Genomic DNA, 288,358 nt, shown 5'->3' on the forward strand with positions numbered 1-288,358 from the left:
AATGCAAAAATGCAAACTTCAAAAAGTTTTTTTATGTATAAGAAATATTTTGATAATAACATACAGTACAGGCCAAAAGTTTGGACACAGCTTCACATTTCAATATGTTTTCTTTATTTTCATGACTACTTACATTGTATCACTGAAGGCATCGAAATTATGACACCTGTGAAGGGAAAACTATTTGAGGTGGCTACCTCTTGAAGCTCATTCAGAGAATGCCAAGAGTGTGCAAAACAGTAATCAGAGCATTGGGTGGCTATTTTGAGTAAACTAGAATACCAAACATGCTTTAGTTATTTCACCTTTTTTTTGTTAAGTACATAACTCCACATGTGTTGATTCATAGTTTTGATGCCTTCTGTGACAATCTACAATGTAAATATTCATGCAAACAAAGAAAACACGTTGAATGAGAAGGTGTGTCCAAACTTTTGGCCTGTGCTGTATATTCTACCAATAATCTATCATTGCGTTCCCTTTATGATCATCATCTTCAAAGCACAAAAGGTCATCCTGATCAAATATGGCCTGCAGGTTGTTTAGCCAGAGGCTACAGTCCATTGTGTTTTTCATTGAATTAATTTTGACTGGTGAGCTCCAACTTGCACCCCGCCCACAGGCAATCATAATTGTGTTCATCCTTGCAAACATCCATCACCCTTTCAGCCAACAAGGTCACGGCTGCGACTAAAAAAGGAGGTGATATGATTAGTCGAAGGTTCCAAGCATTCCAGCTAACATCGTGATGACATGCACTAGAACCTTTGTCCTAAATAGAAACACCAAAGCCGTATCCTTTTACAGTGCTCTTGTCATTGTTGGCAACGTCAGCGTGTAAAAGGGGTGGAGATGGAACCTGGGGGCGCCGGATAAAGAGACCTAATGGGCCACCCCGGACCACTCTAGCTGGATCAAAGCAAAGACCCTCGTCTTTTTACTTTCCTTCTTGACAGCTTCCCGCCATGGCGCCAAAGAAGAAAGAAGAGCCAGCACCTGCGCCAGCACCCAAAGCACCTGAACCTGAGCACCCTAAGACCCCGGTGTTCAACCCTGCATCTATCACGGTAAAAACGTCCATTATTCAACATCAAAGACGGAGCAATTTATGTGCATGACTCAAAAATAATAGAATCAGAATCAGAATCAGAAACCTTTTTCTTGCCATTGTTTGAGAACGGGTTCACAAACTAGGAATTTCACTTGGCGCAAACATAATACAGCAATGGTCCAAATAAAAGACTTCTACGCCAAAGATTTTTTTCTTTAAGTCTGGAATAGACATCTTCTCTTTGGGGTGTAACTATTTATAAATAAGCACCAGAAGGTGGCGCCAAACAAAAGATTCCATTAGAAATGAATTCAACTTTTGAACCAAATATAAGAAGACTTAAGTCTGGAAAGATGTCTTTTCTTAGGGTCTAAAGGTTCATAAGATTCAACAAACATAAAATAGCACGAGCACAGGGTAACAATACAGCATTCACACAAATAAAAACAACAACTTCTAAGACCAGGATTTTTCCTTAAAATAAAGTCTGAAAAAGAAGTCTTATCTTCAGCATCTGAAGATTTATCCCTGCTTACGAGCAGGTGGCACCACACAATGCAAGAGTAGAAAGTAATTCAACTTTACAGAGCTAAATATTAGACTTCAATCAATCCATCGGAGCAAAGCATTTTTCGTTGAAAAGAATAGATGAAGAAGTAAAATACAGCACTGTGTCATCATTATCTGATTTATTACATTGTAAAACAGTGCAAAATATCGCACATTTGTAGTGGTCTTTCTTGAAATATTTAGAAAAAAATATATAAAAATAACTAAAAACTTGTTGAAAAATAAACAAGGGATTCAATTATAAATAAAGATTTCTACACATAGAAGTAATCATCAACTTAAAGTGCCCTCTTTGGGGATTGTAATCGAGATCCATCTGGATTCATGAACTTAATTCTAAACTATCCATCCATCCATTTTCTATCGCTTATTCCCTTTGGGGTCGCGGGGGGCGCTGGTGCCTATCTCAGCTACAATCATGCAGAAGGCGGTGTACACCCTGGACAAGTCACCACCTCATCGCAGGGCCAACACAGATAGACAGACAACATTCACACTCACATTCACACACTAGGGACCATTTAGTGTTGCCAATCAATCTATCCCCAGGTGCATGTCTTTGGAAGTGGGAGGAAGCCGGAGTACCCGGAGGGAACCCACGCATTCACGGGGAGAACATGCAAACTCCACACAGAAAGATCCCGAGCCCGGGATTAAACCCTGACTACTCAGGACCTTTGTATTGTGAGGCAGACGCACTAACCCCTTTTCCACCGTGAAGTCCATTAGACTTCTAAAACCAAGATTTGTTTCCTTAAAGTCTGGAAAAGACGTCTCATATTCATGATCTAAAGATGCATACACGCCAGATGTAAAAATAATTCACGGGTATATCGCATTGATCCAAAAATAATATATTTTGCCTTGAAAAAAGCCAAGAAACATTTTGTCTTTAGGTGTCTAAATAGTTATACATATGAACCAGCAGGTGGCACCTGTTACAGGTATCACAGGTGTGTGAGTTCAGTATATAAAAAGGTTGTGTTCAGTGTCTAACCCCTGGAAAACAAAGGCAATGTTTAAGGAGAGTGAAGACATGAACAATCTTTGAACCTTCCCAAGTTTCCCCTCTTTAATACACATTGTATATATGTCCTATAATCCACAAGAACAATATAATTATTATTCTCTAAATTCAATATTACATTCTCAAAACATATCTTTTCAATAGTAGAATAGCTATTATAATGGTCTATACCAGTGGTTCTCAACCTTTTTTCAGTAATGTACCCCCTGTGAACATATTTTTAATTCAAGTACTCCCTAATCAGAGCAAAACATTTTTCAATTAATCAATCAATGTTTACTTATATAGTCCTAAATCACTAGTGTCTCAAAGGCCCGCACAAACCACAACACAAACCACTACGACATCCTCGGTAGGCCCACATAAGGGCAAGGAAAACTCACATCCAGTGGGACGTCGGTGACAATGATGACTATGAGAACCTTGGAGAGGATGAAAGCAATGGATGTCGAGCGGGTCTAACATTATACTGTGAAAGTTCAATCCATAATGGATCCAACACAGCCGCGAGAGTCCAGTCCAAAGCGGATCCAACACAGCAGCGAGAGTCCCGTTCACAGCCGAGCCAGCAGGAAAGCATCCCAAGCGGAGGCGGATCAGCAGCGCAGGGATGTACCAAGCCGATACACAGGCAAGCGGTCCATCCTGGGTCCCGGCTCTGGACAGCCAGTACGTCATCCATGGCCACCGGATCAGACCGGACCCCCTCCGCAAGGGAGAGTGGGACATAGGAGAAAAAGAAAAGAAACGGCAGATCAACTGGTCTAAAAAAGGAGTCTATTTTTGGTTGGAAAAAAGAGATAAAGAAGTAAAATACAGCACTATGTCATCTAAAAAGGGAATCTATTTTTGGTTGGAAAAAAGAGATAAAGAAGTAAAATACAGCACTATGTCAACAGTGTCTGATATAATAAATTGTATAACAGTGCAAAATACTGCTCATTTGTAGTGGTCTTTCTTGAACTATTTGGAAAAAAAGATATACAAATAACTAAAAACTTGTTGAAAATAAACAAGTGTATATAAAATTAAAAAATAAAAAGATTTCTACACATAGAAGTAATCGTCAACTTAAAGTGCCCTCTTAGGGGATTGTAATAGAGATCCATCTGGATTCATGAACTTAATTCTAAACATTTCTTCACAAAAAAAGAAATCTTTAACATCAATATTTATGGAACATGTCCACAAAAAATCTAGCTGTCAACACTGAATATTGCATTGTTGCATTTCTTTTTCACAGTTTATGAACTTACATTCATATTTTGTTTAAGTATTATTCAATAAACATATTTAAAAAGGATTTTTGAATTGTTGTTATTTTTAGAATATAAAAAAAAAATCTCACGTACCCCTTGGCATACCTTTAAGTACCCCCAGGGGTACGCGTACCCCCATTTGAGAACAACTGGTCTATACTACTGTATATTCACATTTTTATACAGTGTTGTTACAAAAAGATCTTGAGAAATAGACTTTACAAATGGGAATTTAAATGGGTAAGTATACTTAGGCAGTGTCCACACGAAAACAGACACTTATAAAATGCATACATATCTCTGCATTTAGGCCTCTTGCCACATGCAGACGATATACCTTTGTATTAAAAAACTGAGATTTTTACAAACGCTGGCCAAAGTGTGGAGTTCCAAAACTCTCTGTTAGCGTCTGCGTGTACACGGCACAAACGGAGACTTGTGATGACCTCACGGTTGTGCGCTGTCATTTCCAAGCTCAACAGCACTGCCTTGCTGCCTTTGAACACACTATAAGAGGAATTAATGTATGTTTGAATGTAAACATCCTGCCATTTTCACTCAACATTAATAAAAAAGATATATCAAAATGGGCTTTGCGACACTCCAGCTGGCGCTAATGACAGTCCGCTGTTTTGGATACGATCCCTGTGGAACCTCCACCTGATGGGACAAGCTTGACAAGCAAGACTTTTTGCTCTGTGTAATAAGAAAGGTGCAACATTGTCTTATGTTTTTAGTCCCTATTTAACGACAAATGATGAATTTAACATATGTGTTTTGCTTCCATTTTTGTACAAAGCGACCAAGCAACTAAAAAAAAACATAATGTCCTGTACTTGTAGTGTGTACTGATGTTAAAGACAATATACACTTCATTACACATGTACCATAGCACTATAGCCATGATTACATGCTTTATATTTCCTTACACATGCATAATGGCTTCCTTGGCTCGTTAGCGCATGCTTATTTTAGAAATGATGTACACTTTACTGCACATGTAATACATCACCATGTTGATGAAAATGTTATAATTCTATGAGTGTTGGCTTTCAGCAGCACAGGTGTGCATTCTTTTTTTAATATTATTCCCAGGATTCTGTGTTCGTGCAGGCTGGTTTTAAAGATAATGTACATGTCAGTGGTTTTTAACCTGGGTTTGATCGAACCCTAGGGGTTCGGTGAGTCGGCTTCAGGGGTTCGGCGGAGGTCAAAACACACCCGACTCATCGTATGAATACAAACTTCTCCCTATCGGCGTATTACGAATACGGCAACTGCTGAATGATTTGCACGTGTGTAATTTGTTGTGAGTTTATGCACTGTGTTGGTTTTGTTGTCTGAACAAGGTGATGTTCATGCACGGTTCATTTTGTGCACCAGTAAAAAAACTAAATGTTGTCACACTTTAGTATGGGGAACATATTCATTATTGATTAGTCATTATTAAGTACTTATTAATGCCTTATTCTGCATGGCCTTATTATAACCCTAACCCTCTAACCCTGACCCTAACCCTAACCAAATAACTCTGAATTAAGTCTTTGTTACTTAGAATATGTTCCCCTTGTGTCCAAATAACTCCAAATGAAGTCTTTGTTACTTAGAATATGTTCCCCATACTACAGTGTTACCAAAAACATATAACTTTGTCTTGAATTAGAAAAAAAAAAAAACATTTTGTTTTCCACTAAAGAAGGGTTCGGTGAAACTGGTGGGGTTTGGTACCTCCAATAAGGTTAAGAACCACTGCTCTAGTACAGTGGTTCTCAAATGGGGGTAAGCGTACCCCTGGGGGTACTTGAGGGTATGCCAAAGGGTATGTGAGATTTTTTTTAATATTTTCTAAAAATAGCAACAATTCAAAAATCCTTATAAATATATTTATTGAATAATACTTCAACAAAATATGACTGTAAGTTCATAAACTGTGACAATAAATAAATAAATGTAATAATAATAATAAATTGTATTTGTAAAAAAACACTTTACGTTGAGCAAACAACCTCAAAGTGCCACAGTGTAAAAAAATAGTAATAATAATAAAAAGATAAAAAATAAATAAAATATAAAACTAGAAACAGCCCAATAGCTAAAACCAGCATGTATGTCTATAAAATGGCTTTTTTTAAAAGATGTGTTTTTAAGCCTTTTTTAAAAGCATCCACGTCAAATATTGACGTTAAAGATTTCTCTTTTTGTGAAAAAATGTTTAGAATGAAGTTCATGAATCCAGATGGATCTCTGTTACAATCCCCAAAGAGGGCACTTTAACTTGATGATTACTTCTTTGTGGAGAATTTTTTATTTATAATTAAATCACTTGTTTATTTTTCAACAAGGTTTTAGTTATTCTTTTATCTCTTTTCCAACTAGTTCAAGAAAGACCACTACAAATGAGCAAAATGTTGCACTGTTATACAATTTAATAAATCAGAAACTGATGACATAGTGCTGTATTTTACTTTATCTCATTTTTTTTTTTTAACTCAAAATGCTTTGTTCTGATTAGAGGGTACTTGAATTAAAAAAATGTTCACAGGGGGTACATCACTGAAAAAAGGTTGAGAACCACTGCTCTAGTACATCAAAATAAATATAATAGCGGTGTAATGCCACTAAGTCAGCTATTGCTGCTTTTTTCAGGCTTCTGATTGGACAAAATGTGCATGACAGCAGGTGTATGCATTTGTGTGTAGAAACAGACAGTTTTGAAACTACACTTGTGAGGATGGAGATTGTTTTAACCTTGGATAAGTGTTTTTGAAACTCTCAGTGTTTGTGTGGACATGACCTAACACATATTTAGGGTTAAAACGATCTCCATCCACACACATGTAGTTTAAAAACGGTCTATGTCTACACACAAACGCATACACCTGTCATGCACATTTTGTCCAATCAGAATCCTGTAAAAAGCAGTAATAGCTGACTTGGTGGCATTACACCTCTATTATCAGGGTTCCCCGCAGCCCTTTGTTGTTAAGGCGGCCACCTTAACAACAAAGGGCCATGTCACGACAAATTTATTCTCCCTCCAAAAACCTTCCCCCCCATTTACTTCCGGGGTCATGATTAATACAGACGTTTTGTTAACGCTATATTATAAAAATATAACGCTATATTATAAAAATAGAGACGTTTTGTTGATGCTATGTTATAAAAAAATTTGAAAAAACAATTTACAAACACAAGCTATGGGATGACATAAGAGGAAACGTGACCCCAGAAGTAAATGCGTCATCCCATAGCTTGTGTTAGTAAATTGTTTTTCAATTTTTTTTTATAATATAATATATATATATATTTTTTTTTACAAAAAAAAAAAGAATGTATATATATATATATATATATATACATATATATATATATATATATATATATATATATATATATATATATATTATTTTTTTTTTAATTTTTATTTATTTATTTTTTTTTTTTTCATGTCCAGCTGTCCTGTCCTAGTTGATGTAGATGACCATATTGGCTGTTCAGATATACTTTACAAAAGAGAAGTGTATTTATGTTATCATTTGGTGCTAACTAAAGTCTTAACAAGCTGCTACGCTTCATACTGCCTCTGCATGAACTCCACGGTGTTCAGGAATGAATAGTCTCTGCTATTGCTATTGAACTATTTTTTCAGCTGAAGTTACATGAGTCATTAGAAATGTACCAGCCTAGTTTTGAATGGCAGGGTCCCTGCTACCACATGTTGATAAAAGTATAAAATTTACATAATACAAATCAACTACAGGCTTCCAAAATTCCGTAATAAATTAAGCATGATGAGTTGAGCATATGTCAGCATGTGGCCCTACTTTTAACTCTTTTTTTCAAACGCTTTTTGCAAACGCTCATTTACTGTAAGTCATTCATTTGACTTAGTCATTATTTTGTCTTAGTAAGTCAATATTTACTAAGTCACAATAATGACATACTAAGTATCTCAGGTAGCTCGAACTGTTTTGTGTTTTGTTTTTACTTTACGAAAAAAATATCGAGCCATATATCGTATTTTGTCATTCAGTAGCGTAAAACAAAAATTGTAGGCTTCTCCACGTGACGAAGCCGGCCTATTTCACCACAGACTGTAGTCTATTGGCCCCCAAGGCAACGATGAGATGGAGACGTGATGGTGGTGACAGCCCCTTTTCCGTTCGTCTGTCTCGGACGACGCCCCCTTCCCTCTAGAGAGATACCACCTTAACTAACAAATTTTAGATATACAAAAACATGTACATGGTCTTTAAAAACAGCATGCGCTCATAAAATTATGACATTCCCGCGGAAGAAGATTTTCCCAACAAGTTTTAAAGCTTAGTGATATATCAGATGTAGGTGGGTTTATTTTGTAACCTTCGTTCATGTTTGGCTCTTCAACAAGACTACACTGTGCGAAATTACCGGAGGTTCTTCCATCGCTGCATGCCCATACTGGGCCTGTGTCGGTAATTTTCGAGGCAACGCTCGGTCACTGTCTGCTGTTTTAATCTGTGTCTACTATCCGCTGTGGGCCATCAGAGCCCTCGCGAGTAAGTTCCGCTCTGCACCATTCGGCTAAAACAAACAAGCAACAGCAACAAACAAGCTACCACCTCTCTTCCACAACTCTTTTACTGGTCACCGCTGTTCTCTTTATCTCCCCATTAACCACTACAACCTCAAACACACTCACCTCAAGAAGTGGACGTAGCATCCTGTGGATATTCCTCCTCTTGCTACTCCGTTTCCTCCATTCCCGACGCTCCTCAGCGCTAGCTAGCGTTAGCGTGGCATCCTTCTACCGCTCTTCACCCGGACGATGCCACTGCTCCACTTCACCTTGGACCTTCACCGCCGCCCGTGTCCTTCATCTGGCACACCCTGGCATCACAATCCTCCACACAGTCGCTCTGGTCGCATGTTTACATACAACTACATGTCGCCAAACTCCATCCCCTCATTCTGGTCCTCTCGTCCTCAGCCTTCCTCAATACGCCATCACAACAAACCACACGTCAACCTGCGCTACCGCCGTCCACTCCCCCGATCCTCTCAGCCAATCACACGCTCACTTAAAAATAAAAGCCTGCTTCTCAATGAATTTATAACGGACAATAATCTTGATTTCCTCTGTTTAACTGAAACCTGGCACAAACCCCTGGACTATTTCTCTTTAAACCAAACCACTCCTCCCAATTTCACATACATGGAGAAGGCTCGCCCTGTTGCTACAGTTTATAGAAAGGAGATTAAAACAACCTCCATCTCCATTCCTGACGTTCCCTCATTCGAATACACTGCCTTCAAACTCTCTGGTCTCACTCCTCTAGTCGCCGCTGTTGCCCCACCTTTCTCTCCGATTTTTCAGACTTTCTGACCTAGCTTTGTGCCATCTCCCCATCTCTTCTCCTCCTGGGTGATTTAAATTTTCATGTCAGCGACACAAATAATAAACCTGCTTCTGAGTTCCTGGATCTACTACACTGTCTCAACTTCACACAACATGTCCACTTCCCCACTCACACCCGTGGTCACACCCTAGATCTCATCTGCTCATCTGGCCTCACAATAAATCACCTCTCCAGTCTTAACATTAACATCTCAGACCACCTGGCTATGATTATGGACAACAACAAATGCCCTTAACTCTGCTCGATCCACCTACTACTCCGACCTCATACACTCTGGCTCTTCCAACCGCAAAGCTCTTTTCTCCACAATAAATAAACTCCTCAAACCTACTGACAACATCTCAAACACCTTCAACACTACCAAATGCAACACCTTTCTATCATTCTTCCAAAACAAAATAGACACCATTTACAGCAACGTGATTTCCTCTGCCACTTCCTCCTCCTCCCCACCTGCCCCCCCTGCACCGTTCTGCCCCTGTCTCACTTCTCTCCTGTTTCCCCAACTAAGCTATCTAAACTCATGGTGGGCATGAAAAGCTCCACCTGTGCTCTGGACCCCATCCCATCCACTCTGGTTAAAAACTGTCTCCCGCCCATTTCCCCACTCATCATCAACATCATCAACTCCTCCTTCAGCTCTGGCTTAGTGCCTGACACCCTGAAACTGGCCGCTGTCACCCCATCCTCAAAAAACATGGACTTAAACCTAACACCATGAGCAACTTCCGGCCCATCTCCAACCTTCCCTTCCTGTCCAAAATACTGGAACGTGCCGTCGCCACTCAACTCAAAACTCATCTCACTTCCAATGATCTGTTCGAACCATTTCAATCTGGCTTCCACGCACGTCACAGCACTGAAACAGCCTTTCTCAAAGTCACCAAAGACCTCCTCCTCTCCTCAGACTCCGGCCACCTAAGTATTCTCCTCCTTCTTGACCTCACAGCAGCTTTTGACACCATCAGCCACACCATTCCCCTTTTCCCGCCTGGAATCATCCCTCAACATCACCGGCTCTGCCCTCTCCTGGTTAAGGTTATATCTCACTAACAGAAAGCAATACATCAGTATAAACATCTGTACCTCCTCCACTTCCCCCCTGTCACAAGGTGTCCCCCAGGGTTTGGTGCTTGGTCCACTTCTCTTCATCCTGTACATGCTCTCCCTCGGTAACATCATCCGCCACCATCACCTCCAATTCCACTGCTATGCAGATGATGTCCAGCCATACATCTCAACAAAATCCATCACCTCCATAACTCCTATCCTATCTTGCCGATTGTATTGTACCATATGTCCCGGCAAGAAATCTGCTTTCAAAAGACTCCGGCTTATTAGTGATTCCTAAAGCCCAAAATAAAGTCTGCGGGCTATAGAGCGTTTTCCGTTCGGGCTCCAGTACTCTGGAATGCCCTCCGGTAACAGTTCGAGATGCTACCTCAGTAGAAGCATTTAAGTCTCACCTTAAAACTCATTTATATACTCTAGCATTTAAATAGACCTCCTTTTTAGACCAGTTGTTCTGCCGCTTCTTTTCTTTTTCTCCTCTGTCCCCCCCTCCCTTGTGGAGAGGGTTCCGGTCCGATGACCATGGATGAAGTACTGAATGTCCAGAGTCGAGACCCAGGATGGACCGCTCGTCGGGACCCAGGATGGACCGCTCGCCTGTGTAACGATTGGGGACATCTCTACGATGCTGATCCGACTCCGCTTGGGATGGTTTCCTGTGGACGGGACTCTCGCTGCTCTCCTGGATCCGCTTTGAACTGAACTCTCGCGGCTGTGTTGGAGCCACCATGGATTGAACTTTCACAGTATCATGTTAGACCCGCTCGACATCCATTGCTTTTGGTCCCCTAGAGGGGGTGGTTTGCCCACATTTGAGGTCCTCTCCAAGGTTTCTCATAGTCATCATTGTCACTGGCGTCCCACTGGGTGTGAGTTTTCCTTGCCCTTATGTGGGCTCTACCGAGGATGTCGTAGTCGTAGTGGTTTGTACAGTCCTTTGAGACATTTGTGATTTAGGGCTATATGAATAAACATTGATTGATTGAGCTCTCTCCAACCTGACTGACTGCCTCACAGAAATCAAATTATGGATGCAGTCCAACTTCCTCAAACTCAAATGTGACAAATCTGACATGCTCATCATCAGCCCCAAATCCCTCACCAAAACTGCTCACAACTTCCACCTCTCCGTCGACAACTTCACTCTGTCCCCATCCTCTCACTTCCGCAACCTTGGAGTCATTCTGGACAATAACCTCTCATTTCAACACCATGTCATTCACCTCAAAAATATTTCCCCTCTCCGTACATCCCTCTCTTTCTCTGCCGCTGAAACCCTGATCCGTGCCTTCATCACCTTCAGACTTGATTGCTGTACCAGCATCCTCTATGGCTCATCTTGCAAAATTCTCAATAAACTCCCACTACATTCAAAACTCTGCCACCCGCCTGCTCACCCACACCCGCTACCGTGAGCACATCACCCCAGTCCTCCAGAAACTCCACTGGCTCCCCGTTCCTCACCGGATCCACTTTAAAATCCTCCTCCTCACCCACAAAGCCCTCCACGACCAGACCCCCTGCTAACGCACCAACCTGCTTCACCACCATACCCCTTCACGCAGCCTTCGCTCCTCTGATGTCAACCTCCTCTCCCCACCACTCAGAACCAAGCTCCGGACCTGGGGTGATAGAGCCTTCTCCATCGCTGCTCCCACCCTCTGGAACACTCTTCCCAAACCCATCCGTGACTGCCCAGACCTTCCCACCTTCAAAAGCCTTCTCAAAACACACCTCTTCAGATCTGCTTTTAACCTGTGATTAGTGTTCTGTGTCTTGTAATGTCCTGTCTTGTAATTGTCCTGTGTTATTATGTATTTTACAATGTACTGCTTTTATATTTTGGACATTGCTTGTGGTGTCCCCCGGGGGTCAGTGTTGGGGCCAAAATTGTTCATCCTGTATATTAATGATATCTGTAAAGTGTCTACATTATTGAAATTAGTGTTATTTGCTGATGACACTAATATTTTTTGTTCAGGGGATGATTTAAATCAATTACAGGAAGTTATTATGGAAGAAATGAGTAAACTAAAAGCTTGGTTTGACTATAATTTTATATTATTACTTTAAACTGTTTTGTATTTTAACTTTTTTTTTTATCCTGTAAAGCGTCTCTGAGTGCTCAGAACATGTACTGCTTTTATAATTCCTGTATTTCATATTATTACTTTAAACTGTTTTATTTTTATTTATTTTTTTATCCTGTAAAGTGTCTTTGAGTGCTCAGAAAAGCGCTATACCAAACAAAATGTATTATTATTATCATTAACATGTTCAGCAACATGGTGATGTATTGCATGTGCAGTGAAGTGTCCATTTATAAAATCAGCATGCAATAATGAAAACCTTTTGCATGTTTAAGTGCCTATATAAAGTGTACGGAGGTGCGTGTACCGCTACAAAACTCCTGTGGAATTATAAAGCAGTTGATCATGGACATAGTGATATAGTACAGTGGTTCTCAACCTTTTTTCAGTGATGTACCCCCTGTGAACATTTTTTTAATTCAAGTACCCCCTAATCGGAGCAAAGCATTTTTTGTTGAAAAAAATAGATAAAGAAGTAAAATACAGCACTATGTCTTCAGTTTCTGATTTATTACATTGTAAAACAGTGCAACATATCGCACATTTTTAGTGGTCTTTCTTGAACTATTTGGAAAAAAATATATAAAAATAAGTAAAAACTTGTTGAAAAATAAACAACGGATTCAATTATAAATAAAGATTTCTACACATAGAAGTAATCATCAACTTAAAGTGCCCTCTTTGGGGATTGCAATCGAGATCCATCTGGATTCATGAACTTAATTCTAAACTATCCATCCATCCATTTTCTACCGCTTATTCCCTTTGGGGTTGCGGGGGGCGCCGGTGCCTATCTCAGTTACAATTGGGCGGAAGGCGGGGAAAACCCTGGAGAAGTCGCCACCTCATCGAAGGGCCAACACTGATAGACAGACAACATTCACATTCACATTCACACACTAGGGCCAATTTAGTGTTGCCAATCAACCTATCCCCAGGTGCATGTCTTTGGAGGTGGGAGGAAGCCGGAGTACCCGGAGGGAACCCACGCAGTCACGGGGAGAACATGCAAACTCCAAACGGAAAGATCCTGATCCCAGGATTGAACCCAGGACTACTCAGGACTTTCGTATTGTGAGGCAGACGCACTAACCTTTCCACCACCAATTCTAAATATTTCTTCACAAAAAAAAAAAAAAATCTTTAACATCAATATCTATGGAGCATGTTCACAAAAAAATCTAGCCGTCAACAGTGAATATTGCATTGTTGCATTTGTTTTCTTATGTAGCCGAGGATCGGACCGCCAAGTGCCCGGCCTTCGGCTGCCGCCCAGCTCACATTGCACCCGACCTCTATGGCCCCTGCTATGGGTGGTGAGCCCATTGGAGGGGGGACCCACGTTGCCTCTTCGGGCTGTGCCCGGCCGGGCCCCATGGGTACACCAGGCGCTCGCCATCGTGCCCCACCTCCGGGCCTGGCTCCAGAGGGGGGCCCCGGTGACCCGCGTCCGGGCGAGGGAAATCTGGGTCCTTTGTTTTTACTTTTCATAGAGGTTTTCGAGCTGCTCTTTGTCTGGTCCCTCACCTAGGACCAGTTTGCCTTGGGAGACCCTACCAGGGGGCATAAAGCCCCCAGACAACATAGCTCCTAGGATTTCGTCCTGGTCGTGGAACTGTGGACCAGCTCTATACTCTGGGCAGGGTTCTTGAGGGTGCATGGGAGTTTGCCCAACCAGTCTACATGTGCTTTGTGGACTTGGAGAAGGCATTCGACCGTGTCCCTCGGGAAGTCCTGTGGGGAGTGCTCAGAGAGTATGGGGTATCGGACTGTCTTATTATGGCAGTCCGATCCCTGTACGATCAGTGTCAGAGCTTGGTCCGCATTGCTGGCAGTAAGTCGGACACGTTTCCAGTGAGGGTTGGACTCCGCCAAGGTTGCCCTTTGTCACCGATTCTGTTCATAACTTTTATGGACAGAATTTTTAGGCGCAGTCAAGGCATTGAGGGGTTCCGGTTTGGTGGCCGCGGGATTAGGTCTCTGCTTTTTGCAGATGATGTGGTCCTGTTGGCTTCATCTGGCCGGGATCTTCAGCTCTCACTGGATCGGTTCGCAGCCGAGTGTGAAGCGGCCGGAATGAGAATCAGCACCTCCAAATCCGAGTCCATGGTTCTCTCCCGGAAAAGGGTGGAGTGCCATCTCCGGGTTGGGGAGGAGACCCTGCCCAAAGTGGAGGAGTTCAAGTACCTAGGAGTCTTGTTCACGAGTGGGGGAAGAGTGGATCGTGAGATCGACAGGCGGATCGGTGCGGCGTCTTCAGTAATGCGGACGTTGTACCGATCTGTTGTGGTGAAGAAGGAGCTGAGCCGGAAGGCAAAGCTCTCAATTTACCGGTCGATCTACGTTCCCATCCTCACCTATGGTCATGAGCTTTGGGTCATGACCGAAAGGACAAGATCACGGGTACAAGCGGCCGAAATGAGTTTCCTCCGCCGTGTGGCGGGGCTCTCCCTTAGAGATAGGGTGAGAAGCTCTGTCATCCGGGAGGAACTCAAAGTAAAGCCGCTGCTCCTCCACACCGAGAGGAGCCAGATGAGGTGGTTCGGGCATCTGGTCAGGATGCCACCCGAACGCCTCCCGAGGGAGGTGTATAGGGCACGTCCAACCGGTAGGAGGCCTCGGGGAAGACCCAGGACACGTTGGGAAGACTATGTCTCCCGGCTGGCCTGGGAACGCCTCGGGATCCCCCGGGATGAGCTAGACGAAGTGGCTGGGGAGAGGGAAGTCTGGGCTGCCCTGCTTAGGCTGCTGCCCCCGCGACCCGACCTCGGATAAGCGGAAGAAGATGGATGGATGGATGGATGGCATTTGTTTTCACAGTTTATGAACTTACATTCATATTTTGTATTATTCAATAAATATACTTATAAAGGATTTTTGAATTCTTGCTATTTTTAAAAAAAATCTCACGTACTTTTTGGCATGCCTCCAAGTACCCCCAGGGGTACGCGTAACCCCATTTGAGAACCACTGATATAGTACATTTTGAATGAAGTGTATATTGTAATTAACATCAGTACACACTACAAGGAGGACGCACATTGTTTTTTTTTAGTTGCTTGGTCGCTTTTTACATGCCAGCAAGGTCACGCACGGCTCCATCTACAAAAATGAAAGCAACACACGTAAGTTAACTTCATGATTTGTCGTTAAAAAAGAACAAAAACTATAAGGTAATGTTGCACCTTTCTTATGACACAGAACAAAAAGTCTTACTCGTCAAAGTTGTCCCATCAGGTGGAGGTTCCACAGGGATCGTATCCAAAACAGCTGACTGTCATTAGCGCCGGCGGGAGTGTCGCAAAGCCCATTTTGATGTATCTTTTTTAATTAATGTTGAGTGAAAATAGCAGCATGTTTACATTCAAACATACAGTAAGTCATCTTATAGGGTGTTTAAAGGCAGCAAGGCAGTGTTGTTGAGCTTGGAAATGACAGCAATGAATTGATTAACGTGGACCCCGACTTAAACAAGTTGAAAAATGTATTCGGGTTTTATCATTTAGTGGTCAATTGTACGGAATATCGACTGTACTGTGCAATCTACTAATAAAAAATTCAATCAATCGATCAATCAAAACACACAACCGTGACGTCATCACAAGTCCCCGTTTGTGCCGTGTACACGCATACACTAAGTCAGGGGTAGGGAACCTATGGCTCGCGAGCCAGATGTGGCTCTTTTGATGACTCCATCTGGCTCTCGGATAAATCTGAGCTGACACTGCTTAACACAATAAGTATTGAATAATTCCACTTGTACTCAAAGTGTTAAAAATAACGTTCAAAACATAAAACATGCTCATGCATTTGAATCCATCCATCCTTTTTTCTACCGCACTTGTTCAAGAAGTTGCATTAATGGTAAGAAGTGATTTATTTATTTTTGGTTAATTTAGGGCTTGCCCTCCTTGGGGTTCTTCAGACCACCAAGCACCGACATGAGAGCCTGTTTCAGGGTTACAATATTTTTTTATTTTTCAATAAGTCTCTCAGTTGCTTTCCAGCAATCGTCTTTTTCTCTTTCGTTCTCGCTCGCACTCTGGCTCCAGCCCCAACCCCGTCTCTCCACCTGGCTGCTGCTTATAAACAGAGCGACAGGTGATTAGATAACAAGGCCCAGGTGGGCCTTTTACGCACCTTTCGCTGATTTTGAGGCCGGTCGTGGCAACACCCCGCTTCGCTGCAGACCCGGAAGGCACGCCCCCTCCAAAGAATAAGAGACCTATTATACTGTAGAAATGTTGGTCTTACTTAAAAATGCACGTATTTAGTTGTGTTCAGTGTTAAAAAATATATATTATATGGCTCTTGCGGAAATACATTTAAAAATATTTGGCTTCATGGCTCTCTCAGCCAAAAAGGTTCCCGACCCCTGCGCTAAGTGGAGATAAGAGGACAAGAGGCCTAATTGAAGAGATAAGTATGCGTTTATTAAGTATCTGTGTTCGTGTGAACATGGGCTTAAGAGTCAAACAAAATGTATCCACATCACTCAGTCCATAATCTATTTACAAATATAAAAAATAACAACAATATATTTACACAGAGAAAAACATGACCGTGTGTGAGATAGAGATAGAAGAGTATTTTTTTCAACAGTACAGGGGACAAGCGGTAGATAATGCATGGATGGACATAGGGCTGGGCGATATATCGATACCGTTTACCATGAATTGATTAACGTGGACCCCGACTTAAACAAGTTGAAAAACTTATTCGGGTGTTACCATTAAGTGGTCAATTGTACGGAATGTGTACTGTACTGTGCAATCTACTAATAAAAGTTTCAATCAATAAATCAATCAATCAAAGACATATCGCCGGTTTGTCTCTGTGCGATATAAAAAATGACTATATCCTGATAATGAGTATACATTCTCACGCAGTTGCTTTTAGCTGTGGGCATTACACTACAGGCTCTTCCCACTCTTTCTTGTCTCTCCTTCTCACAGACAGCAAGCGCAACTTTTTACATACTTCACATATTATCTCGTCATACGTCACATACGTATACGCCCTCGCGGAGCAGAGAGGTAGCAGCATGGGTAATGTTAGCTGTGATGCTAGCGGTAATACGAGAGAAAGAAGGTGCAAATCTGGTAACAAATAAAGGAAGAATTAATTACCAAGAAAAACAGCACGGGATCCATCATCCGGCGGTGGTTTGGCTTTGAGTGGGAATTTGTCAAACAGACAACCGTAATTTGTCAAGTGTGGCGCTAAAGCATTGTTACAAAAAGTAGCATTACTGCTATTATGTATCATCATTTGAAGAGAATGAAGAGTGCTTACTCCGCATTTCAACATCGCCATTCAGTGCCAAACACCCACAAAATCATGCACAAAAGTGCACTTTATTTGTTTTAAACTATTGTAGTGGCGTTCTGTACAAAAAGTACACTTTAACTTAATGTTGTTTTGATGTATCATCTTAGTGACATCATGTATAAAAGTGAACTAATAGCTTGTTTTAAAATGTCTCTGACAATCTTGCACTATCTGTTTTGCAAATGACATAAATGCGTGTGCCACTGCTTAGTAACTGTTTGATAAATACAGTTTTGGTCAATTGACTTAGTTGTGATTTCCCTCTCTGCATGAAAGTTTAAAATGAGCATATATTAATGCAGTATGAACAAGAATGTTTTAATGTAGACACATAGAATTAGGGCTTTTTTTAATATCTCAATATTTTTAGGCCATATCGCGATACACGATATATATCTCGATATTTTGCCTTGGCCTTGAATGAACACTTGATACATATAATCACAGCTGTATGATGATTCTATGTGTCTACATTAAAACATTCTTGCTCATACTGCATTCAAATATGCTCATTTTAAACTTTCATGCACAGAAGGAAATCACAACTGAGTCAATTGACCAAAAGTGTATTTGTTAAACAGTTATTAAGTAATGGCACGAACGTTCGTGTCATTTCCAATACAGAAAGTGCAAGATTGTCTGAGACATTTCAAGTGTCAAATAGAAATGAGCTGCATAATAGGAAATCAAATAGTGTTCATCCTTCGTTACTACAGACGTTATCAAATTCTGTTGACTATTTTTTTCATCTGGTGTTGATCTGGAAAAGTTTGCCTCGGCATTTTGATGGCGTGGGCATGTGGCACCCAATGGAGATGTTAATGTGCGGAGTAATCACTCTTCATTCTCTAGCAGGTGACTTTTTAAATGATGCTACGTATTAGCAGTAATGCTACTTTTTGTAGCAACGCTTTTGGCCCACACTTGACAAATTACGGTTGTCTGCTCGACATATTCCCACCTGAAGCCAAACCACTGCCAGACAATGGACCCTCTGCTGTTTTTCTTGGGAATTACTGTAATTATTCCTTCATTCGCACATTCTTTCTCTCGTATTACCACTCGCATGGGTCTGCTAGCATCACAGCTAACCTTACCCATGTTGCTACCTCTCTGCTCCGTGAGGGCGTATACGTATGTGACGAATGACGTGACAGTATGTGACGTGTGTAAGAAGGTGCACATGCTGTCTGTAAGAAGGAGAGACAAGAAAGAGTGGGAAGAGCCTGTAATGTATTGCCCGCAGCTAAAAGCAACTGTGTGAGAACGTATACTCGAATATCACGATATAGTCATTTTCTATATCGCACAGAGACCAACCCGCGATATATCGTGTATATCGATATATCGCCCACCCCTACATAGAATCATCATACTGCTGTGATTATATGTATCGAGTGTTAATTCAAGGCTAAGGCAAAATATTGAAATATATATCGTGTATCGCGATATGGCCTAAAAATATTGAGATATTAAAAAAAAAAGCCATATCTCCCAGCCCTAGATGGACAGAAGTATATATATTTACCATGAATTGATTAACGTGGACCCCGACTTAAACAAGTGGAAAAACGTATTCGGGTGTTACCATTTAGTGGTCAATTGTACGGAATATGTACTGTACTGTGCAATCTACTAATAAAAGTCTCAAGCCATCAAATCACTGCAGTGTTCTTCGGTTGGCATAAAAAGGGTTAATTGCTCTCAACTGACCCACACTGCATAGAAGACCTAGCTTGGTGCTCACACACACACTGTAGTATTAAACTCTAAAGACACTAAAACATCAATCTCTGTCGCTCAACCATATTACATTTAAATTATAGGATGTTAAGTTATCAAATGTTTACATTTGAGACCCTTCAAACATTACTAACCTGGAAAACACCAACAATCTTCGAAGCTTCCCAAGTTTCCTCTGAGGAGAGAGGGAGGAAATACCCACCCTTTAAAAGGGACCTACGGAAAACTACTCCCCGATACATTAGTTCTGGTCTTCATTTCTATGGCTGTATTACACCTTTCTTAATAAAAAGTGATTGACAAAACAAAAACATATGTAACCCACATGTAATCAGATTGAGAAGGCATCACACGCCAAACTTAAAAGATTCCATGTGGATGAGTAGAAAGTGATGAAGCTTTATAACTTACTGTATAGGACGTTGGTCAGCAACCCGCGGCTCTCCAGCCGGATGTGGCGCTTTGGTGCCGCCCTAGTGGCTCCCTGTAGCATTAAAAAAAAATAATTCCAACCATCCATCCATCTTCTTCCTCTTATCCGAGGTCGGGTCGCGGGGGCAGCAGCCTAAGCAGGGAAGGCCAGACTTGCCTCTCACCAGCCACTTCGTCCAGCTCCTCCCGTGGGATCCAGAGGCATTCCCATGGCAGCCGGGAGAAATAGTCTTCCCAGTGTGTCCCGGTTCTTCCCCGTGGCCTCCTACCGGTCAGATGTGCCCGAAACACCTCCCTGGGGAGGCGTTCGGTGGGCATTCTGACTGGATACCCGAACCACCTCATCTGGCTGCTCTCGATGTTTGGACAAACATGACACAAACCCTCCCAATTGTTAGAAAGCCCACTGTTTAATATGTTTGTGTGTATGCTTCACTGATGGGAATATTTGGTGAACATTGTTTTGTCCTGCTAATTTCGGCGGTTCTTGAACTTACCACAGTGTGGACTGTGAGGCAACAGTTTGTTTACATGTAAAATTTTCCACTCCTTCTTTGTCTCATTTTGTCCACCAAAAGTTTTATGCTGTGCGTGAATGCACAAAAGTCTGCTTTGTTGATGTCTAGATGACTTGTTGGAGTGCTAATCAAGCATATTTGGTCGGTGCATGACTGCAAGCTAACCAATGCTAACTTGCTATTTAGGCTAGCTATATGTGCAAATTGCATCATTATGCCTCATTTGTTATATTTGAGCTCATTTAATAGCCTTTACTTGTATCCTCTTTGTATATAATTTAGTTTTGCATGTCTCATGACACATTATCTGTATGTAATATTGGCTGCATTTCAGATAGTTGTTTGTGTGCCATGTTGTTCCAGACCACAGCAAACATAACCTAGCTTGCCAAAGATTGTAATACATATATTAAAAGAAGACAGCCTGCCATTTCCTATAACTTTGGCACACACATCTGTACCTTTGGCCATTAAAAGCCAATAATTTCCAGGAGTTATCTCACCTTCTGAGTAACCTCTGATTTACTGATGGTTTCTAATGTATCAAAAATGTGTAGAATAAATATCAAATTTTAACATTTCTGTCAACAATTATTTTCTTCAGCCAGCCACACATAGTCATTTTGATAGTCGGCTATTATACCTAATATAGACCCTTACGTCATGTGTTGTCTTCATTATAACACTTATATATGGCTTTTATTTTTTTGCAGTTCAGACAGATTTAATTTTTTTTTTTTTTTTGGTCCAATACGGACCAATAATACGTTTTGGGTTGCCGACCCCATGTGTAGGACTTCTAAAACCAAAAACGTTGAAAAAAACCCACTTACCTTTAAGGTACACACGTTCACACATTCATTCCAAACACCTTATCTGCGCTTTTCTTCTTGTCACTCACATTGACCTAAAGAAAAAGTGTCCTGACTGATGTTAGCAAATAGAAGAGAAATTATCATGTCCATTTTAATTTCAGTGATATTGAAAAGGTTTTTTTTGTTTTAAAAATATACAGTATGCCTTTTAATGTACTTGATCAGAAGAGATGTTGAATAGAAGGGGTTGTCCTATATTGGGTGAATTGTTTGTATTCCATGACTTATTTTAGAAAGTGTAAAACTGGTGGTCAACCAAGCCAAGATTGCTGTGATTGCCGCACAAACTAAGTAAACAAGGGGCCTCGATCTTCCTGAAAAAAGCGGATAAGAGCAAAAAAAATCTAACTATGCAATGGAATAGATCTCTCTACTATATAAAAACTGGATTTATCAAGTGGCATCAAGGATGGTAATGTTCCTGGAAATGTCAAACTATCTTTCGCTTCAGACGTCATTCTACATAATAAAACAGATGAAAACTTGGAAAAACATGGATGTCGACAACTTTTCTGTGAGTGGCTGGGTCAAAGAAATTAGTATCGAGACTCTCCTGCATAAATATGCATTGATTTTGCTCGGATATGGTTGTATTTAATTATTCAACCTTGCGTCTACAGCCATGGTTGATGTTGTTGCAGGCGCTGTTTACGAGTACATGTGTTTTTCCCCGTCTTTCTCAAACTATAACTATAGATGTCAACATTGTATATGTACTGAAAGATTCATTTATAATGGTTGCCTTTAGTAAAAACTGAACTCTTTTAACATTTGCTTTCTTTTATTTAGACTCGCCGAGTTGGTGCTTTTCGAAACATTCATAGCAAATATACGTTTAAGAAATGAAAATAATATCAAGATAATACTCCAATGGGAAATAATAACCGCTAAAAGTATATCAAACATGCCTTTAAAGAAGTGATCACTGCAAACTCATGCATTCTTTAACTCTGCTCCCCTGGACTAAAGTGTGTGCTACTTTTCTTGCCGCTTTGTAAAATCTCAATGTCTGCCTCCCTTTTTAATTTGATATATTACATTTGTCCTTTTCACGATTCGAACGATTCGTGCAGCCGAAAACCATAAAAGCATCGGACCCTTTTCTTTGAGAAAGGCTGCCTAGTATCAGTGGTGGGCCGTGCATTTCCCACCTCGGCCTTCAGTGATGTACGACTCCAAGGATTACCTCTCAAAATACCATAATTGATGTCACCACATGCACCATTGCTGGATAAATACTATACAGAAACACATTGATGCCCTACAGCGCATTGAACCACATCAGCAGTGTACAAAACTGGTTATTTCCTGGTGGATTTAAAAATCAGTTAAAACGCATCAGCAATTAAAACATACATTTTGTGGTACTGTCAAAATTAAATTAGCAAAAAACAATAAAAGTGAAAAAATTAAATATTTGAACTCATAATTAGTAGGACCTATTCGACGCCGTGGTCCCCTTCGTCGTTGGCTTAATCGAATGGAAATGGTGAGTATTTCATCGACAGAACAGCTGAGCTAGCTTCCGGGGTTGGCCGACATCGTCTCACGAGATGTAGTTTCTCTTTAAATATCCTTCTTGAAAATGGCCTTGCAAATATATATCTGCCACCTAACCAATGTTTTGTTCTCCTTCTCTGCTTCTCTGTGACTTGTATGGCTACGGCGCAACACTTACTGCTTCCTGCTAAATTGAAAGTAAATAGTCTCGTTAACATCAGGCTACCTAGATAGGCTACAGTCAACAACTTGTGATCTGATTGGCTATTGCATTTGTCTCTCAACTGTGTGTGTTCTCAAATTTATCTGCTAACGGTCCCGGTGAATATCCAATCACAGGACGCGTAAACGTCACGTTCAACGTGAGGTCATCTGAAAGGCCTAACTGACAACAACTCTTTATCTGATTGGCTATGGCAACTGTCTATCACCTGTATGCCCTAGATCGCTTACAGTGCACGGACGCCTGCATTGTTGCTTCTGAGGGCCTCAGATTTTGTACAGCATGGCAACATAAGTTAGTTGAATTCTGGTTGGATACAAACTAAAACTAAAAACAACAGCACTGGAACGAGCATAATTGTGACACTTAGCTGGCATCATGGTGCGTGTTTGCGTTCTTTCGGGGTTGCAGCGGAATGGAACACAGTGTGAAGGTAGGAATGATGATTTATTATATACTAAAGAACAACTTAAGAACAAAAAGATTTGCACAATGGCACTATAAACAAACCAACAGAACTAGCATGTGAGCTAGGAGGAACTAAAGACGCTAGCATGTGTGCTAGGGAAACAAACAAAAAAATAGCATGGAAGCTAATCGAGTACAAAAAGGTCTTTACCACAATGCGGGATAGCGACGTCACCTGTTGCATGAAAAGCTATTGAAAATCCGAGACTGAATGAAAAACAAGGGCAGGCTTAAATAGAAGGGATAATCAAAGGCAGGTGCGCGAGAAAGACAAAATGCAAATAGGTTACTATGGGAACGGAAACCAAACAGGAAGTGCCACCAGGAACTGAGGAAGACAAATACTAAACAGAATGTAATAACAAACAGAACAAAACCAGAATATGCCATGATCCAAGTAGTGGATCATGACAATAATATAACATAAAGAAAACATGAATAATTTTAGCTATTTAGTGAAAATACATTTATCTTTAATTATGATCATGATTTCTGGTTCTGTCAGGCCAGCAAAGAAGGCCTTGCTGGCCCTGATGGCACACCACTGTCATCATGGTAGTTTTTGGAGAACCAAGTATTTTCTAAGGTGGTGCTTGGTGAAAAAGATGACTTATTACTGAAATGGTATCATTGTGGCCTCCTCATGGCTGAGAGCAGGTTGACATTTTGGCACTCTTAATGGATTCTACTCTAAGTCGGGACATAATTGTTAGTTTTCTATCACCGGCCTCACCTAATCATAAAAATAAATAACATACATAAATCTGATAGTTCCTTCAACATTAGCTTTATTAGACAGAGGGACATTTCTTAGGCACAATTCAAGCCAATCCAGTGTGTAAAGAGCTTTAGAGACATCTTGTGTCGCAAACATGGAAGTGCAAGCACAAGGAAGCCCTAAAGTCCTGCAATAGTTGTTTAAAAGTATCACATTTGAGCATTCAGCATTAAAAATAAACATGTAACATGACATTGCATGGAAAGTTGGTCTTGTGTCTCTATTAGTATAATTATTATTATCATTAAAGACAGTACGTGTTTGCCATATCACAAAGGAACCACAGAATATGATATTAATTATGTCTGAGAAGAGAAAACCACCCGCATCATGCACTAAAGCAGGGGTCGGCAACCTTTACCACTCAAAGAGCCGTTTTGACCCGTTTTACAAAATAAAGAAAACTATGGGAGCCACAAGACTCTTGAAATTTAAAATGAAATAACACAGCGTAAAAAGTTTTTTTTGCTTTGTGCTATGTATTAACCATGGGTCTCAGACACGGGGCCCGCACCTTAATATGAAAATGTAATAGTGCGGCCCCCGAGTTTTATCTGAATGCCGCTTGTCAACATCACATTTGCCAACCACCTCAATTTTTCCGGGAGACTACCGAGTTTCAGAGCAACCTCTCTCTCGACTGTCTGCTGGTTTTCACCCAAACAACAGTAATAAGGGCTTGCTATGATGACAATGCGTTTAGCGCCCTTTACAACTGTAACAAACAGCTTACATGCCCATACACAAGTTGCATGAGGCTTCTGCAGACAGACATTAGTGACTGCAAGGCATACTTGGTCAACAGCCATACAGGTTACACTGAGGGTTGTGATATAAACAACTTTAGCACTCTTACTAATATGCGCCACACTGTGAACCCACACCAAACAAGAATGACAAACACATTTCGGGAGAACATCCGCACTGTAACACAACATAAACACAAAAGAACAAATACCCAGAACAAATGCATGGGTATTTGTTCAAACACAAACACATTTCGGGAGAACATCCGCACTGTAACACAACATAAACACAACAGAACAAATACCCAGAACAAATGCATTGGTATTTGTTCCGTTGTGTTTATGTTGTGTTACAGTGCCGATGTTCTCCCGAAATGTGTTTGTCATTCTTGTTTGGTGTGGGTTCACAGTGTGGCGCATATTAGGAAATGTGTTAAAGTTATTTATATCACAACCCTCAGTGTAACCTGTATGGCTGTTGACCAAGTATGGCTTGCAGTCGCTTGCGCGTTTAGTCAGCAGCCACACAGTAGATGTGGACGGCCGGCACTCAGATAGCATAGCATTAAAGCGGACGCGACAACATGGTCGAGAGGACGTTTAAGGCATTGCCATCACGGCACGCCCTCCATATTGTTGTCCGGGTGAAGATCTGAGAATGTTAGCCTGGGGAGATTTCTGGGAGAGGCACTGGAATCCGGAAAACCTCCCGTAAAAATGGGGGGGGGTCGGTATGCATGCAGCTGAGCCACATCAGAGTGATCCAAGAGCCGCATCCGGCTCCGGAGCCCCGGGTTGCCGACCCCTTTGCACCAGACTGGAAAGAGAGAGAAAGGGAAAGAAAATGTGGAGTCATATTACCTGCCACCATCCATTTCAAGTTAAAGAAGCTCACCGAGATGTTCTTTATAGACAGGAAATTACTGGAGGCCAAGCTAAACAGAAACTCCATCATAGGTTATAACCACAGGGATATATCGAATACATCTAAGGTAAACGTAATTGTTTTAAATTGGTAAGTAAAGTCACATTTCTGACATTTTTCCCCCCAGTGAGGTATTTAAAAGCCCTCCCAATGTTGCTTTGAGATTAATTTACTTTACTTCATCATTTTTATGTCAACTGATTAGACACCATTGTATTATATATCCATCTGTTTACACTTCTTTTTAACAAGGATAAAAAAAATTGTTTAAATCTCACTATATTGGCCCTTGTAGACTCATTCAAACTACCGTATCTCATTATAAAATTAGAACAGAAATTTTTGTTATTACTCAAATGTATTTATGGTTATTTAAAAAAAGTTTATATTCAGCCATTCAATGTAATATATTGTGGAATATATTTTTTAGATAATTAGTAATTAACTGGGAAACATCCCTTGGTGCAATGACTTAATTATTTAAAATCTATACATTACTTGTATCATTATTCAAAGTTTGTTTTCCTAAATTATTTACAGTTATACAAATAACCAAGACATTTCAAAATTATTTTCTCATTTGTCTTTACTGATTAAATTGGATACATTATTGAAGCTATTTAAATATGGTCCGTACATTAACTTTATTATTCATGAAAAATATTTTAAAACTTATAAAGGGCCATTTAAAAATATTTATTAATTTGATCATTGCATTTTATATGTTTCAGCTACTCATTAAAACATGTTCATTATTTAGCGTCTTTTATTGATATTCCCAAATATAATTGAAATATATATGTGGTTATTTGAAGAAAAAAAAAAATCCGATGCATTTATTTGATGCGGGAGCAAATCACTCGTTGAAACTATTTAATTACTTAAAATCTGTACATTACTTCTGTTTTTCCCCCCAAAAATTCTAAATGATATGTAGTTATTCAAACATATACTTTGTTTTAATGTTTTCTTGTTTTATTTTATATACAATATACATTTATTTTGTATAATTATTTTCAGATTATTCTATAGTTTTTAACTGCATGGGAGTAATCACTCGTTGCAACGACTCATCAAAACTACTTAATTATTTAGAGGACATCTATTATGTTATGTGTGTTTTTTTCAAATGTATTCATGGGTATTTAAAAATAATACTTGATAATTTTATTTTATATATGTTGGAATCTTTTAGATTTTTTTTTATTTAGTTTGTGATTCATTGGGAGAAGGAATTCATTGCAATTACTCATCAATGTTTACTTTGTTTTTTAAATATAAGTTTTTTTTTCTGTAATTGATTTCTGGGCATTACATTTTTTTAAATATATACATATATTTTTTAATGATTCCCTTTTTTTTTTCATTTAAGCAACATGGTTCAACTGCCTTGTAATTCAAAGTCAGGAATGATAAATTAATTTAGTCATAATGAGAATGATTATTCAAAACAATAGAATAGTAGAAAAGTCTGCATGAATATATGTGTAGGGGTTGAAATAGAGTTATATTTTAATGAGTAAGTAATGATGATAATTGTTTTTTATTTACATAAAGCGAAATACTGTACATGCACATGGAGCGACCTTTAGTGAACCCTGACCTTGCTGGAGCCCCCCTAACCTACTTAACCCAGCCAGGTAGACCAGTGAAGTCATCTTAAATTAACCCTGCATTGTCACTGATCCAAGGTCAGTCACAATACCCGGGGTTGACAGCCAGGCTGTAACTGGAGCCAATGGAGCCACTGTAGAGATAATCCTACTATTTATTCTCTCTGCCGCTCTCCTGACCCCTTAAAGTTTCTTGCTTTTTTTGTCTTCCTACAGCTGGAATTCACCCCCGAGCAAATTGAAGGTATGCTTAGTGGTTCTCTTATTTATAGGAAGATGTGTGTTTTATTTTTTTCTTTGCTGGCGAGGCAAAGAGCTGATCAGAACATTGCTTTAGTGCTAAACTCGTCATGCATACACACTTCTACTCTATATCAGAGGTATCATTCTTTATTATTCTTGTTTGATGTTCCTATGCCATTCGGGAATATCAATATTGAGGATTTTGCATTATTCCATTCACTTTAAAGTGAACATTAATGTTTGGTCCAAATTAATGTATGACAACTTTTTGTATCTATTGTTTCCTTAAATTTAAAAAATATATATATATTGGGAGATGAATATAATATACATGTAAAAATACATGCGCATTTATATTTATACATACATACATACGCATGTGTATTCAATCATACATACATACGTACACACACATGGTTCATACGTCCACAAGCACATTCAATGTACAAACATACACACAGTGAGGCAAAAAAAGTATTTAGTCAGCCACCGATTGTGCAAATTCTCCCACTTAAAATGATGACAGAGGTCTGTAATTTTCATCATAGGTACACTTCAATTGTGAAAGACAGAATGTGAAAAAAAAATCCAGGAATTCACATTGTAGGAATTTTAAAGAATTTATTTGTAAATTATGGTGGAAAATAAGTATTTGGTCAACCATTCAAAGCTCTCACTGATGGAAGGAGGTTTTGGCTCAAAATCGCACGATACATGGCCCCATTCATTCTTTCCTTAACACGGATCAATCGTCCTGTCCCCTTAGCAGAAAAACAGCCCCAAAGCATGATGTTTCCACCCCCATGCTTCACAGTAAATGTGGTGTTCTTGGGATGCAATTCAGTATTCTTCTTCCTCCAAACATGACGAGTTGAGTTTATACCAAAAAGTTCTATTTTGGTTTCATCTGACCACATGACATTCTCCCAATCCTCTGCTGTATCATCCATGTATCCATTTTTGTATAAACTCAACTAGTTGTGTTTGGAGGAAGAAGGATACAGAGTTGCATCCCATCCATCCATCCATCCATCATCTTCCGCTTATCCGAGGTCGGGTCGCGGGGGCAGCAGCCTAAGCAGGGAAGCCCAGACTTCCCTATCCCCAGCCACTTCGTCTAGCTCTTCCCGGGGGATCCCGAGGCGTTCCCAGGCCAGCCGGGAGACATAGTCTTTCCAACGTGTCCTGGGTCTTCCCCGTGGCCTCCTACCGGTTGGACGTGCCCTAAACACCTCCCTAGGGAGGCGTTCGGGTGGCATCCTGACCAGATGCCCGAACCACCTCATCTGGCTCCTCTCGATGTGGAGGAGCAGCGGCTTTACGTTGAGCTCCTCCCGGATGGCAGAGCTTCTCACCCTATCTTGAAGGGAGAGCCCCGCCACCCGGCGGAGGAAACTCATTTCGGCCGCTTGTACCCGTGATCTTATCCTTTCGGTCATGACCCAAAGCTCATGACCATAGGTGAGGATGGGAACGTAGATCGACCGGTAAATTGAGAGCTTTGCCTTCCTGCTCAGCTCCTTCTTCACCACAACGGATCGATACAACGTCCGCATTACTGAAGACGCCGCACCGATCCGCCTGTCGATCTCACGATCCACTCTTCCCCCACTCGTGAACAAGACTCCTAGGTACTTGAACTCCTCCACTTGGGGCAGGGTCTCCTCCCCAACCCGGAGATGGCACTCCACCCTTTTCCGGGCGAGAACCATGGACTCGGACTTGGAGGTGCTGATTCTCATTCCGGTCGCTTCACACTCGGCTGCGAACCGATCCAGTGAGAGCTGAAGATCCCGGCCAGATGAAGCCATCAGGACTACATCATCTGCAAAAAGCAGAGACCTAATCCCGTGGCCACCAAACCGGAACCCCTCAACGCCTTGACTGCGCCTAGAAATTCTGTCCATAAAAGTTATGAACAGAATCGGTGACAAAGGACAGCCTTGGCGGAGTCCAACCTTCACTGGAAAAGTGTCCGACTTACTGCCAGCAATGCGGACCAAGCTCTGACACTGATCATACAGGGAGCGGACCGCCACAATCAGACAGTCCGATACCCCATACTCTCTGAGCACTCCCCACAGGACTTCCCGAGGGACACGGTCGAATGCCTTCTCCAAGTCCACAAAGCACATGTAGACTGGTTGGGCAAACTCCCATGCACCCTCAAGAACCCTGCCGAGAGTATAGAGCTGGTCCACAGTTCCACGACCAGGACGAAAACCACACTGTTCCTCCTGAATCCGAGGTTCGACTATCCGGCGAAGCCTCCTCTCCAGTACACCTGAATAAACCTTACCGGGAAGGCTGAGGAGTGTGATCCCACGATAGTTGGAACACACCCTCCGGTCCCCCTTCTTAAAGAGAGGGACCACCACCCCGGTCTGCCAATCCAGAGGTACCGCCCCCGATGTCCACGCGATGCTGCAGAGTCTTGTCAACCAAGACAGCCCCACAGCATCCAGAGCCTTAAGGAACTCCGGGCGGATCTCATCCACCCCCGGGGCCTTGCCGCCGAGGAGCTTTTTAACTACCTCAGCGACCTCAGCCCCAGAAATAGGAGAGTCCACTACAGATTCCCCAGGCACCGCTTCCTCAAAGAAAGACGTGTTGGTGGGATTGAGGAGGTCTTCGAAGTATTCCCTCCACCGATCCACAACATCCGCAGTCGAAGTCAGCAGAACACCATCCGCACCATACACGGTGTTGATAGTGCACTGCTTCCCCTTCCTGAGGCGCCGTATGGTGGTCCAGAATCGCTTCGAAGCCGTCCGGAAGTCGTTTTCCATGGCTTCCCCGAACTCTTCCCATGTCCGAGTTTTTGCCTCCGCGACCGCTAAAGCTGCACACCGCTTGGCCCGTCGGTACCCGTCCACTGCCTCCGGAGTCCTATGAGCCAAAAGAACCCGATAGGACTCCTTCTTCAGCTTGACGGCATCCCTCACTGCTGGTGTCCACCAACGGGTTCTGGGATTACCGCCACGACAGGCACCAACAACCTTGCGGCCACAGCTCCAATCAGCTGCCTCGACAATAGAGGTTCGGAACATGGTCCACTCGGACTCAATGTCCCGCACCTCCCTCGTGACATGTTCAAAGTTCTCCCGGAGGTGTGAATTGAAACTCTCTCTGACAGGAGACTCTGCCAGACGTTCCCAGCAGACCCTCACAATGCGCTTGGGCCTGCCAGGTCTGTCCGGCATCCTCCCCCACCATCGCAGCCAACTCACCACCAGGTGGTGATCGGTAGAAAGCTCCGCCCCTCTCTTCACCCGAGTGTCCAAAACATAAGGCCGCAAATCCGATGACACAACTACAAAGTCGATCATGGAACTGCGGCCTAGGGTGTCCTGGTGCCAAGTGCACATATGGACACCCTTATGTTTGAACATGGTGTTTGTTATCGACAAACTGTGACGAGCACAAAAGTCCAATAACAAAACACCACTCGGGTTTAGATCCGGGCGACCATTCTTCCCAATCACGCCTCTCCAGGTTTCACTGTCGTTGCCAACATGAGCGTTGAAGTCTCCCAGTAAGACAAGGGAATCACCCGGAGGAGCACTTTCCAGTACTCCCTCGAGTGTACCCAAAAAGGGTGGGTATTCTGAACTGCTGTTTGGTGCGTAAGCACAAACAACAGTCAGGACCCGTCCCCCCACCCGAAGGCGAAGGGAAGCTACCCTCTCGTCCACTGGGTTGAACTCAAACGTACAGGCTTTGAGCCGGGGGCCAACCAGAATTGCCACCCCAGCCCGTCGCCTCTCACTGCCGGCAACGCCAGAGTGGAAGAGGGTCCAGTCCCTCTCGAGAGAACTGGTTCCAGAGCCCTTGCTGTGCGTCGAGGTGAGTCCGACTATATCCAGCCGGAACTTCTCTACCTCGCGCACTAGCTCTGGCTCCTTCCCCCCCAGTGAGGTGACGTTCCACGTCCCAAGAGCTAGCTTCTGTAGCCGAGGATCGGACCGCCAAGTGCCCTGCCTTCGGCTGCCGCCCAGCTCACAACGCACCCGACCTCTATGGCCCCTCCTATGAGTGGTGAGCCCGTTGGAGGGATGACCCACGTTGCCTCTTCGGGCTGTGCCCGGCCGGGCCCCATGGGAACAGGCCCGACCACCAGGCGCTCGCCATCGTGCCCCAACTCCGGGCCTGGCTCCAGAGCGGGGCCCCGGTGACCCACATCCGGGCGAGGGAAATCTGGGTTCATTTCGTTGTAATTCCATAGAAGTCTTTGAGCTGCTCTTTGTCTGATCACTCACCTAGGACCTGTTTGTCTTGGGAGACCCTACCAGGGGGCATGAAAACCCCCAGACAACATAGCTCCTAGGATCATTGGGACACGCAAACTCCTCTACCACGGTAAGGTAGCAGCTCAGAGAGGAGCGGGAGTTGCATCCCAAGAACACCAAACCTACTGTGAAGCATGGGGGTGGAAACATCATGTTTTGGGGCTGTTTTTCTGCTAAGGGGGGGACAGGACGATTGATCCGTGTTAAGGAAAGAATGAATGGGGTCATGTATCGTGAGATTTTGAGCCAAAACCTCCTTCCATCAGTGAGAGCTTTGAATGGTTGACCAAATACTTATTTTCCACCATAATTTACAAATAAATTCTTTAAAATTCCTACAATGTGAATTCCTGGATTTTTTTGTCACATTCTGTCTCTCACAGTTGAAGTGTACCTATGATGAAAATTACAGACCTCTGTCATTATTTTAAGTGGGAGAACGTGCCCAATCGGTGGCTGACTAAATACTTTTTTGCCCCACTGTACATACATAGATACTGTACATATGCGAGCACATATACATACAGACACTCATGCATATAATTATGTTTCATCAAACATATATTACCATTGCTAAAGCTTAACCTGTTTTATACCATAACAATCTATAAGGTTAATACTGACTGCTCAGTTCTTCACCTCTCTTTATGTGCTTTCCTTTGTAATTCAAGTATTCATTAAATCTATGTATTGTTGCATTTGAAGCAATTGTAATGTTTATGTTTATAATATCGGTAATTATTATTATTCATTCTCCATATTGTTATTTATATTGGTATTTGTATTGCTCCATTTGTACTGCAATAATGTTCATTTTTATTTCATTGTTATTACTATCGATATCATTAACTGACTATTTGTTCTATTTTTTGGCATCATAGTTGTACATTTATTTGCTGATGTTGTTGTTTTTATTTTTCTGTCTCATCCCCTTCTTGTCCCCACAATTTTACCTTACCTTCTTTTGTTTTTCTGTCCATAAAACAATATACTGAGTACACAGTAAATTTAAAGCTAACTTCATTGAAGTCTTAAAGTGATGTTGCTAGCACAGTGATTCTCACTAGTGGTACACCACAGAATAACTTAAATTAAAAGTACAGTGTTTTATTTTCCTATATTCAAACAGTGTTGCAGTTCAAAACAGTGTAATGTTACAGTAGCCACAAATGTTAAACATACTTGTTAAATAAAACCTCTGCCTTGTTTTAGTGAGTACTTAGGCCTACTATGCTACTGTATTTTAATGTTGGTCATTATGGCGGTACTTGGGAAGCCATATTTTTTTTCTGGAGGTGGTACTTAGTGAAAAAGCTTTGAGAACCACTGTGTTAGCGTTTTAGTTCTGATAGTGAAATACTTTTAAACCTCCAATAGCTTTCACATTTGTGGTTGCCATGCAGCAGAAATGTAAACTAAAGCAATATAAAAAAAATAAAAACCTTTTGTTGTCTTTGCTTTTCCAGACTTCAAAGATGCATTCCAGCTGTTTGACAGGACTCCAAATAACGAGATGAAAATCACCTACGGACAATGTGGGGATCTGATCCGAGCTTTGGGACAGAATCCTACCAACGCCGAGATCATGTTTGTGCTCGGGAAGCCCAAAGCTGAAGGTATTTATGCTCTGATCGATGCACAGCTGACATAACTCAGTACTCTAGTACGACTCATTCAGTTTGCAGTATCAAAAATTGTTTTTATTACACTTAACTTTGCAGAAGAAACCTAACAGCTGTGGAGAAAATCTGGATAAAAGTGCAGTTCAGTCAAAACTTGAGTCACTGCATCAAAAATCTCACAGTTGGAATAAGAACTATCCCACCAAGAGTGAAACGTAAACAAACTTGGCCAACAATTTTACATTGTAGCTATTTTTTTTTTTTAATGCACTTGGAGTGTGGTGACAACAAACCTCCTGTTTTTTTGGCATCTTTTGAAACTTTTTGAAATATTTATCAACGAAGTAAACATAAAAATTTCCATGCTGAAGGTTTCCAATATCTTCAATAAACATAGTTTATAGGGGTGTCAATCTCATTTTTATAGTGGGCCACATTACAGTTTCAGTACAGCAGCCCTCAGAGCAAGTGAGGTCTTAAAAAATAAATATAATATCAATAATAATAATTATATACTGTATATATATATATATATGTATATATAGGTTTCTGTGGTTTATCCGTTATATAGTGCTCAATACCGGGGTACAGCGGAATATACGTTAGGTCAGGAAAAACACAGGTTATTTCATCCCTACAAGCCTGTTTAGCAGGTTTCTCTGCTCTTCAGGTGATTTTAAAATAAAACAAATTTGAAATTCATAGATTTTATTTTAAAATCCCCTGACGAGCAGGGAAACCTGTGAAACAGGCTTGTAGGGATGAAACACCCCCCTGTGTATTTCCTGACATAAGGTATATATATATATATATATATATATATATATATATATATATATATATATATATATATATATATGTCTTGATTGAATTATCCAGAGAATATTGCTCGATACCGTGGTAGAGCGCATATGTAGGTGTGGGAAAAATCACAAGACTACTTCATCTCTACAGAACTGTTTCATGAGGGGTTCCCTCAATCATCAGGAGATATTAATGGAAGCATTCACATACACATGTGCCCTATACAAACCATTGTATGTATGTGAATGCTTCCATTAAAATCTCCTGATGATTGAGGGAACCCCTCATGAAACAGTTCTGTAGAGATGAAGTAGTCCTGTGATTTTTCCCACACATACACCTTTAAGTTATCATTACAAGCGGTAGAAAATTGATGGCTGGATGGATTACATACATGTATTATTGAATTTCAAACAATTGTATTGTTAAGAAGGGACAAGCAGTAGAAAATGAATGGATAATTGAGGAACTGTTGTTGTTATTATTCATCATCAATAGATCAATATTATTCATCATCAGTAACGTCCTTCCCCACTCAGTAGTGATTTACTCCAATTTAAACTTATATGAACACATCACTGTCTGATTAACTAAGATATGTCATTGTGCACATTGAACATCCAAGTTGCACTCCCTTACAACAGAGTGATCCTTCTATACTCAAAAAAAAAAAGAGACTGTTTTTACACTGGTTCAAGGACTGCCGAACAGAATAGGATACCATGACGCCCGCCAGGAATAATAATAATGATAGATTTTATTTGTAACATACTATTCCTTTGAATAAGTGCTACAGTACAAACTAATATTTAAAACAGTAAAAGTTTAGCCCTTAAAACGGCTAAAATACCAAAACTAAAACATTAAACATGCAAAATAGTAAGTTTTCAAACAGTGTGCCTATTAATTTGTTATTTAAAAAAAAAAATGTCAGTGTGTAAGAGTACTTTTGGAGTACATTCAACAATACAGCGATAATGATAACTGTGATATGAAATTATTATATTGTTACGAGTTAAAAAAAAACTACAACAATATATATATATATATATATATATATATATATATGTATATGTATGTGTGGGAAAAGAAATCACAAGACTACTTCATCTCTACAGAACTGTTTTACAGTATGAGGGGTTCCCTCAATCTTCAGGAGATCTCCTGATGATATAACAGTGATAAAAAACAGCTGTTACCACTATAGTAATAAGTGATTTTATTTGTATTACACTGTGATTGTGCAGGGCTTCACGGTGGGATAGGGGTTAGTGCGTTTGCCTCACAATACGAAGGTCCTGAGTTGTCAGGGTTCAATCCCGGGCTCGGGATCTTTCCGTTTGGAGTTTGCATGTTCTCCCCGTGACTGCGTGGGTTCCCTCCGGGTACTCCGGCTTCCTCCCACCTCCAAAGACATGCACCTGGGGATAGGTTGATTGGCAACACTAAATTGGCCCTAGTGTGTGAATGTGAGTGTGAATGTTTTCTGTCTATCTGTGTTGGCCCTGCGATGAGGTGGCAACTTGTCCAGGGTATACCCCGCCTTCTGTCCAATTGTAGCTGAGATAGGCACCATCGCCCTCCGCTACCCCAAAGGGAATAAGCGGTAGGAAATGGATGGATGGATGGATGGATGTGATTGTACAGGTGTACCTAATGATGTGTCTCTGCCTTGCAGACATGCAGTCCAAAATGATGGATTTCGATCAGTTCCTTCCCATCCATCAGCACATCTGCAAGGCCAAAGATCGAGGAACCTTCGAGGACTTTGTGGAGGGTCTGAGGGTATTTGACAAGGAGGGCAATGGAACCGTCATGGGCGCCGAGCTGAGACACGTCCTGGCAACGCTTGGTAACGTCATACTCATACTGTGTGTAGGTGTATGTATGTGTGTATATATATATATATATATATATATACATATATATATATATATATATACATATATATATATATATACATATATATATATATATATACATATATATATATATATATATATATATATATATATATATATATATATATCCGTCCATTATCTACCACTTGTGATACATGGCTTTGGCTGAGCATAGTAGAGTTTTAGCTTGCACTTACAGATGTAGCGACAAACTGTAGTTACTGACAGTAATTTTCTTAAGTGTGCCTGAGCCGATGTGGTGATATCCTTTACCCACTGACGTCGCTTTTTGATAAAGTACCGCCTGAGGGATCAAAGGTCAGGGGCATTCAATTTTGGTTTTTGGCCTTGCCACTTACGTGCAGTGATTTCTCCGGATTCTCTGAACCTTTTGATGATATTACGGACCGTAGTTGGTGAAATCTCAAAATTCCTAGCAATAGCTCGTTGACAAATGATGTTCTTAAACTGTTCGACAATTTGCTCACACATTTGTTCACAAAGTGCTGACCCTCGTCCTATCCTTGTTTGTGAATGACTGAGCATTTCTTTGAAGTGGCTTTTTTACCCAATAATTGCACCCACCTGTTCCTGATTAGCCTCTTCACCTGTGGGATGTTCCAAATAATTGTTTGATGAGCATTCCTAAACGTTGTCTGTCTTTTTTGCCACTTGTGCCAGCTTTTTTGAAACATGTTGCAGGTATCAAATTCCAAGTGAGCTAATATTTGCAAAAATTACACAGTTTACCCGTTCAGAACATTAAGAATCTTTTCCTAACCCCTCCTCCACCGTGCTGCCCTCACTGCAAAGACAATATATATATATATATATATATATATATATATATATATATATATATATATCCATCCATCCATTTTCTACCGCTTGTTCCCTTTCGGGGTCGCGGGGGGCGCTGGCGCCTATCTCAGCTACAATCGGGCGTATATATATATATATATATATATATATATATATATATATATATATATATATGTATGTATGTATATATATACTTGTACTGTATATATACTGTACCCTGACACATATACATACTGTATACATATATATATATAGATATATATATTTATATATATATATATATATATATATATATATATATATATATATATATGTATACACACACACACACAAACACACAGGCATGTATATTTTAACAATGTATGTGTGTGTCACCTTGAGTATGATTTCTTTGTTTTCCAGGTGAGAAGATGCGAGAGGATGAGGTGGAGCAGCTAATGCAGAACCAAGAGGATGCTAATGGATGCATCAACTACGAAGCTTTTGTCAAATACCTTATGTCCTCTTGAACAACAAACTCATATATTATTATTATTAATATGAATATCGTTGTCATTCTGCTGCTGCCTAATTCTGCATAACGACATCTGTCATCTCATAAAGTGCAACATGCTGATGGAGTAAGGAACACAAATAAAACCTTTCAATAAGAAAATAAAGTACAGTTTGTATTGTTTGAGTCAACACAATTGTGATTTAATAATGTTTGTGTTCAACATCTTTTAAATTTATAAAAAAGTTACACACATTTAAAATGATTGTATTTTTATAATTACAATAAGCATAATAAAACTGGTTAGTAGAACATTTTAAACGTATTTCTATTTCAACACTCTAGAACAGTGGTTCTCAAATGGGGGTACGTGTACCCCTGGGGGTACTTGAAGGTATGCCAAGGGGTACGGGAGATTTTTTTTGAATATTGTAAAAATAGCAACAATTCAAAAATCCTTTATAAGTATATTTATTGAATAATACTTCAGCAAAATATGAATGTAAGTTCATAAACTGTGAAAAATAATACAACAATGCAATATTCAGTGTTGACAGCTAGATGTTTTGTGGACATGCTCCATAAATATTGATTTTAAAGATTTATTTTTTTGTGGAGAAATGTTTAGAATAAATCCAGATGGATTTCTATTACAATCCCCAAAGAGGGCACTTTGAGTTGATGATTACTTCTATGTGTAGAAATCTTTATTTATAATTGAATCAATTGTTTATTTTGCAACAAATTTGTAGTTTTTTTTACATCTTTTTTTTACAAATAAAAAAAGAAAAAGAAAAACCACTACAAATGCGCAATATTTTGCACGGTTATACAATTTAATAAATCAGAAACTGATGACATAGTGCTGTATTTTACTTCTTTATAGTGAATTACACTTGAGTAAAAAAATGTTCACAGGGGGTACATCACTGAAAAAAGGAGAACCACTGCGCTATAGCATCATATTTTATAGTGCTCATACATCAAAACATTTTCATAATTAATAATATTAATAATAAATACATATTGACACATTTTTAATAAATGAAAAAAAAATTGATACATTAAATAATACAATGTTTATACATTGTATCTCTTAATTTAATATGATTAATAATATCACTTTCTAAAAATGAAAAAAAAAAAAAAGGATTAAACCTTAACATTTAAATACGACTTTCAAGAATATTTGTACAAATCATGTTTTTAATTTTATGAGGGACATAGTACTTGGAATCCTCCTCTATTGCCGGCAGAGGGAAATGTTGCTCAAACTCTAGCTTTGTTTAAGAAGGTGTAGTCTTAATAAAGCACGCCAGGGAGCAGTAATGTGTAGCATTTATCAGTGTTTTTTTTTCAATTGAAATTCAGAGTCATTGCTGACATTTCGACTCACCAGTGATGAGACTTAAATGTCGTCCAGCTATCAGCTTAATTACGCATTGATATTATAATTACGATCATAATTGATCATGTGTCCCACTCATGATTGATTCGTTGTTAGTGTAGCTACAGCTACACGCAAGCCATTAATTAGTTCTGCTCATGTGACACAGAGAAGACACGCTCGAACGACTCAAGATAAATAATACATACTACGTCTATAAAGTGTTGTATTCATTTTTCAGAAAACAATATATTATATATATATATGTACACACACACACACACACACACACCTATATATATACATATATATATATATATACATATATATATATATATATATATATATATATATATATATATATATATATATATATATATATATATATATATCCATCTGTCCATCCATCCATTTCGTACCGCTTATTCCCTTTGGGATCGTGGGGGGCGCTGGTGCCTATCTCAGCTACAATCAGGCGGAAGGCGAGGTACATCGCAGGGCCAACACTGATAGACATACAACATTCACACACTAGGGCCAATTTAGTGTTGCCAATCAACCTATCCCCAGGTGCATGTTTTTGGAAGTGAGAGGAAGCCGGAGTACCCGGAGGGAACCCAGGCAGTCACGGGGAGAACATGCAAACTCCACACAGAAAGATCCCAAGCCCGGGATTGAACCCAGGACCACTCAAGACCCTCGTATTGTGAGGCAGTCGCACTAACCCCTCTGTATATATATATATATATATATATATATATATATATATATATATATATATACACACATATAAATATATACATATACATATTATATATATATATATATATATATATATATATATATATATATATATATATATATATATATATATATATATATATACACACATATAAATATATACATATACATATTATATATATATATATATATATATATATATATATATACAGTATATATGTATAAATACGTTAACACACACTAACACACACATTTTTTAATAATAATGAGTTTCAACGCAGTTTCATTCTTTTTTTCTCAATACAATTCTTATTCATTAAAAATATTGACTAAAAATTTCTAAATTTAAATTATGACTCAATGTTTTTCAATTTTAACTGCTGGGTTGCTTTACTTTATTTTGTTGAGCCACAATAAAATGTATAAGTCATTAAATCTTTTTAAAAATCTGATTTTTGGTGGGCAGTAAGACAATTAATTTAATAATCTATATTTTTGGATTCAAGAAAAAAATAATCGTAATAAATAGAACACATTTTTGGACAAATAACTTACGTCCTTAGAAAAGTTAAAATGAAACTCGGATTGTAATCTACATTTAACAAACTTCCCTGTAGTCTAGATAATACATATTAGTGTAAAATCTGCATAAACAGCAGATACTAGAAATGCCCACATAAGTACGTCCGACAATCTGTGATGTCACAAATGGCTCACTGTAAAAAAAAAATAATAATAAAAATTGCAAAACAAGTGTTTTGAAGGCATCTAAAACTGTATGCAATCTGACACCAAAATGCATGAACCTCATAATTGAACATGAGTATCCAACATTGTACCATTTATAAAAATAAACATCATCTGTAAGCTTGAAAACTGGAACGCTAGAAATGTTACCCTGATGATAATTATAAGTGTGACTAGTTTTCATCAGGCTTATTTACATTGCTGGCTAATTATATCAGATGCATCTTTTCAACTAGATGTGAACGTACCTACTTGTGATGAAAAAGCTGGATGTGCCTTTAGGGGAAAAAACATTCAGTATATACACAACCTCCCTTTTTATAGTGTTACTGTATGTTGTGAAGCATCACGCACGCACACACACACACACACACGCACGCACACACCCACACACACACACAATGTCTATTTCCATTGGAGCTAATTCTCATGATATGTTTTAATAAGGACACACAGGAGCTGGAGGCAAACAATGGACAACAACAGCTTTTACAGTGACTACAGTACTGCTACTGACAAATGGAATCATGTCTTTCACAGTAATTGTCAAATATGAAAAGCACTATTTGTCACAACAAAACATTTTCTAACAATTGTTTGGGGAATGTGCTGCAAACTGAGCTTGTTTCCACTCCACTTCAATCTTTAAAGGCCTACTGAAATGAGATTTTCTTATTTAAATGGGGATAGCAGGTCCATTCTATGTGTCGTACTTGGATCGTTTCGCGATGTTGCCATATTTTTGCTGAAAGGATTTAGTAGAGAACATCCACGATAAAGTTCGCAACTTTTGGTGCTGATAAAAAAGCCTTGCCTTTACCGGAAGTCGCAAACGATGACGTCACAAGGGTGAGGGCTCCTCACGTCCTCACATTGTTTTTAATGGGAGCCTCCAGCTGCAAGAGCTATTCGGACCGAGAAAACGACAATTTCCCCATTAATTTGAGCGAGGATGAAAGATTTGTGGATGATGATATTGATAGCGAAGGACTAGAAAAAAAATTAAAATAAAATTAATTAAAAAAAAGGCGATTGCATTGGGACGGATTCAGATGTTTTTAGACACATTCACTAGGATATGTCTGGGAAATCCCTTATTTTTCTATTGTGTTGCTAGTGTTTTAGTGAGATTAAATAGTACCTGATAGTCGGAGGGGTGTGTTCACGGTTGTCTTGAGGCCAGTGTCTGAGCGAAGTCGACGGCGCAAACTCCACAGATATCCGATAAGAGGCGGTAAGAGGCGGTAAGAGGCGGTAAGAGGCGACTCTTTAACACAATTTTCTCACCGAAACCTGCCGGTTGACATGTAGTCGTGATCCATGTTCGCTTCACCGCTCTGATCCATAGTAAAGCTTCACCTCCGGGAATTTCAAACAAGGAATCACCGTGTTTGTGTGGCTAAAGGCTAAAGCTTCCCAACTCCATCTTTCTACTTTGACTCCTCCATTATTAATTGAACAAATTGCAAAAGATTCAGATACACAGATGTCCAGAATACTGTTTAATTGTGCGATGAAAAGAGACGACTTTTAGCCGCAACTAGTGCTGCGCTAATATTTCCTGACAGTCCGTGACATCATGCGTACGCGTCATCATTCCGCAACGTTTTCAACAAGAAACTCTGCGGGAAATTTAAAATTGCAATTTAGTAAATTAACCTGGCTGTATTGGCATGTGTTGCAATGTTAATATTTCATCATTGATATATAAACTATCAGACTGTGTGGTCGATAGTAGTGGGTTTCAGTAAGCCTTTGGTGTCTGCAGCCTCTTTTATGTTATACGATATTATTCATATCGTCCCATTCGTCACGGTTTACCTGACACATGGAACGTGATGAATTGTACTATCCACTTTAGCCACCAGATGTCAGTAAATTGTTGAATATCTTAAAACGTGTTTTAGACTTACACTTCCTTTTATTGTCATTCAGATTTGAACTTTACAGTACAGATAATAACAAAATGTTGTTGCATTAGCTCGTTGTAGTGCAGGATTAAAGAGCAATAAAGGTGCAGATATAAATAAATAGATTACTGTACGGACAAATATATTGCAATTTTGCATATGCATCCGTGTTTATGGAAGTTACTGTGAAAGTCCACTCTCCAAGTACTCTATTATATTACATTACTTCATAAAACTACTGTATCTGTTAGTAATACATTCAATTGCAGTATGTTGTGTCTTGTTTAAAAAGTATTTATTTTTATTTTTAAAAGGCATATTGTGTGTTAAAATTGTGATTTTTTTTGTTATTATATTATACTAAATTCAATTAATTTCAAATGTTTTGAGTTAAGAGCTCCGTCAAAGAACCAATTAACCTCGTAATTGATGAACTACCGTATTTGATCAAAAAAGTGGCAAATATACAAAAGCATTGATCTCAACATTTTGGGAGTTTTTAACAACCAAAATGCTACGGCACCGCTGCATTGAGGAACTTCAAGAAACAGCTTCCAGGTGAGAAGAATGATTTATTCTTAACTGCAGACAAAAATATGCTGCGCGGTGCCCACGGCACTTTTAAAACAAGAATTGTTAGCCGAAAGGATGCTGGTCAAAACATGAATTAAGAGCGTGAACGAGAACGTAACTTGCAAGGGAGCAAACAAAACCACCAGGCCGAGTGAGGCCACAGGATGGATTAAATAGCTCTCTGATTAGTGGCCGGGAACAGGTGAGTGTCCCAAACACTAATCAGAGGCAGGTGAGAGTAATCTGCCGTCATGGCAACTAAAGCAACAAAACAAGAGTGCTGAAACAGAACTATATAGCCATCCATCCATTTTCTACCGCTTGTCCCTTTTGCGGTGGGGGGGAGGCTATCTCAGCTCCATTCGGGCGGAATGCGAGGTACACCCTGGACAAGTCGCCACCTCATCACAGGACATCAAAAAGCATCAAAAAACTACTTTTGCTGTTGTTTTTTGAGGGACAACAAAATGAAGTCAAACAAAACCAAATGTCATCACGTTTGGAGTTTCACCAAGATTTCGGGGGAAAAGTATTATTTTAAACAACATTTATGCAAGAGTTTAGCAAATTTTGCAAGTCTTTTAATCTCAGACACCGTCTAACAAGAGGAGGCGATAACACGATCTAGACCAGGGGTCACCAACGGGGTGCCCGCGGGCATCAGGTAGCCCGTAAGGACCAGATGAGTCACCCGCTGGCCTGTTCTAAAAATAGCTCAAATAGCAGCACTTACCAGTGAGATGCCTCTATTTTTGGAATTGTATTTATTTACTAGCAACTAAGAGAGACAAAACTCAAATAGAATTTGAAAACCCAAGAACATATTTCAAAGACTTGTTCTTCACTTGTTTAAATAAATTCATATATTGTTTTACTTTGCTTCTTAGAACTTTCAGAATGACAATTTTAGAGAAAAAAATACAACCTTAAAAATGATTTTAGGATTTTTAAACACATATACCTTTTTACCTTTTAAATTCCTTCCTCTTCCTTCCTCACAATTTCAAATTTTAAAACCCACCAGGCTGCACCAAACTTTTGCTGCCTTGTTGACACGAAAAAGTACAGTGGTGTATGCGCAGCAGCTATGAAGGTTGCAAGCCTGTTTGGTTCAACTTATCTTTGTGAATCAGCCTTTTCTGACATGAACTTCATCAAGAACAAAAACAGAACACGCCTCACTGATGCACGTATGCAAGACTCGCTCAGAGTTGAAGTGTCAAGTTACACACCAGAGTACAACACACTAGTTAAAGGGGAACATTTTCACAATTTTAGAAGGGTTAAAACTAATAAAAAACAGTTCCCAGTGGCTTATTTTATTTTTCAAAGTTTTTTTTCAAAAATGTACCCATCATGGAATAACCTGAAAAAAGTATTAAAGTGCCTGATTTTCGCTATCTTTAAATCCATCGTCCATTTTCCTCTGACGTCATTTAGTGATGCCAACCTGGCATTCTCGCTCTGTTCAGTCTTGATCCTTTGTTTGCGGTAAGCAACATTCACGAGGCGTCACTTTCCTAAGTCTGTTTTCCATGCTAAGTTTTAGCTTAGCTTCCCGTGCGCTCGGCACGCGTTTTCTTTTGTCTGTTTTTGTACCAGTGTTATCTTTTTTTGTATATTAAACCAAGCTCTTACCTGTTATTCCTGTCCTTCTGGTCTTCTTACATCTTGGGGTGGACAACTCGCGCATCACTATGCGCTCCCCTCATGACAACTTTATTCTTTTAACATTACTAACATTATCTTCATAATGTAAATGTTTTCTCATAGTATTACCTTTACACGCTCGCAACATCACCACATTTTTCTTGCAACATTACCACCTTATTTTCATTGCAATAATGTTTTTACTTTTTTATTTTTTATTTTTTTATTTTTTGTCATGTAAAAGGGACGTTTTTGTCATGAAAAATGGAGGTTGTTGTGGTTGGTGCACTAATTGCAAGTGTATATTGTGTTTTTTATGTTGATTTAATAAAAATAAAAAATAATATATATATATATATATATATATTTATTTAATTTTTTTTTTTTTTTAATAAAAAAATATTCTGCGGCCCGGTACCAATCGGGCCACGGCCTGGGGACCACTGATCTAGAGGGCTTTACAGGAGGAATAGAGGACTTACCATTTACTCCTTTTTTAAGCGCACTTTTGCTTGCACTTAAAAGTTAAACTGCATTAAAAAATATACATCTGAATTTTTGTCCCTCATGATTGTGAGCGATAGGCAAAATGTTTTTAAAAAGTAAACTTGTTGCGAATGGTCTGAGATAATTCTACCGTCATTGATAAATTGCCGTGTTTGTTTTTTTCGTCTCTTAAATTTCAAACAAGGTACAAGAGGTTTCACTCTGTGCATTGCTCTCTGCACCTGAGCGCGTTTTTCCAATAGAAGAATTAAATGCATATATGTGGGCACCTTTTCAGAGAAAAAGTGGAAAACTGATGGAGAAAGAGCAAAATTTCAATCGGCCTCGAAATAAAATTTTAATAATTAAGACTACATTTCCTGCAATTGGGTGCATTTCTACATTATATTTTCAGATTTTAGTCTCATCGACTAACCTCTTTTGGCTGTCTTTTTAACACGTATATGTTCTATGTAATGTACCACAAAATGTTTTTTTTTGTTTAGTAGATCATTTACTAAGATTGTTATCATTGACAATTAAACGTGAAATTCTGAAATTCTATAACATGCATGCAAAAACATTTAACATTAGGCAACTCTATCCTACAGCCACTCCCCCTCAGGTAATATACTTCCGGTATTGTGACTTCATTTTACCCTCGTCACGTCAAAAATATACCTTCTCACTAGCTACTAATACATGCTGTAGAACTACAACTAGTTCATAAGTAACAGTGTTCGGATTGTAATCATCCAAATATGATTAGCAGCAAAGTAGAAAGCCCTCAACATTGTGGCCTTGGAGAGCGAACACTGGCGACAACAAGTAAGCGAGCTAGATGATGCTGACTAGCGAGCTTGTTCCGGCGCCCCTGATCGTGTCTCCATCCTGCAATGTAGGCAAGAGGAACAGTCAGAATAATTGTATCTAAGTTATCACAAAACTTTGTGTTGCCACGAGTTCCCGGCGAGAAGACAAAAGCTATCTTTGATCCTACTAAGAAGAAGGCTTGTAAAACTCCACCATGTAGGATGGGAAGCAACATAAAGGTGTTCTGTTTCTTTGATGTATTGTGATCCACAGAAATATTTTTGTCTTGACTAGAAAACTACAAAGCGCAGAGGAAGTAGGACCAGACTCCCCTCCAGGCACCGTTTCTTTGAACTGTTTACAACCTTTTCTTTGAACTGTTTTGTGATAAAGATGATGGCTGTTACAACCCTCCTCCCTTAGAAACAGCCTGTTGCCATGTAATCAGGGAAAGTCCAAAGAGGAGGCGTATAATCTTTCGTCAGAGCGTGGTGACACTGTACAAGAGTACAGGTGTACGCGTTTCTTCTTATTGAGCCAAATTTAATTCTGTCTCTGTTTGATTCATTTCTAATTGTCTTGTTTAATAAATGTCATCGTGTGTTTGAACCTGACAGGAACGGCATTCAACATTTCAAAAAAATATTTTATTATAAAAAACGTGGAAGTGATAAGCAAAAATTCATGTTTATTTCCTGCGTATTTGCTAACATTTCATATGCCTGCTAATGAACAGAGTAAACCCTCCTCAGCCATCAACAATCTTTGTACATGTGATTGGAGGCGGGACTGTTACTCACAGAGCCTCGCTAGTCACGGTTGGCAAACAAGCACAAAAGACATGAAGGAAAATTGGAGGCTGGGGATTTAAAGTTGAACTTACACTAACTTTGCAAATAACTGTGCAAAGCTGGAACAACACAGCACCCTAACTGGTGGTGTCGATCATTTCCGACTGTTCAGTACAGGTAGCCTGCTTTAGTGCCATTTTGTAGTCACGTTATAACGTCCTCAAAAATGTAAACATTTAAAGGGGAACATCATCACCAAACCTATGTAAGCGTCAATATATACCTTGATGTTGCAGAAAAAAGACCATGTATTTTTTTAACCGATTTCCGAACTCTAAATGGGTGAATTTTGGCGAATTAAACGTCTCTCTGTTTATCGGTCTTGTAGCGATGACATCAGAACGTGACGTCACTGAGGTAATACACCCGCCATTTTCATTTTCAAAACATTACAAACACCGGGTCTCAGCTCTGTTATTTTCCGTTTTTTCGACTATTTTTTGGAACCTTGGAGACATCATGCCTCGTCGGTGTGTTGTCGGAGGGTGTAACAACACTGACAGGGAGGGATTCAAGTTGCACCACTGGCAAGAAATCTGCCGCCAGACCCCTATTGATTGTGCCAGAGTGTCTCCACATTTTACCAGCGATGCTAAGACAGACATGGCACAGAGATGTATGGATAACCTGCAAATGCATTTGCAACGATTAAGTCAACGAAATCACAAAGGTGAGTTTTGTTGATGTTGTTGACTTATGTGCTAATCAGACATATTTGGTCGCAGCATGACTGCCAGCTAATCGATGCTAACATGCTACGCTAATCGATGCTAACATGCTATTTACGCTAGCTGCATGTACATTTGAAACTAGATACCCACATTTAATGCGAAACAAACACTTACCAATCGACATATTTAAGTTGCTCCAGTGTCACAAGATGTGAAAGTCCTGATCGTTTGGTCCGCACATTTTACCGGCAATGCTAATAAGGCAGCCATGCTATGGGCCACTTCATTAGGTACACCCATGCTATGGCCGAATAGCGTCAATAGCTATTCGCTCAATAGCTTCAGTTTCTTCTTCAATTTTGTTTTCGCTATCTGCCTCCATACTCCGACCATCTGTTTCAATACATGCGTAATCTGTTGAATCGCTTAAACCGCTGAAATCCGAGTCTGAATCCGAGCTAATGTCGCTATATCTTGCTGTGGTAACCGCCATGTTGTTTGTATTGGCAGCACTGTATGACGTCACAGGGAAATGGACAGTCGCATCGCAAATAGCGAAAATCAAGAACTTTAAAGCTTTTTTAGGGATATTCCGGGAGGTGTAAAATTTTGAAAAAAAACTTCGAAAAATAAAACAAGCCACTGGGAACTGATTTTTATTGTTTTTAACCCTTTTGAAAATGTGATAATGTTCCCCTTTAAAAAGACAAGACTGAAGTCTACGCATGTTTTGGATAAAAGTAACATTAGATTTTGAAAACCTTTCAAAATGTTTTATGCGATTTTAGGCAAATTATAGACATATTAAGGCTTTGCTTTCAAATTGTTGGATTAATGAATCTTTTACCCTGTCACAGTTTTCCATGTAATTTTTTTTTGTAATATCCATCCATCCATTTTTCACCGCTTGTCACTTTTGCGGTTGCGGTGGGGGGAGGGTTTGGGGGCTGGAGCCTATCACAGCTGCGCTCGGGCGGAAGGCGGCGTACACCCTGGACAAGTCGCCACCTCCCCGCAGAACCAACAACGATAGACAGACATTTATCACAAATTTCACACTCACATTCACACACTCGGGATATTACCACTTTATTCTTGTAATAGTACGTTTTCCTCGTAACATGCCAACATGGTTCTTGTAACATCACTGCTGTATTCTCACAACATGTTTTCCTTTCATCATCGCCACACATTGTTACATTATCCTTGTGACATTACCACATGTTTTTATTGTAATAGTACGACTTAATTCTTGTAACTTATTCCCCGTAACATAAACTTCATGACTATTTTGTTTTAATAATAACAATGGAACGTAAATCATTCTGTGAGTTTTCCTTGCCCTTGAGCGGGTTGTTCCGAGGATGTCGTAGTCGTAGTGGTTTGTACAGTCCTTTGAGACATTTGTGATTTAGGGCTATATAAATAAACATTGATTTATTGATTCTCAGACCAAACTCTCCGTCGTACAGTTAAGATGCTTTAATTAGAGGAAAAAGTCTGAGTGACAATGAATATTGTTCCCGACACCCCAACCTAACCCTTTGCTCTACTTTCACAATAAGAAATAGAAATAAATAACTGGCTTCTGGCAGTAATTGTTTTACCTTTCCTTATCCTTTGTGTTACATTCTGCAAGTTCTTGATTTAACTGATGGATCAGACCATTGAGTTTTCCAGCTTTGACATGCATTATTGATGCAGAATCTTGCTTATGTTTCGCATCAGTCTGCAGCGTTATTGTTCTCATCGGGCAGCAAGAAAAGTCCTCTCACCTGAAGCCACACGGCCGTCTCGTTACCGGATTAGCGGCTATCAGACTTCCAATGTTGTGCAGAAGAAAGATTAAGTCTAATCCTTCAATCGGTGTGTGTGTGTGTGTGTGTGTGTGTGTGAGTGTGAGAATGTGTGTGTGTGTGTGTGTGCCTGGCCCCCTGTGTCACACAGCTGTGGTCTGCTTGATGCTGTGGAAGCTGACTCTGGTGGGCGAAGTGGGGATGGACATGGCTCGGGCCACTCGCACCCTCAGGGCGTGATTGTCCTGCCAGCGGTGCCACCTCTTCCTCACTGCTGAGCGGACCTGACAACAGATGGACAAAGTTTGTTTTCAAATTCTTTTCACACACTTACTGTAAAATCTTTTTATGAACCAAAAAAAAACAGTGAAGTTGTCACGTTGTCCATCCATCCATTTTCTACCGCTTATTCCCTTTTTGGGGTCGCGGGGGGCGCTGGCGCCTATCTCAGCTACAATCGGGCGGAAGGCGGGGTACACCCTGGACAAGTCGCCACCTCATCGCAGGGCCAACACAGATAGACAGACAACATTCACACTCACATTCACACACTAGGGCCAATTTAGTGTTGCCAATCAACCTATCCCCAGGTGCATGTCTTTGGAGGTGGGAGGAAGCCGGAGTACCCGGAGGAAACCCACGCATTCACGGGGAGAACATGCAAACTCCACACAGAAAGATCCTGAGCCTGGATTTGAACCCAGGACTGCAGGACCTTCGTATTGTGAGGCAGACGCACTAACCCCTTCTGCCACCGTGAAGCCCGTTGTCACGTTGTGTAAATTGTAAATAAAAACAGAATACAATTATTTGCAAATCCTTTTCAACTTATTTTCAATTGCATAGACTGCAAAGAAGAGATATTTAATGTTCAAACTGAGAAGCATATTTTTTTTTGCAAATAATCTTTAACTTAGAATTTAGTGGCAGCAACACATTGCAAAAAAGTTGGCACAGGGGCATTTTTACCACTGTGTTACATGGCCTTTCCTTTTAACAACACTCAGTAAACGTTTGGGAACTGAGGAGACCAATTTTTGAAGCTTTTCAGGTGGAATTATTTCCCATTCTTGCTTGATGTATAGCTTATGTTGTTCAACAGTCCGGGGTCTCCGTTTTCGTATTTTACGCTTCATAATGCACCACACATTTTCAATAGGCCAGTCTAGTACCCACACTCTTTAATTACGAAGCCACGCTGTTGTAACACGTGACTTGGCATTGTCTTGCTGAAAAAAGCAGGGGCGTCCATGAAAAAGACCTTGCTTGGATGGCAACATATTGCACCAAAACCTGTATTTCAGCATTAATGGTGCCTTCACAGATCTGTAAGTTACCCATGCCTTGGGCACTAATACACCCCCATACAAACACAGATGCCGGCTTTTGAAGTTTGTGCTTATAACTGTCCGGATGGTTCTTTTCCTCTTTGGTCTGGAGGAAACGACATCCACAGTTTCCAAAAACAATTTGAAATGTGGACGCGTCAGACAACGGAACACTTTTCCACTTTGCATTAGTCCGTCTTAGATGAGCTCGGCCCAGCGAAGCCGGCGACGTTTCTGGGTGCTGTTGATAAATGGCTTTCACTTAGAGTTTAACTTGTACTTACAGTTGTAGCGACAAACTGTAGTTACTAGCAGTGGTTTTCTAAAGTGTTCCTGGGCCCATGTGGTGATATCCTTTACACACTGGTGTCGGTTTTTGATGCAGTACCGTCTGAGGGATCGAAGGTCACGGGCAATCGACGTTGGTGTTCGGCCTTACCGCTTACGTGCAGTGTTTTCTCTAGATTCTCTGAACCTTTTGATGATATTACGGACCGTAGATGGTGAAATCCCTAAATTCCTTTCAATAGCTCCTGGAGAAATATTTTTCCAAACTGTTCAACAATTTGCTCACACATTTGTTCACAAAGTGGTGACCCTCGCCCCATCCTTGTTTGTGAATGACTGAGCATTTCATAGAGGCTGCTTTTATACCCAATCATGGCACCCACCTGTTCCCAATTAGTTTGTTCACCTGCGGGATGTTCCAAATAAGTGTTTAATGAGCGTTCCTCAACTTTACTCTTTGCACGGAACAAAGCCTATAAAGCAAACAAAAATGAATGCTGGACATCAGCATAAACTCACGAAGAATGTTGAGCAGACAGCGTCCACAAAGTACATACAGTGAAGAAAATAAGTATTTGAATACCCTGCTATTTTGCAAGTTCTCCCACTTAGAAATCATGGAGGGGTCTGAAATTTTCATGGTAGGTGCATGTCCACTGTATGAGAGATAACCTAAAAAGAAAAATCCAGAAATCACGATCTATGATTTTGTAACAATTTATTTGTGTGATACAGCTGAAAATAAGTATTTGAACACCAACATTAATATTTGGTACAGTAGCCTTTGTTTGCAATTACAGAGGTCAAACGTTTCCTGTAGTTCTTCACCAGGTTTGCACAGACTGCAGCAGAGATTTTGGCCCACTCCTCCACACAGATCTTCTCTAGATCAGTCAGGTTTCTGGGCTGTCGCTGAGTAACACAAACTTTCAGCTCCCTGCAAAGATTTTCAATTGAATTTAGGTCTTGAGACTAGCTAAGCCACTCCGGAACCTTGATATGGTTCTTACGAAGCCACTTCTTGGTTTTCCTAGCTGTGTGCTTTGGGTCATTGTCATGTTGGAAGATCCAGCCACGACTCATCTTCAATGATCTGACTGAGGGAAGGAGGTTTTTGGCCAAAATCTCACAATACATGGCTGCAGTCATCCTCTCCTTAATACAGTACAGTCGTCCTGTCCCATGAGCAGAAAAACACCCCCAAAGCATGATGCTACCACCACCATGCTTCACAGTAGGGATGGTGTTCTTGGGATGGTACGCATCATTCTTCTTCCTCCAAACACGCATAGTGTAATTATGACCAAAAAGGTCAATTTTGGTCTCATCTGTCCACAAAACTTTCTCCCATGACTCCTCTGGATCATCCAAATGGTCATTGGCAAACTTAAGACGGGCCTTAACATTTGCTGGTTTAAGCAGGGGAAGCTTCCGTGCCATGCATGATTTCAAACCATGACATCTTAGTGTATTACCAACAGTGACCATGGAAACAGTGGTCCCAGCTCTTGTCAGGTCATTGACCAAGTCCTGCCGTGTAGTCCTGGGCTGATTATTCACTTTTCTTAGCATCATTAAGACCCCACGAGGGGATATCTTGCATGGGGCTCCACTCTGATTGAGATTGAGCGTCATGTTTAGCTTCTTCGGTTTTCTAATGATTGCTCCAACAGTGGACCTTTTTTCACCAAGCTGCTTGGCAATTTCTCCGTAGTCCTTTCCATCCTTGTGGAGTTGTACAGTTTTGTCTCTGGTGTCTTTCGACAGCTCTTTGCTCTTAGCCATGCTGAATGTTTGGGTCTTACTGATTGTATGGGGTGGACAGGTGTTTTTATGCAGCTAACGACCTCACACAGGTGCATCTGATTCAGGATAATACAGTGGAGTGGAGGAGGACTTTTAAAGGCGGACTAACAGGTTTTTGAGGGTCAGAAATCTAGCTGATACAAGTGTTCAAATACTTATTTTCAGCTGTATCACACAAATAAATTGTTAAAAAATCATAGATTGTGATTTCTGGATTTTTCTTTTTAGGTTATCTCTCACACAGTGGACATGCACCCACTGTGAAAATTTCAGACCCCTCCATGATTTCTCAGTGGGAGAACTTGCAAAATAGCAGGGTGTTCAAATACTTATTTTCATGACTGTACGTACTTGACAAAGAATAGAAAGAAATATGCTCAACAATGTCTTGACAAAGGATAGTGTTTGAAGCTCAACTTAAATAGCTGTAATTACCAACAGAAAACAGGTGTGGGGGAAAAGTGCCCAGGAGACAGGTGGAAGCAGCTAAGGATAATCACCAACAAAACAGGAAGTGCCACCAAAATGAAAGCAAAAGGGAAAAACGGTAGAAAATGGATGGATGGATGGGACAGGAACTAAAGCACTAAACCCAGGAGAATAACCAAACTTTAAAAAAAAAAAAAAAATATATATATATATATATATATATATATATATAATAATAGATAAATAAAATAAAAAAATACCATACATATATGCATATACATATATATATATATATATATATATATATATATATATATATATATATATATATATATATATATGTGTGTGTGTGTGTGTGTGTGTGTGTGTACAGTACAGGCCAAAAGTTTGGACACACCTTCTCATTTCAATGTGTTTTCTTTATTTTTCATTTCTTTATTTTACTTAGGCACATCATTCAGTATAGTTGATGTAGATGCCCATATCGGCTGTACTGATTTATTTTACAAAAGAGAAGTGTTTGATACTTCTCTTGTTGCCTTATTTGTATTTGACTTCATTAAATTTATTTATATTATTATTTGGTGCAGCCGGGCCGGAGCCAGAGGGGATAGAAAGAGAAAAATAGAAAGAAAGAGGGGTTAATTGCGGGGACAAGAGGGGAAGAAGACAGAGACACAACAACAGCAAACAAAATAATAACAATAACAACAAGAACAACATATAGCAAATTCGATACGTACATATATGATGGTAAAGTTGATAGCAAAGAAGCAGTTTGTGAAATTAATAATAATACAGAAATGAAAAAGAGCATTATTACACTACAAATGGTGGAATACAAATACCAATAGAAATAACACTATTGATTAGCCATGAGGGGGTCATGTTATGAGCCGCTGCCCGGATCATATTATGTTTTGATTTTGAGTCTTTTTGTACTTTGTTCTGCTAATGTTTGCCTTAGTTCCTGGTTGTACTTCCTTGTTTGATCTTGTTACCTTAGTCACGCGTTAGTTTCACCTGCCCCTTGTATTTGAAGGGCACCTGTTTTCTGATTGCTGTCCTAATTTAAGCCTGCCTTCTTTGTCCATTCGTTCTTGCTTCTTAGTTTGTGTTAAACGCAACAAGTGACGACTCTGATTCCAATTCTGTACTTGCTAGCCTCCGCGCAAATCCTTTATAGTTCTCTAGCCCACAGGCTAGCGCTTTCGGTTCTTCCTAGCTCCCATGCTAGTTCTGTTCGTTTCGCCTTTTGTGCCTTGTGCAAGTTTTTCTGTTTCATAGTCCCTTTTATTTTTTAAATAAATATTTGGTTCTTACCTTCACGCTGTGTCGTAAGCCCGACTGCATCAAGAAATAACGAACCCGCATCACGATGCCACGCAATCGTCACATTATGAATGATAACAATAATTACCTATATTATCAAAAATACATATATGAAATGATAACTAGAAATAAAAAAGATAGCAGATAAATGGACAGAAAGAAAGAGAATCCAACTATATTAACCTTGTAGATGTTATAGTAACAATAGGTTAAACTTTGTCAGTGTGCCATGTAATACCCAATTTCCCCTAGGGCAGGGGTCGGCAACCCGCGGCTCCGGAGCCGCATGTGGCTCTTGGATCACTCTGATGTGGCTCAGCTGCATACTTTCCAACCCCCCCATTTTTCCGGGAGGTTTTATGGATTTCAGTGCCTTTCCCAGAAATCTCCCTGGATAACAATCTCAAATTTTCACCCGGACAACAATATTGAGGGCGTGCCGTGATGGCAATGCCTTAAACGTCCTCTCGACCATGTCGTTGCGTCCGCTTTAATACTATGCTAGCTGAGTGCCGGCCCGCCACATCTAGTGTGCGGCTGCTGACTCAACGTGCAAGCGACTGCAAAGCATACTTGTTCAACAGCCATACAGGTTACACTAAGGGTTGTGATATAAACGACTTTAACACTCTTACTAATATGCGCCACACTGTGAACCCACACCAAACAAGAATGAAAAACACATTTCGGGAGAACATCAGCACTGTAACACAGCATAAACACAACAGAAAAAATACCCAGAATCCCATGCATCCCTAACTCTTCCGGGCTACATTATACACCCCCACTACCACCCCTCCTCCCCTCCCCTCCGTGCATTGGTTGAGGTGGGCGGGGTTGGGGGTGCGGGGTTTGGTGGTAGCGGGGGTGTATAATGTAGCCCGGAATAGTTCGGGATACATGGAATTCTGGGTATTTGTTCTGTTGTGTTTATGTTGTTTTACAGTGCAGATATTCTCTCGAAATGTGTTTGTCATTCTTGTTTGGTGTGGTTTCACAGTGTGGCGCATATTAGTAAGAGTGCTAAAGTTGTTTACAAACCCCGTTTCCATATGAGTTGGGAACTTGTGTTGGATGGGAATATAAATGGAATACGATGATTTGCAAATCCTTTTCAACCCATATTCAGTTGAATATGCTACAAAGACAACATATTTGATGTTCAAACTGATAAACATTTTTTTTTTTGCAAATAATCATACATTTTAGAATTTGATGCCAGCAACACATGACAAAGAAGATGGAAAGGCGGCAATAAATATTGATAAAGTTGAGGAATGCTCATCAAACACTTATATGGAACATCCCACAGGTGTGCAGGCTAATCGGGAGCAGGTGGGTGCTGTGATTGGGTATAAAAGCAGCTTCCATGAAATTCTAAGTAATTCACAAACAAGGATGGGGCGAGGGTCACCACTTTGTAAGTAAATTGTCGAACAGTTTTAAGAACAACATTTCTCAACGAGCTATTGCAAGGAATTTAGTGATTTTACCATCTACAGTCCGTAAAATAATCACGAAGTTCAGAGAATCTGGAGAAATCACTGCACGTAAGCCATGATATTACGGACTTTTGATGCCTCAGGCGGTACTGCATCAAAAACCGACATCAGTGTGTAAAGGATATCACCACATGGGCTCAGGAACACTTCATGAAACCACTGTCAGTAACTACAGTTGGTCACTTCATCTGTAAGTGAAAAGTTAACACTATACTATGCAAAGCCAAACGCATTTATCAACAATATCCTGAAACGCCGCCGGCTTGGCTGGGCCCGAGCTCACCCAAGATGGACTGATGCAAAGTGGAAAGGTATTCTGTGGTCTGACGAGTCCACATTTCAAATTATATTTGAAAACAGAGGACGTGGTGTCCTCCAGAACAAAGAGGAAAATAACCATTTGGATCGTTATAGGCGCAAAGTTCAAAAGCCAGCATCTGTGATGGAATGGGGGTGTATTAGTGCCCAAAGCATGGGTAACTTACACATCTGTGATGGCCCCATTAATGCTGAATTATATTGTATTAGTGCCCAAGGCATGGGTGACTTACACATCTGTGAAGGCACCATTAATGCTGAAAGGGCCATACAGGTTTTGGAGCAACATATGTTGTCATCCAAGTAAAGTTATCATGGACGCCCCTGCTTATTTCAGCATGACAAGTGTTACAACAGCGTGGCTTTGTTAAAAAAAGAGTGCGGGTACTTTCTTGGCCCGCCTGCAGTCCAGACCTGTCTCCCATCGAAAATTTTTGGCGCATTATGAAGCATAAAATACGACAGCGGAGACCCCGGACTGAAGCTCTACATAAGACAAGAATGGGAAAGAATTCCACTTTCAAAGCTTCAACAATTAGTTTCCTCAGTTCCCAAACGTTTATTGTGTGTTGTTAAAAGAAAAGGTGATGTAACACAGTGGTGAACATGCCCTTTCCCAACTACTTTAACACGTGTTGCAGCGATGAAATTCTAAGTTAATTATTATTTGCAAAAAAAATAAATATATAATACAAAATATCTTGTCTTTGTATTGCATTCAATTGAATATAGGTTGAAAATGATTTGCAAATCATTGTATTTCGTTTATATTTACATCTAGCACAATTTCCTAACTCATATGGAAACGGGGTTTGTATATCACAACCCTCAATGTGACCTGTATGGCTGTTGACCAAGTATGCCTTGCAGTCGCTTATGTGTGTCTGCAGAAGCCTCATACAACATGTGAATGGGCATGTAAGCTGTTTGTTACAGTTGTAGAGGGCGCTAAACGCATTGTCATCATAGCATGCGCTTATTATTGTTGTTTGGGTGAAAACCAGCAGACAGTAAAGAGAATGGTTGCTCTGAAACTCGGTAGTCTCCAGGAAAAATTTAGATGTTTTGTTGTCAAGCGGCATTCAAATAAAACTTGCGGGCGCACTAATATTACATTTTCATATTAAGGTGCGGGCCGGTGTCTGAGACCCCAGGTTAATACATAGCACAAAGCAAAAAAAAACTTTGTACGCCCTGTTATTTCATTTCAAATTTCAAAAGAGTATTGAGGCTCCCATTGTTTTGTTTTTTTTGTAAAACGGGTCAAAATGGCTCTTTGAGTGGTAAAGGTTGCCGACCCCTGCCCGAGGGGAACAACGTTAATATATGTTTTATGAAACGTGAGTTTGGACACACCTTCTCATTCAATGTGTTTTCCTTATTTTCATGACTATTTACATTGTAGATTGTCACTGAAGGCATCAAAACTATGACACCTGTGAATGGACAACCATTTCAGCTCTTGAAGCTCATCGAGAGAATGCCAAGAGAGTGCAAAAAAAAGTAATCACAGCAAAGGGTGGGTACTTTGAAGAAGCTAGAATATAAAACACGTTTTCAGTAATTTCACCTTTTTTTGTTGAGTACATAACTCCACGTGTGTTCATTCATAGTTTTGAAGCCTTCGGTGACAATCTACAATGTAAATAGTCATGAAAATAAAGAAAATGCATTGAATGAGAAGGTGTGTCCAAACTTTTGGCCTTTACTTTGCATGCAGTCGGCTTTCGGCCCCCGGACATATTTTTTTAGCCGGATGCAGCCCCTCAGTCAAAAACTGTTGACACCCCTGTGTAAGACTCACCTCTCCGTTTAGGAAGCAATAGAAGACCGACACAAAGAAGCCCTGCAAATAAACACACATTGCTGTCAGCACATACAACTTAATGACTTCCTGCTTTGCTTCAAGAAAAAAATTGCTTTGAATTTAAGTACGTAGCTGCTGAGTAACAAACAAACAGAAATTATGACCCATAATGTTCAGCAGAGGTTTAAATACAGTGGACTCTTAAACAGTTTTTTGGATGTTATATTATATTTGTTTGGGTATCTGGAAAAGGAGAATTGTATTACTCCTTATGGTGAAAATTGACTCCGATACATACGCTCGTTCTCGGTGATCTAGCAATGCAGCTAACGGGAGCAATCAATTCTACCTTTAAATCATTTAAAAAATACTTTCAAAAACCATCAACAATATTTTTGTTTCATCTGACCACAGAACTTTCCTCCATAATCCATCCATCCATCCATCCATCCATCTTCTTCCGCTTATCCGAGGTCGGGTCGCGGGGGCAACAACCTAAGCAGGGAAACCCAGACTTCCCTTTCCCCAGCCACTTCGTCTAGCTCTTCCCGGGGGATCCCGAGGCGTTCCCAGGCGAGCCGGGAGACATAGTCTTCCCAACGTGTCCTGGGTCTTCCCCGTGGCCTCCTACCGGTTGTACGTGCCCTAAACACCTCCCTAGGGAGGCGTTCGGGTGGCATCCTGACCAGATGCCCGAACCACCTCATCTGGCTCCTCTCGATGTGAAGGAGCAGCGGCTTTACGTTGAGCTCCTCCCGGATGGCAGAGCTTCTCACCCTATCTCTAAGGGAGAACCCCGCCACACGGCGGAGGAAACTCATTTCGGCCGCTTGTACCCGTGATCTTATCCTTTCGGTCATGACCCAAAGCTCATGACCATAGGTGAGGATGGAAACGTAGATCGACCGGTAAATTGAGAGCTTTGCCTTCCGGCTCAGCTCCTTCTTCACCACAACGGATCGGTACAACGTCCGCATTACTGAAGACGCCGCACCGATCCGCCTGTCGATCTCACGATCCACTCTTCCCTCACTCGTGAACAAGACTACTAGGTACTTGAACTCCTCCACTTGGGGCAGTGTCTCCTTCCCAACCCGGAGATGGCATTCCACCCTTTTCCGGGCGAGAACCATGGACTCGGACTTGGAGGTGCTGATTCTCATTCCGGTCGCTTCACACTCGGCTGCAAACCGATCCAGTAAGAACTGAAGATCCCGGTCAGATGAAGCCATCAGGACCACATCATCTGCAAAAAGCAGAGACCTAATCCTGCGGTCACCACACCGGAAACCCTCAACGCCTTGACTGCGCCTAGAAATTCTGTCCATAAAAGTTATGAACAGAATCGGTGACAAAGGACAGCCTTGGCGGAGTCCAACTCTCACTGGAAATGTGTTCGACTTACTGCCGGCAATGCGGACCAAGCTCTGGCACTGATCGTACAGGGAGCGAAACGCCACAATAAGACAGTCCGATACCCCATACTCTCTGAGCACTCCCCACAGGACTTCCCGAGGGACACGGTCGAATGCCTTCTCCAAGTCCACAAAGCACATGTAGACTGGTTGGGCAAACTCCCATGCACCCTCAAGAACCCTGCGGAGAGTATAGAGCTGGTCCACAGTTCCACGACCAGGACAAAAACCACACTGTTCCTCCTGAATCCGAGGTTCGACTATCCGGCGTAGCCTCCTCTCCAGTACACCTGAATAAACCTTACCGGGAAGGCTGAGGAGTGTGATCCCACGATAGTTGGAACACACCCTCCGGTCCCCCTTCTTAAAGAGAGGAACCACCTCCCCGGTCTGCCAATCCAGAGGTACCGCCCCCGATGTCCACGCGATGCTGCAGAGTCTTGTCAACCAAGACAGTCCCACAGCATCCAGAGCCTTAAGGAACTCCGGGCGGATCTCGTCCACCCCCGGGGCCTTGCCACCGAGGAGCTTTTTAACTACCTCAGCGACCTCAGCCCCAGATATAGGAGAGTCCACCACAGATTCCCCAGGCAATGCGTCCTCATAGGAAGACGTGTTGGTGGGATTGAGGAGGTCTTCGAAGTATTCCTTCCACCTATCCACAACATCCGCAGTTGAGGTCAGCAGAACACCATCCGCACCATACACGGTGTTGATAGTGCACTGCTTCCCCTTCCTGAGGAGGCGGATGGTGGTCCAGAATCGCTTCGAAGCCGTCCAGAAGTCGTTTTCCATGTCTTCCCCGAACTCCTCCCATGTCCGAGTTTTTGCCTCAGCGACCGCTGAAGCTGCACACCGCTTGGCCTGTCGGTACCTGTCCACTGCCTCCGGAGTCCTATGAGCCAAAAGGACCCGATAGGACTCCTTCTTCAGCTTGACGGCATCCCTCACCGCTGGTGTCCACCAAGGGGTTTTAGGATTGCCGCCTCGACAGGCACCAACTACCTTGCGGCCACAGCTCCGATCAGCCGCCTCGAAAATAGAGGTGCGGAACATGCTCCACTCGGACTCAATGTCCAGCACCTCCCTCGTGACATGTTCGAAGTTCTTCCGGAGGTGGGAATTGAAACTTTCTCTGACAGGAGACTCTGCCAGACAATCCCAGCAGACCCTCACAATGCGTTTGGGCCTCCCAGGTCTGTCCGGCATCCTCCCCCACCATCGCAGCCAACTCACCACCAGGTGATGATCGGTAGAAAGCTCCGCCCCTCTCTTCACCCGAGTGTCCAAAACATAAGGCCGCAAATCCGATGTCACAACTACAAAGTCGATCATGGAACTGCGGCCTAGGGTGTCCTGGTGCCAAGTGCACATATGGACACCCTTATGTTTGAACATGGTGTTTGTTATGGACAAACTGTGACGAGCACAAAAGTCCAATAACAAAACACCACTCGGGTTCAGATCCAGGCGGCCATTTTTCCCAATCACGCCTCTCCAGGTTTCACTGTCGTTGCCAACATGAGCGTTGAATTCCCCCAGTAGGACAAGGGAATCACCCGGGGGAGCACTTTCCAGTACTCCCTCGAGTGTATCCAAAAAGGGTGGGTACTCTGAACTGCTGTTTGGTGCGTAAGCACAAACAACAGTCAGGACCCGTCCCCCCACCCGAAGGCGGAGGGAGGCTACCCTTTCGTCCACTGGGTTGAACTCCAACGTGCAGGCTTTAAGCCGGGGGGAAACCAGAATTGCCACCCCAGCCCGTCGCCTCTCACTGTCGGCAACGCCAGAGTGGAAGAGGGTCCAGTCCTTCTCGAGAGAAGTGGTTCCAGAGCCCTTGCTGTGCGCCGAAGTGAGTCCGACTATATCCAGCCGGAACTTCTCCACTTCGCGCACTAGCTCAGGCTCCTTTCCCCCCAGTGAGGTGACGTTCCACGTCCCAAGAGCTAGCTTCTGTAGCCGAGGATCGGACCGCCAAGTGCCCTGCCTTCGGCTTCCGCCCAGCTCACATAGCACCCGACCTCTATGGCCCCTGCTATGGGTGGTGAGCCCATTGGAGGGGTGACCCACGTTGCCTCTTCGGGCTGTGCCCAGCCGGACCCCATGGGAACAGGCCCGGCCACCAGGCGCTCGCCATCGTGCCCCACCTCCGGGCCTGGCTCCAGAAGGGGGCCCCGGTGACCCGCATCCGGGCGAAGGAAATCTGGGTCCATGTTTTCTCTTCTTCATAGAGGTCTTCGACGTCAGATAAAACAAAAATTGAGCTGCTTGGCCACAATACCCAGCAATATGCTTGGAGGAGAAAAAGTGAGGTCTTTAATCCCAGGAACACCAAGCCTACCGTCAAGCATGGTGGTGGTAGTAGTATGCTCTGGGCCTATTTTGCTGCCGATGGAACTAGTGCTTTACAGAGAGTAAATGAGACAATCAGAAAGGAGGATTACCTCCAAATTCTTCAGGACAAGCTAAAATCATCAGCCCGGAGGTTGGGTCTTGGGCACAGTTGGGTGTTCCAACAGGACAATGACCCCAAACACACATCAAAAGTGGTAAAGGAATGGCTAAATCAGGCTAGAATTAAAGTTTTAGAATGGCCTTCCCAAAGTTCTGACATAAACGTGTGGACAATGCTGAAGAAACAAGTCCATGTCAGAAAACCTGCTGAACTGCATCTATCTTTACTTAATTTGTACCTTCTTTCACCTATGTTTACTTACTTTTTTATTAGCTTCTACAGTACAGCTGCAAAATTAGCCACCAAAAGGCCAGACAAAGTTGCAACTTTTAGCACATTTGTGTCACCCCGGATTCAAAAAAGAACTCAGTATAAGAAGAAAAATTGTGTGACTTTCCCCTCAATTCCTCCTCGTTTGCTCATTAACATCTTTAACCAAAAAGTCTTCAATAAAGGTAAAAGTGATGTTATCTGTCTTTTTATGCATTTCAATGGTTATGTGTGTGTATTTAACATTGTTTTCTGCATGTAAAACTATGATTAGTCTCTGGGACGGAGAGGCTTCGCGGTGTCTTAGCTGGGTGAGCAGGTGTCGGACACCTCAGTCTCCTTGGACGTATCCTCGCTTATTCATGCAGACTGGACACTGGCCGAGAGTTGGTTGGCGGCCGAGAGTGGAGTCGGCTCTCTTGGTTGCTTTGTTGGGTCTGCTCCTGTCTCTGGCCATGCTCCCTCCACCCCAGGGGACGACGGCATGGCACACCCCAGAGACCACCACAGTGGATATGTTTCCTTTACTTTTTATTCATAGCTGTATTTAGAAGTGGCTGGTTGTATCCGCTGCTTTAATGTCTTTAATGTCCTTTGTGTTTTTTGATGTTTGATGTTTCCCTCATACACACATGTGAGAGGGATGTCTACTATGGGTATGAGTTGTTGTTTTTTTCCCTTGGCCTCAGTCTGGACCCCCTCTCCAGGGCCCAGGCTTAGACCGATTTTTTTAATTTTTTTTAATTTTATTTTAATCTTCTATTTTTTTCTCCCGTCCCCCCCCCCCCTTGTTTACCTGTATCTCATCTTTTTTGTAAGGGGCGCTGGAAGCCGGCAGACCCGTCAGCGATCCTGTTCTGTCTCCCTGTAATGTTTGTCTGATCTTGAATGGGATTGTGCTGAAAATTTAAATTTTCCTGAAGGAACTCTTCTGAAGGAATAAATAAAGTACTATCTAATCCAGTGGTTCTCAACCTTTTTTCAGTGATGTACCCCCTGTGAACATATTTTTAATTCAAGTACCCCCTAATGAGAGCAACGCATTTTTGGTTGAAAAAAAGAGATAAAGAAGGAAAGTACAGCATTAAGTCATCAGTTTCTGATTTATTAAATTGTATAACAGTGTAAATTATTGCTCATTCCTAGTGGTCTTTCTTGAACTATTTGGGAAAAAAAGATATAAAAATAACAAACGTCTTGTTGAAAAAAAAACAAGTGAATCAGTTATAAATAAAGATGCCTACACATAGAAGTAATCATCTACTTAAAGTGCCCTCTTTGGGGATTGTAATAGAGATCCATCTAGATTCATGAACTTAATTCTAAAGATTTCTCCACAAAAAAGAAATCTTTAACATCAATATTTATGCAACATGTCCACAAAAAAATCTAGCTGTCAACACTGAATATTGCATTGTTGTATTTTTTGTTCACAGTTTATGAACTTACATTCATATTTTGTTAAACTATTATTTAATAAATATATTTATAAAGGATTTTTGAATTGTTGCTATTTTTAGAATATTTAAAAAAAATCTCGCGTACCCCTTGGCATACCTTCAAGTACCCCCAGGGGTACGCGTACCCCCATGTGAGAACCACTAATCTAATCTATAAAAGCTGTTTCTGTGTTAATTGTTTTGTGTATCTGGAAAAGGATGATTTGGATTTATGTTACTTCTTATGGTGAAAAATGACTTCGATTTGGTCTTTGTCGTAATGTACTCATGACGGTTCCAATATTTTCTTTTATATCAGGAAAAGTTGATTCAAAATTGGCCTCTTGGCTGTGTTTGTGTGTGTTTTTTCACTCCTCCACAACAGTCAAACGACCACCGGGGAGCAATCATGCCCCCGTGACCTCCTTATTTGTGACAGCTGGGAACACAACGCACTGTCAGGATGCTTCCCTGCATCATCATCTTGTTCTACAGAAAGACCCCACACCCGGACAAGGACAAGTGTTCCACACGATGCACTAGGATCCATAGGGAGAGTAGCATTACTCACAAAGAGAGTACCTACGTAGCTTCACCTTGCTCACCTGGAAGGACTGCAAGAAGGAGTTGAAATAGATAAAGACAATCTGCGAGATGTCGTCCTCCCCCGGGTTGACAAAGAAGAGCATGTAGGTGATGCCGAGCAGAGGAAGCAGCACCAGCGTGGCTTTCACCGCTTTTCTGCGAACCACAGAGGGAAAAAACAAACAAAAAAAAGTGTAATTTTTTTTTCTGGACGCAAAATAAAATAAAATAAAAAACGCTAACCTACTTTGCCTGTCACATTATTACAGTGATAACCACTTTACACTTAAGGAGCCTGCATGCAAGCTATTCAAGTGTGAATGTTCCTTTCTGAAATTATCATATCATGGAGTAAAATTATTGCCAACATGTGAGCAGATGAACTGAGGAGCGCTGCTAATCAACCGTGATTAATATTAATAATTTCTCCCGGAGCTATTGCGTCGCAACATCCGATTTGGTCGGGGTAAGCGTTTAGTGCAAGCATAAAAACCGACATGGAAATTAAAAGGGCTTTTTGGTAGCACAAAGCAACTGCTTCTGTCACCGCCTGCTGCCACCTTTTGGTTTGTATGCTCAATTTTCCTTTTTTGGTGCAGCAGACCTTGCTCTTACTTTTTGTCTTCTTCAGAGTTCCTGTGTTTCCCTGTGGGCGGAGTTGTGAGACGTGCACATCTGTGTCCAATTTCACCAGCACTACTTAAGCAGCACCTTGTCAGCTAGATGGCACTCGGCAATTCCACTCCTCCTGTATGAAGACACCTAAGCTCCTTGTATTTATGCGACTTACCTTCTTGGCTTTTTCCAGTGCCATCCTTGCTTGGTATGGACCGTGATAGGTTGCACGTCTTGCAACTCCGACCCAAGTTTAGTTTGTTTTGTATATTAGCTTTTGTTCTTTTTTCCACTGTGCTCTTTTTGCGTTCTGTTTTTCGCACCGTCGCTTTTTGGATTATTGTTGTGAGTGTTTTTCGTTAAGTAAAGAACTGTTTAACTCACAATCCATCTGCATCCTTGGGTTCCTCTGTTCTACATTTAATCGAACTGTGACAGCTTCTTAATAACAACTGACTTTGAAGGGGAACTGCACTGTTTTGGAAGGTTTCCTTTTTTTCACAATCAATGAGAGACAAGAAGAAAAAAAAAGGGTTGTTTTTTTCCGCTTTCTGACATAAAAATCAGCTTGTTTGGTGCCTAGCAATGCAGCTAACGGGATTAATAGATTGATTGAGACTTTTATTAGTAGATTGCACAGTACAGTACATATTCCATACATCCATCCATCCATCTTCTTCCGTTTATCCGAGGTTGGGTCGTGGGGGCAGCAGCCTAAGTAGGGAAGCCTGGACTTTCCTCTCTCCAGCCACTTTGTACAGCTCTTCCCGGGGCATCCCCAGGCCAGCCGGGGGACATAGTCTTCCCAACGTGCCCTAAACAGAGGGCACGTTCAGGTGGCATCCTGACCAGATGCCGGAACCACCTCATCTGGCTCCTTTCGATGTGGAGGAGCAGTGGCTTTTGACCACTAAATGGTAACACTCAAACAAGTTTTTCAACATGTTTAAGTCGGGGTCCACGTTAATCAATTCATGGTGTAAATGTATACTATCAGCATAGTACAGTCATCACACAAGTTAATCAACAGAATATATACACTGAATTATTTACATTATTTACAATCCTGGGAGTGTGATGTGGAAGGGGTAGGGGCGGGGGGTTTAGGTTTGGTTAATATCAGCACTTCCGTCATCAACAATAATATCATCTTAGAAATGGGCATTGAAACAGTGTAGGTCTGACTTTGTAGGATATGTACATCGAGCAGTGAACAATCAATTCTACCTCTAAATCACTTTAAAAAAGCATAAAAAACCATCAACAATACTTGATTTACTTTCTGTAACCTGTGTAATAACCAAACTGCAGCGACATTATTTTTCTAGCATAGTAACACATTGGCGTCCTTCGGTATTAGCCCTAAAAGCTAACTATGGCAAGTGAGAAGCTAGCTTCTACAACAACACGAAACATGTTTTGAGTTTGTAATGGAAACACTGTTGTACAACATTAATTGGTACTGACTGAAAAAAAACACTCATATTGCAGTGTCTGTAAAGTATTAGCCCACATTCCATGTTTTGTTTGTACACAGATGAGCTAGCTAGACACTGTATGTACTGTAGTTGTACTAACAAGCATGGCGTGCTGCATGTATCCTGATCAAAATTAAAGTGACTCACTCGATGGACAGTTTTTTGTCTGTTGATTTTGGGTATGCAATCCATTTATGTCGAAATAGCTTGGCTCCAAATTCCATATCCATAGCGTCAAAATAACCCGGCTTTCGTCTGCTCCAACGTCTCACGCTTCCTTGGTGCTCGCCTCTATAAGCAGGAGTTTAACCTCAATATTTAGCTTCAAAAGTATAAGGTGGTGAATCCTCAATTTGTCCAAAAATAGTTGTCTTCATTGTCTGTTACCAAGTCTGCCATGATTAGAAAAAAACACTTGTGTTTCATTTTGAAAGGAAGAACACACATCTTGCTAGAAGTCAGACGTGTGCTACTATGGAAACAGAAATCAATGCACGGGAAAAAATCAGTCCCGGAAATGATTAAAATGATAAAAATACGTTAAATATTGAACATATTACATATTGTTATAAATATGTCTGTAGGGTTGTGCGGTATAGTACGGCAATACTAATGAATCATTTTTGGTACTATACTGCCTTTGAAAAGTACCGGTTGGCATCACAACATCTTCTTTTGTTTTTTTTTTAATGTATATTATGTTTATAAACTCACGAAATATGTCCCTGGACGCATGAGGACTTTGAATATGACCAATGTATGATCCTGTAACTACTTGCTATCGATACTTAAATTTGTGGTATCATCCAAAACTAATGTAAAGCATCAAACAACAGAAAAATAAGGATTATTACATTTTAACAGAAGTGTCGATAGAACATGTTAAAAGAGAAAGTAAGCAGATATTGTTACTACATTACATATCAGTGACGTGTGGTGAACTAAACACCAAGTGAGCCATACATACTTTTTTTCTTCAACTTAAATTCATAAGTGCAGCTCGAGTCATTGTTGATATAGGTTGCACATTAGCTACAGGAAAAAAGGTTTATTCGCTTTCATAAAACCGTTATCAAAATTATATTATGATAAGATAAATCACATTCAAACCTGTTTCCATATGAGTTGGGAAATTGTGTTAGACGTAAATATAAACAGAATACAATGATTTGCAAATCCTTTTCAACCCATATTCAATTGAATGCACTACTAAGACAAGATATTTGATGTTCAAACTCAGAAACTTTTTTTTTTTTGCAAATAATAATTAACTTAGAATTTCATGGTTGCAACACGTGCCAAAGTAGTTGGGAAAGGGCATGTTCACCACTGTGTTACATCACCTTTTCTTTTAACAACACTCAATAAATGTTTGGGAACTGAGGAAACTAATTGTTGAAGCTTTGAAAGTGGAATTATTTCCCATTCTTGTTTTATGTAGAGCTTCAGTCTTTTAACAGTCCGGGGTCTCCGCTGTCGTATTTTACGCTTCATAATGCGCCACACATTTTCGATGGGAGACAGGTCTGGACTGCAGGCGGGCCAAGAAAGTACCCGCACTCTTTTTTTACGAAGCCACACTGTTGTAACACTTGTCTTGCTGAAATAAGCAGGGGCGTCCATGATAACGTTGCTTGGATGACAACAAATGTTGCTCCAAAACCTGTATGGACCTTTTAGCATTAATGGTGCCTTTACAGACATGTAAGTTACCCATGCCTTGGGCACTAATACACCCCCATACCATCACAAATGCTGGCTTTTGAACTTTGCGCGTATAACAATCCAAATAGTTATTTTCCTCTTTTTTCTGGAGGACACCATGTCCTCTGTTTCCAAATATAATTTGAAATGTGGACTCGTCAGAACACAGAACACCTTTCCACTTTACATCAGTCCATCTTTGGTGAGCTCGAGCCCGGCGAAGCCGGCGGCGTTTCAGGATATTGTTGATAAATGGGTTTGACTTTGCATAGTGGGGTTTTAACTTGCACTTACAGATGTAGCGGCTCACTGTAGTTACTGACAGTGGTTTTATGAAGTGTTCCTGAGCCCATGTTGTGATATCCTTTACACACTGATGTCGGTTTTTGATGCAGTACCGCCTGAGGGATCAAAAGTCCGTAATATCATCGCTTACGTGCAGTGATTTCTCCAGAATCTCTGAACATTTTGATGATTTTACGGACCGTAGATGGTAAAATCCCTAAATTCCTTGCAATAGCTTGTTGAGAAATGTTGTAAAACTGTTCAACAATTTGCTTTCAAAGTGGTGACCCTCACCCCATACTTGTTTGTGAATTACTTCGCATTTCATGGAAGCTGATTTTATTCCCAATCATGGCACCCAACTGTTCCCAATTAGCCCGCCCACCTGTGGGATGTTCCATATAAGTGTCCTCAACTCCTCAACTTTATCAGTATTTATTGCCACCTTTCCCAACTTTTTTTCACGTGTTGCTGTCATTAAATTCTAAAGTTAATGATTATTTGCAAAAAAAAAATTGTTTATCAGTTTGAACATCAAATATGTTGTCTTTGTAGCATATTCAACTGAATATGGGTTGAAAAGGATTTGCAAATCATTGTATTCCGTTTATATTTACATCTATTACAATTTCCCAATTCATATGGAAACAGGGTTTGTAGAAAGCATAAACCAAAAGAGAAATATTAAAACAAATTTTATTTTATTACTTCGTTTTGGAACATCTCGTGGTTAAGCCACCTGGTGGCAAGTGAGACACTGTCTCACTTGCCACCCCTGACGCAGGTCACTGTTACATATAGACTTGCAGTGTCTATATAAAACATTGCTGGAGGGTTTTGAAGTGATTTTAGAGGGGATTTGAAGGCTAAAACAGTGACTCCCATTAGCCACATCTTTCAAATGTTTTTCATCATCTTTAAAATTGTAAAACAAACAAAAAAAAGATGTGTGTTCTTGTCTCTCATAATGATTGTAAATAATAGGCAAAATTCCCAGAAAGGTGCAGTTCCCCTTTAAGAGGCGTTGAATCGAGTCAGACTGCGGCTACAAAGTGCTGATCATGGAAAAATAATGAATGCAAGCTCTAATAGGAAGAGCTTTCAGGAAATCAAATAGTCTAATTTAATCAAATGGACAAAGAATTGCAATCCATTAAGAGGGAAAGAGAAAAATGGAACCACCTTCATGGAACAAGAATTTCTCACAACCTCTTAAACGCAGAGAAAAGGCAGGGCAACCACTCACCTGTACTGTATGGTCTCAGACGTGGTTGAAGCGCGGAGTTTGGTCATTAGGATTCTGACGATGTTGAAGAGGAAAACAAAGTTGATCTGGAAAGGGAACAAACAACAAATGATAATAACAAAAACAAATGATAGCTAATAAATTTGATTTGTTGGAGCCGGCAGAACGTATACCGCCTGCTGCAAGCTCACTCATTAAAGAGGAGCAGATGAATGTAAAAGCAAAAATAAAACCAACGTAAGTAAGCATGGACACAAATAAATACACACAAAAAAATTATGTACAGTGGGGCAAAAAAGTATTTAGTCAGCCACCGATTGTGCAAGTTCTCTCACTTAAAATGATGACAGAGGTCTGTAATTTTCATCATAGGTACACTTCAACTGTGAAAGACAGGAAATCACATTGTAGGAATTTTAAGGAATTTATTTGTGAATTATGGTGGGAAATAAGTATTTGGTCAACCATTCAGAGCTCTCACTGATGGAAGGAGGCTTTGGCTCAAAATCTCACGATACATGGCCCCATTTATTCTTTCCTTAACACGGATCAATCACCCTGTCCCCTTAGCAGAAAAACAGCCCCAAAGCATGATGTTTCCACCCCCATGCTTCACAGTAGGTGTGGTGTTCTTGGGATCCAACTCAGTATTCTTCCTCCAAATACCACGAGTTGAGTTTATACCAAAGAGTTCTATTTTGGTTTCATCTGACCACATGACATTCTCCCAATCTTCTGCTGTATCATCCATGTATCCATTTTGGTATAAACTCAACTCGTCGTGTTTGGAGGAAGAAGAATACTGAGTTGCATCCCAAGAACATCATATTTACTGTGAAGCACGGGGGTGGAAACATCATGTTTTGGGGCTGTTTTTCTGCTAAGAGGACAGGACGATTGATCCGTGTTAAGGAAAGAATGAATGGGGCCATGTATCATGAGATCTTGAGCCAAAACCTCCTTCCATCAGTGAGAGCTTTGAATGGTGGACCAAATACTTATTTTCAAGCATTTATATGGGTCCCTGGTTCAATCCCCACCTAGTACCAACCTGGTCACGTCCGTTGTGTCCTGAACAAGACACTTCACCCTTGCTCCTGATGGGTGCTGGTTAGCGCCTTGCATGGCAGCTCCCTCCATCAGTGTGTGAATGTGTGTGTGAATGCGTAAATGTGGAAGTAGTGTCAAAGCGCTTTGAGTACCTTGAAGGTAGAAAAGTGCTATACAAGTACAACCCATATATCATTTATTTATTTATATACATATACATATATATATATATATATATATATATATATACAGTATATATACAGTATATATACAGTATATATGGTAGTTGTCGTTGTTTGGCAGCCCATATATATATATATATATATATATATATATATATATACATGTGTGTGTGTGTGTGTGTGTGTGTGCGTGTGTGTGTGTGTGTGCTTGTGTGTATATATACATTGGAGGTTTCTGTGGTTGATCCATTATACAGTGCTCAGTACCGGGGTAGAGCGGAATATACGCTAGCTCAGGCGATTCAAAGGGCAACCTGCGAAACAGGCTTGTAGGGATGAAATAGCATCTGTGTTTTTTTCCTGACCTAACGTATGTATATATATATATATATATATATATATATATATATATATATACATATATATATATATATATATATATATATATATATATATGTATATATATATATATATATATATATATATATATATATATATATATATATATATATATATATATATATATATATATATATATATATATATATATATATCGTATTTCCTTGAATTGCTGCCGGGGCGTTATTTAATTCAAAACCTCTTCTCACTCCGGCACTTACCAAAGGCATGCAGTAAAATTTTGAGTGTGATATAAGGATACCATCATGAAAAGCACATTTAATAAAAATAAAAAAACGTTATTATGGTTATTATTTTCAGCACCGAAGGCTTGGAATAACCTACAATCGAATATTCAACTTAAAACCCTTGTTACATTAAATTAGTTTAAAGCTTCTGTGAAAGGATTGCAGTCTACCTTGTCCGTATATATTGTATATTACCATGAATTGATTAACGTGGACCCCGACTTAAACAAGTTGAAAAACTTATTCGGGTGTTACCATTTAGTGGTCAATTGTACGGAATATGTACTGAACTGTGCAATCTACTAATAAAAGTATCAATCAATCAATCAATCAATGTATGCACATGTGTCATATGAGCAGAGTTTTAATATTGTGAATGTGATGTTTTATGTGTTGTTTACTGTTTTTAATGATAACCTTGCTGCTGCACTCTTGACCAGGTCTCTCTTGGAAAAGAGATCTTTGATCTCAATGGGATTGTACCTGGTTAATTAAAGGCTAAATAAAAAACTTATGAAAAATGGACTCACCTTTACTTATATATGAAATCCATGCCAGCTCTTTCTGATCAAAAGCATCGATAACTTGTTTATAGAAGTATTCCTTATCTTTCTTCAGTTTTAAAAGTTTCTCTGTCTCGATGGAGATCTTCGTTTATTACCTCCTGCCGTGATTAAATATCCAGTTTAGAAAACTGCTATCAAACCGCTGCTATCAGTTAGCTCGGGTGCGGGCGACGACAGAATTACCCTCAGACAACTCCCCCTCCCGTTCTGCTCCGTGGTTGATCTCTTATCCTACTTCTGCCAACATGAATGTATAAATAATACACTGGGTATTTAGGACTGGAACCTGCTTTATTTCAGCCCGGTTGTTTACATAGCCAGCACAGGTCCGTTGTGCACCCGGCGCGTCATATCTGTCCCAGCACAATCCCGTAACTCATTTCACTTCTTCTGCAACCGAATAGTCGCAAGAAGGATCACTAGCGCACTCTACCACCAGGAGGCGGGAGTCATTTAATGACTCATATTTGATACACGCAGCTACGGTATTGTGACGGTCTCATGCCGTCGTCTTGGGGGTTCCCAGGACCACCAAGGTAGGACATGGCTTGAGCAGTTTGACTCTGTTTATTTTTCAATAAAACCTCAGTCTAGGTCGCTCTTCCGCTCCTCCTCTACGTTCGCTCGCCGCCATCTTGGGTAGAGCTTTAGCTAGCGTGCCCTGCCTGTCTGTCGGACCGTCGGCTCCACAGGTATATTAATAAAACTGCTTACTGTTCTTTTTAGCATACCGGTATTCAATAGCTTGGACCTTAAATCCTACTGAATAGCTCTTAATCTTCTTCCCTTCATGCGATTTCAAATTATTGAAATCAGCCTCCTCCATTTTGAAAATGATGACAGGGGAAGTGTAACTCGTGACGTCACGAGTTTGATGCAAGTAATACTAAGCATGCGCTAATTATTTTGCAAAGCGAGTTTGACCCGGCAGTAATTTAAGGCAGGCGCATACTACATGCCCGGCGGCAATTCAAAGAAATATGATATATATATATATATATATATATATATATATATATATATATATATATATATATATTTATATATTAAGGCTGTCAAACAATTACAATTGAATCGCATTTTGTTCAAAGTTAACTCAAACTTAATCACAATAATCGCAGATGAATATAATTGTTCATCATTAATAAAGGGGACGGCACAGTGGGAGAGTGGCCGTGCGCAACCCGAGGGTCCCTGGTTCAAATCCCACCTAGTACCAACCTCGTCACGTCCGTTGTGTCCTGAGCAAGACACTTCACCCTTGCTCCTGATGGGTGCTGGTTGGCGCCTTGCATGGCAGCTCCCTCCATCAGTGTGTGAATGTGTGTGTGAATGGGTGAATGTGGAAGTAGTGTCAAAGCGCTTTGAGTACCTTGAAGGTAGAAAAGCGCTATACAAGTACAACCCATTTATCATTTATTTAAATGTACCCTCAGATGGATAATTAAGTTTTAACACCATGACTGCTTTAATTCAATGAAATGGGTTGTAAACATTATGCTATTTTAAACTGCTCAACACAAAACACAAACATATTTTTAACAAAAAAAAAAAAAAAAAGCCTGCTGTGTGTTGGTGTCTTGTCTATTCATGTGCGTGAGGAAACAAAAGAAGAAAAAGAAAGAAACACACAAAAAGCCAAAGCAAAACACCCTTATTATAGAGTTCATCCTTGACAGGCCTGCATGTCTTGTGTGATGTTGTTTTGTGTAACTTTGAGGCGTAGCCATTCGCACAATTGTGGTTGAACACTAATTTCCATATCTTTAGAGCAGGGGTGTCAAACGAATGGCCCGAGGGCCGGATCAGGCCCGCGAACAGGTATTATCCGGCCCCCGAAATGAGTTTGCTAAGTATAAAAATTAACCTGAAATATTTGAATGACAGAAACTGCTGTTCTGAATGTGTCCATTGGATGTCGCAATAGTAATTCTTTGTATCTTTGTAAATTATACTACATATATACAAAATAAACCACATGATGTTGGTACATCAGTCGAGGAAAATGATCATACTACATAAATAACATACTGTAATTTGATTTTGATATCATTTTTTTATCTTGACATATTGAAAATGAACACCAATGAGTTGACTGAAGTACGTTATCACATAATTTATTTAGAAAATATAAATAACGCTGGATCGGTTCGCAGCCGAGTGTGAAGCGACCGGAATGAGAATCAGCACCTCCAAGTCTGAGTCCATGGTTCTCGCCCGGAAAAGGGTGGAGTGCCATCTCCGGGTTGGGGAGGAGACCCTGCCCCAAGTGGAGGAGTTCAAGTACCTAGGAGTCTTGTTCACGAGTGAGGGAAGAGTGGATCGTGAGATCGACAGGCGGATCGGTGCGGCGTCTTCAGTAATGCGGACGTTGTACCGATCCGTTGTGGTGAAGAAGGAGCTGAGCCGAAAGGCAAAGCTCTCAATTTACCGGTCGATCTACGTTCCCATCCTCACCTATGGTCATGAGCTTTGGGTCGTGACCGAAAGGATAAGATCACGGGTACAAGCGGCCAAAATGAGTTTCCTCCGCCGTGTGGCGGGGCTCTCCCTTAGAGATAGGGTGAGAAGCTGTGCCATCCGGGAGGGACTCAAAGTAAAGCCGCTGCTCCTCCACATCGAGAGGAGCCAGATGAGGTGGTTCGGGCATCTGGTCAGGATGCCACCCGAACGCCTCCCTAGGGAGGTGTTTAGGGCACGTCCAACCGGTAGGAGGCCACGGGGAAGACCCAGGACACGTTGGGAAGACTATGTCTCCCGGCTGGCCTGGGAACGCCTCGGGATCCCCCGGGAAGAGCTAGACGAAGTGGCTGGGGAGAGGGAAGTCTGGGTTTCCCTGCTTAGGCTGTTGCCCCCGCGACCCGACCTTGGATAAGCAGAAGATGATGGATGGATGGATGGAAATAACGACAAATAAAGTATGTTATCTACTATTAACCGCAACAGGTAATTGTAAAAAACAAAACAACAATAACATTATAATTTGTACAATTTCAGAATGTGCTTGTTCTTTTTTTAAACAAACAAAACAATCTGAAGTTGTCTTTATTTTCAAATTATAGTACCATGATTTTACCAGTCCAACCCACGTGGGAGTAGATTTTTCTCCTTGTGGCCCCCCATCTAAAATGAGTTTGATACACCTGCTTTAGAGGTTCTACTGCTAATAAAAAGAGTGACGCTCACCAGCAGCACCAGAATAACAGGTCCTTGGTAAATGTAGTCAATATATTTTCCAGGCTCCTTCCCAAACCAACACCTGCGGAGAGGCAACAACAAATTATGATCAATATGAAAAGAATGCCTTGCAAAAAGATAAATATTAAATGTTTTTTGTAAATGATTGAACACCTACTGTTCGTTTTCATAGTACAGCTTCCCGATGCCCCAGGCTATTATTATTGGACAGGGAATATCTGAAAAGGAAGGTAGATTCTGAGTAAAGAGAATATTACATACTTTATATCGCAAACTGCCGATAGCATCATTCCATTTATTTCCCTTTTAATATGCTGCCCTCGTTATTCAAGCGTTATAAAGAAACCGTTTTAGAGGTTTGAAAAATCCTCGTTAGTATCAATTTGCATCATCCAGGCTGACAAACGTGCTAAAATTCTCTATATGTCACATTAGCTCCACCGCTCCTCCCATGCCAAGCGCTTGTGTGGCAAAAACAATCAAGAACCGTCCAAAAATAGAAAATAAAATAAAAATAGTCGTTGCCAATTATGCATGCAATTCATTATGAGTAATATACATGCAAAATTGATACTTGAAGGGTGCTAATTAACACCATCTGTTTTATTATTACCATGAATTGATTAACGTGGACCCCGACTTAAACAAGTTGAAAAACTTATTCGGGTGTTACCATTTAGTGGTCAATTGTACGGAATATGTACTGTACTGTGCAAACTACTAATAAAAGTATCAATCAATCAATCAATCAAATTCAGCAAAAAAGGGACTTTTGATTTTGGCAAAGGGCTGGGTTGAGGTGGCTGAGTTGAAAAGGTTCAGTAGTTCCATCCCATCATTTTTATTCATCCCTGATCATATTGATTGATTCAATGTGAAAAACACTCGTCCATATAGTTAAACAAAAACACTTCAGGTAACAATACGAAACAACAAGGACTTTATTTATAAAAACATTTTTGTCATGGGGTATTTTTAAATAATCGTGCAGAGCTCCTCAATCAAACATATTTAAGTGTTAATTAGTTCATGACGTGTATGGCCACTTATCAGGTACGCCTGATGGATGTCAAATGTAATAAAGGCTACAGTGTATTTTTTAGAAGAAATATTATATTACATTATCATTCTAATTTAATGTCACTGAATGTGAAACATTTTGAAAAAAATGTTGTACGGTACTTCCTACTAGGGATGTCCCGATCCAGGTTTTTGCATTTCCGATCTGATACCGATGTTGTTTTTGCACTTCCGATCCGATACCAATACTGCCGATACTGGCCTATCCGAGCATTTATTAAAGTTGAAAGTTATTTAGCCTACTTACGTAGTTGTCAGATTCATGTAGAAAATGGTTTTAGTACTCTTGATAACAACTAGCCAGCTGAATTAGGTGAGTGTTAATAAAACACAATGGTTGGTAACAAGAAACTGACCTGTTTATTCAAGGACAAACACAAAATAGACAAAATTATACATGACAAACAGATATGGCATCATTGAACAGTAAAAAAGTCAACAGTATAAAGCGCAAATAATGCTGTAAACATTATTAAATAAAGCCAAACACACAAACAACCCGAGTTGGATAAAATGTCTCTAACTCAGCATCAATACTTAAAAAAAACCACAAAAAAAACATCTACACACTCCCTTCAATTAATTGCCCCCAGCCGGACTGCAGTCCGAGCATAATGGAGAGATTCTTTCTAACAAAGACGAGCACTTCAAGATGCTCAGGTGTCAGCCTGCTCTTGTGTTCATCAATGATGAGGGAGGCTGTGCTAAAAAGCCTGTCACTCTCAACACCAGTGCAAGGAGCACTGAGGAACTTGGCTGCTGTTGCTGCCAGGGCAGGTAGTCGAGACTGATTGTCTCTCCAGTAGTGAAAAGGATTGCTCTTACGCCCAGCTAGAGGCTGAAACAGTGCCCCTGGGGTGATCTGCTGCTCAGATGGACCTGCTGTGTTGCTCTCCTCCAGTATCTTGTCAAAGTAGCTGCCGAGGCTGCTGGTTGAGCTTCCAGCCTCCATTCCTGGTGTTTGCCTTGCTGTCTCAGCCTCAGCCACACCTTCTCCAGAGGGCATGGTCTTCAGTTCTTGTTCCATTTTCATCACCTCTACCTTTAGTGCCTCCTTTGCCGGATCCAGGTTGGTAGCATTAGAGAACAACCTTAACATTTGTATAAAATGTAATAAAGATATATCAATTAATTTATATTGTTTCAGCCAGTCTCCACATATTAATGTTCAATGACAACAAGTAACACACAAAATAGATCACAAATGATCAACAGCGACATTAATTTCCTCACCCATTATATAACTGAAGGAGGATAATAATAGTAACAATAATAAAAAATAATAATATGATATTAATAATGACAATAATAATACATTACCGTCACCTTAGACACGAATGGACAGCGTGGTTCAATCCCCGCCTTCTACTATCCTATTCACGTCCGTTGTGCCCTTGGGCAAGACACTTCACCCTTGCTCCTGATGGGACCTGGTGTGCGCATTGCATGGCAGCTCCCACTGTCAGTGTGTGAATGTGTGTGTGAATGGGCGAATGTGGAAATACTGTCAAAGCGCTTTGGGCTCCTTAAAAAGGGGTAAAAAAAGCACTATACAAGTACAACCCATTTACCATTTACCTTATATCTATGAAACATTAGGTTACTGAAATACTGACTAAGAAATAAATGCCAGCTGTAGAGTAAAATATTTTCAATATAGTACTGAAGCTAATAACATGCTCAAATAATTATAAAGCACTTACTTGTCTTAGTAGCGTGGATCTAGCAATGTTGCCCTGCATAGAGGGCTTCAGTTTCCACATGGTCAAAACGTATGTGCACCGCATCGACTAAGGTGGAATTCATGGTTTGAATCCCTCGGTGTTCTTCGCTCGCACTGTCTAGAAAGCATGTCGCACTAACGTCGGATGTCAGCTCTTGGAAGGGTTTAAGAATTGTTGCAGTTTTCTCTAGCAGCGACCATTGGTAGCCTGTTACTGTGGCTGGCAGGTTGCTGTCGCTATTGTAACAAACAGTTCAGGGTGTCCCAAGTTACCAGAGAATGTTAGGTAAGGAGGAGGAGTTTTGTCCCTCAAGAGTTGCCGTAGGGCTGTGGCGTAAGAGGTCTGTATAGTTGGGTTGTTGAAGAAGTTGTAAAGGATAGATTATTAAAGAAATAGTGGAGACCGGACCTGCTCTCATGACTCCCCTTTATTATTTTATTATATAAGTACACAGAATTTGCGAACCCAGGACACTCTGCTACATTGGTGGCAGCGGTGGAATTTTAACTGCTGTGTTGAAAAAAAAAGAAGAAAGTGTTACACGGGATTCCCCATGTCTAGCATTAAACGATTACAGTTGGTACAAAATGCGGCTGCTAGACTTTTGACAAGAACAAGAAAGTTTGATCACATTACGCCTGTACTGGCTCACCTGCACTGGCTTCCTGTGCACTTAAGATGTGACTTTAAGGTTTTACTACTTACGTATAAAATACTACACGGTTTAGCTCCATCCTATCTTGACGATTGTATTGTACCATATGTCCCGGCAAAAAATCTGCTTTCAAAAGATTCCTAAAGCCCAAAAAAAGTCTGCGGGCTATAGAGCATTTTCCGTTCGGGCTCCAGTACTCTGGAATGCTCTCCCGGTAACAGTTCGAGATGCTACCTCAGTAGAAGCATTTAAGTCTCACCTTAAAACTCATTTGTATACTCTAGCCTTTAAATAGACCTCCTTTTTAGACCAGTTGATCTGCCGCTTCTTTTTTTTTTCTCCTCTGTCCCCCCTCCCTTGTGGAGGGGGTCCTGTCCGATGACCATGGATGAAGTACTGGCTGTCCAGAGTCGAGACCCAGGATGGACCACTCGTCGGGACCCAGGATGGACCGCTCGCCTGTGTATCGGTTGGGGACATCTCTACGCTGCTGATCCGCCTCCGCTTGGGATGGTTTCCTGTGGACGGGACTCTCGCTGCTGTCTTGGATCCGCTTTGAACTGAACTCTCGCGGCTGTATTGGAGCCACTATGGATTGAACTTTCACAGTATCATGTTAGACCCGCTGAGGGGGGGGGGGGTTGCCCACATTTTAGGTCCTCTCCAAGGTTTCTCATAGTCATCATTGTCACTGGCGTCCCACTGGGTGTTGGTTTTCCTTGCCTTTATGTGGGTTCTTCCAAGGATGTCGTAGTCATAGTGGTTTGTACAGTCCTTTGAGACATTTGTGATTTAGGGCTATATAAATAAACATTGATTGATTGATTGACTCGTGAGTTTCCAGTTATATGCACGCATATAGTTTGCTGCTAAGCTTCCTGGTTATTTTGCAGACATGTGGTTTGGTAAGGAGGACCTTTTTAAGCCCGGCAAGGCGCTGTTTGACAGACACTCACACGGTATGAATGTCAAAAATATTGACTTTTTTTTTAACTGCTCCCTTCACTGGCGACAGGAGCGAAAGTTTCTCAGCTGGTGCGAGGCAGTTGGAGGGTGGTCATGGATATTCTGGATGTGGCCCAAAAGTTCCCATGGGGGGTCCCAGGTTTTTTGGCCCCTCCGGAGGGTGGTCATGGACATTCTGGATGTGGCCCGGAGGTTCCCATGGGGGGTTGAGGGGCCCCAGGGTGTTTCCCCTTCAATTAAACATTGCCAGTTGCTTGAAATACGAAGAAAAAAAAAGGACACGCACCACTGCCTATAACCCCAAGTCTGATGGCATGATGGAGCGTCATAATCAGACTATCTCGCAGGGGGTCACTGGGGCGACCTCCTGCGCACAATGAGACTATCTCGCAGGGGGTGACTGGGGTAACCTCCTGCGCACAATTGGACTATCTCACTGCGGGCAACCTCCCTCGCATAATCGAACTATCTCACAGGGGGCGATTGGAGCGACCTCCTTCGCATCTGCAAGTTTTTGCATGTTTTGAGGGGCCATTGTGCTTGCCTATGCAATCAATCAATCAATAAATAAATCAATCAATGTTTACTTATATAGCCCTAAATCATTAGTGTCTCAAAGGGCTGCACAAACCACAACACAAACCACTATGACATCCTTGGTAGGCCCACATAAGGGCAAGGAAAACTCACACCCAGTCAATGATGACTATGAGAACCTTGGAGAGGACGAAAGCAATGAATGTCAAGCGGGTCTAACATGATACTGTGAAAGTTCAATCCATAATGGATCCAACACAGCCGCGAGAGTCCAGTCCAAAGCGGATCCAACACAGCAACGAGAGTCCCGTTCACAGCGGAGCCAGTAGGAAACCATCCAAAGCGGAGGCGGAAAAGCAGCGCAGAGATGTCCCAAGCCGATACACAGGCAAGCAGTACATGGCCACCGGATCGGACCGGACCGGACCCCCTCCACAAGGGAGAGTGGGACATAGGAGAAAAAGAAAAGAAACGGCAGATCAACTGGTCTAAAAAGGGAGTCTTTTTAAAGGCTAGAGTATGCAAATGAGTTTTAAGGTGATACTTAAATGCTTCTACTGAGGTGGCATCTCGAACTGTTACCGGGAGGGCATTCCAGAGTACTGGAGTATACAATACAGTGTGGATCAGTTAAAAATATTGTTGATTTGTTGTGTGCATTAAGATTGTGAATTTGTTTTTCTCTGTTTTATTTCCCCTTGTTTGTTAACTATTTTGTTTGTAATGAAACAGGGACGTGGGCTTCACGGTGGCAGAGGGGTTAGTGCGTCTGCCTCACAATACGAAGGTCCTGCAGTCCTGGGTTCAAATCCAGGCTCGGGATCTTTCTGTGTGGAGTTTGCATGTTCTCCCCGTGAATGCGTGGGTTCCCTCCGGGTACTCCGGCTTCCTCCCACTTCCAAAGACATGCACCTGGGGATAGGTTGATTGGCAACACTAAATTGGCCCTAGTGTGTGAATGTGAGTGTGAATGTTGTCTGTCTATCTCTGTTGGCCCTGCGATGAGGTGGCTACTTGTCCAGGGTGTACCCTGCCTTCCGCCCGATTGTAGCTGAGATAGGCGCCAGCGCCCCCCGCGACCCCGAAAGGGAATAAGCGGTAGAAAATGGATGGATGGATGGAAACAGGGACGTTTCAAATTGAGGGGGGTGACGTATGTAACAAACAGTTCAGGGTGTCCCAAGTTACCAGAGAATGTTAGGTAAGGAGGAGGAGTTTTGTCCCTCCAGAGTTGCCGTAGGGCTGTGACATAAGAGGTCTATAAAGGTGGGTTGTTGAAGAAGGTGTAAAGGAGAGAACATTAAATAAGTGGTGGAGACCGGAACTGCTCTCATGACTCCTCTTTATTATTTTATTATACAAGTACACAGAATATGCGAACACAGGACACTGGGCTACACTATCTTAATTTTTTTAGTTTTGTAGGGTAAAATAATCCCACCCAGCTGACATTTTTACCGTAACTTTTAATTCACATGGTCGTCTTAAGAGTTAGGACACAGACCTGTGGATGTGCTGAAGGTGTGCTGGAAAAACGGAACGGAGCTTAGGGAGCAGCAGAAGAGTGGAATCCATCCATCCATCCATTTTCTACCGCTTATTCCCTTTCGGGGTCGCGGGGGGCGCTGGCGCCTATCTCAGCTACAATCGGGCGGAAGGCGGGGTACACCCTGGACAAGTCGCCACCTCATCGCAGGGCCAACACAGATAGACAGACAACATTCACACTCACATTCACACATTAGGGCCAATTTAGTGTTGCCAATCAACCTATCCCCAGGTGCATGTCTTTGGAAGTGGGAGGAAGCCAGAGTACCCGGAGGGAACCCACGCATTCACGGGGAGGACATGCAAACTCCACACAGAAAGATCCCAAGCCTGGATTTGAACCCAGGACTGCAGGACCTTCGTATTGTGAGGCAGACGCACTAACCCCTCTGCCACCAGAGTGGAATGTAATATTTAAATAGGTGAGTTGAAAAACAAGGACCGGGTTTTTTTTTTAAAACTGGATCTGGATCGGCATTTTCCCATGCCTTGCCGATACGCATTTTTTGGCAAATATCGGCAGCCGATCCGATCCAAATATCGGATCAGGACAACCCTTCTTCCGACAGTTTTAAAATAGTATCTGCACAGTAACCAGCAGAATGGTTTTGAGCTTATACGCTAAAGCTGCTGTTTAGTTTACTTTGTGACACTTTACTGTATCTTGCACTATGTGCATTAGGAAAATTGAATTTAAAACATTTGTATGCTCGTACAACACCTAAAACCTTTAGCATATCAGTATGTGAAATTAAATTATGTAATGGATTAAGCAAATAAATCAAAAATAGCACCGATATAATTCAGTTTAAAAGACTGTTCAAACTACAAGTGTTCACAAAGTACACAGAACTATAATTATGATGAACATCTTGAGCCCTTCATCATAATTATTGTTCTGTGTACTTTGTAAACACTTGTAGTTTGAACAATGTCTTAGACTGAATAATACAAGGGTTCACAAAGTACACAGAACAATAATTATGATGAAGGGTTATTATAATTATGAACATCTTGAATCCTGGGCACCACGGTGGAGCAGGGGTTGGTGCATGTGCCTCACAATACGAAGGTCCTGAGTAGTACTGTGGAGTTTGCATGATCTCCCCATGACTGCGTGGGTTCCTTCCGGGTCCTCCGGCTTCCTCCCACCTCCAAAGACATGCACCTGAGGATAGGTTGATTGGCAACACTAAATTGGCCCTAGTGTGTGAATGTGAGTGTGAATGTTGTCTGTCTATCTGTGTTGGCCCTGCAATAAGGTGGCGACTTGTCCAGGGTGTACCCCGTTTTCCGCGCAATTGTAGCTGAGATAGGCACCAGCGCCCTCCGCAACCCCAAAAGGAAAATAAGCGGTAGGAAATGGATGGATGGAACATATATCAGAATACATATTTAATGACCACACACCATACACCCCCCTACACATTTCTATTACAAATAAAGATGTGGAAATTGATATTCTGTGTACCACACGCACACACACACACACACACACACACACACACACACACACACACACACACACACACACACACACACACACACACACACACACACACACACTCACACACACACACACACACACACACACACACACACACACACACACACACACACACACACACACACACACACACAGAGAGAAAGCCTAGACGGAGGATCACAGAGTGTAGGTACACAGAACATCAGAGGGTCAAATGTGCGAGAAAATGAGAGCAGGCAGTGTTGACAAACAATATTGCAACCTTGTGTGGGAACCGCAGGTGCAGAAACACAAAAGAAGAATAGCTGTGGGATGCAGAACCTGGCAGAGAAATTCTCCGTGCAACGTTTAAATTGTTGTTACTCGGCCAGCCTTTGTGGGCCTGACGGACCCGTTGCATTTTGTGGCTTTTAATGCCTCACAATCAAACATTTTTACCTTAAAATACTTAACAGATGTTTATTGGGATAAGGTAAACATCTGTTCGGTTAAAATACTGAACAGTTGTTTATTGGAATAAGGTAAACATCAGTTCAGTATTTTAACATAAGAGTGTTTGATTGTGAGGCATTAAAAGCCACAAAATGCAAGGGGTCCATCAGACCCACAAACGCTGGCTGAGTAACAACAATATAAACATTACACAAGGGTTAAAATGTATCGTAACCCATATATCTAGATCCATGTTGGATCGGCATTTAAGGTAGTGATGCACACCCCTAGGATACATGCATACATGTATCCAGGGATGTCGAACATGCGGTTGAATGCAGCCTGCAAGATGACTTTGCTAAGTGTAAAATTGTAAAAAAGATGCATTTTTAAATGAAATGAACTGCTGTTCTAAACGTGTCCACTGGGTGTCGCAAAAGCAATTCTGTTAGGCAAGCAAAAAGTCTACCAAGCAACAGAAGTAAAATAAACACTTCATATGCTGCATGAGACACTGCCCATTGATACAGTTCTGTGGAAAGATTTGTCTTCTGTGAGAATTTAAAGAAAGTAAAGAGTGGAAATGACAAATGAGGTATTTATGCTTTATTTTGTTTTGTGTTCCATCCTAGATGGGCTATGACTTCAAGTTTAATTGCTTTGTAGATACACTGAGATTAAAGTCATTGTGTTCTTCGTGGTGTTTTTGAAACGGCACCATTTTGCATTTTCAACTAACTTGAAGTGTGATTTGTACATTTTCAGAAAGTGCTTGTTTTATTTTGGGCCAAAGTAAAACAAGGAAAACCATCCGAAGTTGTCGTAGTTGTAATTTGAAGTTATCACGCTGTGATTTTTACACGTCCGGCCCACGGGTGAATAGATTTTCCTCCATGCGGCCCCTGAGCTAAAGTGAGTTCGACGCCCCACTTCTGCGGTGCCCTCCAAGGTTTCTCATCGTATCCCATTGGGTTGAGTTTTTTCTTGCCCTAATGTGGGCTCTGAGCAGAGGATGTCATTGTGGCTTGTGCAGCCCTTTGAGACACTTGTGATTAAGGGCTGTATAAATAAACTTTGATTGATTGGTTCTCGAATCAAAATCAATACTTTTTTAATTACATTGGATGCCAGTTCTATGATTACCTACATCTCTTTATAAAATAGATAACAGCTCTGATAAATGTATTTATTACAAAAAAAAAAATACTTGTTTTTTAATAAAGTCCAATACAAATAATGCAACACGAAAAGTATCCCATCCATCCATCATCTTCCGCTTATCCGAGGTTGGGTCGCGGAGGCAGCAGCCTAAGCAGGGAAGCCCAGACTTCCCTCTCCCCAGCCACTTCGTCTAGCTCTAGACGAAGAGCTAGACGAAGAAAAGTATCCCAAACTTCTCTTTTTAAAGTAAATCTCTATATTTTTACATCCCTACCTGTTGGTCAAGCAACGTATTTTATCATCAGCGCTCATCAAGTTTAAAATACCATCTTAAAGCAAAACACTTTCTCCAGGATGGTGCCGCTAGAATGAATGCTACATCGACAACAATCATTCTAGGTTAGTCTCGACACTGAAGCGGTTGTCCAAATCCTGCCCCTGGGGTCATGGAGCCAGCCTTGATGTGACAGGATGATGGCTTGTGGGTTACAGGCAGCTTGCTCTGGGCTGCTGGAGCCGGCTTCAGCAGCAGCAAGTTTGACGGAGCAGCTACAGAGGAGAACACTACGCTGGCAGAGACTACCCATGGCAATGTTGTCAACAAAGGTAGCACATATAAGTTAGGCATTTGTTTTCGCCTAATGGACACCCACCGCATGTAGGCCACCTAACATCTGTGAAGACCAAGTTCTGCAAGATTCATTCATTCATTCATATCCCCACAGCTGATCTGTCGTACATTATCTTGGAGTGGCGCGATTGCAGCAAGGATAAACTGACTGTACGACGCAAACAAGAGCATCAAGTTGCAAGTACTGGCTGAATGTGAATTAAAGGCCTACTGAAACCCACTACTACCGACCACGCAGTCTGATAGTTTATATATCAATGATGAAATATTAACATTGTAACACATGTCAATATGGCCGGTTTAGTTTACTAAATTGCAATTTTAATTTTTCCGCGGAGTTTCTTGTTGAAAACGTCGCGAAATGATGAGGCGTGCGCGTGACGTCACGGACTGTCAGGACATATTAGCGCAGCACCACTTGCGGCTAAAAGTCGTCTCTTTTCATCGCGCAATTAAACAGTTTTCTGGACATCTGTGTTGCTGAATCTTTTGCAATTTGTTCAATTAATAATGGAGAAGTCAAAGTACAAAAGACGGAGTTGGGAAGCTTTAGCCTTTAGCCACACAAACACACGGTGATTCCTTGTTTGAAATTCCCGGAGGTGAAGCTTTACTATGGATCAGAGCGGTCAAGAGAACATGACCCGACCACGCCCCCACCACTCGAAATCGGAGGTCTCAAGGTTGGCAAGTATGATCATAACATACAACTAATGCATGACTAGAGGTTTATTATGTATTCCAACCCCAAAGTGAATAAGCGGTAGTAAATGGATGGATGGCACATGCCAATTACATACGCCAGTATAACCAGTTATGATGTGTCACTGTTCCAGTCTAATGGGGAGGTTAACGGTTAAAAAAAGCAATTTTATTTTTAAAGGACAAACGGTGACGCAGCCGTCTGAGCATAAACATGTAGGTCACTTTGGTGAGAACAATATCATCAACCCGACTGTCACCCCCAGTGATGTACAGTGGCATCTGTTATTCAATTTAATCACATGTTCTTGACTCCTGTTTCCCTTAGCCTTTCTTCTTCCTTTTTTAATCAGAAAGAATACATACATTGTCTGGGACATAGATAGGAAATGTCAAGCTTCTTTTCAGGGAACTACACAACAATGTCTATGTATGCCTTTTTTACACCTGAAGGTACAGCCTGGAGATGCTGGTCCGCCGAATAATAATAATTTATATTATATATATAACGTGACCACAGCGCCGCTCTCTGAGGAAATTAAAACTTTAAGACTGAAAACTCGCTAGAACACTTTGTGAATCTAAGTGCTATTATGCACTTTCATAAACTTTACTTTTGTTTTATCGGACTTTATTTTAAGACGAGTAACAAAGCCTGTTTTGGGATGTGTTAGGAAAACAGAGTTACAGTCAATGTTCCCTCTAAGGTGCCTGTGCAATTGCACACTGCTCACACGTCCTCTGCGCACAAAATCTAATAAAAACATAAGCGCATAACAGTGTGCACGTGTTCCGTCACGCACATGTGCGCCAATGAATGCTCAAGGAGTTTTGGCGTTTGCTCACACATATGAACAATTGGAGGGAAAATTGGTTACGATGCATGCCGTCATCGTTATTTGTTCATGAGCGCGGGAGAACAAATATACATATCTGGTCTGGCAAATTTTTCCATCCATCAATCCATCCATCCATTTTCTATGACTTGTCTCTTAAGTGATCGCTGTGTCAGATTTTCAGCATCGAGAAAGATAGATGTGATAATTTTGTCTGAAATTTGAGCGAGTGATTGCTGATCTTTCGCAAAACTTTGACGACAAGGAGGAGTGGCTTAGCGAGCAAAGTTGGAAGCGTCATTGTCCGTTACACACAAAAAAATGTTGGGTTGAAATATAACCCGATTTCAACCCAACTGCTGGTTCAGACAAGGACAAACCCCTTATTTGAGTTATTTTAACTCAACATTTTGGGTACAGTTTTTCAACCCAACTTTTGCGTTAAATTATTCAACCCAAAATATGAGTTTTGATAACTTAATGTTGGGTTATTCCCAACCAAACTATTGGATTGAATTATTTAACCGAAAAGTTGAGTTATGCTAACTCAATGTTGGTTGATTCATAACCCAACTATTGAGTTGCATTTATTCAACACAAAAGCTGAGTTATGCTCACTACAATGTTGGGTTATTTCACACCCAACTATTGGGTAGCTCAATAGACCCAATAGTTGGCTAAAAATGATAAATTTTACTGCTGGTTTGTCCTATTCCTTCCCCACTACTGATCAGAATTATTTTTATTCCATTTAAAAATACTCAAAAGCAAAATACGAGTGAAATTTTTTTACAATAATTGCTGAATATGGTTGTAGTAGTTCATGCTCAAATATTTTCATGTACATAAGATGCATGATTCTAATAATGTTAATGAAATAAATCCTTAATAAAATTCCCTTCAAGAAAAAAGTACCTTTTTTAATTTAAAAAGCCTTTTACCCAAAAATGCGTTATTCATTGAAAAACAACCCAAAAATGGTTCAGAGTTTTAAAAACCCAGAAATTTAGTACAATCATAACCTTTATAAGCCAAAAAAATTATTTTTCTTCATAAAATTAACTCATAAATTTGGTTATCAAAATAACCCAAATTTAGCCCAACTGCTGGTTCAGAAAAGGACAAACACCTTATTTGAGTAATTTTAACTCAACATTTTGGATTAATTTTTTCCATCCAACTTTTGCATTGAATTATTTAACCCAAAAGTTGAGTTATTCTAACTCAATGTTGTTTGATTCTTAACCCAACTATTGGGTTGAATGTATTTAACACAAAAGCTGAGTTATGCTCACTATAATGTTGGGTTATTCCAGACCCAACTATTGGGTTGTGTAATGTAGCGCTCCTTGACCCAATAGTTGTTTAAAAATTATAAATCGTACTGCTGGTTTAACTCATCAAGTCCTCACACATTTATTTGCGCCTATCTCAGCTACAAATACTGATCACATTTTTTTTTATTCAATTGATATATACTCTAAAGCAAAATATGAATGACATTTCTTACAAGAATTGCAGTGTACGGTCATAGTAGTTCATGCTCAAATATTTCCATGTACATAAGATGTGTGATTGTAAATAATGTTAATGAGATTAGTCCTTAATAAAGTACTTTTTAAATAAAACAAGCCTTTTACCGAAAAACAACCTAAAAATGGTTCATAGTTTTGAAAACCCAGACATTGAGTTAAAATAATACCCCTATAACCAAAAAATGGATTGCTCCTCATAAAAATAACTCTATAATTTGACCCAACACTTGCAACTCATAAATCGGGTCATCAAAATAACCCAAATATAACCTAACTGCTGGTTCAGAAAAGGACAAACCCCTTATTTGAGTTATTTTAACTCAACATTTTGGGTGAAATTTTTCCATCCAACTTTTGCATTTAATTATTGAACCCAAAAGTTGAGTTATGCTAACTCTATGTTTGGTGTTTCACAACCCAACTCCTGGGTCGAAAGTATTTAACACAAAAGCTGAGTTATGCTCACTACAGTTTTGGGTTATTCCAATCCCAACTATTGGATCGTGCAATTTCGCGCTCCTTGACCCAATATCCATCCATCTATTTCCTACCGCTTATCCCTTTTAGGGTCGCGGGGGCCGCTGGAGGCAATCGGGCGGAAGGCGGGGTACACCCTGGACAAGTCGCCACCTCTTCACAGGGCTAACACAGATAGACAGACAACATTCACACTCACATTCACACATTAGGGCTATTTTAGTGTTGCCAATCAACCTACCCCCGGGGGTATGTCTTTGGAGGTGGTAGGAAGCGGGAGTACTCGGGGGGAACCCACGCAGTCACGAGGAGAACATGCAAACTCCACACAGGAAGATCCCTCAGGACCTTCGATATATATTGTTTATATATATATATATATATATATATATATATATATATATATATATATAATAAATCATAGAGCTATACTGCCCCCTTGCATCTGTGCCGTCAACTCCCTCCTGCCAACCATAACACTACAGTGCAGAAGGTTCTTGTAAGAACCATACATGGACCGATGTACAGAGAAGGAAAAACGCCAGGTTTATATTTGGTTAAAAATTATAAATTGTACTGCTGGTTTGTCTTACTCCTTCCCAACTACTAATCAAAATACTTTTTATTCCATTAAGATATACTCTAAAGCAAAATATATACAAGAATTGCCTTATATGGTCATAGTAGTTCATGGTAAAATATTTCCATGTACATAAGATGTGTGATTGTAAATAATGTTAATGATATTAGTCCTTAATAAAGATCCCTTCAAGAAAAAAGTACCTTTTTAATAAAACAAGCCTTTTAACGAAAATGCGTTACTCATTGAAAAACAAACCAAAAATGGTTCATAGTTTTGGAAACCCAGACATTGAGTTAAAACAATACCCTTATAACCAAAAAATGGATTTCTCTTCAGAAATATAACCCCAAAATTTGACCAAACACTCGCAACTCTTAAATTGGGTTATCAAAATAACCCAGCATTTTTTAGTGTGTAGTCATTGACAATTTGTCTAATAATTCTAAAATGTTGTGGACATCTGGTATGCAACCAGACTTTTGTGTTGAATTACTTGACCAAAAAGTTGAGTTATATAATAACTTAATGTTGGGTTATTCCCAACCAAACTGTTGGGTTGAATTCCATACATCCATCCATTTTTCTACCGCTTATTCCCTTTGGAGTCGCGGGGGGCGCTGGTGCCTATCTCAGCTACAATCGGGCGGAAGGCGGCGTACACCCTGGACAAGTCGCCAGCTCATCGCAGATTGGGTTGAATTATTTAACCCAAAAGTTGAGTTATGCCTTTCAAAGCATTGTCACCACAAACTTTAGGGCATGTCTTAAATGTAATTTATAAAAGAAAACTACACAGCATACAGTAAGTACAGTACCATGCAACACTTACATCATCATCTCCTGTAATGTACTTGTTAGCTGATGTGTGAAATATGAGATTACAGGCTGCTGAAGACGCTAGCATGCCTATGAAAAGGAAACGTTAAATGTTCCCATTACCATGGCAACAGAGTAAACACCATCTGCTAACAAAAAAAAGCTCCTTGGAGAGGGCCAGCAAAAAGGTCACGGGTGCTTTCGTGATTCGGGGAACGTGACGCGACGGAATAATTTTCGGCCACATGCCCGCATGTTTAAAAGATGGTGTTTACCCTAATTTAACCTGCGCCTAACCTTACAGGGGGCGTGTCTGTTTCTGTGTCTGTGTCCACTTACACCAGCCGATGAAGAGGAAGACCCACTTTCGCAGCTTGTCCGTGGAGTAGGTCATCACAATGGCAGTGTGGAGGTAACAGCCCTCCACGAACATCCAGAAGAAGTTGGTGACCACAAAGTAGTTGTATATGGTCGTGATTATGCGGCACCATGGCTAGGAAGGAAAAAAATTAAATAAAATTACGTCGTAGATGAAACGTGTGCTGACATGGGGGGAAAAAAACTGAACATCGTGCTCACCTCGTTGCTCTCGTGGATGTTGTGGTCTATGAGCTGCAGCAGGAACCACATGACGTTCCTCAGGATGAATGTGGTGATCAGGTTCCAGTGGATGATGTTGCGGAGACATCGGATGCTCCTAAGAAGACGGATGGGGCATAATTATTGGGACACCTAGCCTTTGCACTGATGAAGTCAGCGCTCGCTATCTTTCAAAACGCACCACCTGATCCAAATATCTACCTTTTTTTCCCCTCTTGATCTACATTTCTAGTCCAGGATCAGTTACCCAACGAATGCATATTATTTGTTTACATCAGGGCTGAGTTTTTTAAGTATAAAAATGAGCCAACATTTTTGAATGAAAGAAACTGCTGTTCTAAATGTGTCCACTGGATGTCGCAATTGCAATTTAGTGTATCTTTGTCATACTTGCCAACCCTCACGGATTTTCCGGGAGCCTCACGTAATTCAGCGCCTCTCCCGAAAACCTCCCGGGACAAATTTTCTCCCGAAAATCTCCCGAAATTCAGGCGGAGCTGGAGGCCACGCCCCCTGCAGCTCCTAGCGGACCTGAGTGACGTGTCGACAGCCTGTTTTCACGTCCGCTTTCCCGCGATATAAACAGCGAGCCTGCCCAATGACGTCGTAACTGTAGAATGAACGAGGGCAAGTTCTTGGTTTCTTATGTGGGTTTATTGTTAGGCAGTTTCATGAACGACCTCCCAGCGCAGTAACAGCACACAACAACAGCAGTCACGTTTTTGTCTACCGTAAAGCAGTGCGTCTGCCGTAAACAGCAATGTTGTGACACTCGTAAACAGGACAATACTGCCATCTACTGTACATGCATATATGTGACAGTAACATCTACGGCAGGGGTCACCAAACTTTTTGAAACCAAAAGCTACTTCTAAGGGCTACCAGTTTGATACACACTTAAATAAATTGCCAGAAATAGCCAATTTGCTCAATTTACCTTTAACTCTATGCTATTATTAATAATTAATGATATTTATCTTTGTGGAAACACCGATCATCCTAATGATTTCTCACAATAAATATATATTTTTCATATCATGTTTTAAGTAGGTTAAAATCCAATCTGCACTTTTCTAGCTGTAAATATACTCCTCCCCTCTTAGCCACACCCCCAACCACGCTCTCACCCCCAACCCCACCTCCCGAAATCGAAGGTCTCAAATTTGGAAAGTATGATCTTTGTAGATTTTTTTTTTCTTACCAATCATTATTTTCTGCCTTTGACCCTTCACCCTCACCCCCTGGGAGGTGAAGGGAGCAGTGAGCACCAGCAGTGGCCACGCTCGGGAATAATTTTTGGTGATTTAACCCCCAATTCCAACCCTTGATGCTGAGTGCCAAGCAGGGAGGTAATAGGTCCCATTTTTATAGTCTTTGGTATGAACTCACGACCTACGCTACATATGTAAAAAAAACAACAACAACAAAAAAAAACAAATGTTAGTGTACCAGTCAAGGAAAATGAGCAAACTACATTAATTAAATCCTGCAATTTTTATATTATTTTTTTTATCTTGATAGATTGAAAATTAACACCAAAGAGTTGACTTTGCATTATCACATGATTTAGTATAAATAATGACAAACAAAGATGGAATACTATTAACCGCAATATGTAAGTGTAAAAAAACCAACCAACAACAACATTATGATTTGTACATTTTCAGAATGTGCTTGTTGTTTTTCTAAACAAAGAAAACAATCTGAAGTTGTCTTTATTTTCTAATTATCGTGTCGTGATTTTACCACTTGGGAGTAGATTTTCTCCATGTGGCCCTCGATCTAAAATGAGTTTCCCCATTTATTGTGTGTATAGAATGGGGGTTTCAAACTAATTTTAGCTCTGGGGGCCCCATGGAGGAAAATCTGTGCACACGCGGGCCGGACTATTAAAATCATGGCATTAAGAGTCCAAAGGGTGGGTCTGGGGTAGGGCTGGGCAATATGGCCTTTTATTAATATCTCGATATTTTTAGGCCATGTCACCATACACGATATATATCTCAATATTTTGCCTTAGCCTTGAATGAACACTTGATGCATATAATCACAGCAGTATGAGGATTCTATGAGTCTACAATAAAACCTTCTTGTTCATACTGCATTAACAATATATGCACATTTTAAACTTCCATGCAGAGAGGGATATCACAACTAAGTCAATTGAACAAAACTGTATTTATTAAACAGTTATTATGTCATTTCCAAAACAGAAAGTGCAAGATTGTCAGAGACATTTTAAAATGTCTCTGGCAATCTTGCACTTTTGTGAATGATGTCACTAAGATGACATATCAAAACAACACCAAATTAAAGTGCACTTTTTGTACAGAACACCACTACATTTGTTTAAAACAGATAAAGTGCACATGTGCATGATGTCACAGAAGATATTTTAATAATTGTCAAATAAAAATGAGCTGCATAATAGGAAATCAAATAGTGTATGTGTTTCGCTATGTGGTAGGTTCCTGCGGATGTTATCTCCTTTTGTTGTTGACTGTTTTTTTCATACGGTGTTGATGTGGAAATGGTTGCTTCGGCATTTTGTTGATGTGGCACCGAACAGAGATCTTGACATGCAGAGTTTCAAGCACTCTTCATTCTCTAGCGAGTGACTTTTCAAATGTGGCTACATTAGCAGTGCTGCTACTTTTTGTCTGTTCAACATCGTCCCGCTTGAAGCCGAACAACCGCCAGACGATGGACGATGCTGTTTTTCTTGGGAATTAATTCTTCCTTCATTTGTTACCAGATTCGCACCTTCTCTCTCTCGTATTACCACTCGCACCGTACCGTTAGCATCACAGCTAACGTCACCACGCGTAGGTATTTTTCTGTTTGTGGCTTTAAAAAAGTTTGGACCCCCCGGCTATACTTTTTTAACATTGTCAGTTTGTTAATTATCTGTGTAATGGCCATTTTGTTTTTTTTATGGATCTAGGTTATGATTGCTGACAAAAACATCACCGGCTGTTATATTGTACTATCACATAACAGCGCAAATGAAACAATCTTTTGACATTTATTACATAGTTTGGGGCCGAAAAAAAATAAAAAATCAAGGCAGTGTTTTTTAAGCTTCCAAGCTGTTCCAGAGCATGTCCCATCATGTAGAACAGCGGGCCACATCCAAGCGTGTTGTACACATGCACGGGCATTGGCCATCTTTTGAAACGCCAACAAACTATTGACCACTTGAGCCTCTAATCCCAGGCAGCGGTTGGCATCGATTTAACAGCACAGCTCCGTCCATGAAGGTGTAGGTGTATGTGTTTGAAGCAGGGCATGAAAAGAATGAAAATAGCTCGGAGGAGAAAGCAATGATTATAAAATGAACATATGCATGCAGGGCGGATCTGCACCAATCTACTCATTGGACATAAGCGACTTAATGACAAAGAAAGAGGTGGCCTTAGAGTTTCAGGCAAATGTTCCCGACTGTTTGCTCAGAGGTCGCGATGTTTGTGCACTATTTATGTACTCGCCTTAAGCAGAGGAAGAGGATGAAGGCCACTAATAGCGCTCCCACAGAGATGCAATGGCCCAGGTAGTTGATGATCAGCGCTATCTTGTAATGCACGGGATACTTTCTCTGAAAAGAAAACACACACACACACACACACGCGCTTAACTTCCTAAATCCGCTCATGCATCAGGCGCATGAGTGGACTTATTGTCATCCTAATCTTATTGCAAAATACAATAATGCAGATGTACATATACTATACAAAAAAATGTAATACAACAAACAAAATTTGTTTGTTGTATTAAGATTACAGTTGGTACAAAATGCGGCTGCTAGACTTTTGACAAGAACAAGAAAGTTTGATCACATTACGCCTGTACTGGCTCACCTGCACTGGCTTCCTGTGCACTTAAGATGTGACTTTAAGGTTTTACTACTTACGTATAAAATACTACACGGTCTAGCTCCAGCCTATCTTGCCGATTGTATTGTACCGTATGTCCCGGCAAGAAATCTGCGTTCAAAAGACTCCGGCTTATTAGTGATTCCTAGAGCTCAAAAAAAGTCTGCGGGCTATAGAGCGTTTTCCATTCGGGCTCCAGTACTCTGGAATGCCCTCCCGGTAACAGTTCGAGATGCTACCTCAGTAGAAGCATTTAAGTCTCACCTTAAAACTCATCTGTATACTCTAGCCTTTAAATAGACCTCCTTTTTAGACCAGTTGATCTGCCGCTTCTTTTCTTTTCTTTCTCCTATGTCCCCCCCTCCCTTGTGGAGGGGGTCCGGTCCGATGACCATGGATGAAGTACTGACTGTCCAGAGTCGAGACCCAGGATGGACCGCTCGTCGGGACCCAGGATGGACCGCTCGCCTGTATCGGTTGGGGACATCTCTACGCTGCTGATCCGCTTGAGATGGTTTCCTGTGGACGGGACTCTCACTGCTGTCTTGGAGCCACTATGGATTGAACTTTCACAGTATCATGTTAGACCCGCTCGACATCCATTGCTTTCGGTCCCCTAGAGGGGGGGGGGTTGCCCACATCTGAGGTCCTCTCCAAGGTTTCTCATAGTCAGCATTGTCACTGGCGTCCCACTGAATGTGAATTCTCCCTGCCCACTGGGTGTGAGTTTTCCTTGCCCTTTTGTGGGTTCTTCCGAGGATGTTGTAGTCGTAATGATTTGTGCAGTCCTTTGAGACATTTGTGATTTGGGGCTATATAAATAAACATTGATTGATTGATTGACAAAATTGATTGTTATTCTAAAAATGTCCACTTTAATAAATTAATAATATTGAGATTAGAGATGTCCGATAATGACTTATTTGCCGATATCCGACTTTCCGATATTGTCCAACTCTTAATTCCGATTCCGATATCAACCGATACCGATATACCGTATTTCCTTGAATTGCCGCAGAGCATATAGTATGCGCCTGCCTTGAATTACTGCCGGGTCAAACTCGCTTCGCAAAATAATTAGGGCATACTTAGTATTACCGCCTGGTCAAACCGGTGACATCACGAGTGACACTTCCCCTGTCATCATTTTCAAAATGGAGGAGGCTGATTTCAATACCGGTAATTTTAAATCGCATTAAGGGAAGAAGATTAAGAGCTATTCAGTAGGATTGAAAGTCCAAGCTTAAATCACACTCAAATTTTTACTGCATGCCTTTGGTAAGGGCCGGAGTGAGAAGAAGTTTTAAAATAATTAGCGCATGTTTACTTTTACCGCATGCCTTTGGTAATCGAGGAGTGAAAAGAGGTTTTAAATTAATTAGCGCCCCGGCGGCAATTCAAGGAAATACGGTATACATTATCATGCCTAATTTTGTTGTCACTACTCAAAAAAGTATATTCATATATCTTTGCAGGACTGAAAGAAAATGAGTGTTACTGGGATGTGTTTAGTTTGTAATTGTGCTGTTAGTTCTGAGGATGCTATTCTGTCATGCCCTTCCTAAAATCTTCATCCAAGCTTGGTGAAAACAAATGTCATTGACACACTTCAAATGTCCTAAGATGTCTAAATTTATCTGGGAAAATGGAGCAAGAGCCAGAAATACACTTTGAATCGGGAGACGTGAAGGGAGGAGGCAATAGGGCCGCTTGTCTTACAGCCGGCTTGACAATATTTTCCCTGAGGGCTCTGGGCTCATAGAAACATAAATATACTGTACTTAAAGATTAGTTCAGTCTTCCGTAAAAATAAGTCTAAATGTGTTTAATTGTGAGGAAATGCAGTTCTTGTGGGTGGTATGTAATGAAACTAGGCACACGAAGCAATGCATCACTAAAACACTTACCTTCTCCTCCAAAATGGGCTCGCAGTTTGAATAATTGCTCTTTAGGGCCCATGTTCCATTTTCCATACATTCTCTGTAAGCACTCCCTGAAAAGACAGGAAACGGGAATAAGTACAAACACAGAATACTGAAAGATGTGCGTATAATCGCCTCTGATTTGCATTTAGCTGGCACGGCTTGCAAGTGACTCATCAGTTGCGACAAGGTGACGGGCATTCAGACAAGAAGGTTGCAGGAAAGCTGAGCGCGCGGTTCAAAGTTTAGCACGACAACAGCAATGCAGAATAGCAATGCAATGACACCAGTGGGAGTAAGTCATGAAAATCCTCCACCTGTGCACCTTTTTTTAAAGAGGTGTCTTCAATAATACAATTCACTGCTGAAGGGTTTCCTCTTGGCAGTTTCTCACAGCCTGGCTGGTTATCTCTTTAAAGCTACAGAATATATCGAGGTGAGGAAAAAGACCAGGGTACTTTTACTTCTAACCTGATCTTTTAATTAATTTTACTACAATGCTCTGCTCAGATACTCGTCATTTAATTGGTTTTCTCTATGCCCACTCCACTAATTATCATTCGGTTGCTATCAAAAGTACTTAAAATAATTGGGAAATATATTGTACAGATTTGATCTTCTAAATAGAATTTAAAATACATCATTAACTAATTGTTATACAGAACTGTTTGGCCCTTCTGACAAATTTTAAAAAACTGTTACTTTTTTTTTAAAGATGGCCATTGAAAGAAATTACATTTTTGTAGTAACACTGGCAAGATATACCGTATTTTTCGGACTATAAGTCGCAGTTTTTTTCATGGTTTTGCCGGGGGTGAGACTTATACTCAGGAGCGACTTATGTGTGAAATTATTAACACACCAATATCAAATAATATTATTTAGCTCATTCACGTAAGAGACTAGACGTATAAGATTTCATCGGATTTAGCGATTAGGAGTGACAGATTGTTTGGTAAACGTATAGCATGTTCTATATGTTATAGTTATTTGAATGACTCTTACCATAATATGTTACGTTAACATACCAGGCACCTTCTCAGTTGGTTATTTATGCCTCATATAATGTACACTTATTCAGCCTGTTGTTCACTATTCTTTATTTATTTTAAATTGCCTTTCAAATGTCTATTCTTGGTGTTGGGTTTTATCAAATACATTTCCCCAAAAAATGCAACTTATACTCCAGTGCGACTTATATATATTTTTTTCCTTCTTTATTATGCATTTTCGGCCGGTGCGATTTATACTCCAGAGCGACTTATACTCCGAAAAATACGGTGCTCTTATTTAAACAAGTACAGCCAAATACAAACCCCGTTTCCATATGAGTTGGGAAATTGTGTTGGATGTAAATATAAACAGAATACAATGATTTGCAAATCCTTTTCATCCCATATTCAGTTAAATGCACTACAAAGACAAGATATTTGATGTTTAAACTCATAAACTTTATTTTTTTTTTGCAAATAATACACTTAGAATTTCATGGCTGCAACACGTGCCAAAGTAGTTGGTAAAGGGCATGTTCACCACTGTGTTACATCAACTTCTTTTTTAACAACACTCAGTAAATGTTTTGGAACTGAGGAAATTAATTGTTGAAGCTTTGAAAGTGGAATTCTTTCCCATTCTTGTTTTATGTAGAGCTTTAGTCGTTCAACAGTCCGGGGTCTCCGCGGTCGTATTTTACGCTTCATAATGCTCCACACATTTTTGATGGGAGGCAGGTCTAGACTGCAGGCGGGCCAGGAAAGTACCCGCACTCTTTTACTACAAAGCCACGCTGACATAACACGTGGCTTGGCATTGTCTTGTTGGAATAAGCAGAGGTGTCCATGATAACGTTGCTTGGATGACAACATATGTTGCTCCAAAACCTGTATGTACCTTTCAACATAATGGTGCCTTCACAGATGTGTAAGTTACCCATGCCTTGGGCACTAATGCACCCCCATACCATCACAGATGCTGGCTTTCGAACTTTGCAACCATAACAATCCGAATGGTTATTTTCCTCTTTGTTCTGGAAGACACCATGTCCTCTGTTTCCAAATATAATTTGAAATGTGGACTCGTCTGACCACAGAACTTTTTTCCACTTTGCATCAGTCCATTTTAGATGAGTTTGGGCCCAGCGAAGCCTGCGGCGTTTCAGGATGTTGTTGGTAAATGGGTTTGGCTTTGCATAGTAGAGTTTTAACTTGCACTTACAGATGTAGCGACCAACTGTAGTTACTGACAGTGGTTTTATGAAATGTTTCTAGGCTCATGTGGTGATGCCCTTTACACACTGATGTCGGTTTTTGATGCAGTACCGCCTGAGGGGTCAAAGGTCCGTAATATCATTGCTTATGTGCAGTGATTTCTCCAGATTCTCTGAACCTTTTGATGATTTTATATTGTATATTGTAAAATCCCTAAATTCCTTGCAATAGCTCGTTGAGAAATGTTGTTCTAAAACTTTTTGACGATTTGCTTACAAAGTGGTGACCCTCGCCCCATCCTTGTTTGTGAATTACTTAGCATTTCATGGAAGCTGCTTTTATACCCAATCATCGCACCTAACTGTTATCAATTAGCCTGCACACCTGTGGGATGTTCCAAATAAGTGTTTGATGAGCATTCCTCAACTTTATCAGGATTTATTGCCACTTTTCCCAACTTCTTTGTCACGTGTGGCTGGCATCAAATTCTAAAGTTATTGATTATTTGAAAAAAAAAATGTTTATCAGTTTGAACATCAAATATGTTGTCTTTGTAGCATATTCAACTGAATATGTGTTGAAAATAATTTGCAAAGCATTGTAGTTTGTTTATATTTACATCTAACACAATTTCCCAACTCATATGGAAACGGGGATTGTAATTAACAATTTTAATCAGATCACTGGATTGCTTTTGGATTAAATTTGATTCATACCTATTGGATAATATTAATTCATTATCTTTATCACTTGTGCTACATTTTGTATGAGCAAATCAATCTATTAATCAATCAAAGTTTATTTATATAGCCCTTAATCACAAGTGTCTCAAAGGGCTGCACAAGCCACAACAACATCCTCAGCTCAAAAAACTCAACCCAATGGGATACAATGAGAAACCTTGGAAGGGACCGCAGAGACACCAGAAAGAAGGGAATACATCTACATGTTTATTAAACACATGTTCATGTCGGTTTTTCTAACCAAACATTTCTGTTTAAGATGAAAATATGTAAAGAACACTTCTTCCTACGGAATGCATCGACTGATCAGTAATTGTGGGTTTTTATGGACTCAAATTTGCCATTATAAGAACCAGCGTGCTGTTTTCCATATTGACTTGTTCTCTTCAGCAGCCTGTCTTTACTGCACAAACTGCCCATTTGCGCATCCGTGACTGAGATACTACTTGGACAAACTGTCCGAAATCTGTTGCTATAGAGACGTTTCTGGAATTTTGAGTCATTCTGAGCTGCAGATGGGTTAACTGAGTTAAAATGTTTAGTTATATTATTAATGACGATGGATTAATTTAATTTTGACAGCCCTAAAACTCTTGAACACATCATAATAATCCCCTCAATTACCCCCCAAAAACGGATTAACTCACAGGAATATAAAGACAATATAACATACATCCATACATGTGGATGCATATGCAAAAGTGCAATATATTTATCTGTACAGTAATCTATTTATTTATATCTGCACCTTTTTGCTCTTTCATCCTGCACTACAATGAGCTAATGCAACTAAATTTCGTTCTTATCTGTACTGTTAGGTTTTAATTTAAATGACAATAAATGTAAGTCTCAAGTCTAAATGAAACAATTTCATCATTACAGAGAACTTCACTCCATTTACTTGTCCAACAATTAAATAACAATATTGCCCAAAAATGTTTTTTCAAAAGGTCAATTGGTTCATGCACAAAACTGGCAGCCTACTTAGACAGAAAACTATCCATTAAGATAAATACCCTGCAAACCCTAACCTGAAATAATGGACTTTTTTCAGCAAATGTATTTCCTGTATTAGGATTTTTTTGTAGGAAGCTGCAGGCAGAAAGACAATAACCATTTATTTCACTTGTGAACCTCGTAGCACAGAACACAGCATAAATCAGGAGCTGAAGCAGTCGACTGATTGGGGCCCTAGCATGGTTTAAGTGAGGAACATGGATAGCAGATTTTTTGCAGGTTGACAAAAGGCGTTGCATATATTCTCTTTTTCCCCATGAAACCTTGACACCTTTGATCAGTCCACATTGTCCTTTGATTGATTGATTGATACTTTTATTAGTAAATTGCACAGTTGAGTACATATTCCGTACAATTGATCACTAAATGGTAACACCCGAATAAGTTTTTCAATTTGTTTAAGTCGGGGTCCACGTTAATCAATTCATGGTCCTCTACCTGCATTCATGCGAAGAAGTAATACGTGAGGTTGCTTTGGTCAAAGGAAGTTTCCTTTTTTTTTGGTTACCGCTCTGTTGGCTGTAATCTTTAAACCGAACAGTGTGTCTACTCAGGTAAAAGTTGTGCTTTTATCCTATGTTCAAGACTCAAAAATTCCAATCTCAAAGCGATTAAAACCCATCCATCCATCCATCCATCATCTTCCACTTATCCGAGGTCGGCTCGCAGGGGCAGCAGCCTAAGCAGGGAAGCCCAGATTTCCATCTCCCCAGCCACTTTGTCTAGCTCTTCCCGGGGGATCTCGAGGCATTCCCAGGCCAGCCGGGAGACATAGTCTTCCCAACGTGTCCTGGGTCTTCCCCGTGGCCTCCTACCGGTTGGACGTGCCCTAAACACCTCCCTAGGGAGGCGTTCGAGTGGCATCCTGACCTCATCCTGCTCCTCTCGATGTGGAGGAGCAGCGGCTTTACTTTGAGTTCCTCCCGGATGGCAGAGCTTCTCACCCTATCTCTAAAGAAGAGCCTCGCCACCCGACGGAGGAAACTCATTTCGGCCGCTTGTACCCGTGATCTTATCCTTTCGGTCATGACCCAAAGCTCATGACCATAGGTGAGGATGGGAACGTATATTGACCGGTAAATTGAGAGCTTTGCCTTGCGGCTCAGCTCCTTCTTCACCACAACGGATCGGTACAACGTCCGCATTACTGAAGACCCATTACTCACGATCCACTGTTCCCCCACTCGTGAACAAGACTCCTAGGTACTTGAACTCCTCTACTTGAGGCAGGGTCTCCTCCCCAACCCGGAGATGGCACTCCACCCTTTTCCGGGCGAGAACCATGGACTCGGACTTGGAGGTACTGATTCTCATTCCTCAATCGTCAGGAGAATCTCCTGACGATTGAGAGAACTCCTCATGAAACAGTTCTGTAGAGATGAAGTAGTCTTGTGATTTTTCCAAAACACACATATATTGCGCTCTACCACGGCATCGAGCACTATTCTCTTGATAATCTAATTAAGATAGATATATATATATATATATATATATATATATATATATATATATATATATATATATATATATATATATATATATATATATATATATATATATATATATATATGTCCGGAGGATGATTTTAGTTTATGTATGGATGGATAGCTTGATGCAATTGAGACAAGATGATGCAAGGCTGTAACACATTAGAGGCGCAACTATTTGTTGGTTTCACTGTTTTTCAGTCAAAGACCGAAACAGCCTGACTAGTATTGTTAAGTCTGGCTCTAACATTAGCTGATTAGATGAGACTTAAACTTCTTCTGCAACCAGCAAAATCTCTGAAAAGACAAGAAGATTTTAGCCCCCTCGAGGAATGTCTTTACGGGTGAATTCTCTTTGTTACGTTCAGGGCCACGTTATGCCATTCTTATGTGTACACAACAAATCTCTTTTCCAAATAATTTGTACCCTCTGCACTCAGACTTTAAACTTTAAAAATCTTCAGAGAGTTGTATTGTTGTACTGTTTATGTATTTGACTATTTTTGTATTGTGGGCCAAGTACAAACTTTATGAACCATGACAACCTGCTGCTCAAAATGAATTGCCCCTTGAGGGATTAATAATGTTGAGAGGTGAATTATATTTATATAGCACTTTTCACTAGTGACTCAAAGCACTTTACATAGTGAAACCCAATATCTAAGCTACATTTAAACCAGTGTGGGTGGCACTGGGAGCAGGTGGGTAAAGTGGCTTGCCCAAGGACACAACGGCAGTGACTAGGATGGCGGGAGCGGGGATCGAACCCGAAACCCTCAAGTTGCTGGCACGATCTCTCTACCAACTGAGATACACGGCCCCACCGTTGTTTCAATTGAATTGAATACTTTTTTTCTTCTGTAAACACCAAATTGAATCAACAATCATTGTAGATTGATTCAGTTGATTGATTCAGATTCATCCCTCTTACACACATGTAAGAGGGATGTGTACTATGGCTATGAGTTGTTGTTTTTTTGTTTTGTTTTTGTTTTTTTTCCCTTGGCCTCAGTCTGCACCCCCACTCCAGGGCCCAGGCTAAGACCGATTTTTATTTTTTTTTTATTTTATTTTAATCTTCTATTCTTTTCTCCCATCCCCCCCCTGTTTACCTGTATGTCATCTTTTTTGTAAGGGGCGCTGGAAGCCGGCAGACCCGTCTGCGATCCTGTTCTGTCTCCCTGTAATGTTTGTCTGATCTTGAATGGGATTGTGCTGAAAATTGTAATTTTCCTGAAGGAACTCTCCTGACGGAATAAATAAAGTACTATCTAATCTAATCAGTTTGCTGTATACAGAAGAACAAAGTCAGGTATGGAAACTTGAGCTATGGACAGCATTATTTGGTTTCGAAACCACATTGGTATGGAAAGTGGAGTCCATAACACTTAAATATCCTACCATCCCGACTGATATTATACCATCTTGAATAAACTGCAAGAAAGTATTTTTAAGACAGTCAGGTCATCTTATATTAGGGGTCTCAAGAAATCTATACATGCAAACCAAACAATTTCTCCCCAAGTGAGTCAGAGCTTATTTTCCTGTCACCACTGACCTGGAAACATGCAACCAAACAGATGCCCAGCTGCCCGAAAAAACGTGTTTCAAAGATTGTTAGCAAACAACAGAGTTGTGCTAATTTTGAGATCATCGTAATGATGGCGTAGAACACCGCAGAGGCCACCACAGTGGATATGTTTATTTTACTTTTTATTCATAGCTGTATGTAGAAGTGTCTGGTTGTATCTGCTGCTTTAATGTCTTTAATGTCCTATGTGTTCTTTGATGTTTGATGTTTCCCTCTTACACACATGTAAGAGGGATGTGTACTATGGCTATGAGTTGTTGTTTTTTTCCCTTGGCCTCAGTCTGCACCCCCTCTCCAGGGCCCAGGCTAAGACCATTTTTTTATTTTATCTTCTATTTTTTTCTCCCCACCCCTTGTTTATCTGTATCTCATCTTTTTTTGTAAGGGGCGCTGGAAGCCGGCAGACCCATCAGCGATCCTGTTCTGTCTCCCTTTAATGTTTGTCTGATCTTGAATGGGATTGTGCTGAAAATTGTAATTTTCCTGAAGGAACTCTCCTGACGGAATAAATAAAGTACTATCTAATCTAATCTAATGAATACAGCACATTTTCGATGGGAGACAGTTCAGGACAGCAGGCGGGCCAGGAAAGTACCTGCACTCTTTTTTTACGAAGCCACGCTGTTGTAACACGTGGGGAGTCCATGAAAAAGACGGCGCTTAGATGGCAGCATATGTTGTTCCAAAACCTGCATGTACATTTCCGCATTAATGGTGCCTTCACAGATGTGTAAATTAGCCATGCCTTGGGCACTAATGCACCCCCATACCATCACAGATGCTGGCTTTTGAACTTTGCGTCGATAACAGTCTGGATGGTTCGCTTCCCCTTTGGTCTGATAGACACAATGTCGAATATTTCCAAAAACAATTTGAAATGTGGACTCGTCAGACCACAGAACACTTTTCCACTTTGCATCAGTCCATCTTAGATGATCTCAGGCCCAGACAAGCCGGCGGCGTTTCTGGATGTTGTTGATAAATGGCTTTCGCTTACTTGCACTTACAGATGTAGCGACACACTGTATTTAGTGACAGTGGTTTTCTGAAGTGTTCCTGAGCCCATGTGGTGATATCCTCTAGATATTGATGTCGGTTTTTGATACAGCGGCGTGTGAGGGATCGAAAGTCACGGTCATTCAATGTTGGTTGCCGACCATGCCGCTTACGTGGAGTGATTTCTCTAGATTCTCTGAACCTTTTGATGATATTATGGACCGTAGATGTTGAAATCCCTAAATTTCTTGCAATGGCACTTTGAGAAATGTTGTTCTCAAACTGTTTGACTATTTGCTCACGCAGTTGTAGACAAAGGGGTGTACATCGCCCCATCCTTTCTTGTGAAAGACTGAGCATTTTTTGGGAAGCTGTTTTTATACCCAATCATGGCACCCACCTGTTCCCAATTAGCCTGCACACCTGTGGGATGTTCCAAATAAATGTTTAATGAGCATTCCTCAACTTTAACCCTGGCATCAAATTCTAAAGTTAATGATTATTTGCACACAAAAAAATGATTTGCAAATCATTGTATTCCGTTTATATTTACATCTAACACAATTTCCCAACTCATATGGAAACGGGGTTTGTAATTAAGATTATTTGGTTGTAACTGTTACTGTACCTATAGTCAAAAAAGTAGTGCACTCAGATATGTTTGTGGGGGCAATTGCACAGGTCGTTGTCAACCACGTCGTAGTCCACTGATACCTACTACCTGAGCAGAAACCTCAAATGGTGTTCCATTGCACTCATCCTAGTAGGAGGTCTGAAGGGTCCGACTTCTAGCGTCATTGTGAGTGAAGTGATCTGCCACTGTGGAATAATCATCTCCCATAGTGACATCTCCTGCCAAGACACTGACAGTGCCAGCAGGAGGATTGCATCGCGTCAAGCCACAAATCCTCCAGTTGGTCTGAACGATCCAAAGAGCCCACAAGTCAAGTGTTGAAACGCTCATTCCTGTGCTCCGAACAACTCCACTCCACATGGAAACTGAGAGAAAACTGAACTTCAAAGTCTAGATTCTAATTTTAGCACTGTGCTTCCCGGAGTTGCGGGACTCTGCAGGCGAATATCACACCACATTTGTGAAACATGCAGTGATGGTGTTGAAACAGAGGAAGGGAGGAGCGGGAGCTCTTCCACTGACGCACAACTAATTCCCTGGCACTGGTGCATGGAAAATGCACGTCTGACTAACCATCTGCACATTACGCATAATAAAGCAGTACTCCAGTTATTCTTCTCACACCGCTTGTCATAAGTCCTTTCTCGTGCCATCTTGGGACACCTTGGTGTCCTACTGGTGTAGAGATGGAGCGCAATTGTCAGCTCGTTTGCTGGCTGCCAACATCTTTCACCGCCTCTGCTGTCCTTACTTTCTCACCACTCGAAAACATGCAACTGCAAACGTGTTATAAGATTACTGGGTGAGATGAACCCATCGCACACACACAGTCGGACGTCAAAACTTAAACGACCTGAACCAGTGGTTCTCACCCTTTTTTCAGTGATGTACCCCTTGTGAACATTTTTTTAATCCAAGTACCCAATAATCAGAGCAAAGCATTTTTGGTTGAAAAAAACTGATAAAGAAGTAAAATACAGCACTATGTCATCAGTTTCTGATTTATTAAATTGCATAACAGTGCAAAATATTGCTCATTTGTAGTGGCCTTTCTTGAATTATTTGGAAAAAAAGATATAAAAATAACTAAAAACTTGTTAAAAAATAAACAAGTAATTAAATTATAAATAAAGATTTCCACACATAGAAGTAATCATCAACTTAAAGTGCCCTCTTTGGGGATTGTAATAGAGATCCATCTGGATTCCTGAACTTCATTCTAAACATTTCTTTACTAAAAAAAAGACATCTTTAACATCAATATTTATGGAACATGTCCAAAAAAAATTTAGCTGTCAACACTGAATATTGCATTGTTGCATTTCTTTTCACAGTTTATGAACTTAAAGTTCATATTTTGTTGAAGTATTATTCAATAAATATATTTATAAAGGATTTATGAATTATTGCTATTTTTAGAATATTAAAAAAAAAAAATCTCACATACCCCTTGGCATACCTTCAAGTACCCCCAGGGGTACGCGTACCCCCATTTGAGAACCACTGACTTAAACGTTGGAGGTCAAACTACATTTTCTGGAGAAAAAAAATGCCTAAAAAGTCAAACTCATTTTGGAACCCTCATCGTGTGTGACATCATGAGACTGCATCATTATTTAGGTTAACCGAGGCGATAAAGAAAAACAAAATGATCAAACTTTCAGCTCCATTGTCTGTAGTCGATTGACATATCATGGGCAAAAATCAGTCTAAGCCTGGGCCTCTGGAGAGGGGGTCCAGACTGAGGCCAAGGGAAAAAAACCTCATAGCCATAACACACATAAACATAAACTAGAATAAAAAAGAAAGTACTTTATTGTTCCCTGGGGGAAATTCAGCACCACATATTGCTTAAAATAGACAATAAACACTTAGGTATTTCTTACATGTGAATAATATAAATACAGTCTATTATAGAGCATTATTCACATGTGAATAGAATAAATACAGTTCATTATACAGCATTATTCACATGTGAGTAATATAAATACAGTCTATTATACAGCATTATTCACATGTGAATAAAATAAATACAGTCGATTAAACATTCAAAGTACATGAACATGTATGTAAGAGGGAAACATCAAAGAACACAAAGGACATTACAGATATTAAAAGATCAGAGCTGATGCAACCAGCCGCTTCTACACACAGCCACAAAAGTAAAACAACAACAACAAAACAAAAAACAAAATATATACACTGTGGTGGCCTCAGTGGTGTACCAGGCCATTGCCTGTTGGGACAGGGGGAGCATGGCCAGAGACAGGAGCAGACCCAATAAAGCAACCAAGAGAGCCGACTCCACCCGGGGCCGCCCACCAACTCTCGGCCAAAGTGTGTGGTGAAGCCAGTTTTTTTTTTACATATCTAATTTCCAAATTGTTCATAGGTGTGAATGTGAGTTCAAATTGTTGTTTGTCTATATTAATGCAAATGGCTGGCAACCAGTCTCAGGTGTACCCGACCTCTTGCCCAACATCAGTTGCGATCGGCTCCAGCTTACCCGCCCTCGAGAAGGTAAACAGTGTAGAAAATGGATGAACGGATACATATTCTCTGTTGAGTGGTGGGCTTAATGTGGCTTTCTGCCCACTCATTTGTTCTGAGCAGGTTCAGATCATGAGGTTCATTTCAATGTGTGCAGGAATTTTGACAGCCAACCGCCTTCTCAATTTGACAGTCACAGGAGGCAAGTGTGACTCAGAGGACTCTGAGTAAACCAGTAGAAAAAAATTGAGACATTCATGTTATTTAAATGTTTGGACAAGTTAAATGAATAACATCAGACCAGGGTTGTACGGTATACCAGTGTTAGCCTCTGAAAAGTACCGGTCCCCCATCACCCTGCGTCCCTCTCGTCGTGTCATTGCTGGTTTATGAGCAAACAAGCATGTTCGGCAGCGCACAATCACAGAGTACTTACAAGCAGACACAGTGTGTAAATAGAAAAGGGAGAATGGATGCATTTTGGCTTAAAAACTAATGATGAAGGTGAAGTTATAAAACTGAAACACCCTCAGGAAGAGGTGCTTTAAGACATGGCTAACTAGCGGCTAAAGTCCAGCCAGAGTCGGCAGTGTTGTAGCTACTTCTAAATCACTAATCCTCGCCTCCATGGCGACAAATAAAGTAGGTTTCTTACAAATATCATCGTCGCAGGACAAGTAATAGCTAAACATGTTTCACTACACACCTTGGCTCACCGGCATCACAATGTAAACAAACACCATGGGTGGATCTACACCTGATATTCACTGTTAAAATACCAAGTACAGGAGCATATGTAGTCGATACTGCTAGGATTATGTCGATATTTATTGGCATCACAACATCTTCTTTTGTTTATTTAAAATGTATATTATGTTTAAAAACTCAGGAAATATGTCCCTTGATATACGAGGACTTAAATGATGACCATATGATCCTGTATCTACTTGGTTTCGGATTGATACCCAAATGTGTGGTATCATTCAAAACTAATGTAAAGTATCCAAACAACAGAAGAATAAGTGATTATTACTTTTTAACAGAAGTGTAGCTAGAACATGTTAAAAGACAAAGTAAGCAGATATTAACAGTAAATGAACAAGTATATTAATAATTCACTTTCTACCACTTGTCCTTAATCATTTTGACAAAATAATAGAATGGAAAATGACACAATATGTTACTGCGTAAGCCAGCAGCTAAATTAGGAGCCTTTGTTTGCTTACTTACCAAGTTGTCTTTTATGTTTACTATTTTATTTAAGGACAAACGTGCAATAAGAAACATATGCTTAATGTACCTCAAGATTTTTCGTTGAAAAAAAAGCCAATGATGCAATTTTTTGTGGTCCCATTTATTTAGAAAAGTATCGAAATAATTTTGGTACCGTAATATCGTTGCTTACGTAGTGTAGTTTCTCCAGATTCTCTGAAGCTTTCGATAATATTAAAGACTGTAGATGGTGATAACCCTAAATTCCTTGCAACAGCTTGTTGAGAAATGTTGTTCTTAAACTGTTCGACAATTTGCTCACACATTTGTTCACAAAGTGGTGACCCTCGCCTTATCCTTGTTTGTGAATGACTGAGCGTTTCATGGAAGCTGCTTTTATACCCAATCATGGCACCCTCCTGTTCCCAATTAGCCTGTTCACCTGTGGGATGTTCCAAATAAGTGTTTGATGAGCATTCCTCAACTTTCACTGTCTTTTTTGCCACTTTTGCCAGCATTTGCAGGCTTTAAATTCCAAATTAGCTAAAAATAAAGTTTTCCAGTTTGAACGTTAAGAAGCTTGTCTTTGTAGTGTATTTAATTGAACATAGGTTGAAAAGGATTTGCGAATCATTGCATTCTATTTTTATTTACAATTTACACAGTGTGCCAACTTCACTGGTTTTGGGTTTTGTTCTATACGGGACATCACCTTGGAGACTCTCTCATTTACTGCACATTTATGTTTTTATGCTCCTACCTGTGGGGTTTAGGTATGATTTCAAACATGCAAAATCATCTACCACTTTCTATGGGCATTTTCCAAGCAGGGCAGTGCATCTATATTGGTAAGCGGTAGAAAATGGATGGATGGATATATTTATTTTTATTTACCACAAAATGAGGCAATAATGTATTGCCGCTTTCTGGCCTTCGTTGTCAAGCACCCAACAGTCCACAAAAAGATATGTCTATGTCTGTTTTTCAGTTATGTTAAAAAATGTAAACCGCCACTGACAATTCTTGCCATTTCAAATTGTGGGCAAAACATATTCCTCTCATGTTTTGTCTACTAACTATCCAACTGGAAGAAGAAAAGAAAAAAGCTAAAAACACAAACGACTCAGAAGCCTTCGAGTTGGCAAAACTCATCCCGAAAACTTGAAGCTCACGTCATAATGCGTTAGACTTCAATGACCTAACCCTTTTAGAACTCACATGCCACAATGGCGGTTTCCCAGGCTTCCACTGGCCCATGTTGATTGGAGCCAATATGGCAGCTGAAGCACTCGAAACAACTCTGCAAAAACAACGTATACATCTAATTGACTAGAACATGAACAGCTCGTAACCTATTAGAGGAAGCCACTATTACGGCAACAGCTTCTAATTTTCAAAAAGTACCGGGATGGACAAGTTTTTTTTCCAACCCGTTGATCGCAATCGACCAGTTGATCTTTGGGACATTATTGTCATAACAGCACACATGAAATAGTATGTGACACGGCACAAAATTTAGTATCGAAGGTCTCTGATTTAGCCCAATGGCACAAGAACAATAGTATACCTATTAGAATAGGACATACACCTATTAAGATATAAATAGCATAGGTAATACGAATATATTGTTGATAGAATAAAATGAATAAATAAAATCAAATTGCGAAAACAATAACCACAAACCAAACCAAACTAAAGTTGCTGGCCCCTGAACAGCCCAGTCCTCAAAACCCGGACAATGCTGAGGCTGTCTTTAGGGAACTGGTCCTGCAAAAATGCAAGCTACGAATCCTCTAAAAACATCCGACTTCTTCTGTTTTTAAGGCTCTACAGCAGTGAAACCATTTTATATTAGGTGGCCCTCAACTTTTAAAGATAATATTTCGTGCAGCCCATCCTTACGCTGACTCTACCTCCAAATTAATTTTGAGACAAATTTTCTATAGCAAAGGTGTGAGTCGAAGAGCTTAAATTTTAAAAAAGACGGGATACTGTTTTTTGCAATATGCAGAGAAAACACTTGATGAAGATTGTCTACAGCAGGCGTGCTTATTTTCCGGACTTTAAGTTTTGCTTGATCAGTCGTTTTGCTAACTTGTTACAGACACTGTTTGGAAACAATTAAGGAATATATATATATATATATATATATATATATATATATGAATTAGGGCTGCAAATCTTTGGGTGTCCCACGATTCGATTCAATATCAATTATTGGAGGCGTGATTCGATTATAAATCGATTTTTTCAATTCAACGCGATTCTCGATTCAAAAACGATATTTTTTTTAATTCAAAACGATTCTGTATTCACTCAATACATTGGATTTCAGCAGGATCTATCCCAGTCTGCTGACATGCTAGCAGAATAGTAGATTTTTTTTTAAAAAGCTTTTATAATTGTAAAGGACAATGTTTTATCAACTAATTGCAATAATGTAAATTTGTTTTAACTATTAAACGAACCAAAAATATGGCTTATATTATCTTTGTGAAAACATTGGACACAGTGTGTTGTCAAGCTTATGAGATGCGAGGCAAGTGTAAGCCACTGTGACACTATTGTTCTTTTAGTTTTTTCTATAAATGTCTGATGATAAAGTCAATGAGGGATTTTTAATCACTACTATCCTGAAATTATAACTAAGATTGATATAGTTGCTGATAATATTAGATTTTGTTTTACTACTATTGGTTTGTTCTGTGTCGTGTTTGTGTCTCCTCAATTGCTCTGTTAATTGCAGTTCTGAGTGTTGCTGGGTCAGGTTTGGTTTTGGAATTGGATTGCATTGTAATGGTATTGCTGCGTATTGTTTTTTTGGATTGATTAAAAAAAAAAAAAAAGATCAAAAAATAAATTTAAAAAAATCGATTTTTTAAAAATGAGAATCGAGATTCAAATCCGAATCGTTTTTTTCCCACACCCCTAATATGCATGTGTATATATATATATACATATATATATATATATATATATATATATGTATATATATATATATATATATATATATATATATATATATGTGTGTATCTATATGTGTATATACATATATACACAGATATAGATATATACTCTATTTATCTATCTAGAAAGACAGACAGACAGACATACAGTACAGACAGACAGACAGACAGACAGATAGACAGATAGATGTGACGCTTGGCTGGCATCGTGGTGTGCGGGTGTGTTCTCTCGTTGATGCAAGCGGAATGGAAGACAGCGTGAAAGTAAGAATGATGATTTATTAAACTACAAAACAGACTAGATTGGCAACACTAAAATTGGCCGTAGTGTGTGAATGTGAGCGTGAATGTTGTCTGTCTATCTGTGTTGGCCCTGCGATGAGGTGACAGCTGGGATAGGCTCCAGCACCCCAGTTTCAGCACTTTAATAGACTCAATGTGTAGAATTGTATCATTGATTAAAAAGAGAAAGAGAAAACTTGCACAAAAGGCTTTAGAGACAAAAACCAACAGAACTAGCATGTGAGCTAGACAGAACTAAGAACGCTAGCATGTGAGCTAGGAAAATAAACATACAAATAGCGTGGAAGCTTACGAGTTCAAAGGTACTTTACCACAATGCGGAATAGCGACATCACCTGTTGCATGGAAAGCAAATTACACTGCGAGACCGAAGGAACAAAAAGGGCAGGCTTAAATACAGGGAATAATTAAAAAGCAGGTGCGCGTGATAAAGAGAAGGCAGGTGACACAAATGCGTTGCTAAGGGAATGGAACAAACAGGAAGTGCCACCAGGAACTAAGGAAGACAAACTAACCAGATGTGATACAAAAACAGAACTAAACCAGAACATGACATGATTCAAGTAGCGGATCATGATAATAGACAGATAGACAGATAGATAGATAGATAGATAGATAGATAGACTGAGACAGCCCTCGCAAAATTGACTAATGATCTATTGCGATGGACTCTGATGCGTCATCTATGTTGCTGCTCCTCGATCTTAGCGCTGCTTTCGATACCGTCGATCATAATATTTTATTAGAGCGTATCAAAACACAAATTGGTATGTCAGACTCAGCCCTGTCATGGTTTAACTCATCTTACTGATAGGATGCAGTGCGTCTCCCATAACAGTGTGACCTCGGACTATGTTAAGGTAACGTGTGGAGTTCCCCAGGGTTCGGTCCTTGGCCCTGTACTCTTCAGCATCTACATGCTGCCGCTGGGTGACGTCATACGCAAATACGGTATTAGCTTTAACTGTTATGCTGATGACACTCAACTCTACATGCCCCTAAAGCTGACCAACACGCCGGATTGTAGTCAGCTGGAGGCGTGTCTTAATGAAATTAAACAATGGATGTCCGCTAACTTTTTGCAACTTAATGCCAAAAAAACGGAAATGCTGATTATCGGTCCTGCTAGACACCGACCTCTATTTAATAATACAACTTTAACATTTGACAACCAAATAATAAAACAAGGTGACTCTGTAAAAAATCTGGGTATTATCTTCGACCCAACTCTCTCCTTTGAGTCACACATTAAAAGCGTTACTAAAACGGCCTTCTTTCATCTCCGTAATATCGCTAAAATTCGCTCCATTTTGTCCACTAAAGACGCCGAGATCATTATCCATGCGTTTGTTACGTCTCGTCTCGATTACTGTAACGTATTATTTTCGGGTCTCCCCATGTCTAGCATTAAAAGATTACAGTTGGTACAAAATGCGGCTGCTAGACTTTTGACAAGAACAAGAAAGTTTGATCATATTACGCCTGTACTGGCTCACCTGCACTGGCTTCCTGTGCACTTAAGATGTGACTTTAAGGTTTTACTACTTACGTATAAAATACTACACGGTCTAGCTCCAGCCTATCTTGCCGATTGTATTGTACCGTATGTCCGGGCAAGAAATCTGCGTTCAAAAGACTACGGCTTATTAGTGATTCCTAGAGCCCCAAAAAAGTCTGCGGGCTATAGAGCGTTTTCCGTTCGGGCTCCAGTACTCTGGAATGCCCTCCCGGTAACAGTTCGAGATGCTACCTCAGTAGAAGCATTTAAGTCTCACCTTAAAACTCATCTGTATACTCTAGCCTTTAAATAGACCTCCTTTTTAGACCAGTTGATCTGCCGCTTCTTTTCTTTCTCCTATGTCCCCCCCTCCCTTGTGGAGGGGGTCCGGTCCGATGACCATGGATGAAGTACTGGCTGTCCAGAGTCGAGACCCAGGATGGACCGCTCGTCGGGACCCAGGATGGACCGCTGGCCTGTATCGGTTGGGGACGTCTCTACGCTGCTGATCCGCTTGAGATGGTTTCCTGTGGACGGGACTCTCGCTGCTGTCTTGGATCCGCTTGAACTGAACTCTCGCGGCTGTGTTGGAGCCACTATGGATTGAACTTTCACAGTATCATGTTAGACCCGCTCGACATCCATTGCTTTCGGTCCCCTAGAGAGGGGGGGTTGCCCACATCTGAGGTCCTCTCCAACGTTTCTCATAGTCAGCATTGTCACTGGCGTCCCACTGGATGTGAATTCTCCCTGCCCACTGGGTGTGAGTTTTCCTTGCCCTTTTGTGGGTTCTTCCTAGGATGTTGTAGTCGTAATGATTTGTGCAGTCCTTTGAGACATTTGTGATTTGGGGCTATATAAATAAACATTGATTGATTGATTGAGATAGATAGATAGATAGATAGATAGATAGATAGATAGATAGATAGATAGATAGATAGATAGATAGATAGATAGATAGATAGATAGATAGATAGATAGATAGATAGATAGATAGATAGATGGATGGATGGATGGATGGATGGATGGATGGATGGATGGATGGATGGATAGATAGGTGGGTAGGTAGGTAGGTAGGTAGGTAGATAGATAGATAGATAGATAGATAGATAGATAGATAGATAGATAGATAGATAGATAGATACATAGATAGATAGATAGATAGATAGATAGATAGATAGATAGATAGATAGATAGATAGATAGATAGATAGATACACATACTGTATATATGGACAGCACAGTGGAACACGAATTGGTACATGTGCGTCACTATCAGAAGGTCCTGGGTTCGATCCCCGGACTCAACTTTTTTCTGTGTGGAGTTTGCATGCTGCATGGGATAGGTTGATTGGCAAAACTAAAATTGGCCGTAGTGTGTGAATGTGAGCGTGAATGTTGTCCGTCTATCTGTGTTGGCCCTGCGATGAGGTGGCAGCTGGGATAGGCTCCAGCACCCCAGTTTCAGCACCTTAACAGACTCAATGTGTAGAATTGTATCATTGATTAATTCTTAAAATGTTAGTTATTCAATAGATTGTAGTTTAATCTTACAATAACCTCCACGTTGGTGCCTTTTTGTCTCTCTCTTTCTCCCTCTGTGTGTGTGTGTGTGTGTGTGTGTGTGTGTGTGTGTGTGCGTGTGTTGTTTTGTGTTTTGTCTTTTTTTTTCCCGCCATTATAAATTGACGCTGCTTTAAAATTTACTTGAATTGATGTAGACAAAGTTTAGCTGGCTGACTTTGGCTAGAATGAGAGTTATTTTTCATACAACTTTGTCTCACTTGATAGCTAGCTAGCAAGGGTGAAGCAAACACTCTTACCGAGGTTGAGGCCGCTTCCTCCCTCCAAATGTCCGTCATCGTGCATCCGCTTTAACTGTTTGCGTATCACAGCTGTACCGCCATAAAAACAAGGTCCGCTTTACAAAATGAGCAAGGTATTCCATGTTTTCAACAAGAATAAGAGGAAATATTCTCAAACTTCACATGTTATCACCGGCTTTCTTTTTGCGAGTGACCCACTTCCATCATGAAAAATAATGACGTCACGACTATTGTCGGCAAACACAATTGTTGGCGACAAATTTTATTCTCGACAAAGTCGACTAATCGTTGCAGCCCTATGCAGCAGTGTTTTTCAACCACTGCATATAGTCTGGTGTGCCGTGGGAGATTATCTAATTTCACCTATTTGGGTTAAAAATATTTTTGGCAAACCAGTAGTAACCAGTAGTCTGCAAATGATGTGTTGTTGTTGAGTGTCGGTGCTGTCTAGAGCTCGGCAGAATAACCATGTAATACTCTTCCATATCAGTAGGTGGCAGCCGGTAGCTAATTGCTTCGTAGATGTCTGAGGCAGCGTGCAAGTCAATAGGTATCTAATGCTTAAACCAAAAATAAACAACAGGTGAGTGCCCTTAAGAAAAGGCATTGAAGCTTAGAAAAGGCTATGCAGAACGAAACTAAAACTGAAATGGCTAAAAAGTAAATAAAAAAAGAATGCTGGACGACAGCAAAGACTTACTGCGGAGCAAAGACGGTGTCCACAATGTACATCCTAACATGACAGGACAATCAAAGGGATTCCCACAAAGAAGGATAAAAACAACAAAAATATTCTTGATTGCTAAAACAAAGTAGATGCAGAAAAGTATCGCTCAAAGGAAGACATGAAACTGCTACAGAAATGTACCAAAAAAGGAGAAAAAGCCACCAAAGTAGGAGCGCAAGACAAGAACTAAAACACTACACACAGGAAAACAGCAAAAAAATCAAAATAAGGTGGTGACAGTACACCTACTTTGAGACAAGAGCTATAGTGATGCATGCTTGGTTATGGTTTAATGTCATGTCCAACAATTGCGACAACGACTTTTTACTGTCAACTGAGTTTCTTTTTTTTGATGATTTCTGCTTGCGGCGTGCCTCCGGATTTTTTCCACGCAAAAAATGTGCCTTGGCCCAAAAAAGGTTAACACAACACTGCTATACAGTAGGCGCTGGTTTTCGAAAGACACTTATTTTGGTAGCGCATGCAGGATGAAACAACATTTTTATTGTGAAGACAGGACAGGAACTTTGCGATCAGTCTTTACATTTTTGACAGCATGTACAGAGAAGAAGTCTGTTTAAAAATAAGTGTCCGCTGCTGCTCACTGCTCCCCTCACCTCACACCCAGTGTGTGTGTGACAATCATTGGTACTTTAACTTTAACAAAGAGAGGTAGCTAACATAGAATCAGTCAGGTAATAGACAGATATCATCTATTGCTGTATGGCGAGTGATTATACAGCTGGATGGAGTCCGGAATGGAGGAGTTTTTGAATGGAACCATCGAAATAAATGGAAATAAACTGTAAATAAAATTAAAGTGCAAATGAAAGTACTGCTTCATCACTTTTGGCACTTTAGAAACTTCTCTGTGACTTTAGCTCCAGACTTATTCTGTTTGCTTGAGATTTCCATTTCTGACAGTGGTGGAAAAGCGTATTCCAGCTGAGTTTACGACTACGGCCCATACGGACCACAGCTGACAAACAGACTTTTTTGGCGGCCCTTTAAGAAACACGGGTCTACATAAGTAATGGTGGTCAAAGTGTTGCATAGATTATGTTTCCTTAACCATCTTTAAACCCCTTCCTGAACGTATCTTCAGAGTGTGCCGTTTTTGTTGGTGGTCTTACTCATGCATATTCTCCCTGTCAGCCATGTTGTAATTTTTAGCACTTCCATATCGAGTCTACAGACAGAAATAAGTTAGAACCACATGCTTCTGTATATAAAAAATGGCAACAGCAGAGGATGCATGACCCAGAACAAGAGGATGGAGAAAAAGAAGGAACTTATTGACTACAATGTCGGACTACAATGGCCGACTTGTACAAAGCTCTTTGGGTAAAACTTTACTATATACGGAGATACCATATATACTGTATATATCACAAATGGGAAAAACGTCACCAATGAAAAAAACGTCGCAAACAGGGCAATTCCCCTGGCTTGTTTGGAGGAAGTATGAAGGTACCAATAGGTAAGAAAAGTTACTTTTTCACAATAGGTCCTCCTTTGGAAAAGAACAATAAAGTTTGATGATATGAAGCCTATACTGGCTCAACTGCACTGGCTTCTTCAGAATCCAAATCGGAATCAGAAAAGTTTTTATTGCCATTGTTTGAGAACGGTTTCACAAACTAGGAATTTTACTTGCCGCAATCGTGCAACATAAAAGACACATAACACGGAGTAAAATAACATGAGCTGTAACTGAGCTATCAGATCCTGTTATTGTTCACGTGTCTGATGGCCGAGGGGGAAAAACTGTTTAGATGGCGGGAGGTGTGGGTCTGGATGGACCGTAGTCTCCTGCCTGAGGGAAGAGGGGAGAATATTTTGTGTCCAGGGTGAGAAGAGTCAGCTGTGATCCGACCCACACGTCTCCTGGTCCTGGAGGAGAACAGGTCCTGGAGGTGTGGAAAATTTCCGCCAATCACCTTCTCAGCAGCACGTACTATGCGCTGCAATCGATGCTTGTCCCGGACTGTGGCGCCAGGGAACCACACGGAGGAGGAGGTGAGGATGGACTCGATGATGGCTGAGTAGAACTGCACCAGCATCTCAGTCGGCACTTTTAGTTTTTTCAGTTGCCGCAGGAAGTACATCCTCTGCTGGGCCTTCTTGATGAGGGAGCTGATGGTCGGCTCCCACTTGAGGTCCTGGGTGATGGTGGTGCCCAGGAAACGGATGGAGTCCACAATGGATTTAAGATGTGACTTTAAGGTTTTACTATTTACGTATAAAATACTAAATGGTCTGGCTCAGTCCTATCTTGCTGATTGAATTGTACCAAGAAATCTGCATTCTAAGAACTCCGGCTTATTAGTGATTCCCAGAGCCCAAGGAAAATCTACGGGCTATAAAGTGTTTTCTATTTGGGCTCCAGTACTCTGGAATGCCCTCCCGGTAACAGTTAGAGATGCTACTTCAGTAGAAGCATTTAAGTCCATCCATCCATCCATCCGTTTCTATAGCTTATTACCTTTGGGATCGCGGGGGGCGCTGGGGCCTATCTCAGCTACAATCGGGCGGAGGGCGGGGTACACCCTGGACAAGTCGCCACCTCATCGCAGGGCCAACACAGATAGACAGACAACATTCACACTCACATTCACACACTAGGGCCAATTTAGTGTTGCCAATCAACCTATCCCCAGGTGCATGTCTTTGGAAGTGGGAGTATGCCAGAGTACCCGGAGGGAACCCACGCAGTCACGGGGAGAACATGCAAACTCCACACAGAAAGATCCCAAGCCTGGGATAGAACGCAGGACTACTCAGGACCTTCGTATTGTGAGGCAGACGCACTAACCCCTCTTCCACCGTGCTGCCCAGCATTTAAGTCCCATCTTAAAACTAATTTGTAAACTGTTGTCTGTAAATAGACCAGTTGATCTGCCATTTCTTTTCTGCTCTGCCCCCCTCGCCTGAGGGTTATTAGAGGTTATTAGGTGACCACAGATGTTCAAAGTCGGGACCGGGGGTGCATCAGTTGGGGGGGTGTGGGTGGGGGGGGTCCCACATCTGCGGTCCCCTCCCCTCATTGTATCCCATTAGGTTGAGTTTTTTCTTTCCCTGATGTAGGATCTGATGTGATGTCGTTTTGGCTTGTACAGCCCTTTGAGACACTTGTGATTAAGGGCTATATAAATATAATTTGATTGATGGATTGATATATATAAATATACTTATACAACATAAAGCAATGGCAGTGTAAATATTGTTGTTTTTTTTTGTTTTTTATTAAATACATTAGTGAGAACGTTTTCCAAAAGGGGCACTGAAGATTTTTCTATAAAGCATACAATAAGATCGTTTTTACTTATCTGACAGTCTTAGAATTGACAGAGTTCACGTTCCCCTACATAAAAATAACCTGCATTCCACATCAAAACTGAAAGTATCATTTTCATGCACATTCTGCGCTCACTTCTGTTATGTGTTGTTGTTTGTTTAGTCAGAGCCACATCGTTATCTGAGTCACACTTACCTCCTGTGACTGTCAAACGAGAAGGCGGGTGGCTGTCAAACTGCTGCACCAACCCGGCAAGAAGAGACACATTCCATGCACTGATGCAGTAAGGAAGGGATTCATAAGGCCTCGTTCTTGGGTAAATCTCACACGAGAGGAAAAGTAGTGTTGATCATTTTTCGAATGCTGTTCGCTAAAAATGATAGAAAGCGTCAATCTACATAGCAACTGGCGCTGTGGTCAAAGTTGGAGTTTCCGCAAAACACATTTTGAGATATTCAACACTCATCTGGTGGTTAAAGTAGATAGTTTAACCCAGTGGTTGCCAACCTTTTTTCAGTGATGTACCCCCTGTGATGTACCCCTTTTTTAATTCAAGTACCCCCTAATCAGAGCAAAGCATTTTTGGTTGAAAAAGAGGGATAAAGAAGTCAAATACAGCATTGTGTCAATAGTTTCTGATTTATTAAATTGTATAACAGTGCAAAATATTACTCATTTGTAGTGGTCTTTCTTGAACTATTTGGAAAAAAAGATGTAAAAATAACTAAAAACTTATTGAAAAATAAACAAGTGATTCAATTATAAATAAAGATTTCCACACATAGAAGTAATCATCAACTTAAAGTGCCCTCTTTGGGGATTGTATTAGAGAACCATCTGGATTCATGAACTTAATTCTAAAAATTTCTTCACAAAAAAAGAAATATTTAACATCAATATTTAATGGAACATGTCCACGAAAAATCTAGCTGTCAACACTTAATATTGCATTGTTGCATTTCTTTTCACAGTTTATGAACTTACATTCATATTTCGTTGAAGTATTATTCAATAAATATATTTATAAAGATTTTTTGAATTGTTGCCATTTTTAGAATATTTTGGAAAAATCTCACGTAACCCCATTTGAGAACCAGTGGTTTAACCCCCAAATTTGTCACGGTTCATGTGTCAAGTAAACCAAAACGAATGAGGCCATATGAATCCTCTTCCTACTGTATGGACCACACCAGTTGAAAACAAAGCTGTGTCTGCAGTCATGTGCCATAAAGTCACATTTGTAGTTCAATAGGTTCACAAACTAGGAACACAGGATAGGTAATACACATGAGCTATAAAAATTTTAAAAACTGTAAGGCTATTCTAAGGGCATGCATTTAAAAAATAAGAAAAGAACAATACGCATGAGAAAAGTAATAAAATGCATCCTTGACACATCTGTTAAACACACAGTCGTGGTTCAAAAGTTTACATACACTTGTAAAGAACATAATGTCACGGCTGTCTTGAATTTACAATCATTTCTACAACTCTTGTTTTTTGTGATAGAGTGAATGGACCACAGACTTGTTGGTCACAAAAAACATTCATGAAGTTTGGTTCTTTTATGAATTGATTATGGGTCTACTGAAAATGTGACCAAATCTGCTGGGTCAAAAGTATACATACAGCAATGTTAATATTTGCTTACATGTCCCTTGGCAAGTTTCACTGCAATAAGGCGCTTTTGGTAGCCATCCACAAGCTTCTGGCAAGCTTTTGGTTGAATTTTTTTACCATTTCTCTTGAAAAAATTGGTACAGTTCAGCTGAATGTGTTGGTTTTCTGACATTGATTTGTTTCTTCAGCATTGTCATGGGAAGGCCATTCCAAACCTTCATTCTAGGTTGATTTAGCCATTGCCTTACCACGTTTGACGTGTGTTTGGGGTCATTGTCCTGTTAGGACGCCTAACTGCGCCCAAGACCCAACCTCCGGGCTGATGATTTTAGCTTGTTCTGAAAAATTTGGAGGTAATCTTCCTTTTTCATTCTCCCATTTACTCTCTGTAATGCACCAGTTCCATTGGCAGCAAAACTAGCCCGGAGCATAATACTACCACCACCATGCTTGACGGTGGGCATCGTTTTCGTGGGATTAAAGGCCTCACCTTTTCTCCTCCAAACATATTGCTGGGTATTGTGGCCATACAGCTCAATTTTTGTTTCATCTGACATGACTTGGACAAAGATAAGACCTTTGGAGAAAAGTTTTGTAATCAGATGAAACAAAAATTGAGCTTTAAAATAATAGTTGTAGAAATTATTGGAAACTCAAGACAGCCATGACATTATGTTCTTTACAAGTGTCTGTAAACTTTTGAAGACGACTGTATGTCAATCTATCCATCCACTTCAACCCTTTTAGTTTCCTGAAATTGGTGCCTGAGCGGTCCCAAAGGACTGTTGGTTTCCTTGCTGCAAATCAATCGCCTGTGTGAAGCGGACAAACAATTAAAAAAAAAAAAGAGCTTCCTCCAGAAGCTGGTTATTACCGGACTAGTGAAACATTTGATTAAAACATTGCTGACATCCTCCTTTCACTTTACTGTGAATACTCACAGCCAATTTAACCAAAAAAACACTGCTTGAAACCACTGTCTTCCAAAATCTATCTCGCCCCCCATCATCACTGCCACCCCGAGCTTTCTAATTCTTCTTTTTGCAGAAGCGGAAAAGACAACAGAGCAATGTTGTGGAAAGCGTAACCCCCCCACCCCCACCCAAGTCCCCCTTTGCTAAGAATAGGTTGTTTTGGAGGAAGGGGCGGATTCAAGAGAGGGTGACAAAGGTCGTCAGCAGATAATTGGACGCTTGCCGCATTCTACATTTCAATTTCTGGGAAGGATAATAAAAATAACAAGAGGAGTGAAAAGAGTTATGATTGGCAGTAAAATGGCTCAGTGAGTTGTGAGTGAACCAACAAAACCTAATTAACTATTTGGCAATTGGATAAGAAATGTGTAAATTACTGCAATGTCGATTTCTGCAGATATTTATGTTTTGGGAACAATTCCGGCAAATTTAAAAGCAGCAATGATGTCGTGCTTTACTGTGTAACTAATTGCTACTTATAAAGCACACAGTGCAGCGTAATAAACTACACAGTGATCACTTGTTTATCGTTGTTAATTGGTTATCGGCCTGACTGCGGTAGGTGAACGTCCGCAAAAGTAGTAATGATTGATTACGAACACAATGTTTTCATAGAATCAGCTTTAAAAGTATTCTGGTATTTAAACAAAAAAGTGGCTTTATAAAGTCCGCTTCAGATAATATAAAACAGATAAAAGAGACCCATTAATCATAGTGCTAGCGTATGCTACCAATATAAGCTTTAGAGAAAACATAAACAAAATGTATCTATATCTATATTTGTCACAATTACATGTTAAACTTTGTAAAACGGATCGGAGGAAATGTTGGGTTTGATTGGCGTTTCTGATGGTCAATCACATATCTCTCATAGATGCTCATTACATCATCTCCTCATCATGATCCTAGGAGGGAGGTCGGCAACCCAACATTTTGAAAGAGTCACATTGGACCAAAAATACAAAAAACAAATCTTGTCTGGAGCCACAAAAGATGAAAAGTCTTGTATAAGTGTTATAATGAAGACAAAACACGATGTGTCTATATTAGCTATAATAGCCTACTATCAAAATGACTATGTGTCGCAGGCTGAAGCAAATCTTTGTTGACAGAAATGTTGAAATGTAATATTTATTCTACACATTTTTACAACATTAGAAACCATTAGTAAATCAGAGGCTACTCAGAAGGTGAGATAACTCCTGGAAATTAATGGATTTTAATGGCATAGATGTGTGTGCCCAAGTTAAAGGAAACGACAGGCTGCCTTCTTTTAATGGATTTATTACAATCTTTGGCAAGCTAGGTAATGTTTGCGGTGGTCTGGAACAACATGGCACACAAACAACTACCTGAAAATGCAGCCCATATTACATACAGATAATGTGTCATGAGACATGCAAAACTAAATTATATACAAAGAGGATACAAGTAAAGGATATTAAATAAGCTTAAATATGCCTACAAATGAGACATAATGATGCAATATGTACATACGGTTAGCCTAAATAGCATGTTAGCATTGATTGGCTTGCAGTCATGCACTGACCAAATATGCCTGATTACCACTCCAACAAGTCAATAACATCAAAAAAAGCTCACTTTTGTGCATTCACACACAGCAAAAAACGTTTAGTGGACATAATGAGACAAATAAGGAGAAGAAGATTTTACATGTAAAAAAAACTGTTGCAATTGTTTGTAATTTTCACCCATCTTTTTCCATATTCAATCCTTTTTTAAAAATGCTCCAGGGAGCCACTAGGGCGGCACTAAGAAGCTGCATGCGGCTCAAGAACCGCGGTTTGCTGACCCCCATCCTAAGACGTATGTTGTCCGGGGGCTTCTAAGCCCCCTGGTAGGATCTCCCAAACCCAACAGGTCTTAGGTGAGGGACCAGACAAAGAGCAGCTCGAAGACCTCTATGGAAAGTCAAATTCATGTACCCCAATTTCCCTAACCCAGATGCGGGTCCTCGGGCCCTACTGTGGAGTAGGCCCAAAGGTGGGGCTTGATGGCGAGCACTTTGTGGCCGAGCCTGTCCCCAAGAGTCCAGGTAGGGAGCGACTAGGGCGGCACTAAAAAGCCGCATGCGGCTCGAGAACCACGGGTTGCTGACCCCCCCCCCCCATCCTAAGACGTATGTGGTCCGGGGGCTTCTAAGCCCCCTGGTAGGATCTCCCAAAACCAACAGGTCTTAGGTGAGGGACCAGACAAAGAGCAGCTCGAAGACCTCTATGGAAAGTCAAATTCATGTACCCCAATTTCCCTAACCCAGACGCGGGTCCCCGGGCCCTACTGTGGAGTAGGCCCAAAGGTGGGGCTTGATGGCGAGCACTTTGTGGCCGGGCCTGTCCCCAAGAGTCCAGGCAGGGCACAGCCCGAAAAGGTAACGTGGGTCCCCCGTCTAATGGGCTCACCGCGCATAGGAGGGGGCATAGAGGCCGGGGGGCACGAAGGCAGGGCACGAAGGCAGGGCACTTGCCGATCCAATCCTCAGCTAAAGAAGAGAGCTCTTGGGACGTGGAATGTCACCTCGCTGGGGAGGAAGAAGCCTGAGCTGGTTGCGCGAGGTTATGATTTGCAAATCATTGTATTCCGTTTATATTTACATCTAACACAATTTCCCAACTCATATGGAAACGGGGTTTGTATTTGTTTACTATAATTAGTCACAATTGGTTGAGATTAGGTCGATCATAGACAAGATAGGGCGGGTCATCGACCCAGGAAGGGAGATCACAACAGACATCCCAAATGACGACGAGAGAGTCGTAGAAGCGTGTGATTTATACATTAAAAAACCAGTGGAAGATGGCAAAGGGATTCTATTCTTTAATGCTTTCTTTTAGCGATGTAGACCACGTCCAGAAAACCAACAATGCGTCTACTTGGCCACATTTGGACAAATGTATGAGTCTGGATAAAACATTCATGTGAGTTTTTTACCATGTAAGCCCAAATCAAAACTGTTCTCGAGTTGCCAAGTATCGAGTTTGGGTATTTTTTGCACAATTATGTTAATTATTTTACGTAGAAAGAATATTTTTCTATGCTGTGCTGCTTAAACAATGTATTTGTTGTGCTTTTAATCCCCATCTTGACTAACTGGGTTTATAACAGTGCCACTGACTGTTTACAGTACGGTTGTCATTCACTTTAGTTTCACTGAATTTTGCTCCCAAAAAAAAATCTTCATGTGTATATTTTCCCTGAAAAATATATCGATATATATATCGAATATCGAGTTTAAGTAAAAGTATATCGAGATATACTTTTTCGTGCATATCGCCCAGCCCTACTCACAGCTCACATGTCTGTAGCTAACAATTAGCAGATCTCTCGAATTAGTTTCAAGTAATGTAGCAAATCTTGCTTTTTTATACGTCCTCTGTAAACTGGTGGTAGTATGGGTTCTTTGTGACTTTCTAATACTCATTCTTCTGCACTTAACGTTTAAATGTGTTCATTTGAGTGACTAAAAATTACACTCTTATGTGGAACTACATTTATTAGTCAGTTCTCCTAAACTGCCACTGAGTTGGGAGTGAACTGACAAAAAAAATAAATAAATAATTAATTCCTGGCAAATGGACCTGACATGTAGAAGTGTGAAAATCTCCCCTTCTGTGGATGTTTAAGATTTTGCCGATTTTAAGAGCGGCGCCTCTCATTTTGGAAGCTGAGTACACTCAGGAAGTGCATCTGACCATTGTCACGCCACATTTCATTTTCGTCAAGCGCTATTTAAACTCTGGGCTCTCGCCCGCAGCCGTGACTTTTACATTATAATTTACAAGTCTGACCACGGCCCATGAAGTCTGTGACTCATCTTTTAGTCTTACAGAACTGTCCACTTTGTCTTTATGCGCCAATAGGGAAATAAACACAACTGTTAGACCCAATACGACATGTTGACAAGTTCTGGGCCCATGTTCGCTGTCAAGAGTCTTTGCAGCTTTTACCGCAATCAGTTGGTGAGAGACATGAATGAGTCAGAAGACCCCAGGGGAAGTCAATAAACCAAACATGGAATCGCGTGTTGGGATAATGAGAGCATATTGTGCGACGAAGACGCATGCACTGGCTGTCACCTTCCATAAACATCCTGCGCTTGCTGCTTCTGTATGCACATGTAATGATCGTTTGAATGTGGCACTACAACGACATACTGACATCAACCATTTGACCCTAAAATATATTAACATGCGATCTAACTGAAGGCATTGTAGTAGCTTTTAAAGGCCTACTGAAACCCACTACTACCGACCACGCAGTCTGATAGTTTATATATCAATGATGAAATATTAACATTGCAACACATGCCAATACGGCCTTTTTAGTTTACTAAATTGCAATTTTAGATTTCCCGGGAGTTTCGTCTTGAAAACGTTGTGTGATGACGTGTACGCAAGACGTCACGGGTTTTTAGGAAGTATGAGCGCTACGCACACACACAGCTAAATGTCGTCTGCTTTAACTGCATATTTACACGGTATTTTGGAGATCTGTGATGCTGAATCTTTTGCAATTTGCTCAATTAATATGGGAGAAGTCAAAGTAGCAGGATGGAGTTGGGAAGCTTTAGCCTTTAGCATCACAAACACACGGTGATTCCTTGTTTAAAATTCCTGGAGGTGAAAATTTACTATGGATCAAGTGAACATGAAACACGACGGAATGTCAACCAGCAGGTTTCGGTGAGAAAATTGTGGTTAAAAAGTCGCTTCTTACCGGAGAAAAGCTGAGCTTGTGCCGTCCATAGCTCTCCCGTCCAAAGGCAAAACCCAGTAACTCAATTTTGGTCAAAACTGAGCTGATAATAATTTTGGAGTTCCTAAGTGATATGCTTTACATTAGTGTATGCGATATTGTAATTTGTTCCGTAAGTAAGCCGTTACGCGCATGGCAGGACCTAGCAACTACCACATAACCGCGTAGATACAACAGAAAAACCTAGTATCTCAAGGGACCAATCGAAGCTTCTTTGTCAGTCGCCTTATTGTCTTTAATGAGACATTTGCACGAATGGGGGCCAACGGTCAACCTGATTATGTGATATTATGGCACGAGGGGATATTTGGAAGATTGGCCAAGGACGTTGCAAGCACCTTCATTAAATGTATTGTTCTTGATTCTTCCCCTTGCATACTCTTCTGGGCAGATAACTGTGGAGGTCAAAATAAAAACTGGACGCTGTACACGGCTCTTGCCCAATGTGCAAACGCAGAATGGGCTCACTCGAGATTGTGATAAAATATCTGGAGAAAGGACACACGTTCATGAGAGCAGATTCAATCGATGGTTCAATCGGCAAGAAAATGAAAGCTCAAGAAAACATCTATACGTTTGATGACTTGGTAGATCCTTGTAAGACAGCATCAAGATAGATTGGTTTTCCTTTGTTTTCTCAAAATCAGCTAGACGTGAGTTATTAGGTTGTGCCTTTGGACGGGAGAGCTGCCGTCGACTCCCCTGAGACACTGCGCGTCAAGACACCAGTGGACGTGCACTTCTGACTATCAGGTACTGTTTAACTCACTAAAACACTAGAAAGATAAGGGATTTCCCAGAATTATCCTACTAAATGTTTCTAAAAACATCGGAATTTGTCCCAATGCAATCGCGTTTTTTTTTTTTTTTTTTACTTTTTTTTTTACTTTTTTTTTCTTGTCCGTCGCTATCAACGTCTTCAAACACGAACCTTTTATCCTCGCTCAAATAAATGGGAAAATTGTTGTTTTCTCGGTCCGATCAGCACTTTTTGTTGGAGGCTCCCATTAAAAACAATGTGAATATGTGAGGAGCCATCAAACATGTGACGTCATCGTCTGCGACTTCCGGTAGAGGCAGGGTTTTTCTTTTACCACCGAAAGTTGCGAACTTTATCGTGGATGTTCTCTACTAGATCATTTCAGCAAAAATATGGCAATATCGCGAAATGATCAAGTATGACACATAGAATGGACCTGCTATCCCCGTTTGAATAAGAAAATCTCATTTCAGTAGGCCTTTAAGAGAGGGGCCAGCGATACCTTGATTACCAGTAGTTGCAATTTTTGCGTCATGTAGAATAATTTTTGGGGGATTGTTATGCAAAGAGCAGTTTGCAAAATTGATCCATAAATCTCCTTTGAGCAAAATATTGATCTGAGTAAAAAAATTAAAAATAAAAACAACTTAATCTTGGAAGAAGACTTTGTTTTATTAAAACCAGTGGCGGGCCGTGCGTTTCCCACCTATGCCTTTAGTGATGTCCAACTTTAATGATTACCTCTCAAAATACCATCATTTATGTCACCACATGACCATTGCTGGAGAAATACTGTACAGAAACACATTTACTTACTACTAGCTATTAAAGCACATCAACAGTGTACACAACAGGTTATTTTCTGGAACATTTAAAAATAAATATCGTATTTTTCGGACTATAAGTCGCAGTTTTTTTCACCGGGGGTGCGACTTATACTCAGGAGCGACTTATGTGTGAAATTATTAACACATTACCGTAAAACATCAAATAATATTTTTTAGCTCATTCACGTAAGAGACTAGACGTATAAGATTTCTTCGGATTTAGCAATTAGGAGTGACAGATTGTTTGATAAACGTATAGCATGTTCTATATGTTATAGTTATTTGAATGACTCTTACCATAATGTGTTACTTTAACATACCAGGCACCTTCTCAGTTGGTTATTTATGCGTCACATAACGTACACTTATTTCAGCCTGTTATTCACTATTCTTTATTTATTTATTTTAAATTTCCTTTCAAATGCCTATTCTTGGTGTTGGGTTTTATCAAATAAATTTCCCCAAACAATGCGACTTATATTCCAGTGCGACTTATAAGGGGCGGCGTGGCGCATTGGGAGAGCGTTGGGAGAATGGCCGCGCGCAACCCGAAGGTCCCTGGTTCAATCCCCACCTAGTACCAACCTCGTCACGTCCGTTGTGTCCTGAGCAAGACACTTCACCCTTGCTCCTGATGGGTGCTGGTTAGCGCCTTGCATGGCAGCTCCCTCTATCAGTGTGTGAATGTGTGTGTGGATGGGTAAATGTGGAAGTAGTGTCAAAGCGCTTTGAGTACCTTGAAGGTAGAAAAGCGCTATACAAGTACAACCCATATATATATATATATGTTTTTTTCCTTCTTTATTATGCATTTTTGGGAGGTGCGACTTATGCTCCGGAGCGACTAATACTCCGAAAAATACGGTAAACCCCCATCAGCAATTATAACAAATCTTATGTGGTACCGTCAAAATTAAAATTTCCACGTCATCGCCGACATCATCTCACAGGATGTAGTTTCTCTTTAAATATCCTTCTTGAAAATGGCTTTGCTAATATATGTGTTGTTCTGCAGACAAGGCGTGTGGGCTGTGTTCTTAAAGTTTACTCCACAGCGTGCTCGTCAATACCATCCAGCTGCCGTCCATGGCTACATTCAACTACCTAAACAGGGGTTCTACGCATGCTCTTTACTACGGTGGCATGCTGGGTAATGGAGTACTTATGTTACCCAGCTCATAACATCACAAAATATATCTGCCACCTAATCAAAGTTTTGTTCTCCTTCCTTGTGGATCAACAGTTCCTGCTTCCCGCTAAGTTACAACTTGTTATTATATACTCACTTTGGAATGACAAGTGAGACGAATGAGTTGACATCAGGCTACCTAGGTAGGCTACTGTCAACAACTTGTGATCTAATTGGCTATCACAACTGTCTGTGAACTCTATGTGTTCTCAATATCATCCACTAACGGTTCTGGTGAGTATCCAATCACAGGGCACGTAAATGTCACGTTCAGCATGAGGCCAGATAGAAGGCCTTACTGACAACAACTCGTGATCTAATTGACTATCACAATTGTCTGTCAACTGTATGTGCCCTTTCACTTAGAGTGTAAAGATTCCTGCATTGTTGATTCTGAAAGCCCCGGGCAGATTTCGTACAGGATGGCATCATAAGCGAGCTGAATTCTGATTGGATAACAACTCTAAAATAAAAACAACAGCGCTGGAAGGAGCATATTATGACATGAAGAGTATATGATTACTTTTAGATATTTAGGTAAAGTAAATTAAAAATGAATTTTATCTTTAATTATGATCATGATTTCTGGTTATGTTAGGCCAGCAGAGAAGGCCTTACTGGCCCTTACGGCACACCACTGATTAAAACCATTATGATATTGACAAACCATTTTGAAGCAACCTCTAAAGCAGTGTTTTTCAAACACAGATACAGTCTGGTGTGCCGTGGCGATGATCTAATTTCACCAATATGGGTTAAAAATATTTTTTTGCAAACCAGCAAATTACGTATAGTATGCAAATTATGTGTTGTTGTTGAGTGCCGGTGCTGTCGAGAGTTCGGCAGAGTAACCGTGTAATACTCTTACGTATCAGTAGGTGGAAGAAGGTAGCTAATTGCTTTGTAGATGTCGGAAACAGCAGGAGGCAGTGTGAAGGTAAAAAGGCATCTAATGCTTAAACCAAAAATAAACAAAAGGAAAGTGCCTCTAAGAAAAGGCATTGAAGCTTAAGGAAGGCTATACAGAACAAAACTAAAACTGAACTGGCTACAAATTAAACAAAAACAAAATGCTGGACGACAGCAAAAACTTACTGTGGACCAAAGACGGCGTTCACAATATACATCCGACCATGACATGACAATCAACATTGTCCCCACAAAGAAGGATAAAAACAACTGAGATATTCTTGATTTGCTAAAACAAAGTAGATGCGGGAAATATCGCTCAAAGGAAGACATGAAACTGCTACAGGAAAATATCAAAAAAAGAGAAAAAGCCACCAAAATAGGAGCGCCAGACAAGAACTAAAACACTACACACAGGAAAACAGCAAAAAACTCAAAATAAGTCCCGGCGTGATGTGACAGGTCGTGACAGTACACCTACTTTGAGACAAGAGCTAAAGTGATGCATGGTTGGTAATGGTTTAAAGTCCATCCATCCATCCATGTTTCTACCGATTGTCCCTTTCGGATGTCATATCCAACAATTGCGACAACAATTTTTTTTACTGTCAACTGAGTTTTGTTTTTATAATGATTTCTGCTAGTGGTGTGTCTCCGGATTTTTTCAACGCGAAAAATGTGCTTTGGCTCAAAAAAGGTTGAACAACTCTAAAAAACTCTAAAGGTCACAAAAGTGTAAAAATAAGTTTACCACTGCTTATATCAAGATGTCTTAAAGGGGATATATGGTGAATTATGTCTTTCCTTGCCAAGCAATAGCCACGTGTGCATGGGTAAAATGTATTTAATTTGATCCTCATTCGAATAAGAATGCTACTGTGTACATGGACTCTGAAAAGAAATATCTGATTATGACATGCATTTTCATGCGTCACACCTTAAATCAGAATACTTTACTTTAACATGCGCATATTGTAACATAAACGGAAAGGTCAGTTATTGTTTGTCCTATGGCGCCGTCTTTTGGACGTGTTTGCTCATTGCAGGTGCTGAAGCAATAGACTTCTACTGTAACAAACAAGGTTATGTGCATTTCTGCTTGTCAGACGTTAACACGTTATTTATTTATTATTTTGTCCTTTGGTTCACTACTTTTGTTTAACCTCTCTTTTTGAAATGTAGCTGTTCTGTGCCATTTACGTTGCGATATGTATAAGTTGCCGCACGTCTTCATGTTACGATGTTCTGTGTATGGGTCTGAGGCTAGCAGTTAGCATTTGGATTAGCTGTATGGTTGTGAATAAAACAGCTTGTTAAGACGACAACTTTTCATACATATATACATTTGTACATATATATATATACTGTACATACATATATATATACATACATACATATATATTTATGTATATATATTTACATATATATATACATACTTATATATATATATATACATATATATATATATATATATATATATACATACATACATATACATAAATATATACTGTATGTATATATTCCTCATGCACTAATGGACTAAATGAGTTTGCACTCGCCGCATGCTCGCCCGACACTGCAGCGCGAGTGCAATGATGTCATGTTATCGATGGGAAAATGCATTTTTTGACAATATGGTTCGCCTGAGCGGCTAGGAGACCCTGAGAGTAACAAGCGGTAGAAAATAGATTAGAAAGGACAATAAATTAAAAAAACTGAGACTTACTGCTGGCCGGATTTTGGATGCTGGCGGGCCATATCCCCTAGTTTGGGGACCCCTAATTGAAAGGCATTAAGACAATTGTATACCGGCCGTTGCAGGTTTTTGTATTTGTTCATGCAAAAAGAGAATAAAACAACTCTGCTTTCAAAACTACGACCGCCTATTTCGTGCGATGACAGCCTCCAAAAACAGAAGAACAACAAATGTTTAAATTTCACAGAAATGCATTCCAAATCAAATTATAATATTATTCAATGAAATTGGCATTTCCATTATTTGGTCTAGAAAGTACTGCCCACCTACTTGTGTCATTTCCAATGTGGGGGCTGAGTAGCATGGTGGCGAGGGGTTAGTGTGAGGTGCTATGGGGTAGGCGTCTGCTGGAGCTGATTAAATCTCATGGGAAACTTGGTGTGCAATGGTGGGTGAAAGGTTTGCAATACACACTCACCAAACCCACTGACCCAGTCTCACACACACACACACACACACACACACACACACACACACACACACACACACACACACACACATACGTGTTTGGGTGACATATGAGGACTTATGACAAAAACGTGACATATGGGGACATGCCTTTCCAATGGTCCTGCAGGCCTGGGAATCAGACGGTTAGTGAACCAGAATTTTAGAAACACAGTGGTCTATTGAGATTTTTGCAACTCTTTTGTTTTTTTCTGAACCTGATTTTTATGGTACATATGAGGACTTGTCAGGTTTAGGTGCCATATGAAGACCAGAGTGTTAAAGATTTCAAGTTTATGTGACATATGACGACCATGACGTCACAGAGTGTTTAAGATTTCAGGTTCATGTGACATATGATGACCATGACATCACAGAGTGTTTAAGATTTCAAGTTTAATTGACATATGATGACCATGACGTCACAGAGTGTTTAAGATTTCAAGTTTATGTGACATATGATGACCATGACGTCACAGAGTGTTAAAGATTTCAGGTTCATGTGACATATGAGGCTAATGACATCAGAGACTTAACAAAACCACCTGAGTTGGTTTAGTTGATGTGTTGTCATTTTAAAAAATCCCAATCCCATGCTACTGTAATCTAAAACCAAGAAGAGTTTAAAAGAAACATGGGTAAAAATGTAATTGTCGACTAAGTGTAACTGAATTGTTTTTGTGGATTTTGTCGCTAAGAATTATCTGGAATAAATACAAAACGCTTGCTGTTTATTTTGCTTTTTTAATTGCTGGTAACATACTCAAACTACCACAGTAGATGTGGGAAAACATTTTTTTCCCCTTTTTTTAATATAATTCTGTTATGGATGTAGTACTTGATGGCAAGCCAATCTCTGTCCTGTAGAGCTACTAGTTCTTTATGGAGGGAGGCTTCACAATCTTTTTTACCTGGTACTTTGTTGCCAGTTACAAAATGCAACATGTGTCATTCAACTGCTTCCACTTCTTCCCCTTTGCAGCTGTCATAAAGGAGACAAAATACAATTTCTTACTGAAGGAAAAATGACTATAACACAGTGAAAAGGTGCAAAACGTAATATAATATTCTAGTAAATGATGTGGATTATTTATTTACCCCGCTTTGGAGTGGACCAAGTGGAAGAAGCTTGAGACATACCCACTTCCAGCGATTTGTCCTGCTGTCAATCTGAAAGGAAGAATTAGAAAACTGTAAAAGTAAACATTTAACATATTGTGCTTTGTGAAGCAGCGGAGTATATGTGTTGTCCGTCTATTTATCAATAATGCAGACGAGGAGTGTTGGCTGAGTTCTTAACATTTGCTTTCAGAGCGTGCATATCACAACATACAAGATGCCGTCATGGCGACACAACCTATCCCGGGCTACCGCGCATGCTCGTCACTCCTGTTGCATGCTGGGTAGGGTAGTTCTTTTTTCCCCTGGCTCATAACATTAAACTATAGTACCATGTATATGCGTTCAGTTTATAAAAGCACCAAGCAAACAGATATGGTCATAATTATTTTAAGTCCACTACGCAGAATAAACACAACATTATTAATATTGCTACTACGGATAATTTGATCAAAAATTCCCTAAAACAGCGCACTACCTATAATATAAGTTTTTTAAACATAAGATCCCTGATAAAAAAAAAAATGTTTCTGCTGTTACCTCAGAAATTGCCTGTTCAGATGTTATGATTGTGGCTCAGAGATTTGTATGTAGATTATATTTATTTTCCATAACAAACAAGATAACTTAAATACCCTGGCAGTGGCAATAAGCTTAAATGTTTGTATTTACATTTTTTGAGTTGATTTTCATAAAATTTGCTATTTAACTGCTACTGTTTAACAAGGACTGATTTAAATTGTGTTTGCACAACAAATGTTTTGGCGCTTTTGTTCATGTGGGAGAATGTTCCAATAAAGGTGCACTACACACTACTTTTGAATTCATTATTGGGCTTTGCGTATACAATGCAGTTAATCGCGATTAATAAGAGAAATAGTGCGATTAACTTCGATTAAAAATTTTAATCATTGCCCAGCACTAATATATATACAAACCCCGTTTCCATAAAAGTTGGGAAATTGTGTTAGATGTAAATATAAACTGAATACAATGATTTGCAAATCCTTTTCAACCCATATTCAATTGAAAGCATTACAAAGACAAAATATTTGATGTTCAAACTCAAACTTTTTTTTTTTTGCAAATAATAATTAACTTTGAATTTCATGGCTGCAACACGTGCCAAAGTAGTTGGGAAAGGGCATGTTCACCACTGTGTTACATCACATTTTCTTTTAACAACACTCAATAAACGTTTGGGAACTGAGGAAACTAATTGTTGAAGCTTTGAAAGTGGAATTCTTTACCATTCTTGCTTGATGTAAAGCTTAAGTTGTCGTGTTTTACGCTTCATAATGCGCTACACATTTTCGATGGGAGACATGTCTGGACTGCAGGCGGGCCAGGAAAGTACCCGCACTCTTTTACTACGAAGACACGCTGTTGTAACACGTGGCTTGGCATTGTTTTGCTGAAATAAGCAGGGGCGTCCATGATAATGTTGCTTGGATGACAACATATGTTGCTCCAAAACCTGTATGGACCATTCAGCATTAATGGTGCCTTCTCAGATGTGTAAGTTACCCATGCTTTGGGCACTAATACACCCCCATACCATCACACATGCTGGCTTTTGAACTTTGCGCCGGATGGTTATTTTCCTCTTTGTTCCGGAGAACACCACGTCCACAATTTCCATATATAATTTGAAATGTGGACTCGTCAGACCACAGAACACTTTTCCACTTTGCATCAGTCCATCCTAGATGAGCTCGGGCCCAGCGAAGCCCGCGGCGTTCCTCTGTCATGTTGATAAATGGCATTTGCTTTGCATAGTAGAGTTTTAACTTGCATTTACAGATGTAGCGACCAACTGTAGTAACTGACAGTGGTTTTCTGAAGTATTTCTGAGCCCATGTGGTGATATCTTTTACACACTGATGTCGGTTTTTAATGCAGTACATCGCTTACGTGCAGTGATTTCTCCAGATTCTCTGAACCTTTTGATAATTTTACGGACCGTAGATGGTAAAATCCCTAAATTCTTTGCAAAAAAAATGTTTAGCAGTTTTAACATCAAATATGTTGTCTTTGTAGCATATTCAACAGAATTGGGGTTGAAAATTATTTGCAAATCATTGTATCCTGTTTATATGTACATCTAACACAATTTCCCAACTCATATGGAAACGGGGTTTGAATGTATTTATATAAATATAGCCTATTATTTGCGCACTATTTACAAGTTATGTACCAAAAACACGACCACCGAAAAAATACTTTGATCAATGAAAACAGCGCTGCAAAAACCGGCTGTAAACAAGAGGCACTGCATTTTCTGAATTGAAACACTCATTTTAAAGCTTTGACATTAACATTTTAACACACACTAATCTGGTTCAGAAAATATGAGGACCTTATATGAAACACACTTTCTTGGTTCAAACAATATGAGGACATGACGAGTGCTCACATGTAGAATTTATGTTGTTGACTTGTAACATCTCCTGTTTTGCTAAACATGAGTTCCAAACTCCCTACTGACTAACATGGATGTACCCTTACGAAAATGTTGTCATATAAACTGATCTGTGAGAGATTAAAATTAATAAATGTCTTTCAAAATATAGGTTGGGTCAAATTTAGAGCAGATATAGTAAAAATAGACATGTAATAACCTGTTGGAGGGATGAAGTCGGTTTATGGCTGTCATCTGAATCTAGATAATGTTGAGATAGAACCTCAACAGTTGGTTTCTGCAACAAAACACAAAAATATAATGTCATAACTAATTAATTATAACATTCTCACAACTTTTTGTTGATAAAAATCTGAGCATACAATGCCAGATAAAGGGTAAAGATTATTACAGAGTTTCAGCTCTTAGACAATTCATTAAGAATGTAACACACACAAAAATCTGGTTCAGAAAATATGAGGACCTGAATTGAGACACTCATTTTAAAGCTTTGACATTAACATTGTAACACACATTTTCTGGTTCAGAAAATATGAGGACCTTATATGAAACACACCTAAGTCTTTCTTGCTTCAAACAATATAAGGACATGACGAGTGCTCACATGTAGAATTTATGTTGTTGACTTGTAACATCTCCTGTTTTGCTAAACATGAGTTCTAAACTTTCTAATGACTAACATGGATGTACCCTTGCGAAAAAGTTGTCATATAAACTGATCTGTGAGAGATTAAAATAAATAAATGTCTTTCAAAATATAGGTTGGGTCAAATTTAGAGCAGATATAGTAAAAATAGACATGTAATAACCTGTTGGAGGGATGAAGTCAGTTAATGGCTCACATCTGAATCTGGAGAATGTTGAGATGGAACCTCAACAGTTGGTTTCTGCAACAAAACACAAAAATATAATGTCAGAACTAATTAATTATAACATTATCAGCACTTTTTGTGGATAAAACTCTGAGCATACAATGCCAGATAAATAGTAGAGATTATTACAGAGTTTCAGCTCTTAGACAATTAATTAAGAATATAAAACACACTAAAATCTGGTTCAGAAAATATGAGGACCTGAATTGAGACACACATTTTAAAGCTTGGACATTAACATTGTAACACACACTAATCTGGTTTAGAAAATATGAGGACCTTATATGAAACACACCTAAGTCTTTCTTGGTTCAAACAATATAAGGACATGACGAGGGGTCACATGTAGAATGTATGTTGTTGACTTGTAACATCTCCTGTTTTGCTAAACATGAGTTCCAAACTCCTTACTGACTAACATGGATGTACTCTTACGAAAATGTTGTCATATAAACTGATCTGTGAGAGATTAAAATTAATAAATGTCTTTCAAAATATAGGTTGGGTCACATTTAGAGCAGATATAGTAAAAATAGACTTGTAATAACCTGTTGGAGGGATGAAGTCGGTTTATCGCTCACATCTGAATCTGGAGAATGTTGAGATAGAACCCCAACAGTTGGTGTCTGCAACAAAACACAAAAATATAATGTCAGAACTAATTAATTATAACATTAACAACCACTTTTGGTTGATAATATTCTGAGCATATAATTCTACATAAACAGTAAAGATTATTATAGCGTTTTAGCTCTTAGACTATTATTTAAGAATGTAACATTCACTAAAATGTGGTTCAGAAAATATGAGGACCTGGATTGAAACACTCATTTTAAAGCTTTGAATTAAACATTGTAACACACACTAATGTGGTTCAGAAAAATATGAGGACCTTATATGAAACACACTGAAGTCTTTTTTAGTTCAAACAATATGAGTACATGACAAGTGATCACATATAGAATTCATGTTGCTGACCTGTAACATCTCCTGTTTTGCTAAACATGAGTTGTAAATTCCACAGACTAACATGGATGTACGCTTAAAAAATGTTGTCATATAAACTGATCTGTGAGAGGTTAAAAGGATTAAATGTCTTTTGAAGTATAGGTTATGTCAAGTTTTTAGCAGATATAGGGCAGCACGGTGGAACAGGGGTAAGTGCATGTGCGTCACAAATCGAAGGTCCTGAGTAGTCCTGAGTTAAATCCTGGGCTCGTGATCTTTCTGTGTGGAGTTTGCATGTTCTCCCCGTGACTGCGTGGGTTCCCTCCGGGTACTCCGGCTTCATCTTACCTCCAAAGACATGCACCTGGGGATAGGTTGATTGGCAACACTAAATTGGCCCTAGTGTGTGAATGTGAGTGTAAATGTTGTCTATTTGTGTTGGCCGTGTAATGAGGTGGCGACTTGTCCAGGGTGTACTCCGCCTTCCGCCCGAATGCAGCTCAGATAGGCTCAAGCACACCCCGCCAACCCAAAAAAGGGACAGGTAGTAGAAAATGGATGGATGGATGGATAGTAAAATAGTCAAGTAATAACCTGTTGGAGGGATGAAGTCGGTTTATCGGTCACATGAATCTGGAGAATGTTGAGATAGAACATCAACAGTTGGTGTCTGCAACAAAACACATAAAAATAATGTTAGAACTTATTCATTATAACATTATCAGCACTTTTTGTTGTTAACATTATGAGCATATAATGCCAGATAAATAGTAAAGATATTTATAGAGGGTTTCTGTCTCTTGTCCCGCTCATGTCTTGAGATGAACTTCCCTCGGTACTCGACCACAAAAGAACCTTTTTAAATTGATGCAAGAGCAAATACACCACATTCCGCAAGATGGCGGCGCCCGGACGGGCTGCGACACTGCGGTGCTCTTGCTAAAGATGGAACATTTGGCGGAAATGCCGGACAGTTCTGCAGACTTCATGGCTGCCTCGCATCGTGGTCACTCCGTGATCACGTACGACCGCCAGACACTTCTGGATATGGACATATCGGGCCGTTTTGGACTGATAGACGCGGGAGTGCTAAACATGCTAACTAGCATGGGGATACGTCGGCGGCTACATCCAGCGGCCCGTGAAGCAGCGGAGTCTTGTAGCAGCGGGGGCCGTCTACGGAGCAGACGCCAGCGGTGTGATCGGAAACGCGGATGTCGAGCGGGGCTAAAAACAAAGCAGAAGGCTAATCCCCACAGAACACCACTCCCCTCCACCCTGAAGACGGATTTAAATAAAGGATGCGAGACTACTGGTCTGGGTAAGGAGTCAGTTAAATTAGAACAAGTTTTTTTCTGCTTTGAGTGTTTCAGAGTTGGACATGTGTTTTACTGAGGTGGCTAACTATGATGCGTGCAGTTTATCAAAGCAACAAACAAACAATCGGAAAATCCCCGTTACTGAGGAGGCTAACCATGATGCGTGCAGTTTATCAAAGCAACAATCAAACAATCGGAACATTCCCGTCGTATCAATTCCTAGATATGGTCGTAATTATACTGAATGCACTGGGCATAATAAACACAACATTATTAATATTGCTACTACGGATAATTTGATCAAAAATTCCCTAAAACAGCCCACTACCTATAATATAGGTTTTTTAAACATAAGATCATTGTCTCCCAAAACGTTGTTAGTTAATGATATCATCAGAGACAACAATCTTAACGTCATCGGTCTCAGTGAAACCTGGCTTAAACCAAACGACTTTTTTGCGCTAAATGAGGCATGTCCTCCTAACTTTACACATGCGCATATTGCCCGTCCGCTTAAAAGGGGTGGGGGGGTCGCACTAATATACAACGAAAACTTTAACCTTAGTCCTAACATAAATAATAAATATAAATCGTTTGAGGTGCTTACTATGAGGTCTGTCACACCGCTGCCTCTACACCTGGCTGTTATCTACCGCCCCCCAGGGCCCTGTTCGGACTTTATCAATGAATTCTCAGAGTTCGTTGCTGATCTAGTGACACACGCCGATAATATAATCATAATGGGGGACTTTAATATCCATATGAATACCCCATCGGACCCACCGTGCGTAGCGCTCCAGACTATAATTGATAGCTGTGGTCTCACACAAATAATAAATGAACCCACGCATCGCAACGGTAATACGATAGACCTAGTGCTTGTCAGGGGTATCACCGCTTCCAAAGTTACGATACTCCCGTATACTAAAGTATTGTCCGATCATTACCTTATAAAATTCGAGGTTCAGACGCATGTTCGTCAAACTAATAATAATAATAACTGCTATAGCAGCCGCAACATTAATACGGCCACAACGACAACTCTTGCTGACCTACTGCCCTCGGTAATGGCACCATTCCCAAAGTATGTGGGCTCTATTGATAACCTCACTAACAACTTTAACGACGCCCTGCGCGAAACCATTGATAACATAGCACCGCTAAAGTTAAAAAAGGCTCCAAAAAAGCGCACCCCGTGGTTTACAGAAGAAACTAGAGCTCAGAAATTATTATGCAGAAAGCTGGAACGCAAATGGCGCACGACTAAACTTGAGGTGCACCATCAAGCATTTAGTGATGGTTTAATAACTTATAAACGCATGCTTACCTTAGCTAAAGCTAATTATTACTCAAATCTCATCCACTGTAATAAAAACGATCCTAAATTTTTGTTTAGTACGGTAGCATCGCTAACCCAACAAGGGACTCCTTCCAGTAGCTCCACCCACTCAGCTGATGACTTTATGCAATTCTTTAGTAAGAAAATTGAAGTCATTAGAAAGGAGATTAAAGACAATGCGTCCCAGCTACAACGGGGTTCTATTAACACTGACACGATTGTATATACGGCGGATACTGCCCTCCAAAATAGTTTCTCTCGTTTTGAGGAAATAACATTAGAGGAATTGTTACAACGTGTAAATGGAATAAAACAAACAACATGTTTACTTGACCCTCTTCCTGGGAAACTGATCAAGGAGCTCTTTGTATTATTAGGTCCATCAGTGCTAAATATTATAAACTTATCACTTTCCTCGGGCACTGTTCCCCTAGCATTCAAAAAAGCGGTTATTCATCCTCTTCTTAAAAGACCTAACCTCGATCCTGACCTCATGGTAAACTACCGACCGGTGTCTCACCTTCCCTTTATTTCAAAAATCCTCGAAAAAATTGTTGCGGAGCAGTTAAATGAACACTTAGCGTCTAACAATCTATGTGAAACCTTTCAATCCGGTTTCAGGGCAAATCACTCGACGGAGACAGCCCTCGCAAAAATGACTAATGATCTATTGCTAACAATGGATTCTGATGCGTCATCTATGTTGCTGCTCCTCGATCTTAGCGCTGCTTTCGATACCGTCGATCATAATATTTCATTAGAACGTATCAAAACACGAATTGGTATGTCAGACTTAGCCCTGTCTTGGTTTAACTCTTATCTTACTGATAGGATGCAGTGTGTCTCCCATAACAATGTGACCTCGGACTACGTTAAGGTAACGTGTGGAGTTCCCCAGGGTTCGGTCCTTGGCCCTGCACTCTTCAGCATCTACATGCTGCCGCTAGGTGACATCATACGCAAATACGGTGTTAGCTTTCACTGTTATGCTGATGACACCCAACTCTACATGCCCCTAAAGCTGACCAACACGCCGGATTGTAGTCAGCTGGAGGCGTGTCTTAATGAAATTAAACAATGGATGTCCGCTAACTTTTTGCAACTCAACGCCAAAAAAACGGAAATGCTGATTATCGGTCCTGCTAGACACCGAACTCTATTTAATAATACAACTCTAACATTTGACAACCAAACAATTAAACAAGGCGACACGGTAAAGAATCTGGGTATTATCTTCGACCCAACTCTCTCCTTTGAGGCACACTTTAAAAGCGTTACTAAAACGGCCTTCTTTCATCTCCGTAATATCGCTAAAATTCGCTCCATTCTGTCCACTAAAGACGCTGAGATCATTATCCATGCGTTTGTTACGTCTCGCCTCGACTACTGTAACGTATTATTTTCGGGTCTCCCCATGTCTAGCATTAAAAGATTACAGTTGGTACAAAATGCGGCTGCTAGACTTTTGACAAGAACAAGAAAGTTTGATCACATTACGCCTGTACTGGCTCACCTGCACTGGCTTCCTGTGCACTTAAGATGTGACTTTAAGGTTTTACTACTTACGTATAAAATACTACACGGTCTAGCTCCATCCTATCTTGCCGATTGTATTGCACCATATGTCCCGGCAAGAAATCTGCGTTCAAAGGACTCCGGCTTGTTAGTGATTCCCAAAGCCCAAAAAAAGTCTGCGGGCTATAGAGCGTTTTCCGTTCGGGCTCCAGTACTCTGGAATGCCCTCCCGGTAACAGTTCGAGATGCCACCTCAGTAGAAGCATTTAAGTCTCACCTTAAAACTCATTTGTATACTGTAGCCTTTAAATAGACTCCCTTTTTAGACCAGTTGATCTGCTGTTTCTTTTTTTTTTCTTCTATGTCCCACTCTCCCCTGTGGAGGGGGTCCGGTCCGATCCGGTGGCCATGTACTGCTTGCCTGTGTATCGGCTGGGGACATCTCTGCGCTGCTGATCCGCCTCGACATCTCTGCGCTGCTGATCCGCCTCCGCTTGGGATGGTTTCCTGCTGGCTCCGCTGTGAACGGGACTCTCGCTGCTGAGTTGGACCCGCTTTGGACTGGACTCTCGCGACTGTGTTGGATCCATTGTGGATTGAACTTTCACAGTATCATGTTAGACCCGCTCGACATCCATTCCTTTCCTCCTCTCTAAGGTTCTCATAATCATTATTGTCACAGACGTCCCACTGGATCATTATTGTCACCGATGTCCCACTGGGTGTGAGTTTTCCTTGCCCTTATGTGGGCCTACCGAGGATGTCGTGGTGGTTTGTGCAGCCCTTTGAGACACTAGTGATTTAGGGCTATATAAGTAAACATTGATTGATTGATTGATATCCTGATAAAACAGTTTATCAATTAACAATGTTTGGAATATCTGTTTTAAAAAGCAATAATAATAGTCATTACTTGACTAAAAATTCTATTACAAACAGAATTACTCTTTCATAAATGTAAATAATTATTAAATTAAGTACAAACCCCGTTTCCATATGAGTTGGGAAATTGTGTTAGATGTAAATATAAACAGAATACAATGATTTGCAAATCATTTTCAACCCATATTCAGTTGAATATGCTACAAAGACAACATATGTTTGCTTGTGTATCGGCTGGGGACATCTCTGCGATGCTGATCCGCCTCCGCTTGGGATGGTTTCCTGCTGGCTCCGCTGTGAACGGGACTCTCGCTGCTGTGTTGGATCCGCTTTGGACTAGACTCTTGCGACTGTGTTGGATCCATTGTGGATTGAACTTTCACAGTATCATGTTAGACCCGCTCGACATCCATTGCTTTCCTCCTCTCTAAGGTTCTCATAGTCATCATTGTCACCGACGTCCCACTGGGTGTGAGTTTTCCTTGCCCTTATGTGGGCCTACCGAGGATGTCGTAGTGGTTTGTGCAGCCCTTTGAGACACTAGTGATTTAGGGCTATATAAGTAAACATTGATTGATTGATTGATATTTGATGTTCAAACTGATAAACATTTTTTTGGTGCAAATAATCATTAACTTTAGAAATTGATGCCAGCAACACGCAACAAACAAGTTGGGAAAGGTGGCAATAAATACTGATAAAGTTAAGAAATGCTCATCAAACACTTATTTGGGACATCCCACAGGTGTGAAGGCTAATTTGGAACAGGTGGGTGCCATGATTGGCTATAAAAACAGCTTCCCAAAAAATGCTCAGTCTTTAACAGGAAAGGATGGGGCGAGGTACACCCCTTTGTCCACAACTGTGTGAGCAAATAGTCAAACAGTTTAAGAACAACCTTTCTCAAAGTGCAATTGCAAGAAATTTAGGGATTTCAACATCTACGCTCCATGATATCATCAAAACGTTCAGAGAATCCGGAGAAATCACTCCACGTAAGCGGCATGTCTGGAAACCAACATTGAATAACTGTGACCTTCGATCCCTCAGACGGCACTGTATCAAAAACCGACATCAATCTCTAAAGGATATCACCACATGAGTTCAGGAACACTTCAGAAAACCACTGTCACTAAATACAGTGTGTTGCTATATCTGTAAGTGCAAGTTAAAGCTCTATTATGCAAAGCGAAAGCCAATTATCAACCTCCAGAAACGCCGCCGGCTTCTCTGGGCCCGAGATCATCTAAGATGGGCTGATGCAAAGTGGAAAGGTGTTCTGTGGTCTGACGAGCCCACATTTCAAATTATTTTTGGAAATATTGGACACCGTTTCATCCGGACCAAAGGGGAAGCGAACCATCCAGAATGTTATCGACGCAAAGTTCAAAAGCCAGCATCTGTGATGGTATGGGGGTGCATTAGTGCCCAAGGCATGGGTAACTTACACATCTGTAAGTTACCCATCTGTTTGGAACAACATTTGCTGCCATTTAAGCGCCGACTTTTTCATGTACGCCCCTGCTTATTTCAGCAAGACAATGCCAAGCCACATTCAGCACGTGTTCAGCTTCATAAAAAAAGAGTGCAGGTACTTTCCTGGCCGGCCTGCAGTCCTATCAAAAATGTGTGGTGCATTATGAAGCGTAAAATACGACAGAGGAGACTGAAGCTCTACATAAAACAAGAATGGGAAAGAATTCCACCTTCCAAGCTTCAACAATTAGTTTCCTCAGTTCCCAAACGGTTATTGAGTGTTGTTGAAAGAAAAGGTGATGTAACACAGTGGTGAACATGCCCTTTCCCAACTACTTTGGCACGTATTGCAGCCATGAAATTCTAAGTTAATTATTATTTGTAAAAAAAATTATTCCGTTTGGATTTACATCTAACACAATTTCCCAACTCATATGGAAACGGGTTTTGTAATTAATGTGTTACTTGAAAAAGAAAAGTTTTAAATATCTAGCATATGCAGTTGAGAGACATTTCATGAGAGCAGAGTGTGTGTGTGCCTTTAAAAAGCTGTGCCTTTTGCCAAGTGACGTGGGACTTCAGCGCCCAGACATCGCAGAATAGTTCAGCTGTATTTTTTAGCTTAGCAGTGGCAGTTAAGATAGTTCTGTTGAATGTTTTTGTTTGTGTGTGGATGAGGCCTCTTTCTATTTGATATCGTGTTCGTAATTACTTCCGGGGGTTGCTTTCATTAGTAAAAAGATATTACCTGCACTAACCCTTCTGTGCTTCTAACGCTGTCTTGTTGACATACAATCACATCAAAAGTAGCATGCCACATTACATAAAACGCATCGTAACAGCGTTGTAGCGTACATAAAAGTTATTAGCTTACTCGTTACCGGTAAAAGTAACAGCATTAGTAACATCGTTTTCATATACCGCTGTTATACCATCCATCCATCCATCCATCATCTTCCGCTTTTCCGAGGTGGGGTCGCGGTGGCAGCAGCCTAAGCAGGGAAGCCCAGACTTCCCTCTCCCCAGCCACTTCGTCTAGCTCTTCCCGGGGGATCCCGAGGCGTTCCCAGGCCAGCCGGGAGACATAGTCTTCCCAACGTGTCCTGGGTCTTCCCCGTGGCCTCCTACCGGTTGGACGTGCCCTAAACACCTCCCTAGGGAGGCGTTCGGGTGGCATCCTGACCAGATGCCCGAACCACCTCATCTGGCTCCTCTCCATGTGGAGGAGCAGCGGCTTTACTTTGAGTTCCTCCCGGATGGCAGAGCTTCTCACCCTATCTCTAAGGGAGAGCACCCCTACCCGGTGGAGGAAACTCATTTGGGCCGCTTGTACCCGTGATCTTATCCTTTCGGTCATGACCCAAAGCTCATGACCATAGGTGAGGATGGGAACGTAGATCGACCGGTAAATTGAGAGCTTTGCCTTCCGGCTCAGCTCCTTCTTCACCACAACGGATCGATACAACGTCCGCATTACCGAAGACCCCACACCGATCCGCCTGTCGATCTCACGATCCACTCTTCCCCCACTCGTGAACAAGACTCCGAGGGGCCATAGAGGTCGGGTGCATTGTGAACTGGGCGGCAGCCGAAGGCAGGGCACTTGGCGGTCCGATCCTCGGCTACAGAAGCTAGCTCTTGGGACGTGGAACGCTGTTATTCCAAACACTTCTAATTAAAGCCATATAATACAACCTCTATTAGACAGTAAGGAAATGATCCAAATGAGATGTTGATACAGTTACCATTGATATGATACATAACAAGACATACCTTTCCAATCATTGATCCACTGGGCCTTAAAACAAGACTTGTCACATCCAGATCAAATATACTCGGTAGCTTCAGCCTCAGGATTACGTCTCGCTCTTCTTTTGGGCACGATGTCTATATCATGTGTTGATGCGCCTAACAAATCCACACATAAAAATGAAAAAAGTCAGTGACACAGAAATAAAACAAAGAACCAAACCCTTCAAAAACTGTTAAATTTAGGATCAGTGCAGACATGAAGCTTCTCAAACAAAGAACTAATGTAACAATATCAGTAACATGCCTACTCCACAGTGCTTATCAGCTTGAAATATTTGTATTTGAGAAAAAGTATAAACAATTTGAAGAACTCTAGTCTGTCTTGTTTAAAATTAAGAAAAGGTTTACTAGCATAGATCAAGGGTGATGGGTCAAATGCAGAGAATAATTTCACCACACCTAGTGTGTGACAATCACTGCTACTTATAATCTTCCATGCAACTTTAAAAAAAAAAATTTAAATGCCTTGGCCTTGGCCCAGAACAGAAATGCTTAATTTGACCTCATAAAATCAAATCTGATTGCAATTAATAACAACAAACATTTAACTGTTGTTTACAATGAACTATTTTCCTATGTTAAAAAACATTGGTCTATTTAATTACGTTAAACTCCATTTTATGCTCACCTGATTCAACCATGCTGCCGAAGACTGTCAAAGATGGTTTGTGGCCAAGATAGATGTCCCCCTCTGGTGATGCAGGTCCCGGAAGTGCTGTTCACTGAGCGCTCTGTTGTGCTCAAAATCGTGTGTGAAGTTTTGTATTTCGATTATAAGTGGTCCTTTTGGAAAACCCTTTTTATATATATTCAATATTAAGTGTGATACGTGAGCTGTATAACTTCCATGAGGAAAATAATTAACTAGTGATTTAGCCATCTGTTAAGCCAGACATCATCCAACGGCCAATCAGGCGGCGCCTAACTGAAAATTGGACCAATCAGACGCCGAGACTCTTCACAGTGGGCGGAAGTAACCATCTTGAATACAATGTGAAGTGAATACCTCCAAAAACAATCCCCAATTGAATCCAAAATTTGTCCCAAAGATAAAAATACCAATATCATGTGCTATTGTAACCATTTGAAAATATTAAATACTGTATGTAGTTTGAATTCCATTTGAATTATCGCCTTTGTCTCAATCAAGGTTGAAGGTTTTTTTTCAGGCACATTCAAAGTAATTATTGTGCGGCATTGTATTTTAGACAACAGAATAGAAAAAAGCCCAATACAGTAAAATACTGAATCAAACCGATTAAATCATCACCATAATCCCTTTATTATTGATTGTCTAGCCCAAATCCTCTCCAGATAAACCAAATGAATAGATAAAACTAACATAAAAAAGGTTGAGATCATCAGATCAGTTGAAAATGTGTTATTTGATTTAGATTTCAAAAGTATGTTTATTGCTGTAATGATTATATGTTTTTCAAATGTTGGAGTGTGTGAGTTTCTGCCCCACACGACATATGAGGACATATGACATATGAGGACAAGTGTGTGTGTGTGTGTGTCATAATAGCAAAGATGGCCACTAGGGGCAAAATCGAAAGTGACCCAAAAAATTACACACACTTTCACACACTTTTTCTGAAAATTTGACAAATGAAGACTTTAGAGATTTTTGGTCTGGGAACATGCTGGGAGGGTCTAGAACACGATAGCATTGCGGGAAATATGGGGACATGGAAAATGTCCTCATATTTCAACAGGTCCTCATATGTAAGGTGAAATTTCATAAAAATGTCCCCATATGTCACTTTGACAAACGCACACACACACACACACACACACACACACACACACACACACACACACACACACACACTCAAGGAGAATGGCTTTACAGAAGATGCAGCCAGTCGACTAAAAATGTTCTGTGTATTGAAATGTAAGAAAATCGATACAAGTGTACATGCAAGCATAAAAGCTCCTCTATGGATTTTCAGCTTTTAAAAAGAATGTTGGTTGAATGCGACTTTTAGCGATAGGGTTAGTTTAGCTTGGCGGTCTTTTAGTCGGCTGTCGCTAGCGATTTTTTTTCTGCTGTAACGCTGTAAAGCAAGGCCTTCCTGATAAAAAAAATATTGGTAACACCTTAGTATAAGAAACATATTCTAAATAACAAAGACTTAAAGGCCTACTGAAACCCACTACTACCGACCACGCAGTCTGATAGTTTATATATCAATGATGAAATATTAACACAGGGTGTACCCCGCCTTCCGCCCGATTGTAGCTGAGATAGGCGCCAGCGCCCCCCGCGACCCCAAAAGGGAATAAGCGGTAGCAAATGGATGGATGGATGGAAATATTAACATTGCAACACATGCCAATACGGCCTTTTTAGTTTACTAAATTGCAATTTCAAATTTCCCGGGAGTTTCGTCTTGAAAACGTCGTATATTGATGACGTGTACGCAAGATGTCCCAGGTTTTTAGGAAGTATGAGCGCTGCACACACACACAGCTAAATGTCTTCTGCTTTAACGGCATAATTACACAGTATTTTGGAAAACTGTGTTGCTGAATCTTTTGCGATTTGTTCAATTAATATTGGAGAAGTCAAAGTAGCAAGATGGAGTTGGGAAGCTTTAGCCTTTAGCCACACAAACACACGGTGATTCCTTGTTTGAAATTCCTGGAGGTGAAAATTTACTATGGATCAGAGCGCGGTCAAGCGAACATGAAACACGACGGAATGTCAACCAACAGGTTTCGGTGAGAAAATTGTGGTTAAAAAGTCAGTTCTTACCGGAAAAAAGCTGAGCTTGTGCCGCCCATACAGCTGTCGTCGACTCCCCTGAGACACTGCACATCAAGACACCCCAAACCTAGTATCTCAAGGGACCAATCGAAGCTTCTTTGTCAGTCGCCTTATTGTCTTTAATGAGACATTTGCACGAATGGGGGCCGACGGTCAACCTGATTATGTGATATTATGGCACGAGGGGATATTTGGAAGATTGGCCCAGGACGTTGCAAGCACCTTCATTAGATGTGTTGTTCTTGATTCTTCCCCTTGCATACTCTTTTGGGCAGATAACTGTGGAGGTCAAAATAAAAAACTGGACGCTGTACACGGCTCTTGCCCAATGTGCAAACGCAGAATGGGCCCACTCGAGATTGTGATAAAATATCTGGAGAAAGGGCACACGTTCATGAGAGCAGATTCAATCCATGGCTCAATCGGCAAGAAAATGAAAGCTCAAGAAAACATCTATACGTTTGATGACTTGGTAGATCCTTATAAGACAGCATCAAGATAGATTGGTTTTCCTTTGTTTTCTCAAAATCAGCTAGAAGTGAGTTACTAGGTTGTGCCTTTGGACGGGAGAGCTGCCGTCGACTCCCCTGAGACACTGCGCGTCAAGACACCAGTGGACGTGCACTTCCGACTATCAGGTACTATTTAACTCACTAAAACACTAGCAACACAATAGAAAGATAAGGGATTTCCCAGAATTATCCTACTAAATGTGTCTAAAAACATCGGAATCAGTCCCAATGCAATCGCGTTTTATTTTATTTTATTTATTTTTTATTTTTTTTATAGTCCGTCACTATTACTATCCTCGAACACGAACCTTCCATCTTCGCTCAAATTAATGGTGAGATTGTCGTTTTCTCGGTCCGAATAGCACTTTTTGTTGGAGGCTCCCATTAGAAACAATGTGAATATGTGAGGAGCCATCACACTTTAGACGTCATTGTCTTCGACTTCCGGTAGAGGCAGAGCTTTTGTCTTAGCACCGAAAGTTCCGAACTTTATCGTGGATGTTCTCTACTAAATCCTTTCAGCGAAAATATAGCAATATCGCGAAATGATCAAGTATGACACATAGAATGGACCTGCTATCCCCGTTTAAATAATAAAATCTCATTTCAGTAGGCCTTTGATTTAGAGTTATTTGGACACTAGGGGAACATATAAGGGTTAGGGTTATGGTTACTAATAAGCAATAATTCTGAGGTTATTGAGGAAAGACTCTTAGTTAATGGCTTACTGGTTGTATAATAAGGCCATGCAGAATAAGGCATTAATAAGTACCTTATTTTTCGGATTATACGTTTTCTTATAGTGGTGCGACTTATACTCTGGAGCGATTTATGTATGAAATTATTAACATATTGCCCTAAAATATCAAATAATATAATTTATCCCATTCACGTAAGAGACAAGGACACCCATGCAGCAACAAGGCTGCAGACAATTGTGCATCAGAGCACCTGAAGTTGACAAGAGGGAGCAGCATAAAAGCCAGCGGACCCAGTAGACCTTTGCCAGAACGTAGCCTATCTTTCACAGTAAGCATCACATCTGGCACCCCTCCCTCGTTCCTTGCTCGCCTTCTTTATGCTCTTCCCGTGTTTGATGTCCCCTGTGTCTTCCACAGTGTCTTCCTGTTGCCAGTGATTGTGTCCTGCCTCACGACCTCCAACCAGATCTATGCTTGCCTCCCTCGACCCTCGACCTCTGCTTGGACTCGGACATCGTTGCCTTTCTCCAGCCCCCGACTGCCTGCCTCCCTACTGACGGCCATTTAGTCTTGCCCCTTGGTTTAGACGAAAGATTCACACAACACGCACCGACAACAACCCCTGGTAAAACTTATATTGTTAATTCTACACATCGTCCGCACTCATTCACTTGTGGTAGCATACACACCCCACACACTCATCAAGGTTTCAATAAACCTGGTAAACCGCAGTTCTGCCTTGGTGTCGCTTCCTTCCCTTTGCCCGGTACACAACACTATCAAATACATTTCCCCCAAAAATGTGACTTATACTCTAGTAGAGTGGTTCTCAAATGGGGGTTCGCGTACCCCTGGGGGTACCTGAAGGTATGCCAAGGGGTACGTGAGATTTATTTTTTTAAATATTCTAAAAATAGCAAAAATTCAAAAAACCTTTATAAACATATTTACTGAATAATACTTCAACAAAATATGAATGTAAGTACATAAACTGTGAAAAGAAATGCAACAATACAATATTCAGTGTTGACAGCTAGATTTTTGTTCCATAAATATTGATGGCAAAGATTTATTTATTTATTTTTTAAAGAAATGTTTAGAATTAAGACTTAGACGTAGACTTAGACAAACTTTAATGATCCACAAGGGAAATTGTTCAACACAGTAGCTTAGTTACAATGATGGAAAGTGTAAGGATGGAAAGGACAATGCAGGTATAAATAGACTAGGTATAGCAATGTAAAATATAAAATTTCTGCGAATATATACAATATATACTTAATATGTGTACAGTATATTATATATACAGATATCATATGTCTATAACATATATACAATATATACCAATTGCTATGTACACTATCACAGTATGTTTGGCAGCCCCAGCATAAAAAAGAGAGTAAGTCCAGCAGAAAATAGAATATAGACATTAAAAACAAAGAGAAGTAGCTGACATAGAAGGTGTCAAGTAGACGGATATTATCTATTGCTGTATGGGGAATGATTATACAGCTCGATGGAGTGTGGAATGAAGGAATTCTTGAATCGCACAGTGCGGGAAGGAAGCTGAAGGAGCCTGTTGGAGTATGAACTCCGCTGTCCCTCAATTGTCTGGTGGAGTGGGTGGGCAGGATTGTCCATGATGGCCAGCAGTTTGTCCAGTGTCCTCCTGTCCCTAACTGATACAAACGCCTCCAACTGCGATCCAATAGTTTGGCCGGCTTTCCGGATCAGTTTATCAATCCGGTTTGAGTCTTTTTTGCCGGTGCTGCTCTCCCAACAAACCACTGCGAAGTGCAGGGCACTGGCCACAACAGACTGATAGAAGATTTCCAACAGCTTGCTGCACACATTAAAGGACCCAAGCTTCCTCAGGAAAAAGAGTCTGCTCATTCCTTTCTTGTAAACAGCATTGAAGTTGTCCTTCCAGTCCAGCCTGCTGTTCAAATGAACTCCCAGGTACTTATATTGCCACTTCATTATACGTCACCCAGAAAAGATATTTGAAGTCAACGAAGCTAAACGTCAATTTGTGAGTAGTTACATTACTAAAAGTAATTAGTTAACGTTTCTGAGAAACAGCATTTTTATAGACGGATATAAAAAAATGTTCATTCTAGAGGACACTGCTTCTCATGAAGTAAAGACTGAAAGAAACGAAAGTGAACATTAATTATTTTACACTTACACTTAGATTGTCACTTTAAAGACAATCAACTGTACGTTTTATATATATATATATATATATTTGCTTGAAACAGTGGATGTTGACGCAAAATAATTGCACTTAAAAATACATGTTAGTACATTAATAAATATGATTAGAAAATGTTAGCATTGTTTTTCTGTTTAATTACAGTAAGTGTGTTTATCCTAAACATTCCTGCCACTTCATTTTACACACTATACAATTTTTACCATGTCTTTTTTTTTTTTTACATATACCAAAATAATATTGTACCGTGGGGACCCATTCAGCAATAAGTTCCTAACTTTTCCTCATCTTTCCTCCCAAGTTATTTCCTAAGAGGAGTCCATTCAAATTCATGATGTGTTCGTAAACGCCCAAATTGTTCCCACCGGCTGTTTTTAAGTTGCTGAATGCCAAATGGTTACCGCGTGTGTGTCTATCATAATTTGCATACAAAAACGCACTTATTTCCCCAATATGTATATGTAAACACCCTTAATTCCGTAATTTGCATAGGTAAACACCCTTAATTCCCCATATGAGGGCACAATTCCGTCAGAAAACCAGAACATCAGACACACGGAGAAAACACAAACAGAATACAGATGAGAAATTCCTATTATCCCGCGGGGGAAATACATAATGTCAAAACGTAAGTTTAAGAAAATGGGACTGCTGAAGTAGCCCCGAAGCGATCAAATGAATATTTGTCACTTCGGGCAAATAGGTCAACATGGTCGTGAAATATGCGCACCATCCCCAGGGCACGATATGCGGCATCTTGCAGTCGCAGCAAGAGAGAGTGTGTGTGTGTGTGTGTGTGTGTGTGTCTGCGTGTGTGTGTGTGTGTGTGTGTGTGTGTGTAATGTTTAAAAATTGCTCATTTTGCTATATGTCTGTCTGTCTTGTCTATATCTATCTATCTATATACATATATATATATATATATGTATATATATATATATATATATATATATATATATATATATATATTATATTAATGTAACATTAGACAATAAAAGTAAGGGAACATGTCACACTTAAGAACAAATAGATCACCCTAAGAGTGCTTTGGAGTACTCGTAAATTTGTTCTTACCTACGAACAAATCCCAGCTAAGAAAAGATTGGTGAATTCAAAATCTCCTTAAAAACTTCGTATGTGTGCCTAAAAACAAAATTGCTGAATGGAGCCCAATGAAATTAAAATCTATTTTTCAAGAGTGACCTGACAAAGAGGGCAGAACAAACAAAGTTCCAATAATAATTACATCAAGACAATACAACAGAACAACAGCCGTCATGCCACAACAAGTCAAAAATAATTTAAAACGACTAATTATTAATCAAATTTAAAGGCAAGTACATTGCCCAAGAGAACTGGTTTCTCGATCTTTTAAAATGGACTTAAACTCCCCCTAAGTGGTCAATTCTGGTAGCCTCAGATCTTTCTGGATGTCACTCCATGACCAGGGAGTAGGTTTGGGTATCGAGTATCGATCGGAACCGGGACTAACTTTCCGATTCTCCCGGAATCGTTCAAAAATTTACATTTCGATTCCTAGTTTCGATACCCAGTCCGCCGAACGGAAAAAAAATAAGTCCGCCGACTCGGAAGAAGAAGCCGCTGTACACCAACGAAGAAGCGGCCACCGCCAGAAGTGTTAGCATAGCTGAGCCTATGTAGCCGAGCGAGTCAGTCAAGCATGGATAGCGGGCGTCGACGGTCGAAAGTGTGGCTTTATTTTACTAAAAAAAAAAAAAATATCGGCGAAATGTACCACGTGCGACAGGACTGTTTCGTGTTTAGGAGGGTGCACGTCGAACATGATGAAGCACCTTACGAGTTCATGGAGTACAAATAAATGTGTGTCCCGTCTTCGACAGGAGACACTATCTGTTCAGAAGGCTCACGCATCCTGCCTGAGAAGGCGGATATGGTCATTTTCCTAAACAAGAACTGTCTCTGATTTTATACTGTACCTGCTGCTAATCTGGACTGGGTTTTGCAAATTGTTTCTTATTGTTTATTTGCTTTTTTGCAGGAGGTTAGCCCATCAGTGGGAGCACGGTAAAATGTTTAAGTACCTGCAGCATCATACACTTGTGTGTGTAAATGTGTTTTCCCGCATCATCATACACTTATGTGTAAATGTGTTTTCCTGCATCATCATACACTTGTGTGTGTAAATGTGTTTTCATGAGGTTTCCTGCAGCATCATACACTTATGTGTAAATGTGTTTTCCCGCATCATCATACACTTATGTGTAAATGTGTTTTCATGAGGTTTCCTGCAGCATCATACACTTATGTGTAAATGTGTTTTCCCGCATCATCATACACTTATGTGTAAATGTGTTTTCCTGCATCATCATACACTTGTGTGTGTAAATGTGTTTTCATGAGGTTTCCTGCATCATCATACACTTATGTGTAAATGTGTTTTCCTGCATCATCATACACTTATGTGTAAATGTGTTTTCATGAGGTTTCCTGCATCATCATACACTTATGTGTAAATGTGTTTTCCTGCATCATCATACAATTATGTGTAAATGTGTTTTAATGAGGTTTCCTGCAGCATCATACACTTGTGTAAATGTGTTTTCATGAGGTTTTCAAAAATAAAGCTCCCTTGATGAAAGTGTACCCCTGTGAAAGAGATAGACGAAGTGGCTGGGGAGAGGGAAGTCTGGGTTTCCCTGCTTAGGCTGTTGCCCCCGCGACCCGACCTCGGATAAGCGGAAGATGATGGATGGATGGATGGATATTCAAGTTCATAGATTTGATATTTATATTCTAGTTGAAAACAGCCCTGTGAGGAATTTATAGTAAAGTTCATAAAAAGTTAATAGAATTAAAATTGATGGAGAATGTCAGACTATTTCATTCAGAAAGACTGTAGGTTTGGTAGCTCATTTAAAATATCCCCAACTTTTTTTTGACCCTGCCTTTTTTTTTTTTTCTCTTTCTTTAAATAAAGAATCGGAATCGAAAATTGTCAGGAATCGGAATCGAAACAAAAAATCGGAATCGGAATCGTTCAAATTCAAACGATACCCAACCCTACCAGGGAGCTGCATAACCGAAGGCCGTTTTTACAAAGTTCTGTGTTGGCTCTAGGAACCAACATGTGGAGGACATCCTGTGAGGCTGTAATGACTGGTGTCTCTACACACAACGGAACACAGATAAGCGGGGACAAGCCCAAGAAGACATTTATATATAAAAACTATCCATCGAGAAAGTCTTCGGGCAGTTAAAGATGGACAGTTTGCCTTTGCATACAAAGTGCAGAGGCGGACAAGATTTCCACCACCAGTAATAAAACATAAGGCACAGTGATATACATAGTGATAGACCGTGATAACATCGTAAGGTGAGACATTAATATTGTTACATCCCTAATACTCAAGCATTCAAATGGCTAAATAAACTAACAATATTAATATTAAAGTTGTATTGGCCGGCAGAGGTGTCACATTCGGGGATGCAACTTGCTGCGGGATCGTTCCTCCAGATGCAACACGGACACTACGGACGACAGCGTGAAGGTAGAAATATAATTTAATAAATAATACACAGTACTAGACAGAAATAAACAAAAGAACAAACGCGCCGATCGCACGGGAAGCTAAGACAATACTTAGCACGGAGACAAGAACCGGATACAACGTGATAGTTGCTTACCACAAACAGCGAATCCACACCGACTGTGGCGAGCATCGTGAATAAATAGCTCTCTGATTAGTGCTCAACAACAGGTGAACGTGCCGAGCACTAATCAGAGACAGATGAAACTAATTAACAGCCATAGTAACCAAAACAAACACCCAAAGTGCACAAATACGGAACTAAGGGAGTCCAAAACTAACAAAACATAACCAAACAAAACATGATCCGGACCACGGATCATGACAAGAGGAGGTCAAACATATCATGGCCACTGATTGGTTCAGCCACTGCCACAATCTTCTACCTCTCGTTCCTCTCGAAAAAATATAAAAAGGGTGTTATTTTATGTCTAGGGGGGGTCTGAAAAACATATTTAAAAAGTTTAAACTGTTACGCCGGTTCGGCATTGTGATGCCGGGTTCGATTCCCTCGAGGATGCGTCAAGTGAACACAGCAAAGGTAAGATATTTACAATTTATTTAAATAACAAAAAGAGCTATATAACAAAAATGCTAGAGCTAGTAGAATAAAACAAACAAAGGACGCTAGCATAAAAGCTAGGATATACAAAAATGAGAACTAAACTGGCACATAGACACATTAAAGAGAAAAACAAAACATACAGCATGAGAGCTGGAATAAACAAATGGCTGAGCGTGAAAAGCTAGCGAGAATATACATACGATGACAGAGTGCAGGCGTAACTTGTTGCGTGAAAGCAAATTATGAACCCAGGCTGAACAAACAAAAGAGGACGGCTTATAAAGTGACGGTGATTATCTGTAGCAGGTGTGCGGGGCGTGAGCAGCAGGTGAACTGATGTGTAACCATAGTGATGGACAAAAACAGGAAATAAACGGGTCAGACTGAGAAGGAAAAAACAAACATGTGAAGATCTGAGCAGCAGATCGCAACATAAACAGTTTATATGCACTAAGTACAAAAATGTATGATATATAATTAATGATTCTTGCTACACAGAAATAATTCATCAGGGTCATGTCCGAAACCAATTAACAGCAGTAAATGAGTGTATCTTTTGTTAGGCTTGCCACTGACAGTTTGTTCGTGTTTTAGTTTTTCTTCCGTGTTTAGTATTTCCTGTTTTTAGTTCCTATCAGCGCTCTTATTTTGTCTGTTTCCTGTTTTTTTCCCCTGTGCACTGTTTTCCCCTCACCTGCGGCTGATTGGTACCCGGCCAACCTGGTGTAAATCAGCCCGCTCCTATTTGTACCTGCTTTTGTCCTCCAGTCAGTGCTGGATTATTATCTTGCCGATGTCACTTCTTGTCGCTCTTGTCGTTGCTACCTGTCGTGTCGTGTCGTTGCAGCGTAGCGATAAGATATAATTCGTTAGATGTTTGTAGCCTACTGTTTTTGTTCCCTGCTTCCAAGCTTGTTTTCATATTACATGTACGACTTCTGTTTCCTGCTCGATACCTGCTAGCTTCCACGCTAATTACTTTTTGTTTGTTATCCGCCCACGTGCGCGCTTTTTGTTTGTACCCTTTGTTTGTTTTTGTCTTAGTATTTAAATTAAATCATGTTTTCTCACTCCATGCCTGCCTCCGTCTCTGCATCTTGGGGTTCGTCACAAACAAACTCTGACATCTTTAATAGGAAAAAATGCTGAGATGGCACTGCAAATGTTATTTGGCCAGACACAATTAAGATTTGAACAAAATAGATCGCAAAACAGAAAAAAGGACTTACTTTATCAACTACTGACTTTTTTCCCCATCCATCCATCCATCCATCATCTTCCGCTTATCCGAGGTCGGGTCGCGGGGGAAACAGCCTAAGCAGGGAAACCCAGACTTCCCTCTCTCCAGCCACTTCGTCTAGCTCTTCCCGGGGGATCCTGAGGCGTTCCCAGGCCAGCCGGGAGACATAGTCTTCCCAACGTGTCCTGGGTCTTCCCCGTGGCCTCCTACCGGTTGGACGTGCCCTAAACACCTCCCTAGGGAGGCGTTCGGGTGGCATCCTGACCAGATGCCCAAACCACCTCATCTGGCTCCTCTCGATGTGAAGGAGCAGCGGCTTTACTTTGTGTTCCTCCCGGATGGCAGAGCTTCTCACCCTATCTGTAAGGGAGAGCCCCGCCACACGGCGGAGGAAACTCATTTCGGCCGCTTGTACCCGTGATCTTATCCTTTCGGTCATGACCCAAAGCTCATGACCATAGGTGAGGATGGGAACGTAGATCGACTGGTAAATTGAGAGCTTTGCCTTCCGGCTCAGCTCCTTCTTCACCACAACGGATCGGTACAACGTCCACGTTACTGAAGACGCCGCACCGATCCGCCTGTCGATCTCACGATCCACTCTTCCCTCACTCGTGAACAAGACTAATAGGTACTTGAACTCCTCCACTTGGGGCAGGGTCTCCTCCCCAACCCGGGGATGGCATTCCACCCTTTTCCGGGCGAGAACCATGGACTCGGACTTGGAGGTGCTGATTCTCATTGCGGTTGCTTCACACTCGGCTGCGAACCGATCCAGCGAGAGCTGAAGATCCCGGTCAGATGAAGCCATCAGGACCACATCATCTGCAAAAAGCAGAGACCTAATCCTGCGGCTACCAAACCGGAACCCCTCAACGCCTTGACTGCGCCTAGAAATTATGTCCATAAAAGTTAGGAACAGAATCGGTGACAAAGGACAGCCTTGGCGGAGTCCAACCCTCACTGGAAATGTGTTCGACTTACTGCCGGCAATGCGGACCAAGCTCTGGCACTGATCGTACAGGGATCGGACCGCCACAATAAGACAGTCCGATACCCCATACTCTCTGAGCACTCCCCACAGGACTTCCCGAGGGACACGGTCGAATGCCTTCTCCAAGTCCACAAAGCACATGTAGACTGGTTGGGCAAACTCCCATGCACCCTCAAGAACCCTGCCGAGAGTATAGAGCTGGTCCACAGTTCCACGACCAGGACGAAAACCACACTGTTCCTCCTGAATCCGAGGTTCGACTATCCGGCGTAGCCTCCTCTCCAGTACACCTGAATAAACCTTACCGGGAAGGCTGAGGAGTGTGATCCCACGATAGTTGGAACACACCCTCCGGTCCCCCTTCTTAAAGAGAGGAACCACCACCCCGGTCTGCCAATCCAGAGGTACCGCCCCCGATGTCCACGCGATGCTGCAAAGTCTTGTCAACCAAGACAGCCCCACAGCATCCAGAGCCTTAAGGAACTCCGGGCGGACTTTTTTCCCCACTTTTTTTTAAATAACATAAAAATAAAACACATGGCAAATGTTTGATTGTGTGCTGAAGTACAAAGGTTTAAAGGAAAGTCATTGTAATATGGGTTTTATTTGTAATCTGTTGTGTTGGCATTGCTGTTTTTTTACAGGCTGTTGATGTATCGAAGTTAACTTAAGAAATCGTTTGGTGTAGTCAGACAAAATGATGTGGAATGAGTGGAATATAACTACTTACTTTCAAATGACTGACAGCTATTGATTATTTTAGAAATCGAATAATCTACCGAATCCACTCGAATAATCGAGCAATCGGATAAAACACTTTATAGAAGGGGTGTCAAACTCGTTTTCATTGAGGGCCACATCGCATTTATGGTTGCCCTCAGAGGGCCGTTTTTAACAATGAGTAATATATGAATATACATACATATATGAATATACATATATATATATATATATATATATATATATATATATATATATATATATATATATATATATATATATACATACATACATACATACATACATACATACATACACACACACACACACACATATATATATATATATATATATATATATATATATATACATACATACATACATACACACACACACACACACACACACACATATATATATGTATATATATATATATACATATATATGTACACAATACATTAATATTATATTTTTTACATAAGCTGCAAAAAAAGAATACATTCTACTTCAAAAACTGGCAGCTCAGTCACCAGAATCATACAGTAAAAGCAGAGTTTTTTTTTTTACAGTATGTACAAAATATTAATAAATGGAACGGAATGGAAAAACAACACCACTGTTTTTAGCTGTAAAATTCAAGCAACAGAGCTGCCAGTTTAATTTTTTTTTTTTTAACCGTAAAATCTTTTAATCTTTTAGTGTCTTTCTGTATATGGAAAAAAAAACAGTAATAACGGTGAAAAACTCAATTAGTATAATTTAACCGTAAAATCTATTGTCAATTTTCAATTTTACAGTCTACAATTTGATGGATGATTTGTTTTATATCATAAGTGAAGCAGATATTTAAGTACAGAATTGGTCTTTATTTTAATAAAAAATATTTTTGGATTACATAATATAATAATTTGATTTTGATAATATTACATTTTAAAAGTATGCAATTACATGCAGAACATAATTTTTAATGTCAAAAGGAAAGAAGAAATATATATAGTAAGAAAAGAGTAAGCATTTTATTAACGCATATCAATTCCAGGCTTTTGCGGGCCACACAAGATAATGTGGCGGACCAGATCTGGCCCCCGGGCCTTGAGTTTGATACCTGTGCTTTATATCCTCAATGTGTGTTTCAGAGAAAATAGTTGAAATAAACAACCATATTTATACTCACCATAACCTTTATTCTATATGTCTAATAAATGCACATCATCAACACTAAAATCAGACTTAACTTGTGTGTATTAAAAAAAATAATGTTAGCCGTCACACAGACCACAATGCACCCACACACCTCTCTTACTGTGTGTGTGCTCCACTGCAGTGGCTTTGCAGAAACTATGTCCCTATTTAAAGTTATGAGTACTCCATGAGATCCGGATTTCATAATTGTATTAGTTACAGTGTCATGATCTGTCATAACAGATCAGGTCTGTTTATGTTCATGGTTTGTTTATGTTGCCAGTGCTCCTGAGCCTCCCTTGGTTATGTTTTCCTGTTGCTCGGAGCGTTGAGCGTATTACACCTCATTCCGTTTCATGATTAGTGGTTCCACCTGCTACCGCTCTAATTATGTCTTTTTTAGGCTCATGGTATCGTGCACACTTGCATTGTTTTTCTTATGTCAAGTTACGTCCGGGGTGCCGTATGTTATCATCAGTGTGGAGATTTTCCGTATGCTATGCTAAGCTCTATTTGCTTCTAACTTCCGCGTCGAGGTCATGTCGTGATATTGCTGCTTTTACGAGCAGACAAGCATGTTCGGCGGCACACAATCACAGAGTACTTACAAACAGACACAGTGTGTTGACAGAAAAGGGAGAACGGATGCATTTTAGCGTAAAAACGATAAAGGTGAAGTTATACGGTAACATTGAAACGTCCTTAGGAAGAGGTGCTTTAAGAAATGGCTAGCTAGCTAGCGGCTAATGTCCATCCGCAGTCGGCAGTGTTTAAGCGACTTCTAAATAACTAATCCTGGTCTCCATGACGACAACTATAGTACATTTCTTACACGTAACGATATCACGGCAGGACGTGGAATAGCTAAACATGCTTCACTACACACCCTAGCTCACCGGCATCAGAATGTAAACAAACGCCATTGGTGGACCTACACCTGATATCCACTGTAATGATACCAAGTACAGGCATGTATCTAGATAGACAGTACTTCATTGATTCCTTCAGGAGAGTTTCCTCAGGCAACTACTATGATTAAGTCAATATTTTTTGGCATCACAACATCTTTTTTCATTTTTTTTAAAAAGTATATTACGTTTAAGAACTCAGGAAAAATGTTCCTGGACACATGAGGACCTCAAATATGACCAATGTATGATCCTATAATTACTTGGTATCGGATTGATACCCAAATTTGTGGTATCATTCAAAACTAATGTAAAGTATCCAAACAACAGAAGAATAAGTGATTATTACATTGTAACAGAAGTGTAGACAGAACATGTTAAACGAGAAAGTAAGCAGATATTAACAGTAAAAGAACAAGTAATTAATCATTTATTTTCTACCACTTGTCCCTAATAATGTTGACAAAATTACATAATGATAAATGACACAATATATTACTTCATACCTATTTAGACTAATTAGGAGCCTTTGTTTGTTTTCTTACTACTAAAAGACAAGTTGTCTCGTATGTAAACTAATTTAGTTAAAGGCTTAACTGCAATAAGAAACATGTGTTTAATATACCCTAAGATTTTTGTTAAAATAAAGCCAATAATGATTTTTTTTGTGTGCTCCCCTTTATTTAGAAAAGTACCGAATAGTACCGAAATAATTTTAGTACCTACTGTATACCGGTACCAACATATTGGTATCGTTACAACACTATACTGTACACTTATTAAATGAATAATCAATATTTTGGAAGTACAAGTAGTTGCCACTTGGCCAAAGATGTACATACTTTTTCCAACATTGGACACACTTTGAGAGGCGTTACATTCAGGTATTTCTTTTCTGGCAGTCACATTTGAACTGGAGGCTATCCCAGCAGAATTTGGGCGAGAAGTGGTGTCTAAAGTGCGGCATGGGGGCCATTTTCAGGTACTTGTTTTATTTGTCCTTGGCATCCTCTGAAAATTATATAACTTCATTAGATAGATGGATGGATAGATAGATAGATAGATAGATAGATAGATAGATAGATAGATGGATAGATAGATAGATAGATAGATAGATAGATAGATACAGACAGACAGACAGACAGACAGACAGACAGACAGACAGACAGACAGATAGATAGATAGATAGATAGATAGATAGATAGATAGATGGATAGATAGACAGATAGATAGATAAATAGATAGATAAATACTTTATTGATTCCTTTAGGAGAGTTCCCTCAGGAAAATAAACCACTTATGACGTATATTAAACTAACAATTGTTTGCTTTGTCATGTGTAACTCAAAAGCTAAGATGATATTTTGTTCGAGTAGTGCTTTGTTTAGTTAAAAAATTCCCTTAGTTGTTTGTGTTTTCTTGGTTGCCATGGGTGCTGATTATTTCCACCTGCCTCTGATTAGTGTTTGGGACGCTCACTTGCTCCTGGGCACTAATCAAAGAGTTATGTATTCCTGCTTTTCGCCACACTCAGTCTGGCTGTCTTGTTTGCGCTATGGAACAAGTTACGTGGGTGTACTCTTTGATTCCTGATTCGATGCTAAGTTTTCCTGTTAGCTTTTTCTTTAGCTCCCCGTGCAATCGTAACGTTTTTTATGTATTTTTGTAATTTATATACAATCTGTACTGGGCAGTCAAGCTCTTGCACCTAAAAAGGCAACAAGGGTACAGCAAAGAAATTGAGTCACAGTTAATAAAGGGCATTGGGGTAAGAGGGAAATCAAGGTCACAACTATTTCAGTTTCATATTTTCTACAACGAGACGACCCACACAATGCTCATTTCCCATTTGAAACATGGCGAAAGCCATCCACCTGATACACACTGCTGCACTTAAATGACTCAGATGTTATTAATCCAGGTAAGGGAATCAATAGCAACATTCACTTGGAGTTGACCACGTAGGTCCCCCGCCATTACATTGACAAGAGGACGTCGCCGCTGAAGTAACTTTTATCTTTTTGGGGGGATCACCGAATAATTAGCTCCAGCCAGGCTCTGCTGTGCAGAAAAAGGGCACAGTTGACCGAACCAAGTCTCGACTTTGCGGCGCTGATAAGGAGCGCTTTGTCTGGCCTGAGGCTTGACAGACACTAGATCACACGGCAGAAGCGGGGAAAAAAAAAAAGAGGAGGCAAGGAATGTTTTCAAAGGTCTATAAACTCCATGTGCATTTCATGCCGACTTAAAGAACTATAAATACACCAAAAAAAAGGACACAGGGAGCTTTAAAAATGCATAAACCTCTTACACCACTCTGCACATTTAATATTTATATAAGCTTGAAGACATGAAAAGGAATTTACATTGGCTTTTCAATTCAATCTAGGAAGCCACTAATTTTCTTTTGTAATTCTACCTGCATTAAAACATCCCTGAGTGTTATTTCCCAGTGCTTGGCTGCGGGACATGCACGCATTTCTGCATGAAATGTTCGTCTCTGGGTCTGACACACACCAAAGGGGCAAATGGAAGGATGAGCTATTGTTAGTCTTAAAGCCAGGATGCAGCAGTCAAGAATATACTCAGATATTTATGCAGGCGCTGTACAAGACAAAAATATGAACATAGTCACCAGTAAAAATGTCACAATATGTAGAATTTCTACCTTCAACATAGACAACATCATCCGTATGAGTCTCTACAATATTGGTCTACAATAATACAATATGGGGACGGCGTGGCGCCGTTGGGAGAGTGACCGGGCCAGCAACCCGAGGGTTCCTGGTTCGATCCCCAGCTTCTACCAACTTAGTCACGTCCGTTGTGTCCTTGAGCAAGACACTTTCCCCACCTTGAATGGGTGAATGTGGAAATAGTGTCAAAGTGCTTTGAGTACCTTGAAGGTAGAAAAGTGCTGTACAAGTATAACCCATTTAGATGGATGGACGGACGGACGGACAGACGGACGGACGGACGGACGGACGGACGGACGGACGGACGGACGGACGGACGGACGGACGGACGGACGGACAGACAGACAGACAGACAGACAGACAGACAGACAGATAGATAGATAGATAGAGTTGTGATCAAAATTATTTAACCCCCACACAATTTTGGTGTTTTAGCAAGTTGAACATTTATTCCGTATTTTGTTTATAGTCATATCAAATAAAGATGCATTAAACAGACAAATGCAACTTGAATTACAACATTATATTTTGTAACATACCAAACAGTGTCATTTCTCTTAATATCTCATTGACAAAATTATTCAACCCCTTGAAGATCATAACTCTTAAGAACAGAATTCGAATAAGGTCTTTTAAATCAGGTGTTGAAAACACCTGTAGATGTGATTAAAACCATAACGAGCAACAATTAAACTGATTGATAAAGACTGTGACGCTCAGTTTTTTTTTTTGTACTGTAGATGGTCAATGGTGTATTTGCAACATGGTGAAGTCCAGGGAGTGGTCAAAGAAGTCAAGAGAGGAGGTACTGTAATTTCTCTTCATAAGAAAGGATATGAATATAAGAAAATAGCAAAGACATTACACAGAAATGAGACACAGTTGGGAGCATAATTCACAAGTTTAAAGCTAAAGGCATAGTGGAAACACTACCTGGGCGTGGTAGAAAGAGGATGCTGTGTGCAACTGCTGTCCGGTATTTGAAGCGTACAGTGGTGAAAAACCCCCGGGTAACAGCTGAGGAACTACAACAGGACATTGCAGAGGGGGGAACAGAGGTTTCGTCCCAGACAATAAGGCGCGCACTACGAGATGAAGGCCTCCATGCCGGAACTCCCAGGCGCACCCCACTTCTGACTACCAGGCGCAAGAAAATAGACTCCAGTATGCCAAAAATCATCTGGACAAACCCCAAAGGTTTTGGGAAACTGTTCTATGGAGTGATGAGACAAAACTGGAACTCTTTGGGACTATGAATCAACGTTATGTCTGGAGGAGAAAAAAATGAAGCTTACAAAGAGAAGAACACCTTTCCTACTGTTAAGCATGGTGGGGGGTCAATCATGCTCTGGGGCTGTTTCTCTGCCTCGGGTACCGGGGATCTCCAGCGCGTTCAAGGCATTATGAATTATATTTCCTACCAGGATATATTAGCTGCAAATGTCATGAAGTCAGTGACGAAGCTGAGGCTTGGGAGACGTTGGACCTTCCAACAGGACAATGATACCAAGCATATCTCAAAATCAACATCAGAGTGGTTGCAGAAGAAGGGCTGGAAGACTCTGGAGTGGTCTTCACAGTCGCCAGACCTAAATCCTAAAGAAAAACCTGTGGTGGGACTTGAAGAAGGCAGTTGCAGCAAGCAAGCCCAAGAATATGAATGAACTGGAGGCCTTTGCCCAAGAGGAATGGGCTAAAATACCTGTAGATTGTTGCAAGAAACCTGTGTCCGGTTATGTATCACGTTTGAAGGATGTAATTACTGCCAAAGGGTGTTCTACTAAGTACTAAAGATGCATGTAACTAGGGGGTTGAATCATTTTGTCAATGAGATGTAAAGAAAATTTTCCTTTTTAGGTATTTTGTAAAATACAGTGTTACAATTTAAGTTGCATTTGTCTATTTGACACATCTTTATTTGATATGACTATAAACAAAACATGGAATAAATGTCCAACTTGCTAAAACACCAAAATTGTGTGGGGGTTGAATAATTTTGATCACAACTGTAGATAGATAGATAGATAGATAGATAGATAGATAGATAGATAGATAGATAGATAGATAGATAGATAGATAGATAGATAGATAGATAGAACGTAATCAGAAATACTTTTTAATCCCCGAGGGGAAATTAACATTTTCAACACAATCCCATTCAAGATCAAACAAACATTACAGGGAGACAGAACAGGATCGCTGATGGGTCTGCCAACTTCCAGCGCCCCTTACAAAAAAAGGTTAGATACAGGTAAACATCGAGGGGGAGGGGGGGGAAAAAAATCGGTCCAAGCCTAAGCCCCTGGAGGAGGGGTCCAGACTGAGGCTGAGGGAAAAAACAACTCATAGCCATTGCACACTCTATTGATTCATTTCAAGAGAGTTCCCTCAGGATTTTTTTAATTCCAGCAGCGTACATAATTGAGATCAAATTTAAAAAGTAAAAAGTAAATAATGGGGGTACAAATGGAAATAAAACTGAAAAATATCACAATAAGAATAAAACAACATTTACCATTTACTAGCCAAGACTTGGATTGATTGACTAATTGATTGATTGAAACTTTTATTAGTAGGTTGCACAGTACACTACATATTCCATAAAATTTACCACTAAATGGTAACACCCGAATAAGTTTTTCAACTTGTTTAAGTCGGGGTCCACGTTAATCAATTCATGGTGAACGCCATTCATAATACAACCACCAGGGAGCATCTGTGTCCCGAACTGATGTGGGTATCGGTCTGATATCAGCAAAAAAACAAGTATTAGATGCACCTAAAATCTCCAATATAAGCTCTGTGTTTACTTCTGCATTCAATTAACATATAATAAGCACACAGGATGTAGTTTAGTCAAGTCATTCACAAAAGGGAAACATTGTGTCATTATTTGGCAGCCGCCTGTCTGCTTTGTGTTGCAGTTGCACCTGCGCGCACTCCCGATAACCATTTCCCTCTGCTGCAGATTTGAACCGGATGAGTTTGTATATGTGCTTTCTGTACTGGAGTATTTTTTTATCAGAGCTCTAATTTAACCACGGCAAATGCGGCAAAAGTCGCGACCGCCCTCGTCCTTTGCCTTAAGGCCCCTAAAAATTTACCAATTTACAAACTTGCTAAAATGTCACATTGTCGCCACAGTGTGCAAAACCATGCAAACAAAATCATCCAAAACTGCATGCAAACTCAAGCCAAAATGCATGGACCTAATGACGTATGGCATTTTTAACTTCACTTCTAACATGAACATTAGGGCAGCACGGTGGTACAGGGGTTAGTGCATCTGCCTCACAATAAGAAGGTCCTGAGCAATCCTGAGTTCAATCCCGGGCTTGGGATCTTTCTGTGTGCATGTTCTCCCCGTGACTGCGTGGGTTCTCTCCGGGTACTCCGGCTTCTTCCCACCTCCAAAGACATGCACCTGGGGATAGGTTGATTGGTGTAGTGGAATTTTAGACCTTTAATACCATATTTTGTGTCTGTTTTAGTCCAAAAAGAAAGTCTATCTAAAAGCCTCTGAATCAATGGAAGAGCATATGTAGGGGAAAGTTGAATTTGTGGTCGCTCTAACCATTGTACAAAATGTTTTGATTGTTTGTTATGACTAAGGGATCCATGGTTGTTGTGGAGCAAGCAGTTGCAAAACAACGAGACCTTGACACATGAGGGAAACATATAAAAAGCCAGTAGACCAATATTTGATATGATTTGCATGATCTTGCTTGATTCTGGATCATTCGGAGGATGCTGTTTGTTTGCATTGGCAATTCAATCCAACTTGTACTTTTGAATATGGGTAAATAAAACTTTTGTACTAAAACCACTTTGTTTGCTGTTTAAGATTTGGACCATTCCACCACATTGGCAACACTAAATTGGCCCTAGTGTGTGAATGTGAGTGTGAATGTGGCCCTGTGATGAGGTGGCGACTTGTCCAGGGTGTACGTCACCTACCGCCCGAATGCAGCTGAGATAGGCTCCCGTGACCCCAAAAGGGACAAGCGGTAGAAAATGGCACCTCTATTTTTTTCATTTTATTTTGTAGATTGAAAAAGAGTCTGATTTTATAATAGTCAAATATCCTTAATGTGTCAGCTGCTTTCTCAAAAGTGGGGTCTTCCTTTTGAGCGCTTTCTATCAGGAATGCTTGCTTTGTTCCCATGGGCGTCTGCAACAATACTTCAAGACAGTCTGCTACAAATACCCCAGTTTGTCCCTCGGATGCACAGGCTGGTGCACAGTCTGCAACAGGACGGGACACCACTTGCAATAAAAGTGCAAATATGGTACTATTTGACTTTACGTAAAACTGTACCTGGGAGTACTGCCAGAATTTGGTTGGTGCCTATGAAAGTACCAAATAAGGTACTACTGTTGTCCCGATACCAATATTTTAGTACCGGTACGAGTACCGGTACCAAAATGCTAGGAATGTCCGATAATATCGGCAGGCCGCTACATGCTTTGAAATGTAAAATCGGAAATTATCGGTATCGGTTTCATAATTATCGGTATCGGTTTCAAAAAGTAACATTTATGACTTTTTAAAAGGCCGCTGTGTACACGGATGTAGGGAGAAGTACAGAGCGCCTATAAACCTTAAAGTCACATAATATCTACGGCTTTTCACACACCCAAGTGTATGCAAGGCATACCTGGTCAACAGCTATACAGGTCACACTGAGGGTGGCCGTACAAACAAGTTTAACACAGTTACAAATATACCCCAAACTGTGAACCCACACCAAGCAAGAATGACAAACACATTTCGAGAGGACATCCGCATCGTAACACAACATAAACACAACAGAACAAATACCCAGAGACCCTTGCAGCACTAACTCTTCCGGGACGCTACAATACACATACCCCCCGCTACCCCCAACCACCCCGCCCCCCACCCTAACCCTGCACTACCCCTACACCCGCCCACCTCAATCTCCTCATGCTTTCTCAGAGAGAGCATGTCCCAAATTCCAAGCTGCTGTTTTGGGGCATGATAAAGAAAATAATGCACTTTGTGATTTCAATGATAAATATGGCAGTGCCCTGTTAGCATTTGCATTCATAACTTGAGTTGATTAATTTTGCAAAACCTTGTTACCGTCATGTATTGTGGTCTGGATTCTGTTTAGTTATGTTCTGTTTGTTTTTGACTCCATTAGTTCCTGCGCCCCCCGCGACCCCAAAGGGAATAAGCGGTAGGAAATGGATGGATGGATAGTTCCTGTTTTTGCGCACCCTGGTTTGTTTTAGATTCCATGACGACTCATTAGTTTCACCTGCCTCATTTGTTTGAAGTCACAAACCTTTTGTTTATCATGTCATTACTATTCAAGCCTGTAGTTGCCAGGTAAACGAACTGGCGACATTACTCTGATTACTCTGTTTGTGCTCTGTTTATGCCATAGCTCTTTATATCATAGTTCATGCTGCTCATTTCATGTCACAGTAAGTGTTTTTTTTTTTTTGGTTTCATGTCCATAGTCTGTCTAAGAGCTAGTTTTTGTTTCCATAGGTTTGTGTCTCCGCCTTGTGCGCTTTTTGTTTGTACTTTTCTGAGTAGAGATTAAATCATGTATTCAGCTGCTAGCCTTGTCCGGTCCTGTCCGTTTGCATCACGGGAAAAAATTCCTCGAAGCAAGCTGCACCAAAGTCCATGTTCTGACAGTTACATTGTTTAATGTATCCAGCGGGGCATCACAACAGAATTAGGCATAATAATATTAATTCCACGACTGTATATATCGGTGTCGGTTGATATCGGAATCGGTATGTGGAGGTGTTAATCCTCAGGGTCCCTTGGACCACCAATGACAGACATGACACCCTCGGTCATATTTGCGAACGATGTTTTATTTTGCAATTAATGTTCTTTTAATGCTTTTCAGCAACTGTCTGTCAATCTTGCCAGTGACCACATGAATGGTGTTTCTTCCGCCTCTGCTCTCACTCTCGCTGCCATCAACAACTCCCCTTCTCCTTCCCAACCGCTGCCTTTAACAGAGCAACAGGTGATTAGACAAACACTCTCAGCTGTGTCATCTACGCACCTGTCGCTAATCTTGAAGCCGGTTCTGCCACACCCCGCTTTGCTTCAGGTCTGCAGGCCACGCCCACCACACGGTAATTAAGAGCTGGACAATATCGGAATATCAAATATCGGCAAAAAAGCCATTTTCAGCCATCTCTACAAAATGTATTTCGATAATTTCTGGTACTTGTCGATACCTTTCTAAATAAAGCATACTTGCCAACCTCGAGACCTCCGAATTCGGGAGATTGGGGGGTTTTGAGGTGGGAGGGCCGGGGGGCGTGGTTGAGGGGGGAGGAGTATATTTATAGCTAGAATTCCCTGAAAATAAAGTATTTCTTGTTACATTAATATCATATATATATATATATATATATATATATATATGTATATATATATATATATATACCTTAATTTCAGGGAAGTCTAGCTATGAATATATTTATTTATATTTGACTTTATTTACACATATAACAGTCCTCTCTACTCATTGTTGTCTTTGAAAGTGCAATGCTTTGCAGTAGTGCTGCGAATCTTTGGGTGTCCCATGATTCGATTCAATATCAATTCTTGGGGTGACGATTCTATTCAAAATCAATTTTTTTTTCAATTCAACACGATTCTCGATTCAAAAACGATTTTTTTCCTGATTTAAAAGGATTATGTATTCATTTAATACATAGAATTTCAGCAGGATCTACGCCAGTCTGCTGACATGCAAGCAGAGTAGTATATTTTTGTAAAACGCTTTTATAATTACAAAGGACAATATTTTATCAACTGATTGCAATAACGTAATGTAAATTTGTTTTAATTATTAAACGAACCAAAAATATGACTTATTTTATCTTTGTGAAAATATTGGACACAGTGTGTTGTCAAGCTTTTGAGATGTGATGCAAGTGTAAGCCACTGTGACACTATGGTTCTTTTTTTTTTTTTTTATAAATGTCTAATGATAATGTCAATGAGGGATTTTTAATCACTGCTATGCTGAAATTATAACTAATATTGATACTGTCGTTGATAATATTCATTTTTGTTTCACAATTTTTGGTTTGTTCTGTGTTGTGTTTGTGTTTCCTCTCAATTGCTCTGTTTATTGCAATTCTGAGTGTTGCTGGGTCAGGTTTGGTTTTCGAATTGGATCGCAATGGTATGGTATTGCTGTGTATTGTTTTGTTGGATTGATAAAAAAAAAAAATAGTAATAATAATAATTAAAAAAAAAAGATTTTTTAAAAATGAGAATACATTTTGAATCCCACAACCTGAGAATCGCCATTGAATTTGAATCAATTTTTTCCCACACCCCTACTTTCCAGCCAGTAGCACAGCCTTTGAAGGATTATAGGTATGGACAGCATCTGGGACATTATATTTGCTGGAAAGGAGTGAGTTTAGGGTTGAATTGTCGATCCTCGTTCTATTCTCTGTCACTATCTTTTTTTGGACATTACTACTTGCCGTAGTTTTGAAGCAATGCATGATGGGAATCGGTATGTTGTGTGTCAGTGCTGGCTGGAATAAACACACGCTGAGAAATAGCTCCGTGCCTGCCTACTTTATGGGTTATAGTTAAACCTATGGATAACAGAGACATATATAATAGTCTCCTTCTTGTTGTGTGTGCAGTTGTGCACTCTCCAAAAGCCATTGATTTTCTAACATGACTGAGCCGGCATGCTGTTTGTATGGAGAAAAAGTGGACGTGACGACAGGCTGTCCTCACTCAGGTCCGACTGGTAATCGTGATAAATACGGGAGAATGGTTGTACCGGGAGATTTTCGGGAGAGGCACTGAAATTCGTGAGTCTCCCGGAAAATTGGGGATGGGTTGGCAAGTATGAAATAAAGGGACCACAGTAAAATTGCATTATTTGCTTTGTTTTAGCAAAAAAATCTTAGGATACATTAAACATATGTTATTTATTTCAATTTTTTGCTTAAATAAAATAGTGAACATACTAGACAACTTATCTTTTATTAGAAAGTAAGTAAACAAAGGCTCCTAATTAGTCTGCTGACATATGCAGTAACATATTGTGTCATTTTCCATTCTGGCATAGGTGTCCTTGCCCTCCAAGTGGGTTAGGGTGGTGTGGATGCAGTCAACGCCGCCATCCACACCACTCTCACCCACTTGGAGGGCAAGGACACCTATGCCAGGCTATCATTCATTGACTACAGCTCTGCTTTTAACACGGTCATTCCACAAAACCTCACTGCTAAACTCCTCACTGTTGGTCTGTCACCAGCTCTCTGTGATTGGGTCCTGAACTTTCTCACAAACCGGCCCCAGTCAGTTACTGTCTTTTGTCACCCCCGAACTGAGAACCATCACTGTAGACACTTTCCACCTCACTAAAGAAACTTTTAACTGCTGCTGTGACCCAAGGTCACCTCCATATTTATACTGTTGACTGTCAATCAGAATGTGCAATAATGTTATGTTACTTACTGTGCCTTTTATATAACATTTTTATTTTTACTTTTTATTTTATTTTTAGCTAAGTACCGTGTGACTTGTTGAAGGGTGGACTTGCAAAGTAAGATTTTCATTGTACGGCAAACTGTCTGTTTAACTGTGCATATGACAAGAAAAAAATCTTGAATCTTGAATCTTGAATATTGTGTCATTTTCCATTCTATTATTTTGTCACAATTATTAAGGACAAGTGGTAGAAAAAGATTTATTAATCTACTTGTTAATTTACTGTTAATATGTCCTTACTTTCTTTGTTAACATGTTCTATCTACACTTCTGTTCAAATGTAATAATCATTTATTCTTCTCTTGTTTCGATGCTTTACATTAGTTTTGGATGATACCACAAATTTTGGTATCAGTCCGATACCAAGTAATTACAGGATCATATATTGGTCATATCTAAAGTCCTCATGTGTCCAGGGACATATTTTCTGAGTTTATAAACATCCATCCATCCATTTCCTACCGCTTGTCCTTTTTGGGGTCGCAGTGGGTGCTGGAGCCTATCTCAGCTGCATTCGGGCGGAAGGCGCAGTACACCCTGTACAAGTCGCCTCCTCATACCAGGGCCACATTCACACACCAGGGCCAATTTAGTGTTGCCAATCGACTTATCCCCAGGTGCATGTCTTTGGAGGTGGGAGGTGGCAGTCACGGGAAGAACATGCAAACTCCACACAGAACATAATATAGATTTTAAAAAAACAACAAAGATTTTGTGATGCCAAAAAATATTGACATAATCATAGTAGTATCGACTTGATACGCTTCTGTACTTGGTATCATTACAGTGGATGTTCGGTGTAGAACCACCAATGGCGTTTGTTTACATTGTGACACTGGTGAGCTGCGGTGTGTCGTGAAGCATCTTTAGCTAATCCTCGTCCTGCAGGGATGATACTTGTAAGAAACGTACTTTATTAGTCGCCATGGAGGCGAGGATTAGTGATTTAGTAGTAGCTAGAACACTGAATAGACTTTAGCCGCTAGCTAGCTAACCATGTCTTAAAGCAGTGGTCCCCAACCACCGGGCCGCGGCTTGGTACCGGGCCGTGGCCCGATTGGTACCGGGCCGCAGAATTTTTTTTTATTCATTTTTATTTAAAAAAAAATATATATATATATATTTTTTTTTTTTATTTTATTTTATTTTATTATTAAATCAACATAAAAAACACAATATACACTTACAATTAGTGCACCAACCACAAAAACCTCCCTTTTTCATGACAAAAACGTCCCTTGTTCAATGACAAAAAAAAATAAAAAAATAAAATATTCCCCCCCTAGCCCCCCCACCCGGGCCGCGGGACAAATTATTAAGCGTTGACCGGTCCGCGGATACAAAAAGGTTGGGGACCACTGTCTTAAAGCACCTCTTCCTGATGGCGTTTTAGTGTTAAAGTGTCACCGTTATCGTTAGTTTTCAAGCCAAAATGCGTTCGTTCTCCCTTTTCTGTCTACACACTGTGTCTGCTTGTAAGTACTCTGTGATTGTGTGCTGCCAAACATGCTTGTCTGCTTGTAAACCAGCAATGTCACGATGTGGCGACAGAAGGGGCCGGGGGGTACTTATACTTTTTAGAGGCATTATAGTACCGAATATGATCCGCAAGTATCGCGATAATATACTAATACCGGTATACCGTACAACCCTATAAGGTACCCATTCCTACTTGTACACTCAAATGTGAATTCAAATATATTTGGTTTTAATATTTTGCTGTCAAATCGTTCTATTCTTTATCCTTAAAAAAAAGCATACATATCTGGAATGGACTGCAACCGTACGCATAAAACAAATAACACATTACTCAACATGTGTCATTTTGAAGCACAACTCAATGTCTCTCCTAGACAATAACCGTCTGATTGGCACCCATTTTTCAGACGGGGAGTGAAAGAAAGATGTAGAGAAATGCAAATGCAGCTGGAGCCATATGCATCTTATTTAATGACACCGCGGATGCTTGGAGACAAGGACTGGAGAGCTTGCACTTGTGAATGTTTGGTTGCCACATGTACTTACGTGACAAAGGACAAGTTCAAACATGCTAAATCAAGTCAGGGAGAGAGCCAGCCCTGCTGCACCCGTCTAAGCTTTTAAAGAGCATAAGATGAAGCAGGCAATGATTAAACACATCACGCTACAGCTGGATCAAGCGTCCCCCGGGGACTCGTATGCTGCCATTGTCTACGTGTCAGCGCCTTCACAAATGATGGAAGGTGATTAAAGGAGTTTTGCGTAGTGGATTTACACCAGCTGATTACCAACACTGCATGACTCCTTGAGGGTGTGAGAGAAATTGTCTGTAAAGGTGCAAAAAAGGACCACAATGGCACGGAAGACCACTACCGCTTGTCCCTCTCGGTCAGGCAAGGGATTTGAACTTAAAGAGGAACATTATCACAATTTTAAAAGGGTTAAAAACAATAAAAATCAGTTCCCAGTGGCTTGTGTTATTTTTCGAAGTTTTTTTCAAAATTTTACATCTCCCGGAATATCCCTCCCCGCGACCCCGAAAGGGAATAAGCGGTGGGAAATGGATGGAATATCCTTAAAAAAAGCTTTAAAGTGCTTGATTTTCGCTATTTGCGATGCGACTGTCCATTTCCCTGTGACGTCATACAGTGCTGCCAATGTAGACAAACAATGGCGACTAGCACAGCAAGATACAGCGACATTAGCTCGGATTCAGACTCGAATTTCAGCGGTTTAAGCGATTGAACAGATTACGCATGTATTGAAACAGATGGTCGGAGTATGGAGGCAGATAGCGAAAACGAAATGGAAGAAGAAACTGAAGCTATTGAGCGAATAGCTATCGACGCTATTCGGCCATAGCATGGGTGTACCTAATGAAGTGGCCCGTAGCATGGCTGCCTTATTAGCATCGCCGGTAAAATGTGCGGACCAAACGATCAGGACTTTCGCATCTTGTGACACTGGAGCAACTTAAATCTGTCGATTGATAAGTGTTTGTTTCGCATTAAATGTGGGTATCTAGTTTCAAATGTACATACAGCTAGCGTAAATAGCTAGTTAGCATCGATTAGCATATCATGTTAGCATCGATTAGCTGGCAGTCACGCCGCGACCAAATATGTCTGATTAGCACATAAGTCAATAACATCAACAAAACTCACCTTTGTGATTTCGTTGACTTTCTCGTTGCAAATGCATCTGCAGGTTATCCATACATCTCTGTGCCATGTCTGTCGTAGCACCGCCAGTAAAATGTGCAGAAACTCCGGCACATTCAATGGGGGTCTGGCGGCAGATTTCTTGCCAGTGGTGCAACTTGAATCCCTCCCTGTCAGTGTTGTTACACCCTCCGACAACACACCGACGAGGCATGATGTCTCCAAGGTTCCAAAAAATAGTCGAAAAAACGGAAAATAACAGAGCTGAGACCCCGTGTTTGTAATGTGTTGAAAATGGCGGCTCTATTACCTCGGTGACGTCACGTTCTGACATCATCGCTACAAGACCGATAAACAGAAAGGCGTTTAATTCGCCAAAATTCACCCATTGAGAGTTCGGAAATCGGTTAAAAAAATACATGGTCTTTTTTCTGCAACATCAAGGTATATATTGACGCTTGCATAGGTTTGGTGATAATGTTCCCCTTTAATGAAAAAGACTGAAGATAAGACTGGGGTTTGGGTCAACATATTACCGTATTTTTCAGATTATAAATCGCTCCGGAGTATACGTCACACCGGCCGAAAATTCATAATAAAGAAGGAAAAAAACATGTACCGTATTTCCTTGAATTGCCGCCGGGGCGCTAATTAATTTAAAACCTCTTCTCACTCCTGCGCTTACCAAAGGCATGCGGTAAAAGTAAGCATGCGCTAATTATTTTAAAACCTCTTTTCACTCCGGCCCTTACCAAAGGCATGTAGTAAAAATTTGAGTGTGATGTAAGTTTGGACCTTAAATCCCATTGAATAGCTCTTAATGTTCTTCACTTTATGCGATTTCAAATTGAAATCAGCCTCCTCCATTTTGAAAATGATGACAGGGGAAGTGTCACTAAGCATTCGCTAATTATTTTGCGAAGCGAGTTTGACCCGGCAGTAATTCAAGGCAGGCGCATACTATATGCCCTGCGGCAATTCAAGGAAATACGGTATACGTCGCACTAGAGTATAAGTCGCATTTTTGGGGGAAATTTATTTGATAAAACCCAACACCAAGAATAGACATTTGAAAGGCAATTTAAAACAAATAAAGAATAATGAACCACAGGCTGAATAAGTGTACGTTATATGACACATAAATTACCAACTGAGAAGGTGCCTGGTATGTTAACGTAACATATTATGGTAAGAGTCATTCAAATAACAATAACATATAGAACATGCTATACATTTACCAAACAATCTGTCACTTCTAATCGATAAATCCGATTAAATCTTCTTCCTTGATGTCGCTTCTAAACAACTCCAAAGGAATGTGCCGCTTCCTCTTGTCATTTTTTGGACCAGTCATAGACCATTTAGGGTGAAAAGCTAATTTTATTTTCACCAGCATACGAAATCATTCTAACTTGGATTGTTTCCCTGGCTTCGAGACTCTCCCGAAGGACAGCGCAGCAAAGACACAACAAACTCCCTTCTTGTCTTTCATGGACGCACACTTGTTGTTGTTGACTTTGGACTAGCGACTGCAATACATCAAAGGCCGTGGAACAGAGACACACTACAGGCTTACACACACACACACACACACACACACCACAAAAATATACGCCACACATACACACCCAACCACTCCAACCCAACGCCCTCGACGCAAATCCCATAGGGGTGATGAATGGACGGTTAGCGCCTGAGAGCTGCGGCCTACCACCATGACCTTGAACTACCTTCCCTCTGTCTTTAGATATCTCGAGATGTATGTTGTAATATGTATATGTGCTTTGCTATGGAGGTTTTTTTTCCTTGGACTCAGTCTGGACCCCTCCTGGGGGTCTAGCCTTAGACTGATATTTTTTTTTACTCCCCCCCTCTCCCAATGTCACCCTTTTCTCACCTTTTTAAGGAGCGCCGTAAGTGGCTTATTCGTTGGCGGTCTCGTCTTGTTCCCCCCTGTGACGTATGTCTGCTCTTAGCGGGATTGTGCCGAAAATGAAATTCCGTTGTACTTGTGCAATGACAATAAAGATCAATCCTATCCTATCCTATCCTTTTTGCTGCATATTTCACTACGTCCAGTTTGTAATCTGCAGTACATGATTTCCTTTTGGGTGCCATTTTTGTTCAGCCCTTCTCAGTTTTTATAAGTTACCGCCAACGATGAAATGATCCATTTTAATAGCTACGGCAGTAGCATATAGCATATAGCAGTTAGCATTCCATGACCCACAATGCACTTCTGCTATGACGCTCCCCCACCAAATTCTTATCGGTTGACGTGTATGTGACGATTGCTGACATGTGTGTGACGATTGCAGACATTTTCTTCGTCTCTTCCGCGAATTACATAAATATTATTATTTGATATTTTACGGGAAAGTGTTTATAATTTTACATATATGTCGCACCCCCGGCCAAACTATGAAAAGAACTGCGACTTATAGTCCGAAAAAATACGGTACTTTGGCATTTTTGCCATGATGACTGTAAACTATGTAAACTGACTCTCGCCAGATCCTTGTAGTTCGCTGAGCTCCACGAAAGGATCTGGGACTTCCCAATGGGAAATGTATTTCAGAAGGCGGGGCCTTGTAGAAAAAAAATCATTGTATGTGATTGGATAAACCACTTGTCCGTTATCATGAATAACGTGCTACTTCAACCACTCACATCCAAATCAACCTGTGACGCTAATCCAAAACAGATATTGGATAACGACAGAACGAAAATAATTAATTAATTAATTTAAATAAGTAATATTTGATAGATTTGACAAAACAGTTGCAATAGCAGAATCAATATCAGCGCACGACTCTTTGCTCTGTGCCGCCATTGTTGTTTGAAGCAAACAGTCGCCTCGGCACTACGTCACATCTATGAAATCCCGCCCGACGATCCTGATTGGTTCATTATTTTTTGATATCTAGAAGGAGTTTTTGCATTGTCCTTGATCCCAAATCTTTGTGTGGAGCTGAGCGAACTACAAGGATCTGGCGATAGTCAGGCCTCGTTCTGGCAAATTTATGAGTGAAGTAAAGTGGATTACATTTATATAGCGAATTTCTCTAGTGACATAGTGAAACCCGATATCTAGGTTACATTTAAACCAGTGTGGGTGGCACTGGGAGCAGGTAAGTAAAGTGTCTTGCCCAAGGAAATAACAGCAGTAACTAGGATGACGGAAGCGGGGATCGAACCTGGAACCCTCAAGTTGCCTTCATGGCCATTCTACCAACTGAGCTATACCGCACCAGCCTGCATTTTCCTTTTTGTTTCTGCTTTATAGCCGATTTCATTCTCTTCGACTCCCTTTCCACTTGTAACTGCTTCTAACTATCAAAAATCATAAAGAGTACAAACAATGTTTATTCTGTTAGCTAACTTGCTTTATCTGAATAGCCAATTGTCATTCATAGTATGGAATAACAAATATGTTGCAGTCATTTTGTTTATGTTTCAAAATGATTCAACTATCCAACGTCAAAATATATATAGCTGAAATAATGTATTGTTTGAAAACACCAACGGAAATTAAATGTAGCATGTAGACAGGCAGTGCTGTCGCAAAAGTCATCAATCATGTGTCTTCTTAAATCAATCAATCAATCAATCAATGTTTATTTATATAGCCCCAAATCACAAATGTCTCAAAGGACTGCACAAATCATTACGACTACAACATCCTCGGAAGAACCCACAAAAGGGCAAGGAAAACTCACACCCAGTGGGCAGGGAGAATTCACATCCAGTGGGACGCCAGTGACAATGCTGACTATGAGAAACCTTGGAGAGGACCTCAGATGTGGGCAACCCCCCCCCCTATAGGGGACCGAAAGCAATGGATGTCGAGCGGGTCTAACATGATACTGTGAAAGTTCAATCCATAGTGGCTCCAACACAGCCGCAAGAGTTTAGTTCAAGCGGATCCAAGACAGCAGCGAGAGTCCCGTCCACAGGAAACCATCTCAAGCGGAGGCGGATCAGCAGCGTAGAGATGTCCCCAACCGATACAGGCGAGCGGTCCATCCTGGGTCCCGACGAGCGGTCCATCCTGGGTCTCGACTCTGGACAGCCAGTACTTCATCCATGGTCATCGGACCGGACCCCCTCCACAAGGGAGGGGGGGACATAAGAGAAAGAAAAGAAGCGGCAGATCAACTGGTCTAAAATACAAATATGTATTCCACGTCTGGATTTGGGCTTACAAGGTAAACAACTAAAATTAATGTTGTGGAAATTGTTCTATCCAGACACATACATTTGTCCAAATGTGGCCAAGTAGATCCATTGTAGGTTTCCTGGACGTGGTCTACATCACAAAAAAAAAAATCTAAAAGGAAGAGAATCCCACTGCCATCTTCCACTATTTTTTTAAATAAATAAATCGCCCATTTGTAAATTCCCTCTTCTCTTCTCCGACTCTCTCGTCATCATTTTAGATGTCTGTTGTGATTTCCCTTCCTGGTTCCGATGACTCGCCCTATCTTACCTCTGATTGGCCTGTTTGTAATGTTTTGCTCTAATCTTAACCAATCGTGACTCCATCCATCCATCCATCCATTTTCTCCCGCTTATTCCCTTTGGGGTCACGGGGGGCGCTGGTGCCTATCTCAGCTACAATCGGGCAGAAGGCGGCGTACACCCTAGACAAGTCGCCACCTCATCACAGCCAATCGTGACTCATCACAGTAAACCAACCAATCATGAATTTTCGTTGTTGTCCCCTGCCCGTGGAGTTAAAAGTTAGAGTTAAAGTACCACTGATAGTCACACACACACTAGGTGTGGTAAGATTATCCTCTGGATTTTACCCATAACCCTCACTCGTAACGCCGGACGCCGAGATGAGCAGTCACATTTTCTTTCGCTCCCGCTCGGGAATACAATCAACCGCTCGGATGATCCCACACTTCCTCATTTTTCTACTGTGAATCATGGATTTACATTTGAAACCACCACGGATACAATACACTCTTGAAAGTGAGAGTCGTGAACGCGAAATGGACAATCACTGCGATGTCTACCTCCACGGTAATTCATCGGCGAAGCACCTGGGCTTCGGAGGTAATGTGATCCACTCATGCCTCACAGCAGATCGGAACAGAGGAAACAAGCCCCTGACTGGTAAGATAGACCGAATATCTACAATTTTACTGTTACTTCTACTCTCAGGAGAAACTGAACTTAACCCTGGACCAATAACCACCCGGTTAATGTTGTCTCGCCTGGGGAAGCCTAGCAATGTTGTTGCTAACGACGCCAAGGAAGCTAGCATAGCTGCGGGACATCGTCGCAGCTTCGCTAAAAACATTAGCTCTCCACCTACGCCAGCTCTCACTTGTTCATCACCACTCAAGCTCACCTGCGTTCCAGTGGTCGGCGGCACGACGGAAGACTTCACCCCGATCATCGGTGCGGTTGGCGGCCCGGAGACGACCACCACTTCCCGAAGACAGCTGGCACTCCACTCGGCGACGGAAAGCTTCTGTGAGTATGGCTTCCTGCGCTTCGTGCACTTTACTCATGGATAGGTTGGCTCTGCTAGAGAGCCGTGTCCGCCAGTTAGAGCAGTGTAATTTCGTAACTTTAGATGTTGCGGACACATCTGCTAGCGTGAGCTGTAGCGAGCTAACTAGCCCAGCTTGTAGCAGCCCTAAGCGGCCTACAAGCTACGGTGTACCGGTTGAGACGCATAACAGATTTAGCCCTTTAGCTAGTCCTACACCCCAGTCTACCGGGCACCACACTTTAGTCATAGGGGACTCCATCACCCGAAACATAAAGTTTAGCAAACCAGCCACAATTAAGTGTATTCCCGGGGGCAGAGCACCTGACATTGAAGCTAATCTTAGGGAGCTAACTCGCAACAGGCCAAGTAAACACGTACGACAGGCTAACCGCACCACTAGTTATGCGAATATAGTAATACACGTTGGCTCCAATGACGTTAGGATGAGACAATCAGAGATTACAAAGAGAAACATAGCCAGGGCTTGTAATCTCGCTAGAACGATGTCCAGGCATCGAGTAATTGTTTCTGGCCCCCTGCCTGGGAGAGGCAAAGAGATATAGCAGATCAGTCTCTCTTAACAAGTGGCTGGATAGCTTCTGTAGACAACAGGGATTTACGTTTATTGATAATTGGCCCTCTTTCTGGGGCAAACCTGGCTTGCTGAGAACAGACGGCCTTCACCCTAACCAGGAAGGCGCTATCCTCTTGTCTCGGAACATAGATTTCGCATTGAGCCACATTTGACTAACTGCACTAGAGCAAGCCCGGTCACAGGCAATTACAGAGCCTGCTAGCCTGGGTATGGAGTCAGTTAAATTAGAACTAGCCAGCGCCAGGCTGGATAATCCCTGTACACATAGCAATTTTCTTAGAATAATACACAACTCACATAATGGTTTTCCTGCTATGACTACGACTACATCAGAGTTAGACATGCGTTCTACTGAGGTGGCAAATTATGATGCGTTCAGTTTATCGCAGCACCAAGTAGACAATCTGAAAATTCCCGTCATATCAATTCCTAGATATGGTCGTAATTATTTTAAGTGCACTGTGCATAATAAACGCAACATTATTAATATTGCTACTACAGATCATTTTATCAACAACTCCTTAAAACAGCCCACTACCTATAATATGGGCTTTCTAAACATCAGATATTTGTCTCCCAAAACGTTATTAGTTAATGAGGTCATTAGAGACAACAACCTTAACGTCATCGGTCTTAGCGAAACCTGGCTTAAACCAGACGACTTTTTTGCGATAAATGAGGCATCTCCTCCTAACTATACGAATGCGCATATTGCCCGTCCCCTTAAAAGGGGAGGGGGGTCGCACTAATATACAACGAAAACTTTAACTTTAGTCCTAACTTAAATAATACATATAGTTTGAGGTGCTTTCTATGAAGTCTGCCACACCGCTGCCTCTGTGCCTGGCTGTTATCTACCGCCCCCCAGGGCCCTATTCGGACTTTATCAGTGAATTCTCAGAGTTTGTTGCTGATCTAGTGACGCACGCCGATAATATATTTATAATGGGGGACTTGAATATCCATATGAATACCCCATTGGACCCACCGTGCGTGGCGCTCCAGACTATAATTGATAGCTGTGGTCTTACACAAATAATAAATGAACCGACGCATCGCAGCGGAAATACGATAGACCTAGTGCTTGTCAGAGGTATCACCGTTTCCAAAGTTATGATACTCCTGTATACTAAAGTAATGTCCGATCATTACCTTATAAAATTCGAAGTTCAGACTCATGTTCGGCAAGCTAATAATAATAATAACTGCTATAGCAGCCGCAACATTAATGCTGCCACAACGACGACTCTTGCTGGCCTACTGCCCTCGGTAATGGCACCATTCCCAAAGTATGTGGGCTCTATTGATAACCTCACTAACAACTTTAACGACGCCCTGCGCGAAACCATTAATAGTATAGCACCGCTGAAGTTAAAATAGGCTCCAAAAAGGCGTATGCCATGGTTTACTGAAGAAACTAGAGCTCAGAAATTATTATGTAGAAAGCTGGAATGCAAATGGCGCACGACTAAACTTGAGGTGCACCATCAAGCATGGAGTGATAGTTTAATAACTTATAAACGCATGCTTAACTTAGCTAAAACTAATTATTACTCAAATCTCATCCGCCTTAATAAAAACGATCCAAAATTTTTGTTTAGTACAGTAGCATCGCTAACCCAACAAGGGACTCCTTCCAGTAGCTCCATCCATTCGGCAGATGACTTTATGAAGTTCTTTAATAAGAACATTTAACTTATTAGAAAGGAGATTAAAGACAATGTGTCTCAGCTACAACTGGGTTATATTAACACAGATACGACTGTATATACGGCGGATACTGCCCTCCAAAATAGTTTGTCTCGTTTTGATGAAATAACATTATAAGAATTGTTACAACGTGTAAATGGAATAAAACAAACAACATGTTTACTTGACCCACTTCCTGGGAAACTTATCAAGGAGCTTTTTGTATTATTAGGTCCATCAGTGCTAAATATTATAAACTTATCACTTTCCTCGGGCACTGTTCCCCTAGCATTCAAAAAAGCGGTTATTCATTCTCTCCTTAAAAGACCTAACCTCGATCCTGACCTCATGGTAAACTACCGACCGGTGTCTCACCTTCCCTTTATTTCGAAAATCCTCGAAAAAATTGTTGCAGAGCAGCTAAATGAACACTTAGCGTTTAACAATCTATGTGAAACCTTTCAATACGGTTTCAGGGCAAATCACTCTACTGAGACAGCCCTCGCAAAAATGACTAATGATCTATTGCTAACGATGGATTCTGATGCGTCATCTATGTTGCTGCTCCTTGATCTTAGCGCTGCTTTCGATACCGTCGATCATAATGTTTTATTAGAGCGTATCAAAACACGAATTGGTATGTCATACTTAGCCCTGTCTTGGTTTAACTCTTATCTTACTGACAGGGTACAGTGCGTCTCCCATAACGGTATGACCTCGTACTTTGTTAAGGTAACGTGTGGTGTTCCCCAGGGTTCGGTCCTTTGCCCTGCACTCTTCAGCATCTACATGGTGCCGCTGGGTGATGTCATACGCAAATACGGTATTAGCTTTCACCGATATGCTGATGACACCCAACTCTACATGCCCCTAAAGCTGACCAACACGCCGGACTGTAGTCAGTTGGAAACGTGTCTTAATGAAATTAAACAATGGATGTCCGCTAATTTTTTGCAACTTAACGCCAAAAAAACGGAAATGCTGATTATCGGTCCTGCTAGTCACCGACCTCTATTTAATAATACAACTTTAACATTTGACAACCAAATAATATAACAAGCTGACTCGGAAAAAAGGCTTCACGGTGGCAGAGGGGTTAGTGCGTCTGCCTCACAATACGAAGGTCCTGCAGTCCTGGGTTCAAATCCAGGCTCGGGATCTTTCTGTGTGGAGTTTGCATGTTCTCCCCGTGAATGCGTGGGTTCCCTCCGGGTACTCCGGCTTCCTCCCACTTCCAAAGACATGCACCTGGGGATAGGTTGATTGGCAACACTAAATTGGCCCTAGTGTGTGAATGTGAGTGTGAATGTTGTCTGTCTATCTGTGTTGGCCCTGCGATGAGTTGGCGACTTGTCCAGGGTGTACCCCGCCTTCCGCCCGTTGTAGCTGAGATAGGCGCCAGCGCCCCCCGCGACCCCGAAAGGGAATAAGTGGTAGGAAATGGATGGATGGATGGATGGATGGACTCGGAAAAAAATCTGGGTATTATCTTCGACCCAACTCTCTCCTTTGAGTCACACATTAAAAGCGTTACTAAAACGGCCGTAATATCGCTAAAATTCGCTCAAATTTGTCCACTAAAGACGCCGAGATCATTATCCATGCGTTTGTTACGTCTCGTCTCGATTACTGTAACGTATTATTTTCGGGTCTCCCCATGTCTAGCATTAAAAGATTACAGTTGGTACAAAATGCGGCTACTAGACTTTTGACAGGAGCAAAAAAGTTTGATCACATTACGCCTGTACTGGCTCACCTGCACTGGCTTCCTGTGCACTTAAGATGTGACTTTAAGGTTTTACTACTTACGTATAAAATACTACACGGTCTAGCTCCATCCTATCTTGCCGATTGTATTGTACCGTATGTCCCGGCAAGAAATCTGCGTTCAAAAGACTCCGGCTTATTAGTGATTCCTAAAGCCCAAAAAAAGTCTGCGGGCTATAGAGCATTTTCCGTTCGGGCTCCAGTACTCTGGAATGCCCTCCCGGTAACAGTTCGAGATGCTACCTCAGTAGAAGCATTTAAGTCTCACCTTAAAACTCATCTGTATACTGTAGCCTTTAAATAGACCTCCTTTTTAGACCAGTTGATCGGCCGCTTCTTTTCTTTTTTCTCCTATGTCCCCCCCTCCCTTGTGAAGGGGGTCTGGTCCGATGACCATGGAGGAAGTACTGGCTGTCCAGAGTCGAGACCCAGGGTGGACCGCTCGCCTGTGTATCGGTTGGGGACATCTCTACGCTGCTGCTCCGCCTCCGCTTGAGATGGTTTCCTGTGGACGGGACTCTGGCTGCTGTCTTGGGTCCGCTTTGAACTGAACTCTCGCGGCTGTGTTGGAGCCACTATGGATTGAACTTTCACAGTATCATGTTAGACCCGCTCGACATCCATTGCTTTCGGTCCCCTAGAGGAGGGGGGGGGGGGTTGCCCACTTCTGAGGTCCTCTCCAAGGTTTCTCATAGTCAGCATTATCACTGGCGTCCCACTGGATGGGAATTCACCCTGCCCACTGGGTGTGAGTTTTCCTTGCCCTTTTGTGGGTTCTTCCGAGGATGTCGTAGTCGTAATGGTTTGTACAGTCCTTTGAGACATTTGTGATTTGGGGCTGTATAAATAAACATTGATTGAATGATTGAGATCTCATCCTCACATCAGACTGGCATAACATAAAAAATAGTGGGGTCATGATCTGTGGTCTTAGAGACCACTATATAACCTTCTGCATGCGCAAAATAACTAACTCCAAAGCCAATGGCCACATAACAGCTCAATCCAGATCACTTAAAACATACTCCAGTGATAATGTCAACCTTAAATTAGGTGAGTGGGACTGGTCCCCTGTGCTCTAGAGCAACCTGGTTGAAGATGCTTGGGATCGCTTCAAAACAGCGTTCCTAGCGATACTAAATGATATGGCTCCCGTGACAACAGTCAGGATCAAAGCCCGCTCTGAACCATGGATCAATCCAGACCCATTAGCTGTCATAAAAGACGGAGACAGAAAATACTTCGAATACCAAAAGTGTAAAACAGAAGTAAATAAACAACCCAATAATAATAACCTCAAATCACTCCTTTCAACACTCAAAAAGCAACGCAATAAATTAAGAAACAGGCCAAACAACCTGACTAAATCCTTAAAAAAATAAATTACATCAACGACAAAATAGAGGAAAACACAAATAAGCCACGTGAGCTCTGGAAAATTCTCAACAACCAGCTTCCTGGATGCCTCAGATTGTGAATAATTCAATTTATATACTATGATGATTAACTTGTGTGATGACTGTATTATGCTGATATATATATCAGCATAATGTATATATATATATATATATATATATATATATATATATATATATATATATATATATACATATATATATATATATATATAAATGGGTTGCACTTGTATAGCGCTTTTCTACCTTCAAGGTACTCAAAGCGCTTTGACACTACTTCCACATTTACCCATTCACACACACATTCACACACTGATGGAGGGAGCTGCCATGCAAGGCGCTATAATATATATATATATATATATATATATATATATATATATATATATATATATATATATGTACCATGAATTGATTAACGTGGACCCCGACTTAAACAAGTAGAAAAACGTATTCGGGTGTAACCATTAAATGGTCAATTGTACGGAATATTTACTGTACTGTGCGATCTACTAATAAAATAATCAATCAATCAATCAAACCCCCTGGGAGGTAAGGGGAACAGTGAGCAGCAGCGATGGCCGCGCCGAAGGAATATGTTTTGGTGATATAACCCCCAAATTCAACCCTTAATGCTGAGTGCCAATCAGGGAGGTAATTGGTCCCATTTTAGGGTATTTGGTATGACTCAGCCGAGGTTTGAACTCACAAAATACCGATCTCAGGGCGGACACTCTAACCACAAGACCACAGATCAGGTTGCTTTGCTACGGAGCTTTGATTTTTAAGTTTATCATTTTTAATGGAAAACCATAGTTTTTACCATTGGATTATCAAAAACCATACTCGTTACGAGAAAACTGTAGTTGTTGGCAGGTATGGCAAAGAGGCGGATCAGGATTTTAACATACATTGTTATGTCGGAAAGAATGAAGAAAAACGGAAAATATTTTTGTTTATCTTTACAAAGATAAAAAAGACAGAAGAGTGGATCGTGAGATCGAATGGTAGATCGGTGTGGCGTCTTCAGTAATGCGGATGCTGTATAGATCTATTGTGGATCCATTTGCAGGAAAACATGATTTAATTAAACACTAAGACAAAATCAAACAAAAAGGGTACAACAAAAAGCACGCACGGGGCGGATAACAAACTAAAAGAGCTAGCATAGGAGCTAGAAAACAAAAGGAGCTTAGCATGGAAGCTAGCAAAAACAAAAGGGCCTAGTGTGGAAGCTAGCGGGTAGAAGGCAGGAAAACAGAAGTTGTTACATGTAGTACAAAGACAAATTGAGAGCAGGGAACAAGAGACAGTAAGCTACAAACTGCTACCAAAATATAGCTTACCGCTATGCTGCAATGGCATGACACAACACGACACAACACGACACGACAGGAGCGACAATACAGAAGTCACAATAATCCAGCACAGACTGGATGGGAAGACATGTCTAAATAGGAGCGGGCTGATTGAAACCAGGTGTGGCCAGGTGCCAATCAGCCGCACCTGAGGGGACACAGCACTCAGGGAGAAAGACAGGAAACAGACAAAATAAGAGCGCTGACAGGAACTAAAGACAGGAAATACTACACACACACAGAGGAAAAACTAAAACACAAACAAACTGTCAGGACCAAGCCTGATAGTAGCCCCACTCCCATAATGGATAACAGGGGTTTTAGGAACCATCCCCCCCTAGAAAAAAAAAACAGTCCAAAGTCACAGGAGGGTGAAGGGAGGACAAGGAGGTGGGCCGCCAGGCCAACTGTCTTCGCACCCAGCGGGCAAGAGTCAGGTGGCGACGGCGAATAGGACGCCGATGCAATTGACAAGGCGGTCGCCCATGAAACGACCACATCTGTGGCCGACAAGAGTATGGTGGCGCCCTCTGCTGGCCCACCAGACAGGATGGTGGTGGCGCCCCCTGCTGCTGGCTCACCGGAGAGGATGGTGGCGCCCCCTGCTGCTGGCCCACCGGAGAAGATGGTGGCGCCCTCTGCTGCTGGCCCACCGGACAGGATGGTGGTGGTGCCCCCTGCTGCTGGCCCAATGGACAGGATGGTGGTGGCGCCCCTTAATGCTAGCCCACCGGACAGGATGGTGGTGGCGCCCCCTGCTGCTGGCCCGGATCCAAGACGTCCCCAGACAGGCCCACAGACAACAGGGGTGGGTGGGAGAGGGCTTGAAAAGCGGCCAAACTTTTCTTTAAATTAGCCATTAGTTTTAACGCTAAATTAAGCCTCTCTGCCATAGAATTCTCTGCGGGGTTTGAATTTGGCTGGATTATTCTGTGACAGTGAGTTTGTGACGAAGCCCAAGATGCAGAGAAGGAGGGAGGCATTTTGCAGAAAAACTTGATTTAATCAAACACTAAAACAAAACCAAACAAAAGGGGTACAACAAAAAGCGCACACGAGGCAGATAACAAACTAAAAGAGCTAACATGGGAGCTAGAAAACAAAAGGGCCTAGCGTGGAAGCTAGCGGGTAGCGAGCAGGAAAACAGAAGTCGTTATGTGTAGTACAAAGACAAATTGAAAGCAGGGAACAAAAGACAGTAAGCTACAAACTGCTACCGAAATATAGCTTACCGCTACACTGCATTGGCACAACACGACACGACAGGAGCGACAATACAGACGTCACAATAATCCAGCATAGACTGGATGGGAAGACAGGTCTAAATAGGACTGGGCTGATTGACCCCAGGTGGGGCCAGGTGCCAATCAGCCGCAGCTGAGGGGACACAGCACTCAGGGAGAAAGGCAGGAAACAGACAAAATAAGAGCGCTCACAGGAATTAAAGACAGGAAATACTACAAACACACAGAGGAAAAACTAAAACACAAACAAACAGTCAGGAGCAAGCCTGACAGAAGGAGCTGAGCCGGAAGGCAAAGCTCTCAATTTACTGGTCGATCTACGTTCCCATCCTCACCTATGGTCATGAGCTTTGGGTTATGACCAAAAGAACAAGATCACGAGTACAATCGGCCAAAATGAGTTTCCTCCGCCGAGAGGAGCCAGATGAGGTGGTTAGGGCATCTGGTCAGGATGCCACCCGAACGCCTCCCTTGGGAGGTGTTTAGGGCACATCCGACCGGTAGGACGCCACGGGGAAGACCCAGGACACGTTGGGAAGACTATGTCTCCTGACTGGCCTGGGAACGCCTCGAGATCCCCCGGGAAAAGCTGGACGAAGTGGCTGGGGAGAGGGAAGTCTGGGCTATCCCTTCTTAGGCTGCTACCCCTAAAGAAGATAGATGGATGGATGAAAAAAGACGGACTTCCGGCTCCATTCGGAAAATCACATGCCCGGTGTAGCGGATGTGCTATAGCCCAACTGGACACCCTGGACAAGTCGACAATAAATCATGTCCCTCAAAATAAAAAGCACAGAATTAACTGGATGCGCCTCCTTTCACTTTACCCGGCGATCAAACCAGAATCTCCAGAGTGATGCCATTTCTACACTAAGTCGTTTAACCCCCTAAACGAATAATTATTTAGCCTAAACGCTCTTTCAGCCACACTAACCCAGCGTTTAAGGTCCACCTCCTTGGACAATTTTTTACACTGGTAAGTGCGCCGTCTATTTCTTGAATCTCCGGCATTTAGCTTTGTATGGACTCATTAATCGTTTACAAACTGAATTTGGAGTGGAAGTGATGCCAGAAAGACCACACCCACACAGGAAGTGACGTCAGAAAGAATGCACCACAGCCAGCTTCATAATAAAGTGGTTTCGTAACTCGGAGCTAACCACTGGATGGGTTATGAAGGCGAGTCATCCAAACATTCCGTATTTCTTCTTCTTCTACATGTACAGACGTTTGTGGAAATCACACTCGAATACCTTAAGAGAAAGCGATTGCAGCTATTTGGGATACAACACTTCTCAGACGGAAAGAGAACTTTGGAATGTCCAGGTCAGCTCTGATTCTACTTAGCGAAAAACTTTGTCCATTTTGTCAGAGGAGAGACGAGGAGAATGCGAGCTGCCGTGGATGTGATAAAAAAGGTAGCGTGTGCTTTGTATTACCTGGCCGTCGAGGGAAGACGAGGGAAAACTACAGAAAACAGTGAACACATTTGGACTGGCAAAGCAGACTGTATCAGTTATTGTCCGCCATGTATGTCACGGATTCAACGTGTAGGTCTAGAGCATGGGTGTCAAACTCTGGCCCGCGGGCCAAAATTGGCCCGCCGAGTAATTTCATTTGGCCCTTGAGGCAATATCAAATTAACATTAGATCTGGCCTGCCAGTATTATTCAGCGACGGTGCCGCTGTAACACTGCATTCACCACTAACATACTTTTCAACCCTCCCAATTTCCTTTGAGACTCATCTATATTGATGATGTGCCTTATAGGCATTGTCTTTTGTGTTCCCTACAAACCCAGTCACAAAATACATGCAGCTTTTAAACACACACACTTACGGCTGCAAGACATACTTAGTCAACAGCCATACAGATCATACAGACGGTGGCCATATAAAAAATGTTGATACTGTTACAAATACGCGCCACACTGTGAACCCACACCAAACAAGAATGGCAAACACATTTTGGGAGAACATCCGCACCTTAACACAACATAAACACAACAGAACAAATACCTAGAACCCTTTGCAGTACTAACTCTTCCGGGACGCTACAATATACCCCCCCCCCCCCCCCCCCGCTTGTTCCATATTCAGTGTTAAAGCAAATGTTTGATTCAATCATTATTATTTTATTTTCAAATGTATTATTAGCCTGTGGAAAAAGCTTATTTTGATATTTACCTCAGGAGAGTGCACATAAAAAAGAGGCATTCCATTTTTATTGAAATTTTATTTGATATGCCATTGATATTTCTTAATGATTATAATTATTATTTGAAACTCGATTTTGCATGTCACTATAAAGTTATATAAGCCTTGCTTGTTCAATATTCAATGCAAAACTTGTTTGGGTCCCTATTAAAAGGTTAATTTTTTCAACCTTGGCCCGCGGCTTTGTTCAGTTTTAAATTTTGGCCCACTCTGTATTTGAGTTTGACACCCCAGCTCTAGGGTATATAAAGTCACCAAAAAGGAATGGACAATGAAGGTGAAGGCAAAAGAGTTTGGAGTGTCCTGCCCAGATATCTAGATCCCTAGTTTGATTGACGTAAAATGTTCTTTATCACATTGTTTACCTGTCTAATAAAAAATGTATTAATTTATGATGGCTCAGGTGGGATTCACTACAATAGGGCCCCACAGCACACTGGATTCCAATTATTGAAATACCACAACACTGGATATTGTTCAGATAAGTTACATTTAAGAACTTGCACACAATGCAAAACTGGAGGTGACTATGACTTGTGCATTTTTCCATGCATGCGTACTAAGTTGCCTTGCGGCGGCAAACGCCGGGGGTCTTAAACGGTGGCATTGTTGTGTCTGGACACAGATAAAGTTTGGTGTTATTAACCCTGGATAACCTTCTACGGCTTAGTGAAAACGGGGCTTGAGAGTTGAGAGCTATCAGCTCGTTGTCTAGCTTGACTCTTGAGGTGTCAGGAAGTGAAGTTTACCAATGTATTCTAGCGACACCCTCCCCGCTAAATGACACGGCACTAATGTAACACGACTGGTGCAGCCCCAGCGCCCTGCCCAGGGGTGCTCTGACTGATAGTCGAGAGCCCTAGCCAATGATCTAAAAGCCACAGCTGTCAGCTCAAGATCAAAAATAAATGTTTCCTGGGCTCCATGTACAGTAAGTGTTTGCTGATTGTAATGATAATGTACATGTGATTTTACATCTGATATATCGGACCTGACTTGGTCGAGCCTTGTTTTTTAAAGCTGGCAGCTGATTTTCTAGCAGAGCCACTTTCAATTCTTTTTAATCCGTCAGTTAAAAAAAAAGACATCCCATCAGTTTGAAAATCTGCTTTTTGTCCTCCCTTTATTAAAGGGAGGTGAGCCGGCAGTTCTTTCTAATTATAGGCCAATATCAAATGCATGTGTCTTATCAAAAAAGCTGGCATCTCTTGTTTGTGATCAGCTGAAAGAGTTCCTCTCTTCAAATAGAATTATGTTTGAATATCAATCAGATTTCAGGAACGAGCACAGCACCATCACTGCTACAATGAAGGTGGGAAATGACATCATTGTAGCGCTTGGTAAAAAAACAGCACCGTGCCTCACTTTTTATTGATCTCTCCAAAGCGTTTGACACAGTGCACCACGTTATTTTTAAATTTCTCATTGGACTGTCAGAACATACGGTCGCTTGGTGTTCAAATTATTTGGAAAATCGGGCCCAGTGTATTAAGTATGAGGGCCCTTGGTCAGAATTTCTCACTGTTCATAAAGGGGCGCCTCAGGGATCTGTATTGGGACCCCTCTTATTTATCTTATACATCAATGATCTCAAACATTTCTCTGATGCTAATATATATTTTAATGCTGATGATACAATTATTTATTGCGCTGGATCATCTCTTGAACAGGCTGTTAATTCCCTGCAGAAAGCTTTTGTCGCTGTGCAGAATTCACTTCTTGACTTAAAACTGGTTCTCAATGCTGGCAATACAAAACTGTTTTTCTAAACATAGGAAGGTAGTTCAAACTCCCCCGGTATTGTCCACTCTTGAAGGGAATATAAATACCCATCCATCCATCTATCCAGGGACGTGCACATGATTATAGAGGGGCAGGGGCTCAAAGTCAGAAAAGGGCAGGAAATGTTTTTTGGTCCTTTACACAATATGGAAATTAATGTAAAATTAAATTTGCTAATAGGAAGCTAACAACTTAGCTGTCTGTCCTTTGTAGGTAAAAGTGATTGCCATTTCTTTTGTGTCAACAAATTATTGTCATAATGAGTTAATTATAATCATAGGCTTGGAAGACATGAAAAGCAACAAAACACTGGTTTATTATTAGGCTATTTATTGTTAAAGATAAGCACTTTAATATTGAACATTGAAAAGTGCAACATGAACTTCGAAAAAAATAAAATAAATAAATGCCCAAATGGAAAAAACTTCAATGTGAAAATCTTTTCTTTCTTCCCTTAACTTGATGAAAACACCATCAGGTTGTAACTTATGGTCTTTCTCACTTGATGCTCAGACTAAACAACTGAAACGCAATACAACTTTATATCTAAACCTCTACTGTGATAGAAAAGTTATCCGCCGTAAACAGTGCATTTTATTTTGAAAATTAACCCGGTGTTTTATTTTGTATTTTGTACACTACTTCCTGTCCCGCACGATCTTAGCTCTGCTCTGTGCGGACTTGATGTGCCGTGCTCAATTGATGCGCTGTGCTCCGACGTCCGGCAAAAACAGAAGATGACACATGGAATAATAGAATAATACAGCGTTTTTCTGAAATATTACCCATATTAGATGCTGAATAAGTGGACGGCGACTAGACCATAACTCACAGGTTCAAGTTGCTCCACTGTCACGTCTCCTCAGGCCGCAGTTGGCTCTCTATCCTCTCTCTCACTCACTCACTCGCCCTCTCTCTCCCTCTCTCTCTGTCGGAAGCGCAGGCTCAAACAACCCGGTATTAAAAAAAAACGTGGAGTTTTTCTACCGCTGTTTTTTGTTTTGTTTTGTTTTTTTACATCCCTAACAGGAATTTATGAATGTTGTTTACAGAAAAAAAAAACACACACACACACAGGCAGAGGGCACTTTTTAAGACGAGGCAAAAAAGGGCAGGGGCTCAAGCACCCATAGGGCCCTATGTGTGCACGTGCCAGCATCCATCCATCCATTTCCTACCGCTTGCCCCCTTATTGGGTCGCAGGGGGTGCTGGAGCCAATCCCAGTTTGGTGTTTTAATTGATCACTCTCTCACTTTTAAACCTTTTATTCATTTATTCATTCAGTCATGTATTTATTTGACAAGGACAGTACAATTAAACATAGCTACCCATAGGTAACTGATGTCAAAGTACCTAAGACTTATAGCCACAGGCTAATTTGCAACCCTTGTCCCTGGTTAGGCTCTTAAAAAAAAAAAAGATGAGAGAAGTGTAAAACACATACAAAAAGATTAAAACAAGTCCACAAATAAAAACACATTGAAAATAAATGGCCCCATTTGTCCATACTACATCCAGTTCTAATGCTCAAACTTCTGATTTTCCTTAAGCCACTTTTTCAGTTTTGTGGAGAAAAGTTGAATGTCTGACTGTGACTTTAACTCCAGTGGCAAAGAGTTTCACAGATGTGAGGCCTTCACTGACAACGCAGACTGACCCAGAGTCGCCAGGCACCTTTCTACGCTACAGCTCCCACCGACTGCAGCTGGAGTCTGCACACTATTGATCAACTGGTGAAGAAACTAAAACTTAAATTGTGTTTTTTCTTCCGTAATAAGAGATGGGTTTTTTTGTTAAGAAACAGAAGAGGGATGCCATCTACTACAACAAGGTATACACATAGTTCCATTATAATGTGAGTGAGGGCGAACACGCAAAATCTAAAAAAAAAAAGGAATAATACTATCAAATATTTCTGTGGAGTAGGGCTGGGCGATATGGCCTTTCTTTAATATCTCGATATTTTTAGGCCATATCGTGATACACGGTATATATCTCGATATTTTGCCTTAGCCTTGAATTTGTAACGCTTGGCTGATGCGGGTTCGTTCTTTTGAGGATGCAGCGTGGAGGTAAGAAACAATGATTTATTAATAAATAAAACAGACTAGGAAACAGAAAAAACTTGCATGAGGCACAAAAGGGAAAAAAAGCTACTAGCATGGGAGCTAGAAGAACAAAAAGCTTAGTGTGGAAGCTAGCAAGTAAACACATGGAATTGGAATCGTCACTGGAGTGAAACACAAACTGCGGGAAACACTAACTAGGAAGCGAGAAAGAATGAACAAAGAAGGCAGGCTTGAATACAGGCAGTGATTAACAAAAACAGGTGTGCGTCAAAAGCAAGGGGCAGGTGAAACTAATAAGCAACCATGGTGACAGAAAAAAACAGGAACTAAGGAAGTCAAACACTAACAGAATATGATACAAAAACGGAACAAAACTAGAATATGATATGATCCGGGCAGCGGATCATAACAGAATTAACACGTAATACATATAATCACAGCTGTATGATGATTCTATATGTCTACATCAAAACATTCTTGTTCATACTGCATTAATATATGCTCATTTTAAACTTTCATGCAGAGAAGGAAATCACAACAAAGTCAATTGACCGAAACTGTATTTATTAAACAGTTATTAAGCAGTGGCACAAACATTCATGTCATTTCCAAATTAGAAAGTGCAAGATTGTCAGAGACATTTTAAAACAAGCTATTAGTGCACTTTTGTGCATGATGTCACTAAGATGACACATCAAAACAACACTAAATTAAAGTTCACTTTTTGTACAGAACGCCACTACAATAGTTAAAAACAAACAGTGCACTTTTGTGCATGATGTCACACAAGATATTTGAATAACTGTCAAATAAAAATGAGCTGCATAATAGGAGATCAAATAGTGTTCGTCCTTCGCTATGTGGCAGGTTACAGCGGACATTATCTCCTTTTGTTGTTTACTATTTTTTTCATTCCGTGTTGATTGAAATGTTTGCCTTGGCATTTTGATGGTGTGGGCATGTGGCACTGAATGGAGATGTTGACATGCGGAGTAATCACTCTTCATGCTATAGCAGGTACCTTTTCAAAGGATGCTTAATTTTCGCAGTAATGCTACTTTTTGTAGCAACGCTTTTGCATCACGTTTGACAAATTACCGTTGTATGTTCAACATATTCCCGCTTGAAGCCATCTCCAGATGATGGACCCCCTGCTGTTTTTGGGGAATTAATTCTTCCTTCATTATTTAGCAGATTCGCACCTTCTTTCTCTCGTATTACCACTCCCACGGCTCCTCTAGCATCAAAGCTAACGTTACCCATGCTGCTACCTCTCTGCTCCGCGAGGGCGTATACGTATGTGACGTATGACGTGACAGTATGTGACGTATGTAACAAGGTGCGCTTGCTGTCTGTGAGAAGGAGAGATAAGAAAGTGAGAAGAGCCTGTACTGTAATGCCAGCAGCTAAAAGCAACTGCGTGAGAACGTATACTCGAATATCACGATGTATTCATTTTCTATATCGCACAGAGACAAACCCAAAATATATCGATTATATCGATATATCGCCCAGCCCTACTGTGGAGATCCAAATTTATGAATCGATGTATAGTAAACAGTGCCATAAACAATTGAAATAAAGGTCCTTAAACACAAAACACTACACTTTATGCAGAGGAAACAGGGGTCAAAGCAGCAGGTACGTCCATCAAGATGAAGTAGCAGCAAAAGCAGAGGGTGAATGAGCAACATGGACACCAGTGAGTGTGTTTGGTGGGGGATAATGAGTCTGCACCTGAGCCTATTATGGAGATAACAATAGCTCAGAAGGAAAACTCAGCCCGACGCCCCATCCCATTGTAGCACTGGGACCTCGTGCTTGATACAACGCGGAAGTTTTGTGATTGTGTTAGGCAGAGACCCAGTTTGCACTACTTTTTGTTTGCGTGGGTGATTGATGCAAGAGTTTGCCTTACTTCCTTTTAATCATAGTTTGTGGCTGCACTGAAAAAGAATGTGAGACTGGAAGATGCATTATTAGTTTTGTTTCGGGTCTGCCACTATGTTTCACGTTGCCATTTTAATTTGTGCTTCGATGTTTTTTTTAATACTTTTTTGTTCTCCACACAGGCACCTATATGTAACATGTAATATTATTAGCAGTATTTGGAATTAGTCAGGTGACATTTCAGCAGCAAGTTAGTATTGCTAAATGTCATGTAAGAGCAAAAAGGCATGTACATTTGAAAGTATAAACATTATAAAAAACATTAACTGCTATATTGTAGAGCTGAGGGATTATTTAAAATGAATTTTAAAAAATAGCCTGGCCTTTCATAGAAGATATTTCTATTCACAATTACATTAAAGGCCTACTGAAACCCACTACTACCGACCACGCAATCTGATAGTTTATATATCAATGATGAAATATTAACATTGCAACACATGCCAATACGGCCTTTTTAGTTTACTAAATTGCAATTTTAAATTCCCCGCGAAGTGTCGTGTTGAAAACTTCACGGGATGAATACGCGTGCGTTTGACGTCACTGGTTGTAGCGGACATTATTTACCAGCCCGATCCAAGCTATAAGTAGTCTGCTTTAATCGCATAATTACACGGTATTCTGGACATCTGTGTTGCTGAATCTTTTGCAATTTGTTCAATTAATAATGGAGAAGTCAAAGTAGAAAGATGGAGGTGGGAAGCTATTAGCCTTTAGCCACACAAACACGGCCGTTGTTTCCTTGTTTAAAATTCCCGAAGATGAAGCTTTACTATGGATCAGAGCGGTCAAGCGAACATGGATCCCGACTACATGTCAACCACAGTTTTTGGTGAGAAAAATGTGGTAATAAGTTGCCTCTTACCGGAGACATCAGCGGAGCTTCCGTCCTGCTGCAGCTTCGTGACTTCCCTCAGAGACTCTGGCGTCACCACACCCGTGCCCACACCCCTCAGACTTTCAGGTACTATTTAATCTCACTAAAACACTAGCAACACAATAGGCAGATAAGGGATTTTCCAGAATTATCCTAGTAAACGTGTCTAATAACATCTGAATCGCTACCACTGCAATAACTTTTTTTTTCAAAACTTTTTCTTCTTTTTTCTAGTCCTCCACTCCAAATTTCCTCATCCACGAATCTTTGATCCTCGCTCAAATTAATGGGGGAATTGTCGCTTTCTCAGCTGCAGCTGGCTATGATTGTAAACAATGTGAGGATGTGAGGAGTCATACAACTCGTGACATCACGTACATATTGTCTGCTACTTCCGGTAAAGGCAAGGCTTTTTTATTAGCGACCAAAAGTTGCGAACTTTATCGTCGATGTTCTCTACTAAATCCTTTCAGCAAAAATATGGCAATATCGCAAAATGATCAAGTATGACTCATAGAATGGACCTGCTATCCCTGTTTGAATAAGAAAATCAAATTTCAGTAGGCCTTTAAAAACCTTTAAAAATAATATCTGAGTAGTACTTTGTGATGTTCCATCCATTAATTTTTTTACCACTTGTCCCATTCGCGGTCCAGGGGGGTGATGTTGCTGTATTTAATACAACAAGAAAGACGCAGAAGGAGTCTGCCTTTCTGGGACATCATCTGGATTTTCTTTGGTTGACTGTCATATTACTTTTTTTTTTTTTAAACTTAAATAATAAAGCAATAAGTCCTTTACAAACTGTATCAAATCTGTTAAATAGGAATAATAGCTTTAAAAATATTTTACTTGCTTTGTAAAAAGAATCATGGTCCACCTGTTAAGAATAACAATGCATCAATGCATAATACATTACAAACTTAATAAATAAATATATCCCAACAACCACTTCGTGCTGACTTTTACTGCAAATATAAAACTAGAGATGTCCAATAATGGCTTTTTGCCGATACCCGATATTCTGATATTTTAAAACTCTTTAATTACCGATTCCGATATCAACCGATACAGATATTTACAGTCGTGGAATTAACACATTATTATGCCTAATTTTGTTGCAATGCTCCGCTGGATGCATTAAACAATGTAACACAATAAATCAACTCAAGTTATGGAAAACAACTGTCAACATAGCACTGCCATATTTATTATTGAAGTCCCAAACTGCACTCTTTTTTTTAACATGCCTCAAAACAGCAGCTTGGAATTTGGGACATGCTCTCCCTGAGAGAGCATTAGGAGATTGAGGGGGGCGGGGTTGAGGCGGGGGGTGTAGGCGGTAGCGGGGGGTGTATATTGTAGCGTCCCAGAAGAGTTAGTGCTGGGTTTGTTCTGTTGTGTTTATGTTGTGTTACGGTGCAGATGTTCTCCCGAAATGTGTTTGTCATTCTTGTTTGGTGTGGGTTCACAGTGTGACGCATATTTGTAACAAAGTTAAAGTTGTTTGTACGGCAACTCTCAGTGTGACCTGTATGGCTGTTGAACAAGTATGCCTTCCATTCACTTGTGTGTGTGAAAAGCTGAAGATATTATGTGATTGGGCCAGCACGCAAAGGCAGTGCGTGCCTCTCTGAGCTGCTACCTTACCGTGGTAGAGGAGTTTGCGTGTCCCAATGATCCTAGGAGCCATGGTAGGGTCTCCCAAGACAAACAGGTCCTAGGTGAGTGATTAGACAAATACTTCTATGGAATTACAACAAAATGGACTCAGATTTCCCTCGCCCGGACGCGGGTCACCGGAGTTGGGGCACGATGGCGAGCGCCTGGTGGCCGGGCCTGTCCCCATGAGGCCCGGCCGGGCACAGCTCGAAGAGGCAATGTGGGTCGTCCCTCCAATGGGCTCACCACTCAAAAGAGGGGCCATAGAGGTCGGGTGCATTGTGAGCTGGGCGAATGCCGGAGGCAGTGCACTTGGTGGTCCGATCCTCAGCTACATAAGCTAGCTCTTGGGACGTGGAACGTCACCTCACTGGGGGGGAATGAGCCTGAGCTAGTGCGCAAGGTAGAGAAGTTCCGGCTGGATATAGTCGGACTCACCTCGACGCACAGCAAGGGCTCTGGAACCAGTTCTCTCGAGAGGAACTGGATTCTCTTCCACTCTGGCGTTGCCGGCAGTGAGAGGCAACGGGCTGGGGTGGCAATTCTCGTTGCCCCCCAACTCAAAGCCTGCACGTTGGAGTTCAACCCTGTGGACGAGAGGGTAGGTTCCCTCCGCTTTCGGGTGGGGGGGAAGGTCCTGACTGTTGTTTGTGCTTACGCACCAAACAGCAGTTCAGAGTACCCACCCTGTTTGGGTACACTCGAGGGAGTACTGGAAAGTACTCCCCCGGGTGATTCCCTTGTGTTTTGTTATTGGACTTTTGTGCTCGTCACGGATTGTCCATAACAAACACCATGTTCAAACATACGGGTGTCCACTAGGCCTAGGCCGCAGTTCCATGATCGACTTTGTAGTTGTGTCATCGGATTTGCGGCCTCATGTTTTGGACACTCAGGTGAAGAGAGGGGCGGAGCTTTCTACCGATCACCACCTGGTGGTGAGTGTGCTGCGACGGTGGGGGAGGATGCCGGACAGACCTGGCAGGCCCAAGCGCATTGTGAGGGTCTGCTGGGAACGTCTGGCAGAGTCTCCTGTCAGAGAGAGTTTCAATTCCCACCTCCGGAAGAACTTTGAACATGTCACGAGGGAGGTGCGGGACATTGAGTCCGAGTGGACCATGTTCCGCACCTCTATTGTCGAAGCAGTTGATTGGAGCTGTGGCCGCAAAGTTGTTGGTGCCTGTCGTGGCTGTAAACCCAGAACCCGTTGGTGGACACCAGCAGTGAGGGATGTCGTCAAGCTGAAGAAGGAGTCCTATCGGGTTCTTTTGGCTCATAGGACTCCCGAGGCAGTGGACGGGTACCGACGGACCAAGCGGTGTGCAGCTTTAGCGGTCGCGGAGGCAAAAAACTCGGACATGGGAGGAGTTCGGGGAAGCCATGGAAAACGACTTCCGGACGGTTTCGAAGCGATTCTGGACCACCATCTGCCGCCTCAGGAAGGGGAAGAAGTGCACTGTCAACACCGTCTATGGTGCGGATGGTGTTCTGCTGACTTCGACTGTGGATGTTGTGGATAGGTGGAGGGAATACTTCGAAGACCTCCTCAATCCCACCAACACGTTTCCTATGAGGAAGCGGTGCCTGGGGAATCTGGGGTGGGCTGTCCTATTTCTGGGGCTGAGGTTGCTGAGGTAATTAAAAAGCTCCTCGGGGGTAAGGCCCCGGGGGAAGATGAGATCCTCCCGGAGTTCCTTAAGGCTCTGGATGCTGTGGGGCTGACTTGGTTGACAAGACTCTGCAGCATCGCGTGGACATCGGGCGCGGTACCTCTGGTTTGGCAAACCGGGGTGGTGTTCCCTTTCTTTAAGAAGAGGGAACGGAGGGTGTTTTCTAACTATCGTGGGATTACACTCCTCGGTTTCCCGGTAAGGTTTATTCAGGTGTACCGAAGAGGAGGCTACGCCGGATAGTCGAACCTCGGATTTAGGAAGAACAGTGTGGTTTTCGTCCTGGTCGTGGAACTGTGGACCAGCTCTATACTCTCAGCAAGGTTCTTGGGGATGCATGGGAGTTTGCCCAACCAGTCTACATGTGCTTTGTGGACTTGGAGAAGGCATTCGACCGTGTCCCTCGGGAAGTCCTGTGGGGAGTGCTCAGAGAGTATGGGGTATCGGACTGTCTTATTGTGGCGGTCCGCTCCCTGTATGATCAGTGTCAAAGCTTGGTCCGCATTGCCAGCAGTAAGTCGGACACATTTATAGTGAGGGTTGGACTCCGCCAAGGCTGTCCTTTGTCAGAATTTCTAGGCGCAGTCAAGGCGTTGAGGGCTCTTCCGGTTTGGTGGCCGTGGGATTAGGTCTCTGCTTTTTGCAGATGATGTGGTCCTGATGGTTTCATCTGGCCGGTATCTTCAGCTCTCACTCGATCGGTTCGCAGCCGAGTGTGAAGTGACCGGAATGAGAATCAGCACCTCCAAGTCCAAGTCCATGGTTCTCGCCCGGAAAAGGGCGGGGTGCCATTTCGGGTTGGGGAGGAGACCCTGCCTCAAGTGGAGGAGTTCAAGACCGAGGTGGAGGCACACAAATATACCATTTGAACCTACTGAAAGCATGGAGGGAGGCGGAGCATGTTTCCATGGTGACGGTAATGAGGGAGGAGGAGGAGTTGGAGCCGGAGATCCCGGGCTCCGCCTCTTCCCCTCCTCTCCCCTGTGACAAGCAGCTCACATTGGCACAGAGAGCGGAGGTTGCTGAAATACAGCAGCGCTACTCGGATGTGTTCTCCTCGCGGCCCGAGCGCACGGATCTCATCTGACATCATATTGAGACCAGCCCGGGGGTTACGGTGCGGTCTCAGCCATACAGGCTCCCTGAGTACAAACGCAAAGTAGTTTGGGAAGAAACTGGCGGTGGAGGCATTTTGGAGGGGCGTGGTCCACGCATCCCCTTTGGGTAGAGCATGCGCAGGAGCCCGCTGTGAAGCAACAACAGGTGAGGAGATATCTCAGCTGGAACGAGCTATCTAATCACCTGTCTCTTTATCAGCAGCGTCAGAGATCATGAGGGAGAGGGAAGTAAGCACTGACCGCAGAGACGAGCCAGATGGAGCAGAAGAAAAAGATTGCACGAAAGAGCAAGAAAATAAAAAAAGATTTCTATCACCTGACAGCTGCTGCAGCCTTGATTTAGTCCTGCTAAAGAGAAGTCTTCCACAATTAAATTTTTAATTGTGCTAAGAGTAAGCTGCAGTGAATGCAGTGTCATTTCAAACTACTAGTGCCTGTGTGTCAAAGTCAAGGACCGTGGGCCAGATCCGGCCCACGAATGAATTATCTGTGGCCCCCAAGATTATATTTGATTAGTAACAGAACCGGCCCACTGGGATCCATTATTTAAATTTGTTTTAACTATTAAATAAACCTAAAATACCTTTTTTTTTTTTGGGACACAATTTGTTGTCAAGCTTATGAGATGTGATGCACGTGTAAGCCACTGTGACACTATCAGTGTTGGCACTAAGGATTTTCAAAATGGGGTCCCAGGAGCCCAATCAAGTCATAAAAATGGGGCCCCGCAGTAAATTTTTGGGGTCCCACTTTTTATGTACCTGTTTTGAAAACAAAAGATAAATGTATGCATTATCCTGGTATATCTAACATTCTACATTGTGTTTTGGAAAAAGGTTGTCCTAAACATTCCTTAATTCATTTAAAAAAACATAATACAAAAGAAAACATGTTTTTATGCATATGTAAATGTATTCAGTTATAAATATTCATTCACTTTCTTCTTTCCTTCATGGATCTAAACTTAACCGCTGCCGGTATTTTTTTCTATATTTTTATTGTAATATTTTCAGAATGTATTTGCTCTATTTTTGGCCAAAGTAAGACAAAGAAAACATTTTGAAGTTGTCTTCATTTTTTTCATTTTTAATGCTATGATTTTAATAGTCCGGCCCTCGTGTGCACGGATCTTCCTCATGCGACCCCTGAACTGAAATTAGTTTGACACCCCTGTACTAGTCTTTGATAAAAAAAAACAAAAAACTAAACATATTTTAAATTATCTTATTATTTGTATTCATTGGTTCCTTTAAAAAAAAGTAGGGGACAAATAAGTAAAAAAAGTAAATCTAATTTTGTGGGAGGAAAAATAATGTTGATTTATTTTTAGGACACATCACCCTGATCTACAAGTAAGCAAAGGATATACGCTGCAATTTTCTGTGGACTTTCAGTTCAGTTCTGTTCAGTTTCAGTTTACTTTGAACATGCATACAATGTAATTCATCACATATTTTCCAGTTGTTTCATTACAGCACGTCCGAAAAGGAGTAGGAAGAAGCTGAGCTTATTGAATCCTACCTCTTTTCATACCATAGCAATTTTATCCTATTTCTTTGTTCTCTGTAACAGAACACTGAACACTTACATAGCAAGTAAACAAATATTAAATACATAAATTATCTTTCTCTCAGGGCTTCACGGTGGAAGAGGGGTTAATGCGTCTGCCTCACGATACGAAGGTCCTGAGTAGTCAGGGTTCAATCCCGGGATCGGGATCTTTCTGTGTGTAGTTTGCATGTCCTCCCCGTGAATGCATGGGTTCCCTCCGGGTACTCTGGCTTCCTCCCACCTCCAAAGACATGCACCTGGGGATAGGTTGATTGGCAACACTAAATTGGCCCTAGTGTGTGAATGTGAGTGTGAATGTTGTCTGTCTATCTGTGTTGGCCTTGCGATGAGGTTGCGGCTTGTCCAGGGTGTACCCCGCCTTCCGCCCGATTGTAGCTGAGATAGGCACCAGCGCCCCCCGTGACCCCAAAGGGAATAAGCGGTAGAAAATGGATGGATGGATCGTTGTCTCAATTTTAAAAAATTAAAATAAAAAAATCAAACAAAACAAAAAAAAGGGTTCATAATACTTGTTCTGCGTACTTTATGAACACTTGTAGTTGGAGCAGTCTCTTAAACTGAATCATATTTGTGCTTTGTTTGATTTATTTGCTTAACCAATTTCATAGTTTAATTCCACCTACTGATATGCTAAAGGTTTTAAGTGTTGTACGAGCATACAAATGTTTTAAATTAGATTTTCCCTCTAAGGTTATATTTCTCTTCCTTTGTTGAGAATAATTGTTGTACATTTGTACTTTTAAAAATAACTAACAATTATTTGGCATTCCGCTTCCAAGGATAATACACCTTTCTTCAAGTAGTAATTATTCATAAAATTACTGAAACACTGTCAATAACGACAAGTCGTTGCAAGAAAGACATTCAACTGGATGGTGAGAGTTGAATGAGAGTCTGTTTTTCCTGCCTGCTGTGAGAGCAAATGTCATGCAGAGTCATTTCATTTGAGATGCTGTGCCTAATTACCTGTCATTTGCTGCATCAGTCTGAAGCAGGGGTTTCGAACTCATTTTACATGGGGGCCACATGGACAAAAATCTACTCCCAAGTGGGACAGACTGGTAAAATCATGGCAGGATAACTTAAAAATAAAAGACAACTTCCGAATCTTTTCTTTGATTAAAAATAAAACAGGCACATTCTGAAATTGTAGAAATCTTAATGTTGTTGGTTTTTTTTTACAATTACATGTTGTGGTTAATAGTATTCTACGTTTATTTGTCGTTAGTTATATTTTCTGAACAAATTATATATGTCACGGCCAGGGCGCATTCAAATAAGCCCTCACCTGTGCGCTCTGCTGATTGCGCCTCCAAGAGGGCACCTGCGCATATCAGTCCTGCTGCAGCCGCCAGCTGCAGTCAATCACCATCAATCAGCAAAACTGAAGTTGATCAGAGGTCTTTCCTTCAAAAGCCTGCACAACCTGCTTTTCTGGGCCAGAATGTAGTATTCTGTTGGAGTACAGTAAGCCAACTACAAAGCTCTATGCCTTTCTCCTTTTTTTGTTTTTTTCCTCGTCGTATAATTGGTCTTGTGTTTCTACCCTTGTCGTTCCTTGCATCTACCCCTTTATTTACGAGTTTCAAGCTTTGCGTCTTGTCTCACCCCGCCTTTTCTCTGCTTCCCTGAGCTCCTTCTGGATCAGGACCTCCCGCTTGGACACGGACCTTCTTCGCCCCGCTATAGTCCCTTGACTTCCTGCTTGCTCACGGACTTCCGAGCTCTGCGTGGTCTCTCCTGATCTTCCGCCTCTCGCTCAACACTACCGGTAACACTCAACAGCTAATGTCCACATATAGTCACACATCATACACACTTTGCATCCAATCACACTCCATTTTCTTGTTTATTTAGATTATTGCTTGTTTATATATATATACATATATATATTTATATATATATATATATATATGCCCCCTTGTTATATGTGCCGTCTACTCCCCATGTACATAAGTAAATAATGTTCATCAGTCAACTCCTCCATCCATCCATGTTCTACCGTTTGTCCCTTTTGTGGTTGCGAGGTGTGCTGGAACCTATCTCAGCTGCATTCGGGCGGAAGGTGGTTTACACCCTGGACAAGTTGCCACCTCATCACATGGCCAACACAGATAGACCATCCATCCATCCATTTCCTACCGCTTTTTCCTTTTGGGGTTGCGGGGGGCGCTGGTGCCTATCTCAGATAGTCATTGGTGTTAATTTTCAATCCATCAAGATAAAAATGTTTTAAACATCATTTAATTACCATATGTTATTTATGTAATTTGGTCATTTTCCTTGACTGATCTACTAACATCAGGTGGTATATTTTGTACATATGTAGTAGCACCATCTACAAAGAATTGGTACCGCGACATCCAGTGGACATATTTAGGACAGCTGTTTCTTTCATTATAAAATTTCAGGTTAATTTTTATACTTAGCAAACTCAGGATAAAACCTGTTCGCGGGCTTGATCCGGCCCTCAGGCCGTACACTCCACTTTGAGTGCAGTGTCATGTCGCGTTACATGCACAAGCCGTGCTTAGTGTGGAGCAGCTGTTACATTGATGGGAGGGGATATGCCAGGGGTGTCAAACTCATTTTACATCAGGGGCCACATGGACAAATATCTACCACCAAGTGGGCCAGACTGGTATAATCACGGTAGGATAAATTAAAAATAAAAACAACTTCCGATTTTTTTTTTCGTTTAAAAATAGAACAAGCATATTCTGAAATTGTACAAATCACAATGTTGTTGGTTTTTTTTTTTACAAATACCTGTTGTGGTTTATAGTATTTATACTTTATTTGTTGTTATTTATATTTTCTGAATAAATTATGTGATAATGTTCATCAGTCAACTCATTGGTGTTAATTTTCAATCTTTCAAGATAAACTTTCCATCCATCCATCCATCTTCTTTCGCTTATCCGAGGTCGGGTCGCGGGGGCAGCAGCCTAAGCAGGGAAGCCCAGACTTCCCTCTCCCCAGCCATTTCGACTAGCTCTTCCCGGGGGATCCCGAGGCGTTCCCAGGCCAGCCGGGAGACATAGTCTTCCTAACGTGTCCTGGGTCTTCCCCGTGACTTCCTACCGGTTGAACGTGCCCTAAACACCTGCCTAGGGAGGTGTTCGGGTGGCATCCTGACCAGATGCCCGAGCCAACTCATCTGGCTCCTCTCGATGTGGAGGAGCAGCGGCTTTACTTTGAGCTCCTCTCGAATGGCAGAGCTTCTCACCCTATCTCTAAGGGAGAGCCCCGCCACACGGCGGAGGAAACTCATTTCGGCCGCTTGTACCCGTGATCTTATCCTTTCGGTCATGACCCAAAGCTCATGACCATAGGTGAGGATGGGAACGTAGATCGACCGGTAAATTGAGAGCTTTGCCTTCCGGCTCAGCTCCTTCTTCACCACAACAGATAGATACAGCGTCCGCATTACTGAAGACGCTGCACCGATCCGCGTGTCGATCTCACGATCCACTCTTCGCTCACTCGTGAACAAGACTCCTAGGTACTTGAACTCCTCCACTTGGGGCAGGGTCTCTTCCCCAACCCGGAGATGGCACTCCACCCTGTTCCGGGCGAGAACCATGGACTCGGACTTGGAGGTGCTGATTCTCATTCCGGTCGCTTCACACTCTGCTGCGAACCGAAACTTTTGCTATCAAAATCAAATTACAGTATGTTATGTAGTTTGATCATTTTCCTCGACTTATGTACTAACATGGGGTTTATTTTGTACATATGTAGCATCATCTACAAGGATACAAAGAATTGCTATCGCGACCTCTAGTGGACACATTCAGAACAGTTGTTTCTTTTATTCAAACATTTCAAGTTAATTTTCATACTTGGCAAACTCAGGATATAACCGGTTCGCGGGCCTGATCCGGTCCTCGGGCCGTATCTCTGACACCCCTGGTCAAAACCGAACGAGCTGCTCCACAGACCCACCACCACTTTAAGTCAGGGGTGTCCAACCTTTTTCCACTGAGGGCCGCACACGGAAAAATTTAAGCATGCAGTGGCCATTTTGATATGTTTAATTTTCAAACCCTAACAAAATATAAATGGATTTATTTGTTTTTTTATACCTTTAGGGCTCCCGGGGACCATAAAGGCTCTAAGTCATTAAAATGTTAAAAACAGGTCAAATTATTATTATTTTCATTGTATTTAATGCTTACAGTAAATCTCTACAGTATATCAACTCCAGCTTGATATAAAGTTAAAAAAAAAAAAAAAAGGTTTTATGCTTTTTCTCTCAAAGACAACTTAGTTTCTTATTAAAATAACAATAAAATGTGCAGTATTTCCCCTCTGCTCAAAACATTCAGAAAGCAATGTTTGATGTAAAGTACCTGTAGTGACTGATTGGCATAGTAATGCCGAGTTTGTCCCTCTGTGGATGCGTCGACAAGAACACAGCTATGGTAAGTTTAAATGATCTATTAAACTTAACAAAAGCAGGCTACAAACAAAAAGACTGGAGCTAACAGACAAAATAAACCAAGGGCGCTAGCATAAAAGCTATGAATAGAAAACAGAAAAACTAAGACTGGCACTAAGGCACACAGAAAAGAAAAACAAATCACCAGCGTGAGAGCTGGAATAAAACAAAGGCATAGCGTGAAAAGCTAGCGAGAATATACATACGGGAAGTTATTCTATACTGTTGCTCAAAGGCAAATTTATGGACCCAGACTGAACAAAGAAAAGAGGAAAGCTTATATAGGGAGTAATCAAGGAGAACCAGGTGTGTGTAGAAAACGAGGAGCAGGTGAAATCAATGTGTAACCATGGTAACGGACTAAACAGGAAGTAAGTGGGTCAGAAGAGAATGAAACAAAGATGGAAAAAACAAACGTGAAGATCTGAGTCACGGATTGCAACGGTACCTTATTTTTCGGACTATAAGTCGCAGTTTTTTTTCATAATTTGGCGGGAGTGCGACATATACTCCCGAGCAATTTATGTGTGAAATTATTAACACATTACCGTAAAATATCAAATAATATTATTTATCTCATTCGGGGAAGAGCCGAAGAATATGTCAGCAATCATCACACACACGTCAGCAATCGTCACATTAACGTCAACCAATAAGAATTCGGCAAGGGAGGGTCATGGCAGAAATGCATTGCGGGCAATGTTCCCTCTAATTTTTCATGTGTGTGAGCAAACGCAAAAACTCCTTGAGCATTCAGTGGAGCACATGTGAGCAACATCGGACGTGCACACTGTGGCCACACCTGCAACACACCTGTCCCAAACCTGACTAAATAACAAGTTACATTTCTTATGATTATAATCAAATGACAGCAGTCACTTTCATGTGATCATTTTCTAATATAAATGTTTCGGCCGACTTACAATGACAAGAACAACAAATATTGTTTTTCATGAGCTGTATGTCTGGGTGGGGTCCTACTTTGGATATCATTTGTACCCCTTTCAGATATCGCATTTAGTTCCCATTATTAACATTCACATGTTGCACAATGAGATGTAAACATAGGATCATGTGTACATTCCTGTAACTTTCCGTTTGTAAAACATATTTATTTTTATTAGTATTTCTTTAATATAATAACAGCATAAATTAAGATTCTTAATACATGACAGCTGAATGAGCACACATTTAATTGGTAAATCATAGAGTAACGACCTGGAATTACATACACGTTATGTGCGGTGTTGGTAATGTCCGACATTTTGTGTGGCTGTAAACACATCGCTGGCTGAGTTTCATATGTGCATGTGTTGGCACAAGTGAGAAAGAGCGAGCGGCTGCTGTTGATATGACAGATGGCAAAGTTGGTTTTGGTCTGCATTGTACGGCAGAAAATGACCAGCTCTGCTAGATGGAAATTGTTTAGCGATGTTTTTGGTCATGTGTTTATAAAGAGTTTAGCTCAAAGTGATCGATGGAATTCTTGTCTTCGACAAACGTTACAATAATTGAACAGTGATAACGAAAACTGTTTGTCTCTGTGGCCTGTTGTAGTCAGTTGAAAATTGCTTATTTTTTTTAATTGGATTTTGTGCGCGGCATAGAATTGCCGTGGGCAGAGGACACGTGAGCAGTGCGCAATTGCACAGGCGCGCACCTTAGAGGGAACGTTGATTGTGGGTCATGGAATGCTAACTGCTATAGGCTATATCAGGGGTCGGGAACCTTTTTGGCTGAGAGAGCCATGAAAGCCAAATATTTTAAAATGTATTTCCGTGAGAGCCATATCATATTTTTTAACACTGAATACAACTTTAGGCGTGCATTTTTTAAGTAAAACCAACATTTTTAGAGCATAATAAGTCTCTAATTCTTTTTAATAACATTGTTATTTCCTGAACAGGTGCGGTACAAAACGGATGGATGGATTAAAATGCAATGGAATGTTTTATATTTTGAACGTTATTTTTAACATCGTGATTACCAGCGGAATTATTCATTACTTATCCTGTTGAGTAATGTCAGCTAAGATTTATCTGAGAGCCAGATGCAGTCATTAAAAGAGCCACATCTGGCTCTAGAGCCATAAGTTCCCTACCCCTGGGCTATATGCTACTGCTGTAGCTATTAAATTGGATCATTTCATCGTTGGCTGTAACTTATAAAGACTGAGAAGAGCTGAACAAAAATGGCACCGAAAAGGAAATCATGTACTGCAGATTACACAATATCAAATAATATTATTTATCTCATTCGCGGAAAAGACGAAGAAAATGTCAGCAATCGTCACACACACGTCAACCAATAAGAATTTGACGGGGGAGGGTCATGGCAGAAGTGCATTGTGGGTCATGGAATGCTAACTGCTATATGCTACTGCCGTAGCTATTACAATGGATCATTTCATCGTTAGCGGTAACTTATAAAAACTGAGAAGGGCTGAACAAAAATTGGACCGAAAAGGAAATCATGTACAGCAGATTACAAGCTGGACGTAGTGAAATATGCAGCAGAAAACGACAAGAGGAAGCGGCGCATCCCTTCGGAGTTGGCAGAGTTGTTTAGAAGCCATATCGAGGAAGAAGATTTCATCGGATTTATTGATTAGGAGTGACAGATTGTTTGGTAAAAGTATAGCATGTTCTATATGTTATAGTTATTTGAATGACTCTTACCATAATATGTTACGTTAACATACCAGGCACCTTCTCCGTTGGTTATTTATGCGTCATATAACGTACACTTATTCAGCCTGTTGTTCACTATTCTTTATTTATTTTAAATTGCCTTTCAAATGTCTATTCTCTGTGTTGGATTTTATCAAAAAAAATGTCCCCCAAAAATGCGACTTATACTCTAGTGCGATGTATATGTTTTTTTCCATCTTTATTATGCATTTTCAGCCGGTGCGACGTATACTCCGGAGCGACTTATAATCCGAAAAATACAGTAATTAGAGCTTTAAAAAGATCAATAATGCAGGACACCATTGTTTTTTTAATTCATTATTATTTTTGAGTAATCAAAGTGATACCATAAATAAAATACCTTTAAATACATTTGGGATCCAAAAGGTGCCCCACTCATAAAGTGATACATTTTTATTATTATTATTTTGTATTTACTTTCAACACTTAAGTTACCAGATCAACTTCAGACATATATGTCGATTTTTACGATTGAACTATTTAGTTTTATGCTCTTTTGTCAAAGAAAACAATGTTTTTGTTTGGCAACCACACAATATATGCAATATTTTCCACATAAAACAATTTAAAAGGGAAATATTTGAAATAATTGGAGTATTGAATAGCTCAATAACTCATTATAACATTGATTTTGTAACCGCCTGCTGCCACCTTGTATGTTAAATTTTCCTTTTTTGGTTTGGCTCTTACTTGTTGTCTTCCTCCTAGACTTTCTGTGTTCCCCTGTGGGCTAAGTTGTAAGATGTGCACAGCTGTGTCCAATATTCCCGACACTACTTAAGCAGCACCTGGACAGCTGGACGGCACTCGGCGATTACACTCCTTGACTCTCCATGTCAGAAGACTTCAATGCTTTCCCGGAGTTTTTGATGCAAACGTTCTTGGCTGTTCCCAGTGCCATCCAGCTAGCTGTTGTCTGGTAGGTTGCACGTCTTGCAACTCCAACCTAAGTCTAGTTATTTTTGCATATTAGCTTTTGTTCTTTTTATTTCCCCACGGTGCTCATTTTTTCTCTTTTTCGCACACGGTCGCTTTTTGTAATCTGCTGTTTGGATCTTTGTAGTGAGTACGCTTTCCCTAAGTAAAGAACTGTATTACTCATCTTCTGTCTGCATCCTTGGGTTCCTTTGTACCACATTTAAATTGCATCGTGATGGATTTTTTATTTATTTTAATTTTTGAAGAATGGCAACAACAAAAAAAGACAATGGTAAATGGGTTATACTTGTATAACGCTTTTCTACCTTCAAGGTACTCAAAGTGCTTTGACTATTTCCACATTCACACACACATTCACACACTGATGGAGGGAGCTGCCATGCAAGGCCCTAACCACGACCCATCAGGAGCAAAGGTGAAGTGTCTTGCTCATGGACACAACGGACATGACGAGGTTGGTAGGAGGTGGGGATCGAACAAGGAACCCTCTGGTTGCTGGCACGGCCACTCTCCCAACCACGCCACACCGTCCCCTGAAATAAAGATCGACAAAGGAAAAAAGAAACAGCCTGCATGGCTGCTTTGTGTCAACATTGCAACTTTTTCTATAGTTAAATTTCACCTATTCCACCATTTTTTTCCTTTTTTTTTTTAGTTTTTGCAATAGCATTTCCAGAATGTGTGGCGGGCTGGTAAACTATTAGCTGTGGGCCACAAATGCACTTTGGACACACCACTGCTTTAAGTGCACTAAGCCAGTGTTTTTCAACCACTGTGTCGTGGCACACTACCGTGAGATATTGTCTGTTGTGCTGTGGGAAAATATGCAACTTCACTTAATTGGTCAAAAAAATATATTTTGCAAATCAATAATAATGTGATGTTGTCTAGTGTCTGTGCTGTATACTGCTTGGCAGGGTAACCATGTAAAACTCCATATCAGTAGGTGGCAGCAGGTAGTTCATTGCTTTGTAGAAGTCGGAACGCATCAAGGATTGTTTGTGGTGATCCCAATATGCAGAGCACAGCGGGAGACAGTGTGCAGGTAAAAAAGGAATGTAACGCTTAAATCAAAAATAAACACAAAGGCAAGTCCCGCTACGAAAAAGGCACTGAAGAATAGGGATGGCTATGCAAAACGAAAAGTAAAACTGAACTGGCTACAACGTAAAGAAAAACAGAATGCTGGACGACAGCAAAAACTTACAGCGTGTAGAGCAGAGACGGCGTCCACAAAGTACATCCGTACATGACAATCAACAATCTCCCCAAAAAGAAGGATAGCGTATAATACGACTGACTGGTGGGCATAGTGATGCCGAATTTGTCCCTTTGTGGATGCGCCGACATGAACACAGCAACGGTAAGTTTAAATGATTTATTAAATTTAACAAAAGCAGGCTACGAACAAAAATACTGGAGCTAACAGACAAAACAAACCAAGGACGCTAGCATAGAAGCTAGGAATAGAAAACAGAAAAACTAAGACTGGCACAAAGGCACACAAAAAGGAAAAACAATACATCAGCGTGAGAACTAGAATAAAACAAAGGCCAAGCGTGAAAAGCTAGCGAGGATAAACATACGTGTAAGAACCAGTCGTTAATGTTGCTTGAAGGCAAATTAGGAACCCAGGCAGAACTAACAAATGGGGCAGGCTTATATAAGGCAATAATCAAACCCTTCTTTGGTGAAAAATAAAAGTTATATGTGGGGGTTTTTATACTGGTGCACAAAATGAACCACAACAAACAGGTGTGCGTCGAAAACGAGGAGCAGGTGAACTAATAAGCTCCCATGGTGACAAAGCAAACAGGAAATAAGGAGTAAGACGGAGAGATATACAAAAATGGAAACAAAACAACAAACTGTGAAGATCCGAGTAGCGGATCGCAACAGCGTATGCTCAACTTAAATACTCTTGAATGCGAAAACAAAGAAGGTGCAGGCAATAACGCTCAAAAGAAGGCGTGAAGCTGCTAAAGGAGAACACCAACAAAACAGGATAACAGCGCAAGACAGGAACTAAAGCACTACACCCAGGAAACAACAACAAACTCTAACTAAGCCACGACAACCTGGTGGAGTTTATTTTTTTAACCTCCTCTGCTGGTGGTGTGCCTCTGTATTTTTTTTAATGAAACAAATGAGGTCGCGGGGGTCGCTGGAGCCTATCTCAGCTTCATTCGAGCGGAGGGCAGGGTACACCCTGGACAAGTCTCCACCTCATCGCAGGGCCAACACAGAAAGACAACATTCACATTCACACAGGGCAGTGGTTCTCAAATGGGGGTACACGTACCCCTGGGGGTACTTGAAGGTATGCTAATGGGTACCTGAGATTTTTTTTAAATATTCTAAAAATAGCAACAATTTAAAAATCCTTTATAAATATATTTATTGAATAATACTTCAACAAAATATGAATTTAAGTTCATAAACTGTGAAAAGAAATGAATCAATGCAATATTCAGTGTTGACAGCTAGATTGTTTGTGGACATGTTCCATAAATATTGATGTTAAAGATTTCTTTCTTCGTGAAGAAATGTTTAGAATTAAATTCATGAATCCAGTTGGATCTCGATTACAATCCCCAAAGAGGGCACTTTAAGTTGATGATTACTTCTATGTGTAGAAATCTTTATTTCCAAACGTATAATTGAATTACTTGTTTATTTTTCAACAAGTTTTAAGTTATTTTTATATCTTTTTTTTCCAAATAGTTCAAGAAAGACCACTAACAATTAGCAATATTTTGCACTGTTATACAATTTAATAAATCAGAAACTGATGACATAGTGCTGTATTTTACTTCTTTATCTCTTTTTTTTTCCAACCAAAAACGCTTTGCTCTGATTAGGGGGTACTTGAATTAAAAAAATGTTCACAGGGGGTCCATCACTGAAAAAAGGTTGAAAACCACTGCACCAGGGCCAATTTAGTGTTGCCAATCAACTTATCCCCAGGTGCATGTCCTTGGAGGTGGGAGGAAGCTGGAGTACCCAGAGGGAACCCACGCAACCACAGGGAGAACATGCCAACTCCACACAGAAAGATCCCGAGCCCGGGCTTGAATCCAGGACTACTCAGGACCTTCGTATTGTGAGGCAGATGCACTAACCTAGTGGTTCTTAACCTGGGTTCGATCGAACCCTAGGGGTTCGGCGCAGCCTCCACTACGGAGGTAAAGACACATCCGACTTATCGTGTAAAAAAAAATTCGCCCTATCACCGTATTAGGGATACCCCCAAACAATGTTCCCTCTAATTTTCCATCTGATTTGCAGGTTATTTGATTGATCGATTGAAACTTTTACTAGCAGATGGCAAGGTAAGAGAATACATTATATGAAACAATACAGTTTACACATGCAGTACAGTCGATATTCCGTACAATTGACCACTAAATGGTAACACCCGAATACGTTTTTCAACTTGTTTAAGTCGGGGTCCACATTAATCAATTTGTGGTAATGTGTGTAAGGTGTGTAATTTGTTGTGAGGTGATGCACTGTGTTGTATGAGGGGTCGTTAGGGACATTATTCAGAATTAACCTCTTACATACACTACTGAAATACTCTTACATACAACGGCCCCTCATAGTGTTGGTTTTGTTCTTTCAACGAAGTGAGGTTCATGCATGGTTCATTTTGTGCACCAGTAAAAAAAAAATACTTTTTCTTGAATTTGAAAAAAAAAACATTATATTTTTCACTGAAGCAGGGTTCGGTGAATGCGCATATGAAACTGATGGGGTTCGGTACGTCCAACAAGGTTAAGAACCACTGCACTAACCCCTCTTCCACCGTGCTGCCTACACTCAAAAAAGGTTGAAAAACACTTCACTAAACCAGTGGTTCTCCACCTTTTTCCAGTGATGTTCCCCCAGTGAACATTTTTGGAATTCAAGTACCCCCTAACCAAATCAAAGCATTTTTGGTTGAAAAAAAGAGATAAAGAAGTAAATTACAGCCCTATGTCATCAGTTTCTGATATATTAAATTGTATAACAAGTATTGCTCATTTGTAGTGGTCTTTCTTGAACTATTTGGAAAAAAAGATATAAACATAACTAAAAACTTGTTGAAAAATAAACAAGTGATTCAATTATAAATAAAGATTGCTACACATAGAAGTAATCATCAACTTAAACTGCCTTCTTAGGGGATTGTAATAGAGATCCATCTGGATTCATGAACTTATTTCTAAGCATTTCTTCACAAAAAAAGACATTTTTAACATCAATATTTATGGAATATGTCCACAAAAAATGTAGCGGTCAACACTAAATATTGCATTGTTGTATTTCTTTTCCCAGTTTATGATCTTCTATTCATATTTTGTTAAAGTATTATTCAATAAATGCATTTATAAAGGATTTTTTAATTGTTGCTATTTTTGGAATATTAAAAAAAAAATCTCACGTACCCCTTGGCATACCTTCAGGTACCCCCAGGGGTACACGTACCCCCATTTGAGAACCACTGCACTAACCCGGGTGGCAGAGGGGTTAGTGCGTCTGCTTCACAATACGAAGGCCCTGCAGTCCTGGGTTCAATCCCAGGCTTGGGATCTTTCTGTGTGGAATTTGCATGTTCTCCCCGTTAATGCGTGGGTTCCCTCCGGGTACTCCGGCTTCCTCCCACTTCCAAAGACATGCACCTGGGGATAGGTTGATTGGCAACACTAAATTGGCCCTAGTGTGTGAATGTGAGTGTGAATGTTGTCTGTCTATCTGTGTTGGCCTTGCGACGAGGTGGCGACTTGTCCAGGGTGTAAGCCGCCTTCCGCCGGATTGTAGCTGAGATAGTGGCCAGCGCCCTCCGCGACCCCAAAAGGGATTAAGCGGTAGAAAATGGATGGATGGATGCACTAAACCAGGCTTAGTGTGGGTGATGATCATGGAAAAATAAACAAGGAGAGTAGACGTACATAAATAAGCACAAAAAGGAAGTTCAAATGTCTTACTGGTGGTGTTGTACTTCACCCCATTGATGTACTCGGGGCAGGGTCTCTCCACTATCTTCCCGGTGCTGCTGCGTGGCCAGCAGGTGCCGATCTCATCAGTGGTGGCATTGCAATAGAAATCTTGAGGGAATGGAAAGTTTCTATTAGACCATTTGCGGAGTGATGAGGGGAACTATCGGAGTCGTTCTTACCGTCCGCGCTCAGCTGGGACAATGACGCGTTTTCCCAAAAAGTGTCAGGAAAGGCTTCCAGCAAAGTGCAGTTTAAGTCCGCCAGCTCCCCGAATATGATCTGGTAGAGGGTGGCATCCATGGTCCCGGCTTAGCGCATGTGGGTTTTGGATGGATAGGCGTGCGCTCCGAGCGCAGCCGAGCCTTGTGCGCCTGTGAGTGGCGGCGGCGGCGTCTCTGGCTCCCGCTCCTCCTGAGCGCTTATTGGCTCTGGCCAATAAGAGCCGCCTTCGTCATCGTCGTCATCGTCGTTATCGTTATCAGCCTCATTAATCAACGTGGAGCGGGGAGGCAGTCATGCACCTGCAGGGGCGCCGAAAAAGAGGGGTAAAGGAGACGGATTCTAGGGGCCCATGATTGAGGGGGGCCCAGAGAGGCTCCTAATGATGATGAAATTACATGAAATTATGTGTTGGGGGCCCTGTAAAGATTATTTTCATTGGGCCCAAAATCCCTAGCGGCGCCCCTGCGCACTTGGTACACACATCATCTATATCAGTGGTTCTCAACCTGTTTTCAGTGATGTACCCCCTGTGAACATTTTTTGAATTCAAGTACCCCCTAATCAGAGCAAAGCATTTTTGGTTGACAAAAAGAGATAAAGAAGTAAAATACAGCACTATGTCATCAGTTTCTGATTTATTAAATTGTATAACAGTGCAAAATATTGCTCATTTGTAGTGGTCTTTCTTGAGCTAATTGGAAGAAAAGATACAAAAATAACTAAAAACTTCTTGAAAAATAAACAAGTCTGATATTTTATATATCACTGATGAAATATTAACATTGCAACACATGCCAATACGGCCTTTTTAATTTACTAAATTACAATTTAAAATTTCCCGGGAGTTTCGCCTTCGAAACGTCGTATAATGATGACGTGTACGCAAGACGTCACGGGGTTTTAGGAAATATGAGCGCTGCGCACACACACAGCTAAAAGTCGTCTGCTTAAACGGCATAATTATACAGTTTTTTGGACATCTGTGTTGCTGAATCTTTTGCGATTTGTTCAATTAATATTGGAGAAGTCACAGTAGAAAGATGGAGTTGGGAGGCTATAGCCTCTAGCCACACAAACACAAGGTGATTCCTTGTTTAACATTTCTGGAGGTGAAACTTTCCTATGGATCAGAGAACATGGATCCCAACCACATGTCAACCAGCAGGTTTAGGTGAGAAAATTGTGGTTAAAAAGTCAGTTCTTACCGGAGAAAAGCTGAGCTTGTGCCGTCCATAGCTGCCGTCGACTCCCCTGAGACACTGCGCGTCAAGACACCCGTGGAGACACCCTTCCGACTATCAGGTAATATTAAAATCACTAAAACACTAGCAACACAATAGAAAGATAAGGGATTTCCCAGAATTAACCTAGGAAATGTGTCTAAAAACATCAGAATCCGTCCCAATGCAATCGCGTTTTTTTTTTTTTTTCTAGTCCGTCGCTATCAATATCCTCAAACACGAATCTTTCGTCCTCGCTCAAATTAATGGAGAAATTGTCGTTTTCTCGGTCCGAATAGCACTTTTTGTTGGAGGCTCCCATTAAAAACAATGTGAATATGTGACGAGCCATCCAACATGTGACGTCATCGTCTGCGACTTCCGGTAGAGGCAGGGTTTTTCTCTTAACACCGAAAGTTGCGTACTTTATCGTGGATGTTCTCTACTAAATCCTCTAAGCAAAAATATGGCAATCCCCTGTTTAAATAAGAAAATCTCCTTTCAGTAGGCCTTTAAAGTGCCCTCTTTGGGGATTGTAATAGAAGTCCATCTGGATTCTTAATTCTAAACATGTCTTCACAAAAAACAAATCTTTAACATCAATATTTATCTAGCATGGGTTAGTTGGAAGGTCAGCAGTGAATATTGAATTGTTGCATTTCTTTTCACAATTTATGAACTTACATTCATATTTTGTTGAAGTATTATTCAATAAATAAATTTATAAAGGATTTTTTAATTGTTGCTATTTTTAGAATATTTAAAAAAATATCTCACGTACCCCTTGGCATACCTTCAAGTACCCCCCAGGGGACAATGTACCCCCATTTGAGAACCACTGATCTATATTACTGTCTTCCATATAACACATTGTATATGGCTGTTTTATTTAACTTTATTTAAATTTTGGATGTTTTATCAAGGTTAAAGATTGCCTAGGTTTACCACACTGACTTAGTCATTAAAGTTAATATTAAAGTACCAATCATTGTCACACACACACAAGGTGTGGCAAAATTATTTTCTGCATTTGACCCATCACCCTTGATCACCCCCTGGGAGTTGAGGGGAGCAGTGAGCAGCAGCGGTGGCCGCGCCCGGGGATTATTTTTGGTGATTTATAACCCCCAATTCCAACCCTTGATGCTGAGTGTCAAGCAGGGAGTTGATGGCTCCCATTTTTATAGTCTTTGGTATGACTCTGTCGGGTTGTAACACACAACCTACCGATCTCAGTGCGGACACTCTAACCACTATGCCCCTGAGTAGGTTATATCCACAGATAGCACATGTTGAAAGCCTAGTGCTAATTGCTAAATACTAGCAGTGACTAGCAAGTGGAATTTGTTCCTTCCGGGGATAACGTTGTGTAATCACAACAAAGAAAGGTGTGTGTTCTATTTAACTTTACTAGGGAGGTGTTCAGGGCACGTCCAACCGGTAGGAGGCCATGGGGAAGACCCAGGACACGTTGGGAAGACTATGTCTCCCGGCTGGCCTGGGAACGCCTCGGGATCCCCCGGGAAGAGCTAGACAAAGTGGCTGGGGAGAAGGAAGTCTGTGTTTCCCTACTTAGGCTATTGCCCCCGCGACCCGACCTCGGATAAGCGGAAGAAGAGGGATGGATGGATGGATACACGTGTTATATCAACATGTAGTTTTGGTTTTCTTCACCAATTACTCCCAAATGAGGCTAATTGACACAGGTTGTCATGCCAACCAGCATGCCAGCTTAATTCTCTTTCCACATTTCTTGCGGCAAGAGCAACATGGAGATCAATGTAAGTACAGTAATTGTTTTCATGGTTTAAGCATTTGTACTATTGATTGATTTGAGTATTTCCAATTAGAGTTTGACCTTCCATCAACAGGTGTTGGGTTTTTTCCCCCCAAATAATGGCTGACATGTTTGTAATGTCATTTAATGTGCTGTGCTTCTTGTTTGATTAGTTTGCCCCATTGTCATCAGTCAATCAATCACCATCATGTTGTGTGCGTCCTATCTGTGTTTTTTGTCGTAATTAGCCTGAGTGCCTGCTTGGTTCTGTTATGTCCTTATTGAATCCTTATTGTCCTTGAAAGTGGCTAAGTGCTCCTTGTTTCTGTGTTTTTACTTGAATTCTCCCCTTCTGAGAATAGAGGCTATTGAATGATGACCCAACAGGAAGTAGATTAAGGCTTTTAACTTGAGTCAGTAGTTTGTCATTTATTGCTACTTTTTACTGATCATAGCAAATGTGTATTGAAAGGGACTTTCTGGTGGAGTAGGACACCCCGCTTCGGCTCTCTCACGCACATTTCCAACAACTCATTAAAATAAGCAGTGTGTGTCCTTTTCAATTAGTTGCTGAAAGCCAGTGTTCACCACAGCAGATACTTCACACTGTGATGTGTTTTGACATGCTTTTTTTCTTTCCACTCCTTCTATACCAAACATCTTAAGGGGGACTGCACTTTTTTTCTTGTTTTGTTTGCCTTTTATTCACAATCCCTATGTAAGACAATAACACGTGTACTTTTTTAAATTAATTTTAATTTATAATCAATCAATCAATCAATGTTTACTTATATAGCCCTAAATCACTAGTGTCTCAAAGGGCTGCACAAACCACAACACAAACCACTACGACATCCTCGGTAGGCCCACATAAGGGCAAGGAAAACTCACACCCAGTGGGACGTCGGTGACAATGATGACTATGAGAACCTTGGAGAGGACGAAAGCAATGGATGTCGAGAAAGTCTAACATGATACAGTGAAAGTTCAATCCTGATCCAACACAGCAGCGAGAGTCCCGTTCACAGCGGAGCCAGCAGGAAAGCATCCCAAGCGGAGGCGGATCAGCAGCGCAGGGATGTCCCAAGCCGATACACAGGCAATCGGTCCATCCTGGGTCCCAACTCTGGACGAGCAGTCCAACCTGGGTCCCGACTTTGGACAGCCAGTACGTCATCCATGGCCACCGGATCGGACTGGGCCCCCTCCACAAGGGAGAGTGGGACATAGGAGAAAAAGAAAAGAAACGGCAGATCAACTGGTCTAAAAAGGGAGTCTATTTAAAGGTTAGAATATACAAATGAGTTTTAAGGTGATACTTAAATAATACAAGGCGGCTAACAATGCAGCTAATGGGAGTATTCTATTGGGCCTATAAAATCCTTAAAAAAATATCCGAAAACTGCTAACTCTACTCCATTTACAGTTTGTGACCTGAGTGTTAACCAAGTATTAGCAATATTATTATCAGCCTTTACACAGAGGAACTTCTTTTAGCAGCACCGTGGTCAAAGAGAGGTAACTAGCTACTGCAGTTATTGATATATTGAGCCGGCGAGCTGCTGCATAGCCTCTGAGTGGGTAAAAGTTAATTTTAGATTGTAAATCATGCCTCTCACCTGTGGAGTAAAATATATTGGCCATAAACCGAGAAGTTGATCAACTTTGACACTCAAGACATGAAAAGACACTCGTTTGCGCCCAATAGTGTTGTCCCTATACCAATATTTAGGGATCGGTACCAAAATTATTTTGGCACTTTTCGGTACTTTTTTCTCAAAAGGGGACCACAAAAAATGGCATATTTGGCTTAATTGTAACAAAAAAATCTTACGGTACATTAAACATATGTTTCTTATGGCAAGTTTGTCCTTAAATAAAATAGTGAACATACAAGAAAACTTGTCTTTCAGTAGTAAGTAAGCAAAAAAATGCTCTTATTTAGTCTGCTGACGTATGCTGTAACATATTGTTTCATTTTTCATTCTATTTTGTAAAAATTATTAAAGACAAGCGGTAGAAAATGAATTATTAATCTTTCTCTCAACATTTTCTACCTACACCTTCCGCACGATTGTAGCTGAGACAGGCACCAGCGCCTCTGGCGACCCCAAAGGGAACAAGGGGTAGAAAATGGATGGATGGATGTTACATGTGTATTTGTCTCCATCATGTGGTCAGGGCAGTTAACATATATTTTCAAAGTGTGTACTTTTGAATCAAACTTTATTGACCGGAAGTTGCACAAGCCAAGCAGAGAAGTTTACGGCGTGACGGACTTCCTCCATCCGAGTTCCGCTGACCACCAAAGAGGGACATGACGGCGTGCAGATTGTGAGTTTCTTTTATTCTTGCAATAAAGTCTCGCGTCAGGTCGCTTTTCAGCTCCGGCTCCACCTGTTCGCTCTTCCGCTTGCTTTTCAGCCTCACATTGTCTGCCTCTTGCTCTCGTTTTCCATCGCTCTCTCCGTTGCTCTCGTTCTGCAATTGTTGGTTTTTCTCCTCCTTCTGCTGCCCCGTCCTGCTCCGCTGCTCAACAGAGGATTATATAATTGCAGCCAGCCGGTCACGCCTCCTCGCCCCCGTCTTGGCCCTGGCGTCCTCCGCCTCGCTGTCCGTCTGCCGGCCACGCCTCCACACATACGGTTTATGTTTTAATTGCTGATAGATTTTAATTGATTTTTGAATGCGCCAGAAAATTACCCGTTTTGTATACCGTTGATGTGATTCAATGAACAGTAGGGTGTAACTGTGTTCCCCTTTAGTATTTATCCAGCAATGATCATGTGGTGACATCAATTATGGTATTTTGAGAGGTAATCATTGAAGTCGGAGATCACTGAAGGCCTCGGTGGGAAACGCACGGCCCGCCACTGTGCTCAGTTTGCCTATCAGAAACAAAATGTTCAAACTTGATTTTAAAATGTGTAGTGAAGCCAGCTTTTCTTCACAAAGCTGTCACCCCCATGCAGGCTCTTTTCTGCCAAAAATTTTGATTTTTAGATGCTATACATTTAAATGTATAAACCTGCTAAAATGATGAGTGAAGAAAGTCATGTTACTTTCCCTGAAAATCAACAGTTGTCTCAAATTGCCACACATTACAACAATGTTTATTAAAGGCCTACTGAAATTAGATTTTCTTATTCAAACGGGGATAGCAGGTCCATTTTATGTGTCATACTTGATCATTTCGCGATACTGCCATATTTTTGCTGAAAGGATTTAGTAGAGAACATCCACGATAAAATTTGCAACTTTTGGTCGCTAACAGAAAAGCCCTGCCTTTACCGGAAGTCGCAGACGATGACGTCACCCGTTGATGGCTCCTCACATCCTCACATTGTTTTTAATGGGAGTGTCCAACAAAAAGAGCTATTCGGGCTGAGAAAACAACAATTTCCCCATTAATTTGAGCGAGGATGAAAGATTTGTGTTTGAGGATATTGATAGCGACGGATTCAGAAGTTTTTAGACACATTTACTAGGATAATTCTGGGAAATCCTTTAACTTTCTATTCTGTTGCTAGTGTTTTAGTGAGTTTAACAGTACCTTAAAGTCGGAGGGGTGTGTCCACAGGTGTGTTGACGCCAGTGTCTCAAGGGAGTCGATGGCAGCTTTATGGACGGCGCAAGCTCAGCTGATCTCCGGTAAGAAGCGACTTTTTACCACAATTTTCTCACCGAAACTTGCTGGTTGACATTCGGTCGGAAACCATGTTCGCTTGACTGCTCTGATCCTCCGAGAATTTTAAACAAGGAATCACAGTGCGTTTGTGTGGCTAAAGGCTAAAGCTTCCCAACTCCATCTTTCTACTTTAACTTCTCCAATATTAATTGAACAAATTGCAAAAGATTCAGCAAAACAAATGATGCGGTTAAAGCAGACGACTTTTAGCTGCGTGTGTGTGCAGCGCTCATATTTCCTAATAGTCCGTGACGTCACGCGTACACGTCATCATTAAGCAACGTTTTCAAGAAGAAACTCCCGGGAAATTTAAAATTACAATTTAGTAAACTTAAAATGCCGTATTGACATGTGTTGCAATGTTAATATTTCATCATTGATATATAAACTATCAGACTGCGTGGTGGGTAGTAGTGGGTTTCAGTAGGCCTTTAATTTACTTATAAAAATATTTGGTTATACATGGATCGCTCGCTCTTCTACTAATGAAAATCTGTTTTCTAGACACTTGCTGAACCAACGATTCTACTAATAAAAACTATGTTTTACTACATACACTGACTGTCCTTGGCGGACTGTTGAAGCCTCTTTGCCATACCACCGTTTCAAACTAAGTTATTTCCTTCAGCCATTTTACACGGTCACCTTTAAAACTTTTTTGTAGATACTATTAAGTTGTGTTTGTGAAAGCATGGGCTGTTTCCTTTAACTACTTTTGATTGACTAGCAAGCCAAGGACTCAAGGCCTGATCATTCTTACAGTCCATCACTCTAGTGCCGCAGACGTAGGAGAGTAAAAAATAAAGAAACTCAGCCTCTTGCGGTTAGATTATTGTAAAAATTGCAACCTCAATGTCGATAAATCGTGCAACCCAAGGCAAGGCTGGCTTGATACATGGGCTCACCTGAGCTGAAGCCCAGTGGCTCTGACCAATCAGGGTCCTCCGATTTTGACGGCGCAATGCAATGATTGGTGTTCATAGTTGTCAATCACAGTGATTGTGTACTTTCTCTCTCTCTAGGCTGCGTTGATTTTCCCTACTTCTCGAACCTACATCGCCTGTGTGAGTAACCACTATACTATTGAGCTAAAACAGAGGCAGATGTAATCATGGACCAAATTATTTTTTTAAATGGGTGATATTTTTTTATTGTTGATGTTCTGTTGAGTGAAATCATGATTTTTTTTTTCAAACTGTGTTTTCGGACTGGGTGGAGGTGGGGCGTGTTGAGGGATTGTTGTTGTTTGCGGGAGGCTCCAAAGCCCCTGTTACTGGGCAGTACCATGTCAATGAGGAAGAAAGTTTTTTGTTTATGTGATGAAAACACACAACGGGGTGTGAGTTTTCCTTTCCCTTATGTGGGTTCTTCCGAGGATGTCGTAGTCGTAGTGGTTTGTACAGTCCTTTGAGACATTTGTGATTTAGGGCTATATAAATAAACATTGATTGATTGATTGATTGATTGATTGATTGATTGAACTTGTGGGGGGGAGGCCTCAAAAGTGGAGCTAAAAAGTGAGGGAAGTTATAGGCCTTTCACACATTCAATTCTCATCAAGAGGCTGCCCAGACATATCCTGCTGAGAGAACATCATTAAAAACTCAAATATCAGGCTCTTTTTAATGCAGCATCTAAAATTCTAACTTCAAGGGGGAACTGATACTTTTGAATTGTTGCCTATAAATTTCAATCCTTAAGAGAGATACGGACATTATTTTAATGCAGTCTAACTCAGAAATAAAAGTCTGCTTACATTTGGGTGAATAGGAGCCATGAATTCATGGCGTCATTGCGTCTATTCCGACCATCAAACCCAATAAATAACCATCCAAAAAGCGCCAACAATATTCCATTTACATTTCCTGACCTGAATTTGAAACAAATGTTAGCAACATTGTCATCATAAGCATTAAGGACTTTTTTTTTAGCTGTGTATTGTCACAGAGAGGTAACTTCCTCATTATAAATCATGTCTCTCACTTGATTGTAAAATGATGTGGACATAAACTGAGAAGTTGGTACACTTTGAGAGCACACTTAGACCCGGAAAAGGCGAAAAAGATCTGAAAGGTCTTTGGGCCATTAGGAATCTATGGGATGCCGAATGTAAATTTTGTAGCAGATTCATTTCTCAATTTAGCTCAGTTTTCTCAGATTTTGCTCATTTTCATCACATTTAAGATTACATTAAATGTTGACTCTAAATATGACGTTTAAATGTAAAATCTGCACTTAAATCTTAAATCTAAACATCCATCTGTAAAGATGGGGGGGTCACAGCTTGCTGCGGGGTCGTCCTCCCAGGAAGGCAGACGGACTACTCGGGACATGGCTTTCCGGTAAAAACATGATTTAATCTTGAACTCAAAAGCTACAAAAAAGTACAAACAAAAGGCGCGCAGCAGGCGGAAACACAACTCAGACAAAACTATGGACAATAAACAAAACTTACTTGACAGGAAAACGCGCATGAATCTATGGTATGAAGGAGCAGCATGAACTCTGGCGTGAACAGAGCATGAAAAGAACAATGACGCCAGGTGGACTGACTGGAAAAGACAAGCTTAAATACTGCCTGTGATTAGTGCTCAGGAAGCAGGTGAACGGTCGAGCACTAATCAGAGACAGTTGAACACAATACGTAACCATTGCGACAAAACAAGGGAGTGAAAAAACAGGAAGCAATGGAGTCTTAAAACCGAACTACACAAAACATGATCACAAGACATGACACCATCCATCCATCTATTTTAAAGTTAAAGTTAAAAGTAAAAGTACCAATGATTGTAGAAATTATTTTCTGCTTCCCATCACCCTTGATAACCCCCTGGGAGGTGAGGGGAGCAGTGAGCAGCAGCGGTGGCCATGCCCGGGAATATTTTTTGGTGATTAAACCCCCAATTGCAACCCTTGAGCTGAGTGCCAAGCAAAAATATAATGGGTCGCTTTTTTATAGACTTTGGTATGATTTTCTACCGCTTGTCCCTTTTAGGGTCGCGGGGGTTGCTGGAGCCTATTTCAGCTGCATTCAAGCGGAAGGCGGCGTACACCCTGGACAAGTCGCCACCTTATCACAGGGCCAACACGGATAGACCGACAACATTCACACTCACATTCACACACTAGGGCCAATTTCGTGTTGCAAATCAACCTATCCCCAGGTGCATGTCTTTGGAGGTGGGAGGAAGCTGGAGTACCCGGAGGGAACCCATGCAATCACGGGGAGAACATGCAAACTCCTCCCCGAATGATCCCGAGCCCAGGATCGAACCCAGGACCTTTGTATTGTGAGGGACATGCACTAACCCCTGTTCTACCATGCTGCCTAAATCATAAACATATATGTTAAATATCAACCTAAATGTTGAATCTAAACCTAAATGTGGAATCTAAATGTGAGCGCTAAATGTTTAATCTGAATATTAATGTTAAAGCTAAACCTAAATCTTAAATCAAAATCTAAATGTGAGTGCTAAATCCCTCGCCAAGTGTAAAGATAAATATGTTGTCAATATTCAACCGATCCGACGCCCCACAGCAGCGCCCACATATTTGTCCCTCAGGAAACCACTACTACACTTTTTCTTACTGCAGAAGAAGAAAAAGGTGTTTAATGACAAATAATGCCAATAAAGGTGCATCATTTTTAAAAAGGTTTGCTTGTAATTAGATTTACGTTTAGATTGATACATACTGTTTATATGTACAAAACCCGTTTCCATATGAGTTGGGAAATTGTATTAGATGTAAATATAAACGGAATACAATGATTTGCAAATCCTTTTCAACCCATATTCAATTGATCGCACTACAAAGACAAGATATTTGATGTTCAAACTCATTAATTGTATTTTTTTTGCAAATAATAATTCACTTAGATTTTCATGGATGCAACACGTGCCAAAGTAGTTGGGAAAGGGCATGTTCACCACTGTGTTACATCATCCTTTCTTTTAACAACACATAATAAACGTTTGGGAACTGAGGAAACTAATTGTTGAAGCTTTGAAAGTGGAATTCTTTCCCATTTTTGTTTTATGTAGAGCTTCAGTCGTTCACAGTTTGGTATCTCCGCTGTCGTATTTTACGCTTCATAATGCGCCACACATTTTCGATGGGTGACAGGTCTGGACTGCAGGCGGGCCAGGAAAGTATCCGCACTCTTTTTTTACAAAGCCACACTGTTGTAACGCTTGTCTTTCTGAAATAAGCAGGGGCGTCCATGATAACGTTGCTTGGATGACAACATATGTTGCTCCAAAACCTGTATGGACCTTTCAGCATTAATGGTGCCTTCACAGATGTGTAAGTTACCCATGCCTTGGGCACTAATACACCCCCATACCATCACAGATGCTGGCTTTTGAACTTTGCGCCTATAACAATCAGAATGGTTATTTTCCTCTTTGTTTTGGAGGACACCACGTCCTCTGTTTCCAAATATAATTTGAAATGTGGACTCATCAGACCACAGAACACCTTTCCACTTTGCATCAGTCCATCTTAGATTATCTCGGGTGCAGCCCGAGATAATCAGGATATTGGATATTGTTGATAAATGGGTTTGGCTTTGCATAGTAGAGTTTTAACTTGCACTTACAGATGTAGCAACCAAATGTAGTTACTGACAGTGGATTTATGAAGTGTTCCTGAGTCCATGTGGTGATATCCTTACACACTGATGTCGGTTTTTGATGCAGTACAGACTGAGGGGTCAATAGTCCGCAATATCATCGCTTACGTGCAGTGATTTCTCCCGATTCCCTGAACTTTTTGATGATTTTACAGACCGTAGATGGTAAAATTCCTAAATTCCTTGCAATAGCTCGTTGAGAAATGTTGTTCTAAAACTGTTCGACAATTTGCTTACAAATTGGTGACCCTCACCCCATCCTTGTTTGTGAACTACTTAGCATTTCTTGGAAGCAGCTTTTATACCCAATCATGGCACCCACCTGTTCCCAATTAGCCTGCACACCCGTGGGATGTTCCATATAAGTGTTTGACGAGCAGTTCTCAACTTTATCAGTATTTATTGCCACCTTTCCCAACTTCTTTGTCACGTGTTGCTGGCATCAAATTCTAAAGTTAATGATTATTTGCAAAAAAAAAAAAAAAAAAAGTTTATCAGTTTGAACATCAAATATGTTGTCTTTGTAGCATATTCAACTGAATATGGGTTGAAAAGGATTTGCAAATCATTGTGTTCCCTTTATATTCACATCTTAAACAATTCCCCAACTCATATGGAAACAGGGTTTGTACTTGGATAATGTTAAGCATACATGGCACATAAATTAAAAAAAACGCATCACAATGTTTGCTTTTTTTTTCTTCATCACGGATTTTTGCTCACTGCAAACTTTTTGAGAGTCAACAAATATCACTTACTGTACACAGTCTGCTGTCATTAGGATGCTGACTGCTGGGATGTTCATGTATTTCCATTTATATAAAATCCTCATAATCTTCTCGAAGAAACGTGTGTGTGTGTGGGGGGGGGGGGGGGGTGTTACAAGTGCTTTCCGGGTAGTTCCGGTTACAGGTCATAAATTGGCTGTGTAAGTGTCCAAACTTGTCTGATTACCTACTAAGACGTCTCATGTCCAGGTGAGAAGCATGATATATGATCTACAATAAACTTACAGGGAGCAAGGAAGCAAGGAAACAGCAGACCACTCGATGATTTAAACATAGTGACAGACAGTCGTGACCACGGTGCCACAATAAGTAGTTTGTCTGTGTTAGCGCTTACTATAACAATATTACAATTACTTGAATAATATTCAAGTCACAAAATTTAAATTGAGTATTGTTGGCGGTTTTTGAATGGTTATTTATCTGGTTTTATGGGTGGAATAGTGCAGCTTGCATTGGCTCCACTGTAAGCAGACTTATATTTACCTTTATTTTATATTTAAAATATATATATTTTTAAAATCCATCCGTCGTCCTGTCCTTCATAATGATTGCGAACAATAGACAAAATTCCAGAAAAAGGGCAGTTCCACTTTAAGGTTTTGTGTCATAGTATTAGCCCAGTTAATTTTTGGCTAACAACATATTTTCTTGTATTTTTGTGCGAGTAGTTTTAGACATTGAGGTGTTATGTCTATGTGCTTCATTTCAAACTGAACTGTGTGTTTAGGTGTGCTGGAACTGGTTGCTAGCAGCTATTTAACAGATCCAGAGCAATCAAGGCTCACTGTTAATATCTTATTTGAAGTAACATGTTGCGGAAGGCCGTGTTGTGAATTGTCCAGTGAAAGGTTGTACAAATTATTTCAAGTTAAATGTATCGCTCACATGCCTCGGAAACACAGGCATTTTACTTATCCTAGTAGTGGTGATGTACTGTATACAAAGAATGTGCCCAGTCATCATCATCTATTTTAACCGAATCGCATGACTTTGGCCGTATGTATATGAGGCAGGCACAGACTTAAAATTAGACTTCCTTTTATTGTGATTCAAATTTTAACTTTACAGTACAGACAAGAACAAAATTTTGGTGCATTAGCTTGTTGTAGTGCAGGACAAAAGAGCAACATAAGAGAGACGACACGACAGTAGTGGGCTTCATCAGTGACAACAAAGACATGGACTACAGGGAGGAGGTGAAACATCTGGTTGACTGGTGCAGAACCAAAAACCTGGTCCTGAATGTCAACAAGACCAAGGAGATCATCCAGACACCGGAGCTCTTGTAAAAAGAACTCAGCAGCGCATGCCCTTTTTGCGTCGGATGAAAAGAACACAGCTACCTCCACCTCTTCTCACCACATTCTACAGAGGCACTATAGAGAGCCTGCTGACCAACAACATCTCTGTCTGGACTGGAGCCTGCAATGCCTCGGACTGGAAGTCTCTCCAGAGAGTGGTGAGGACGGCGGAAAAGATCACCAGGACTCCTCTTCCTACTATCCAGGAGATTGCAAGAAGCCGCTGCCTGACCAGGGCTCAGAAAATCTGCAAAGACTCCTCCCAACCCCACCAAGGACTGTTTTCACTGCTGGACTCTAAAAAGAGATTCCGCAGCCTCCGAAGCAGAACCTCCAGGTTCTGTAACAACTTCTTCCCTCAGGCCGTAAGACTCCTGAACACATCACAATTAAATTATCCCCTCAACTCCCCCCAAAATGGATTAACTCGCTGGAATAAAAAAGACAATATGATATACATCCATAAACGTGGACGCATGTGAAAAAGTGCAATATATTTATCTGTACAGTAATCTATTTATTTATATATATTTATAAATATTTATTTATTTTATATCCATCCATCCATTTTCTACTGCTTATTCCCTTTCGGGGTCGCGGGGGGCGCTAGCGCCTATCTCAGCTAGAATCGGGCGGAAGGCGTGGTACACCCTGGACAAGTCGCCACCTCATCGCAGGGCCAACACAGATAGACAGACAACATTCACACTCACATTCACACACTAGGGCCAATTTAGTGTTGCCAATCAACCTATCCCCAGGTGCATGTCTTTGGAAGTGGGAGGAAGCCAGAGTACCCGGAGGGAACCCACGCATTCACGGGGAGAACATGCAAACTCCTCACAGAAAGATCCCGAGCCTGGAATTGAACCCAGGACTGCAGGACCTTCGTATTGTGCGGCAGAAGCACTAACCCCTCTTCCACCGTGAAGCCCATTCATTTTATATTTATATATTTATATATTATTTATATATATTTGTTTAATTACATATGCACCTTTTTGCTTTTTTTTATCCTGCACTACCATGAGCTTATGCAACGAAATTTCGTTCTTATCTGTGCTGTAAAGTTCAAATTTGAATGACAATAAAAAGGAAGTCTAGTCTAGTCTAATAAGGTGCAGATATAAATAGATTATTGTACAGATAAATATTTTGCACTTTTGCATATGCATCCGTGTTTATGGATGTATGTTATATTATCTTTATATTCCAGCGAGTTAATCCATTTTGGCGGGGAATTGATACAGACACGGGTACAGATGAAGGTGGCATGCCTATATCTTTTTTTTTTTTTGTCCTGTCCAGCTTCTCAGGCAAATCATATAGTTGATATAGATGCTCATATCGGCTGTTGAGATTTACTTTAAAAAAGAGAAGTGTAGGATACTTCTCTTGTTGCCTTATTTCAATTTGACTTTAATGAATGTATTTATATTATCATTTGGTGCAGCCGGGCCGGAGCAGGAGGATACTGCAAGAGAAAAAAAGGAAGACAGAGGGGGAAATTGTGGGGATAATAGGGGGATTAGACAGAGAGACAAAAACAACAACAGCAAACACAACAATAACAACAAAAACAACAACAACAATAGAACATCACCAGCATATACGATATGTACAAATATGATCGTAAAAGTGATAGCATAGAAGCAGTTAGCGAAATAAATAATAATATAGAAATGACAATGAGCATTTTTTACAGTACAACTGGAGCAATACAAATATCAATAGAAAAAGCGCTATTGATCATGAGCATTACCAAAAGTTTACCTTTATTATCAACAATACAGTTGTTCAAATGCAACAATACATATACAAAATGATAACTGGGAAAAAAAAAGAGACAAATACCAAAAAATGGAGGGGAAGAGAGAAAGGGAATATCTGAGGATTTAGGAAATCGTTTTCTCAGAAATGTCTCCTTATTTTAAATGGACTTTCCAGGGCACTTTAGAGTACAGTTTTCCATTTTTTAGAACATTGTCAAGGAGATGCAAAACATTCACGAGTTGGGTCAAACAATTTGAAGAGAAAATTGTCTGATTCTGAAACTGCAAAGAATGATTTACTTGCATTTTTTGTACATGCAGAGTTGTGACCTTACAGTATGGTTTTGTAGTAGAAGCTTTTGAGCAAAATTGGTCACAATCATTTGAACACATCAAAATGACGAGCATGGAGTGTGCTGAACCTATTACTTGTCCATGCGTTTGAGTGAATATGACCACACACAAAACCTAAGGTTTTGTTTCTGCTCTCTTTTTTCACTTAAAGTATAGGTTAAATGATGCAACAAGATTCTCCTTTAAGGTAAGTAAACAGAACACACATCTATTAAAGGCCTACTGAAATGAGATTTTCTTATTTAAACAGGGATAGCAGGTCCATACTATGTGTCATACTTGATCATTTCGCGATATTGCCATATTTTTGCTGAAAGGATTTAGTAGAGAACATCCACGATAAAGTTCGCAACTTTTGGTCGCTAATAAAAAAGCCTTGCCTGTACCGGAAGTCGCAGATGATGTGCACGTGACGTCACTGGTTGTAGGGCTCCTCACATCCTCACATTGTTTATGATGTGAGCCTCCAGCAGCAAGAGTTATTCGGACAGAGAAAGCGACAATTTCCCCATTAATTTGAGCGAGGATGAAAGATTCGTGGATGAGGAAATTTAGAGTGACAGACCGGAAAGAAAAAAAAAGGCGATGGCATTGGGAGCGATTCAGATGTTTTTAGACACATTTACTTACACTTTCTATTGTGTTGCTAGTGTTTTAGTGAGATTAAATAGTACCTGATAGTCGGAGGGGGTTTGTCCACGGGTGTGTTGACGCCAGTCTCTGAGGGAAGTCACGATCAGCTGCAGCACGACAGAAGCTCCGCTGCTTTTGCATGAAGCTTCCTGTTCTAAATGTCAGTAAGTCTTTGGCTCCTGCTACCTTTTAGGTATTGATTCAATCTCCTTTGGTTTTGGTCGTAGAGGAAACAACTTGCTGGTGTTTGAGACACATGAAAATGGTGAGTCTCTAATCAGGTCCCAAATACAAGCCTTTTCTTCTTGCCATTTACTTTCCTTCCTGTTCTTAGTAGAGGTTCGAAAGAGCATACCGTGTGGGTTGCATGGACCATTTAGGAAGGACATCGCGTCGAGCAGGTTTGACTCTTTTATTTTTTCAAATAATGAAGCGTCTGTGTCGATCGGGCCACTTTTAAGCTCCTCCTCCTCCGTTGCTCATCTCGGTCGGCTTTGCAGCTGCCGGGGACGTCGTCTTCCTCTGGGGTTCATTCTCTGATCGTTCCTGTTTGGTTGCTTCTGCTGTCCTGCAGACACTCCACTTCTTCCTCTCGATCTTTACACCTTCTACCCTTTTATACACTGAGAGGAGATAGCCAGATTGTGAGCCGATTTTGATTGCTGCAGCGTAACTCCAGACACGCACCGCCTCTCCGCTCCGCTGCATTCTCCGCCTCCTGGCCGCCATCTTGAGCAGGGCCAAAGCGTGTTCCGCCCCGCCGTCGGCCCGTCGGCACCGCTTGTCCACAAAGTTTATTTCAAATTATTTGTGAAACAAATTACTGTCAATGGATTTAATTTTATTTTTAGAACTGATTACTATGAACTAGGGTTGTGCGGTATACCGGTATTGGTATGAATCATATTCGGTACTGTAGCGCCTATAAAAAGTAAAGGTCCGGTACCGGTACCAAAATATTAGTATCGGGACAACACTACTACAGTATAAACAGGTTAACAGCATATCTGTTTTTGTCAATGGTAATTAACTGTGAGCAATTGTAAATTACCGTACTCCATAATAACACACGTAATGTTTCATACATTGTGACGTGTGTATTTTTTTTTCCTAGAATTCCTGGCATCCAAAAGAAAAATAGAAGAAGAAGAATAGACTTTATTGTCATTATATTTGCATATAACGAGATTAAAGACTCCGACTTAAGATGCAGTTGTGGGAACAAATATGGGGTAAAATAAATAACACAAGAGGTAATAAAGGAAAAACTAACTATTGAAATAAACAGACTACTATCCAATAATAATAACAAGAAATCCTGTACAATATACAAAACACTGTAGAAATACAAAATACTGTACAATATACAGAACAAGATAAGAGTACCGAAGTAATAAATAACAATCAGTGTCGGAAGTATTGCACAACCACAGCTGCCCCTTATTTACTGTGAATTTTATGTAAGATTTTTGTGTAAAAGAGGGTAACCATATATCTTTTTTATATTAATTTACCATTAGCAAAATAGGTTGTGGACTGTAAAATTAACGGATTCAACATATCGTAATGCTCTATATATCGTGACTGTATTTTTCACGGTGAACAACAGCTGCCAGTATTTTACCGTAAATTCTGCAGATTTTTTTTTTTTCACAGTGTATGCAAAATTTACACTAAAACATATCTAATGTATATTATCTAAACCACAAGGAAGTAAAAATGTGGGCTCTAAACAAAAGGATGTCGTTGTGGCTTGTGCAGCCCTTTGAGACACTTGTGATTTAGGGCTATATAAATCAATCAATCAATCAATGTTTACTTATATAGCCCTAAATCACTAGTGTCTCAAAGGGCTGCACAAACCACAACACAACCACTACGACATCCTCGGTAGGCCCACATAAGGGCAAGGAAAACTCATACCCAGTGGGACGTTGGTGACAATAATGACCCAGTGGGACGTCGGTGACAATGATGACTATGAGAACCTTGGAGAGGACGAAAGCAATGGATGTCGAGCGGGTTTAACATGATACTGTGAAAGTTCAATCCATAATGGATCCAACACAGTCACGAGAGTCCAGTCCAAAGCGGATCCAACACAGCAGCGAGAGTCCCGTTCACAGCGGAGTCAGCAGGAAAACATCCCAAGCGGAGGCGGATCAGCAGCGCAGAGATGTCCCAAGCCGATACACAGGCGAGCAGTACATGGCCACCGGATCGGACCGGACCCCCTCCACAAGGGAGAGTGGGACATAGGAGAAAAAGAAAAGAAACGGCAGATCAACTGGTCTAAAAAGGGAGTCTATTTAAAGGCTAGAGTATACAAATGAGTTTTAAGGTGAGACTTAAATGTTTCTACTGAGGTGGCATCTCGAACTGTTACCGGGAGGGCATTCCAGAGTACTGGAGCCCGAAATGAAAACGCTCTATAGCCCGCAGACTTTTTTTGGGCTTTGGGAATCACTAATAAGCCGGAGTCCTTTGAACGCAGATTTCTTGCCGGGACATATGGGACAATACAATCGGCAAGATAGGATGGAGCTAGACCGTGTAGTATTTCATACGTAAGTAGTAAAACCTTAAAGTCACATCTTAAGTGCACAGGAAGCCAGTGCAGGTGAGCCAGTACAGGCGTAATGTGATCAAACTTTCTTGTTCTTGTCAAAAGTCTAGCAGCCGCATTTTGTACCAACTGTAATCTTTTAATGCTAGACATGGGGAGACCCGAAAATAATACGTTACAGTAGTCGAGGCGAGACGTAACAAACACATGGATAATGATCTCAGCGTCTTTAGTGGACAGAATGGAGCAAATTTTAGCGATATTACGGAGATGAAAGAAGGCCGTTTTAGTAACGCTTTTAATGTGTGACTCAAAGCAGAGAGTTGGGTCGAAGATAATATCCAGATTCTTTACCGTGTCGCCTTGTTTAATTGTTTGGTTGTCAATTGTTAAAGTTGTATTATTAAATAAAGGGCGGTGTCTAGCAGGACCGATAATCATCATTTCCGTTTTTTTGGCATTGAGTTGCAAAAAGTTAGCGGACATCCATTGTTTAATTTCATTAAGACATGCCTCCAGCTGACTACAATCCGGCGTGTTGGTCAGCTTTAGGGGCATGTAGAGTTGGGTGTCATCAGTATAACAGTGAAAGCTAACACCGTATTTGCGTATGATGTCACCTAGAGTCCGAGGTCACATTGTTATGGGAGACGCACTGCATCCTATCAGTAAGATAAGAGTTAAACCAAGACAGGGGCTAAGTCTGACATGAGAATTTGTGTTTTGATATGTTCTAATAAAATATTTTGATCGACGGTATCGAAAACAGCGCTAAGATCGAGGAGCAGCAACATAGACGACGCATCAGAATCCATCGTTAGCAATAGATAATTAGTCAATTTTTGCAAGGGCTGTCTCCGTGGAGTGATTTGCCCTGAAACCGGATTGAAAGGTTTCACATAGATTGTTAGACGCTAAGTGTTGATTTAACTGCTCCGCAACAATTTTTTCGAGGATTTTTGAAATAAAGGGAAGGTGAGACACCGGTCAGTAGTTTACCATGAGGTCAGGATCGAGGTTAGGTCTTTTAAGAAGAGGATGAATAACCGCTTTTTTGAATGCTAGGGGAACAGTGCCCGAGGAAAGTGATACGTTTATAATATTTAGCACTGATGGACCTAATAATACAAAGAGCTCCTTGATGTTTCCCAGGAAGAGGGTCAAGTAAACATGTTGTTTGTTTTATTCCATTTACACGTTGTAACAATTCCTCTAATGTTATTTCCTCAAAACGAGAGAAACTATTTTGGAGGGCAGTATCCGCCGTATATACAATCGTATCCGTGTTAATAAACATTAATGGATGGTTTCATTGAAAAATGTAGATTAAAATCCTCATGGTGCTTTTTATCTGGTGGTTTAAAAGGGAAGCTAATCAATTATTTAACAAACTTTGTCAAAAAAGCATGTTTTACACTAATGTCTGCCTATTCCACTTAACAAGTGTAGCTGAAGCATGTGTACAGAAATACCCAATCATTCATCCTTGCTACTTGAAATTGTGAACCAAAAAAATAATGAGGTTATTTCCTCTTAAGCAAAATATTCCTCTTGAGATTTTTCAAATGTTAAAACAATTATGATCTGAATTGGAAAATAACATCCAGTTGAGCAGTTCCAGCATTTAACGTTCTTTAAGAAGTGCAGCTTGTTAGAAGGTCGAGTGGTGCTTCTCCTTTCCTATCTCCTGTTGTGGGAATCCTTGTTTCAACCCTTAGCAAGACAACAGACAATACTGTACTCTACTACACAACACAAATAAAGATTACAACACAACACAAATAAACCCAAAAGCTGTTGTCTGTCAATATTTTCACGTTAAAAGCATCTATCTTTCACTGATTCTGTGTAAGAAGGTTAACTGAAACGCCACAGAGGACTGCATCCAAAGCAGTGTACATGTCCAATAAGGAGTGTTTTGCAAGACATAAGTGCGTTGTCTACCTGTCAACAATGGGACATGACCTTTTCACAAACATAAAAACTCTCTTCCACTCTCTGCATCGAATTTCACCACAGCTGAGCTTTTTAGAGCACGCCAATCGATCTGTAACACACCGTGCAGCCAACAATGTCATTATTGTCCCCATTGTGAATAACGGCCATATTTTATTTGTCTCATCCAGAATTTTGCATCGCTCAAGGTCCTTAAGATTTCAGGTCATTGTAAGCTCTGCAAAATGATAAAGAAACGGCTACTTCATAGACGGTTACATCAACAGAGCCACTTCACACTTTCAAGGACGTTTTTAATGTTAAGAACCAATGTCATATTTTAAAGCTGAGATTCATAGATACATGGATGCGGATTAATTTTATTTGTCTGAATTTTTTTGGGCTGTATTTCAAAAGCTTGAATTGCAGTGTTTTCCATGTATTCAGGTAAAAAGTTTATACCACATACATATATATATATATATATACATATATATATATATATATATATGCGTGTGCGCGTTAGTGCGTAACTCACTGTAAATTTGATCAGTGGTGTAAAAAGTGCTCTCAAAAAGTAGCAGTATTAATATAGTTCCATCAGCCGCAGTCCATCATCAATCAATCAAAGTTTTTTTTCATATATATCCTTAATCACAAGTGTCTCAAAGGGCTGCACTAGCAACAACAACATACACGGTCAATGATTCAATTTCAATGTCCAGACATTGAAATTACAATACTAAAATATATATATATATATATATATATATACATACTGTATACACATATATATACACATAGATATTAAAGTTAAAGTACCACTGATAGTCACACACAATATACATACATACATACATACATACATCGATATATATATATATATATATATATATATATATATATATATATATATATATTGTAGGAGCCAAATAGAGGGCCATACTTGAATTTATGTTTATTTTATTGTTTTTGAGTGATTCATGCGTGTATGTCAGTGTGCACCCTTTGCAGGTGGTGAAAAGTTCCCACGCAGGCCCATAAGGGGCAGGAGCGCGCTGGGCGCGTGATAGGCAGTCGGGCACCATCATACCGTCTTTGACCTCACCTGTCTGTAGACCTCACCTGTCTGTAGACCTCGGCTTCATATAAACTACCATTTATTTTGTTTCCCGAGTATTCTAACCCTTGATTATTGTAAATAAAACAATCTTCAATTGCGCTGCTGGATCAGTTTGAATTAGTGGAGGGAAAGCGGGAAAAGGAAGAATACGTGACAAGGAAGGCTGTGTAAAAGGTGTGAGTCAGACAAGATGCCCGCCCCCCAAGTGGAACAAACATTTGAAACAAAGGGGTTATAGGAACAATCACTTTCAGTGTTTTATGCCACTACAAGTTGTCAAAGACGTGCTGTGAAAGTTCTCAAAGACGCGCTGTGAAAGTTGTCAAAGACGTGCTGTGAAATACAGCCGACAGGATTGCGCACCAAACAGGAAACAAGGCCAACGTGCATGGTGCAGGAGAACAAAGGACTTCTTTCATAAGGTTTGTGATAAACCATCAAACTCATTCGTTAAAATGACTCTATAGTAATATAAAGTGAGTTTTTCTGGACATTATCATGCAAGAAAGGTTTATTTTTGGGACTGCGATCACCGCGTAATGATTTTTAAAGTTTGCATTACAAACATTTGGTGACGAGCTTCCTCGCGAGCTCCCGACGGCCCGTGAACGGACATTTAATCCCCAAAAAAGGATAAAGATTATTTTTGGAACTTTTTATATTCACTTGGAAGTGTAAACCTTTTTTGGCTTACCAAGTGAAGGATTTTTGTTGCTTAAAAGAGGAAAATGTCAACTAATAATTCAGCCGAAGGAGGGGAAATGACGGCGATTGCGCAGGAGACTTCTCGTGTGCGCGCCGCCAGAATAGGCAAAATGTCACACATAACAAGGCGAATGAACATTGTGCGCAATTTGATGGTGGATGCAGAGGCTTTAAAGGAAGTGAAAATAAATATGAGCAAGTTTAATGGAATTTAAATCTCTACATAAATCATATTCTGAAGGTTTAGAGCCAGATGAGCAAAGGGATGATGACCAAATATGGTATCAGCCTAAAATTGCTCTAATAGATGCCTTTGAAGCTGAGGTGTCCCGATGGATATCAGATCTTGAAAATCCCTCAACACACACCTGTGCTTCTCCACCTGAGGACATTGCTATATCAAAAGGCAGTGATTTAATAACTGGTCATTCTAAGGACAATTTAAAGGAGGCGGACAGCCTATATAGGCATGAACTAACTGGTCACCCAGGCATACTGTCAAGAAGGGAGGCATCAGTCAAGTCCTTCAGTTCAGGACGTTCGTCCAATAATTCCTCTTCATCATTGTGGATTAGAGCGGAGGCGGAAAAAGCTGCTTTGACAGCCAGGGCAGCAAGGTTGCAGGAAAAGCATAATATTGAAGAACAGGAGTTAATGTGCAGGAAAAAAATAGAGGTTTTGGAGTTAAAAACAGAAATAGAGGCGGCTAATGCTAAAATTAACTACTTGAAGGAGGTAGAAGGTTTAGTGGTGCATGTTGCGGGGCAGAGTGCACCGGTTACAGGGGCAGCATTTGATCCATCAAGGTGTGGTTCACCTGTGGGGAGGCCCAGTGGTTAGGCCCAAGGAAGGAGTTCAGATGCAGTTCCCCACTACTCTGTTTGACGCATCTATTCCCCAAGTTCCACATGCCAGCCTCCAACCTCAGCAGGCCCCAATTCAGCATGCCAGCCTCCAACTCCAACCTCAGCAGGCCCCAGTTCAGCATGCCAGCCTCCAACTCCAACCTCAGCAGGCCCCAGTTCAGCATGCCAGCCTGCAACTCCAACCTCAGCAGGCCCCAGTTCAGCATGCCAGCCTCCAACTCCAACCCCAACCTCAGCAGGCACCAGCTCAACAGCAGCAGGTCCCAGTTCTACCTCTGCAGGCCCCAGGTCAGCCTGGCGGTCTCTATACCCAGCAGGCCCCCGTTCACCAAGCTATGCCTGCCAGTTTCCAGTTCCAACCTCAACAAGCCACCCCCAGCTCAACGCAGAACAATCAGCTGATCAAAATTCTGGAAGCCCAAAATGAACTGACAAAGATTCTTGTGAAACAGCAGCTTCTGTCCACCCTCCCACAAGGAAGTGTTCCCTTCTTTGATGGAAACATCTTGGAGTACAAGTCATTCATCCATTACTTTGAACACATGGTGGAAAGTAAAACAGACAATGACAGGGACAGGTTGCAGTTTCTCATACAGTACACAAAGGGCCATGCTCAAAAACTGATCAAAAGTTGTGAATATATGTCACCAGACAGGGGCTACCAGAAAGCCAAACGATTATTAAAAGAGAACTTTGGTCATGACTTTAAAATTGCCTGTGCATACCTAGATAAGGTCCAGACCTGGCCTCAAATTAAAGCAGAGGATTCCAAATCCTTGCAGAGGTACGCCATGTTCCTCAGGAGCAGCTGTAATGCCATGGAGGACACGGACTACATGGACGAACTGGACACAGTGGCCAATATGAGAAACATTGCGTTCAAGTTGCCCTTCAAGCTGAAGGAGAAATGGCGCAACAAAGCCTATGAGCAGCAGGAGGAGCACAACCGCAGGGTGAGTGTTTTAGACCTGGTTAGCTTTATAGAAAAGCAAGCTCGTGTGGCAGCCCATCCAGTCTTTGGAGAGCTAAGGGTACAGGAGCAGTCAGCCATAGGAAAGGCTAACGCTAGACCCTCTGTAAAGCCGCAACACTCAATGTCAGCTAGTAGTAGTTTTGCCACGAGTATTGCTATTAGCCCAATGGAAGCCAAGCCAGAGTCTGAGTCAGAACCCATTTGTCCACTTTGTAAAAACAAACACCCATTAGAGTTGTGTAGACTGTTCATTAAAAAGAAGCACAGAGACTAGCTTAGTTTCCTAAAAAGCCAGGGCATGTGCTTTGCCTGTCTTTTAATAGGGCACATAAGTTCTGTTTGTCTAAGTCGTCAGACATGTAGACTTTGTAAAAAATCTCACCCAAGTGTCTTACATTATGATTGAAAAGACAAGGTATTGAAAGAGGTAGAAAAGCCCTCTAGAAATGTAAGTAGCGCAGGAGCAGAGCTATGTGGCCATATAGGGGGCGGGGACCAAGAGAGTGTTCTGTCCATTGTCCCAGTCAAAGTTAAGGCCGGGAAGGGCAGCCAGGTCCTATCAGTTTATGCTCTCCTTGACCCTGGATCCTCCGCTAGCTTCTGTTCTGAACAGCTTATGTCCCAGTTAAACATAAAAGGAGTAAAGACCCATATCCTATTAAGGACCATGAATCAGAAAAAGTCTGTCCCAACTCACATGGTAGCTGGGCTGGAAGTGTCTGCACTGGACAACAATAATTTCCTACCTCTTCCTGTTGTCTTCACACAGAAAGAAATGCCAGTCACCACAAGCAGCATCCCTAAACAGGAAGACATAGCACCATGGCCATATTTAGGCAACGTTATACTCCCGACCATCAGTTCAAAGGTGGAGCTGTTAATAGGCACAAATGCTCCAAAACTGTTAGAACCATGGGAGGTTATAAATAGCCATGGTGGGGGTCCATATGCTGTGAGAACATTATTGGGATGGGTGGTTAATGGGCCATTTAGAGGTGGGAATAGTGAGGCAGTGAGTGCAACTGTTAACACAATATCAGTTGCAAATCTGGAGGAGCTTTCGATTTCCCAGTATAACCTGGAGTTCAGTGAGGTAGTGTCAGAAGAGAAGACTGAGCTATCAGTAGAAGAAAAACAGTTTTTAGAGATAGCCAATGAGGCAGTACTACAGGACGGACACTACAGCCTGAGATTACCCTTCAGAAAACCCACGGTCAACCTACCCAACAACCGCCCAAGTGCCAAACAGCGGCTCCACAGCCCGAAAAGAAAAAGGAAAAAGGAACTCCTCTCAGGTCAAACTGCCACCCGTTCACACAGTTACAACGTGAACAAGGAACTTACAAATTTCAGGACCACACTTGGTGGACAGAACACCATCTTTTGCGAGGCAGAGGCGAACCTCTCCACAGTCTCCCCAGATCCACAGGACTTACAGCCGCTGACCCCAAACCACATTCTCCTTCTAAAAACTCAACCCATCATTCCCCCGGGCACCTTCGAGAAAAATTATCTCTACGTCAGGCGCCGCTGGAAACAGGTCCAGTATATGGCTGACCTTTTCTGGCACAGATGGACAAGGGAGTACTTGGCGCTTCTGCAAGAAAGACAGAAATGGACCCAAGTGAGGAACAAGCTGCAGCCAGGAGATGTGGTCCTGGTGGTTGACCCCACAGCCCCAAGGGGCTCCTGGCCATTGGGCAGAGTACTGGAGACTCGGCCAGATGGAGGAGGCCTGGTCCGGTCAGTCAAGCTCCAAACAAAGACTTCAGTCATCGAAAGGCCTATCACCAAGCTGTGCCGCATCCTGGAGGCTGAGGGCTGACTGGTCAGTCATGGAGACCAGACCACAAGAGAGCCAAAGGGACGTAATGTATATACTTTATTTTCTCTCAAGACTTTGCCTTTTGTTTGTTTATTATGGAATAGGCTCCTTTTTTTGCATCAAATTAATGAATGTGATCGAGTCTGTAAAGATCAATCAGGGGCCGGTGTGTAGGAGCCAAATAGAGGGCCATACTTGAATTTATGTTTATTTTATTGTTTTTGAGTGATTCATGCGTGTATGTCAGTGTGCACCCTTTGCAGGTGGTGAAAAGTTCCCACGCAGGCCTATAAGGGGCAGGAGCGCGCTGGGCGCGTGATAGGCAGTCGGGCACCAGCATACCTCTTTGACCTCACCTGTCTGTAGACCTCACCTGTCTGTAGACCTCGGCTTCATATAAGCTACCATTTATTTTGTTTCCCGAGTATTCTAACCCTTGATTATTGTAAATAAAAGAATCTTCAATTGCGCTGCTGGATCAGTTTGAATTAGTGGAGGGAAAGCGGGAAAAGGAAGAATACATGACAAGGAAGGCTGTGTAAAAGGTGTGAGTCAGATAAGATGCCCGCGCCCCAAGTGGAACAAACATTTGAAACAAAGGGGAACAATCACTTTCAGTGTTTTATGCCACTACACATACATATATATACATATATATAAAGTTATTTCAGGTTAAAACAGGTTATTTCAGGACAAAGTTATTTCAGGTTAAAACAATTAACCGCAGCCCAGATGATAAAATTGTGATACAAACCAGTGGTTCTTAACCTTTTTTCAGTCATGTACCCCCTGTGACTACTTTTTTAATTCAAGTACCCCCTAATCAAAGCAAAGCATTTTTGGTTGAAAAAAAAAAACAGATAAAGAAGTAAAATACAGCACAATGTCATCACTCTCGGATTTATTAAATTGTATAATTTGTAGTGGTCTTTCTTGAACTGTTTGGAAAAAAGATATAAAAATAACTAAAAACTTGATGAAAAATAAACAAGTGATTCAAATGTAAATAAAGATTTCTACACATAGAAGTAATCATCAACTTAAAGTGCCCTCTTTGGGGATTGTAATAGATATCCATCTGGATTCATGAACTTCATTCTAAACATTTCTTCACCAAAACAGAAATCTCCAACATCAATATTTATGGAACATGTCCACAAAAAAATATAGCTGTCAACACTGAATGTTGCATTGTTGTATTTATTTTCACGGTTAATGAACTTACATTCATATTTTGTTGAAGTATTATTCAATAAACATATTTTTAAAGGATTTTTGAATTGTTGTTATTTTTAGAATATTTAAAAAAAATCTCACGTACCCCTTGGCATACCTTCAAGTACCCCCAGGGGTACGCGTACCCCCATTTGAGAACCACTGATATAAACAATGCGAGTTATATTGTACTATAGACATACATTTCGTACCACGAAATATATCATGCTATCACAAAGCACTAGACAACAATGGTCTTAAATGAATTGTACTGTGGCCGCCAAAATATTGCTTTTGATTGAGATTTGATTAATTGTGCATCCCTCGTAAGACTACAAGTACCTTTACTCCTTTTTTTGTCTTGTGGGTTTTCACTTGAATATATACATAAGGTTCCTGTGAAGCACACTAAAAAAGATCTGCTTAAGGGTTGCTCATGTTGAATAAAAGTGACGCATTTTCATTCAGCCTAACAACAATTCACGTCTTCTTTTTGCACGTATAAAACCATCCCTGAGCCTGTGGCGCTCGTGCCCTGTGTAATCTCTTGACTCCAGCCCTGAGCTATAAACCAGAGACAGGATGCATAACACTTCACACGGCTCCAGATGTGGTACGCTTAGCCTCTCATCACCCAAAGCTTGTTTAAAAGTAATTCCGCCCCGGTCATTTATGCTTTATGCTGATTTATACAATTGTGTTGAAAGGTGTGCGAATTCTCCGGTGACTTTGAGCCTCCAGGGTGCTTACTAATGTAGTATTGTGGGGTCTCGTAATAACAGGCTGCAGATAAGAAAGGGATGAATCACTGCATGCAAGGACTGTGACGCTGGGTTGCTTGGGCTGCCTTGTGTTTTTGTTTATATGGTCAGGCTGTTGTTGTGATTAAATAGCATATTCATGGCGTTTCCTTCTCGCTCTTCAGGCTTTTTCGTTTGCTGGTAGCGTATTGAAATGCATTAGTACGGTTGTCCTAATTAAAAAAAATCCATGTTCTTCCATAAAACAGTGCCTTTTGACTCCCAGCAAAAAAGGATAAAATGGTGAGCCACAATCTTGACCGTGTGTTGAAGTACAGAGGGTCAGTCTGCAATGATGAAGCCTTAACAAGACTCCCCCAGTATGCTTGAAGGGCAAATTGAGCCCATGTGTCAGCCTCAACGGCTACGCTCAGCTGCATGTCGGCTTAGCAGGACTACTTACTGCAACACACATACAATTTCCGTATGAACATCCTCAGCATGACTTCCCTGTCAGTCTGTGTGGTGCTCGCTGGACTGCACTATGACGCCTGCTCAGGTGGCGCGGATGATAAGCCCTGGCTCAGCGCAGCTCTTAGCTTCATTTGACCCGGGATCAGAGCACTTCAGCCCCAGTCTGTTTGTGTCCTTTCCATTCCAGATACGACCCGAGCCTTTTGAGGGTGTTGTTACCCAAAGCGCAAGGATAGAATGTAAAACTGGCTGAATGATGTGATTAAATAATATATTTCAAATCGGTTACAGCATTTCTATCTTGTCATATTTTGTTTCTTTTGGGACTTCGATTGTCTGTATTAAAAAGTAATGTCAGGAGTCTTTCTGCCCGTCTGCTTCATCAAAAATAATGATGTTGGTGCTTACAAGGATAATAGATATCAAGCTTGGTCAAAAATAGGACTCAAATGCAGAGTAGGGAACAATCCGGCAGGCTTTTATTTTGAAAGCTGCTTTTCACCTCATGAGTCAGGGCTATAATCTGACAACTCGGCGAAAAAGGTTCCACGAAAAAAGGAACAACTGAAAATCTCACAACAAAAAAATATCAATAGCGAACTATACTTAGCGCGGAATATGAATATGAAATTTATCAATTACAAAAGACGCTCCAAAAGGAGGGAGAAACAATGGCTATAAAACCTCTTCACTGTTTCTCATCTATAAAAATTGTTGACAATATGTCACTCACAAAATTGAGAAAAAATAAGAATTGTAAGAATGTACTTAAACTCACCACTTCGGCTGCATAACTATGTACCAAAAATCACTCTGCTTAGGAGGAGAAATGGAAAGCCAAAATACCAAGGGAATTCAGGATCAGGATACTCAGAAACGAGACGAGACAAGCCTTGAACATGAGGCTGGAAATGCACAAGACAACGAGACATTCTGGCACAGAACAAAGGGAGGCGTGGGCTTATAAGACACATTGGGGAAATGGGGAACAGGTGGAAACAATCAGGGATCAGGGATGACTTCAGACTGATGACACAAAAGGAAGGGCAAGTGACCTGAAACAAAAGGAATGTTACTTTTCAAACTAAAACATGAAATTCACAAGACGGAAAAAAAACAAGACAAGACATCCCTCACCGCGGTGTGACAATAAATAAGATAACCGAATACATAAACAGCTCTCAGCATTATACAAGTGCACTTCTACACCACTGACCAACATCTTGACATCATATTGCACAAAACCCAAAACCAGTTAAGATGGCACGTTAAATCGTAAAATAAAAACAGAATACAATGATTTGCATATCCTTTTCAACCTATATTTAATTGAATAGACTGGAAACTGGTATGGTATGGGATTGTATTAGTGTCCAAGGCTTGGGTAAGTTACACATCTGTGAAGGCGCTATTAATGCTGAAAGGTACATACAGGTTTTGGAGTAATATATGTTGACATCCAAGCAACGTTATCATGGACACCCCTGCTTATTTTAGCAAGACAATGCCAAGCCATGTGTTACAACAGCGTGGCTTCATAATAAAAGAGTGCGGGTACGAGACTAGCCTGCCTGTAATCCAGACCTGTCTCCCATTGAAAATGTGTTATGCAATATGAAACCTAAAATACCACAACGGAGATCACGGAATATTGAACAAATTAAGCTGTACATTAAGCAAGAATGGGAAAGAATTCCACCTGAAAAGATTCAAAAATTGGTCTCCTTAGTTCCCAAACGTTTACTGAGTGTAATGGTAAAAATGCCTCTGTGCCAACTTTATGGCAATGTGTTGATGTCATTAAAGGCCTACTGAAATGAGATGTTCTTATTTAAACAGGGATAGCAGGTTCATTCTATGTGTCATACTTGATCATTTCGCGATATTGCCATATTTTTGCTGAAAGGATTTAGTAGAGAACATCCACGATAAAGTTCGCAACTTTCGGTGCTAAGACAAAAGCCCTGCCTCTACCGGAAGTAGCAAACGATGACGTCACATAATGATGGCTCCTCACATATTCACATTGTTTATAATGGGAGCCTCCAACAAAAAGTGCTATTCGGACCGAGAAAACAACAATTTCCCCATTAATTTGAGCAAAGATGAAAGAATTGTGTTTAAGGATATTGATAGCGACGGACTAGAAAAAAAATAAATAAAAAGTAAAAAAAAAAAAAACGCGATTGGGACGGATTCCGATGTTTTTAGACACATTTAATAGGATAATTCTGGGAAATCCCTTATCGTTCTATTGTGTTGCTAGTGTTTTAGTGAGTTAAATAGTACCTGATAGTCGGAAGGGTGTCTCCACGGGTGTCTTGACGCCAGTGTCTCAGGGGAGTCGACGGCTGCAATGGACGGCACAACCTCAGCTTTTCTCCGGTAAGAAGCGACTTTTTAACCACAATTTTCTCACCGAAACCTGCTGGTTGACATTCCGTCTTGATTCATGCTCGCTTGACCGCACTCTGATCCATAGGAAAGTTTCACCTCCAGGAATTTTAAACAAGGAATCACCGTGTGTTTGTGTGGCTAAAGGCTAAAGCTTCCCAAGTCCATCTTTCTACTGTGACTTCTCCAATATTAATTGAACAAATTGCAAAAGATTCAGCAACACAGATCTCCAAAATACTGTGTAATTATGCCGTTAAAGCAGACGACATTTAGCTGTGTGTGTGCGCAGCGCTCATACTTCCTAAAAACCCGTGACGTCTTGCGTACACGTCATCATTACACAACGTTTCCAGGACAAAACTCCCGGGAAATTTAAAATTGTAATTTAGTAAACTAAAAAGTCCGGATTGGCATGTGTTGCAATGTTTATATTTCATCATTGATATATAAACTATCAGACTGCGTGGTCGGTAGTAGTGGGTTTCAGTAGGCCTTTAAATTCTAAGTTAATGGTTATTAGCAAAAAAAATAAATTCTCAGTTAGAACATTAAATATCTTGTATTTGCAGTCTATTCAAATGAATATAAGTTGAAAATTATTTGCAAATCATCGTGTTTTGTTTTTCTTAACATCTTTACGAAGTACACCACGTTCCAACTTCACTGTTTTTGGGTTTTATAAAACAAACAAAAACTCAAAAGGATGCCAATTTGATATTTGTATACAACTTTTTTTCTATTTTTTTTTTTTTAAGAAAAGGTCCAAAAAATATATATATACACTATATATTAAAAAATACATAGTTTTGTCTTATTTTAGTTACAGGTACAGTGGTACCTCAACTTTAGAGCTCAATTGGTTCCATGACTGAGATCAAAACTTCAAAAACTTGTATCTCAAAACAAGGTTAGCCATTGAAAATAATTAAAATCAATTTAATTGGTGATTGGCACCTCAAAAACAACACAATTGTAAAATGTGACATGCCTTTTTTTTTTTTTTCTTCGTCCTGTCCAGCTTCTCAGGCAAATCATATAGTTGATGTAGACGCCCATATCGGCTGTTCAGATTTACTTTACAAAAGAGAAGTGCCTTTTTCAAAACTGAAAAACTGTTGCTTTGCTTGAAAAACAAAACAATAGAATGTACTACAAACCAAGACGGAATTTTCAGTTTGTTGAAACAACTGAAACAACTCTCCCACAGGAGATTCTTTATATTTCAATGAATAAATGTCTGCCATTTGGATGTTGTTTTGGCAACGGGGTCTAAATCCTACTTTTGTTCAAGGCAGATGCCAGCTACACATTTGATTTATGTTTTTAATCGCTTGTTTCTCTGATTCCGTGACTTTAGTCCGCTTTGTTCTTCTCGGAGCTCTGTTTCTCATTCACTTTCTCAGTTCTGGTGGTTGGAGTGCAGGATTGTGTGAACCTCAGGTTGTCGTCTACGGACAATCATTACTTAAACTAGCAGGGAGAAGACAGGCTTTTATTTTTTAAATTTGAAGACTCATTGTAAATATATAACTTTAAAAAGGAAACATTTGGGAAGTCGACACGAAAAGCTGTTGAGTCACTGATAGCCTGCTACAAGTGCACAGACAAGGAGGGCACCCCAGACATTGGTTGCATTTCCGTTGCAGGTTTTCGCTAAATAAAAGCGAACAAGCAGACAAAATTCTCGGAATTAGATAAACAAGCGAAAAACAGACATTTATTCATGGAAATATGAAGAATCTCCTTTGGGTAACTTGTTTCAGTTTGTTCTGTCTTCTGACTCCACATGCTGGACCATTACCCTTGTTTACTGGGTTTTATGCACAGGAATACATATCGGTTGCTGTCATCTATGGCGTCTGGTCTGTCACTCAAAGACGTCTGTGTGCAACATAGGCAACAACAAAAACATCATATTGTTTTGTGATGGACAAGCAGCCCAAAGGAGATATCCCAGAAGTCCGCTACACAAGGTAAGTACCATGAAATATGATAACACAAAATTACTTTGTTAAAGTTCTGTATTGGTACATTCTATTGTATGGTTTTTCAAACATTACTCCTGATCTAAAATATTTTTTCAGCTCAGTGACCTTGTGGTTAGAGTGTTCGCCCTGAGATCGGTATGTCGTGAGTTCAAACCAAAGACTCTAAAAATGGGACCCATTTCCTCCCTGCTTGGCATCAAGGGTTGAAATTGGGGGTTAAAGCACCAAAATGATTCCCGGGCACGGCCACTGCTGCTGCTCACTGCAATGGGTCAAATGTAGGCGACAAATTTCACCACACCTAGTGTGTTGTGACAATCATTGGTACTTTAACTTTAACTTTAAATATTCTACATTTTCAACAAAGTATATTTGCATCTTGTAGATGTTTCCAGGCAGCACCGTGGAAGAGGGGTTAGTGCGTCTGCCTCACAATACAAAGGTCCTGAGTAGTCCTGAGTTTGCATGTTCTCCCCGTGACTACGTTGGTTCCCTCCGGATATTCCGGCTTCCTCCCACTTCCAAAGACATGCACCTGGGGATAGGTTGATTGGCAACACTAAAATTGGCCCTAGTGTGTGAATGTGAGTGTGAATGTTGTCTGTCTATCTGTGTTGGGCCTGCAATGAGGTGGCGACTTGTCCAGGGTGTACCCCGCCTTCCGCCTGATTGTAGCTGAGATAGGAACCAGCGACCCCAAAAGGGAATAAGCGGTAAAAAATGGATGGATGGATAAATGTTTCCATTAACGACTGTTTTGCGTGATGTGCCGTAAGTCTTGTAAAATCTCGTCCCGCGAGACTCCAATTTATAGAAGATGGACGCTTTGCGATTCCATGGTTTTAGAGCTTTGATTACATTTGCAGCCATTGCGGTTGGACTGATTGTCAACAGAAGAGAAAGGCAGCGGGTGATACTTCAAAGACAATGCCTTACATAGACAGCGGCGACAAATAAGGAACCACTTGTGGATTCAAGGACCCCCTCTACATTGTTTGAGCATGTGGGTCTCTCCGAGCCTGCGGGCAGGTTTCTAATATGGGAAAGGAAGCTGTCAGACGACCCGGTGCTGCCTTGCTCCCTCCGGTCGACCGATCGGAAGCGAGACCAAGACGACCCGTCTACCTTAGTTGTCCTGCATCGGTGCCCCGTGGGTTCTGTGTTTAGGTGCCCTCTAAATGCAAATTTGTGTTTCCATCATGATTTTGCGACATGCTTCAAAATCGAAATGTCTGAAAAACCACCTCTAGAGAGCGTAAAAATGTTTGAGAGATATTTTTGTAAATATGGATGTTTCCATTGCCGGTTTCTTATTGCGATACTTAGGTATTGCGAATTTCTAAGGGAAATGAAAACACAGCTATTGACAATAAGGTAGACTGTTTCACCATCTATATCAGGCCTGGGCAATTATTTTGACTCGGGGGCCAAATTTTGAGAAAAACATGTGTCTGGAGGCCGGTATATCTGATTTTCAGGAACACTGATACAAAACCTCACAATAATTAATTGGAGGCTATAAACATTATGACAGACCGCCTTAAAAAACGGAATGGATTTTTTTCTTGTTTTTTACTGAATGAGACATCAAGAATGTACATGTAAATAAAGGATGTGGGTTTTACAAAATTAACAATGAACGATAAAACACTGAATGTTGACAGCATTGAACGACACACCCTCTCTCGATCGACATATTTTGCAATCAAGCGAAACGCAATAAAAATGCAACAAACACAGCAAAATATGAATGCGAAGGGTAAAAAAAAACCCCACCAACTGTTACGTGTAGAAGTGCGTGGACCCCAAAGATGCAGAGACGTAGATGGTAGCAAACAAAGTTCGTCTTTATTTGGATGTAAGGTTGCCAAATATATATATAACAAAAGGCGATGGTGGAGCACAAAACACACCATGAACGAACTGAAATAGTTGCTACCAAAAAAAACTAACCAAAAGCGCTGGACACAGCCAGGGAAATACTGTATGGAAAAAGTAAACAAAAGTGCTAAGTATAAACATAAAACGCTAGACGAGGCTAGGAAACAAGACACTTCTAGAAAGAAGTAACAAAAACAAACTAAAAGAGCTAGACAAGGCTAGAGATACAATCAAACCTGGTGAGGAGCACGAGTCAAAGAAAGGTTTCCAAGTGAGCCGAAGGAGCGTACGCATGCGAGCAATACGGTGGTGAGACATAAAGTTCCGGCGTCAGCACCCAGGTTAAATAGACCCCCTTAATCAATTTCAGGTGTTTGCTCCTGCTTTGGACCAGCTGCGCTCCATACTGTGGATGAGAGAGAGTAAATATGGTGTGCCAAAGAGTACAGAAAATAAGCAACGGAAAAACAACTCTCACACCAACGATCTGATATATCTGATATATCACTAAGCTTTAGAACTTTATTGTAAAAATCTCCTTTCTCTGTCACCCGCATTTCAGGTTGGCCGCCCTGGAAACAGTCTGTGGAAACATACCCCACCCACACTGCTTGGTCCCTCGTCTGAGCTGCTGTGACTTAGATTACCATAGTAACTAGTATATCATGCAAAAACACAGATTCCAACAATTAAAATATACTTTGTATAGTTCAAGTCTTACGGTCATTTGAAAACATCACTGCATGTCATAATAGCAGCTACAGTTTTCATCTTAAAGATCTAAAAAAATTATTTGGGTATGTCCGACGGGCCAGATCTAAAAGCCTAACAGTGTGGCCACTGTTAATTTGCCCAGGTCTGCTAAAGAGGAGCCAGAGGAAGCTTTTCTTCTTAAGGAGGTTGAGGTATTTTAATGTTTGCATAGAGATGCTGCTCATGCTTTATCGGTCCGTGGTTGAAAGTGTCCTGACTTTAGGAGCTGTCTGCTAGCAACATAACAGCAAGACACACCAGAATTCAGGAGATGCTAATGAAGAAAGCCAGTCCAGTGCTGGAGAGAGGATTGACACACTGGACAATGCAGATACAAAACGGAGGAGAAACGAGCTGCAAGCCATACTGGAGAATATTAACCAAACCACTTCATCCTGGCATACCAGAGTAGCAGCCAAGCAGGAATTTTATTTATCCACACTCTAGGACTGAGCAGTACAGGAGCAAACTCTCCTGTTTATTGAGACTCTGTAGTCTAGACATATGTATTTTTTTTATATTCAGATGTAACCATCCATTCATTTTCTACCGCTTATCTCCTTTGGGGTCGCGGGGGACGCTGGTGCCTATCTCACTACAATCGGGCGGAAGGCGGAGTACACCCTGGACAAGTCGCCACCTCATCACAGGGCCAACACAGATAGACAGACAACATTCACACTCACATTCACACACTAGGGCCAATTTAGTGTTGCCAATCAACCTATCCCCAGGTGCATGTCTTTGGAGGTGGGAGGAAGCCGGAGTACCCGGAGGGAACCCGCGCAGTCACGGGGAGGACATGCAAACTCCACACAGAAAGATCCCGAGCCCGGGATTGAACCCTGACTACTCAGGACCTTTGTATTGTAAGGCAGACCCACTAAGGTTAGTCTTAAACTGGATAAGAAGTTATCTGACAAACAGGAAATAATACGTGAAGTTAGGCGAACACACTTCTACAATGCTAAATATATCCTGTGGTGTACCTCAGGGATCAATACTAGGACCTAAATTATTCAATCTCTATATAAATAACATTTGTAAAGTTTCAAAAGATGTAAAGTTAGTATTATCAGCGGATGATACAACAGTGTTTTGTTAAGGAGAGAACACACAGAAAATAATACAAATAATAACAGAAGAAATGAACAAATTAAAAAGATGGTTTGACAAAAACAGACTATCTTTGAATCTCAGTAAAACTAAAATAATGCTACTTGGTAACAGTAGAAGAGAAAGTCAAACACAAGTACAAATAGACGGAGTAGAAATTGAAAGAGTAAATGAAACCAAATTTCTAGGTACAAACCCCGTTTCCATATGAGTTGGGAAATTGTGTTAGATGTAAATAAAAACGGAATACAATGATTTGCAAATCCTTTTCAACCCATATTCAGTTGAATGCACTACAAAGACAACATATTTGATGTTCAAACCCATAAACTTTATTTTTTTTGCAAATAATTATCAACTTAGAATTTCATGGCTGCAACACGTGCCAAAGTAGTTGGGAAAGGGGATGTTCACCACTGTGTTACATCACCTTTTCTTTTAACAACACTCAATAAACGTTTGGAATGTGAGGAAACTAATTGTTGAAGCTTTGAAAGTGGAATTCTTTCCCATTCTTGTTTTATGTAGAGCTTTAGTCGTTCAACAGTCCGGGGTCTCCGTTGTCGTATTTTACGCTTCATAATGTGCCACACATTTTCGATAAGAGACAGGTCTGGACTGCAGGCGGGCCAGGAAAGTACCCACACTCTTTTACCACAAAACCACGCTGTTGTAACACATGGCTTGGCATAGTCTTGCTGAAATAAGCAGGGACGCCCATGATAAAGTTGCTTGGATGACAACATATGTTGCTCCAAAACCTGTATGGACCATTCAGCATTAATGGTGCCTTCACAGATGTGTAAGTTACCCATGCTTTGGACACTAATACACCCCCATACCATCACAGATGCTGGCTTTTGGAACTTTGCGCGTGTAACAACCCAGATGGTTATTTTCCTCTTTGTTCCGGAGGACTCTACGTCTACAGTTTTTGAATATAATGTGAAACGTGGACTCGTCAGACCACAGAACACCTTTCCATTTGCATCAGTCCATCTTAGATGAGCTCTGGCCCTGCGAAGCCAGCTGCGTTCCTTGGTGTTGTTGATAAATGGCTTTTGCTTTGTATAGTACAGTTTTACCTTGCACTTACAGATGTAGCGACCAACAGGAGTTACTGACAGTGGTTTTATGAAGTGTTCCTGAGCCCATGTAGTGATATCCTTTACACACTGATGTCGGTTTTTGATGCAATACCGCCTGAGGGATCAACGGTCCATAATATCATCGCTTAGGTGCAGTGATTTCTCCAGATTCTCTGAACCTTTTGATGATTTTACAGACCGGAGATGGTAAAATCCCTAAATTCCTTTCAATAGCTCGTTGAGAAATGTTGTTCTAAAACTGTTCGACAATGTGCTTACAAATTGGTGACCCTCGCCCCATCCTTGTTTGTGAATGACTTAGCATTTCATGGAAGCTGCTTTTATACCCAATCATGGCACCCACCTGTTCCCAATTAGCCTGCACACCTGTGGAATGTTCCTAAATAAGTGTTTGATGAGAATTTCTCAACTTTATCAGTATTTATTGCCACCTTTCCCAAATTCTTTGTCAGGTGTTGCTGGCATCAAATTCTTAAATTAATGATTATTTGCACACAAAAAAAATGTTTATCAATTTGAACATCAAATATGTTGTCTCTCTAGCATATTCAACTGAATATAGGTTAAAAAGGGTTTGCAAATCATTGTATTCTGTTTATATTTACATCTAACACAATTTCCCAACTCATATGGAAACAGGGTTTGTATAATGATTGATGATAAATTGAACAGGAAATCTCATGTAAAAAATATACAACATAAAGTAGTAAGAAACACATCAATAATGAATGAAGCAAAACATGTTCTAGACCAAAAATCACTCCATATTCTCTACTGCTCACTAGTGTTACCATATCTGAGTTACTGTGTCAAAATATGGGGAAATAATTACAAAAGTACACTGCATTCGAAAAACTGGATATTGTGATGTATCATGTTGTATGTTTGCATGTTCCAAATAAACTCAACCTCAACTCAAACACAACTTTCCCTAAACTCATTTTTAACAATCATGGCATCCATCATGTAGGAGTTCTTCACTATAGGCCACTATAGAAATGTATTAACTGAATAGAGCAGCTCCACAAAACTACACAAAAAGCTTGTGAGACTGGAAAAAAACACTTTTTTGTGTGTGGTATTCCAATATAACAGCCTGGATTCTTAACAGCTCACACATTCAAGAATATCATTGCTGCTATCTGTTATCCATGTTATTATACTGGGGGCTTTAATTTCATAGGTTGACAATTTGCCTTTGTAACATGCTTTTCTTTGTATTTCTACAAAGCAGGGCCTAGGTGACTTTTAGTTTTTCCAAACGTGACACTCTAGACTTACTGGAGTGATTTACGAGGGTGAGAATGAGAACAGATTTTTCCCTCCAAGACGACACAGCATCATACTAGATTGGTGCGACTTGAATGAACTTATTATGGCTGTCTCTGAACAGAATGCTCTTAGCTGCCACATTCTCTTATAATGAAGGCCTGCTAGGTTATATAGAATTTTGAAAGTGTACAATTACAAAGCCCGTTTACATATGAGTTGGGAAATTGTGTTAGATGTAAATATAAACGGAATACAATGATTTGCAAATCATTTTCAACCCATATTTAGTTGAATATGCTACAAAGACAACATATTTGAGGTTCAAACTGATAAACATTTTTTTGTGTGCAAATAATCATTAAAACTTTAGAATTTGATGCCAGCAAGACGTGACAAAGAAGTTGGGGAAGGTGCCAATAAATACTAATAAAGTTGAGGAATGCTCATCAAACACTTATTTGGAACATCCCACAGGTGTGCAGGCTAATTGGGAACAGGTGGGTGCCATGATTGGGTGTAAAAGCAGCTTCCATGAAATGCTAAGTAATTCACAAACAAGGACGGGGTGAGGGTCACTACTTTGTAAGCAAATTGTCGAACAGTTTTAGAACAACATTTCTCAACGAGCTATTGCAAGGAATTTAGGGATTTCACCATCTACGGTCCGTAAAATCATCAAAAAGTTCAGAGAATCTGGAGAAATCACTGCACGTAAGCGATGATATTACGGAGTTTTGATCCCTCAGGCGGTACTGCATCAAAAACCGACATCAGTGTGTAAAGGATATCACCACACGGGCTCAGGAACACTTCATAAAACCACTGTCACTAACTATAGTTGGTCGCTACATCTGTAAGTGCAAGTTAAAACTCTACTATGCAAAGCCAAACCCATTTATCAACAATATCCTGAAACGCCGCCGGCTTGGCTGGGCCCAAGCTCACCCAAGATGGACTGATGCAAAGTGGAAAGGTGTTCTGTGGTCTGACGAGTCCACATTTCAAATTATATTTGGAAACAGAGGACGTGGTGTCCTCCAGAAAAAAGAGGAAAATAACTATTTGGATTGTTATATGCGCAAAATTCAAAAGCCAGCATCTGTGATGGTATGGGGGTGTTTTATTGCCCAAAGCATGGGTAACTTACACGTCTGTAAAGGCACCATTAATGCTGAAAGGTCCATACAGGTTTTGGAGCAACATATGGTGTTATCCAAGCAATGTTATCACGGACGCCCCTGCTTATTTCAGCAAGACAAGTGTTACAACAGCGTGGCTTCGTAAAAAAAAAGTGTGGGTACTTTCCTGGCCCGCCTGCAGTCCAGACCTGTCTCCCTTCGAAAATGTGTGGCACATTATGAAGCGTAAAATATGACTGCGGAGACCCCGGGTTGTTGAACGACTGAAGCTCTACATAAAACAAGAATGGGAAAGAATTCCACTTTCAAAGCTTCAACAATTAGTTTCCTCAGTTCCCAAATGTCATTGAGTGTTGTTAAAAGAAAAGGTGATGTAACACAGTGGTGAACATGCCCTTTCCCAACTACTTTGGCACGTGTTGCAGCCACAAAATTCTAAGTTAATTATTATTTGCAAAAAAAAATAAAGTTTATGAGTTTGAACATCAAATATGTTGGCTTTGTTGTGCATTCAATTGAATATGGGTTGAAAAGGATTTGCAAATCATTGTATTCCGTTTATATTTACATCTAACACAATTTCCCAACTCATATGGAAACGGGGTTTGTATATATATAGTATTATTATTATTATTATATTTATATATATATTATCCAGGATGCACGTTGGATTGTGGTGTACTTTAACACCAAGAATAATAGAGCGTTCCATTTTTACTGGTAAGTTGGAATTTCTGAGTTCCGAGTAGGAAGTTCAACTGGAACGCCCCCTGATAACGGATTTCCTACTCTAAAAGTTGAGTAATGGCTTTTTAAAATTTCCATTATTAGTGCAAACAATAATAGAAATTCTGTAACATCAGTTTTTAGAACTTTTATGTCATAATAAATCAGCCATATTTGATGTATTATTGTTTGACATATAGTACAGGCCAAAAGTTTAGACACAGCTTCTCATTATTCTGTCAGTAAATTTGGGTGACGAACCCCGAGATGCAGAGATGGCAGGCTTGACATAGGAAGACATGATTTTTAATGTCCAAAATTTGCAGGAAAAACAGGAATCAGGAGACAGGAAACCAGTAAAACAGGTGAACAGGAACCAGCAAACAAGAAAACTGGAGACACCAAACAGTCCACAGCATACAGCTAGTAATACTCCAGCACTGATTGAAGGGAGAGGCAGGTATAGATAGGAGCCTGATTGGCAATTGCCACCAGCTGTGCCAGACTGCCAATCAGGTACAGGTGAGGGAGAGAAGCCTTCAGGGAGACATGCAGGAAAAGGAACCAACATAAGAGTGCTGACAGGAAATAAAACAAACAGAGAAAAAAAAAACATTACCAAACTGTCAGTGAAAATCCTGACACATTCAATGTGTTTTCCTTATTTTCATGACTATTTACATTGTGGATTGTCACTGAAGGCATCAAAACTATGAATGAACACAACGAAAGGTGAAATAACTGAAAACATGTTACATATTCTAGTTTCTTCAAAATAGCCACTCTTTGCTCTGATTACTTTTTTATACACTTTTGGCATTCTCTCGATGAGCTTCAAGCACACCTGTGAAGTAAAAAACATTTCAGGTGACTACCTCTTGAGGCTCATTGAGAGAATGCCAAGAGTGTGCGAAAAAGTAATCAGAGCAAAGGGAGGCTATTTTGAAGAAACTAGAATATAAAACATGTTTTGGGTTATTTCACCTTTTTTTGTTAAGTACATAACTCCACGTGTTCATTCATAGTTTTGATGCCTTCAGTGACAATCAAATAGTCATGAAAATAACAAAAACGCATTGAATGAGAAGGTGTGTCCAAACCCATCCATCCATTTCTTGTCCCTCTCTGGGTCATCGCAGGTTGACAGACAGATGATATTTACACTCACATACACACTCCAGGGCCAATTTAGTGTTGCCAATCAACCTATCCCCAGGGGATAGGTGGGAGGAAGCCGGAGTACCCGGAGGGAACCCACACAGTCACGGGGAGAACACGCAAACTCCACACAGAAAGACCCAAAGCCCGGAGATCAAAGCCAGGACCTTCTTATTGTGAGGCACACACATGTACCCCTGTTCCAACGTGCTGCCATGTAAATAGCTTGGTAGCATATATATAAATATATATATATATATATATATATATATATATATATATATGTATCAGGGCTGTCGACGTTAACATGTTAACTCATGTGATTAATAAAAATTAGGGATGTCTGATAATATTGGCCGATAAATGCTTTGAAATGTAATATCGGAAATGATCGGTATCGGTTTCAACCTCCCGACTTTCCCGGGAGACTCCCTAATTTCAGTGCCCTCCCGAAAATCTCGCGGGGCAACCATTCTCCTGATTTCCACCCGGACAACATTATTAGTGGTCACCTGGACTGAAGCTGTGTGGCTTCATTGTTTTGGTAGTTGTTTTGTCTTGAGGCATGTTTAAAAAAATATGAAAAAATAATGCACTTTGTGAACGTCAAAGTGTAGTACTTCCCATAGTTGTAGTGGGTATCAGGATTATCTCAGGGAGAGCATGTTCCAAATTCCATGCAAGAGGCATGTTAAAAAAATAATGCACTTTGTGACTTCAATAATAAATATGGCAGTGCCATATGGGGATTTTTTTTCCATATTTGGAGTTTAAGTTGTTCTCTTATTTTGGAAAACCTTGTTTTTGATTGATATGATCGAAACTTGTATTAGTAGATTGCACAGTACACTACATATTCCGTACAATTGACCACTAAATGGTAACACCCCAATACGTTTTCGGTGTCCACGTTAATCAATTCATGGTAAAGTTACATTGTTTAATGCATCTGTTACATTGTTTAATGCATCTGTTACATTGTTTAATGCATCCAGCGGGACATCAAAACAAAATTAGGCACAATAATGTGTTAATTCCACGACTGTGTATATCGGTATCGGTTGATATCGTAATCAGTAATTACGAGTTGGACAATATCGGAATATCGGATATAGACAAAAAAGCCATTATCGGCCATCTCTAATAAAAATGTATTATCTTGTTGACAAATATGAATGAAAATGAATCACATCCGGGTTGAAGCTTAACCCGGAAGACGTTCGCATTTGTTACATGGTCTGCGATCTCGATGATGGGCGGCCAGTTTTTCTTCAAAAAAGAACTTTTGATAAAACTTGTTGTGTGTATATATATATAAATATATATATATATATATATATACACACAACATATATATATCTATATATATATATATTTATGTATATATATATATATATTAAAAAAAAAAATATATATATATATATATATATATATATAGTATATATAATGTTACTGTAGTGTAAATGACAGGTAAATTACATTTTTTTCATATGGTATATATGTTTTACATCGCTGGCAATGGCATCTTTCTATTTCCTCTTAATTGAAGGTTACAAAAGGAGTGCATATTCGTCCAGAAGTTGTTTATATACAAGGCAAACTGAAAAAAAGCTTTCAAGGATGTGGCCAAATTGATTTTCGACTTTGTAACTGGAGCGCTCAAAGCTCAACTGGTATGTCATTTCCAGCTCTGACTAACAACTTCCGAGGTAAATGAATCTAGGACTAGAAAACAGCTATTTGCGATTTTTCCATCCAAAATTGCAATTGCGATTTTTATATTTTATAAATGCATAAGACTGCAAATTGAGTGAAGGAAGACTTATGACTTTTAGTCCGTCAACCAACATATTCTTGTTTCAAGGCGCAACACATTAGAACATTATGCAATAAATTACCTTAAAAATATATTTGGCTTCATGCAGACAGACTCAGACCTTTTGTCTACATCATGCTCTTAAACTAAATTAAAAAAAACATAAAAACTATGCAGTGTTTATAATGTAATCATAATATATAATCATAATACAAATAATAATTTAAAAGCATAACAACTTTTATTCGTCATTACTGTAAAATTGTTGATAATTTTACTGTTTTTGGAATGTAACTTACTTTGTTGTATTAAATAAATAAACAACAAATACAATGGACTCATTTATGTAAGCAAAACAATTACAGACACAAATATTGAACATCTTAAATTGCATTTTTTCCCAGTTGGGAAACTAGGTCGTCCGTTGTCTTTTTGTTTATCACGTGATCACAGCATTCTCGCTTGTTCGTTCTTGTTGATGGGCACATATTGCCCAGCCGATTTGAAACTGAATATTGCCACAACGGGACATTTGGCTGAGTAATCTTATTTTTTTTCCGCTTAATTTTTGTTACTTTGCAGACTGTCTGTACCTGCTTCCTGTGTGTGTAAAGCTGGCGCCCAGCTCTCCATCCACCTAGACACAAACTGTGACTGACTGAAAAAAACAAAAACCTCAGCCTCTTACTGTTATATTATTGCACTAATTAAAACCTCAATGTCAATTAATTTTACAGCCCGAAATAGAATGCAGCAAAAATCAATTAGAATAATGTGCAAAAGATATTTGATTTTAAATCTTAACGCAAATATTCATTTGCTGATTAGCGCAAAAATCAGTAGTTATCACAATATTTCACTTTTTACACATTTAACTCCCACGTAACCTCAATGTGTTATAAAAGGGCCACAATCCTTTAAAAGAGGACCGCAGGGACAACAAGGGGTGGAAATGCTGTCAAATGGCACTAACAGGGTGATTAAATACAGCATATCCCCAATGAAGTGTTGTTGTTTATTACAAAAGCTAATTCTGGTCGCCTTTAACTAAACCGCCTTCGCAGCAGTGATGCCGTACAGGAGTGCGATGGACGATGTAAACTTCTGACAACGGCTGACCTTGATCCCATCCCTGGCCATTAGACTGCATTGAAGAAAGCAACGGAGCAAACTTATCTCCAAGAACAATCATTGGAAATTGGCACAATCTAATATAATCACTTAAAATATATATTATTGAAATATCTTACCTCGTAGTTTATCTTTAGAATGTGAGTTTTACTTTTTGTGTTAAACTACTGAAATAAATACACTTTTCAAAGATATTCTCAATGTGTTTTCGATTTATATTCCTATGCGAGAAGGTACTTTATAATTGTCAATATCATTGAAGAGATGGCCACACCTTACCATTCTCTTGTTTGTTTATCAATCAAAAGCAGGTTTGTTTATGTCAGATGCCTTAATCCACATTCTAGGGTGAAAGTACTATAGTGTAAGTAGAGTAAGTGTCACGATGGGGGGGTCATAGCTTGTTGCGGGGTCGCTCTCCCAGGAAAGCAGGCGGACTAGTCATGACATGGCGTTTTGGTAAAAAGATGATTTAATCTTAACTAAAAAAAGGCACAAACAAAAGGCGCTTACAGCGGAGGCACAACTTGGCTAAGGAACAAAACTAACACATAAACAGACTAAGAACATAAATCACACAACACTTATTATGGCTTGACAAGAGTAGCATGGACTTTGGCATGAAAAAACTGGCATGGGCAGAGCATGAAAAGTACACAATGACGCCAGGCCGACTGACCGGCAATGGCAGGCTTAAATAATGCCTCTGATTACTGCTCGGGTAGCAGGTGAGCGGCTGAATACTAATCAGAGACAGGTGAACGTAATTTGCAACTATGGGAACAAAACAAGTGAGTGAAAAAAAAACAGGAACTTAAAGAGTCCAAAGGTGAACACAACATAGCCAAACAAGACATGATCAAAAGACATGACAGTAAGTAAGTAAGTAAATGTTATTTATAAAGCGCTTTTCATAGATAAAATCACAAAGCGTTGTACAAAACATAGGTGAAGTAAAACAACAATTACATTCAAAACAGCAGAGGCAACCTCATAAAAAGGATACAAAGTGGATTAACTAAAAGCTTTACTAAAAAGAGAAGTTTTCAATTGTTTCTTAAATGTTTCAACACAGTCAAGATCATGGAGGGACTGGTGCAAATTGTTCCAGAGTCTGCACGCTATAGCCTGGAATGCCAGGTCTCCACGGGTTTTAAAACAAGTGTTTGGAATCTTTAGAAGACCCTGGCCTGAAGACGGGAGTAGGGACATAGCAAGTCAGTGATGTAGTGAGGGGCCCCACCATGCAACGCACGGAATGTCTGGACTAAAATCTTAAACTCAATGCGGAATTTAACTGGAAGCCAATGAAAACTGGATACAATGGTGGTAATATGGGCTGTTCTGGGTGCACCGGTCAAAAGTCTTGCAGCCGCATTTTGTACAGTCTGAAGTCTCTTTAGCATTGACTTGTTGAAGAGAGTGAAAAGAGAATTGCAATAGTCAATACGGGACGAAATGATCGCGTGAATGATAATTTCAAGATCTAATTTTGACAACAAATTTCTCACTTTAGAAATACTTCTGAGATGATTAAAACTGTTTTTGGTCAGCTGACGGCAGTGAGTCTTCAAAGACATTTACTGTTCAAACACAACTCCAAGGTTTCTGAGGCTGCTTTTAACAGATTCACCTAGAGCACAAAGGGAGTTCTTGATCACAGGGATCTTTTTATCGGGAGAAATGATCAGTGTCCGTTTTGTTTGAATTTACCTGGAGGAAATTTGAGGACAAAGAGTTTTTAATACAGAATACACATTCCAAGAACTCAGATAAATAGTGTAGTGATGAGTGATCCCAAATATGTACCACCAAGCCCAGGTGTAACCTCAGCCATCAATCATATTGTCATCATGGAAAATAAAGCAAAGTGCTTTTTGAATTGCATTAACTCACCCAGCGGACATTAGCATTCATCTTGAGTATGGTCACAAATCATGGAGCATAAACTTTTCTCACTTTCTGTTTGTTAGCAGCAAAAAGTGTCCAATTACGTTTAGGTAGGCTTGGACTCCGCTTTCCATCTTTTTTTATTAGACGTTTTGTTACATAGCAAATTATATTCATTCTCATCTAATGTCACCCTTTTTTTTAAAAGTCATTTCAGACCAAACTTAACCATGACAATTAAAGGCAAAATAACTGTTACGTTTGAGTGCTGGCATGGTTGTGCGCGGATCTTTTCCCCAAATTGCAGACAGAACTCCGGAGGCAGTGAGCAGGTAGGACAATGATTAATTTTCCATAAATCGGCCCATAATACAAATGTGCAGGAAAAGCACAAACAACCACAAGAAGAGCGTACCAATTGCACGGGGAGCTAAGGCAGAAAAATAGCACTGGAAAGCTAACATTGAAACAAGATCAAAAGAGTACTTTAACCTTTTTGCAGGAGCAAAAAAAACAGCCGGACCGAGTGTGGCGAAAGGCAGGAATGAATAGCTCTCTGATTAGTGTGCGGGAGCAGGTAAGCATCCTGAAAATTAATCAGAGGCAGGTGAAAATAATCAGCACCCATGGCAACAGAGGAACACCAAACCCAAGTCTTAAACTAAAACAAAACATGATCCGAGCAACAGATCAGCACAGTATCCAAACAAATGAACAAATAAAACAAAACAATGCATTAATATTGGGTGAGGACCTCCAGCAAAATGTAGAAGTGACCATAAATGTCTGTCACGGTGATCTGGCAGTCATTACTCTGGGACAACAGAGGACCGAATGTGCACGCATGTGTCCGTATAGACAAGACATCAAAATGTGTCTGTGTTCGCTGAAGTGCTGCCTTGCTCTTAAGTCCTCCGTGATGAGGCCACACAACCTTTGATTAACCAGATTTCTGTGCTAAGTGATCAGTTCACTGAGCTTTGCATTACAGTGTACTACAATGAAGAAGCAGAAAAGAAGCCTTAATCAATAGTGATGCATTTATCCACAGAGTGAATTGGGTGTTCTCTCCATTGTCCTTGTTCCTCTTGTGTCCTCTTATTTAAAAGCTTCATGACAAAAGTGATTTTGTGTTTGGAAGCTTTTTCATCCACCTGGTTGCCTCTTGTGTTTACTTTTGGACCGTTCCACAAAAAGCCAAATTACAATGACGTGAAGTAAGAATGGCTGGTATGGCCTAAACTCTATATTGTCATGTATACTGCAGCCTCTTGCGATAACTATATGTATATATCACAATATGTTAGTTGGCATATAAATGATGATATGAACATTTCAAAGCAGGTTACGAAGGCTCCTAATTTGGCCGCTGACAAATGCGTTAGCATATTGTTCTATTTCCAGTTATAGTATTTTCTCAAAAGAATCGTTAATCTTCTTGCTAAATGACCGTTAATATCTGGATGCTTTCTGTTGTAAAATGTTTCCATCTACACTTCTATTAAAATGTAATAACAACATACTATTTTGTTTGGATATTTTACATTATTTGTTGGCAAAACTACAACTTTGGGTTTTGGATTGATAATGCAAATGCTATATAATATACTGATACTAAAAGTTTTCCAGATTCTTGAGTTAAATTGATCTTAATTATATTGTGACAAAAACACAGAGTGCAGGTGTAACAATAATAATGAAATATTTAAACTATTTCCAACAATTGGCTCTCGAAGTGGGAATATCACCATTAGATTACGATTCAGGGGCTAAGAATCGATTGAAAATGTAATATCTATTCATCTATGATTAACTTGTTTTTATATTATATTGTACATTGTTGATATAGCTTCAAAAGGTAGTCATCTGAAATGGTTTTCACTTCACAAATGTGCTTGAAGCTCATCGAGAGAATGCCAAGAGTGAGCAAAGCAGTACTCTTAGCAAAGGGTGGTAATTTTGAAGAAACTAGAATATAAAGCATGTTTTCAGTTATTTCCCCTTTTTTTTAAGTACATAACTCCAAATGGGTTCATTCATAGTTTTGATGCCTTCAGTGACAATCAAATAGTCATGAAAATAAAGAAAACGCATTGAATGAGGTGTGTCCAAACCCATCCATCCATTTCTTGTCCCTGTCTGGGTCATCGCATGTTGAGAGATAGACGGATAACATTTACACTCACATTCACACACTAGGGCCGATTTAGTCTTGCCAGTGAACCTATCCCCAGGTGCATGTCTTTGGAGGTGGGAGGAGAACATGCAAACTCCACATAAAAAGACCCCGAACCTGGGGATCAAGCCAGGACCTTCTTATCGTGAGGCACATGCAGTAGCGCCTGTTCCACCTTGCTGCCATGTAAATAGCATGGTAGCAAATATATATACACAAGTGGTATATATGTTTAATATCGCTAGCAATGGCATCTTAGTATTTCCTCTTGATTGAAAGTCTCACAAGGAGTGCATATTCGTCCAAAAGTTGTTTATACACAAGGAAAACTGAAGAAAAGCTTTCAAGGAAGTGTTCATTCATAGTTTTGATGTCTTCAGTGACAATCTACAATGTAAATAAAGATATTTGTTAACATTGTAGATGGGCGTGATATATATATATATATATATATATATATACATATATATATATATATATACACACACACACACACACACACACACATACATTAGGATAGGAGGGTTTTTCGGTATACAGGTAGTAATAAAGAACCGCGGTACTAATAAATTAAAAATGCTACAATATGCTTCTGAAAAATACCTGTATTTTTCTGTTTTACGAACGAAGTGGCGTGCCATGTCGTGCCCTGACATTGCTGCGGAAACGACCAATGTCCCTTCGTGGATGCGTTGACATGAACACGGCAAGAGGTAAGATATAATAAAATGTATTCTAAGTAACAAAAGGAGCTCTGAACAGAAACACTGGAGCTAATAAAAAGGCAAACCAAAAACGCTAGTATGAAAACTAGGAAGTACAAATAGACAACTAAAATGGCACGTAGGCACAAAAAGATAAAACAAATCATCAGTATGTAAACTGGAATAAACAAGTGGCTTAGCGTGAGAAGCTAGCGTGAATATACTGTAAGCATAGAGAAGTAGCAGTCGTCATCTGTTGCATTAGAGCAAATCATGGACCCAGACTGAACAAGGAAAAGAGGAAGGCTTATATAGGGAGTAATCAAGTAGAACAGGGTGTGTGTAGAAAACGAGGAGCAGGTGAAATCAATGTGTAACCATGGTAACGGACTAAACAGGAAGTAAGTGGGTCAGAAAGAGAATGAAACAAAGATGGAAAAATAAATATGTGAAAATCCGAGTCACGGATCGCAACAACCAGAGGCGCATGTTAAAGCTAGGGTACTTAAGTTATTGTCTTTAACCAAAAATAAAAAAATCACAGTAGCGTCATACAATATATTGTAACAGTAATCATTTCTGTGATATTTGTTCCTGAATAAATGTGTCTGTTATTAGACTACATGTTGCACAAAGCAATGGTTTTCATGTTGCTGCATGACAACGTTTTAATCTTCTTTATTAATTAATAACATGTAATATTGAGCCTCTTAATCATTTTGTAATGAATTTTCCTAAACTGATGTACTAGCATTGCTTTAGGTGCAAATATAACAGATTAACATTACAAAACATCTCTGACAAAGCATGATCGTAATGTAAGACTTTTTTAATTCGTCAATGTCAGGGTTTCCTCTAAATTGCCAAAATACCTCTGGCTGTAGGGGCGTGGTTAGGGGCCTGGTCGATATGACGTAATTGCATGATTTGCTATGATGCATATATTTAAAAAAAAGGCAAAATAATGTGAATATAAATTTAAAACAAAACTGTTATTGAGTATAGTATTAACATATATATGTTTTCTTACATAATATAGTTGTTTTTTTATTTTTATATTGTTGCTGCACATTGTACAATGAACTTAATTGAGATTTTTTTATTAATTTATTGTTTTTAGAGATTTTGCTCACTTTTACTCATTCTTTCTGTTATAAAAATGATTGGCAACAAATCTAGCATCTATTTATGGTGTTATTGGAGATTGTTTATAGCAGGGGTCACCAACGCGGTGCCCGCGGGCACCAGGTAGCCCGTAAGGACCAGATGAGTAGCCCGCTGGCCTGTTCTAAAAATAGCTCAAATAGCAGCACATACCAGTGAGCTGCCTCTATTTTTTAAAATTGTATTTATTTACTAGCAAGCTGGTCTTGCTTTGCTCGACATTTTTAATTCTAAGAGAGACAAAACTCAAATAGAATTTGAAAATCCAAGAAAATATTTTAAAGACTTCGTCTTCACTTGTTTAAATAAATTCATTTATTTTTTTACTTTGCTTCTTATAACTTTCAGAAAGTACAATTTTAGAGAGGAAATACAACCTTAAAAATGATTTTAGGATTTTTAAACACATATACCTTTTTACCTTTTAAATTCCTTCCTCTTCTTTCCTGACAATTTTAATCAATGTTCAAGTATTTTTTTCTTTATTATAAAGAAAAATAAATACATTTTAATTTGATTTTTCATTCTAGCTTCTGTTTTTTCGACAAAGAATATTTGTGAAATATTTCTTCAAACTTATAATTAAAATTAAAAATAAATATTCAGGCAAATCCAGAAAATCTGTAGAATCAAATTTAAATCTTATTTCAAAGTCTTTGGAATTTCTTTTAAAAATTTTGTTCTGGAAAATCTAGAAGAAATAATGATGTGTGTTAGAAATATAACTTGGTCCAATTTGTTATGTATTCTAACAAAGTCCAGATTGGATTTTAACCTATTTAAAACATGTCATCAAAATTCTGAAATTAATCTTAATCAGGAAAAATTACTAATGATGTTCCATAAATTATTTTTATAATTTTTTCAAAAAGATTCGTATTAGGTAGTTTTTCTCTTAACTTTTTCGTTTGAATTTTGAATTTTAAAGAGTCAAAATTGAACATAAACTATGTTTCAAAATATAATTTTCATTTTTTTCGTGTTTTCTCCTCTTTTAAATCGTTCAATTACGTGTTTTTTTCATCATTTGTTGTCTACAAAAAACCTTCCGTGAAAGGAAAAAAATGTACGACGGAATGACAGACAGAAATACCCATTTTTTTATACATATAGATTTATTTATTAAAGGTAAATTGAGAAAATTAGCCCATCCATTTTCTACTGCTTATTCCCTTTTGGGGTTGCGGGGGGCGCTGGCGCCTAGCTCAGCTACAATCGGGCGGAAGGCGGGGTACACCCTGGACAAGTCACCACCTCATCGCAGGGCCAACACAGATAGACAGACAACATTCACACTCACATTCACACACTAGGGCCAAATTAGCCATTTCTGGCAATTTATTTAAGTGTGTATCAAACTGGTAGCCCTTCACATTAATCAGTACCCAAGAAGTAGCTCTTGGTTTCAAAAAGGTTGGTGACCCCTGGTTTAGAGACTCTGTTTAGACACTGGCACCATGTCCGTGACAAAAAACGAGCCTAACGTCACACTTGCTTCGAGGTGCTGAGACCCTTTCGCCCATTAAAAGCTGCTGATATTATCTCCTCCCTCCTCGGTGTAACCCCAGCTAACGCATAACGATAAAAGAATGTTAGCTAATGATTCTCCAGTGGTTAGTTTGAACAAAACCTAAAACTAATGTTTAAATAACATTAGCATTAATGCCACATTTGAGAACTGTCTGTATTATTACAGCTTAAGCACCCGCCGTCGCTCATTCAGCTGTGCGCATTCAATCAGTGATCAACACACCTGACACTGATGAGGATTTCACTCCCTTCTTAAAGCAGCGTTTCCTGCGTTCCAGTGCCAGAACATAGCTACTTGTACCTGTACAGTAAGCCTTACACGCCTATGTGCTTCCTCGCTCTTTGTATTTCCCCTCATTTGTGCTCATCGTGTCTTGTCCTGTGTCGTTATCCATCAGCTCCACGTCATTCTCTGGTTTCGAGCTGTTTCTCGTCTCCCCGGATTTCCTCTGGACTTCCTGCTGCCTTCCCGGATCTCGACCTTTCGCCTGCCCCTGGACAACGACGCCTAGCTCCAGCCCCTGACCGCTTGCTTGTCCCCAGACCTCCGAACCTGCCTTGCTCTTTCTGGACTTCTGCATCCGTCTCAACACGCACTTTCAACACATTCTGGTAACACTCAAAATATAATCGCTTCACATAGTCTCACCAAACATATTTGGATTACAAACATAGTTACACATGAAATCTTGGTACATATACATGTTTTGTTTGTACACATCTGAGCTAGCCACACAGCGTATGTACTGTAGCAGTACTAACAAACATGGTATGCTGCGTGTATCATGATCAATATAATACCACTCACTCGATGGACAGTTGTTCGTCTGGTCCAGCTGGCCGGGAAAGTTTCCTGTCGATATTGGATGAGCACTCCATTTTACTTAAAATAGCTTGGATTCAAGTTCCATATTTATAGTGTCAACATCGCTTTCATCCCCCTCTCCCGGCTTCCGTCTGCTCCAACGTCTCACTGTTCCTTCGTGCTAGCTTCAAAAAACAGATTGAAGTATGAAGTTGTAAATCTTTATCGTCCAAAAATAGTCGTCTTCATTGTCTTTTACCAAGTCTACCATGATTAGAAAACACTCGTGCTTGATTCCGGAAGTAGGAACACACAGGTTGCCAGAAGTCAGACGTGTGCTGCTATGGAAACAGAAATCATTAATGCGTGGAAAAAAATCAGATCAAAATGATCAAAATACGGTAAATATTGAACATATTACATATTGTTATGAGCGTTTCTGTTACGATAAAAAGACTTAAACTGTGTGTATCCATCCATCCATTTTCTACTGCTTATTCCCTTTGGGGTTGCGGGGGGCATTGGAGCGTATCTCAGCTACAATCGGGCTGAAGGCGGGGTACACCCTGGACAAGTCGCCCCCTCATCACAGGGCCAACACAGATAGACAGAAAACATTCACACTCACATTCACACACCAGGGCCAATTTTAGTGTTGCCAATCAACCTATCCCCAGGTGCATGTCTTTGGAGGTGGTAGGAAGCCTGAGTACCCGGAGGGAACCCACGCAGTCACGGGGAGAACATGCAAACTGGGATTGAACCCAGGACTCCTCAGGACCTTCGTATTGTGAGGCACATGCACTAACCCCTGTTACACCGTGTTGCCCACTGTGTATATCGTTTAAAAAAAAGATTGTAAACGATAGGCAACATTCCCCCCAAAAAGTGCAGTTCCCCTTTAAAGTCCTCCATTGTCCAAAGATTTATAATCTGAATAACAAAAATAGCAAAGAGTTTGTGATAATAAAAAATATTGATCAGATTAGCCGCTAGCCCACTACATTTTGTTGAGAATGAAGTTGTTCGCTTGTTGCTGTGAAAGTTGGGGACACAGCTAGAATTGTCATCAACATGCATTATCACGATAAGACAATCGTAATAAAACCTCTATTGTCGGACAAATTTATATCATTGATATCGTATATCGTCTATATTGCGCAACCCGATCGCGATGGTAGTATATGCCATTTAGTCACAGTTTTAGGGTTAGTGAGTTCAACTCTACAGTCCGGAGATCTTCACAGTGAATTATCCATCGTCAAGTGATAGTGACAAATCAACTGTGGCAGACTTCTCTAAATAGAGTACCGTATTTTCTAGACCAGTGGTTCTCAACCTTTTTTCAGTGATGTACCCCCTGTGAACATTTTTTAATTCAAGTACCCCCTAATCAGAGCAAAGCATTTTTGGTTGAAAAAAAGATAAAGAAATAAAATACAGCACTATGTCATCGGTTTCGGATTCTAGCACCCCTGTGCGTCGTTTGAGGTGGGCGGGGTTGGGGGCGCGGGGGTGTAAAATATAGTCAGGAAGAGTCATGGGTGCAAAGGATTATGGGTATTTGTTGTGTTGCGTTTATGTAGTGCTACTGTGAGGATGTTCTCCTGAAATATGTTTGTCATTCTTGTTTGGTGTGGGTTCACAGTGTGGTGCATATTAGTAAGAGTGTTAAAGTTGTTTATATCACAACCGTCAGTGTAAACTGTATCACCCAGTATGCCTTGCAGTCGTGTATGTGTATCTGCAGAAGCCACATACAACATTTTGCTGGACTGCTAAGCAGTTTGTATGTGTAGAAGGTGTGTAAGATCATGGCTATATAGCACACCCTTATTAGTGTTGTCTGGATGACCACCAGCAGATAGTCGTGAGAATAGTTGTGGTTCCCATTGTCTTCTTTATTTTGTGAAACGGGTCAAAATGGCTCTTTCAATCAATCAATCAATGTTTACTTATATAGCCCTAAATCACTAGTGTCTCAAAGGGCTGCACAAACCACCACGACATCCTCGGTAGGCCCACATAAGGGCAAGGAAAACTCACACCCAGTGGGACATCGGTGACAATAATGACCCAGTGGGACGTCGGTGACAATGATGACTCTGAGAACCTTGGAGAGGAGGAAAGCAATGGATGTCGAGCGGGTCTAACATGATACTGTGAAAGTTCAATCCATAATGGATCCAACACAGTCGCGAGAGTCCAGTCCAAAGCGGATCCAACACAGCAGCGAGAGTCCCGTTCAGAGCGGAGCCAGCAGGAAACCATCCCAAGCGGAGGCGGATCAGCATCGCAGAGATGTCCCCAGTGTTAAGGTTGCCGACCCCTGAACTACACGGATTACAGTGGCGGATGTGCGCAAATTATCAGGATTTGTGCAAATCTCAAATACAGATCAGCAGGTACCAGAAGGTAAGAAAAGTTGGTTTTGCATAATATTGTGAAACAAAATGCCAGATAATATGTCTGAAAATGGGTGCCATTTTGCAGTAGTTATACACACACCATAATAAAATCTCTGACTACGGTAGCCGTAATGGGGTGACAATCCGTCAAGCGGTGGGGCTTGAAAGTCCTACTAAAATATTTTGACAGATTTTAGAGTGCCGTGTGTAATATTCTTTCTTTTCAATGGAGTATTTAAAGTTTTGATGTTGTTTACTGGCCCAATATTGCAGTCTACACGTATCTCTTGTGTGTGAGTCCCATCTACTGGTCACACTTATCCTTACACCATGTACCAAATAACATTGCTTTGAGGTCGGTAAGCACTACCAGACGTACTGTCGATTTTTGAGAAAATGAAATGATTTTAATTGCGCCTTATAGTCAGAAAAATATGGTCGCTATTATTCCAATTGTGCAATATACTGTTTAGAAACAAAGCAGTAATTATTACATAATTGCAACCATCAATTGATGTAAAGTCTGCATTTATTTCCAATTCTCCTGGGGGCGGATATTTCACACTTTTGAGTTTGAAAATGACATTTTCCAGACTTCGGCAATAAAAGCATTTTGTGGCTTCTATCAAAAGGCAGCTACCCTGATGTGCTCTATAATGGTCCACAATCCATTTGCTCACTTGATCCAAATCCACTGCGAAGCCAGAAGCTTTCAGGAAAATGCCATTTTGATGTCGTGGAACGTGGACAAAATTCCTCAATGAAGAAGCGTCAATCTAGTAGGTGAATCTTACATGCAGCACATCATAAAGCTAGGGCTGCAAATGCCTGCCACCCTGTGCTTTAACTTTTTATGTATATTAAAATGTCAAAGGAATAGATAGAGGGCTATAAATCTGGTTTGATGTGAAATAATTGATGATTAACATGTCTCATTTGTGTGAAACGGATGATTGATTGAAATGATTGTTTTTCATGGTTATGTAGCTGTCTAGACGGCCATGTAAGTTATGCTCCACATAACACACACACACACACACACACACACACACACACACACACACACACACACACACACACACACACACACACACAGGTGCAGGAGATCAGTAACAACATAACGCAAAAGCATTGTCTCGAAAAGTGTCACATCTTACTCATTGGTTCAACAGGACAATAGCCATAGCATTCGTTTTATATCCATCCATCCATCCATCCGAGATCGGGCCGCGGGGGCAGCAGCCTAAGCAGGGAAGCCCAAACTCTCCTCTCCCCAATCACTTCGTCCAGCTCTTCCCGGGGGATCCCGAGGCATTCCCAGGCCAGCCGGGAGACATACTCTTCCCAACGTGTCCTGGGTCTTCATTGTGGCCACCTACTGGTTGGACGTGCCCTAAGGAGGCGTAAGGGAGGCATCCAGATCAGATGCCCGAACCACTTCATCTGGCTTCTCTCAATGTTTTGCTCTCTTGCTTTTTTTGATCTCTAAGGGAGAGCCTCGCCACCCGGCGGAGGAAACTCATTTCGGCCGCTTGTACCCGTGATCTTGTCCTTTCGGTCGTAACCCAAAGCTCATGACCATAGGTGAGGATGGGAACGTAGATCGGGCGGTAAAATGACAGCTTTCTTCATCACGACGGATCAATGCAGCGTCCGCATTACTAAAAACGCCGCACCAATCCGCCTGTCGATCTCAAGATACACTCTTCCCTTGCTCGTGAACAAGACTCGTAGATACCGTTTTCATCTGTTTTATATATTATTTTAATCTTCTTTTATACATCTGTGAATGACAGCCATGAACAACTTATTTGGACGACAATTTATTTAATTGATTTTTAATTATCTAAAATGTAGACATGTATTTTTTTTCTGATTTTTAAGCCACTAATTGGAACATGACTTATGGTAACTGATGGTGTTCTTCTTATACATTTTTTGTTTATTTATTTTTTTGTTTTCATTTAGAGCCAGTGCTAAAATACACTAGTTTTGAGTCTTAATAATAATAATAATAATGGATTAGATTTATATCGCGCTTTTCTATTGTTAGTTACTCAAAGCGCTCACAGAGAAGTGGGAACCCCTCATTCATTCACACCTGGTGGTGGTAAGTTACATCTGTAGCCACAGCTGCCCTGGGGTAAACTGACGGAAGCGTGGCTGCCAGTTTGCGCCTACGGCCCCTACGACCACCACCTATCATTCATTCATCATTCATTCACCAGTGTGAGTGGCACCGGGGGCAAGGGTGAAGTGTCCTGCCCAAGGACACAACGGCAGCGACTTGGATGTCAATAGGCGGGGAGCGAACCTGCAACCCTCAGGTTTCCGGCATGGCCGCTCTACCCACTACGCCATGCCTCTTAGTGGCAGAACGGAGTGCATTACTGAATGCAACCAGCAGAGGCGCTGTTGAGTCAATGTGATCAATGATACGCACGTTTGACTATTTTGTATGAAGACCTGTCTCAGTATTAAGATAAACAAAACTAGACTTGTTTTTACTCTCTTTTGTGCAAATATATAAGTTCTGGTTGACAGATTGCGTCCATTCAAGAAACATTGTTCTTCGTTCCTTTTTATTCCCAACACTTTAAATATGCTACAATGAATAACCACCTGGAGAGGGAAGCAGGGAATCCATCTACTCTACAAAATAGATGCTAGACTGACTGATAAAAAAGTAAATGAGATTGATTGTCTTGGTCGTGTGTGTGCGTGCGTGTGTTATTGTGTAAATAAGTGTGAGTTTGTTTAGTCAGATTAAGCCATGCAGCATAAAGGTGCTCACCTAAACCTTAGGTGCCTTTATGGTGCAAATCTATTCGGTCATTAACATGGACACATTCAATATTGTACCGTCACCTGGGCATCTCATTATGATCCAATAAAATAGCTGTCAATCCAAACAAAATGAATTGTAAAGGGGAACTGCACTTTCTGGGGGCAAGATTGCCTATCGTTCAAATAAATGTATTATCATAACAAGAACACATCTTTTTTTTTTTTTTAGGATCCTAAAGATGATTTAAAAAAAACAACAACAAAAAAACTCTTGCAGAATGTAATTATTGCAAGTCACCGTTGTGGCATTCATCCATCCATCCATCCATCCATTTTCTACCGCTTATTCCTTTTGGGGTCGCAGGGGGCGCTGGTGCCTATCTCAGCTACAATCGGACGGAAGGCGGCGTACACCCTGGACAAGTCGCCACTTATAATAAAGTAAAAGACACGTTCATAACGGTATGTTCAATATATCCACTATGGACTGAACTTTCACAGTATCATGTTAGACCCGCTCGACATCCATTGCTTTCGGTTCCCCTAGAACCGGGTCCTCTCCAAGGTTTCTCATAGTCATCATTGTCACCAACGTCCCACTGGGTGTGAGTTTTCCTTGCCCTTATGTGGCCTCTACCGAGGATGTCGTTGTGGTTTGTGTTGTTGTTTGTGCAGCCCTTTGAGACACTAGTGATTTAGGGCTATATAAATAATCATTGATTGATTGATTAATTGATTGATTTTAGTCATTTTATGCATTATCAGAACTTCTTTCCTCACCGCATTTGTTTCTGTTTCCACAAGCAGTGCAAATCCGACTTCTAGCAAAAAAGGTGTGTTCTTACTTCTGGAAACAAAGGCCAGTGTGTTGGAATCATTGCAGATTTGGTAACAGACAACCACAATGACTATTTTTGGACAAATGAGGATTCACAACCTTATCTTTTTGAACCTGAATATACGGAGGATACCGCTTTTAGAAGCGAGCACCAACAGAGGTTGAAACGTTGGAGCAGACGGAAGCCGAGAGAGTGAGGTTAGCGTGACTTGGTCACGGTGTAAATGTGGAACTTGGAGCAAAGCTATGCGGACATAAAGGGTGTGCTTTCCCCACAGTCGACTAAAAAAAATTATGAAACTGTCTATCGAGTGAGTCACTTTAATATTGATCATGATACATGCAGCTATTGTTACTATGTACACTGTCAAGCTAGCTGTTGGCAAACAAAACATGAAATGTAGACAAATAATTTACAGATACTTTGATATGATTGTGGTCCTATCGCATTGTGTTGTGCATTACAAACTCGAAAGCGATTCAGCTGTTGACCCAAAAGCTACCCTTTGCCGAGACGATGTCTTACTACACCAGTAAAAGAGTTCCTCAGTCTTCGGTCTAATAATAACAATGTCACTATAGCTTTGTTATTATACAAATTACAGAATATAAATTAAGTATTGTTGACGGTTTTTGGATGCACTCCTAAAGTGATTTAGAGGCAGAATTGATTGCTCCCATTAGCTGCATTGCCAGCCACCAAGAACAAGATTTTTTTGGCAAAAAAAAAACCCAAAACGTTTTGTTTTTGTCTCTCTTTAGGATTGTGAACATCAAAATTCCCTCAAAATTGCAGTTCCCCTTTAATAAAGATTTTAATCCTCAGCTTTTTATTGACACATTTAGAAAGGTATTCATTTAACATTTTGTATATTAATGTACACTGTATAATGTAAACACAGTGGTTTAAAAAAATAATACAGGAAATCATAAAACAGACAAATTACAGTTGGTTGTTATAGATTTTACAATCAGCAACTAAATATAGTAAATTAAAAAAGGAATTAACTAAGCCAAAATAAACAGTTTTTACATTTCCATTATCTTCGAGAACAAATTGAACGAATCAAAAAACTTGTCAAGTATACCCAAAAAGCAGAGGTGAGAAGTGTCCAGTAGTGCACATGTTGTTGAGGAGTTCACTGCGGACTGGCATGAACCTCTCATCAATGTGCCGCAGCCTGTGCCTTTGAATGGGACGTCTACATCAAAGGGATGCCAAACAAAAAATCACGTAATCGGAATGGAGGTTAGGTCTTCTGAGCAGAGGATGAATAACCGTTTTTTCAATTGCTAGGGGAACAGTGGCAGAAGAAAGTGATTAGTTAATAATACTTAGTACTGATGGTCCTAATTTTATAAACAGCTCCTTGATAAGTTTCCCAGGAAGTGGGTCAAGTAAACATGTTGTTTGTTTTGTCCCATTTACAAGTCACAGGAGTTCCTCTAATGCTATTTCTTCAAGAAGAGAGATTATTATGGAGTGCAATATCCGTTGTAGAGACGTATCTGCGTTAATAGAACCCAGTTGTAGTAGCTGGGACGTGGTGTATTTAATCTCCTTTCTTATGAGTGAAATTTTCTTATTAAAGTAATTCATAAAGTCATCAGCCAAGTGAGTGTAGCTACTGGGATAAGTCCCTTGTTGGGTTAGTGATGCTATTGCACTGAACAAATATTTAGGATTGGTTTTAGAGATTGGAATAGTAATAATTCTAGCTAAGGTAAGCACATGTTTAATAGTTATTAAAATATCACTCCATGCTTGATGGAAAACCTCAAGTTTAGTCGCACGCCATTTGCGTTTCAGTTGTCTACATGATAGTTTAAGAGCTCTGGTTTCTTCGGTAAACCAGGGGGTATGCTTTTTAGGGCCCTATTTTAGCTTTAGCGGTGCTATACTATCAATGGTGTTGTGCAGGACATTGTGAAAGTTGTTAGTGAGAATATCGATAGAGCCCACATAATTTGGGAATGGTGCCATTACCGAAGGCAGGAGGCTAGCAAGAGTCTTATTTATGACAGCATTAATGTGGCTGCTAAAGCATTGGTTATTAGTAGCTTGACATTACTTTAGTGTACGGGAGTCATACTTGCCAACCTTGAGACCTCCGATTTTGGGAGGTGGGGGGTGGTGGGGGTGGTCGGGGGTGGGGCTTTGTTGGGGGCGTGGTTAAGAGGGGAGGAGTATATTTATAGCTATCCATCCATCCATTTTCTACTGCTTATTCCCTTTGGGGTTGCGGGGGGTGCTGGTGCCTATCTCAGCTACAATCGGGCGGAAGGCGGGGTACACCCTGGACAAGTCTCCCTCTCATCGCAGTATGTGTAGAAATCTTTATTTATAATTGAATCACTTGTTTATTTTTCAACAACTTTTTAGTTATTTTTGTATCTTTTTTTCCAAATAGTTCAAGAAAGACCACTACAAATGAGCAATATTTTGCACTGTTATAAAAATGAATATATCAGAAACTGATGACATAGTGCTGTATTTTACTTCTTTTTTTCAACCAAAATGCTTTGCTCTGATTCGGGGTTACTTGAATTAAAAAAATGTTCACAAATGGTACATCTCTGAAAAAAGGTTGCGAATCACTGCTCTAAAAGCCAAATATGTTATTGTCACATATGCATGCACAGTAGATGGCAGTATTGTCCTGTTTAGGAGTGTCACAACATTGCTGTTTACTGCAGACAAACTTCTTTACGGTAGACGAAAATGTAACTGCTGTTGTGTGTAATTACCGCGCTGGGAGGACGTTAATGAGACTGCCTAACAACAAACCCACATAAGAAACCAAGAACTCGCCCTTGATCATTCTACAGTTATAACGTCATTGGGCAGGCACTCTGTTTATATTGTGGGAAAGCGGACATGAAAACGGGCTGTCGACACATCACTCAGGTCCGCATGGAGCTGGAGGGGGCGTGGCCTCCAGCTCCGCCTGAATTTCGGGAGATTTTCGAGAGAAAATTTGTCCCGGGAGGTTTTCGGGAGAGGCGCTGAATTTCGGGAGTCTCCCGGAAAGTCCGGAGGGTTGGCAAGTATGACGGGAGTACCATGACTTTGGAGGTGGTGACACCCTGGAGGAGAACTAAGTCTATCGTATTAACGTTGCGATGCGTGGGTTCTTTTATTATTTATGTAAGACCATAGCTATCAATTATAGTCTGGAGCGGCAGGCACGGAGGGTCTGAAAGAGTATTCAAATGGATTTTAAAATACTCTATTATAATTATATCATCTGCGTGTAGCACTAGATCAGCGACAAACTCTGAAAATGAACTGATAAAATCCGAATACGGCCTAGGGGGTTATTAAAAAACAGCCAGATAGAGAGGTAGCTGTGTGACAGACGTCATAGTAAGCCCCTCAAATGATTTATATGTATTACTTAGGTTAGGAATAAAGTTAAGGTTTTCATTGGATAATAGTGCGACCTCCACCCTTTTTAAGGGGATGGGCAATATGCGCCCTCCTTTAGTTAGGAGGAGATGCCTTGTTAAACGGGAACAATTAATTTGGTTTTAGCCAAGTTTTGGGTTGCAAAAAATTAGCTGAACTGATCTTTAACCAGACCGCCCATTCAGGCATTCTAAAAGTGCTCTGCAGTGTCTATATTTTAGTGTAGCTGCCATTCGAACGCCATTTCTTGACTGGTAGGCAGTGAAACCAACAATCACATCATCTTATATTCTAGCACAAGTTCTGTTCCATTAGAAACAAGAACTTTTGACACTACAGTTTATGTAATTTGTAATGTCCCTGTGTTTTTTCATGTATTCTATAATGTTGTGTTGTCTAAATTGCTGTGTGTGACTAGGATGGCGGAAACGGGAATCCACATGGCCGCTTCACCAAACGAGCCACCCTGCACCATATACTATCTTGTGATAGAAACAGGCAGACTTCACAAAGGGAAGGGCACGTTTTCCCCAAATGTATTTCAATAACCATATAATATATATTTTAATAATGTAAAATAAAAAATATCCTGTATTAGTAAAAAAAATGATAATCAAAATAAGTATATGCAAATTATTTTTGTCTTTACTTTCAAAAAATGAGGAATATATTGAAACAACACTAACATAAAAAGAAAAACAAAACAAACAAGAAACGTGCGAAAATTAAAAAAAATAAGGCATCATATCACACAGATTTTTTTCTTAATGTATGTTTTTTTTTATACTTTCCCGGAGACGAATAAACAGTATAAAATGGTTGGATGCATAGTGAAATGAAAAACTGTGTGGTTTGCATTACATTACTCTGGATTTATGAATATGGAATATTCCTATAACAGTCAGACTGGTGAGCAAACAGGCCTCCCTTGGATTCAGTACCCCCCTATGCAACTGGCTGCTTGACTTCCTCACAGACAGACCCCAGTCTGTGAGAGTGGGCAACAACACCTCCAGTACTATCTCCCTGAGCACCAGCTCCCCCCAGGGCTGCGTCCTGAGTCCGCTGCTGTTCACATTGATGACCCATGACTGCTGCACCAGGTCCACTATTAACCACATTGTGAAGTATGCGGACGACACGACAGTAGTGGGCCTCATCCGTGACAATAACAACATGGACTACAGGGAGGAGGCGAAACACCTGGTTGACTGGTGCAGAACCAACATGCTGGTCCTGAACGTCGACAAGACCAAAGAGATCATCGTTGACTTTAGGAAGTACCAGTCCAGCCACGCTCCATTCTTCGTCAATGGCTCAGCGGTGGAGATGGTAAGCAGCACCAAGTTCCTGGGGGTGCAGATCACTGACAATATAACCTGGTCCCTACACACCTGAGCTCTTGTTAAAAGAGCTCAGCAGCACATGCAATTTTTGCGTCGGATGAAAAGAGCACAGCTCCCTCCCCCCATTCTCACCACATTCTACAGAGGCACTAAAGAGAGCCTGCTGACCAACAACATCTCTGTCTGGACTGGAGCCTGCAATGCCTCAGACTAGAAGTCTCTCCAGAGAGTGGTGAGGACGGCGGAAAAGATTATCAGGACTCCTCTTCCTCCTATCCAGGAGATCGCAAAAAGCCGCTGCCTGACCAGGGTTCAGAAAATCTGCAAAGACTCCTCCCACTCCCACCAAGGACTGTTTTCCCTGCTGGACTCTAGGAAGAGGTTCCGCAGCCTCTGAAGCAGAACCTTTAGGTTCTGTAACAGCTTCTTCCCTCAGGTCGTAAGACTCTTGAACGCATCATAATTAAATTACCCCCTCAACTCCCCCCAAAATGGATTAACTCGCTGGAATAAAAAGACAATATAATAAACCTGGATGCATATGCAAAAGTGCAATATATGTATCTGTAAAGTAATCTATTTATTTATATCTGCACCGTATTGATTTTTTTAACATGCACTACCAAGAGCTAATGCAACAACATTTTGTTCTTATTTGTACTGTAAAGTTCAAATTTGAATGACAATAAAAAAAAAAGGAAAAGGAAGACAGCATACTCAAGTTTTTATGACGTTTACAATGTAAGAACAGAATCATTTCTTTGAAGTCAAACTGTATATTTTAAGTACTAAACAACACAACAGAAAGTTAACTCCAGAATAATTGGGAGATTGGCTATTCATAGTTAATTGACTCTTTTTCAATCTGGCAAAAAGAGCATTCTTAAGAAACAGCCTGTATGAATTTAGACAGAAGGAGTAAAATGTGTTAGTCATTCTGGGGTGGTACAGCTCGGTTGGTAGAGTGGCCGTGCCAGCAACTTGAGGGTTGCAGGTTCGATTCCCGCTTACGCCATCCTAGTCACTGCCGTTGTGTCCTTGAGCAAGACACTTTACCCACCTGCTCCCAGTGCCACCCACACTGGTTTAAAAATGTAACTTAGAAATTGGGTTTCACTATGTAAAGCGCTTTGAGTCACTAGAGAAAAGCGCTATATAAATATAATTCACTTCACTTCACTTCACTGACACGTGACATGATTTTAACTTTATTTGGGATGAGAAATCTGTTATGCTCAGGAAGGAGATTCTCCAGACCGCAACACTTTTTGGTGGATCAGTTCTATCAGAATTAGTTGTGTTCCTTTCGTGTTTATTATTACAGTTATGATCCAATACATTTCTTCTAGCTATCACAAAGCTTGGAGTAACTTACTGCATCTGTTCATCCTGTAGAGAAGACTTTGAGAGCTGAAGAAGCTCGACTGAAATGCCATTTATCAATATTTTATAATTAATGTCAATATTATATTTGTCAACACATTTATATACATAAAACTAAGCAAAAAACAAAAAAGGAGCATACATACTATTAATGTCAGGCTTGGTCAAAAATGGGACTCAGACGCAGAGTAGGGAACAATCTGGCAGGCTTTTATTTTGAAAGTTTCTTTTCACCTCCAGATTTAGGGAAAATCAACAGAGGCTATAATCAGACTAGTCGGCGAAAAAAGGTTTCACAAAAAGAAAGAACCTGAAAATATCTCCGAAATGAGGAAACACAAAAACAATAACAAACTAAACTTAGCACGGGATATAAACTATGAAATGTATCATAAACAAAAAAAAACGCTCCAAAAGGAGAAAGAAACAATGACTATAAAACTTTTACACTGTATTTTATCCAAAAAAGGTTAACAAAAGGTGTCACTCAAAAAATTGAGGGAAAGGAAGAACTGTAAGAAAAAACTGAAAACTCAACACTTTGTCTGCAACACTAAAATAACCAAAATCACTCTGCTGCGGAGGAGAAAAGGAAAACTCAAAATATCAACAAGGGAATTCAGGATCAAGATTTTCAAACAAGAGACAAGGGAAGGCTTGGACAGGAATCTGGAGAGGCACGAACGAACGAGACAATCCGGCACAGAACAAAGGGAGGCATGGGCTTATAAGACACATGAGGGTAATGGGGAACAGGTGGAAACAATCAGGGATCAGGGATGACGTCAGACTGGTGACACATAAGGAAGGGCAAGTGACCTGAAACGAGAGGAGAGTTACTTTTCAAACTAAAACATGCAATTCACAAGACAGAAAAAAACAAGACAAGACATCCCACACCGCGGTGTGACAATTAATGTATAATAGGTATTTTTTTTCTCTAGTACTGTACATTTGTATATGTAAATATTTTCTGATCAGACTAATTTTTGAGTTTGTGGATAACACAATATTTTGTTCCTAAATAGTAATAAACATGTTTTATGTGTTGGTACACATTATTTTACATTACCTCACATTCAAACTGCACTTTAAGGTATTTCATTAGTGTCAAAAATCTGTGCTACACAGTTGAGGGGAATCCAAGGATGCAGTCTAACGGCGAACAAAACTGTTATTTACTTATTCAGTGTACTCATAACAGTCACTCCTCATGGGAAGAAACAAAAGGCGACGGTGCAAAAAGGAGGTAACAGAAAGGGCACCGTGGAGAAAACAAAAGCTGGCAGAGAGAAAACATAAACTAAACTTGAGGTGAAGTTGCAAAACGGGCTAACTACGAAACCACCAGCTGGATGGCCCTGGGAATGGCCAAGGTGGCATCAACGAGATATTTAGCAGACAATTGGAAGCAGCTGTGCACGTCTCACTACTCCGCCCGCAAGAGAAACGCAGGAACTCGAGAGGGAAGGAGAAGGCAGTAAATATACAACGGGTAAACTGCATCAAAAGAGGGCAACTGAAAGTACAAACCACCATGTGGCAGCAGGAGGAGACAATTAGAATAAAATCAGGATCATCAGCAATCCTGTTCTGTCTCCCTCTAATGTTTGATCCTGTTCTGTCTCCCTGTAATGTTTGTCTGATCTTGAATGGGATTGTGCTGAAAATTTTAATTTCCACTCTGGGATTAATAAAGTATTTCTGATTCTGATTCTGATTCTGATAAGATGGGATAGGCTTTTATTTATCCCACAATGGGGAAATTACATTGTTGCAGTGCACGTGTTTACTTACAGTAGCATAAATAAAATGTAAAGAAAAACCCAAATTGTGAAAAATACTACATACAGAGCACTAATACACATAGACAAAAGTTTAAATTAAACACAAAAACACTAAGATATGTATTGCACACCAATAAAAAAGATCACGAAAACGACGTCAACAATTTGCAAAAAACAATTTGAAATGTGGACTCATTAGACCAGTGGTTCTCAAATGGGGGTACGCGTATCCCTGAGGGTACTTGAAGGTATGCCAAGGGGTACGTGAGATTTTTCAAAAAATATTCTAAAAGTAGCAACAATTCAAAAATCCTTTATGAATATATTTATTGAATAATACTTCAACAAAATATGAATGTAAGTTCATAAAGTGTGAAAAGAAATGCAACAATGCAATATTCAGTGTTGACAGCTAGATTTTTTGTGGAAATGTTCCATATATATTGATGTTAAAGATTTCTTTTTTTGTGAAGTTCATGAATCCAGATGGATTTCTATTGCAATCCCCACGGAGGGCACTTTAAGTTGATGATTACTTCTATTTGTAGAAATCTTTATTTATAATTGAATCACTTGTTTGTTTTTTAACAATTTTTTCGTTGTTTTTATATCTTTTTTTCCAAATAGTTCAAGAAAGACCACTACAAATGAGCAATTTTTTGCACTGTTATACTATTTAATAAATCAGAAACTGATGACATAGTGCTGTATTTTACTTCTTTATCTCTTTTTTTCAACCAAAAATGCTTTGCTCTGATTAGGGGTTATTTGAATTAAACAAATGTTCACAGGGGGTACATCTCTGAAAAAAGTTTGAGAACGACTGCATTAGACCACAGCATACTTTTCCACTTTGCATCAGTCCATTTGCGATGCATTGGCGGCCCCATGCGTTTCCCACCTAGGCCTTCAGTGATGTCCGACTTCAATGATTACCTCTCAAATTACCATTACTTATGTCACCACATGACCATTGCTGGAGAAATACTATACAGAAACACATTTACGCCCTACTGGGCATTGAATCACTACCCACATTGTACAAAACGGGTTATTTTCTGGCGCATTTAAAAATCAATAAACCCGCATCAGCAATTACAACATATCGTATGTGGTACTGTCAAAATTAAAAATAGCAAAAAACATATGAAACGTGAAAAAGTAAAGAAATAAAATATCTGAACTCACGTTTAATCGCCAGGACAGCTGAGCTAACTTGCGGGCTTAGCAGAGGTCGTCTCACAAGATGTAGTTTCTCTTTAAATATTCTTGAGTCAGTCGGTCCTAAGGGATTGGCGACTTCTTTTATGAAGGGCGGGGCGATGTCCTACTCGCCCACGGTCGAACGAAAGGGAGTCGGGTTCAGATCCTCGAACCTGTGCTTTGACGAGTTGACGCAAACGATCCCGGAGAAGCTGACGGGGGCCCCAGGGAGAGTTCTCTTTTCTGTGTGAAGGGCAGGGTGCCCTGGAATGGGTTCGTCCCAAGAGAGGAAAGCGTTGTGAGGTTGTGAGCTCTCGCTGGCCCTTGAAAATCCAGGGGAGAAGGTGTAAATAATAGTAATAATCCTTCTTGCAAATGGCATTGCTAATATATGTGTTGTCTTGTGTAATCATAAAAGATGCTGACAAGGCATGTTGGCTGAGTTCTTAAAGTTTACTCCACAGCGTGCTCATCAAAAACATCCCGCTGCATATCTACATTAATCAACCTAAACGGGGCTACTGCACATGCTATTCACTACTGTGGCATGCTGGGTAATGGAGTTCTTATGTTATCTCGCTCATAACATCACTGTATATATCTGCCTTACGCCATCTAGAAGGCCTTACTGATAACAAGTCGTGATCTGATTGGACATCGCAACTGTCTGTCAAATGTTTGTGTCCGTTCACTTACAGTGCCCGGACGCCTGCATTGTTGATTCTGAAGGCTTGAGGCAGATTTTGTACAGCATGGCAACATAAAATAGCTGACTTCTGATTGGATAAAAACTCTATTACCTAAAAACAACAGCGCTGGAAGGAGCATAATATGACATGAAGAGAATATGAATACTTTTAGATAGTCAGGAAAAGTAAATTGAAAATAATTTTTATCTTAAATTATCATCATGATTCATGGTTATTTTAGGCCAGCAGAGAAGGCTTTTTAGGCCCTGACAACACACCACTGCTTAGATGAGCTCAGGCCCAGCGAAGCCAGCGGCGTTTGTGGGTGTTTTTGATAAATGGCTTTCATTTTGCATCGTAGAGTTTTAACTTGCACTTACAGATGTAGCGACAAAGTTACTGACAGTGGTTTTCTGAAGTGTTCCAGAGCCCATGTGGTGATATCCTTTCCACACTGATGACGCTTTTTAAGGGATCGAAGGTCACGTGCATTCAATGTTGGTTTTCGGCCTTGTCCCTTACTTGCAGTAATTTTTCCAGATTCTCTGAACCTTTTGATGATATTACGGACTGTAAATGGTGAAATCCCTAAATTCCTTGCAATAGCTCGTTGAGAAATGCTTAAACTGTTCGACAATGTGTTCAAGCATTTATTTACAAAGTGGTGACCCTCGTCTCATCCTTGTTTGTGAATGACTGAGCATTTCGTGGAAGTACTTTTATGAACAATCATGGCACCCACCTG

The 288,358-nt window shown here is 40.6% G+C and overlaps 2 protein-coding genes and 1 long non-coding RNA gene across 4 annotated transcripts; 1 reads left to right on the top strand and 2 right to left on the bottom strand.

The window, feature by feature from the left end:
- The first annotated feature begins 854 nt into the window (after window positions 1-854).
- On the top strand, window positions 855-37,959 carry myl13 (myosin, light chain 13). Its single transcript, XM_061920555.1, has 5 exons — window positions 855-1,067; window positions 27,836-27,863; window positions 33,618-33,767; window positions 36,256-36,429; window positions 37,703-37,959. The coding sequence occupies exons 1-5, from the start codon at window positions 966-968 to the stop codon at window positions 37,807-37,809; spliced, it is 561 nt and encodes a 186-aa protein (XP_061776539.1). The 5' UTR covers window positions 855-965; the 3' UTR covers window positions 37,810-37,959.
- A 10,152-nt stretch (window positions 37,960-48,111) lies between these two features.
- On the bottom strand, window positions 48,112-218,571 carry LOC133568551 (corticotropin-releasing factor receptor 2). The gene is made up of 12 exons (XM_061920556.1): window positions 218,375-218,571; window positions 218,184-218,303; window positions 96,912-96,997; window positions 94,621-94,727; window positions 91,112-91,229; window positions 90,872-91,025; window positions 75,521-75,581; window positions 75,352-75,424; window positions 69,721-69,806; window positions 64,413-64,548; window positions 58,226-58,267; window positions 48,112-49,702 (listed from the first exon to the last, which is right to left on the bottom strand). The coding sequence occupies exons 1-12, from the start codon at window positions 218,493-218,495 to the stop codon at window positions 49,562-49,564; spliced, it is 1,245 nt and encodes a 414-aa protein (XP_061776540.1). The 5' UTR covers window positions 218,496-218,571; the 3' UTR covers window positions 48,112-49,561.
- LOC133568552 (uncharacterized) lies at window positions 137,526-147,650 on the bottom strand. Of its 2 annotated transcripts, XR_009809624.1 has the most exons (5): window positions 147,508-147,636; window positions 146,841-146,975; window positions 139,131-139,206; window positions 138,137-138,214; window positions 137,526-137,603 (listed from the first exon to the last, which is right to left on the bottom strand). It is a non-coding gene; the product is annotated as an uncharacterized LOC133568552 (long non-coding RNA). The 2 variants fall into 2 exon arrangements; XR_009809623.1 differs by having other exon boundaries at window positions 146,841-147,650.
- Window positions 218,572-288,358: the final 69,787 nt, after the last annotated feature.

This window comes from Nerophis ophidion, linkage group LG14 (assembly GCF_033978795.1).
Source record: "Nerophis ophidion isolate RoL-2023_Sa linkage group LG14, RoL_Noph_v1.0, whole genome shotgun sequence".
Classification (NCBI taxonomy): domain Eukaryota; kingdom Metazoa; phylum Chordata; class Actinopteri; order Syngnathiformes; family Syngnathidae; genus Nerophis; species Nerophis ophidion.

Excerpts from the sequence above, each read along its gene's own strand:
- LOC133568551 (XM_061920556.1), bottom strand. The coding sequence starts at position 218,495 with ATGGATGCCACCCTCTACCAGATCATATTCGGGGAGCTGGCGGACTTA. Across the intron at positions 91,230-94,620 it reads ATCCTCTTCCTCTGCTTAAG|GAGCATCCGATGTCTCCGCA; the intron begins GCGAGTACATAA and ends CCGTCTTCTTAG. Across the intron at positions 91,026-91,111 it reads ACATCCACGAGAGCAACGAG|CCATGGTGCCGCATAATCAC; the intron begins GTGAGCACGATG and ends TTTCCTTCCTAG.
- myl13 (XM_061920555.1), top strand. The coding sequence starts at position 966 with ATGGCGCCAAAGAAGAAAGAAGAGCCAGCACCTGCGCCAGCACCCAAA. Across the intron at positions 1,068-27,835 it reads TCAACCCTGCATCTATCACG|CTGGAATTCACCCCCGAGCA; the intron begins GTAAAAACGTCC and ends GTCTTCCTACAG. Across the intron at positions 33,768-36,255 it reads CGGGAAGCCCAAAGCTGAAG|ACATGCAGTCCAAAATGATG; the intron begins GTATTTATGCTC and ends TCTGCCTTGCAG.